The sequence below is a fragment of the Neovison vison genome, chromosome 6, assembly GCF_020171115.1.
Source record: "Neovison vison isolate M4711 chromosome 6, ASM_NN_V1, whole genome shotgun sequence".
NCBI classification, from domain to species: Eukaryota; Metazoa; Chordata; class Mammalia; order Carnivora; family Mustelidae; genus Neogale; species Neogale vison.
In genome coordinates, this window is record NC_058096.1 from 92,204,725 (window position 1) to 92,493,082 (window position 288,358).

General features: G+C 37.0%; 3 protein-coding genes and 1 pseudogene across 7 annotated transcripts; 2 read left to right on the plus strand and 2 right to left on the minus strand.

The window, feature by feature from the left end:
* Positions 1 to 874: 874 nt before the first annotated feature.
* On the minus strand, positions 875 to 44,091 carry PDCD10 (programmed cell death 10). 5 transcript variants are annotated; one of them, XM_044251731.1, is made up of 9 exons: positions 43,982 to 44,091; positions 43,436 to 43,521; positions 25,482 to 25,588; positions 16,268 to 16,321; positions 11,013 to 11,130; positions 10,237 to 10,363; positions 4,686 to 4,764; positions 4,319 to 4,401; positions 875 to 1,356 (listed from the first exon to the last, which is right to left on the minus strand). In XM_044251731.1, exons 3-9 carry the CDS (start codon positions 25,575 to 25,577, stop codon positions 1,275 to 1,277), a joined length of 639 nt encoding a protein of 212 aa, XP_044107666.1. In that variant the 5' UTR covers positions 25,578 to 25,588; positions 43,436 to 43,521; positions 43,982 to 44,091; the 3' UTR covers positions 875 to 1,274. The 5 variants fall into 5 exon arrangements, with proteins under 5 accessions (XP_044107666.1, XP_044107665.1, XP_044107664.1 ...); XM_044251730.1 differs by lacking the exon at positions 43,436 to 43,521; XM_044251729.1 differs by lacking the exon at positions 43,436 to 43,521 and having other exon boundaries at positions 25,482 to 25,608.
* A 293-nt stretch (positions 44,092 to 44,384) lies between these two features.
* On the plus strand, positions 44,385 to 116,115 carry SERPINI1 (serpin family I member 1). Its single transcript, XM_044251734.1, has 9 exons — positions 44,385 to 45,007; positions 89,512 to 89,778; positions 90,818 to 91,048; positions 93,211 to 93,405; positions 94,755 to 94,959; positions 100,511 to 100,608; positions 113,732 to 113,818; positions 115,470 to 115,559; positions 115,798 to 116,115. The coding sequence occupies exons 2-9, from the start codon at positions 89,529 to 89,531 to the stop codon at positions 115,872 to 115,874; spliced, it is 1,233 nt and encodes a 410-aa protein (XP_044107669.1). The 5' UTR covers positions 44,385 to 45,007; positions 89,512 to 89,528; the 3' UTR covers positions 115,875 to 116,115.
* An 85,832-nt stretch (positions 116,116 to 201,947) lies between these two features.
* LOC122910475 (acidic leucine-rich nuclear phosphoprotein 32-related protein-like) lies at positions 201,948 to 215,584 on the plus strand. The gene is made up of 5 exons (XM_044255101.1): positions 201,948 to 201,975; positions 206,314 to 206,432; positions 209,110 to 209,231; positions 212,057 to 212,254; positions 215,393 to 215,584. The coding sequence occupies exons 4-5, from the start codon at positions 212,073 to 212,075 to the stop codon at positions 215,502 to 215,504; spliced, it is 294 nt and encodes a 97-aa protein (XP_044111036.1). The 5' UTR covers positions 201,948 to 201,975; positions 206,314 to 206,432; positions 209,110 to 209,231; positions 212,057 to 212,072; the 3' UTR covers positions 215,505 to 215,584.
* Positions 215,585 to 255,289: 39,705 nt separating this feature from the next.
* LOC122911029 lies at positions 255,290 to 255,387 on the minus strand (annotated as a pseudogene).
* Positions 255,388 to 288,358: the final 32,971 nt, after the last annotated feature.

A 288,358-nucleotide genomic window follows, 5' to 3' on the forward strand; every position in this document is an offset into this window, starting at 1 on the left:
AAAAAAATCAATTCAATAAAATGTCCATAAATGAGATTGGATGAGATTTCATCCTATTGTCTATTAGGGGTTTTTTTTGCTTCCTTTCATATATTTTCTGTTCATATCTAATAGGATGATTTCCTTTTATACTGCCAATGATAGTAATTCTTAAAAAATCTATTTTTAAAAATAAAGAAAAAAATTTTTAAAAAACCTAAATTGCATTATAGGAAAGGAATTTATATTGCCAAACAGAAATTTAGTTTTAACACTTAAAATCTTTATAGAAGATAAACAAATCCTGATTTTCCCTTTATTTTATCATAATTGAAAAATGAAATCACTTAACATGATCACTTGACACATAATTTCCTTAAAACTTCTCTCTGGTGAAACAAAGCTCTATATACTTAAAGAGTGTGTATAACATTTATAACACCCATGACAATTTCAAACCAACTAGCATTGGTATAGCTTCAAATTACTATTAGTTGTGGCTACTTTTGGAAAAAGGGTACAAAGCTTATTGGGGCCGAGCATACCAGAAAAACTTAATTTTATACTGTCATAGAGTTCAAGAAGTGACATTATAGTGTGAAGACACGATAAACTGCCATTTCTTTCTCAGAAGTCTCTTAAAACAGGCTGCAAAAATATTCAGTACCTCATATATATTAACTAACAAAAATATTTCCATTCATTACCTTTGCCCAGAGTGATTAAGGACCAAAAAATAGAATTCTTGTTGCTTTATTATCTGATAAACTGCTAGTAAGCTCCCGTTAGAAGTTCTTTAGACATTACACCAAGTCATCTTGGTCTTCTGATCATATATATATATTCATATATATATACTCATATATATATATGTATTTTTTCAAGTAAAGAAATGTTTAACAGATGTAAACTATTTATTGAATATTTGCCACCAAATATTGTTAAATACATAATCTTGCAGCATATCGCTTTCAAGTTAAAATGTCAAACAAACACCAATATTTACAATTCTTTTAAGGAATGTTATATAATGACACATTAAGGCGTAAATTCTTTTGGCTTATAATTCTTAAAAGAATGATAATAGCAAAAGTGATGCAAAATCTTCAGTGTGAGATTATGATTAAGCTACATTTTACAAAAATATGGTGTAAGATGGCAATAATCCCATTCAACATCCTGGATTAGATCCCTTCAGGAGGGACTGATAATTTATACAGTCAAACTTTAAAATTTACAGATAAAGGCAGTCCAATACTGCCACTGAGAAGTACATCTCTTAACATATACAACTTTCAGGCCACAGTTTTGAAGGTCTGAAGTATCAAGTTGGTTTGATGAATTAGTCGGTTGGCACTTATGAACACATTTATTGCCCTGTTTAGGAAAAAAAAAAAAAGGCATTAATTTTATCCAAAAAATTCATCCTTTAAAAACATTTATACTTGATGCCATCCACTAACAGTAACAAGGAAATCAATTTAGAGGTTTAGAGGGAGGGGAAAAGGCAAATTAGTACTGAGGATCATGTTTTATACCAGCTTGGAATTGAATGATCCTGCATCATTTGAAACTATCTAGGAATTACTGCCCCCTAGTGGTTCTGGCTGGCAATAAGGTGTTGATGGGCTGCTAATGATAGGTGGCGCCTCAACAACCACATATCAGGAGGTTGAACAAGTAACTGGCCAAAGAGAGGATTTAAATGCAGTCTCTAGCTGACTTCAAGGTAAGTTACCAAAATAGTATCTGCTCCAGTATTATACTCAGCCTCAAAATCTCTACATCAGCGGACAACAAATTCAAAAAACTTAAATTCTAAAAACTTTAACTACTTTTTTGTAAAAGTTACTTTACATTTGATTTACTCCAATCTCTCAACTTCTTTCAAAAACAAAAGACTAGGAGAATTGTAAACTACTTTCAGAATAAATCTACTTTTAAAACAAAGCTACACACATTTTTCCTATCAGCCCATCTTCATGTGACTGGAATAAAGAACTGATGCCCTAGTCCCACCTGTGTGGTCTAATCAGTTTCTCAGTATCATAGCTAAAACTTCTTTATTCATCCTAGACACTTCTCAGAAAAGAGGGACCAGAGAGAATTAGCTGTACCTATGCAAATTCATCCCTTTATTGGAAGAGGGATCAACGAATAGACTCTATTAACAGTTATCAGTTTCAAGAAAACAGGTACAAAACTAAATCCAAAATAATGGCGCATTATTCATATACAAATAATTATCAAGAAGCTAGTGAATGGAGAAAAAGTAGTAACTGGGAGCTGGAATAATCCATATGTAGAGTACATAACTTCAGATTAATGAAAATTAGGCTCTAAAGGAATTTCTACCTTTCGATGTGCTTATTTCACGATAATTCTTAGTTAGAATCAGAAATAATGATCCCATCATGTAAATTAGTCTTTTGATGTGTTTTGGTTATTCTGGTTTAGCAGTGGAGACCAAGAAAAAAACAGATGTAAGTTTATTTTCAGAACACACCTGCAAGCTTATTAAACTAAGCCATCAAGGAGCATTTCCCCTAGATATCAGAAGAGTAACAAAACCACCAATAAAATGTAGTTCAATGCCTTTAATTCATAATAAAAATTTAAAGATTTCAGCCTACTTTAACTGTTAGAAATAAATGAAAATTAACAGAATCTTCTAATGTATTTTTTTTTAAGATTTTATTTATTTATTTGACAGAGAGAGATCACAAGTAGGCAGAGAGGCAGGCAGAGAGAGAGAGGAGGAAGAGGCTCCCTGCTGAGCAGAGCCCTATGCGACACTCAATCCCAGGACCCTGAGATCATGACCTGAGCCGAAGGCAGTGGCTTAACCCACTGAGCCACCCAGGCACCCTCTTCTAATGTATTTTTAAAAATTATTACACAATATTGTAATGTTTGACATGGATGTAAGAAAAGTTAGATGTCCCTGCCAATGATACATGAAATAATCATTATTTAGGATGTTTTTATGACTTTAAGCACTGTCAGAAAATGGTCTTGTCCACAGATTTCTAGTATTCTACCTTATGAAAAACTCTATAAGGCAAAATGCTATAGAAGACATGGCCTCTCTACCATCTTATATATTATATGTACATGTGTAAAATGTATATGTAAAAACACAAAATGTCTTTTGGTTTTCTGGGGTGTTGTATAGATAACTGTATGTAAACCTAAAAACATCCAATTTACTTTTATATATATTACTTATCTTACAGAACAACAGTGAAAGTCTCCCTCCTTCTGAAAAACGGGTCACAACCTTTGTAGTACTTTTAAATCACCTGAACACTTTCTATCAAAGACTTAAACCCTGATCCCACTCCAAACTACCTAAATCAGACCTCTGAAGTTGGGACCAAGGCACTGGAATTTTAAAAAACTGAATCAAAGTGATTCTAATGTGCAAATGGGACTGACAACCATTGCTTTCTTTAACTTTAGTTCTCAACACACCTGGCAGTATTAGTACTATCTGGAAACTTCTTAGAAATGCAAATTCTTTGGGCACCTGGGTGGTTTAGTCGGTTGTGTACTGGACTCCTGATTTTGGCTCAAGTCATGATCTTAGGGTCATGAGATCTAGCCCCAAGTCTGGCTCCACAGGCAGTCTGCATGAGATTCTTTCCCTCTGCCCCTCCTCCAGTTTATGTGCTCTCCCTCCCTCTCTTTTAAACTGAAGGAAAAAAAAAAAAAAGAGAGAGAGAGAGAGAAAGAAATGCAAATTCTTGGGTCCACCCTAGATATGACAAGGAAAGGGGGGCTCCAAAAGCAATTATATGTACATGTGTAAAATGTGTATTTTATTCTGTAATAAGCCCTCCAGGTAATTCTGATGCGCCTAAAGTTTGAGAACCACAGTTTCAGGTCTGTAGGCCAGTAAGCCAAATCTCGCGTCCCACGTTTCTGCACAGCCTACAGATAAGAATACCTTTACATTTTTAAATGACCAAAAAAAAAAAGTATTCTGTAACAGGTGAAAATCAAACAAAATTCAATTTCAGTGTCTATAAATAAAATTTTATTAGAACACAGCCATAATGTCACTTGTTTCCAAACTATGACTGCTTCTACATCACAAGAGCAGAGGGGAAGTTCTTACAAGCCCACCAAGTCAAAATATTTGCCATGAGGTCTATTTCAGAACAAGTCTGCCAACTTTTGCTCTAGGTAAGTTATGGCTAGATTATCAACCAACAGTCTTAGTTATTAGTTAACTTGAGTATGAACAATATAGGGCTTAATTTATATGGTTTTAGTATTACATAAAACCACAAAATTTAATTTAAAATAAAAAAGGATGATAAATGACACTACTTACTTGCCATCTTTAAAATAGGTTTTCAGAGTATCACTGAAACTTTTGGAGTACTTTACAAATTCTTTCTTTTGGTGTTCAAGTGCCTACAGACATCAGAGTAAGAAAAAAATTACTAAATAAGAAAATAATAAAAGCCAAAATCAAAGACAAGAGGTTACACAGAATATAGGATGGGCTTTATATTACAAATTAGAACTTTTAGAAGTATTTACTTAAACATATTTTAATTCAAAGATAAAAGCAGTGGTTAATGATACAAAACTATTTTCAGTAATCGAACCATCTTAGTATTGAATTCAATACAACTACTAAGTGTAAATCAACAACATCTAGCTGGCAGCTTATACAAGGCTTCTACAAAACTTACCCTGCGGTTCTGGTATTGATACTTCTTGAAGACATTATTCACCGTGTCAAGAAGTTCTTTTATTGCACTAGCTATATCCCTGTTGGATAAGGAAAAAAGAATCTTCTTAAAATCAGTTGTATTCGGAAGAGGGGTATGTATTTTATATATATATTCCCCGCCCCCAGGATTACTAATCACACTGTTAATTACCAAACTAACACAGCATCAAGCCCAAACATCTGACTAGTTGGTTGGAGTTTTAGTCTGTACCCTTTTGTGATCCTGATTTCTCTTGCACTGCTAACCAAAAGTTCTGCAACTAATTTCAACCTTCCCAAACCAGTAACATTTCATTCAGCATTACTTACTCAAATTTATAAGAATTACCTCTGCTTCTCACCTTTTCCACATATTTTTCCTTTCTCTGATGTAGCTGACTTCAAGCTATTATATTCTCTGTATTTGCTATCTCATTAACAGTTATATAAAATTTTAGTATTACATGTAACTCACTTCTGTATTTATCACCACTTCCAGTTACATAGTTTTGATGTTTAAAAAGAAATATTTCCTTTTCAGACATAGCTCTTCCAAGACACATCCACCTTCTAACAACTGCTTATACCTCTCTTCCAAAAACTCTGCTGTTGTTATTTCCTTTGGAAAATATATTTAAATTCCTGAGAGAGGAAATATCAGAATATTTTTCTACCTTAACCTTTTCAGCAATCATCCTTGGACTACATATATATCAAAACCTTCCTCCCCTTTTAAGCAGATAAAGAGAAGAAACCAGTAATTCTCATGAGTTGACTGTTCTCCCTATCCATTTTATTCCCCCTAAACTTCTCTTGTCTTTTTATCTATGCTCTTTTCAATTTTCATCTTCTAACTTCACAGCAATTTTTACTGGTCAAACTTCTGCTGTGCAAATGCAATTCAAGAGTGAAGATATGAATTATTAAGACATAAAACTAGACCATCCCAAACATCATCTTTCAGTACTTTTTAATCACAAAGGTCAGATTTCAGTTATTTCATACCTAAAACATTTCAGTTTTACTAAAGAAAAAACTGAAAAGCTCTGTATCCAGATTTGTGTGTGTATATGTGTGCGTTTCACAGTATATTTCTAGTAAATATGCATGTGGGATGTCTATGAATTACAAATATACAGGATTTGGGTATTAAGAAATTTTTAGCCTACTCTGAAATAGTGATCACATTTGTATTAAATATTTTAATAAATAATTACTTATTACCTCCTATATGTCAAACACTGATAACAGGTTGAACATTAAAAGATTTAAATAAGAAAATGAATATTACATAGAAGTGGTATTTGTCCACTCATTTTTTTTTCTCTTTTTGTCTCTAGTTTAGGAATAGCAGTTTTAACTTACATAATTGTTCCTTCCATTTATGGTTTCAAGTAAGTTGGCTCCTGTATTGCTATGATTTGCATAAATTCACCATTGCTTAATAAAATGATGTCATAAGACCATGTCATGAGAAAAATAGCAATTTCAACAATTAAGTATTTGGAAGGTTCTTCGAATCCAAAATGAACCCATTTAAAGCAGAATAAAATGGAGCAAACTACAGTGATCAGTGAGGTGTTTATATACAACTACTCTGTAGAATACTATTCTGCTTTAAAAAAGGATTATAAAAATATGCTTCAGGGCTAATAGACAAGATGAACATGTATCCATATACAATAATGGCTAGAATCCATAGGTCAAAAGAGTATGAATTCTCACTCACCTGTAAAGGAAGAAAAAGAAAAAAAAAAAAAGAAAGAAAGAAAAAAAGAAAAAAAAAAAAAAAAAAAAAAAAGCAAGGGTTTTCTAAATGGTATCCCAGACTTACTATGAGTATTGGGAATCTGTCTGCACCTTAAAAAAAAACAAAAAAAACAACAAAAAATAAGCCCCCAGGTGATTTTGCTGATGAACCAAATTTGGAAACCTGTTTTTGGGATCCTAGAGCCTAGAACTAAGGTTTGATCTATTACTGGCCATAGAGCTTTACAAAGAACTCTACAGAATGACCCAGGCTGTTTATCCCAAGGTCTGGCCTTCTCTAAAAACAATCTGTGGCGATTTATATCAAATACTACATCATCTGTATGTACACAGAACAGTATTTTCACTTAAGGTGCTAGGATCTGTAGCAGGGAAGCTAAATTGTATTAGTAACTAAGGGTCTGTTTCCTATAAGAGAAAATAATCAGCTCTAAAAAATACTGCATACAATTAAACAGATCAAGAATTGGAGAAAACCTGAAGGTAAAATAATTACAGTGTAATTATGAACAGTCTGGAGTTAAGTGATTCTGTGACAAGGGACAGAGAGTAGGGGGGTATAGCAGGACCAAATTTTAGCAATTTCCAACTTTTATGATGCAACTTTGGGAAAACATACATTCAAAAGAGAAGATGACAGGCATCAGAGGAAATGTAAACATACATTTTATCAAAAAATTGCAATAGCAGACTTTCTAATCATGTAATCCAAATTTATATAACATGTATTTATGTGAACATTCTAAAGGAAGAAAAGTCCTATGCTGTGTGTTTAGTTAGGTCTAGACTGGACATCTCTAGAAAAGCTTCTCTGAAGCCATCAGGAAAACCAAACTCTGGTGAATTTTAGAGCATGAATATGCAAATACATACTGTAAACAGTGATAAATGCATGGCTTTCTGGTTTATTAATTCACAAGTCTCTACTCGTCATCCATTAGAATGTAGAAGACCTAAAAAACCCTATAAATTAATATATGTCCTTTCTCTCAGTTCTTAAAACTGTTACTTTCATCTTCATAAGCAGAAACTAGAGTAACAGAAGCTAAGCAACTTACCCAAGGTCACACAGCTAAATGTGGGAATGGAAATTTAAACTTAGGTCTGCTAACATACACAAAAATACCTAGATAATTTGTTAGCTGACAGGACTCTCTTTTCTCCTTAATATAATCTATGAAATCACATATAGTACTTGGGATAATAAGTATTTGATACATGTTTCATGAAAAATACTGCTATAAAATAAATGAAGAAGATAACTACCTTATGTATGAAAAAGTAAAATATTTTAAGGTTTTTTTTTTTTTTTTGGACAGAGATCACAAGTAGGCAGAGAGGCGGTCAGAGAGAGGGGGAGACAGGCTCCCCTGCTGAGCAGAGAGCCCGATGCGGGGCTTGATCCCAGGACCCTCGGATCATGACCTGAGCAGAAGGCAGAGGCTTTAACCCCACTGAGCCACACAAGCACCCCGAAAAAGTAAAATATTAAAAAAAAAAAAAAAAAAAAAACAGTAACTACACAGTACATTGTGCCTGAAGGATAAGTCATTTTTTATTTTGGTGCAATTTTATCTACTAATTTGTTAAATAATTAACTATGGGGACAAGATGTAGCAAAATGTATCAGTATCTATCAGTGATACAAATAATTACACCTTACCTATCTATGTTAATTTACACATGGTCTCATAAATATATATTGTGAACAAACTTTCCAGGGCCAATTATACCTCCTAAAATGATTAAGAAATAAATTTTAACTGCCAATACTCTCAACTCAGTTGTGCAGAGTGCACTCCAGAAAACAGAACTGAAATATTACTACTGCCCCAGAAATGAGAGACAAGCCCCTAATTTGGCCTCTGTCGATGACTGACAAGACTCTTGGCCTCCTGACCTCAACTTCTTATGATTAAAATGTGGCTGTTTATACAGTGTTTTTCAAATGTATCTCTCTAAAGCCACAATGGGTTTAACAGAGATGCCTTAAGGACACCCCCAGAGGGGGTAAGATGGTTAAAGAAGCAGGATGAGGGCTTTGGGCCTACCATATCTAGCCTAGCTTCAACCATAGCACTCTTCTCTCTCTTACCTACTGGCATTCTGTATTAAGATATCCTTTATCACACGTCTTCCAGATAGCTGAAACGTTCTTTAATCGCTAAGTCTGAACAGCATTACTCATCTCAGAGTGGGAAGCAGCAGAGAAGACCACGGAGTGAGTCTGCCTGGGTTTGAACCCAGATCTACCAACTTATCAGCTCTGTGACCTTGGAAAAGTTACTTAATTTCTTCACCAGTTATAGCAGTGTTATATAATACATTATATACGCAAAATGTTTAAAAAAGCAATGAAAAAGTAATTCTAGTAAGTGATTGCTATTAAAATGGCATTGATTCAATAAACCTTTCCTTCACTGACCTGAGGCAAAATTTGCTGGAAATATTATTTTTAAAATGTCATATCTTCACAGAAATGTAGAAGAGATCATAAACAAATATATGATCATTAAAACAAAATCTTATTATTTGAAAATTCTAAAAATAAGTTGTTTAAACAACTATGCTTCAGATAACTGGCAATTTATCCTTTTATGAGCTAAACATGTTCACTTTATATCAGACTAAAAATAAAAATCCATAAACAGTTGACTATCTTCCTTTTTCCAATATTAAAAATAGTTAAAGGAAGTTGAGGCTTTCCTATAAGGGTAAAATATTTACCTCAGGATTTGTTCTTTGTGACATGAATTTTAGCTAGGCAATGAAAAGTCTTTTTCGTACTTTCAGGTTTTCAATCAGAAGACCTAAGAGGAGGGTCGCTCCTTAATAGCTGGGTTGCATACCCATCACAAACTACTGCTTCCTAAAGTGAGACTGTCTGCCCCCTATACCACTCAAAACAGGTGCCCATACACCTAAAATAGCTTTTTGTTTCTAGGAGATGGATGTTAATATTTACTATAAGTGAACTTCTTTCCATTCTTTAAAGATACGAAGTATGATGATGTAGCCTCTTTCAAAAACAACAAAACCTGTGCTAAATAAATCTTTCAATTTCTACTTGTGCAAAAGGTTGCACTACTAGTGCCACTCAATTAATCCCAATTTCGTATTATACCCAGTGAGGCTGAAGAAAATTGAGACTCTTTACTCATCCAGAAATTATGTATGGATTTCCCCCCTCAGTCTCCCACCCTCTTTAACATGAGGAGACTGCCCCTGATTTGAGAACCACCGCTTAAGGACGACCCTTCTTGCGGCTCCTCACCAGTCAGCCTCCTAGCCCCATATGTATTTTCAGTCTTATTTAACCTGTATCTCAAAGGTTTAGGATTTGGAGAGTTACAATTTGGCTAATATTTAAAATATTTAAAATATTTAAAAATGCTATTCAAGCCCAAGAATACACTACTTATTCTAATGACTTATGCCATTTCTGAAACAAAAACAATACTGGTATTCTGTTACCAATACTATAATTTTTTGCATTATTTTTTAGTTCAAACTATATTCCAATTTTTATACATTTTATTCACTGTTTTTATATTAACATTCTAAGAAATGTTATCATACTCTAAAGCCAAATACCACAGCTTAGAAGTTAGTATCAACATGCAGCACTTAAAAATTTCAAGTCTGATTTCAAATTAATATTTTAATTTAATATTATATCATACCAAAATAAAACACCTAGCATGAGCGGTTCCTTTGAAGTACTTTCAAGAAAAGAAGAACCAAAGCCAAAAGTTGCTTACTTGATTGTCTGCAGAAACCTCACTCTGTCATTGATCTCATCTGGGATCTTACTGAGAATCTGTTTAAGTGCTCGTGCCTTTTCATTTAGGTCCTGGAATTCTGGCTCTGGTCGTTCAATCATATACTCTGATAAAATAGATACATAATAAAAACCATCATGCAACTCCCTGCCAAATTCAAGTCTACAAATTCCCAATGCTGGTTAAAGAGGTGGAGGGAGAAGAGAAAGGGAAAGGAAAGGAAAGACAAGGCTGTAAGGCAGAATTCATTAAAGTTCAACTTAGCTCAGAAAAAGTATTATGGCTCTCCCCAAGTACAAGTATCAGAAGATGAAAGACTCAACATTTCCAATTTGGAATAAATGGAAATTCCATGAAATCTTAAAACAAACAAATAAACAAGAGATAGGCTAAATCAAATTTATCAGGCCTCTGAAGCTTCAGAGGTTTCACAAGGAAACCTTTAAGTAGTAACATTCATAACAAATATAATGACGATATCTATCTGTCAAGAGGGAAGAGTTTAATAAAAACCTCTATATTGAATATGTAATGAGCTCATGATATCAAAACCCAACCTACTAATATCTTCTTGAAATCTCACTTGAAAACAAAAATAACTTATACAGCTCTTTCCTCCATTATCATCACAATAATAATAGTAACAGTAAGAAAGGGGAGGAGAAGGGGAAGGGCAGAAGATCCATTTGTCAAATAAATACTTGGAGGAAGTGCTTTTCAACAACTTTAAGAAAATTACAGGAGACTCTGACTACCTTCTACATCATCAGCTGCCATTCGAAGAAGGGACTCTGTGAAGTTAACTTCTACACTTTTTTTCTCTAAAATTTTCATAATGATGTCTTGTGTGAGTCCTGGATTTTCTTTTTCAGCCTATAAAGAAGAGAAAGCTAGTTTTAAAATACAGAAGCTCAATCAGCATTTTAAAACCAAAACCTAATTGTTTAGAACCAACTGGGAACTTCTTAGAGTAATCAACTTATGACAGCAGAAATCTTGGTAAAGTAGGTGCGGTGACAGCCTTCACTTATGTTTTGTCGAGAACTTATACATCGGTGACTTCTTATTACAGCCATGGTCCCATTTGCCATTTGAACATAAAGTACTTAACATTTCCTATTTCTCCTCTACTCTCACTTGCAATCAAACTAGTAACAAAAATAGAAATAAAGATTATACATATTTTGGTAATCCTTCAATTACTCTGTTCAGTAATTTAAATACACTAAGGATTTTTAGCTTTTTTTCATTAGCTAATATTCCAACTAGAGGATCAAGCAATAACTCATCTTACCAATACTTTGCAGATTCTTTGCACTTAAATGAACAGAATGTCAGGAAAAACAAAAATGAAAACAGAAACACAGGATTTCTTTTGCAGGTTTTTATTTAAGCTATAGCATCCTTCACTTTCTCACATAACAACTTTCATTTCCTATTGTATTTCTGTAGCAAGAATATCTCCTTTTATAGCAAGAATAATTTACAAAACATCATTTAATCTTTTTGCTACCTCCTGAGCTTATTTCACAGATGAGTTTGCATTAGTTTTATGTTATTTAAACTCACTAGGCACTAAAATCTTCTAGCCATCTCGAGACTGAACACAGAAAGTTCTGAGTTTACCAAATTTAATTTTCAGATTTGGGTTTTCCCCAGTAATTCTGTCCCATTTTATTATTTTAAAAAATGTTGTTTCTTTTAGGATGCCTGAAAATTTTAATTATGCTGATGATTTCCTATCTTTTTTACCCAATATTAAATAGCAAATTGAAACACAATTTATGATCCTAATCAGACAGCAATCTATTTGTTTCCATATGTGTCAAGCACATTTAACGTCTGTCTTTTCAATTCCATTCCGGTATCATGGCAGATCCAGTTTTCTTCTGTTCCTATTGCTCTTTCCATTATAACATCTTGTTTCTTATTAGGGTTGAGGTATCAAAAACTGAAAGGTTTTAGAATGGAATGGGAAAAGAAAATATTCACATTTATCTCAATCCTGGGATCATTTTAACTGCTGTCATATGCTATTCAAGGAAATCTTTTTGATAGATGATTAATAACAATAAAGTGTATCCTACTGAATTCCATGTCCTTTATAACCTGTTTTCATTTCCCCTTCCATGAATATACTTAAGATGCTTTTTAAAAACAAGAGTTACCACGGGAAAGAAGAGGAAACAAACTAGAAGAGACTCTAAGGATAGAACAATGGGGGGGGCCTAGATGGGTAATGGGTCTCAAAGAGGGCACTTGTGATGAGCACTGGGTCTTGTATGTAAGTGATGAATCACTGAAATCTACTCTAGAAACCAAAAAAACAAAAACCCCAAAAAACGAAAAAACAAGAGTTACCTTAAAGGAAAAGTTGTACAAATATGGGTTAAGATGGTATCAGCATTATTAATTTGGTGACTGGCCACAAAACTATATACAGTATTTAAATAAGCCAGTATTTGATAAAGTGGTCTATCGTCTTTCTCTAGCATTAAATTAGCTATATAATGCATCGTCTTATGAGGTAGGGGAGTACCCTCCATTTGCTTACAAAATATGCCAGGAGAAAAATAATCTCTCTGATTAAGTTATAATAAACTGCTAAAATCATTAAATGCTAAGCCTGAGATAAAGTTTTCAGCACCAAGCTGGTGTGGAGCCCCAAACTGCCAAAACTGGAGCATTACAGAACTCTTACACAGAGGTCTCTCACACAAGTGTTTTTCATGCAAAGAAAACAGTGGCTGGCTATGTATTAAGTAGTTAGGTTCAAATAACTTAGTCAGCACTTGTGTCCTAACAACTGTCCTTAAAAAATACACAAATTAAAAGAAAAATGTTTTATTTCATTCTTAAATAACCATGATTACTTATTAATGAGATGCATTCACCTGTTGGGCCCTACACAATTTCTCAAATGTTGATATTAGACTGGATCCTGCCAGCCTCATTTCCTATTGGACACAGATCTTCTTGTGGTACTTAATTTTTATCATAGCAACGGCCAAAATTCCAATTTCAGCGATATGACATCACTGAAAGGAATGTAGCCCAATCTAATATGCTGAAATTGCAAACTACCTCAAGCTAGCATAGTTCACAGTGTCAGATGTTTAATATCGCTGTGTTTCTTTAAAGTTTTAAAATAACTCATGGTACTCTTCTGAGTTTGCTGAGGGCCCCAGGGTGCCTAGCACCTAGCCTGGGAACAACCGTCTTAGTATCTTCTGGCTGAAATCCTAATTAAGCTACTTATTTTTCATTTTAAAAGCTTTAAATTTACCCAATTCCTCTGACTAACAAAATAAATAGATCTGTGCTTAAACTGATGACTTTTAACTATCTATACCTTCAGGTTTTCTCCCAGAATACAACCATGAAATCTGTGGGGATCCAATTTTTATGAAGAATCCAACTGTGAGAGAAAACTATCCCCCAGTGGCAGTAACATCCACGCTCATGATTCAGTGATCCTCAACAGCACAACCTATCAGAACTTTCCAGATGGGAAAAGAAAGTGAATAGATATCTTAAAAGATAATATTCATTAATATTTTATCTTGGGGAAAATAATTTTAATCCTTTTTCTCAATGATAATAAAAATAAATATTAAATTACCTTGATAAATGACACTTGTGGTCAAAGAACTAGAAATATGGACATATATTTTAGGAATATTAGTAGGGATATATGGGTGAGCGAGGCATTTATTTTATTTATCTTCTGAGAGAAAGAGAAAGTACAAGGTGGAGTGGGTCAGGGGTGGGGGAGGTAGAAGCACAGGAAAGAGAAGCAGACTCCCCTGCTGCGCAGCGAGCCTGATGCTGACCTGATCCCAAGACGCTGAGATCATGACCTAAGCTAAAGGCAGATGCTTAACTGAGCCACCCAGGCGCCCTTTGGTGAGGCTTTTAAAATCTTTTTGCAAATAAGCTGGTAGTTTTAGAAACACAAAAATCATCTTTTTAATGCATACCCTTTTAATTCCATTTGAAATGTAACAAATTAAATATAATAAAAATAAATCAATGCAAAACTAATTTGTATTCCTCTCAAAATAACTTCCACTTTCCCCAATTATTAATCAATGCCATGGGTAATAAAATTTATCCATATGTTAAATCGGATCTATCACAGACACATACTTTAAATATATTGTTTGCTTTTAAATTGTACTTTACTGTTAAAACATCAGATGTAAGCATATTTATAAGAAAAAGCTTAATGAAATTCATTATTTTCTCTCTTTTAGAAATGACATTGAGGATATCATCTACTACTTCAGACAGTCCTCCTTATGAAGATCCCCAGGAGCAATCTCTCTGTTCTTGCCATCAAAAAAGTTAAAAACTGACTTTTCCATATCAATACTGTATTATGCAATAGGTCACCTGCCTTCCTTTCTCTGGCCACAAAGAAAATACTCAGCAAATTAACATAAAATAGTTTTCATCATGCTTCCCTAATAACCAAATATGCCATTCCAGAGCCACACTGAAGCTCAAAGAAAAAAGGAAAAAAAACTGAAGGTGTTATTTCATTCATTCTCTTCATTAACCCAATGATTTGTCAGAACATATTTTAATAAAGCTACTATGTATGTATACACAGGAACTGCATTTTAGAGTATTAATCATGCCAAAATAACTCTTAATATAAACATAAATTCTCATGGTAAAGTAAGACAGATGTCTAGTGACATTACCAGTGCTAGCAGTTAAAGTGGTATTAATAAACTATCTTTGTGGGGCTCCTGGGTAGCTCAGTGGGTTAAAGCCTCTGCCTTTAGCTCAGGTCATGATCCCAGGGTCCTGGGATTGAGCCCCGCGTTGGGCCTCTGCTCACAGGGAGCCTGCTTCGCCTCTCTCTCTCTGCCTGCCTCTCTGCCTGCCTCTCTGCCTACTTGTGATCTCTGTCAAATAAATAAATAAAATCTATTAAAAATAAATAAATAAACTATCCTTATCATAAAAAGAACTCAAACTTGATTGATTTATAGTTTTAATCCAATAAAACTCGATTATAAATTTATTCTAGATTTAAACACTAAAATACCTGAAATATAAGTTATTTTAGCTATTGACGGGAACATAAACACAGTAAGTAAATAAAAATCGAAGTTTTAGGCACCATGGTATGTACTGGGAAAGGAAAGGGGATGGATAAAGTTTTATATGAAAGAATGCACCCAGTATGTATAATAGGGCTGTCCAACAGAAATATAACACAAGCAACAAATTTCATTGTTAATTACAAATTTTCTAGTGGCCATGTTACAAAAGTAAAAATAAATACATGAAATCATTTTAAGAGTACATCCAAAATATTATTAATTTCAACATGCAATTATATAAAATACTTATTCCTGAGTTATTTTACATTCTTTACCTTATAGTATTCAAATACTTAAGGTATTTGAATACCTTAAGTATTCAAAATCTGGTGTGTATTTTATACTTGGGAGTACAACTCAATTTGAACTAGCCATATTTTAAGTACTCAACTGCAACATGTGGATAGTATTTATCAAACAGTTCAAGTCTAAAGACAACAAAAAATTCACTCTGAATGACTTGGTTGTATGTTTGCAAGGTATCCTTAATCTGACTCCCACACAGGTCTTGTTTTCCTATCAAAAATACTGTTTTATTCTTATGTTCTATAATTAAGCAATATGAAAAACATCTTTTTGAGTTGTAATTTTACAAAATTTTTTAGCAAGTCAAATAATAGAAAAAGAAATTCAAAATATACTCTAAAGCTAAAGAGAAAAAACTCCGAAGAAGTCAGTTTTCAAAGCACAAAGTGACAAAAAGATGAATGCTAAGGAAACAGCATTTGTTTTAATTCACTTCTGAGTGTTTTAAGCTTTACAGAGTACACTAAAACAGACATAAAACAGCTGAAGAGATTTTCACTAAAAGGAAATAAAGTGGCAATTCTTACATGATATTCAGATTTATATACAACATACATTTTAATCATAATAAATTATTTGCACCTCACCTTAATGAAAGCTGCTCTCAGTGTCTGAGCTGCTGACAGGTTTACTCGTTCTAGCTGCAATATAAATTTTAAATCACTATTAGTACCAATTTCCTTAGAAAAGGTGCATTTTTGATATTCCATTCTATAGTAATAACTCTGATACATCCATCATTTGCTCAACAAAAATACTTGCTAATTATTCTAAATCACCTTAATTCTTCAAATACACAGGTCATCTAAAATTTTCATTAGAAACCATGTGAAATTGAGGGGTATATGAATTCTTCATTCCTTTTAAAAACAAGACACACTCTACCTTAAAATTGGATTTAAGATAAGCACAGAATGCAAAATAATATCAAGTTCTTATAAAAAGAATAAACATATTTACTTCAGTTACTGAAAATAGGGTTCAAGATCAAGTCTCAATGCTCTGTTGCCAGTATATGGCAAATTGAATGAATAGAAATGACCAACACCAAGAAAACATTTAAGATTCTTCGTATTTATTACCTTACTCTTTTTAAATTATTTTACAATCCCTCAGCCAGGGATTAAGTTGAGGTTAGTCTATTTTATTAATTAGCAAACAGCACTGACACAAGGTTTGATAGTAAATAAGGACTGTAGATCATCTGTCTTCTATGTTATCCGGATTTAAGAAAGGTTACCTAAAATACTGAATCCAAAGTTCAATCCCAAAGCTTTTAATTTTAATATAAAATATGTGAGGTTTACAATTCTGAAAGATACATGTCCTGGGGTCGGCTGGGTGGTTCAGTGGGTTAAAGCCTCTGCCTTCGGCTCAGGTCATGATCCCAGGGTCCTGGGATCGAGCCCCACGTCGGCTCCCTGATCAACAGAGAGCCTGCTTCTCCCTCTACCTCTGCCTCTGCCTGCTGCTCTGCCTACTTGTACTCTCTCTAATAAATAAATAAAATCTTAAAAAAAAAGATACATAAAGATACATGTCCTTATTATATACTTTACAGAATTCATTTTTCAGTGAGCCAAAAAAAAAAAAAAAATTCATTTGTTGAAAAGTTAAATGTTAGGCTTAAAATAACTACCTTCAGTTAAATTCCAATTTTTTTAGTCCCTAAAAATTGGGCCAATAAACTCAATAAAACTCAAAGCATACATTTTTTATGGGGGACAATATTAAAATGTTCAAAAACAATGTTAACTTTTGTAGGATTTTTATGCCAGTGGAATCTTCACAAAAATCTTATGAACATATCATACCTTGCAATAAATATTCCTTTCAACCCCTTGAGGCAATAAATGTAAGTTTTCCTTTATAAACAACATATATACACATATATATCTAAGGAATGGCCCACACTTTATTAAATCACTTTATTTTCTAAACAAGACAGAAATGTCAAGAACCTTATCTCCCTACAAGTTATGCACCTTAAGCAAAAAAGCAACAAAATGTGCCAAGATAAATACTTTATCTCCAAAAATAAATAACAGGCCATTTAACTCAGTTTTAAACTTGGCTTCTATAAATCCAGTAAAATCTAACATTGCTTTAGTAGATAAAAGGGAAGATACAGGAGGACCAGGTAGGAAAATACAGCAAAACAAAAACAAAAAAACCAAACAAACCACAAACCAACAACAACAACAACAAAAACCCTGTAAAATTGGTGAAAATAAGGTGCCACAAATGAAAAACGTTCATCTTCCATGGAATTCATTTAATTGTAATGAATCCTATTTAAGATTAAAATAGTAATACAGCTCTTCTGATCTCAAGTTCTTGTTGTGTAAGGGAGGGAGAGGCAGACAGACAGGATGAATGTTTCCACTCTGATAGGAACCATTTCCTTATTTGGGTTTACAGCACACTCTGACCTCTTTCAACAAGTCAAAGGTCTGAGTCACACATGTACCTCCAAGTATCAGCATTACTAACTCATTCTGTACTGCTCTGGCTGGTATGTGAAAGGGTCAAGGCAAGTAAAAAGAGGCCAAGAATAGTCTGTGAAGAACTAATAAAATTAGCCAAGATAGACATCAGATTTCTAGATTAAGTTTACATACGTGTGTCTTAGAAAAGAAAGGGAAAGGCCAGACATATACTAAATCAAATCTGTGAGCCATGAAGCACCTCAACCAGAACTCTGCTGGGAGTCATTCTGGGATACGTTATATCTCCACACATCTTGCAGTAAATCCACTAGGCTTCATTATGTATATGATACTCCCATTAGCCAGGGAGCACCAGGCATAACAGGCACATATCTAGTTTTTGAATTGAACTTAATCTCTCATCCATAAATTTATCTAAATTATTCTTAAATCTATTTATAATTTGCAGCCTGTAATACTTAGCGCAATATGTTTTTATCTTCCCTAATAAAAAGTGCTTCCCTGTTAGATCTTTAACTAGTGATAGATGATTTGATGATAAAATCACATTCACCTTACCGTTCATGACGGTGTAAGGTTCTGGCAGTATCTTAACAATTATCATTTACTTAGCACCAGTAATGAACTTTGCTATATATTTTCATAAAGAGCATCTCATCCTCACAATCTATAACTAGTTACCATAAACTCTATTTTATAGAGGCAGAAATTCAGTTTGTATAAATTTACCTAATATTCAACAGGTAGTGCATACAGAGGCAGGATTAATAAGAAAACTGGCTCTAAAACTTGTGCACAAGCCACTTAATGCTACCCTGCCTCCCTGAATTCACCCTTTCCAGACTGGCATGAATTCCCTCACTGAATCTCTTCAACTACTTAAGAACTAACAAATTCCTGAGTTTCTACCATGTGCAAGTCAGTGTGAGAGTTACAAAGAAATAGATTACAATCCTGGAACCCCAGAAGATCAATTTAAGTAAGCAGCTACATGGAAACTGATGGGATCACTATCAGCTGAAGTAGAAAAAAAAAGTCTTTATGGAGGTGAGATCTGAACTGGTCCCTGAAGAACACAGCTTCTTAAAATCACCTTCCTGGGCCATTTGCCCACTTACGGGTTTCTTCAGGGTTGGTTAACACATGCGGGAGTAAAGTTTTTATGTGAGTTTAGAACAGAAAAGAACAGAAAAGAATTTCCATTTTGTTTCTAATACTTCCACTAATTAGTCCAGTAATTTTTTTTTAAAGATTTTGTGTACTTGACACAGAGAGATACCACAAGTAGGCAGAGAGGCAAGCAAAGAGAGAGGGAGAAGCAGGCTCCCCGCTGAGCAGAGAGCCCGATGCAGGACTCGATCCCAGAACCCTGAAATCATGACCTGAGCCAAAGGCAGAGGCTCAACTCACTGAGCCACCCAGGCACCCTAATACAGTAATTTTTTTAAGATTTTGAGATAACAGCTGTTGCTTAGGATATCTTTAAAGAGCCAATGCAATCATTTCTTGGTAGTATTTGATTCTGAATTCGAAAGAGGAGGAAGAAACATACAATTACACCTTGCATTAATGGGTATCTGGACAAAAAGAGGCCTTCCTCGGGCCTCAGCCATCTATGAATTCCATGGCACCAGTAAAAGGGTAAAGGGAAAAAAGAGAATAAGCACAAGAGAACAGGGCACCTAATCTCATTTCACCAAAAAAAGTAAGGAAAGTGCCTCCTGGAGTCCCAGCTAGAAGAAAGACAGGCTGAATGAACTTAACAGCAGGGCTCTCACCCCCCAACAACACATTCTTCCTATTCTGTTTTGTGAGCTCCTCCTGTAATGTATACTTGATAGCTTCTGACAGCGCTATTAACTGCAAACTTGGTCAAATTTAACTCTCCATAATATTTATAAAAATATTTCAAAAGCTTACACAAAATTTTGATTCCAATCAGAGTGCATTTATTGCATTGGTCCCTCCAAAGGTATCAATTAGCTCATCACTACCTTATTTTCTACTTACCAAGCCCAACTCCTACACTCATAACTGAAAAAAAAAAAAATCCATTTAACTCCTTGGTTACTTAAGTTTTGTAGGTCTCACATAAAATCTTTTGAAAGTATTCCTTCTTTAAGTTCAAAATAATGAGATTAGTTGGTTCTGAATTATCTACAAATTTTGCTTTCTCAAAATCAGGAATGATTTCTCCATGCTGACAACGTTCTCCCCTCACCACAAAAACTATTGAGTCTATCCTTAAAAGGAATCAAACAGGGCCAAGACACAAGAAAAACGGGCACCTCGGTGGCTCAGTTGGTTAAGCATTCAACTTGATTTCAGCTCAGGTCATGATCTCAGGGTCCCGGGATGGAGCCCCTAGCAGAGCTGGGCATGGAGTCTGCTTGTCCCTCTCTCTCTGCCCTTCCTCCTGCACATGTGTGCACACTCTCTTTTTCTCTCTCTCTTAAATAGACAAATCTTAAAAAAAGAAAAAAAAGAATAAAAGGTACATCTCTTATAACTCAAATGAAAATGAGTAGTCAGATAAAAAAAAAAAAAGCTAGAAGGTAAGGAGATAGACTCAAGAGGCCACCTATTAACTTTTGTGCTGCCACAGAGAAGACAAATGCAGTAATGTGTTTTATACATATTAAATGCAGTAGTGGTTTCTAAAATAATCTGTTTCTGGGGTTGCCAAGTCCAGCAAAAAAGGTAAGGAGAGTCACCTATTATAAAAATGTTTCATTAAAAATTGCCTACTAGAATGTAAAAAAGTCTAGGGAATGATCACAATTGATCAGAAAATTGCCCAAAGACTTCCGAATAACAGCTCTACCTGGTACTAGTCTCAGTACTACAACATGTTAAGTCTTTTACTTTACAGAGTTATGAAAAATAAATATATTACTGTTTATCATCAGTTTATAAACAAGGAAAGAAATATAAGACTACATAGCCTAGAGTAAGGGGCGGAGCAGTAATTCTTATGCAAGATATTAACTATGATCACCTTTGGATGATGGGACTGCAGATAAAACCCATGCCTTCACTATGGAGAGGTATGTTTACTGTGCTTCAATTTGGGGGTTTGATTTTTTTCTTTTAATTAAAAAAAAAAAAAAAAGAAAAGAATAGTTAGGTATCTGAAGTTGGAGAAATAGTCCCAGATTTCATTTGCTTGTTGGAAAAAATTAAGAGTTGTATATTCTGCTGAGTTGGCAGAAATAACTGTTGGATGCTTCTGAATAGAGTATTAATTACTTACTCAGAAGTACCATTTTTGTATCATTTATAAACAAGCCTATAAACCCTGGTGATCTAAAATTTATATTTGGTTGCAAGATTTTTTATTCCTATCTCAAAACACAATACAGATTCTTTCAGAAATTATACTTCACCTTAAAATAATTCCTCTAAAAAGTCGAAAGAAATGATGATTCATGGTGTGTCTTTTCCTGGAATGAAGAACTGAACTATACTTCACTTCTCCTCCATACGCACAGAATCAGTAGAAAGTTATACAGTACATAAGAACCTGATCTAAGACTTGTCACAAGGCTTCTATAAACTCATTATTCCATAAGGTAACCAGGAGACCTATTTCACAGTACATTTACAACACATGCAATATACTTGGACTCTGAACTCTGCAGCAGCTGATTAAATAACAAGACTAACCCTTTCTCAGCTATCTCGGCACAGCTTCATTAAGTTTAGCAAGCATCAAACTCCCAGAATGCCATAAATAACTTCCCTTTGTAAGCTGGAGTAACAGCACTAAGATTTCCCAGACCTAAGGATGCTATCTAAGGATACTACCTAAAAATCTGTTCTACAAGTTGACTTCAGACCACCATTGTTACTATTATGGATGTTATGTTAGGGTGAGAATGTGTAAGTTTTTAACTCTTTCAATACACTGTGGACAAAATTAAGTATATCATTTAGCTCCAGAGTTAAACATTCATCCTTACTGATACTATTTTCTCTAAGATTAATTTCACAAACATTTCATCTTTAAATCCGTATAGCACAAAAAAAACAGTCAAACTAAATTTTAATTTCCCCATTAGATCTACAGAAAAATCTATGTTTGAACTATGGTTAAATACTAATGTTTAACTGACTAGATTATCTTATTTATTTATTTATTTAAAAGATTTTATTTATTTATTTGACAGAGAGAGATCACAAGTAGGCAGAGAGGCAGGCAGAGAGAGAGAGGAGTTAGCAGGCTCCCCACAGAGCAGAGAGCCCCATGTGGGGCTCGATCCCAGGACCCCGGGACCACGACCTGAGCCAAAGGCAGAGGCTTTAACCCACTGAGCCACCCAGGCGCCCCTTAATTATTTTTTTAAAAGATTTTATTTATTTATTTGACACAGAGAGACAGTGAAAGAGGGAAGACAAGCAGGAGGAGTAGGAAAGGGAGAAGCAGAGCAGGCATCCCGAAGTAGGGCTAGATCTTAGGACCCTGGGATCATGACCTGAGCTGAAAGCAGATGCTTAATGACTGAGCCACCCAGGCAGCCCTAGGTATTTTATTTTAGATGTTACATTAATACATTGGAATGTCAGACAATAATGCTAGTATTTTATTCTTTTCAACCAAACACTTCACATTTGAAGGCATAATTATTTTATTCCATTCCTAAATCAAGCCCCATATTTGATACCTCTATCAAAGAGGAGACCTACTATCACAACTCCTAAAAGCCTATTATTTCTGAACACTTGTTTTTAAGTAACATGACAGAAATAATTTTTATAAAAAGTTTGATACCATGATGTTAGACCATAAACTCCAGAACTAGACCTGACAATCTGACACAGTATCTCTCAGTCGGCTACATCTAGCCATTTCATTTTCCAATTCAGTTTTAACAATTAATTCTTGAACCAACTATGAAACATTTGGGAACATGTTCTAATTCTGGGCCATTAACCCACATATTTTTTAGATGTTGTCTAGTGAGAATCATTGCCTTCATTTCTGGAAAAGATTTACCAGTCCATTCACAGCCATTTCCTTTTCTTTCAAATTATTTTTTTTACACATGAATAAATTAGAATAGATAGCTCCAGTATGAATTCCAATAGTTCATTTTATCAGAATCTCATATCCTATATGACTATTTTCTAAAGTCAAGATTCGAATAAAATCCATTTTCCTTATGTAGGAAAAGATCACTCTAGTTGTTGCAAAAAATCCCTTCTCTCACTCCTCTTCACTAACTAGAAGATCAAACAAGCTCTGCAATATAAACCGCCCTTCCTTCAGGTAATGACTCAAAATACTAGATAAATACAGAAATGCCCCAAACTACTTAGCCCAATAGCCCATAGGGGTAGCTACCTATAAAGACCCAAGAAGAGGGAGCACCTCTGGGTAGAACCGCCATAATGGTTCTGGAAGTACCTGAGAAGTTAAAACACTAACCATCAATATATATTACTTAACAGTTTCAGTGACTATCTTCCTACCTCATCCTTGGTATAAGGATAATTACATAATGCATCTGCTTAAACTCCTGTGTAAGATGTTTAAGATAGTTCTCTATGGTTAAGAAGAGGTATAACACCTTTTTATTTTTCACATGTCCAGACCCTAGCAGACTACTCAGCAAATAAATGACTGACATTTAGTAAATACTTACTAAGCAAAACTTTTATGCACTTGCTTCTGACAATAATTATAGCTTTGTAACGAATGGGTACATATTGGAACAAAGTGCGGGAATTAATTACTGGAGTGTTGGCTATACCTACGAGATGGGTATTAACAGCCCTGAAAGAGTGCCTCCAATGCTACCATAGAATTAGTGTAACAGGGACAGGTTTTTCAAAAGATTCCTCCTATTGCTTCCTCTTTAGTGAAAAAACTTCTAAATTTCCCAACCTCCTTTGCAGCTAGGTGTGGTCATTAAGACTAGGTTCTTGCCAATGAGATGTAAATGGAAGTCTTGTATAGGACTTTCAAAAAGGTTACTTGAAGGAAGGTGAATTGGCTGGAAGGAACACCCACCTCCTATTCCATTTTTTGTGTGTGTGCCTCCCAAACAACTAAGGACATGATGAATGGAGATTCAGCAGCTATTCCACATGCTGAGGTAACCCTGATAACGGAAGTAAGCACTAGGATACTGAGTCATAATAACACTAGCACTGGACCACTTACAGCCACAATTTTTATGCAAGAGAATTAACTTTTCTACAAGCCAGTTTTTGAGTTTTATGCTCTCTGAATCTAATAAGACTATTTGATATACAGCATTTAGAATTTCAAAATATATGTCTGAAATGGCAACTAGGTCCACGATTTCCAAGTTGAAGAGGATGAATCACTCCTCATTGTCCCCAAGACCTAAGACCACAAATGCATCAAATACATTATTATTAAACCTACTGCGAAATAAAGAGCTTTGAAATCCAGAATCTTATTCTGATATAAATACTTTACAAAAAGGAATAAAGTCATTGGAAATGGTGAGGGTTTCCAAGCTACAGCAGCAACAATAAGGTCAATGGCATGGATAGCTTTATAACTGAATAGCAAAACAAAAACAAGAAGACCCTAATTAAATGTACAGAAAGGCTAAGGGTGAAGCCACTGAATTTGGAACCCCAGATTTTAGTTCTAGGTAATTTCAGGAACACCATTTCACATACTAAGAACTTGGTTCACCATTAAAAGGAGGGACATGATTAAATCCTTTCTAAGGAATTTCCAGCTCTAATTCTCTAACACCTTAGCGTATTAACATTAAATTAAAAGAAAACCCCAAAATGTATTAAGTCTTGGAAAAATCCCTCAAATAAAAAGACAACTACATCTTCTCTGGATACTAAGCAATGGTATCTTCCATTTATCAGTAAAAATATGTTTTGTCTCTACTGACTAGAATTCATCAGGATATTTTTGTGCCTGCTCTTCCGGCTACCTAAAATGTGTTTATCCCAAACTCAACAGTCTAACCCTTATTTACCTCTTTTCAATCTTAGCATTTATGTCTCATCTTCGGTGGAGCTGGTCCTGACCCCTAAAGAAGGTTCCACCAGCTACTTTATTAAACATTTGATTTTTGGTAACTTCATAGGACTCACCACAACTTTCCATTTATGTAATTACTTGTATTCTCTTGTTTAATGTTTGTCTCTCCCTCTATAATGAAACCTCCAGATGGGAAGCAATATATCTAGTTCCTCCCTCCCCACGGTTTTATGTCCAGTCCTGGTACAATGCCTAACACACAGATAAAATTCATTTATGTGTTTGTTATATGAAGGAACAAACAAACAAATGAATAAATGAGGCAGGCATCAAGAATTGAAGAGATCATATGAGAAATGTTTACCCACTTACCTCATTAAACACAGGATACATGACTGCATAAAGGGGCATAGAAACCATGGAAGTGGTCTCAGCTTCATTCTTCATCTCTTCCATTGTCATCCTCATTCAAAAGCCAACTACAGTAGAAAAAGCAGTGCTAAAATGCAGAGGAATCTTCATTCACTACAGTATTTCTTCTCTTTTTTGTGATAAAATAGGGCACAAAATATATACTGACCTGGTTAAAAGCAAAGAAAGAACAGAGATTTACTCTATGAAGGGAAAAGTACAAACACCAATAGCTTTCTTTGCTAGTGTCTCTATCTTATGAACAGCTGATATGTTAATATATCTTGCTTGTGAGGATACCCCTAATCAGTAACACACCTCTATTCCTCCTCAAACTCAAGAATTTGCCCTTTCTTACAACTAATTTTCCCTCACTAGGTACTAATTCACAAAGCTGTGATTCACGAACCCACTCATCTTTAACTGAGAGTGCTCCCTGAAGCACCATGGAATAATGATGCATCTAATTCCAACATATATGCAATCAAAAAAGTTAATACAAGAAATTATCAACAAAGTAGAATTATAGCACTTATATATAACATAAAACTATAACTATGAAATACAGAGAGCATAAATGTTTATGGAGAACTTCATTAAGAATTAGGAAAAAAGAATTAAAGGTGTTTAGAGTAAAATCTTTTTGCTAATAATTCACTGATTTTGCCACCTAAAAATAACAAAAACATAGCCAACCACCAGAAATTTAAGACAAATCTTTAAAAAACTGGGAAAAGTCTTTCAAATGTGGTCTATTTGGGGATAAAATGTTATTTAATTTTGCCAGTGGTATTTCTGAATCTTTGTCCAAATCACACAAAAACGAAGTAGAAAGATCCATAGACACTGATAATTTGGCATTAAAATACTGAGAATTCAACAATATGAGAGAAATTTGGCCTTGAATAGTTAGTTGAGGAAGTATTTTTTTTTTTAAGAGAAAGCAACTGTATTTATTTCCTTTTCTAGGCTAAAAAATGAGCCTAATTATAAAGTGAGAGAGTAATATTAGTGACATATCTGTATTTCAAACAATGTATATTGGTATACATATTTTAAAAACATCAGTTTTTATTAACTTCTACCATTTATAAAGTATTTTCAGATGATAAAACATTTTTCACACGCTTTTAGTCCTCAAAATTACATTAACTGTTATTCTAACCTTACAGAAAGGCAGGTTCTGAGATGATAAATGATTTGACCAATAACAATATGCAGAGGCCCAAGACTTGATCCTAATACTCTCAATCCAGACCTAGTAAGTCCGCATTAAAAAAGAAGAAAAAACAACTAAGTCTGAAGTAGAGCCAAAGAACCTCAGCTCATCTACCCAAGAAAATACCCAGAAGTTATTAATTCACTGAATAAATTTATGTTTAGCCCTTACTCTGTAGAAGATGCAGTGGAGGGGTGATTAAGATGTGGTCCTTATCATTAAAATTTATCTGGGCCAGGATGCGGAAGACCTGAGCAGTTTGAAAGATACAATCAAAGGTTTGAGTATGTAGAGCGTCAAAAAGCTCTAATAACCTGTCCCATTTGAGAACGGCTTACCATCCTTCCATAATCCTTACCAGTGAAGGGGAAAAGGACACCTATGGAAACCATTTAGTCCCATTTCTGGTAGTTCTAAATATGGAAAAAGTTTTTTGTTTTGGGGGTACAAGCTGCTCACTAACCTCACAGAATCAAATCAATAAATAAAAATAAGGCCAATTCCTAAGTTTATTCTATAGGGTATTAGAAAACCATTACCTGATCAAATTATTTATTTAAGCAGACTGCTTTGGTCATACTGTTAAGGATAGAATGGAGGAACATAAACTGAGGGCAGAGGAAATTTAAGAGACCTAGTATGGTTATACAAAAGACCCACTGGACCTAAGCAAGTAGCAAGAGGAAGAAGGTTAAGTATCAATTGTGAATCTGCTGTATCTATTTAACTACTTATTTGGCCATTTGGTAATCTACTTTTCCACTTTAGAAATAAATTATGAATACTTTTTCACAGTAAACTTGGAAAAACAACAAAAAAAAGAAGCTGAAATGCAGGGACAGCAGTCAAAATGAAAATGATGGATACTGGATGCACAGTACAAACAGTAATTGAAGGCATCAGTATCAATGGAAAAAAATAAGCGAGAAATAGAACAGGGCTGACACTAGAACTTGATGAGCCATCTCATGGGGTAACAGAAAAAAAAAGAAATCATTCGTTTGTTTAACAAATATTTATCCATTACCTATACAGAATTAGGCCTAGGACTAGCGATGGAGCAGTGAACAAGACAAGACAGTCTCTGACCTCATGGAGCTTATAATATGAAAGGAAAGCCAGAAAATGAACAATTGTCAGTACATACAAGGGAGAAGTGCAGATGCTGTACTGCTATGGGAGAATTGGGTGACAGAACCAGCATCACAGAAACCAGGTGTTTCAAAGAGAAGGCTGTCCAGAGTTTTAAATGCTCCTGAGCATAGTCAATAACTTTTAAAAAGTTACGGGATTTCTTGATGAGGTCATGTATAATGCTCACAGAGTAATGTCACTTGTATACCAGGGGAAAGAACTATCTACCTGCAGGAACTGACACAGTGAGGTGGTGAGAGAGGTGATTTCAATAAAAACGGGGTGAATTCCCAAAGTAGGCTCAACTGGATTATTTTTGTCTTTTATTCTTTGAACATGTATGTATCCCTGCATATATAAAGGCAGACAGAGTGAAAGAATCCATAAAAGTAGCTAGAGTCACTCAGAATCCTGCTGGCACCTACCTATCTAACCCACGAAACCTGTTCAAATACTTAATTTTTACCTTTTGTAAATCGTGGCATTGAAACGTCTTTTAATTGAATCAATAGTACTACCCCATGTCAGGAGTTTCACTTAAGGTATTTATGATTCAAATTTAGAAAAACCAAACATATACATATATTTCTTGACTCTAAAACTAACTTACAGTACTAGTAGCTACTATGTCATCAAAAAGAAAGTGTTAAAGGGGTGCCTGGGTGGCCTAGCCGGTTAAGCATCTGCCTTGGGCTCAGGTCATGATCTTGGAATCCTGGGATCAGCCCTGCATCGGGCTTCCTACTCAGCAAGGACTCTGCTTCTCTTTCTCTTTTTCTCTCTCTATGTCCCTCCCCACTGCTTGTTCTCTCTCTCAAATAAAGTCTTAAAAAACAAAAAAAAAAGTAAGTATGATAGCAATATTTATTTATTTTTAAAGATTTTATTTATCTGACAGAGATCAGTCAGTAGGCAGAGAGGCAGGCGGGGGGGGGGGTGGGGGGTGGGGGGTGGGGGGTGTGGGTGGGAAGCAGGCTTCCCGCTGAGCAGAGGGCCCAACTCAGGCTTGATTTCCAGGACCCTGGGGACCATGACCCAAGCGGAAGGCAGACCCCCCAACCCAGTAAGCCACCCAGCCGCCTCGTATTATAGCAATATTATGAGCTAAATAGGTGTCTGTCTTACATCACATTTATCTACCTTTTAATACTGTTTCTATGGAAAATGTTTAAAGAACCAAGTTACAACTGAACTTCTCAGAACACACATTCACAAAACTGGGGCCACTCATAGTTTCATCAATGTTTACATGAGATTAAAAAATCAACAATTTCAATAAGGCTTTTTAAATATGCCAATTTTAGTTCAAGTTGAAATATGCTGCCATTTCTTCTACATACTTCTTTATCTGAAATGGTTCAATGGACAAGCTAAATTACTCCAAGCAACAAGGAGCCTGTCAACCTGAAGAGCAAGGGTCAACTGAACTGAGCAAGAGCCTGAGGCCCTGCCCCTTTGAGAAGGTTTCTTCGTTTTACCACGGGTGTCAGCAGGCCCAGGGCAGGTGGGCAGCACATTACCAGTTTCAGCTTCCTAAGGGATACTGGTTTCTGAGGTAAGCGCTCATCATTCATGCAAAGCCAATTGAACCCCTAATCCCAAATCTGGAAAGGCCTCAAAAAGTCACCTCATCTACCATGCAGTACAACAGAAACCACAGTCCAAAAAATGACTTGCCATGGTTATAACTGCTAAGTAATAATAAATAAAAATTTAACGTGGGTATAGTGGCAACAAGACAAGAACTACTTAGTTTCCCATTTCCAATGTGTTGCATTAGGGAAAAAGTTTTCATTTCAAATTAAACTTTGTTTCCCAAGGAGATAGCATCACAACATTTTTAAAAAACCAAAATCACAGACATCAATAACTTAAGACAAAATGTATACTTTTAAGCACACTTTTCTTCAAAAATACCCTCTGTATATGATAATACCATACAAACAGAATAAGCAACCAATTCATTTATACTTTCCCCCTTATTTCCCTGAATGTTCAAAACAGCAGTACTTGAATGCTGTACAGATGCTTAAGTATTAAACACTTCCTGCACTTAAGACAAATACTATTTGTTTAAAGTGAAGGGAAAACAGGGGCGCCTGGGTGGCTCAGTGGGTTAAAGTCTCTGCCTTTGGTTCAGTTCATGATCCCAGGGTCCTGGGATGGAGCCCTGCATCGGGCTCTCTGCTCGACAGGGAGCCTGCTTCCCTTCCTCTCTCTCTGCCTGCCTTTCTGCCTACTTGTGATCTCTGTCAAATAAAAAAAATAAAAATCTTTAAAAAATAAACCTTTAAAAAAAATAAAGTGAAGGGAAAACAAAAATAAGTTCTTGGGCATTCTACTGCCAAAGTCTTAGTCTTAGGAGTTTCTGTCTTGACCTGCCCAAAGAACCAACAGGAGTCTGTTCATTTAAAGAACTATACTCAACTGTATCTTACGGATCAGAATCAGCATTTCCTGTGAGAGTCTCATTTTAATCCATCTGGGCAGGAGATAATTCTAGAGCTAAAGTTATTTACTCAAATATAAGGAGGTATAAGCAAAGTCCATGGTACTGAAATATGCAGTTCTTGGGGAGAAAAAGAAGGCTCCTAAATAAATTCTACCCTTAAGACATCTGTAGGCAGGTGTAATTGTCTTGTTTTTCTTCAGAGTCAAATCCAAAACTCAGCCCTCTCACCTGGTCTTAAATTCTTATAATTCCTTTATTCTTTATCCTTGAAGTGAAAAAGAACAACTGATTGATTTTGATCAGACCCCCAACCAATTCATGAACATTTAGCTAACAGAAGTTTATTCATTCTGGCATTAAGCAAAATTCATGTTTATGCCAACATCTGTATTTCTTTTTCCCAACAGAGACATCAGTCAGTGTAGAAGGTACACAGTCAACAATAAATGTTTGTTGAATGAACAAACTAATGAGATAAGAGATGGGCAATTTATAAGCTGAATCAGTCTTGCTAATACTTCCAAATATCAAGCCTAGCAAAATAAAACACAGAAAGCTAATTAATTCTATTAACAAAGTCTAATTAACCAGTCACAGTTACCAGATTTTACTACTTCTTGCTATCCCAAGCTCTTCCTAGTATGGTAGGCAAAGAGAATATTATAATCAGATGACTGCAACTAAAATCAGAATTCCAACAGAAATATACATGAAAACCAAATAAAACTAAAGAAAATATAATAATCACAGATTATACACTCTAATGTCTTTTATTAGGGCTGCTACAGTATCTTTTAGATCATGGGACAAAATTGGCATATAATTTAACAGTTCACAAAATTCTCAAAGTGCAAGAATTTCCAACATAGGTTAGCCTTGCCTTATACATAAGCAAGATCCAAAAACTTATCCAGCTTTCAGCATAAAGCAAAACTTTCTCTATGGGAAAGCATGAAGGAGTAGTGTAGTTTCCAAATGGATGACCTAAGCCATCACAATCACTTCAGTCCTTATTAAAAACATTCCCAAGATGACTCAATCAAAATCTCTAAGATAGGGTCCACAAAGCTATATTTTTAGCAGACAACCCTGACGATTCTCATGAACAGGACAAGCTGGAAAACACTGGTAGGGAAAGAACAGTGCCTAGAGAGTCAAAAAATCTACCTGCCAAGGCCAGGCTCAAGGATTTGGGTAAAATAAGTACCTGAGACAGGGGTTCTTTTTGGTTCTGATTTTGTGGAAGTTTCCCTTAATCACGGGACTTGTTTTCTGAACAGAAACAAAGAGGGAATAAAAGTCTATCACTTTAAAGACTCTGGTATTCTAAAATTTCAGTGATAATGTTATTACTGTGATCTACTACAGGTTCAAAAGATCTCATGGGAAACTAAAAAAAAAAAAAAATTTATCAGATCACAAAAACTATTTATGAATTCTAGTAGAAAGAGCCTGCCCAATAGTTGGTTGATTCAAGGTTTCAAATACCTGACACACTCCGCGTTCTCTCAAGCACCTCAGATCGTGACCCATACCCATCAGCCTCGCAGCGAAATTGAATTTATTCTAAGGCTTTGTAGCTCAGTCTGGCCATTTAGCACCCCTGAAAAAGGTGAGCCTTTGATGATCACAACCTACCTTATAGGGCCTTCTCACCTCAAAATGTAGCCACTTTTACAAGAGACAAAATACTTCGAGGAGAAAGCTAGGAAAAAGGGAGGCAGAGGAATAGGGCTGAGTAGATCCCACTTAGCCCAAAATAAGCTTAAAACCTTCAAGATATACCTACATCTCTCTCCTTCCTCTGCAAATTATATTTTCTATAATCAAGGTCTTCCATATGTAGCTTTCTTTTTTAATAAGGGTATGTGGAACTCAACCTCCCTGAGCACGCACTACAACTAGTTCAGTTTTTTCAGAATTTTGCATTTAGGGACATCTAGAAACAATTCCTTCTTAATGGTTAAGTGTAACATAGGACACTCTGCCACCATACTGTTTACATATATCAAAATTTTTTCTAGATATCTTCAAGGTATCTGTGGAGAATACGCACACAGCTACAGAAGAAAAGTCTAAGTATTAGGTCTGAAAATAAGGGCTCAATGCATACTGTCATTATAAACCATCTTACCTCTGAGCAAGGTACTTCACCTTTCTATGCTTTAGTTTCTTTTTTAAAATGAACAAAAACCAAAACCAAGCTGCATACTTGTAAAAGATGAGGTGATTTCTAAATCAAACCATAAAACCTCTATATTAAATACCTGTAGTTTACTAAGCACTGTGTTTTTGCACTTTTAAATAACTATTCAAAGAAAGCACACATTCCGCTATGAATTATCACTTCACTGGAAGGTCTAACCTCTCAATCAAAAAAAAATTTTTTTAAAAGATTTTATTTATTTACTTGACAGAGACAGGGAGATCACAAGTAGTCAGAGAGGTAGGCAGAGAGAGAGGAGGAAGCAGGCTCTCTGCTCAGCATACGGGGCGCCATCCCAGGACCCTGAGATCAGGACCTGAGCCGAAGGCAGAGGCTTTTAATCCACTGAGCCACCCAGGTGCCCTCAAATTTTTAAAGGCACCTCTTTGTTATAATACAATTTCCAGGTATCTGATACCACTAATGGTTAAAGGACTCCAGCTACGGTTTGTTAAAAAACAGGATAAAAAAGATAAAAGTCTTCAGTATCTCTGTAAACATGATTGGCCAAACAAGCATTTGCTAAGCTGTTAATTAAGAAGTAAGTTTCTAACTAAAACATCATATGAAAGCTAAGATGTCTTTGAAAACAGGTAAGACTGGCAAATTAAAACACAATGACCCATAAAGGAAAAATGCAAAATGTAAAAGTGCTCTAAATTTAACTCCATTCTTTTATCTTTCTTTGTTAATTCCCATATGTTTGTCACTGATAAGTTTCTTTACTAATAAGCGCACTTGGTTCTAAACATAAAATTACAAATCAGTCACTTAAAACTTAATGATTTTTTCTGTGGAGAAATAAGATTCTAAGAAACACTTCAAAATCCACAATGTTACCTACAAGAAAGAAAGAATAGGAACATTTCTACTATACTTAGCTAACATTAATAGCACTGTCATTAGAGAGGGGAGTAATAAGCACAGTGATTCCAGAACCAGAGTTGCCTAGATGCAATCCCAGATCTACCACTTACTATACGGTGTGACCTGCGGCAAGTTATCTAACTTCTCTGTGCTACAGTCTTCTCACCTATGAAATGAGAGTGAGTCTCTCTCTTAAGGCTGATGTGATGATTCAACAAGTTATTACAGATAAAGTGTTCAGAACAGTGCATGGCACACAATAATTATTCAATATTAGCTATTATAACTACATTTTAACCGAAGATGAAATTTCAGATCTCTTTCTAGAAATCAGGTCTCTCCTGTACAATCATCTAGCCAGGGAAATCAAGGATGCCTGAAAGCCAGATAAAGAAAGGTAAATGATTTTAAGCCTCTTTAAAACAGTGGAACTATTGTTTTCAAATAAAATCTTTTATCAAAGAGAGATAAAACACACTGAACTGTTCATCTGTCCAATAAATGGATGAAGTAACCAGTTTGCCAGCCTCTAGTCTCTCCTTCTCATAGCTCTTCAGCAACTCTCTCTCCACAGCTGTAAAACTACTGCTCTAGGACAATCAGGACACAAGCATAATTAAAAAAAAAAAAAAAAAAGGCATTATGAAGAACAAAGGGGAATGAATGATCCCAAAAGTAAGGTTAAGTGCTGGCAAAAGCCTTTCTGGGCCCAGATTTTTCTATAACTCAGTTCTATGTCTCAATCTCTCACCAATAAATTTACCCTTACGCTTGTCTTGTGCCTATGCACTTAAGAAACTTAAATGTTAAGACCCTAAAATTTTAAAGTAAAAACAGCCATTATATATTATTTCATCCAATCTCCAAATTTTACAACTTAGAAATGTCCACAGAAATTCACATTAAGAAACTGAACAGAACGGTGATAGAGATTTTAAACAAATAAGCTACAGAGCTACTATAGCCTATTGTCCACCAAATGAACTACTTCTAGACTAACCTGCCCTGACCTTTACATCATCCATGGGTCAATCTGTTTATAGCCAACCCCCAAATTCCACATGGAGTGTTTGAAGACTGAAGCCAGCAAGAGTGGGGCTCTGATTTAAGGTGGTACTAAGCAGTACAAATTTGTGGATTTTCGATTTGGTGCTGATGAGACCTCTTGACTCACTCACCTTAAAAGTTAACTGCATCATGTCAGTGTATGCATTTGCATATTTTGGATAGCACAGTTTCTTGTGGAAGTATTGTTTCTTAGTACAGAAATCCATAAAGTGGACAAGAATTAAGTTTTTCTACACACAGATGGGACAGTACAGAGCACTGAGTATGCTCTCAAATTTGAAACAAGGGCCTGAGTTTCAATTTTTGCTCAGCTGGGCGTTATTTAAGTTATTCATCTCTCTATACTGAGAAATTAATGAAAATATTGGAGTGTTCACCTGACATTGTATTAAGAGTATCAAAGAGTACATGGTTATTAAGAGTAAGTGTTTACCTTACACCTTACATGGTTATTCATACGAAGCAGTTATTCATACAGTGGCTGACACACAATAAGCATTTAATTCATATTGTTACATTTTATTTATTTATTTTAAATATTTTATTTATTTGACAGAGGGACAGTGCCCACACACAAGCAGGGGGAGCAGGAGGATGAGAAGTAGACTCCCCGATGAGCAGGAAGCCCAACGCAGGGCTGGATCCCAGGATGCTGAGATCGTGACCTGAGCTGTAAGTAGACACTTAACTGACTGAGCCACCCAGATGCCCCAGTCACTGACATTTTAGACAGAATTCTATGAACCTGACAGCAAAAGGACTGAAACTAGGGTGAGGCCAAACAGACCACTCAGAGCACAAAACCTGGCTCTGACCTGCATGACACAGAGTAAGTGCCTCCTTAAATTTTGTACCCTAGGCCCCTCATTTACCTCACACTAGTCCACAGAGGCACAGCACGTACACAATGACAACCTCTTATTGGTATCCCAACATCAGAAAGGTCACTTTACACAGTGTATTTTAAAAACAATTTTCTCCTCCATTTGCTAAAATGGAGGCATAAAATACTTGGATCACCAGATAAAAGTTACGTATCGTCCAAAGCAAGCTACATGGTCTTAGAATACTTAAAAGAATCTGACCATCAAGCCTATGTTAAAATTACTTTTTATTCTCTTCATGTGAACAGATCAATTTTTTTTTAAAGATTTTATTTATTTATTTGACAGAGATCACAAGTAGGCAGAGAGAGAAGAAGTGAAGCAGACTCCCTGCTGAGCAGAGAGCCCGATGCGGGGCTCGATCCCAGAACCCTGGGAACAGGACCTGAGCCGAAGGCAGAGACTTTAACCCACTGAGCCACCCAGGTGCCCCAACAGATCAACTTTAATAGAGAAAACTGGCCCAAAGGCAGACTGGGTAACAGACTGAAAATAAAGATGCAATCAAAGACCTCAAGATAATTCATAAAAGGGCATAACCTATAGGATAATATATAGCTGAAAACAAAACCAAAGGGCTCGTTACCTCAGAATTGCTTAATAGGAAATGGGAATAATAAAAGTAGCAACAACTGGCTTCCAAGATATTTCTGCACAAATAATTCAGGAGAAAATAGTCCATCTCTTTAGTTGCGACAATCTTCCATTTTTTCCTATTCCAATGCCTAAATTTTTGTTAAAATCTTAGTCTGAGCAAAATTAAAATGAAAACATTTGTTGTAGGGCAGGAAACAAATTCAACCCCTTGAATATGTGCATCTTTTGTTTTACGTTCTTAACCTAGAGGCTCAATCAAATATTGCTCAATTGAGTAGCCATTAGGTGTCTGAGGTACATCTTTCTATTTTCCTTTTTACTGGTATTTGTGATCTCCTGTTTTCTCTAATACGATACTAAAGCTTTCCTCTAAAATCCCTTAGAAATACAACTAAACTTAAACCTTCATACTGTTTCTATGCTCTCTATGCTTGAAGGTACAATTTAAGGAGACTGTACCACATGGGTTAGGCCCACCTGCTCTGTATCACTGACAATCTTAGATTCCATTTATCTTAACGACTCTTAATTGCCTAAGGTCCTCTACCAAATGCAAAGTATATTTTCTTTACCTTACCTTACAAAATTTCTTTGCACCAATACACTGCCACAAGGCACTCAAATGTTGATAAAACTGTGAGCTCCAGATAACAAATTCACTGGGTCATTTGTTTAAAACTAGGTGCTAATACGGACAAGGTTTTATCTTGATGGTGGCATTTAACTTCATTTTTAGCTCCGCATCTCAAATACAAATGCTATTAGTCACATATATATACACACACACAAAATAAGGATATCTGCTTGTATATACATTTCCTCTCGTAGCCTTCCTTTCAAAACTGTAATTATTTTTAAGGAGGCACACCAAAATTAAGATAGGAACTGAGAAATCTAGATTTTTGACAACACTGCCAGAATGCAAATTTCATTATGGATAAAGCATACATATTTCTGAATAAGAGACTACAGCAAAATTCAAAGTTTTTTGGAATTAAATTAATTAAACCTTGCAACACTGTGAACTGGTATAGGCAGGAGTTGCAGCCTGAAGGCCAGGCCTGACTCCTCTACCATTCCCAACGGGCTTTGTGGTAGTAACCTCATATTAAGTCTGAGACGGGAGAAGGGGTGTACCATCTTAGGGTTTTGTCATTCCTTAACTCCAATCCCCACTGGAGTTCCAGTTCATCCTGAAGACAGGATGGCTGAACGAGGCAGGAAAGCATGTTTTAGTACCAGAGACCCTATAGTAAGCTAGAGAAACTAATTTTTTTTCCCTTTTCTATTTGCTCTGACCTAAAATTAACAAATGAGCAGATGCATGCATCACTTAATATGCAATGAAGGGGGGGTAGAAGAGGTTAAAAGATAAAAAGGAAAAAAAAATTAGAAAAAAAAATACATTAGAAAGGCTAACTGCCCATGTAACAATGTTCCCATCCCATTCCCCTTCTACCCACTAAACGATAAACACGATGAAGAGAAGCTTTATTCCTTTCTCTATTTCCTAGTAGCTAGTGCAGTACTCTGCAAAGTCAGTCGAAGTCAGCAGGTGTTAGGTGGAGATGTGGTGATGAAAAGTCAGAAAGAGTCCATGCCCTTGAGGGAGATGCAGTGTTGCAGGGAAGAGGAACAGTAAAGAAATACAACATGTCAAGCTGCCACTTTGCGTAACTCTTCAAGCACACCTGCCTCATATTACACATATACTTACCATACACAAGTGCAACACACATGCTTAACACTTCTTAAAGAAATCAAAAAAGAGAACTACTGAAATCCATAGATGATCATAATTCCATTCCACACGCATAAGCCCCAGAATGGAAGATAGGACAGACATGGCTATGCTATTCCTCCTGTCAGACTTGGAGACACAGTATCCTCTCGCTATGAACAGGTCAGCACATTATTACTCCTGTGTTATACATATTACTTTTCCAACATGGCTCTGAATAACAAGTCAATGCTTCACCTACTAGTCAAAGGAAAAGAAATTCTACCTCAGTGCTAAAGAAAACTGGCTGGAAGTTATGTTAGTCTCCAACGTGCTAAATCCCTAAAAGATGTTTTCGGGTAAATTTGAATGTAAGAAATTTTTGCCTGACATACTGGCCTCAGCATCTAGTATAAAAGTTCTTTGTAACTGCAACTTTAAATCTAACTGCCCTCCAATAGAGCTCAACCAGTACACCATTTTTATGGCAATGATTCTAAATATAGTCCCTTCAGTGAGGCAGCCTGGATTCAAATTCTAATTCCAAGCAATTACTGGTTGTATAACCTTGGACAAGTTGCTTAACCTCTCTGTATTTTTATTTCTCCCATTTAAATTGGGGATAATAGTGCCTCTACTCCTAGGACTGTTGCTAGAATTATATGACATCATGTGGCTTAGTATGATGCCTGACACTGAGTTACTGCTCAATAAATGCTAGCTACCCGATTATATCCCAGCTTTTTCTAAATATTTAGGTTAATTTCACACATAATATATACTCAATAAATATTTGACAAATGAATAAACCAAAGTATTATTAAGCAATCTATACTTACTTCTACTAACTTATTTCCAAGGGACTGGCCTGTGTAAACATTAGTCACTACCATTTAATACACTGCATTGCCATTACCCAATACATCATAAGCTTGCTGATAAAAATCTTTTTTTCTTTTAAATAGCAACAATTAACGGATTCCAAGCAACTACAGAAAAGTAGGATCTTTTTTTTTTTTTTTTAAGATTTTATTCATTTATTTGAGAGACAGAGATAGCGAGAGAGGACAGGCAGGGAGAAGAGGAGAAGCAGGTTCCCTGCTGAGCAGGGAGCCCAATGTGGGGCTCCATCCTAGGACCCCGGGAACATAAACTGAACTGTAGGCTGAGCCTCCCTGGAGCCCTGAAAGTATGAGTAAGACTGAATAGATTAAACTCACTTTTTGAGTAGTTAACACACACACACACACACACACACACACACAAAAAGTTTATTCAAACCAAAAATATAAGGGTAATTTTGAAAAAGTAAGATTGTGGGGCGCCTGGGTGGCTCAGTGGGTTAAACTCTGCCTTTGGCTCAGGTCATGAACTCAGGGTCCTGGGATCAAGCCCCATATCAGGCTCTCTGCTCAGCGGGGAGCCTGCTTCCCTTCCTCTCTCTCTGCCTACCTGTGATCTCTGTCTGTCAAATGAATAAATAAAATCTTAAAAAAAAAAGAGAGAGAAAAAGAAAAATAAGATTGTAATACAACACTACATCAAAGATGCAAATAATTTTGTAGATAAAATTAAAAAACTTAATTTTTCATTTTCCTACAAAAATGGACCTTCCTGCAAACAAGTTATTTCTAAATGCTACAATAAAGTTGTTTTCATTGGTTACACTGTGTATGCCCCCCAAAAATCAGTTATCTAAGACTGCCACTTTCTTTAACATTCCAAATGAATATATACAAAAAAATTCATACTTCCTTCTAAATCTCCTTTACAGTTTATTTACCATGAAATAAGCTGAAAACTTGAAGTAACATTACCTATTTTAATGACCCTGATAATCCAAAAACATGTAAAAAGAAGTACTTCAGCTTTATTCTCCACATTAAGGTTAAACTAGGTAAATATGAATTTCTTGGCTAAAAAAATACCATAAAATTTTTTTTAAAAAACATAAAAACAGACTTTTTTTTAAAAAAGTAAGTTTAGGACTTATTAAAGACTTACATTTATTAATAAAAACTGGGAGCATTATCAAATTTTAAAGCCAAATACTAGCAATAATTTTTTGACAATCTCTCCTAGGAATGGGAATTGGTAAATTCATGAAAGCATTTAAGGTTATAACAACTCAGAGCTGTTCAATTTATTCTATGCAATTATTATAGTACCACAAAGGATCATTAACTTTGTTTTCACTACCAAAATCTAACACAAATTTATCCCTGAAAATGGATTTGCATATTTTTAAAATAATGATCATTTAACTTTCATAAGTATCTAAGTTTAAAGCAAACAGGACCCAGTGAAATATGAAACTTTCCAAGAAGCTCAAAATATAAGCTCCTTTGAAACAAGCATGACTCCATTTTACAAAGTCACCTTGTCTAAAGCAGATGATACTAAAAGTAAAATTCAAAAGAAGATACCATGGTTAAAAAACAGAATGAAACAACAAAGAAAAAAGAAAAGCATGAATTCTAGTTCAGGACAAAATGAGATCACATTCGGGAAGCACAGAATCCATTAAAAGTCTGTTTCCTCCACATCTGTATTTTGTTATAATGAATGTTGCTTGCAAAAAGCAAGACAGAGATAAGGTCTCCAAAATGCTTTGTTATACACAAAGTCTGCTGTAACAGAAAATGACTCCTTTGTCATTTCCCTACAGAAAACAATATCTCCTGCTTTTAGAGGCCTCCAAAAAGAACAAACATCTTTCTACTATTTTTATTATAAAACTTCTGTAGTAAGTCCTTTCATCTAAGGGTGGAAAGCAAATCTGTTTTACTTATTTCTATACTTCTGTCCCTAGCAGAGTGCTGGAGGCACTGTGCATGAATGCACTCATTCAATCATTGACTCACTCATTCAGCAAGCATTTACTGAAAACTTACTTGTGCCAGATACTGCGTAAGTAGTGTGAGTGTGCCAGTCACATGACAAATGAGAGGGTCCTACCTAGGTAGCTTATAGTCTAGTGAGGGAGTCAGACATTTATCAAATAAGTAAAGAAATAATTAAGTTCCTATTGTGATGATGCTACAAAGTGAAGGTGAAGATACACTGGGAACTTACTATATAGTAAGTTCTAGTCTTAGGAGGAAGGGTCAAAGAAGGTCAGGTAAGGTTCCTCTGAGGAATGACATTAAAACTGAAATCTGCAAATTAACTACATGTTTTGCCAGATTTAGGAAAGGGAAGAAGAAGAATCCCACAGGGAGATGGAATATGTACAAAGGTTCCTAAGTCAGGAAGGAACTTATGTGTGTAGTAACTGAAAGGTGCAGTAAATAAGAAAGGTTGGGAATAAGTACAGAGAGCTGGAAGGGAGGCAAAGGATGAACAGTCAGCATTAAAAAAAGAGTATGGGGGTAAGAGAATTTGAATATTTAAGTTATTTTAAGTCCTCTTCTCATATAAAATAAATTATTTTAGGAACCCAGTCTTTATTCATTAATAGTAATATCTATAACCAGAAGACCTGGCTTATACGTTAATCCCACCAATCACTAGTTTCATGACTTTACACTTAACTAATACGAACTTCTTCATTCTCTGTGTAAACAGGTACTCAATTATTTTACCTACTGGGAATGCAATGATAATACAGAGTCCTGTTCTCATGACCTTCTACCCTCAACGACAGATGTATATGGGAGACATCTTAAGTCCTATAAGAGATGATGTCCAAAAGTGACACAATGCTCCTGCAAAATCAAAAGTGAGAACAAATGTGGATACTGGTGAACTGCAAACTGTTATAAAAATACAAGTATACACGTAACTCTGGGAACCCTAAATTCTTCAATGTGCAGAGATCCAAAGTGACCACAGTACCCCAGCATGTGACTGAAAGATGATAAATATTTAATAAAAACCTTACTCCATCACTGCAAATAGATGAAATATCAAAACTATAACTAACCTAAGAGATGAAGAGTAATGATAGAACTGAACCCAGGACAAAAACTAATACACACTGAACAAGTACATTAATTTTACTTGCTTCCAAAATTTCCTGACTTTTAATTCCAAAGCTCATTCCACAACCTCATAGCTGCATTCCAAAAGTTAGAGAATTCCCTTGATACTTCCCCCAACAAAAAGGAAATGCCTACACTGCCACCTAGAAAACACATTAACACTCTTGCTTTATTATCACTAACTCACGTTCAGTTTACTTACCCTCTATGTAAACTACCATTTCCTCCTGTAATATAGCATAGAGCCAGTTATCCCCAAATAATTTTGTTTAGGCGGTCTTTCTTCCTTGTGTATTGCATTACTTGTGGCGCTATGTTACTCCAATACTTCCTTACTTCATTCTGTAATATTGTATCTCTATCCTATGTTAAAGGTTATATTAATTTCCGTGGGATGCCTGGGTGCCTGTTAGTTAAGCGGCTGCCTTCAACTCAGGTCATGATCCCAGGACTCTGGGATCGATCGCATCCTGCTCCTTGCTCAGCAGGGAGCCTGCTTCTCTCTCTGCCTCTGCCCACCACTTTGCTTGCTTGTGCGCTCTCTCTCTGGCAAATAAATAAAAACTTAAAAAAAAAAGATTATATTGATTTCCAGATCATCTTAACTTCAATCATACAGGAACAATACACAATATATGATCCTAGAAAGCATTTTTGTATTCAAAAGTTAGACACTGTTAATATTCACAGAATACATTCAAAAAGCAGAATATTTCAATGGTCAACTTATACAACAGTAAGCCAGGATTAACTGCTAGCTATCAGTAGATACTGAATTATTGCACATAAACCTCACAAAAGAAATTTTGATGTCAAAAAACACACACCTAAAATTCTACTAAAGATTTAGTAATATTCATGAGCTATAAATGAACAAACAATTATAAAGGATAAGACCAGTACGAGGATACTGCTTTGTGCTCGATATAAAATATAAATGTCTAATTTTCCCATCCTTCAGTATAAATAGGATGATTAAAAGTCATTTATAATGCTAAGAAAAATAAAATAGATAAGGACTTGATGATTTTATACAGACATACACATACACTGGAGTCAAGAAAATGAGGGGAAAAGTAAAGAGAAATCAACAAAAATGTGATGTTAATTACAAGAAATGCAACGTAACTTCTTTTCTAGTAAGGAGCACATTAAACTCTCTTGATGCTATTATTAATGGAAAAACGTATAAATTAAGTTTTGTGAAAGAATTCCTACACTACTGTCGTCAGTTTTACAAAATCAGAGTAAAAACCGTCAGTCCTAAGGTAGGTAGGAAAAGGAGTAACTTCTAAAAATGTAAAGATGGGATGTATTTTTTTACATTCTCCTATCTCATTATCTAGCGTTTGAAATGGTGGTACAGCCCGTCACTTAGGATACCCGTAGTAAGTAGGCTGAACACTCATTCTTATTTTTCCAAAAAGTCAAGAGTGTGTCCTTGTTTAACTGAGGAATTTCTCTAACTCAAAAAAACTCTTCACCTCACAAAGGGCTTCTCAGAAATACATAAAATGCCTTACTTTGCAACTTCCCCCACTCACTTCAAAAAACCACCAACCTCCCTACTCTGTCTTTCTGGTGCGGCAGCCCTGATTCAGAAACTGGATTACAACTGGGTTAGATTCAGATCAGTCCCTACGTGTGTGACCTTGGGCACTTCACTGATCCCCTCAGTTTCTCATCAGCATCTGAAAACTGTGTCTTTGAAAACAGAACGGTGTAAAGATACCTTTGGAATTACACCTAAGAGGGTGAAGGTTTTCTGCTTAGAGGCAAAATTACCTCCTTAGAAGGGCCACATCATGAAACTGGAACTGAATCCGTAGCTCTCTGTCAACATATGACTCTTCTTTTACAGTTCTCCTCTTCTTTCAAAGGGCATAACCTGAGTCACCCTAAGAGCAGACTCCCAAGCGCCCCTTTCCTCCTCCACTTCTCCCCTATCCTACTTCTAAAGCAGGGGGAAAACAGCAGCCACAGCTCCCCGTCCCAAGCCACACCTTCAGAGGACCCCACCCCAGACACATCCGCCCTCTCCCTGCTCCAGGGGCACCAGAGGCCAACCTCGCCCTTCCCCTCCCGCCCCCACCTAGAGGAGACTTCCTGGAGGCGTTCAGGCCCGAGCAGGGTAGGCACCATTTACACACCCGCTTTACGCCACTCGCGTAGGGTAACCTCGCTTACGCCCATAGGGCCCCGTTCCCAGCCCCGTCCGCTCCGCCTGCCAGAGCCAAGCCCGAGTGCCTCGGCCATGGCCCCTGTGTGACCCCAGACCTCCTCTGTTCCGCTGGGGGCTACAGAGACTGAGATAGAAGAGCCACACCTTACCGGCAACTGGGGCACTGACTTCACTTCCCACCTTTGGAGCCCTCTTCAACTCCCGGATCAATTCACTCCGGCGACGCCGGAAGGACCCGAGAGGAACCAGGCGTTGTCCGGAATCCTGCCCAGCCGGAGTCGCGCAGGGGCCTATGGGGACTCGTAGTCCCACTCGCCAGCTTCGTCGGCGATTTCTACAAAAGCAAGACTACAATTCCCGGCAGGCCATGCGGTAGAGCCTAAGGCGATGGGTGGGGACACTTCTAGCCAATAACAAGAGAGTTCTCTGCTTTGCGGGAGGAGGTGAGACAGAGAGAGAGGGTGTTCAAAAGGAGGAGGAAGGGAGGGGTCAGCTCTCACCTGCACCAATCAGGGTGCCGGGTCGGCCCTGCAGGCGACTCACCCATTGTGGGGGCGGGCTAGCAGAGCAGAGGAAGTAAGGGGGTTGTGGGGAGAGCTTGAGGCGGGTAACGTGGGGCGGCAGAGCTGTGGCCGCTGCACCAGAGGGCGGAAGCACCGGGGAAATCGCTGGCGTAGAGAGAGGGAGCGGTGTGTGGATGCGTCCTGGCCGGAGGAGCAGCTTCCCTGAAAGTGGACAAGCCCCAGGCACACCAGGCGGCCAGACCTGAGGGTCGTCAGGAAGGGATAGTGTGAGCCTGGGTTTCTGGAGGCGGCGCGCGGGCGGGGTAGGAGGCAGCTGCAGGTGTGAGGCCACTGACTGAGAAGAGAGGAGTTCCCAGGGGAAGGGAAGCGGCAGGAACAACTGCAGAAGTGGAGGGAGCGGGAAGGTACTAGGGCAGAGCTTCCCGCCGCCACCAGCCGGGGCCGCAGCTGGAACAGCAGGGGGAGGAGCAACAGCTGCCGAATTCTCCAACTAGAGGAGGGGGAGGCGGAGCTTGGGTCCCTGTAGCAGCCGGAGGCGCAGTCTGGACTCTAGTTTCCCGGGAGAGCCGAGAGCTGGAGCACGAGCGGAGCGGAGCGCGTCCTCCGAGCATCAGCTCCAGCATCCCGCCAGGGGTTGCAGGTGTGTGGGAGGTAAGCGTGGGTGCCTCTTCTGGGCGTCCTCACACTGCCCAGGAGAAAGCGTCTTCCAATAGGAATTCTATCAAGGCACAGCTAAGAGTCCCTGACTCGGGTTAGGGAACTGATGCGAATCCTTTTAGATGAAAGATGTACATTTTGGACTTTGTAGTGGGGAGAAAAAGCAAAAAGGTGGCTTGGTTCTGAGTATTAAGGGCGTGGTTGGTGTTTTTGGTGTGAGTTATACCATTAAAACTGTTCTGGGAGATCTTAATGTTGAGGGAAACCCTGCTAATTGAGGATAAGGAGGATGATATCTGGATAGGTGCGTAGCTGGTAAAAACCCCCAAATTTTGTCATTGATATAGAATTACTTCAGAACTCTTTTACTAGGAAAATAACTTTGCATTCTTCTTCAGTGTCTACCCTGTACGTTGTTTTATCAGATTGTCCTGCTACCGACCTGTTTTCCAGGGTGGTTTACTGCAGGTTCCTAAAATTGAAAGAGATTGGTACTAAGGAGGCAAATGCAGGCAGGAATAATCAAAATAACTAGACCTATCAGAAGTATAACTTTGCCAGCAATAATGTAAAAACGTTTTAATGGATGGATACTTAGCATTCCTTCTAGAGGCTCTAGAATACTGGAACAAAGACCAGGACTTAGCCTCCAGTGGGAACATATGGAGTACTTCATTGCTGCCCCTTGTTCTCTCATTTGGGTCTGATAATAATTGTACATTTAAAAAAACTAAAGTACAAGAAAAACTGTGAGGATCTTTTCTGTGTGCCAGACGATTACCCTTGGTATGTGCTGTGATGTGTTTAGGCTTAAAACACATGTAATAGTGTCAGAAAATCAGTTTATTCTTGGTGTTAAGCCTTGTGCAGTTTCTTTGAATGTTATTAAATACCTGTGGATGAAAATATGCTTTAAGGTAAAGGTGAAAGTCACACCTCCCTTTGTGTAACTATCACAAAATAGCAGCCGTTCTTTTTAGAAAAGTAAGTAAATAGCTATTTTCCTAGTCGTTTTCTTTTTGTTACAGAGGTCTTTCAGATTACATGGCTTTTAATCATAGTAGCATATTGCAGCACATTATGCTCTGAAATGCTTTCATTGTGACAATTGTGTATTTCAGGATCTGGGCAAAAATAATCTGGATTTTCTTTTTTTAAACTAGGATCAATACAATGGGGTAATTACCTTCTATTTTCTTGTTTTCAGGCTTTTCTCATTTACTTAGGATTTTTGGGTTTTATTTTTGTAACACACGCAAAATTCCTTTTTGAAAAGAAATGGCCAGAAGGAATTCTTTTCATAGATTAAAGTTCTGTCCTACCTAGTGCTACTACTGATAAGCCTAAAAGACTTAACAGTGTACTTACTCCTCCCCTCCAGCACCCCCTGCCACATTTGTAGACACCAGAGAAATACACAGATGGACAGATCTTAGAAAAACAGCTGCCTTTAGATTGTCCCCAAGCAGATCAGATATTAGAAGCAGCAAGAGAGCTTGGTATAAAGAAAAAGCATCAGTAGCCACTAAACTTAGCCACGGTAAGGATCTGAGTTTATCTTTACTATATCTCGGGAGAGTCTATTAATCCACGTAGCTGATGAGACCCTATGTACATGATTTTAGGAGAAAAAAAAATGGATATAGAGTATAGTGAGGCTTGGAAAATATTGTGTCTATCCTTATTTATGATTAAGTGGATTGTTCTGAGTCAGAGTCTTAGAATATTTCTTAATCTCTGTCTCTATTTGATTTTGTGAAATAGAACACTTGCTGTCATTAATTTATTTACCCCATGTAATAATAATAATTAGTAATAATATTGGCAATGAAGTTCTTTCAGAGCCTTTATTAAAAGATCTTTTGAAAGAGTTTGGTTGAGAATCAGTTAATAATCAAGTAAATTGGAATAGAAAAAAAATACCAAAACAGCTGAAATTCAGATGTACTTGGAATCCCAACTATTTCTGGGTCTTCTGCTGTGAGGTATCATAAAGGATAGAATCTCATTAAGAGTGAATGAGTTTTTGGTATTAAAGTATTGGATGTTTTGCCTGCTTCCAAGATTTGGATCCTCTTTAATTTGTCCGTGAAAGAGATTGGTTTCCTGTATCATTTGGGAGTAAGAGCATGTTTTTATAAGGGAGAAAATCATTAGCAATATATAGTACTTCGGTATTTGTGACTTTGAACTTGTCTCAAAAGATTTTAAATTGGTGTTCATTTTAAATCTCAGATAATCTGAAGACTTCTTGACTATATGTTACTGGTGTTGAGATGATTTTATATGTGACAGTTTATAATTTTATGTAAAGCTCTTAGGTTAAAAGAATATTATTTATTCTGCCCTTGATTTTTAGTGTTTGTATATGGCTGTTAGTGAGCATATGATATGAAGAGAAAGAAAAACCAACGGAGTGAAGAATGTCTCTGGACAATGCTCTGGGGATCACTGTTCTTTAGCCAAAAGACTTGGCTAGTTTCAAATTATAATATGTTTTGAACTTTTTTAATTCAAATTTCTGACTCTAAGCTTATTGACTGAAAATAATTGAGTAGCGTGGATTTCTCATTCTAACAGGAAGATTCACTGATGCATGCAGCACAGAAGAGTGAGACTTAAAGATTCAAGATCACACGTTTTTGGTGTGTTAGGAGGGTGATTTATAGAAGGGGATAGATAGGAAAAATTGAAAAATACTATTTGATAAACAGTTTGAGAAACTGTCCTTAGCAAAAGAGTAACAAGATTTGATCTGTTTTGTTAAATGCCTATAAGTGGTTGCATGGCCTTTTTCCCCCCAATCATTTCTAGAAGCCTAATACCTATAGTTGGAGATAGTACTTTCCTGTGTTGTCATTTTATTATTTTTTTAAAGACTTTTTTTTAAATTTATTTAACAGACAGAGATCACAAGTAGGCAGAGAGGCAGGCAGAGAGGGAGAGAAGCAGGCTTCCCCCTGAGCGGAGAGCCCCATGTGGGGTTGGATCCCAGGACCCTGGGATCATGACCTGAGCCAAAGGCAGAGGCTTTAACCCATTGAGCCACCCAGGTGCCCCGTGTTGTCATTTTAAACTGGAGTCAGACTGACATTAATCCATTAGATTTTAATTAATGGGTTATTAAAATAAAGCAAAAAAGATCTTCTGTGTATACATTCATTTCGGAGTGGATGAATTATTTGGACGTAATATTAAAAAGAAGTAATATTAAAAAGAAGTGAAAATGTAAAAGGTATTTCTCCCCTTCATAACAGAGATCCTGAACCAGACCCTAAAGATGAGCAAGAACACTTCCCACCCCTTTCTACAGCAAACTTCTAAGGTTAAATAGTGCTTTGGGGGATGCGGGTTAATTATTATACAAAGGTAAGGATTTGTTTTTGTTTTGTTTTCAGTCTTCTAATGTTTCCAAAATCCAGTCCTTAAAGTTGGGTAAGTGTATTTTAAGTAACTAAATTATTGGCTCCTGGAAACGACATACTTCTTTCCTATCTCCTGCTTGTGCTGAGCATCCTGTGTCACGCTCAGCATGAAGTGGCCCTAGGACCGCTTACTGAATTAGAACTACTGACTGAGACTTTTTTAATATACACATTGAGACATTTTGCATTTTGACAGACAAGAGTTAAGTTGACCTTAGAATAATTACTATGCATTAGGCTTTCTGAGAATGTCTTCGTGCTGATTGGCCTTTGCAAAAGTGTCCATTGGGCCCAATTTCATTTAGATGGTGTGGGCTACGAAGACTGATCTACAGTTTTCTGTGCCAACATTTCTAAATTCATTCCAGAAATAGGGAATATGGATGAGGGGAAAGGGCTCTCCCACTGGTGTCAAACAAGGTCTGCATTTTCCAGCCAGGGAAACCTATGGCTCAACATCATTTTACCTAAATAAGATACCTTTGTTGAAGCTTACTCATGAAACATATATTTCATTCCATAAAAGCTAAATTTGTTCTTTCTATTTTTCTGATCATTTCTTAAAAAAAAAAAAAAGACAAACAAGAAGAAAGGAAGTAGAAATGTGTTTAAGCTTGGGCATTTATTGTCTTTTGCATTCAACCTTCCAGAATCAAATTAATCTGATTAGTGTTAGCATGAAGAATTCAAATATAATTTTTTTTTCATTATTATAAGACCTGGAGGATTTGAGTTAATTATAGATAGTTTTTTAGTAGTAAATAATAATAGCAGATATTTAACTGCCTTTTCTTTGCTTTTTAACGTCTTTCCAGCATGCAAATAGATACAGAGTGGCTTAGAATTGGTAATTGATTAACCTCCCTTCTTCATGTTCTTTGGCATTACTCTTCATGCTTAGCATTGTGTCTTGTATTAGAGTTAGCTGAATTCATAACTGTCTTCCTCACCAGATGCTTAGTGACTTCAGAACTGAGTTTCGTGTACCTTTCTATTTAAGAGCCTTATATAAAGTCTATACTTGGTAACAAATTTTAAATATTTGACAGTCTGTAATGAAACATCATATTACATTTTTCACAAACAAGTACAACTAGAAGAGTGAATTTTTCATAGACATCTGTTTTAACACCCAGTGCAGCCCTCTGCCCACAGCACTTGCTTATATTGAGCTAAATATAAATATTGGTGTCTACTCTTGACTTTGTGAACGAATAGAGCAAACATCACTATTAATTGCAACCTTGCGTATGAATGTACCTTAAATATAAATTTATTAATTGTATGCCTTTTGGAATCTGGTCCTCTTTGCCTCTAAAATTTTGCTGACTTAAAGATGTACTTTTAAGTAACATTCCCTGCACATTCACAGGCACACTTTCTACGACTGTTTTTTTTCCTTGACGCAGAAATAGAGATTTAGGGAAAAACAGATAAATGTAATATGAGGCTTTATCTTAACTAAAATTTAACTGGTCTTAGATGTTCAGCGTTTAATGAAATGGTTACATTGGAAGGCCTGATTCAGGCTTCTTAATCCCAAATTATAGAGGTATTTGTCATCTTTGAGTGAGCATGGGCAGGGGTTGAATTCTGAGATTTGGCATTAACAGTGCACAGTGCTAGCCTTCTGTACATCCTAACAGCAGAATGGTACCTCCAGCTTCAGCCCGTTTCAGGACCTCCTCCTGGTTCTGCCTAGAAAAGGAGCCTTATGAGCTCCTCATAGCTCCTAATTTAGTGTGGGAAGGAAGGCAGATGGAATTTATTTTGATAATCTCATTTTCCCAAGTATACTGTTTTTCTCAGATATATCTCATACCAGAGTTTTCAATAACAGTAACTCAAGTGTCACAAAGTGTTATCTATTGCGCAATCTAGCAATTGAATGAGTACCTAACAACTCGAAGCCCATTTCCCTAGCATCCTGGCTTCTTTTGAATGGGCCCAAAACAGTTCAGTGGAATATTTTTGATATGTTGCCCACATCGGATAACTTCCATCATTTTCCTGATGACCTAAATTTTGAAAAACTAATTAGTTTTATTTGAGGTCTTTAACCCTATGTCACTTGAAGAGTTAATAAACTTTATTTTTTCCACCTTTTACTAGTGTGCTAAAATACTGTATTATGATATATAATTTTGCTATTTAATTGTTGTGTACTTCATAAAGCAATCTAAAAATCATTGAAGCAATTAATTTTTTTTTTTTTTAGGTATAGTCAGTCTTCCAGTTAAGAAACCTGCACAAAGTATCCTAAATTGCTTATAGATATTAAATTCTTGTTCTATGTTCAAAGCAGGTTAAATTATATCTTATATCCTAAATCCTTTGACATATAATACTGGATAAAATTTTGATAATATCAGTATCCTTACAGGCACATAACAATGGTATAATTTTTGGTTTTGCTAAGTCAGGGGACTTTTAGAAATTATATTAAAAATAAAATGCCAATAACCTAGAATCATAAAGGCCTAATAATAACTATTAATTTTTTTATTATAACAGGAGATTTAGCTAATAATTACTAATATAAAGTTAAACATTTTGAAGGAGAATAAATCTTTCTATCAAGATTATCTGAAAAGGCAAATTTTTACTCATGGCCCAAAAGTAGTTGACAATTTTAAAAAACAGTTTTATAGTATATGTCAATTAGAAATGTTTTCAGTTTTAAGTTTTTTTGTAGAAGAACATAAAACAATAAGGATTTATCATTCTAGAACAAGAAGTAGTTGTTTACTTTTTGTTTGGAGTCTCTGTGTTGTAAGGCTTATGTCCTCATACTCTTTCTTGTGCTTGCTGCAGGATGGATATTCCTGCTGATCCAGATATCATATTATAGTTCAGGGCAGGAAGAATAGGAATTGCTGTAGGTCTTTTGAGTGTTTCCTTTAATCAGGAAATAATAGCTTTCCCAACACCTTCCTCTTGCAAATGTCTACTGTGGACCTGCTGGCTGGCCCCTAGCATGCAGATGGCCCTAGTTTATTTAAGAGAGTCTGAAGTATCAAGAACTTTTGGCCTTTATGGTGGATAAAGCAGGAGAACAGTGGTTTGAGAATGATTAGGGGGTAACCAGTTAATAGTTTCCGCTGTTGTCTGAAAATTAAAACCATGTTAACTTTAAATTATATTTCTTGTCATTCTAACTGACTCTGCCTCATGTTTATTTTTCCCCCCAGGTTAGAAAATGCTAACCTTCTTACACTCAAGTTTTTACATCTATGACTACCAAACTTCAAGTCTCTGGGCAAAGGCATTCTTCAGAGACTGCTGGTATCTCTGGTTAAAGGTCATCTGGCCCATACCACATTTAATACTAGTCCAAAACTTTTTATTACAGGCATAGTAACACCTGAAATGATGATTTTGTCTACTTTAAACTACCGTAATCCTCAAGGTATCAAAGAATCTCCATGTAGCCTGCATTTGAGAACAAATGAAAGAACAATTTAATATTAGGTTCTTTTTAAAGAAGATGTGTTTAGCTGCCTGAAAAAGCAAAATAAGCCATTGTTTCATAGAGAGGAGCTCACCCTAAAAAATTTTAATCTGGAATTTATTGTTATTACTCATTCCTTAAAATGTGAAAATTATTATCAACATCCATACAGTAATTACTACCTAAATTTTGATGAATTTTTTACAAAGACATATCTTTGACATATCATTGACTTACGGTTTTGATAAACTATGATTCCTTCGGGTTGGGAAGTTTGAGGAAAAAGTGGTAACTAAAGAAAATGGAAACAAATACATAGTTATTCTACATTTAAAAAGCCTCATGATCAAATAGGTTTACTGTAGAATCTCGGTTGTATTACAGTTGTCTACTTTTCCATATCAACATCTTGTTTTTCAATTTTTACATTTCTATCATGTGATTTCAGGTGAGTGGCTTTATCAAAATTGTATAGATATGGTGATATATACATTTCTATACTACTTTTAAAATCTGTAATATGGGGTTGGGTGCCTTATAGAGATAAAACAAAATGTATAAAGTCACTTACTCCTTGGCATAGTCTTTTGTCAATACAGTTAACAAAAGAAGACATTTTAAAAACAAGGATATGTGACTTAGGACTGGTATTACAATAGCTACTATGGTAGAAGTCCACAAGCGGAAGAAATTGATCTAATATGGCAATCGGGATGGCTTTGAAGAAGAAGTAGGGCAGTGTGGTATGTGGGTTAAGAGCACAGGGTGGCACATTATGGGCTGCAGGCACACTACTTTTTTGGTAAATCAAATTTTATTGAAATACAGCTATGCCCATTGTTTACATATTATGGAGATTGCTTTCTTGATACAACAGCAGAGTTGAGTCATTGTGACAAATACCATATGGCCCAGAGCCGAAACTATTTCCTATCTAGCCCTTTTAAAAAAGTTTGTCAACCAGTAGTTAAGAATGTGGGCTCTGCGGGGCATCTGGGTGGCTCAGTGGGTTAAAGCCTCTGCCTTCAGCTCAGGTCATGATTCCCAGGGTCCTGGGATCGAGCCCCGCATCTGGCTCTCTGCTCATTAGGGAGCCTGCTTCCCCCTCTATCTCTGCCTGCCTCTCTGCCAACTTGTGATCTCTGTCTGTCAAATAAATAAATCTTAAAAAAAAAAAAAAAAAGTGGGCTCTGCTGTCAAACAAAACTGGGTTCAAATTTGGTTTTGTAATCTGTAATTGACTCAAACACTATTTATGTTTATATAATGAGGTTTCACACAAAGTGTACTGCAGAATACCAGGCCTGTTCGTAAGTATTATTTTATTAAATGTTAGATTTTATTTTGTTATGATCTATTATTTTAACTGAACTGTAACTTCAAATTCAAATGAACACTAAAAACTCTAAATTTAAGTACTCCCTACTGCTAAAATAAATGTTCAGGAAACTGGGAAGGGTGTCATCTAATTGTAAAACATTTTCAAGTGTTGCACAAAATATTATATAGGTACAATGAGATCAATGTAAAAGTGAAAGAACCTCAATGTATGGAAAAGTAGAGCCCAAACTTTAAAATACAATTAATAGTGAACAGCATATTGAATATTGTATGAAGCCATGCCAGTCAATAGAAAAAGAAGTTAAGTTACTTTATTAGAATTTAGAAGAAAATGATATTTAAAATTAAATATACTAAAGAAGAGACATCACTACCAGTCTCAAAGAAATAAAAGATTATTAGGGAACACTGAACAATTATGTTGTATAAATTATATAACCTAGATGAAATGAGCAAATTGATACTTAAACACAAACTACCAAAACAGAAAATAGGAATATATACTCCAAAATCCTCAACAAAATGCTAGTAAATCAAATCTGGCAACAGATAAAAATTATATACTTATATACCATGATGAAGTGGGATTTATTCCAGGAATGCAAGGTTGGTTTAACATGAAAATGCATCAGTGTAATACACTGTATCAGTAGAATAAAAGGCACATAATCATCTCAATAGACACAAAAACATTTGACAAAACTCGCCTCATTTTCATGATAAAAACATTCAACAAACTAGAATAGGGAAGAATCTCCTCACCTGATAAAGGACATATACAAAAACCTAACAGCTAATGTCATTCTTTTTTTTTTTTTTTTTTTTTCTCTTTTGGTCAGGACTTTATTTTTTTTTTCCAATTTATTTATTTTCAGAAAAACAGTATTCATTATTTTTTCACCACACCCAGTGCTCCATGCAAGCTGTGCCCTCTATAATACCCACCACCTGGTACCCCAACCTCCCAACCCCCCGCCACTATTCTTAATGGAAAGACTGAATATTTTACTTTAAGATAGGAATAAGAAGCACGTTGGCTTCCACTTTCTATTCAACATTTTGCTAGAGGTTCTAGCCAGCATAGTTAGGCACGAAAAAGAAATTTTAAAAATCTAGATTGGAAAGGAAGAAGTAAATCCATCTTTATTCATAGATGAAATTATCTTGTATATAGACAACTCTAAAAAATTCATACACACACATAAACACGCAGAACTATTAGAACAGTTAAGTTCAGCAAGTTTGCAGGATATAAGATAAAGGCATCAATTATATTTCTATATACTGACAATGAACATCCAAAACCAAAATACTTTAATCCAATTGAAATAGCATCAAAAAATTACTTAGGAAATACAAGACTTGTATACCAAAAACATAAAACAATGTACAAAACATCACTACAAGGGATGAAAGAAGACCTAAATAAATTGAAAGAGATACCTTGTGTTTATGGATGGAAACAATATTATTGCTATGAATCAAAATAGATCGTTTTTTTAAAAAATTGACAAGATTTTAAAACTTATGTGAAAATGCAGTGTACCCAATCATATACTTATTAGTAGAGTGGCACTGAGAGTCAGAAACAAACCCTTAATTTTATAGTCAATTTTTGACAAGAGAAAGGATAGTCTTCAACAAGTAATACTGAGACAACTGGACATCCACCTACAAAATAATGAAATTGGACCCTGTATCACACCATGTACAAAAATTATGACTCAAAATGGATCACGGGCCCAAACATAAGAGCTTAAATTGTAATATGCTTGGAAGAAAACATAGGAGTAAATTGTCACCATCTTGCATTAGTAACCAAAAGAAAATATAAATTGGACTTCATCAAATTTAAAACTTTCGTGATTCAAGAGACACAAAAAATATGGGAATACAAACCACAGAAAGGGATTAAATATTTGTAAATATTTAAATATATATTATGTAAAGTAACTATATATTTAAATATAAATTAAAATAAAATTATAAATGTGGGTATAGTTGACTCTTGACCCATACAAGTTTGAACTGTACAGGTGTACTTACATGTCAATTTTTTTGATAAATGTACTACAAATTTATGATTTTCTTAATTTCTCTAGCTTTATTAAAAAATAGTGTGTAAATATATACAAAGTATGTGTTAATTGCCTGTTAAATTAAATATTTAATATTTATATATTATATATAAACTATATATAATACATTTAATTTAAATATAATTATATTTTTAAATATTTGTAAATATTTAAATATCAAAATTTGGGAAGAGATTTATAGCCAAAGGACATAAAGAACTTTTTTATAATTCAAAAATAAAAGACAACCAATTAAAATTAAGCAAAGGATTTGAACAGACATTTCTTTCTCCAAACAAGATACACAGATGCCAAATAAGCAAATGAAAATATGCATAATGTTGGCTACTAGGGAAAGGCAAATCAACCACAATGAGATACTATTTCATATCCATTAGATGGCTAAAATAAAAAAGACAGACAATAACAAGTATTAGGATATAGAGAAAATTGAACATTTATAAACTGCTAGAGGGATTACAAAGTGGTACAGCCACACTGAAAAACAATTTGGCTAGTACTCAAAATGTTAACCATTATAGTTAGCATATGACCTAGCAATTCCACTCTAAGCATATGCCTAATAAAATTGAAAAAATATGCCCACACAAAAACTTGTACACAAATGTTACATAGGAGCATAATTAATAGTCAAAAAGCAGTGTGAACAGGGGTGCCTGGGTGGTATTGGGTGCCTTACTTAAGCATCTGACTCTCTATTTCAGCTCAGATCCTGATCTCAGGGATGGATCCTGCTTAAGATTTTCTCTTTCCCTCGCCCCTACCCCCTATCCCTTCTCAAAAATAAAAGACAGAAACAGCCCACTGCCCCTCAATGAATGTGTATACCCATACAATTGAATGTTATTTGACCATAAAAAGGAATGAGGAACTGATAGGTGCTACAACATGAATATCTTGAAAACAGTGGGTTAAACAAAAAAAGCAAGACACAACGTGCTATGTTTTATGTAAAATACTCAGATTAGGCAAATCCATAAAGACAAAATAGATTAGTGCCAAGGGACATGAGAAATGTAGAGTCACTTCTAATGGTTATAGGGTTTCTTTCTAGGATGATGAAATGTTCTAAAATTAAATAGTGGTGATGGTACAGTTTAATGAATACATAAAAACCTGCTAAACTGTATGCCTTAAAAATGTGCATGTAAAAATGTGAGTATAGTTGACTCTTGATCAATACAAGTTTGAACTGTACGGGTGCACTTATATGTCAATTTTTTGATAAATATAGTTGTAAAAATGTATTTCTTATGATTTTCTTAATATTTTCTCTGGCTTTATTGAAAAAATAGAGTATATAAATATATACACAGTATGTGTTAATTGACTATTCAAGTTTTCAGTAAGGATTTTGGTCAACAGTAGACTATTAGTAATTAAGTTTTGGAGGAGTCAAAAGTTATGCACAGATTATCTACCTACTGAGGTCAGAGCCCCTAACTCCCACATTGTTCACAGGTCAACTGTATATTATAAAATTGAAGAATATATATAGGGAAGACTTACGGAGGATTGAATTATAAGGAACCCAGATTAGCAGATAAAATAGAAGGTAATAGTCTCATTTATATAATTTAGTCTCAGAACACCAGGCAAAACTAATGAACAGAGACCAAGATTTAATCACACTTTTTTATTTATTTATTTTTAAGATTTTATTTATTTACTGACAGAGAGAGATCACAAGTAGTCAGAGGGGGAGGGGGAATAGGCTCCCTGCTGAGCAGAGAGCCCGATGAGGGGCTCGATTCCAGGACCCTGAGATCATAACCTGAGCCAAAGGAAGAGGCTTAACCCACTGAGGCACCCAGGCACCCCAACCACGCTTTTTTAAAGTTGTTTTTTCATTTGTAAGTTTTTATTTTAAAATGAAAGGGAGGGGGAACCTTAACTGCAAAGAAAAATAAAGGGAGTAGAAATCAGCTTATCATCAGACTTCCCTTCTGCAGCATTTAGTAATGAAAGGTAACAGGCCGATATGTACAGAATTGCAATGGGATAAGTTTATGATCCAAAACTGCTTATCCAGCTGGGCTGTGATTCGGTGTGCATAAGAACAAAAGAACAATCTTCTCATCACACAAAGGCAGACACACTTACCACCATCACCACCAACAAAAAAATGCATACTTACATGCTTACTATGAAATGAAACATGACATTTATATAGTTGTTGCTATTGTTTTAAAACAAGGTATTAAAATTAATTCTTACAAGATTCCTATGGTAGGAAAAAGTTAATAAAATTCTGGATCAAATATCTCTGATCACTTCAAAAACAAGGCTATATAAGAAAGCATATTAAATGCCTTACTGTGTAAATTATGGATTCAATAGATATTTTTTCTATCACATTCATGGAAAATACATATTTTAGAACAAAGGAAAGAAATGCAATCAATGTAAAAAGTAAAAGCCAAACATGACAAAATGCTAAACACATACATTACAATTACTATTAGATTTAATCCTTTATTAAAAGGTAGAAATTACCAGGCTGGATGAAAAACAAAATCAAACTATTAGGTTTTAAAAGAAACAAAGCTAGGCAACATGATACCGGTTTAAAGACAAAGGTGGCAAAGCACTAATAGACAAAATTAATTTAAAAATATAGGGTGGCCATATTTTTCAAAATAAGATAAAATTCAAGGCAAGGGCTTTAATTTGGTGAAAAAAAGGTATTTTATATTGGCAAAGATGTAATCCATACTGAACATCGAATAGCCATGAGCCTATTTGTACTGAGTGTGTAGAATTAAAATATGTAAAACAATCTGGAAAGGAATATATGGCCTTGGGCACCTGGGTGGCTCAGTGGGTTAAAGCCTCTGCCTTCGGCTCAGGTCATGATCTCAGGGTCCTGGGTTCGATCCCCGCATCGGGCTTTCTGCTTGACAGGGAGGCTGCTTCCTCCTCTTTCTCTCTGTCTGCCTCTCTGCCTTCTTGTGATTTCTCTCTGTCAAATAAATAAATAAAATCTTAAAAAAAAAAAAGAATATATGGCGTTGGTATTAGATTTGGATTCAAGGGAAACAAGTAAATAAACACACAACATAAAGAATAAAGAGAGGACAGAAATAGACTTGGGAAGAAGCAAAGGCAAGGTGCTGACCCAGAGATGGCAGTAACAATGATGGGGATTCAGGGAAAATTTGGGTCACACAATAGTTTTTATCCTTCTGTTCACTACTATACAAAGATGACAAAATAAGTCAGAAGTCAGCCCACAGGTAAGTTGTGTGTGTGTGTGTGGTGTGTGTGTCTGTTTACTGTATTTGAATACCAGTTTTCCACAATCACCACCATTCTCTTTTGTCTTCTATGGGGCTACTTAGGGTCATTTACCTTACGCCCCTGGCTTCTGTAGGCATTTCAATTTGTGATCCCTAGAATGAGATAAGGGGAATGGCTAAGGAAGAATGACTAAGACAGTCATGAGTCTGAGAAGTAAGAGAATAATTGTTCAAAAAGTAACAATTGCATACACTTAAAAATGGTTAAGATGGGAGAACTTTAATATGTATTTTATCACATTAAAATACAAGCTTAGAAACCTAAAAAGATAGTAACAATTATGAATCTACTGAAGCATTTAAATCTACCTTAAGGGGATTGTATTTATTCACCTGTACTCAGTTTGGTTCATATTATAAAAAGTAATGGCTTATTGAGACATTGATACATGTCTGTAAAAATTTCCCTTTGCCTTCAGAGCAAAGAAGTCAACTTTAAAATTTTGTCTCATTTCCTCTCTTTTCGGTCTTAAAATTTTTTAGTTGCTCTAGTTTATGTTCATATCACCTTCCTTTTATGTCATCCTATTTGGAAAATTTTAGTTTTTGGTTTGATACCTGCATCTTAAGTGCCACCAAACATTAATTATGTATTTTACCCATATAGAAACATAATGCTCAGCTAGCTAACTAGCATGAATAATCAATCCATCCCTGAGAGTTAGTAACCATATACAACAAACCGGAGTAGTCCCTATCTTTATACAAGTAAAGACAAGCATTTGATTGTAAGTCTGACAACACACAAGCTTTCTCTTTATGTATTTGTTTAATAGTACACCAGCTGATATTTTAAGAAATGTTTTCTTCTTTCTCCCCATCAGAATAAGTTGTCAATGAAAACCTTTAAGATTTCATTTGTCAGATGGATCCAGAATTCCTATCAAAACACCCAACCTTAGAACCTAGGAAGAAAGCTTCACAACCCGGACAAACTTGTTGCTATGAAAGTCACCTTATTTATTTGTAAGGCCTTTAAGCCCTATTCAGAGCCTCTTTATTTCCAATAAACAATTTGACTGTTTATTATTGAATTTGTATGTGTAGACAGATTCACAATGATTCAATGGTGTAAACCCTCTCAATGATAAAAATGAAAGGGAAAAAAACTGTAAAACTAAAAAAGCGTAGTTGTGAGAAGGGCACATGTCTTGACAACTCAGTGAAGAGAATTTTCTTAAGCCAGACGGAAAATTGGAGATGTATGAAATCACAAGTGCTTACCCTGCTGAATGTGCTTTCCAGGGGATAGATTACTGGGGTTCTCAGCAGTCCGAATATGGTGATAGGTTGTCAATGGCATTTTCCGGCTGTCAGCCTGACTGTCAGGGTAGAACTAATAGGTAAGAGTTATGTAGCATTAGTGTGTATGATTTGTTTTAATGTCTTTTGCAGCATCTAAGGAAATAGAAGAGCCTCTAATATAAGCAAAAGATCACTTTTCATAGGTGAAAGGGCAACATTTTAGGACTGTATACTATACCGTGATTTAAATGGGTTTTGTTCCAAAATGTGTTTGTATCAGGTTGAACTTCATGAAGTTGCCAAAATTGGACTGTTTCTGACTTGCCAAAAAAAAAAAAAAAAAAAAGGCAATTCATGTGGTTCAACCTAATACATCAGCTATTCCAGCCTACGTAGTATTGTTCCAAACTGGGAGTCTGTTTTTCAAGGGAAACTAATTTGTTTCTAGGTGAGTAATAAACATTCCTTGTGTTCCTTTTGCCAGGCCCTATTCTCACATGGATGATAATTTTCTCTCTTTATCCTCCCAAGTCTTACATGTAATGGAATTTCCTAGAGCTTGGCCATAGGCCATCTCCCCCACAGCCCGCAGGAAATCTCATCCATCCTGATAGTCTTAAATGTGCTGACAACTCCCAAATATATCGCTGTCCCAGACCTGTGCTCTGAACTCTAACCTTGTTTATCTAACAGCTTCCTTAGCTCCCAAAGTGCATGTCACATAGGCGTCTCAGATTTATCTAACCGGAGCACAATTCCTAATGACCTCTCAACCCTCTCTGCTTTCGCCCAACCTTCTCCATCTAGAGAAGGGCACCCTCACCCACCCAAGTGGCCTAGGAGAACTCTGAAAGTCATCTTTTCTATTACCTATGTCCTGTCCAGTCTCTGTCTTAATAAGAATGTCCAGAATCTTTCTGCTCCTTTTCTACCTACATCAATAGGGCTACTATCTCCTTTCACCGAAATTATTGTAATAACCACTCAATTTGTCCTTAAGCTTCTGCTCTGGACTCCCTATAATCCATTTTGTAAATATCAGCTTCTTAAATTGTTCTACAGTTTGGGAAAATGCAGCCTTCTTGCTACCTACAAGGCCCTGTATGATCTGATCCCTACTACTTAAGCTGGCCTCCTCTTTCCATTTTGTTTCCTGATTTCTTTCAGTTCCTCACAGTCACAAGGCTCTGTCCTGCCTCTGTGCCTTCAGGTTGTTCCCTCTGTCTGGAATACTGCCTCCCTCTTTAACCTTACTTATCCTTTAGCTCTCAGCCTACATGACCCTTGTTCAGAGAGGCCTTGCCTGATCTCCTCTCCAACAGGAAGTAGGCCCCCGTGAATCATTCATATAGCACAGTATGTTTTATTCATTGCACTTAACAGAGTTTGCACTAAGATATTTGCATGTATATTTATCTGGTCAGTGTAAACTCCATGAGGCAGGGCCCTTGCCTGCTGTGCTCACCACTAGGAGGGCCCAGAACATACTAGATGGTACCTGCTTAAAGTGAAAAACAGTCTGTCTTGGATGTTTGTACTTGAAGACCAGATTGTTGAGAAGAGGTTGGGACATGACGGTCCTCTAGAAGTATGGTATATAGTACGTGGAACTCGGGCTACTTCCAGATCTCATCTTCACCTCATGTGAGTTAACACAATTATTCTGAGGCCCTGAATTGTAAGTTTCGAAGGCAGATAGTCTCTTCTGTTCACTCCTGTATCCCCAATGCCTAGAAAAGTGCCTGGTAAATAGTAGGCACAAATAATAAATATTTGATAAATGAATGAACTTCTGTTTCCTCTTTTGCAAAGTTCTTGTCTCATGACACTGAGGGGTTTAATTTAAAAAAACAAATGAACATAGTAAGTGCCTAGTACATAGCAGGTACTCAGTAAATGCCAGACACCCTAATGTCTTCTTCAAAATGTAATTCTGATTTTTTTTTTTAATACCACTGATTCTTTAAAACTCTGGGCTCCCACAAAGCTTGAGGATGAGGGGCCGTGAGGTGGGTGCATTAACCTTTGAGGCTTTTTTCAAACTACCTAAACTTTACTGGCCTCACCTCCACTGTCTACTACAGAGTGGCTATTCTTTTTTTTTTTTTTTTTTTTTAAGATTTCATTTATTTATTTGACAGACAGAGATCACAAGTAGGCAGAGAGGCAGGCAGAGAGAGAGGAGGAAACAGGCTCCCTGATGAGCAGAGAGCCCAATGCGGGGCACGATCCCAGGACCCGAGATCATGACCTGAGCCAAAGGCAGAGGCTTTAACCCACTGAGCCACCCAGGCACCCCCAGAGTGTCTATTCTTGAACTTATTCCATGCCTCAGGTGTGCAAAAGCAAAGGTTAAAAAACACCGGCCTAAAACCAATGTCACTGGAATATCTGATAAATGAGGGTTGTGTATCAGAAGACTGTTAATGTTTTTAGTCAGAAGTGTGTGTGTGTGTGTGTGTACATATATATTCATGGAACTCTGTGTGTATGTGTGTGTATTCTATGGAACTGCAGTGATTCTGTAACAGTGCTGCTGTCTTTCTGTTGGTGAGAAATACCAGAATGTGTGATTGATAGCGTGTTCCTCCAGATCTATTATTTGGATTTAATTCCAAAGGCAGTTGCTAGTCCATGATTTTTTTTTGTCTTAGAAAGGGGAGAAAGGGGCCGACAGAGTAGATTTCTTCCTCTCTGAAATCATGTATGAACCTTACTTCAAGCTCCTTTTTCAAGGGAACTATTTATACTTCCAATGACCGTTGGGAAGAGACTCAGTTATGCCACATTTACCTTTGTTTTACCTCAGTTTAAGCATTTGTGAGCTCTGCATTCATTTTATATCAGTTAATTAGGCATGAAATCCAGGCAAGAGAGAAGGATGAGGGTTAGAATCACCACAGGATGTCCACAAATCCCAGAAACGGGGGCTGTGGGAATTCATCAACCAATAGAGCCACATCTTCCAACCAGACCCCTGGCTACAGAGACACAACTTTGACAATCAAAATAGATAAAAGTGCCTCTTAAAGCCCTCTACTGGTCTATAATTGTAAAATGTTTACAAGCTTTTGGATTATTTATGCAACTGAAATATTTAAGCAATTTCTGTGGAGCATATATTTTCATAAATTGCAGTTTCTAGCATAAAGCTGTTCTTTCTATAGTATACGGAGGCTGTTCAAATTTGAATATTTTAAATGTCAACATAGAATAACATTAAGGTTTATGACCTGCCTTTAAGAAAATCCACAGTGCAAAATCTGAATTTACACATCTTTGGGACACCCTGGAAGTGTCACTAATCTGATGAATCCATCAGAAGTAAAACTACTTCTGGTATCGCTATATTCAAGACAAGTTAATTGAACACACCCTTACGGTTCCCAGTAGTTGCATCGAGTTGTAGCAACTTTTACCATTTGTCATTTTCCTCCTGTCACTCTAAAGTGCTCCCAGATTTGAACAACTAAATCCTTTCTTTTCCTTCCACTTAAGGATTTCTCAGTCTTTCATTGCTGGTCTGCATGCCTGCCGACCCATGGGTTTCAAGGTTAAACTGACCTTGTCCTATCCCCAGCCTCCACCCCTAGGTCCCAATAGTTGTGTGCCTCCTGGATTCCCCCTAACACTTTCTCTTTCCTTGTGACTGATCACCTAACCTTGTTGACCTACCTGAGTTACTGCTTTTCTTCCTTTCCTGCTGTTCACAAGACAACATTGGTAACTTTCCTGCAGCCTCAGGCAGCACAATGAGCCATTCTGTTGTCTGAACTGATATTTCAAAATATATTCATTCAGCACATCCACTCCTTCCTCCACTTCCACTTTAATCTTTCAAGTCTAGCAGGTTACTAGGTCATACCTCTCACTATAAGCAGTACACATATAACCCCCAATCTACATTTCATAAGTGTATCTGTAAACAGAAAAATGTTACATTTTAATCCATGATGTATTTCAGGACAGTAGTTTGGAAGCACTTCCTAATTAAGAAACTGAAAGAAAGCACATGGTATTGTAGTAATCCCACTAACCTGACTTCGTTTTAGAGTAAGTTAAGATTTTTTTAATCTGCAATACACCTTCACCTCTAAGTTATAGCCAGTTATGTAAAGTTAAGTAACCAATTATGGTTAAGTAACCAATTATGCTGACTGATTCAATATTTTAAAGTCAATTTACATGTGAAACCTGGTTCTTGTTTTAAAGAAATTAAATGATAGGATTAGATTCCTTCAGATGAGCTCATTGTGGTATTGTTGTGCTTTATAAAAAGATCTGTTATTTTAGGTTGAGATGTTGGAAGAGTGGGAACTATAAGAAGCCTGTGGTTAGGAATGGAACCTTGTATATATAAAGCAGACCAGTATCACTGTTCATACTTGAAATTATAGCAAATATGAAATGTGAATTTGATGTGACATAAATAGTCTTTTTAAAAATATCTTGGTTTTCATCTTTTACTTCTCTGTAACCTCTGAGATCATAGTACTAGCTATTACTAACTATTAAAATGAGTACGTGTTACTGTTTTTCTAATTTTTTTTTTTAATTAAACTTCCAAGTAAGTATATCTGGCCATCGGTCATAGGATAAGGCATCTTTCTGATTTTGGACGAGGTAGATAAGCAAATGGCCCTTATAATTAACATGGCAGTCATAGCCATGAAAGCGATTTCTAGTCTACCACTGTAATTATTTAGATTAGTTATTTGATTTCCATTAATCAAAGGAAGAAAACTAAGTAACTGCAATATGCAACCAACTGCCTCTGACTTTAAAAATAATGTATTCTGGGTCTCCGCTGACTTTTTTCATGTCACAAGTCTGGGCCTCTGTGTGAAAAATAGAGTCCAGGGCCGTATGTAAATGAGGTTTTCCACCCATAGGGGATCAGCTCTGTGAGACTCAGTAAGTATTTAAACAGCTACAAAGGATTTATTAAAAAGAAGAGTGCATCTATTACTGATTGGGATATTTTGAGAGAAAGGCACATTAAACAGCAATTTTTAAAAATAATGAAGTTAGTGAATCACAGTATCAGATGACTTTACTGCTGATAAGAATCTTAAAGATCAAAGACTAACCCTCCTGTTTTACTGATAAAGCCAAGAGCTCTCTCTAGGACCACCTGGAATATCACAGCTTTTTGAAAGGACCTCAGTTCCACTGAACTTAAAGGTCACTAAAGACAGTATGTAATTGTTGCTTACATCCATGGTGTTTGCACAGTCCTAGGGACATACTAAACATTAAAGTATAAGTCTGTGTGATGAATTAATAAGTAACTATGAACAAACATGGTTTGTTCAGGGATTTATGTTACACAAATCATACTCAAGACTGGCTTTATCTGTTTTCAAAAAGTTTGCATTAAAGTGGCCTAAACTGGTAATAATCTCTCTCACACACACACTCACACATACATACATACACACTGTAAGATAACAGTAATTGATCTTTTAATACTTCTTGACAGCCTCTGTATATTCAGATGAAGAGGGGATATAAATATCTGAACACACCCTTCTTGCCATTTGGCAGATGGATAAGTCACCAGCTGGAGTACAAATGTGTAGGATATTTAGTAGCCTGAACCTCTGTATCCTTATAGGTCTTTTATCTTTATTTTTGTCACTGGTAGCATCTGGATCCCTGTGTCCTTGATAGCTCAGACCATTTTTTTTTCAGCTGTACATTTTAATTTTTTCACAAATGCCACATCTCCAAACAGGCATTTCTTGGGGTAGATTGATTTTTAGCAAGGCATTGATCTGTGTGAGTTGAGCCATCTAAAAAGGCCATAGCAAATCTAGGAAAATATGAGAAATAAAGTAAATAATGATAGTGATGGACTATATAACCCATGGACAATATGAGAAATAAAGTAAATAATGATAGTGATGGACTATAATAACCCATGGAATAAAATAAAGACCTATGAATCCATACTGATACAAATAAGTAATTTGAATATATAAGTAAAATGAGAGAAAAGGGATAGCTCTTTCTTCCAGGAGAATTCCAATTAATGAATGTACAAAGAATTATGGAAGTAGAAAAATCACCATTTGGCAAACAACCAATTGTTGCAGATAAGAATAATAATGGATGTGAAAATTAGTGGCCAAAAACATGTTGAGAAATAGGATATTTGCAGTCTTAATATATCTACCCACAGGATAGTTTTTAAAAATTTGGAAGAGGGGTGCCTGGGTGGCTCAGTGGGTTAAAGCCTTGATCTCGGGGCTTGGGATTGAGCCCCGCATCAGACTCCCTGCTCAGTGGGAAGCCTGCTTCCCCCTCTCCCACTCCCTGTGATTGTGTTCCCTCTCCCTCTCTGTCTGTCAAATAAATAAAATCTTCAAAAAAAATTTTTTTTTGGAGGAGACGGGGTGCCTGGGTGGCTTAGTTGCTTATGTGTCCAACTCTTGATTTTGACCCAGTATATGATCTCAGGGTCATGAGATTGAGCCCTGCATCAGGCTCTGTGCTGGGAGTGGATCCTGCTTGGGACTATTGCTCTCCCTCTTCCTCTGCTCCCACCCCACCACCCAGTAAGTGCATGCATGCCCTCTCTCTCTCTCTCTCTCTCTCTCTAAAATAAATAAGTAAGAAAGAAAGGATAGAAGGTAGGAAGGGAGGGAGGAAGGGAGGAAGGAAGGAAGGAAGGAAGGAAGGAAGGAAGGAAGGGAGGAAGGGAGGGAGGGAGGGACTAAGGAGATATAACTGCTAAATGCAGTATGAGACCCTGGATAGAATCCAGGACCAGAAAAATGAAGTGGAATAATTGGAAAAATTTGAATAATGTTTATACATCAGTTAATAGTAACATATCAAAGTTAATCTCCTGGTTTTGATGATTGTGTATCGGTTATAAGTAAGATGTTAACATTTGGGGAAACTAGGTAAACTAGGTAAAGGCTTTATGGGAACTCTACTTTTATTCAATGTCTTTGTAAGTCTAAAATTATTTCAAATTAAAATTCAAAAGTATTCTTTAAAGTAAATAAAAAGGCAGTCACACTTTCTGATATTTGGATAGACCTTAATAAAAGAAGCCTAAGAGATAGGGAAGTTTTTTGATCCACACCTGACATAGGAAATTCGTGCCACCCATTTCATTGATTTGCCTAAGGCTGCCCATTATGAAACCAGGTTTCTGTTAGATCCCATTTTTCCCACTGTTGCCCCTTTGTTCTCATAACCACTTCACAAAGGAGGTGGAAGAGGCATTGTTATTATTCCCACTTAGTAGACTTGGAAGCAGCAAAAGGAAAAGTTTTGCTGTTTAACTAGTGGTAGTTAAAACTTAAGTTCACGCTTCCCACTCTTAATCCAGTTTCTTTTCATTCATATCCCTCAAACATAGCTATTTCTCTGTTACTCTCTTTCATCTGATAGACATTTGTTTAGAATCTTCTAGTCAGAACTCTGCACTGAGGACTATGCTTACAAAAGTGGAAATGACTTTCAGGGGCCAGCTTCAATGAGATAGTTATGAAGAAGCAGTAGAAGTTAACCAGGGGGAGAGGGCTAGAAATACCATTCTAAGCAGGAACCTTAATAACTCAGCCTTCAAAGATGGCAGCAAGTACAACAGAATTGGCCTTGAACCCCAGCATCCTCAAGGTCCCATTTATTACTTCTCTGTAAACATTTAGTCCCCATGCACCAGTGAAAGGCCACGTACAGACTATTGAAAAGTAAACTTTAATTTCTTCATATTAACTTTGCTCTGGGGGTTGTTTTAGAATCTACTTACATTGTGCTTCACTGGCAAGCTTAAATTAATCTTGCTACCCGAATATCTCTGTAGTCTGGCTGGCTACACTCATCAATTCCTCTGTGTGGTGCCATCCATCAGGTCTTACTAAAGTTATAATGGTTCTGGGGGGAGAGAAGAGCCAGCCACCAGCTAGAAAACTATAAAGTCAAGAGAAGATGCACCTACCTGGCTTTGCAACTTGTAATAAGCTCTCCTGACACTAAGGCTGTGAAGGCAACTGACCAGAGGATAAGTCAGGCCTCCAGTCCTTCCACACTATTCCTAGGTTGAAAATTTATACACTGGCAACAGGAGATTCTTCAATTCGGGTAGCCTTGCTCTAATTTGTGTAGTGTGTGTGTGTGTGTGTGTGTGTGCACGTGCGCGTGTGAGCTAGCGCACGTGTGGTCTTGACTGCTTTAAAATCCTTAATCTGCTTTAACCGTATGGATTATTGAAGTGGGAGCCCAGAGTTTGGAACATCTCTCCGGTATTTATCTAATCTGACCAAAGGTTATACAGTTCAAAGGATCTGAATTTGCCTTTCCATCTTTGGTTTCACACCATGTGTTCTCGTTAGCTTGTGCAGGGGATGAGTTCAACGTCATGATGATTTAAGGTGTTAACATTTATGTTTTATTAACCACAGTTCGACAAATAACAGTGGCCACAGTGGCCAACGTCAGGGAGAATACCAGATCATTAATCTCTGAATGGTGGGTAGTCTTGAATCTTTAGCTTTGGAGTGCCATTGTTTTGATAGCATATGGGATATATGCATTTGTATTTTAGCAATATTTAATACCAGTACAGCTCCCGAGACACGATTAGTACAGATGAACTCTTTGCTTGTACAAGAGCCCTCTTCAGCCTAACCCCGAACAGGGAAAAACAATGCTGCTTTTGTGGTTTCCTCAGGTGTGATTTTCTTTTTGTTCCGAGCCTGCCTTCAGGAATTTGAGCAATAGACTTTCAGTATCACAATTTTGTTATATTTATTCATTGCAGGATTAGCCACTGATTTGCAATACCTTTAGGTCTGGAAAAATCCAAATAACAAACAAAAAGTTCAAGGCTGGCTATTTCAGTGTGTTAAACTATTAATTGGCCCCAGATTAAAAACTCTGTGGGCCTCTACTTAATGAATGAGTAATTTGCTCAGATTCTCTGTTTAATAAAATTAAAGTCCCAATTGTGTCAGCTTCCAAGTGTATCATTAACTGTATTAGTATAAAAGCTTTAAGCCATGTTAGCCTACAAATTTGACTGATGTGTTAGGGTGGAGGAAGGGTGAGTAATACCTGTATTATCTGACTTACGTTTGTCTTTAAATAGTGTGTTATCTTACAGCCAAAATTACTTGATCTACATTAACCCTCTAACACTTACATATTCTACTGATGTCCTAATTTCATAAGACATTAGAGTGATTTCTGTTGCATAAATGATAGCTTTCATTGCTTATAAAATGTGCTTAGACACACTCAATAATGCCTTCTTCAAACTTATATTGCATTGATTACATCTGGCAGTCCCATATGGTGAAACAACCCTTCCAATTAAATTATGGTTAGAAACCCACTTGTGGGGTGCAGCTCAGGGATCTACTAAATTCCTCAATGACATTCAGAACATGAAATAATTTTGAGAGAATAAATTTACAGTACAAGTGGGAGCAGAGAAGAAGGTTTTCAATCTGTATTAATTTATTTTTCAAAATTCATTACTTGCACAGTTTACTTTCCAAGCTAATTCTAACCAAAGATGAGTAACGCTGCTTTGGCAAGAGTATGTGCATAAGATATTTCCATATGTTTAAGCAGAAATACCAAGTTCAGTTCTTATATATGAGTAAACGCAGTGAAAAATGTTCTGAAGGCAGATTCTCTAGCACCTGCTCCCCGGCTTGTTCACAGCTAATGACCTTGCATCCTGTATCATGGAAAAAAGGGAAGCCATTAAAAATCTTCCAGTCTCCTGCTACCATAGCTCCCCAACTAAAAGCATCTGTGCCCACATACTTTTGCCCTGAGCTTCTAGGCAAGGCCACCCCCTACCTGGACACAGGTGCTTATCCTCTCTCCTCGAAGCACCACTTCCGCAGTTCCCTCTCCTGAAATCATCAATCCCCCATCTCTTGGAGCATTGCTGCTAGGAGACCAGCATCCTGTTTTCTCTTGTACTTCAAACAAGCAAGGTGTCTTCTCCATCCAGCTACTGCTGGATTTCTTTGTTCTTCAAAGGGGCTGTCTTTGCTCAGTTCCTAGACCCTCTCTTCCCATTCCTCCGTAGCCGCCCGCACTCCTCCTCACCCTCTCCATTCTGCCTGAGTTGGCTTCTTGCTAATCTTGGGATCAAATAGACACACTCCTTCCTCAGGCATGTGCTCTTGCTAATCCCTGGCCTCTGGCTCTAGTTATCAGGGGCTTGAAGGGGCTTCCTTGAAGGCTTTGTCCAGAAATCAGCTAATCAGTGAAGCTTTCCTAAGCTTTTTTATTTAAAACTACAAAATAATATAAGATGAAAATAAGGAGGCAAACTATAAGAAATGCTGAACTCTAGGAAACAAACTGAGGGTTGCAGGAGCGGAGATGGGCTGGGGGAAGGGCTACTTCGGCGATGGGCATTAAATGTAATGAGCACTGGGTATCATATGCAACTGATGAATCACTAAATTCTACCTCTGAAACTAATAAAAAAATAAAATAAAACTGCAATATGCCTTGTCAGCCTCTCACTCTCTTATTCCCTTGTGCTGAGTTGTCCCCACCCCCCCATGCCAAGATATTTATCACATTCTAAAATACTATATAACTTATATTTTCTAAATAAACTCCATTACAGGGATTTTTGAGGATTTGAGCGTCAAAAGGCTATGTTGATATAGGTCTCCTTTACAAACAATCCAATGACCCACAAGGTGAGATTGTTGAGGGAAAGCTGCCTGGGCTCTGATAGTAGCCCTGAGTTTCTACACTTGATCTTAGCCAAAAGGCCAAGAAGCGATAGCACTGAGTTTCTACTCACTGCAAACAGGATGGTCTTAGGCTACCTACCTTCTCCGAGTCTCAGTTTGCTCCTCTGTGTGTGGAGATACTATTCCTAAATCATCCATTCAGCAGATATTGAGGGCAGACAGACTAAGCAATGCACTAGGCGGAGATAGTCTCCGGGGAGACAGATGTGATTTCGCCCTCATGGAGTTTGCTGTCTGGAGAGGAGGTCGATATTCAAGATATTCAACCATCATCCTAGCAACAGACATGAACATAGCCCATCACCTTGTAAAGGAATAAGTGAAGGAATTTGTGAAGTACCTCGTTGTCATCAGCCCTCCACTATTTCCTCCTCCTCTGTTCCTCTCACCTCCGAACCCTTTTCACCTCACTTCCACTGACAGACATATCCTCGTTGGTATCTTACCAACTTGATTTTCACGCTTGAGTACATCAAACAGTCCCCTGAAATATCTCTTGAAAATACTGGCGCTAGAATTTTTGATTCAAGAGGTTGGTGATGTGGCCCCCTAGCCTGGGCTTTTCCTCCTCTCCCGGGAAATTCCGACTGGGAAGTCCCCCAACCACACACTGGGAAGTGCTGATTTAGAGAAATAGTTTTATTAGCTCCCTTTTTAATACTAGGTTATAAAAACATTTTAGAGTCATGTCATTCTGAATAAATTATGCTTCCCCAGAAGCCATTTAGTCTGGGACTTTTGCCTCATATTAATGATATTAATGATCCTTAGAGGCTATACACACACACACACACACACTATCTAATCCTACGAGATTCTCAGTCTTAAAGTAACTGGCCCCTCCGAGGACACCTTTTGTTGCCTAGTAGAGTAACTTCGTTGCAAAAAATACCTGAGGAGTGTTAAAATGCCATCCATGTTCATTGCTAAAAAGTGAGGAACATCAAAGAGAAGCATAACCCCACAAGAAAATTGAAGAGAGAGCCTTCCTGCCACAGACATTGCAAGGAACCATCAAAAGATGATTCTGACTGCTGCCGTTACTAAGTCATGCAGATTCAAATATGAGCCTAATTTCATTTCATTAACATAATTACGTTAAGGCAAGTAATTTTGAAATATGACGTGTTCTGTGATAAGGTCATAAAGCCACAGAACTATTCCTTGGTAAGTAATCACAAGGTAAGTTAGGTTTTATTCAATTCAGAATTATTGAAGCCTGGAAAATCTGACCTGTGGGTTGAAAAACAAAAGCACACCAGTGACAATTTATTATTTGTCTTTTAAACTACAGTCATATCATGGTTAGTTCTGTCTCAGGAGAAATTTGTTTTTCTGTGCAATTGAGTTTTCCAGACAAATGAAATGAATCTCAGTAAATATCCCAATATTTTGTTTCTGATGGTTTATGGTAGTTTATCAGACATACATCAGACATCCCCTACGGAGGGATGTACTGAACAGAGAAAGAATTATTTTTGAGATGGCTGAAGGGCATCCTCATGAATATCTTACACTGAGTGCTGCAGCAATGCCATGATTCTCACAGGAAATGTGCCTATAGTAAATCGTCCTAGGGTTTAAGTCTTTATCAGGTCTGCATAGGCTTTCATTGACTGTAGAACAACATCTTTTGTGGCTTCTTCCTAAAGACCATAGGCCTGTTTCCAGCAGCCTTTTACTCTATTTTTTTTTTCCTTTTAATTGCTAAAGATGGGGAACCAAATCAAAACAAACATTACTGTTAGGATTGTATTTAGAATAAAAGTAAGCATTCTGGAGTAGGGATCAAGGAATGCCCTGCTGAGTCAAGTATACAAGCTTCAATACAAAATGTGTATTTTTATGGATTTTTTTTATTTTTTATTTTTTATGGATTTTTATTTTTGACTATTTTTAAAAATTTAAAGATTTTGTTTGTTCTAGTTTTTCCATCACATTCTGGATTAGAGAGATCATCTGATGCTGTGAACTTTGTGTGAGACAGAACCGTAACGCCAATCCTACAGATTACTGGAGTATTCTAGAATTTCTGGGAGGTTACTGCTTTTTTGCCCCAACCATTTTTTTCCTACAAGTCACATGACCTTAGGGTCATTCTTAAATTTTTAGGAGTAAGGCCTTAATATTACTTTTATTAATCCAATATGTAATGAATGGTAACTCAGTGTAGTTTTATTTTTAAATAATAATCAAATACTTTGACCATATTTTTCTGCGTTTAAGAGCATTTTAAGTATCTTTTAGGTGAAAGATCTATTCATGTCCTTTGCCTAATTTTCTATAGAACTTTTGTTGGTTTTATAGGTTTATAGAGGTCTTATATGAAGTAGGAAAATTTCACTTTATCTTAAATTTAAGATTTTTTACTTTGCTACTTGCCTTTGACTTCACTCATGTGGTTTTGCTGTAAAGACTTCTTATTTTTGCCTATAGTCTTATTACTCTTTTCTTTAATGGCTCCCAGTCTTTGCCACACTTAGGCCTTTTCTAATACAACACTGTGTGTGTATAACACTTCTTTAAAACAGTACATATACACATATATACACATAATATACACAGATGTAACATATATACACATGAGAATATATACATGTTTTATGTATGGAAAATATATGTGTATTTGTGTGTACTTATATATGAATGTATTTGTAAGTTCCCAGGATTTCTCCTTGGAATTTCAAAGCTTCAATTTTCACTTTTAAAGTTTGACCATCTAGTATTTATTTTGACTTAAAGTGCAAAGTACTTATCTTCTTTATTTTTTAATATATAGTCTGTTCTTCCAACACCAGTTAGTACTTACTGAATGATCTCTTATTCCACTGATTGGACATGCCAAGTTTTATCATATACTAAATTATATTTCTCAACAACCCTCTTCTAATTATTATTGTTTTTAAGTGCATTTTAGTATCTCATCACTGTTAATTTTTTCCCAGAATTTTTTTTGTTATTCTTGTGTAATTTTTGTGAACTTTAGAATAGCTTGTCTAATTTTTAAAGGTTGCTATTTTTATTGAAATTGCACTAAATATATAGAGTAATAATATTTTTATGATCTTGAATATTCCTATCTAACAATAAGGTATCCATTTCCATTTATCCTAGTCATTTCCCCCATTGTCTTACAATACAATATATGATTTTTTTTTAAGATTTTATTTATTTATTTGACAGAGAGAGATCACAGGTAGGCAGAGAGAGAGAGAGAGAGAGAGAGAGAGGAGGAAGCAGGCTCCCTGCAGAGCAGAGAGCCCGATGCGGGACTCGATCCCAGGACCCCGAGATCATGACCTGAGCCGAAGGCAGCGGCTTAACCCATTGAGCCACCCGGGCGCCCTGATTTTTTTTTAAGATTTTATTTATTTATTTGACAGACAGAGATCACAAGTAGGCTGAGAGGCAGGCAGAGAGAGAGAGGTGGAAGCAGGCTCCCCACTGAGCAGAGAGCCCGATGCGGGGCTCAATCCCAGGATCCTGGGATTATGACCTGAGCTGAAGGCAGAGGCTTTAACCCACTGAGCCACCCAGGCGCCCCAACAATATATGATTTTTATAGTTTATTTCAATCAGCATCCAAATGAAGACCAGGCATTGCAATCTATTCATATGTCTCTTTGAAGCCACTGGCTTCCCGCGTCCCCAGCTCTCCCTGCCCCTTACTCCTGTATTTTATTTGTTGAAACTGAATCTGTTGTACTGTGGACTTTCCCATGGCCTGGATCTTGCTGACTGTACTCCTATAGTGTTATTTAACATGTTCATCTGTCCTTATTTTAGGAAGAGTGTTACATAAAAGATGAAACATTTTAGTTTTTTTTTTTTCTATTTCTTAGCAGTATTTCAATTTTTCTTTTGTATAGGTCTTTCTTCTTTCTTTCTAAGTATATGCCTGGGCTTTTAATCATAAAACTTTGATGGAGGGCAGTTAGGCAATATTTATCAAAATTACAAATACCTGTGCCTTTTGACCTGCAATTTAACTTCAAGGAACTTACCCTGCAGAGATAATTGCACACCTGTGAAATGATATATTTCTGAAATTAGTCAATACCTCATTATTTGTAATAGCAAAAGATTACAGTAATCTAAATTCCCATTGGTAGGGGACTAATTGAGTAAATTATGGCGTATCCATACAGTAAAATGCTGTGAAGCTGCTAAAAATATAAGTAAATAAAATGAGGATGCTCTTTATGTATGACAGCAAATAGTTTTCAAGATATGTTGCTAAATAAAAAAGTGAGGTTCCCAACCACTGTATAAAGGAAGTTTATTATGTTATTACTTCTGTAAGAAGGAAAAGGGGAAAATATATATACTGTATATATTTAAGATTTCTGTGGATGATAACATTTGTTGCTTGCACCAAGAGATACTGGCTGACTAGGGGATAGGAGATAGTGGGTCTTCACTATAAGCCTTTTGATATGTTTTGAATTTTGTTGCCTATGAATGTTTTACCAATTTATCTTTTTTTAATTAAAAAAAAGTTGAAGGATTGTAATATACTAGATAGCAAGTTAAGATCCTAATTAATATATTTTATACCTAAAGCCAGTTGTAGCATTATTTGGCAAACATAGGGTCAATAGGTTAAAAGGAGTGAGATTTCATCTAAACATTATGAGCTACCTAACCATCATGGAAGCCAATCAAACACTGAGATATCGCTCATACACATACACATACACACACAAACACAAAGCTGACGCAAACACAAGGAATTTAAGCAGAGTCAGTCTTGCAGAGGGAATTCCTGCATTCAACTCGAGAAGTAGACCAAGTGACCTCTAAATCCCATCCAACTGGTGCAGCAATGCACAGTAAAAATACATTGGACTGGGATGGAGGGCACCTGGGTGGCTCGGTGTATAAGCAGTCAGCTCTTGATTTTGGATCAGGTCATGGTCTCAGGGTCCCAAGACTGAGCCCCACATTGGGCTCCATCTCAACACAGAAATGGATTGTCCTTCTCCCTCACCTTTTGCCCCTCCCCTGCTCTCTCCTCTCTCAAATAAATAAATAAAATCTTTTTTAAAAAGTAGAATGGCATTTGAAGTCTTCAAATAGAAGCTCAGATTCCCTTTACATTCCTTAGTAAGCCATGTGAACATGGTAAAATATCTTAAACTGACCATGTTTCAGTTTCTTAATCTGCAAAATGAGGTTACCTTCCAAATTACCTTGTTATGAGGGTTGGCAATAATTTTGTGTAAGTATGTATAGATGACTAGCAATTATGTATAGATGGCTAGTCCATTATATGATCTTACCTCTAGAAGTCCCTGAATTAATTGGTGTCTGGGGAGAAAACTGAGGTTAAGAGCCTCTATTTTATAGGAAGAATTTCTTTTCATTTTGAAACTTAGTTATTCTAGCATATTCCTGAATTTTATTAACAGTTCCCTAGTCTTCAAGCTCCTAGGCTCTCACTTATAGATTCTCAGGCTATACTTGAAATGAGAAAATATGACAGCATATCCCATCCTGTTTGAGTAGCCTCTCTTGAGCTTAACTGAGGTTGAGCTTTGACCCTCATTGTTTTTCTTATTGGGACTGTAACTGTGTTTTTAAAAGATTTATCTATAGATCTGTTTCACTGTAAAATCTACGAGGCTCATACCAACCTAATCCACACCCTTCAGTCATTCTCTGCAGGGCCAATTATCTGTATGTATTTTTTAAAAAGTCAGCTTGAGAGAACAATTTCATTTTATTCTAACTTACTTATGGACAAGTCATTTGCAAGAAAGACCCTGACACATTATCTTGGAGTCCTAAAAATATTCTCTGAAATTTCTCGGACACACCTAGCTTTAAATTTCAATAATCCTTAAGACATGGAAGAAGCGGCCCCCAAGTGAATAAAGTGAAAAGCCGACATCTTCGCCTTCATTTCACCATGACGCCCCTGCGATCTTCCCGTGGTTAACTAAGGACAGCGACACATCCTCGCCAGGTGCCAGGGTAGTGAGCACTGGTGCTCAGCAGAAGATCCATAAAATATCCCTCCCGGGGCGCCTGGGTGGCTCAGTGGATTAAGCCGCTGCCTTCGGCTCGGGTCATGATCTCAGTGTCCTGGGATCGAGCCCCGCATTGGGCTCTTTGCTTGGCGGGAGCCTGCTTCTCTCTCTCTCTCTCTGCCTGACTCTCCGCCTGCTTGTGATCTCTCTCTCTGTCAAATAAATAGATAAAATCTTAAAAAAAAAAAAATATATATATATATATATATATATATATATATATCCCTCCCATTTTATCCCCCCAACCATAGGAAAAGCCTTGAGTTGGCTGTGTAAAGAGTTTGATAAGGGATAGTTTCCTGTCAGTGAGGATGACTCAACTTAGAAGAGATTCAGAAGAAAATAATTACATCCATGTCTCTCCAGATCTCTGAAAATGAGAGGGGTTGAATACTAGTTAGATTGCTTGAAACTGCTTTGTGGAGAAGTACACTATCTCCTGAAATTTCTTTTTCTTCTCTCTCTCTCTTTTTCCTATCTGACATTAACATTGGCTTATTTCCTTAATTCATCTTTCTACACACTTCCTAAAGCTGTTACTTTATTTTGAATGTGGTTCTGAAAATTACAGGGAAGTATAACCAGAACACTTTCATGGAGACTTTTTATATCTTCTTAATGTTTTACTTGTTTGCCCACACTCTACAATAAAAATTACAAGTTGCCTTTTCAGACATTTGACAGTGATGAACAGGAAGAGGAAACCAAACTTTTTTTTAGAAATCCCCCTATTACAATGTGTGTGACAGGTTTATAAATAGAGTTAACAGGTGGATGTTTTCAGGTATATTAGGTAACATTAATATAACATTAATATAACATTAGTCAGTAACAAGATGATTTTATATTTTCATTTATAGGAGTATTAAAAAAACAAAGCAATAAAATTATTTTTTGACACATTCTTTCTCACTTTCATTTTCCCCATAGTAGTTCTGCAAAAGACTGTCTAGAAAATAATGTAGGTAACTTAATTTCCCCAGGGTACAGTAAGTCACAAGTATTTTTTTTTTTCTTTTAAAGAAAGAGCCACCTAATTTAGGTTGGTGTTTTGTGTCAGAGAGTTCTTTCTGTCCGTTTTAGCATTTCTAGTACAAAGTGAAAAGAATTCTAAAAGAAAATCCTAATAAATTTTTTCCAGACTTCTAAACTAGTATGTATCTTAAAAATGTGAGATATGATGACTTTTCAAAACTGAAATTTCTGTATGAAATAAAATGTAGCAAAACAGCATACAAAAGTTCTAACCTTTAGCCTAAGACACAGTAAATTCTCACTAAATAGTAGGTTGAAGCATATGAACATGCCAATATTTGACCACTTTGGCTTATAAAAATGGCAATTTCACAAAATTCAGCCTAATGTTAATATCCTTCTATAATCATCTTGGTGTCAGAAACCTATGAGTGTAGAGGCGCCTGGGTGGCTCAGCCAGTTAAGCATCTGCCTTTGGCTCAGGTCATGATCTCCAGGTCCTGGGATAGAGCTCCATTCTGGGCTCTGGGGAGTCTGCTTCTACCTCTGCCCCTCACCTGACTCGTGCTCTCTCACACTCTCTCTCTCCTTCTCTCAAATAAACAAAATCTAGAAAGGAAGGAAGGAAGGAAGGAAGGAAGGAAAAAAGAAAGAAAAAGAAAATGAGCTTGCACCATTTTACTAAAAGAGCCCTTGGGTCTTGGGAATATTATCATTTTTAGCCAAGATAAGAAAATAGCTTTGTGTGGTCTCAACAGACACCGAGGCAAAGTGAAACTAAGCATTTTACCTCTGGGGAGTTTAGGGATGTCCTCAAACCCTCACATATAATCTTATAAAATAAGGAGGTTAAAGCTAAAAGAGAAAAATAACAAGAGCTGGGAAGGCTCTTAAAGCTAAGACAGTAAAATAGTGGCAAGAGATGGAGAATTCAAACAAGAAAGACAAGAAAGAAACACTATAAATAGAACCAAATATAAGTTAATATAAATATAAATGCCTTGTATCTGGGCTATTTCATGTGTATGGCCAACAGCCCTAACTACTACTGTCCTCTGTTAGGGTATCATCACATTATAATACTGTACTTAACAGTTCTGACTCTGCATTATCAAGATAGGTTAAAACTGGCTTTGAATGCTCAAAAGTCTTTCTGTGAGAATTTTTTTCTTTAAATAATTTCTCTGGCTATTTTACCCCCTTTCCCAGCCCTTCAATATATATTCAAGGATTAGCAAATGATTGGAGGGTAATTTAGGCTAATACTTTCTCCATGGACAAAGTAATTGAGAAGCAACCTTATATCTGAATATTTTCAGATTTTCAGGGACATAGCCAGCTTTTAAAAACTTTATGACACAAGCAATGTTTTAATACTGAGAAATTAGAAATTCCAATATTGTTAAAGTTCTGAATAAAAAGCTGGAAGTCTCTGTAAAGACTATATATCTCATACATAAAGGAAAATATCACAAAAGCCTATCTCTTGCATCACCCTGTTATCTTCTGCATCCCTAGCACCTAGTACAGGACCTGGTATGTAGTTGTCAAGAATAAGTAGTTACTGAAAGAATGAATGATTGAGTGCATGAATGAGTGAGTAAATTAAATTCTAGGTATTGCATTCACATTTAAAATTTATATATTTTTAAGCATCTATAGTAACTCATTAAACATCCTTGGTGTACTATAGATGACTTTGTTTCCTCACCTATAAAATGAGGGTCTGGTCAAGGTGTTTCCAGCAGGAACATTCTGCAGTCTTTTAAACAGCTAAGCCCATAGGCTGGGTAAGAGCAATCAGCAGGGATTTCTTAAAGCATTAATGGGTAAGCTAAGACCATTAATGCCTGGCTTAGTTCCAAAATGGCCTTGAGCCACACATGACCTTGATTGATGATGACTTTTTAACCCATCTCTCTGAAACTACTCTCTGAATCTTGCCTCAGGGCTTGTGTGTCCCTTGTTTAGCTCTCCTGACAGTATTGCAAAGGAAGTCATTCATTGGCAAGGACAAAGTCTCCCTGCTTGTGCCAAACGGAATTATTTATTACCACTTTTTGGAAAGCCCAAGTCACATTTCCAGCAGGGCTGGGATCTGCCAGCTTACTGATGCTTGTTGGTCACCTGCTTTAATCAAAAGCCTTTGGAATTCCAAATGGAGCCTCTTTATCAATTGAGATCTCTTGAAGAAAAAGAGTGTGCTTACAAATAAAACATCATGTGTAAGGAGACAAGTTTTATGGAGTTCATGCTACTAATTTTCCTGTTTTTGTTTGTAAACACTCGTATTTGGTCAAGAACCAAGGTTATGAAGAATTGATCTATTTGGCCTACTTCTAGTGCTCCATTGTCAAATATGGTAGCCATAAGCCATAAATGGCTATTGAAATTAATTAAAATTAAATAAAATCAAAATACTTGTTTCTGAGGTATATTGGCCACACTACAAATACCCAGTAGCCACAAGTAACAAATGGCTACCTTATTGGACGAGTACATATATGCAATGTTTATATCATTGCAGAGAGTTCTGCTGGACTGCATTTTTCTAACTTTTTGAAAGCCACAAAATAATTGAGTATTTTGGTTTTTGATTTTAGAAATCTGTTATGGCCTAACATGGGAAAATGTTTGACTAGAGACTTACATACTCATCATCTATTCATTAGGCCAAACAATTTCCCAAGAGGTTATCTTTGTTGTGAATGTTCTTGAAAGTTGTAACCCTTATCTCCTCCTAGTTGGAGGATGTTTGGCGCCAAAAATCATCAAAGCTCCTTGGAAGCCTTGGGTATCAGCAAGGAAACGAACTCTTGTGAGTCACGTCCATCTTCATTCCAATTAGCCCCCCTCTTACTGCTAAGGAATTCAGGCTTAATATATTTATATTTACCAAAGTGTTTTAAAAATTCTGGGGAGTTTTAGCACATGTTCCCTTGGTTGTTTCTCAACATTTCCGGGACTGGTTAGTCCCTAAATGAGCAGACCACCATAGACTCTTCCAGGCCTAATCTTCCTCTTGGATGCATGCAAAACACCCAAGAATTTTAGACTTGGAGCACTGCCAGCTCCAAGCCACAGAGGTCTACTAAATCATTTCGGAGTACCAGTGATACAGTACTAATTCAACCAACAATTAAGGAATATTCAGTGATTAAGAAGAGACTAATATTCTAATTCCTTCCTACTCTGATTACCAGATTATCCCATGAAAATAACCATTTTTTTAAAAGAAAAATTTCTAACTGTAAGGATTTTTAAAACTAGTTAAAGGATAATTATTTCTAAAAGGTATAATCTTGACTCTCAAACAAATATAAAATGAACAGATATCAAAGATTTTATTTAGTTCATTAACTAATGAGAGAATCAGTAGGCTGTTAAAATTAATTCATTAAAGAATCCAAAAAGCAGATGAATATGTAAACTCATGAGGAATACTAAAACACATCTGCTTACTAGATGCAGAACTGGTCAATATCCACAGGGCAATAATCAATTGTATTCAATCATACATGTACACTGCACATTTTTGTAGACAAGAATCATTTGCATCACTATCAATTATCTTTAACTTAGAGAACTGTGAAGTTGTTCAAAGATGACAAAGGAACCAAAACTCATAGTCAGATACCCTGGAAGATTATGTTCTAGATAATTCATAGTTTTTCATTGAAGACATCCAGTAATCATCTTGGTCCATTTTCAAGTCTTTTGTAATTTTTTCTGGTACATTACATATCTGTAGCTTACTTTCTCCATAGTTCTGTCCTTTTGATTTACCTGACCATTTACTCCTTATTTAAGAGATACCCATAACCTTTCCTTTTTGCTTAATTCAATAGAACAGGAAAAGGAACATAAAGATGCGTTTTTTGCAAAATGTAAGAGTATAGAAAGCATCACGGTGGTCTAGATATCTGGGGGGAGAAGCAAAAGAAAGCAAACGGAAGAATCCTAATTTTATAGATGTTGTGATTACAGAATTAACCCTCCTGCGCTTTATCTCCTCAGTTCTGGCCCCTTGGTTTTAAAATACATCTCAATTTAAGTAGCATCTTCTTTTTAGGGAAAAAGGACATTTTAAGAAGAAAAATGTATAGTTCTTTTGAAAATATAGCACAATGGAGTGTCTTTATTTATACACTAGCATATTATGCCTGTAATAACTAAGATTTTAAGTCAGAGCCTTCTTTTCATCCTTCTGAATCACTTCTGGCCATTGTTTATCAGGCACATGACGTGTTACTTTTCATAATGCATTTTTTGATAAAAACTTTTCGCACCTTTGTGATTGAAAATATAATCTTAAGGCATTTCAAAGACCACTGGTGTATTCTCTCCATTTCCATTTGATTATTTGACTACTCCACCTCCATACCCCTCCACACTTTCAAACAGCTAATTTGAAAGTTATCAGGAAGCTATTGGCAACCTAACTCCTGAGTAATAGTCCTTCACAAAGCATGCATGGATCACTCACCTTTCCTGGCTTTGAAAGCACTGTGATTTATATTGAGAGATTGGCAAATTCTTCTGCCTCTAATTGTGCTGCTTGGCATCCAACAGATGGTTCTTTTGTATATATCCCAAGGACAAGAGATACATCTCCTTGCACAAATTCATTTACATACATGGGTCTTATATTCATGGATCCTTTGTAAAATACTCGATTGTCGTGTTACGAGAGAATCGGTTGGTTCATTTCTCGAGTGATAAATACTTGGCATCACTTACGGTCAACTTACATCCTCCCCTCTGTTCGCTGGCTCCATGGCCCTTATTCTTTTCAGTACTGACATACAATACAGTGCTACTGAGGACAATTCTGGGTCCAAGTTCAAGCAAAAATTCTACTGTGCGAGGCAGCACCAATGAAAATAAGGCAACTGGGGAAACAAGGATAAATAAATAGCCAAAAGTTTACTCTCTTCCAGGCTATGGTGCTTCCACAGGAAGTGGCACAGCTTACATCTCTGAGGATCGACTGGTTTCTCTGGACATTGATCATAAGATTTATTCTGATTTCTAGAGAGTTAAAATTGGGGATAGAGAGGTGCATTACATATGTTGCGGTTGACCAAATTTGGTAAATTACATGTTGCTAGAATACAGATTGTTTCACAAGGCCATGACTCCATATATATATATATATATATGTTAATAATTTTTAATAGATTTTATTTATTTATTTGAGAGAGTGAAAGAGCATGAGTGGGAGGAGGGGCAGAGGCAGGCTCCAAATCGGACTCCGTGCTGAGCAAAAAGCCCAGTGTGGGGCTTGATCCCAGGACCCTGGGATCATGACCTGAGCTGAAAGCAGACATTTAACCACCTAAGCCATCCAGGTGTCCTGGTCATGATTCCTTTTTGTGTGTGTGACAAATTCTTTGACAAATTTTCCAGCTTCACTGCTACTGATCTAGGTCAGTCATTTCTCTTAGTAAATCAGAGAATAAACGTCTGGAGACCAACCTGTTCCAAATTTCACCAAGTGAACTAGTATTAACCAAACTTAGAGCAGTGGTTTCCAACCACTCAGTGCCAACCCATGGGGGGCAGGAGAAAGAAGAAAGTAAAAGTAGTGAAACCATGAATTCAAACATATCCACTTTGAAGAACTGTCTTCTTTTCATGATGAAATGTTCATTCATTTATGTGATTGTAAGAGACATTATTTTCATTAAACTGTTTTGCCCCCATCCTAATATATTTACTTAATATAATAAAAACTTAACAATCTTATATTGGTCCCCTCAATTAAAAAAAATAGCTACATGCAAAAATCTGAGAATTAATACACTAGAGTGCTTCAAGATAGTGTTCTTTGCTTTAGGCATTTTTTTCTTTAGTTATTCTGTATGGCTCAGGGTCTTTTTGTTGTTGTTGGGGAAAGGATCTTCCTCAGCATTTTTTTTTTCACCTTCTAAAGAATACTTTCTTTTTTATTTCATTCACAATTATGAAACCTTTTTTTTTTCATTTCAAACAATTGGGTTATCCAAAAAAAGCAACAAGTTGCATTTATGAATACCAGTCTTTTTTTTTTTAGATTTTATTTATTTAATTGCCAGAGAGAGGAAGAGAGCACAAGTAGAGGAAGAGGAGGAGGAGCAGACAAAGGGAGAGGGAGAAGCAGGCTTCTCGAAGGGAGCCCAAAGTGGAGCTCAATCCCAGGACCCCAGGATCATGACCTGAGCCAAAGACAGACAGTTAACTGAGCCAGCCAGGCACCCCTAATGTCTTTCTTACTGTGCTAGCTTTCCACTCTGTGATCATTCACACCTCAATTAAAAGATTTAATTTCCTGACCTCTTTGAATGTAGTATTTGCCAAAGCAGGATACACACATACGCATGCCTATGATCTATCCTACCACGGGCAACCTAAAGGAGATATGCAAGAGTTAATGGCAATTTATTTGTAGCTCTGCCTTTTCTAGCACAGGAGCACAATCTCCCACCATTCTGGTACTGTGGCTCCTGGTGTTTATGTAAAGGCATCGTATTCTGTAGCTTGAAAATAATGCATCTACAAAGTCATGCTCCATGTGAGAGTAATTCATTCTAGAATGTGTTGATTATTATGATTAACGGTGGGGCCCTGGCATTTTGTAGAGTAATGTTAATACAGAAACATTGGAGTAGCACCTTGTGTGATTTTTCAAGGTGGTGCCCTTGTTTTTTAATGCATCTCGTGTCTAGCCACTGCATGATGCCAGCATTGGTGACAGTGCCACTTTGTCACATGGGAAAGATGGTCTCAGACTCAATAAGGAAACACTTTATCAGAGGGAATAAAAAATGGAAATGAGCCACTACCTGTGGGCTAAGATTAAATTAGCTTCGAGAATTGAAGAGCAACAGCTTCTCTTGCTATGCCTTCTAATGCAGCATTTGTGAGCCTTTCCATCTCGAGCTATATGCATTCAACAAATATTTGGTTCCTACGATATGCAATGCATTAAGTGCTTATGCTGGTTATTTTAAAGTAGACGAAGAGGAATGCACTTCTGTGTCTTCAGAAAGCTGAGGAAACGAGCTGACTCGGGCACAGAGTTATCTGTAATAGGAGGAAGCAGTGGTATGTGCTGTTGGAGAAGCAGAGATAAAATGTGCCACCGTTTCCGAGGAGGGGGAAATTGCTGTTGTAACTGAAAAACCAGGAGGGTATTCATGAAGGAAATGGAAGTGGAGCAGAACCTTGAGGAGTGGTTAGGATTTGAACATATGGAACCAGGTTGAAGTAGTTCCAGAGAGAGAATGATATAAGCCAGCAACAGGAGACAGAAATTCTGGGATATGTATTGCAAAAAGGAGTCTGGCTTGAATTGCAGGATCCCTGAAGGGGAGTGGTGGGTAGAAACATGTTGGATCACAGTAAAGTGAGACTAAAGATTTGGGGCTTTACTCGATAGGCATGAGGAAGATTGTGAGGTTTTATAAATATAGGAATACCTATTCATAATAGTACATCAAAACAATTCATCTGGAGGCTGTGCATCCGTTGGATTGAAGAGGGCAGTAACCTGGGCTTCAGAGAATGGGTGGATGTCACTGGTGGAGTCCTTGAGAATGCATTAAGAGGAAGAACTGCCACTATGGCTGTCGGAATGGTCATTGGAAAATGGATGGCAGAAATGCCCAGAACACTCTAGGGAGTTAGTGTTGCTAGCTCATTGAGCATAGGGGAAAGGGAGATGGAGAGGAGTCAAAGACTTTGATGTTTTAAGAAAGAAAGGGAAAAGGGAGAAAAAAAGAGATTGGGCTTGATTGATAAGACAAGGAGTCCAGTTTGAGTGATCCTGAATTGGAAATGCAGACCAGAGTCAAAGTCTAAGATGATCCCAAAACAATTTGCAATGCACATGAGGACTGAAGACAAAAAGAAATCCAGAGCTAGAATTTGACTTACTAGGGAATACTATGAACAGGGATAATAGTTGAGGTATCTTTGTTTTGAGAGCAATTCACCAGCAGGCCCAAGAAGAACATTACACCGAAGAGAAGAGGGCCAGGAAGAGATCCCTGGAGAACACCCCCCCACACACACCCCGCTTAGAAGGCAGAAGAAGGGAAGCTTCCCTTCTCCCCAGAAAAAAAAATCCTCAGAAGGAATAGTCAGAGGCAGGGGAGGTGAAGGGGCCCGGGGCGGGGTGGGAGGGGTGTTGGGGGCAGGTAAATAAGATAAAAAAGGCTGGGCCAGCCTGGCAGAAGCCTTTTTTTTTTTTTTTTTCCTCCTCTTTTCCTGGCACACTGGAAATTTTGCCTTTAAGAGGAGCGATCACTTAACTATAGATAAAATGTGTGTTTCCAGAACAGAGTTCTTTAAATCTTGACTAAAGAGTTTCCTGATATAACTCGCTCCCACTATTCAGAGCCATACTGCTTCTAATTTCCTAGCAGAGCATGTACATTGTAGCCTGCTGCTTGCTGCCCTGGGGAGAACCCTCTCTCACAAACCTACGGGTGTTCTTTCCAGGAGTCTGCCGGAAGCCTGAAGAGACACTAGTGGTTTTGACATCTCTCTCCCCCAATAAGGAAACACAGCAGAGCTGCAGATCCACCGAACACTGCTGCTTTCTGCCTCTGGACCATATGCCACAGACCAGGGGCTTCCTAACCTGAGGCCAGTAAATATCCTGGCCAGGGAAAGTAACGTTCTGTTAGCCACGTGCATGCATTTTCTGAAGAGTTTGTTTGCCCTTCTCCTGATTCTTATAAGAACCTCTTTCCTTAAACAGAGAAGAACCACAATAATGGATTACATGTTCTTGTACAATGCTGTGGGTTTCTTGAGGACGAGATCCCATTTTCATACATTTTGGTATCATTGTGGCACCTCTTTCCATCTTGGCTGAATGAATGGCATTTAATAGTGCTCCATTAGATGAGCCGACAGGAAGTATAAAACACTCATCTTTGGCTCTAGAGTCTCTTCCTTAACTTAGCAAACATACAAACCTGGGAAACATATTCTCTAATGATAATGTTTTTTATTAGTATACTTGTAGCTTAAAATGAGTCCTTCCAACACACACTATTTCATTTACATCTTTGATAATTGTGTGGAGTAGAAATTGGCATCTTCATTTCATGAATGAGGAAGCTAAGACAGAGAAGGCGTGTGATTTGCCAAAGGTCATATGCCACGTGTTAGCTTATTTATCTCATGGCACATTCATTTGTAAATAAAAATGCCAGTGAATATATTAGACTTGGCTTTGTTTTTCTAGAATATTTGTTGGTTGGCAATAGGTTGGTTTTTGTTTTATAGGAATGCAATCTTTTTGTTAACCTTAAATTTGATAATTGTGTTAAAAGCAATGGTTTCCAAATAGCCATGTTAACTGAATGACAGAAGGATACCACTCCCATATAGTGACTTCAGCTTCATGGTCTTCTACTAGATAACATTAAATGAAAGTAATGAGGCCCAGCTTGGGGTCTTTGTAGGGTATGTCAGACAGCAGTAATAGTATCATGAGTAAGATATGGGCCCTTGAGTCGGACTTGGATTTCTGAGTTCTAGTAACCAGTGTTACATCCTAAGTATTCAATACTGGGCATATCTTAGGGTCTCTTTCAATTTGGAAGGGTACCTGCTAAATTTCCATCTGAATCTAGAGATTGAGAAAGTTGCCCTATTCTGCTTCTACCTTTTACTGGAATCCTCTGGAATACAGAAGGCGGGGTGGGGGGTTTGCGGGATTCCACGGCAGCCTCCCCCGGATAGCCCCAGCCCGCAGGCTGGCAGGGCAGCTGTGTTCTGCACCCCGGTGCTTCAGTCTCAGGGCTGCCTGCGCCACGGACACCGTTCTGCAGCAATGCACTTATCCCCCACAGGCAACCGTCCTCCCTCCCACAGCAGGGTTGTGTTTACATAACCTACATAACCTGTGTTTACAGTCCCTATTTACATAATTTACATACAGGCTGAGCCTTACCTTCCTAAACCAAGGAAAAGGGATCTAAACCTTAATAGGAAAGCAGGGGGTGATAGCCGCGCTCGTAGTTTCTCAGACCAAACAAACAAACAAAAAACAACAACAGCTGGAAAAAACTGCTCCTCCAAACAGAACCCTAAAACGTGCAGGATTTACAAACTAATGGGCAGTTCTCCGGAAGTTGAGATTAAAAACACTACAGGAGTGAGGAGGACGTTCTGACTCAAATCCCTGTCAGAAACACCTTGCTCTTAAGTAAAATGTGTCTGCCTTCCTTCTGGTAAGGAACGGAGACTGAGAAATACAGCTCATTGAAATACAGCTTTCCAGATGTGTTTGCTCAGGATCTCTTTACATGTTGTTTTGAGGATTTTTTTTTTCCTTGAAGGTCAAGAACTAGTAAAGCTACTTAATTGTTTGACTAGGCAGGTCAGCTTTTTTAGATGCCTGCAGTGACAAATACAAGGAAGAAGGAAATTCTGTCCCAGCTGTGTGCTGGTCAGTGTGCGCTGTTTGTGGGGAGACAGGGCTTCTGGAATACTGGTGTGCCGGGAGGAAGAAATGTTAGCCAGAGATATCTGGGCACCGACACTTTCTCTTCCAAAGAGAAAATGGTTCAAGGACCAGATAAGCCTGATATTCATTGAAATAGAATCATAATACTGATTTTAATCAATATTAAAAAAAAAAAAAAAAAGAAGCATCAGTATAAGCTGAAATGGTAAATCAGCCTGAGTTTAAAAGGTCAGTATGGTCGAAGCCTCCTCCCTGCCCAGAGATGGCCACTGGGAGCAGCAGCCTCACAGGGAGCCACAGCGGAAGGGAAAAGCACACAAGAATGTGCTGAACCTGCTTCTTCTCTGGGTTACCACTTCCTGTGGGTTCTGCAGCTGGGTTGATACACTGGGGCCGGTGGCAGGTGTGTGTCTGATCTTTTCCTGCCAACTGGCAACCCAGTTGCATGGTGCATTAATTTTTATAAATTACAGTAAATGGGTAAACCAGCCTTTTCAAATGCCTGACTTCACTAGTTCCTCTTAAACCCTGTAAATATCTTTTGGTTTCCATTATAGTTCTCCTGGACGTGTGTAGTTTGATGTAAATTAGAGTAAATTTTGTCAAAATCATGACCAAAATATATATGGTGAAGATATGAGAAATTGATACAATAGCCTCACCAAACATGGTCTTTAATTATCCATTATATATGTAGCTATACACACTCTTAACCCCATGAAGGTGGGGACCAGGGCGACCCTGTTCCTGGAAATATCCTCAGAATTAGCAGTGTAATTTGTTCATTTGACTATTAATTGCCTTTTTTTTAAAAAAGATTTTATTTATTTATTTGACAGAGAGAGATCACAAGTAGGCAGAGAGGCAGGCAGAGAGAGAGAGAGAGAGAGGAGAAAGCAGGCTCCCTGCTGAACAGAGACCCCCCGATGCGGGGCTCGATCCCAGGACCCTGGGATCATGACCTGACCTGAAGGCAGAGGCTTTAACCCACTGAGCCACCCAGGTGCCCCTATTAATTGCCTTTTTAAAAATAGTACCTCCCAACATATTCTTTAAAGGGACTTTTGTTAGGAGATATTAACACTGTAAATGTTTAGAAAATTGGTTTGCTTTACAACTTTGCCAAGAAATAATTCTTGGGGCGCCTGGGTGGCTCAGTGGGTTAAGCCTCTGCTTTGGGCTCAGGTCATGATCTCAGGGTCCTGGGATCAAGCCCTGCATGAGGCTCTCTGCTCAGCAGGGAGCCTGCTTCTCCCTCTCTCTCTCTCTGCCTGCCTCTCTGCCTACTTGTGATCTCTCTCTCTCTGTCAAATAAATAAATTAAAAAAAAAAAAGAAATAGTTCTTCTTCTTATTATTGTTTTTTTGCCTTTGACTCCATTCTCAGTGATAATTAATATGGAAATTATTGTTTTCCAGGCTTGAGCTCTCCCAACATGGCTTTCCTTGGACTCTTCTCTTTGCTGATTCTACAAAGTCTGGCTTTAGGGGCCACTTTCCCTGATGAAACCATTGCTGAGTTGTCAGTGAATATGTATAACCATCTTCGAGCCACTGGGGAAGATGAAAATATTCTTTTCTCTCCATTGAGTGTTACCTTCGCTATAGGAATGATGGAACTTGGGGCCCAAGGGTCTACCCTGAAAGAAATCCGTCATTCAATGGGATATGATAGCCTGAAAAATGGTGAGTGTGCTTAGGTTTAATTTGTCAAGGTGGTTTGGCTTTAACTTTCTACTCAATTCTGTTGTCTTTGGCCACAGGTAGCACTATTCATACAATGTGAGAAAGTGATCTCACTGAGATGGTATGGTTAGGAGAACCATCAGGAAACCCAAGGAAGTAGTAATTTCTTGCTACATCCTTAGCTGAGTTAATCTAAGGAAATTGTAGATTTTATTATTATCATTATTATTATTATTTAAATAAACCTCACTGTGACAAATAAAAGCAAACATGGTTCTTACTGAGTTTCCAGTCTAGAGGAAGAGGCATGTGTAAATTAATTATCACATAAATGAAAAATTACAACCATGATAACTGCCAGAAGAAAAGCAACAAGATTCTCTAAGAATATCAGAAATCTTTGCTTAAAACCAACTGTATCTTCATTTTTAAAGTAGCATCCAAGAATTTTTTTGAAATGTTTTATTATTATGAAAATATTATGTATTGGAGAAAGTTTTTAGCCAAAAGGTATTTTGTAATCATTTTGACATGATGTATGATTTCTATTTTAACATTTTTAATATGCATGAGAATCAACTCATTAAAAAGTTAAGAACTCTGATTTCTAAGGGACTTTTCTAGTTATAAGGCAAAAAAAGTTCAGTGAAAGTAAAATTTCAAGGAATATTTTGATTTTTAAAATAGGTAATTAAGCTTAATTCTTATTCCTTAATTATAGAATGAAGACCAATTTAATGAGAATAACCCTAAGCACTTTGAAAGGAGACAACCAAAAAATCTCTATAATAGATTCTACCAAGACATCAGTTAAAATGAAAAATAATATCCGTTCAAAATACTCAAAAGTTAATTTGAAAATCTAGAAATGGCACAAATATTGGAATCTCCTTGTCATGTTGCTATGGGGAATAAATACCGCTCTTCCCTTGGGCTCCTGTCTCATCTCTCTCCCTTGCTGTGTTTTGGTGCTTCTCCACTCCCGTGATCATTCACTGTGTTTGTTCCACTAATAAACTTACTGTTTGCCATTTTGCAGGTGATGAATTTTCCTTCTTGAAGGATTTTTCTAACATGGTCACTGCTAAAGAGAGCCAGTATGTGATGAAAATTGCCAACTCCCTCTTTGTGCAAAATGGATTTCATGTCAATGAGGAATTTTTGCAAATGCTGAAAAAGTACCTTAAAGCAGAAGTTAATCATGTGGACTTCAGTCAAAATATAGCTGTGGCCAACGATATCAATAAGTGGGTGGAGAATAACACAAATAGTATGTCATTTAGTTCCTTTCTTTCTCTGGTAGCTTAGTTTTAACTCTCTTCTACTTCTGAAATTATTTGTCTCTTCACTCTGATTGGATTTTTGAATGTTAACATTTAGTCGAGTATCTAATAATTATTTTGTATAGATTATAGTCTTTTTAGAGGCATTGCTTATGAATAAACATTTTTGAAAGAATTTAAATCTTTTGGCATGTGAAGAATTTTGGCACTGTGATAAATCAGTCTGAAATCTGTCTCTCCAATCATGGTTTTCCTCTGCATGGTAATCCTAACTACTGTATGGAATTTTGCTTGAGCTGACTTATTTAAGAAGTTAGATGCCAGTTAGAATGGCAGTTGGTGGACCTCTTAAAAATAAATTAAAAATAGAATATAAGAGAGAGTTAAAAATCAGAGTTGAGCTTTATTTTTTTAAGATTTTATTTATTTATTCGAGACAGAGAGACAGAGCACAAGCAGGGGGAGAGGCAGACACAGACTCCCCACTGAGCTGAAAGCCTGACATGGGGCTCCATCTCAGGGCCTGGAGATCATGACCTGAGCTGAAGGCAGACGCCTAACCATCTTAACCACAATCTGGGCCACACCCAGGTGCCCTCAGAGTTGGGCTTTTAAATGGCAGAACTTGATTGATAATCAAAAGAATGGTATAGGATTTATTTAAAAAGGAGTAGCCATTTTAATTCCAAGTGGAGAATTAGAAAGAGATACATTTATTTTAAAAATTAATTTCTAATCTTGGGGCACCTGGCTGGCTTGGTTGGTGGAACATTTGACACTTGATCTTGGAGTTGTGAGTTTGAGCCCCCATTGGGTGAAAAAAAAATTAAAAAATAAAATCTTTTAAAAATAATAAATAAAATTTGTTTTTAATCTATTCTTTAAAAATGTATTTAAGCTTTCCATATGTGTCATATTTTACCATTTTATTTTCTAACTTTACCATCAAAATATTGAAACTAGAATTTTAAAAATGAGACCAAATATCAAGTAGATTGCAGATGTTCACTAAATTAATTCATACTGTCAAAACTCCCCCAATAATGTCAATCTAATATATTTTATTTTGGAACAATAACAAAAATACCTGACCACATGCCCTATGTCCTCATCCCAAAAATTCTGAGGCACCTTTGTGAGCACCTAGAGAAGTACTATCATTAGTAAAATGAGAGAATATAAATTTTGGTTCTTTTCTAACTATGACATTAAAATGTAGGATAAAAGAAACTTATGTTTGTATTTTATCAAAGAATAAGTCAAGAATAATAATCCACTTTGAGTAGACTGAATGATTAAAAGCTATTTCCAAAATCTTTTTAACATTTTTAGTGGGACGCCTGGTGGCTCAGTTGGTTAAGCAGCTGCCTTCCACCTTGGATCATGATCCCGGGGGTCTTAGGATAGAGTCCTGCAGTGGGGTTCCCTGCTCAGTGGGGAGCCGGCTTCTCCCTCTTCCTGTTATTCCCTTTGCTTGTGCTCTCTCTCTCTCTCTTTCTCTCTGTCAAATGAATAGGTAAAATCTTTTAAAAATTTTTTAAAAATAAACATTTTTTGCTATCAAGAAAGACCCAATATCTTTGAAAACAGATTTGTAGAGAGACATTTCAAATGATAGATAGTACGGCATCATGAGTTCAATTGGCTTTCACTCATCTGTTTTCACCTAGTCAGATGTAATTGTTATATTCTGTGGAAAGATAGCCAATATACATGGGGGACATTTTTGAATTGAATGACATTTTAATCACATATGTTGTTCAAGAATAAACCTGGTGATGATTACGGAGTGCTTACTCTGTGTTAAGAGTTGTACACACATCATCACAACTAGAAAGCGGTAAAGCCTGGGATTCTGTTTTACATGGTTCTATCATTTCTGCAAGTGTCAAGATCCTACCAGTGTTATGTCAGGTGGGTCTGTTTTAGACCTCCTTAATCTGTATTGTGTGTGTGTGTGTGTGTATGTATGCATGTGTGGATGTATATGTAACATTTTTCCTTTGAAAGCATGACACTTAATTTTTTTGTAAATTTGGTAATGGTTTTTTTCTGAATTACTCTATCAGTTGGTAGTTAGATAATCTTTGGGTCCCCTTTCACCTTCAGATTTAATATGAATGTTCATCTATTCATTTTTCCTCAATAGGTCTGTTGAAGGATTTGGTATCCCCCAGGGATTTTGATGCCGGCACTCATTTGGCCCTCATCAATGCTGTCTATTTCAAGGGGAGCTGGAAGTCACAATTTAGACCTGAAAATACTAGAACCTTTTCCTTCACCAAAGATGATGAAAGTGAAGTCCAAATTCCAATGATGTATCAACAAGGGGAATTTTATTATGGTAAGACATTCTGGCTTTTCTTTCTCTCTTCCTGCAGTGTATTAATTAATTTTTAAGAAAGAACGTGAAATATTTATTATTCAAATAGCTTGTCAATCTCGTTTGAGCTGCAATTCAATTTCCTTGGCTCAATTTTCAAAGGCCTCTAATTAGATCCTGAGTGAATATTACATGCATTGACAGTTTTCCAATAGACTTCTTTAAATTATGAAGTTGATTACACCTGCAGAGCGGCTTTATTCCCATGTGCCTTGTCAAAAACATTGTAAGTTACTCCAGAAAGCCATTGGATTTGGGGTGGTTGTCAGTGACCCATATGTTCCGCTTTGCCCTTGCTTTGGATTCCTTACCACTTTTTGAATTACAAGCATTTCTTTAAAACTTTGCTTTCAGACTGTGTATGTTTGGTCAGATGTCATTACTCATTCATAGTTTCATTTATTGAAAGTCTGTGATTTGTGATACAACTTAGGATCCTTGGCATTATTTTCAGAGATATTTCACTGGACTTCTCAGAAGTTTAGGGTGTCAATCTTTCTTACACGCTGCAATGAACTGTATTCTTACACACTCAACTTGAGAACCAAAATGTTCAAAGGTCTAAAGGACCTAGATTAGTTATAGGAAAATGCTCATAACAGAAGCATTACATTTTCTTTTTGAAAATGGGGGAAATTTTAAGGTAGCAACATGACCATTTGCTTTAGAGACTTCTTTATGTTTTTATGGAAGCCTGGTGAATTTAGCTAAGTTATTGGAATAAAAATCCCATTACCTAACCAACCTTTATTACCTAATATAGAGGTCTTGAGCGCCACAAATACCCTAGATAACTACCTAGATAATGTAATATATTTCATTTCGACTATGCTATCTTGGCCTCAAAACTTTTAGTTGTGGTAATAATAAAGTCCCAGGTATTACGTAGTCCATTTTTCCCTTCTTAGAAATCCAGTGGGTATTGGCAAATGTGAACTACATCTAAGTTGGATCTAGGGCTTTGTTTTTCTAACCAGGACTGATCATTGCTTCTGAAGATATTCTTTAACTAAATATTCATCTGAAGTATATCATTTAAAAATAAAAAGTAAGTCTAGAGAATATATTATGACAATTACGATATAATCCTGGGGATTCTAAGATGAAATAAATGCTTTAGGACTGAAGGTTCACTTGATTTCAGGAGCTTTAAAAACAAAACAAAACAAAACCCCAAAAGCCTTTTTTCTCAGATACCTGGATACACACACACACACACACACACACTATTTTGGAAGAAAGTTAAAACAAATTAAACCTTTTATTTGAACTTGGATATGAGCCTTTTATCACCTTTATTTTTGTTTTAGGAGAATTTAGTGATGGTTCCAATGAAGCTGGGGGTATCTACCAAGTCCTAGAAATACCCTATGAGGGAGAGGAGATAAGTATGATGCTGGTATTGTCCAGGCAGGAAGTTCCACTGGCCACTCTGGAGCCATTGGTCAAAGCACAACTGATTGAAGAATGGGCAAACTCTGTGAAGAAACAAAAAGTGGAAGTGTACCTGCCCAGGTAAGATGTTCCTGTGGGACTCCCTCCAACAACATAGTGGGAGAGATTTCAATGTAGTTTCCCACTCAGATCCAAATACCTTTGAATTTTAAGTCTCAGCTATTTTCTTCCCCTACTCCCCTTCTTCTTGTCCCCTTCCCTTCCTCTCCTTCCCTTCCTCCTCCTTTTTTAAAAGTCGTCTTTTGTACTCACGAGGTCCTGCCCAGAGACACAAGCTCCCTTATCGATTCACTCAGTACTATTTCCTAAGACCTAGTTTCAGATCCTAGTCAATATTCTTAGCTTCATTTTAGAATGTTTCTCAGTAGATCGTCTCTGAATATCATTTGCATTGGCAGTCTTCTGTATTTCATTAATATTTAAAGTTGATTATAGCTGGAGAGAAAACAGTCTCCCACATTGTTGGAAGAAGCGCAAGCAAGTTTCTGTGCTCAGTGCCAAGATGCAATCATAAATAAGAAGGAGAAAGATTAAAATTCGCCCCGTGGATTAAATAATAAAATCTGTGCAGGGCCTAGATGTTCTTCTCAACCTGATCTCTGGCCATTCACCACAACAACACTTGGTAGCATGTTCTATCCATGTGCTTGTTGCTATGCTACATACAGATAGCATGCTTTTCCCTGCCTCTGAGTCTCTATGCATGTTTTTGCATTGGCCTAAAATGCTCTTCTCATGTTTCTTTGTCTGATACTGATATTGTGTATGTCTCTGTATATTTTTAAAGAAATTCTTTTTGATAAAATGAGAAATTCATATAGTGTTAACTCTTCCCTTATTAAATTCCATGAACTAAGTGCAGCATAGCCAAATGCTTCAATTCTGTGAGAATGCAAAGCTATTTAGGACGATTTTAACAGAATTCTAAATGAATGCTTAGTAAGGATCACATATTCTAATTCAACCATATTCACTAGAAAATGTGGCCTCCACGTCCTGTCCACTGAGAAATGGAACATGGCAACAAAAGAAAATTAAATTTTCATTTTCTAAGAGATACTCTTCAATTATGAAATAGTTTAGCTTGTTTGCTCATATTAATGCCTGATACTAAACTAGGCACAGTTAATTACCATGTATCCATTTCTCCAGAATTTCTATGAACTCTCCCTCTGCCTGGTTAATGCATAGAGAGAAAATAGCTACATAACATAATATAGCTACATAACATGAATCTGGTTTCCCTTTTTAAGAAATTGACTGTTTTCAAATACTTACGTGTAGATAATAATCAATAGGAAAAAAATCTACCCCTTCCATTTTACAGTATTAGAATCCACTAAGTGTTCAGTGAGAATAATGATGTTTATGACCTCATTTTAGCAGAGGTTAAAAAGTTTTAATAGCCATTTCCTAGGTTTACTCAAGTGTCTGTCTTAAAATGTTTCTCTGGTTTTATTCACATGGAGATACTACTCTGAAATGGCAACTTTGCATTTCTGTAATTTTACCAATTCTTGTCCTGCTCCACAGGTGCTTTTGCTTTCTATTATATTAGATTTCATGCATATAGGTTCTAAATGCCTTTCTTAAAAGGTATAGGGTATTTTGAGGGGAGAGAAGGGAGCAACTACTTTTGTATTTTTATTATTTTTCCCTCTGAACAATAAGCCTTATAGGAATCAGATACTGAATTGAAATTGTATTTTTATCCAAAATACAAAACTCTATTCAGGAGAGGGTAAAATTGCTATACGTATATGATATCACAAATCCAGTGAAATATCAAAAGGTTAATACATAGTCATACATTTCTAAGATTTAATGGACATTACCAAATATTCTTCCAATATATTCATGGTAGCAAAAACAGTTTGGCTAATATAGATTAAAAATATATATGTAAGATATCAAAAAAGGACTTTAGAATAATGCCTAACATCCTATAATTATTATGTATTATCATTATTATTATTTATTTTCAGTATACCTTTTAAGTCCTAGTATTCACCTTGTGTTAACCTATGGGTAACTTTACATATACTTTTCTTCCAGTAAGATTTTTTAAAAACCTTAGTCTCATGAACATTACCTTCTTCATTATATAAGGTGCAAGAAGATGGTTCTAAAATAAAAATCAAATACCTTAATATTAGGAATGCAGGGGTGCCTGGCTGTCGTATCTTTCCACTCTTGACTTTTGTAGTCTCAGATTTGTCATTTGGGATCAGAGGGCTGTAAATCAATGGATATAAAGTGGTTTTCTATTTTGTAAGCAGAGACCATCCTTTTACTTGGAAAATGATTGTCTTAGAAATAAAGCACTTTCATTTCATGTTTATAAAAGAAAACTAATACATAAGCCATCCGATATTGTTCTTTAACATAAGAGCTTTTCACTGGGCTTTTCTACAGAGGGTGTCTTGATTAGTTTCTTAATTGCTTACAAGCTGTATAAATCTCCTTGTATGTAATATATATTTATTCTTTCTTAACACTTGCTCTCCACACTGGAGATGTGGAGATCCTTCTGCCCTCTACATACCTCTTCAACTTACTCAGAAAGTTGCAAACGCATGTTTACATTGTTAAAATAGGCATGCCTTTGGGTTTAAAAAAGCAAGGTTGTGGCTTTTTATTTTTGAGTTTGGTGGGCGAAATGTGAAATCTACCTATGGTTTGTTTGATTGTTTTTAAATAGCCATCGTTAGAATTGTAGTTCTTAGAGGTGGGGCACTTTGCAGTCAGACAGGCCTTAGCTCATATGCTCATTCTACCACCTAATAGCTGTGTGACTACGGCAAGTTGCTTGGCTTGACTAAGTTTCAGTTTGTTCTTCTGAAGAATAGAGACAACAATACATCAGCTCCTAGGATTCCGTGACGTTATCATAGAGATGATGAAATGAGATACTATATGTAAAAGGATTTGCGTAGTGTCTGGGACACAGTGAGCCCTCAGGTATGGGAGATGATAATGATTATTAGTCTCTATACCAAAGATTATTTAAGATTGTTAAAGATTACTAGCCCTCAGTTATGGGAGGTGATAAGGATTGTTAGTGTCTGTATTAAGGATTATTTAAGATTATTAAAGATTATTAGTCTCTAATATGTGAATATTGGTCTCTATTAAGAGGAAAGAGTTAGTAAATTGATGACAGCTGTTTCTCAGTAGTTTGATAAGGAAACAAAGACAAGAGATGGATAAATAGAAATTGTTCACATCCCATCTTCAACTTTGAACAAACACTCATGGTCACCTAGATTTTTTTCACTTCAACCTATGTATATTGTCCTATGCTAGATACTACAGATATTGAAATAAAAAACACACTAGATTTGACTCATTTACAGCTAAAGCAGCAGAGATGAAACAGCTATTTAATCAAATTACTCCACCATTACTAAAATGCAAATATACAATACCTTAACACCTATGATAATGTGAATGTTATATGAACTGCAATATCGTAAATGCTGTAACCCAATCTGCTCTTTATTACATGCCTCCTACATACAGGCACCATTGTAAGACTTCTAGAAATCTTTGGGGCACCTGGTTGGCTCAGTTGATAGAGCATGCAATTTTTGATCTTAGGGTTAGGAGTTCGAGCCCCATGTTGGATGTAGAGATTACTTAAAAATAAAATCTTTTTTTTTTTTTTTTAAGACTTCTAGAAACCTTATTTAATCCCCTTGACAATACTACGAGGCAGGTATTCTCAATGTCAGCCAAATCCAAGGCTCAGAAACTAAGGAACTTGCCCAAATTCAGTCTGGCTAAATTACCATCCTCACCTGATGATGAGCAAACCTCAGAAGTGTGAAACAAACCAGGTTACTCTTAAGAAGCACAGAGAATCCTCTCCTGATCTCTTCCTTCACTTTCCTATTTTAGGTGGATCAGAACATACAGAATATGACCTGGGTCTGTGCCCCTGCTCTGCCATTTATTAGCCATCTGATCTTGGTCAAGTTATCTCATCTTTCTCCTCCTTGGTTTCTTCTTCTATTAACTGAGAATAATAATAATACTGACCTCCAAGGATTTTCGTGATGTTTAAATTAAACTGTTAGAGTCTTGGAATAGTTTTTGGTAGATCAATTAATAAATAATAAATATAAAGCACACACACAAAACACCTTAATCAAGCTATCGACGGTATTCTTTGAGACAGTCCATTCTTCCCTACTCATCCCCCTTTTCTACTTTCACAATCAATATCTTCTTTTTGTAGGAAACAAAAGTAACAATGCTAAGTCCAAGTTAAAGTGTAGGATACAGATAAAATTCAGGACTTGGTTTGATATGCTTGCTATACATTTATTTTTCTATTTGTCATATTTTCCATAAACATGAACCTGCTAAAACTGTTTTTCCCTGACTATTCCTCTTGACGTCTGAGTCTTGTTTATAGCAACCATTCCCTTGTCATTCTTCTTAAAACCAGACATCAGAAATGATGCTAATGTGATGTTTTGTGACTGTCACAGACTTAGCTCTTTTAAGGATACAGCCCATTGCCTAAAAACTTACATTTAGGATCTTTATTGATCAAAAAGCAACATCTGAGGAAAAAAAAGGAAACATTTACTTCTATTCTCACATTTTATTAAAAAAAATAATAACCTTTGCTTAAAAAATGCTGCATTTGTGTATTAAATGCAGCCATGTTTCACTCCATATTTTTCACTAGAAAGTTGGGTGAGACAATTCATTGGTTTGGGAGAGACTCTTTAATATGACTAATCAGACTCTCTGTGGAAACCATTTTTTAAAATTAATATTCTGCTCATGACCACTGTACTTATTTTCATTTCAGTTTTAAGTAATGTTTTATTTCTTCTTGCAAATGTGATGCACATTTATGTATAATTCATAAAGCCCATTAAAACAAAAAATACAAATTTGTTACTCTTTTGCTTAAAAAAGAATCTCTAATATAATTGTAAAAGTGTACAGTTTTTAAGATGTAATATTTAATTCACTTTTGTTGATTGACATCTTTTCTGTGATGCTACCAGGAGAACAGGCTTAGGTCCTGGAGGTTAATATAACCAGGAAGATGCATATTGTTAACCTGATAGCTTTTATGTTTCCTTTCTGTGAGTGTATGGAGTTGAAATGTAAGAGGTATCCATTATACAGCAATTAGATACAGCATTGGCTTTCCCTTTTCACAGGAAGCTGAGCAAGGATACTAAGAGAATGAAATGCCTTGGGTAAATATTTGATTAGCCACTGACAGCTTAAAAAATAAATGTATTACTAGGTCACACAATTTTGAAGGCTACTGAGTTACGAGTTTTATATTCTGGACCTCAAAACACTTACTCCATCCTATATATTACAGTATTGTGTCCACATCAAATACTTTTCCTACTTAATAATCTAATACTATTCTGATACAATATTCTTTTTGCTGTCTCCTCTTTTTATGAGCACAATTGAGTACTACTTGCAGTCAGACGACACCCAGTTTTAGCATAATTTACCATTAAAATCAACATATCTAACATCTTTATTCTTGTCCCAGGTAACAGGATACTGTAACTAAATACTTTAAAAATGCTGTAACTAAATGCATTTCCCCCTATGTGTCCTCCAGGTTTACCGTCGAACAGGAAATTGATTTAAAAGATGTTTTGAAGGCTCTTGGAATAACTGAAGTTTTCATCAAAAATGCAAATTTGACAGCTTTGTCTGGTAGGAGATAAACACTAATTTTTTTAAAAAATGTTATTTCATGAAAGGTTTTAAAAATGATGATGCACCTTAAAGATTTAAGATCTTTAAATCTTAAAGATTTAAAAGTCAGAATTGTTTGGGGGGTTGGGGCGCAGATAGAGAGGCCACTTTTAGGCAACAGGCTTAAGCAATACAAATTTGTTCAAGGCAAAGGGGTCCATAGTGAATGGCTGAATGTAGACATGCCCATCAGGCGACCGACCTCAAAGTATCCATAGGCCCTACCTAGCCAATGGGCTACTTGCAACCAGGCACAGTTACCAAAAAGGGGAAAATCCCATATGTCAATATACTCCCTCAGCCTCCTCCCTCAAAAGCAGCCTTCACCCACTGGCCTCCTGGCAGGCAGCCTCTTCTCTGCTGTCCTGCCCGCTGGTCCCTTATGGCGTATTCACTAAATTTCTAGCTCCTTTAAAAAAAACAAGTAAATACATTTTCTTTTTTAAATGATGATGTTGAACCCTCTATTTACGATGGTGTTCTGAGGTAAAATAAAGTTATCATTTGTCAGAAAACTATAACAAATACATTTACCTTCTACACACAAAGCTATAAATAACAGTTATAAACATTAAGTTTAGATTATTCTGGTCCATGTCTTATCTTCAACAGTAGATATTCTCCAGAAGACCTGTCCTGTACATCTTTAAATTCCCCTATCCTATCTGACACAATGCCTTGTAGATAATCAATGAACATGTTGATTTAATGCCTCAATATGTCCAGTTACAGGAACTAATATAGGATAGAAGGAAGAGAGGATAAATGCATGCCTGCTGTGAGAACCAGACACTTTTTAAAAGAATACTTAGTAAGATGATATAAAGATTATCTTAAGTCTTCAATAAGAAAAGAATGGTTTGGGTTTTTTTTTTTTTTTTTTTTTTGAAGGGGGGTGGAGGGGTTGGGTGAGCCTGGTGGTGGGTATTAAGGAGGGCACGTATTGCGTGGAGCACAGGGTGTGGTGCATAAACAATGAATCTTGGAACACTGGAAAAAATTAAATTAAATTTTTAAAAAAGGATGGTTTTGAAGAAGTAGCTTCCAAATATACCTGGCATATTGGGTGTTGAGTAATTTATTTTAAAAATCCCAACTGGGGGGAAACCTAGTTGAATTACTGGATTCAGATGCCCTAATTTGTTCAGGGTAACAACATTAAGTACTCAGAACATGTAAAATCCTTTTGGAAATATTTTAAGCAGCTAATCCCAAGACATTCATCATTGAAATAAGGTACCTGTGAGTTTAAAACTTAGCTTATAGGGGGCACCTGGGTGGCTCAGTGGGTTAAGCCTCTGTCTTCAGCTCAGGTCATGATCTCAGGGTCCAAGGATCAAGTCCCGCATCTGCTCAGCAGGGAGCCTGCTTCCTCCTCTCTCTCTGCCTGCTTCTCTGCCTACTTGTGATCTCTCAATCTGTCAAATAAATCAATAAAATCTTAAAAAAAAAAAAGACTTAGCTTATATAATGATGTTCTATCATTTCTATAGAATATGGAAAATAAGGGGCGCCTGGATGGTTCAGTGAGTTAAAGCCTCTGCCTTCGGCTCAGGTCATGATCTCAGCGTCTTGGGATCGAGCCTGAATCCAGCCCGGCATTGGGTTCTCTGCTCAGCAGGGAGCCTGCTTCCCTGCTCTCTCTGCCTGCCTCTCTGCCTCCTTGTAATCTCTGTCAAATAAATGAATAAACTCTTTAAAAAAATATGGAATATAAGACAAGCTATTTTCTGATGATATCAACACACACACACACACACACACACGTGTGTGTGATGTCTGATGATCTCAAGATAAAAAAGAGCTCAGTGTGTAAGTCCTCTAGATATGCAATTTGTTGGACTCAACTCTCCAACCAGAGAGCTAAAGGATAGAATTTTCCTTAGCAGTTCATGTGCTACAGGAGAGAATTTAGTTTTCCTCTCTAGAATTAAGAACCTGTAGAAAGTCAAACTGACCGAATAATAGCTTTTCAACTTGGACAATGGGGACCCAGGAATTGAATTCAGTGAAGTGGGTGCTAAATGAAGTTGCATATACATGTGCAGTCACATGCATGTGCTTGCACACACACAAACACAAAAGAAAAAAGAGAGCAGAGATAGGTTCATAGCTTTCAGGAAATTCTCAAGGAGTTGATAATCAAAAAAGGCCTTGCCCTCCCAGATTTAGAATTGGACAGATTGTTTTCCAAGCAGGACTCAGCAGTGAGATGATATTCGTGTATTTGATACTGTAGTTTTCACTCCTTAATTAGAGAACTTACTCTAAACACTCAAAACACCAGTAGAGTTTTTCTAAATGTCTACTGTATGAGTGATACAAATTTTGCTGTCCACTAGAAAAATGTAAATTTTGCCAAAGTAAAGGTCTTCATGGCTCGCATCTAAGCTCCTACGACTTTGAAATTTTCAGTGGGGTTGTCAAGGAGGTGGGACTGGTAGAGATTCAAAAGCTAATGGGTACTTTTGTGCTTGAGTCAGAAATGTATATTTGCGGCTCAAGCATAGTATAGTTAAAAGTTCTTATGTTCCCTTCCTCAGGAATTGAGAGAATCTGTCTACCATACTAGCCAAATTCCAGCTGGGTAATTACATTCCACTTTCTCACCATGGCTCTATTTTCTGTTTTATTAGAGATTCCTCACTGTTTCACCCAAACATCTATGCAGTTATTTGCCCCACATAGAATATCTGTGGCTTTTCAGTCCCAAGGAAGTCATGCTACAGTGGCCAGTCAATTATTGTGGTCAGTGTAGCTTAAAATTTTTGACATATCTGGGAGGTTTATGATGTAATATTTAACTGCCTTTAGTATGTCCAGAGACAATAGAGAATAAATATATATTATGAATGCAGATGGTTTGGAAATTTGAAATAACATGCGGATCTTTCAGAGTTCATATAGTCCACGTTGTGAAGGCTCTGTTTGTTTGACCAAACTTCAGTCAGATTTGAGTCCCTGTCAGAGTGCTCCCAGCGGCATGCCGGAGTCCTCACGGAGGGAAGGAGAGAAGAGGATTCTTCATGGCCACATTTTATATTACATTTCTTGGAACACTGAACTCCTTAAAACATCAGTAAGAAATCCGGACCGGCCATCCTTAACCACCATCCAATTTAGTCTTCAGGATGACTTGAAGAAAGGTCTAAAGCCAACTTCTCAAGCTTTCAGGGGGAACTCTTTCATTCTTAACTCCCTAGTTTTTGCCAAGACCTTGGTAGCCTCAGCATTTCAGCTCAGCCCAAATAACACTTCCTTTTTCTCCCTATCCCTCCCTCCTTCTCTCTCTCACCTGCTCTCCCTGTCGCGGTCCCTCAATCTCTCTCTCTCTCTCTTTCTCTCTCTCTCCCACACACATATGCATAATTTATGAATCATTCATTCAAAAACTATGGGGCGCCTGGGTGGCTCAGTCATTAGGCGTCTGCCTTAGTTCGGCTCGGATCATGGTCCCAGAGTCCTGGGTTCGAGCCCCGCATTGGGCTCCCTGCTCCATTGAGAGCCTGCTTCTCCCTCTCCTACTCCCCTAGCTTGTGTTCCCTCTCTTGCTGTGTCTCTCTCTGTCAGATAAATAAAATCTTTAAAAAACAAAACAAAACAAAAACCTAGTGACACAACTTTGAGACTTGCCTCTCTGCTTTTGCTAGATTTGGTAGTATTTATTCCCTGCATCATTCATTCGGGCACCATATGCTCTGCCCTATGTGGCTGGTGTCCTTTTCACATGTCTAGGTTTTTGCCTCTCTAAATGATGTGAAAACCCTGCTGATTAAAGTGTCTATGATGTTTAGTAACCCCTACAAGTACCCAGAAAGTTATTGACATTAATTGATTATTACTTTCTACCTTAATGAATTTCATGGGGAGAATTTCATGGTGTTTAAGGTATACATTAATTACGTTCAATGCCCTGTCTCTTCCTTTCATTTAATAACTCTTCGTGAGTGAGTCAGTTGGTGTAAGCTCAGGACTAGGTCAGAAAAATGAAGAAACCGCTAAGATCTCATACCTGCTCTAAAAAGGGATACAGACTTGTGGGGAGAGAGACATAAACAGTTGGATTTAATAAAAAGAAGCACAATAGATATGCTTTATTGGAGCGGTGTGTCCAGGATACACCAGGACAACCATGTCCTGCAGAGAACATTTGACAATAGCTGGAGACCTTTTTGTTGTCACAACTGGGGAGGGCTACTGGCATCTATCTGGTAAAGGCTGGGGATGCTTCTACATTCCTGGGACCTACACCGCACGGGTAGATTATTCTACCCTGCAACAAAGAATAATCCAGCGCCAGATGTCATTAGTGATGAATCACAAAACCCCATGCTAGAGAAAGCATTGTGGAGGCAGAGAGGGAAAGGAAAGTCAATTGGCAGAATGGGAGCATATTATTCCAAAGATGGAGGGGGAGAATATAGGTATGCATTTAAGCTTTCAAATGCAGTGACCATTTTTGAATAATGTATTAGAAAATGATAGCAATGTTTGTCTCTAGAATACAGAACAGAGGCCCCCAGATGAGAGAGGAGATTTTGTTTCCTCTGTCACGCACTGTTCGGGATTTTTTCTTTTGTATGTTTTACTTCTTCAATTAAAATTTTTACTTGTAAACGGGATAAAAACTTTAAAAAATTGCATTCTTAGTAGAATTTGTAAATTCAAAAGAGACCGGGAAATAGTTCAGCACTATTATGACAGTACTCATTCTTAAATTATGCAAGAAATCTTTTTTTTTTTTAATGCAGTGAAATCTTATCTTTCTTTAAAAATAGCAACTATGAGTTAGCAGTGGAAAAACAACCCTCTTCCACATTTTCTTGCTTCTGGAAAAATTGAGTGACTTGAGCGTCCTTTGGTAAGACCTCTTGAATCCACTCTTTCATTCTCTATCCCATGGCATCCACCTTTAATTCAGACTCTCATTACTGCTGCCCCAGACGATTTCAATAGCCTCCTAAATGGTTTCCAATCTCTTTTCCGTCTAATCTTTCTTCTCTACTACTGCCAAGATTGATCACCTTAAAACCCACTCTCAGATCATCCCAGTTCCCGTTCAAAGCCTCCCTTCACTCTGCTTTGCACTGCCCATGGCTCAGCAGGGCATTCAGACTTCAGCTCCCTCCAGCCTTAATTCCGGCTGATTCCTTGCACACAGCTTTTGCTGCACCTCACATGTCCCCAGGGCCCCGGCTTTATAAAATCTCTCCCTCCCAAAATATCTCCTGAACGGATCTTCAGCACAAATATCCCCAACTTCATCAAGCCACGTGATTACACCAACCAGATGTAATAACTCCTGTGTAAATTCTACAGCGTTCTATCGTTTTTTGATGCTGCATATCACATCTGATCGCATATTATCATTATTGATGCATCGGATATCTTCTGCCAGAATTTAAACCTCTTCAGGATTGATCCTTACATGTGTTCAGGAAGCACACGATTTTGTGCTTTCTGCCCAGTACTCACTGAATGAAGAAATGAGGAATACGAGATGCTCTGTATTTATTGTGCTTATTTTTTGTCATCTCAATTTGATGTCCATGGCCTTGAACGCTAAATTCTGTTAACATGAAACAGAGTAAAGACTCATACAATAAACATGGAATCTAGAGAGTGCTGAGAATCATTTTCTTCTCAGGCGCGATTTAAAATGCTCATCTAGTGGCAGCGAGGATCCTGTTATAGAGAAGGGCTATTTTTGTAATGGAAATGAATGACTGTCAGCATTTGGATTAATAGATAATCCTCTTGGAAGGTGGAAGGGGAAGGAGAAAGAGAGTACTAAATCCTTCAGCACAAAGTATGAGCTTTAATAAAGGAGCCAATGAAATAAGGGAATTAAGAAGACACAGCAAAAGCTACATTCAGGTCAGACTCAAGTGCTTAGATTTATGCCGGACTGACTCTTCCATCCTGCCCTTGTTTGTTCTGCTTCTCCTTGCACTTGTAAGGCAGAGGACTGTCTCTCTCTTTCAGAGCTGTACCTCCACTTACTTTCTCCCCTGGACTGTAGCCACAGATAGCAAACTTGATGTTCCTACCCCTAGCTGTTTGCCCTTCTGATCCACGCTTTACAGCTCCTGGCACAGGTATCTTCTAAAATCAAAGTAGAGGTGCCCTGTTACTTCTGGATGAGGCCCAGGCTTTCCAGCCTCAGAGTCCAAGCTCCTGACTTTCCCTTTTCTACTTATCCTTCAAGAACCAGCCCAAATGACACCACCTCTGAGAAGCTTTCCCTGATATCTCTCCCTTCCAAATGGTTTACTTTCCTTCCTCTGGACTGCCCTAGCACAAAGTGCTATCACAGGTTCTATCACAGGAAACCTTTTCCTTAGATTGCTTGTTCACATACCTATCTCTGATGTCAGAGCTTTTCAGAAGCGAGGGCTGGGTCACACATAGATGACTCGCTGTCTTCAGAGCCCAGCATGGTGTGGAGAGACGGACAGATGCTGGTGGGTGCATGCCGTAGGAAGTGGTGCTGAGCCCGCCTTGCTCCAAGTATGGAGGCTTCTCTCTGACTTCTGGCCCTCCGCACTCTCCTCAATCCAGCCACACAGGTGTTCTTCTGGGTCCTTGAACACAGCTGGCTTGTAACTGCCTCTAAACTAGCTTTTTCGTCTGCTGGAAACTACCTTCAGGTGTTCCTGTGACAGGCTCCTTTGTATTCCTTAGGTCTCAGCCAAATTGACCATTTCAGAGCTGCCTTCCCCAATACCTCAAGTCAAGTAGCCCATCACCTGCCCTCATCCACCTGCAAACATCACCTCATCTTGCTTTTTAGTAAAACTTAACCGGACCCTAAAATTATGGCCATTTCTCAATTTGCTTTTTTATTGTCACTATTACTTAATTTTTGCTTTCCTCCTCTTAGGAAGGAACTGTTTCTTTTTTTTTCTTTTTTAAAAGATTTTATTTATTTACTTGACAGAGATCACAAGTAGGCAGAGAGACAGGCAGAGAGAAGAGGAGGAAGCAGGCTCACTGCTGAGCAGAGAGCCTGATGCGGGGCTCGATCCTAGCATCCTGAGATCATGACCTGAGCCGAAGGCAGAGGCTTAACCCATTGAACCACCCAGGTGCCCAGGAAGGATCTGTTTCATTCACCATAGTAAATCCAGTGTATCAACAATGTCTGGCACATGGGAGGTGCTTAGTACCTGAATGAATGAATGAATGAATGTATGAATGTTTTGTTACTATCACAACATTTCTTCAAAGAAACAAACAAACAAGATTCCTACCATGAAAAAGCTCAAATTCTACAAAACCTTTCGAAAGTTTATGGGTGGGGTTGATGCTAAAAATATTTTAGCAACTCAAGTACAGAGATGCTTTTGGTTTTCTCAGGCTCTGTTATGGAACTCTCTTCATTTTGTTATTTTAAGCCTGTCCTTGGTGACGCAGACATCCATTTCAATTGGCTGTGTTTCGGAACAGAGCCACAGAGGCAGCGGGGGCACACACTCCTATGACCCCGCCCCACCTGCGTTATGTTAATCAGAGATCCTTGGAGCTTTCAGCGCCCTGCACAATATCTCATACCAACAGAGTGCTTGATAAATATTTGCTCAGTGACTGAATGAATGGCTTAAAATTTTGCCCTGCTTTCTTCAGAAGAGCTTGAATTGTTGCCCAGCTCTTCTCTGGGAAACCTAGGGTTTGCTGGCCCCATGCCCATCGTATTCTTTGTGAAGAGCCCTGCTCCTAGCTGCCCAGAGGAAAGTAGGACCAGTTTTTTGGCAGCAATATCTGCTGTGGCCAGAAGGGGAAGACTGCTTGGGGCTAGGGCATGGAATTATTTATTTATTTGTTTGCTTGTTTGTTTGTTTGTTTGTTTTTTGCATGTAGCTTTGTCTTTGATTTATTTATTTTCTTTTTTAGAGAACAGTGAACTTTCTCTAATCGATGAGACAGGCTCATCAGTGTAAATCTTCTTAATTCCCCTCCCATCCTGGTTCATCAAATATCTGAGTGCCTACTTGGTAACTGGCAGGGTGCACAGAATTTTAGGGAGGAGAGAAATTGGACAGGCAAGGTCCGGGCCCTTAAGAAATAGGTGAATGGCCCTGCAGGAATGATGGCCTTGATTGACACATAATTCCATCAGGATGAGCAATATTGAGGGACAAGTACAGGAAAGTTCTGTGTGACACGACGGGGCGGCAGTAGACCTGTTCTTGTTTAAACCACTTTCAGCTTATATTGGACTGTGACTGCTTAAAGTTTGTCCCAAGAGAAGAGAGTTTCATTTTCTTTTTTTCCCCCTCAGGATTTGTTTGTCACATTTTCTCCTGCTGGAATATCTAAAGGGGTGGTGGTTTTCTCCAACTTACGAGTCCTGAGGTCTCACTTAAATCTGCAGATATTTGCTTTCTGCTGTGTAGCAGCTAATCACCCCGGGGAGCTGAACATGGGATTCAGTCTTCATTCTGCTGTATTTGAAATATAGATAATGCCACTGGTCTGTTGGGTCTCATTCCCTTAGCTCTTCTACTTGATTGCATTTTTAAGTTTTTTAGCCCGCTACATGAGCGACGCAGAGGAACCTCATGGAGAACCTCGCATTGCCCCCTAGGTCTGCTGGTGTGCAGTATACAGAAGGCAAGGTGGGAGGCAGAGCCAGTGAGAGAGGAGAGACAGGGCTTTAAGTAGGGTTGTAGGGGCATAAACTGGCTTGGGTCTCACGAGATCATCCTAGGGCAAGGCTTGATATGAAATGGAGGCACTTAGAGCTGTTCTCAACTGCTGTGCCGTTACAGACTGTGAGTTTCCCTTGGAAACTCATTTTAAAAAAGTATTTCCATATGTTGCGGGGTTTAACTTCCTGATTAAAACAAAACAAAACAAAACAAACTTTTATCTCTATATTAATAGGTGAACTTGGCCTATGATTTTATTGGTCTTTTATTAGACTGTCCTGGTTCAATTTTAATATGGTAAGACTATCCATAGATGACTTAGATTGCTTTTATTCTCTTTCTAGAATTGAAAATGGATTTGTAATAGAAAATCCTATCTTTTCCTTGAAGGATTGGTTAAATTGCCTAGAAAACCATCTAGGCTTAGATTTTTTTTTTGCTTTTTGCTTTTTTTTCTTTCTTTCTTTCTTCTTCTTCTTCTTCTTCTTCTTCTCCTTCTCCTTCTCCTTCTCCTTCTTCTTCTTCTTCTTTTTTTAAGACAGGAGGGCCAGAAGGAGAGAGAGAGAATCCCAAGCAGACTCCAGGCCTGGTGCAGAGCCCAATGCAGGGCTCAATCTCACTACCATGAGATCAGGACCCGAGCTGAAATCTAAAGTCAGATGCTTAAATCACAGAGTCACCCAGGTGCCCATAGGCTCACATTCTTGAATTTTGAGGAAGGAGGAAGTTTTCACCTACTCATTCAACTACTTTAATGGTTACTGGATTATTCATATAGTCTATTTTTTTCTTCATCCAGTTTTATCATTTGTACATTTCTATAAAATTGGTTGATGGCAAAGCTCTTTATTTTCAAAATTATCTACATAAAGAAACACAAGAATCTTTTGGGGAGATGGAAATTTTCTGTATCTTATTTGTGGAGGTGGGTTCACAGATATGTCAAAACTTATGAGGGACACATGGTGGCTCAGTTCATTAAGCATCAGCCTTCGGCTCAGGTCATGATCTCAAGGTCCTGGGGTTGAGCCCCACTCAACCCCTGAGCTCCCTGCTCAGCAGAGAGCCTTTCTCTCCCTCACCCTCTGCCTGCTGCTTTCCCTGCTTGTGCTCTCTCTTGGTCAAGTAAATAAATACAATCTTTAAAAAACCAAAACAAAATAAAAACTTACCAAACCGTGGTATGGTCTGTAAAATACATTTTTGTTTTCCTGTATTGTAATCATGGTATTGTAAATACATGCGGTTCATAGTGAATAGGTTATACCTCATACGCTGATTCACGTTTGTCTGCAGGAAATTACACAAAGTATTTTTTGTGATTTTAAAAAATTCTCTCTGTATCTTTAGACATGTTTTCTTTTGTCTTAATATTGTACATTTAGGTAATCTGTCTTTGTGAATCTTGTTGAAGGTTTGTCCATTTCATGTTCTTTCAAATAACCAGCTCTGTGGGAAGAGCCCTCAGCATCCATGTTTTCTTGATCTATCTGCCATGGTGCCTGGCACCTCCTACCCATCCTCTCACCATTTTGTAGGGGTAAATGAGGGCATAGAAGAGGTTAGATTCCTAGAGGAAGAGGGTACATTTGTGGTAGAAGCCGGTGTTGAAGGCATGAGATTCCTTCTTTCAAGGTGTCCAGTGCAGTCAACAGATCAGGCTCAGGAGCTGAGAGGCAGCTTCCTCCGAGCAATGATACATGGCTAAAGTATCATTCAGTATCTTTGAGAACTCTCCTCAGAATATTTAAAGAGGGCTTAGCTGGCAATGTGGACACTCATTACCCTTTAGGAACTACATTCTGTTACTTTCGTGTTCAAGGCCATAATACTGGCTCTTGGTGCATCACCCCACCTTCACTGGCCCACTGAACAAAATGGGTAGCAGAATCTGAAAATAATCTAGCATCAGTTAACTACTAAATAGTTCATATATTTGACTGTCTTGGAATTTGTGTATTTGTTTTGCCAGCTGAATGCAAACTTACATCTTAATACTAAATATAAACTGAGGAAGTAATATCCCTATTAAAAGTATATTCAGAGTTGCCACTCAGTTGTCTTGAGGTTTATTCAAAGTAAGCATGTGCCATGCAACAGATGTATCAAGAACTTTGTCGAGCATTACTCCCTGTCTGTATAAGATAATTATGTGTTTTTGAAAACTTGAAAGTGTATATTGTGGGTAGGACTGGGTTACTGAAAAAGTCTTACTATGTAGCCTAATGGGAAATGCACTGTGCTTTTACGGAACAGTGCATCAGCAACAAGGTTATCTTAAATTTGAATTCCACCTCCTGGAATGGAAAAAGGGGGTTGGGGTTTTAGGTGGCAGAAACTTGAGTAATCTTGTATCTTGCTTCCTTGTGCTATTTTTCTTTTTATGTATTTGAACTATGTTTTGTTCATTTTGTTTCGATCTTGAGGACAAAAGTTGGAAACCCAACAACCTATTGCTTAGTTTGCTGGAGTTGCCATAACAAAGTCCCCAGACTGGGGGGGCTTGAACAACTGACGTTTGTTTTCTCGTGCTTCTGGGGGCTGAAAATCCGAGATCAAGATGTCCTCAGGCTTGGAATCTTCTAGACCTCTCCCCTTGGCTTGTAGATGTCTGTCTTCTCATAGTGTATTAACATTCTTCAGATAAATAGGACCAACAGGATGTGTGTGTGTGTGTGTGTGTGTGTGTGTTTAAAGAGAGAGATGTATCTATCTATATAGAGAAACAGACAGACAGACTGAGACTGAGATTTACTTTAAGGAACTGACTTGCACACTTGTGGTGACTTTGGAAATTTAAAATCTGCAGGGTGGGCTGGCAAGCTGGAGATTGAGGGAAGAGTCCAAAAGCAGTCAAATGGAACAATTCCTTTTTGCTTAGAGGTCAGTCTTTGTTCTAAAGCCGACAGCTGGGGGCATCTCTAAATACAGTTATATTCTGGGGCACCTTCTGGACTGGCTTAGTTGGTTAAGCAGCTGCCTTCAGCTCAGGTCATGATCCCAGGGTCTAGAATAAGTCCTGTCTTTGCTCCCTGCTCAGCAGAGAGCCTGCTTCTCCCTCTTCTTCTGCCACTCCCCCTACTTGTACTCTCTCTCCCTCTGTCAAATAAATAAATAAAATCTTTTTTAAAAATAAAAAAAAATAATAAAGCCTTCAGGTGATTGGCTAAGGCCCCCTATATCACAAGGGCAATCTGCTTTACTCAAAGTCCACCAATTTAAATATTAATCTCATCCAAAATTTTTTTTTTACAGAAAACATCCAAAATGATAGTTTGGCCAAATATCTGGGTACAGATATCCTGGCCCAGCCAGGTTGACACATAAAATTAGCCATCAGGCATGGTCTTCCTTCTCTATCTCTCTGTGTCCGAATTTTCTATTCTCATTAAGGACATCAGTCATATTGGATTAGGGCCTGTCCTAATGACCTCATTTTAACCTAAGACTCTATCTCTAAATACAGTCATGTTCTGGGGTGCCTGGGTGGCTCAGTCATTTAGCATCTACCTTCAGCTCAGGGCATGATTCCAGGGTCCTGGGGTCGAGCCCCACATCAGGCTCCCTGCTTGGCGGGAAGCCTGCTTCTTCCTCTCTCACTCCCCCTGCTTGTGTTCCCTCTCTTGCTGTGCCTCTTTCTGTCAAATAAATAAATGAAATCTTAAATACATACATACATACAGTCATATTCTGAAGTCTTGGGAGCTAGAACTTCAACACATACATTTTGAGAGCACACAATTCAGCCCATAACAGCCATTAATTGAAAACTAAGCATACATAGAAAGATAACTCTAAGAAAAAAAGAGCCTTCCCAACCCTGAAAATGTGCTCTTTCCTCTGACTTTAGGATAAAGCATGTTTGTGAATTCTCAGATAAGCCAATTAACTGGAATGGAAAGTAACTTTTTTCTATTCACATTTCTATAATCTAAAAGTCAATTTTGTTTTTCTTTGCCAAGGATATTTCCATTATCACAGTAATTAGAGATACAATTTTTAAAAATTTCTTACTCTGGTTATGTGTGGATTTCTACCTGTTTTCATTTTGTGCTTAAAAATTTCAGATTAGAGTACAAATGTTTGAGATGTTTTTATCTTGAGTTATGAACTAATTTGAAGTTGCTATTAAAAACAGAGCCACATTTCTGCTTTCTCTGGCAATATAAGAAATAAACAATGGGAAAATTACCAATAAAAATGAAGGGAAACATTAACAAGAGAATATAAAATAAGAACAAATCAGAAAACACATCTTCAAGGCTTCTCTGAAATCATAATATAATCTGACATTATCTCTTCTATTTTAGAATCAGTGTCTTAAGTCACATTTTCCAAAGCTGTTTAAATAAAGAGTAAAAGGCTCCTCTATTTCTGATACTGAAGAAATGCTTCTTTTCTCTCTCTCTCTCTTTTTTCTTTTTCTGCAGATAACAAGGAGATTTTCCTTTCCAAAGCAATTCACAAGTCCTTCATCGAGGTTAATGAAGAAGGCTCAGAAGCTGCTGCAACCTCAGGTGCCAAGTTATAATTTTCTACAATGTTCTCACTTTTTTTTTTTTATTTGTATCTTTAAAACCATCTTGGGTGGGGGTTGGGGGTCATTTTTACAACGAAGCTAAAAAAAAACTGACTCTGCTCTTAAAAGTCAAGCTAATGCTGAATCAGCTAGAATTTTCTAAATAGGATATGAAGCATGCACTTAACTCCAGTGCCCCAATACAGAGTAATTCCCACCTCTAATGAGAGGCAGGAGGACATTGGTGGCTCGGTAGAATAGATTTCCCTGCTGTGCTGCCTGTTTAAATATTTTAGATATTTTCTCATCACCCATTTAAACATTCTTCTTCTTACCTAATTACTTGTGGACACGAGTTCTTTCTTTTTTTTTTTTTCTTAAGATTCTATTTATTTATTTGAGATAGAGAGAGAGAACACAAGTGGGGGAGAGGGGCAAAGAGAGAGGGAGAAGCAGACTCCCTCCTGAGCAGGAAGTCCAACAGGGCTGCATCCCAGGACCCTGAGATCATGACCTGAGCCGAAGGCAGACACTTAACCTACTGAGTCACCCAAGCCCTCCTGGAAACTAGTTCTTAATTTTGTCAAAAGTTTTGCTTTTTTAAAAGCACACACATAAACAAGACATAATAAATAATTTTAAGTAATTTCAACTGAATAATTCTGGTAAAATAATTTTAAATAAATAATTCTAAAATTTTGACCTAAATCACGTGTTCAAAGCAAAATGTTAAAAGTCCTTGATTATTTTGAATGTTTTGATTTCCCCAGTTAAATGAGAATGATTTTTTTCCAATGACGTTTTTTCCCATTTATTTCTTTGGGTGTGTTTCAATCTCATGTTCCACTGCTATGTTCAAATTTTAGTAGGATTTTTCCTTCCTCTGGCAAAATGGAACCTATCATTTTTTAAAGCTTCTGCATAAATTTGTCCACTAAAAGGATATCAGCAGTTAAAACAGTGTTTTCAGGAGGAAATAGAAACACAGTAGTCTTGAGCATCAGGAAAGCCTAAAATCTTACATAATTTAATCTTGACCTTTTCCTTATAATGAATCACCCTGCAGCAAGTATAAAATGATTATCCCATAATAAGGATCTCAGGGGAATTCACTTTCCTAGCCATAGGAAACATCATGTTTCTCTTACTGCTGCTTTTTCCCTTTAATCACTGCCATTCTGGCCACTTACTAGAAGTATGTAAAAATCCCCATTTTAGACAAAAGGAAAGAATGATCTGGAAATATAAAGAAACTTAGGGTTTTTTTGTTTGTTTGGGGGTGTTTGTTAATTCTCCCCCTTTCCTTAGCCCAAAGGTCATTCTAGTAAAACCATATATATTGATCTGAAACTGAGAATAAAAGTTTTGTAAGAGGTACAATAAATTTTTCTAGTGTTTTTGGTGAATTGGAGGTAGGAGACTCTGTGTGTGTATGTGTGTGTGTGTGTGTGTGTGTGTGTGTGTGTGTGTGTGATGTGTTTAAAGATCAAGGAGAAATGTTGTCACCTTCATATTTTTTTCTCTGAGTCTTTAAAATTTTGTTTCCTGTAAATTGTTGCTTTTGCATTAAATATAGATGGTGTTGGAGAAATTACTCATTAGTCTCTGCACATCCACAGACATGTAATTACTTTCTCCCTGCACTGTAGGAATGATTGCAATTAGTAGGATGGCTGTGCTGTATCCTCAAGTTATTGTCGACCATCCATTTTTCTTTCTTATCAGGAACAGGAGAACAGGTAAGTCTGTTATAAGAATGGAACTTTATTTATAGGCCAAAAGAAATAATTTTTTTAAAAAAGAGAGAGCATTTTTTCCCACATTACTTATCAGATCATGTCTAATATTCAAATGATTTTCTAAAAAGAATTATTTATATTTTTATTTTTAGAACACTGCTAATTGTCAGTAAGAAGGAAAGTAAATATCCCACTTTTTTGTTCACACCCTGTTTTGTTCACTTCCACCCCAATGCAGGTACAGTCTTGTTCATGGGACGAGTCATGCATCCTGAAACAATGAATACAAATGGACATGATTTTGAGGAACTTTAAATCATTTCATATGCAAAATAGTAACTAAACGTGTTATGTTTGCAACTGGTGTATTTAAGATTTGTGTTTTACAGTATATCTTATGATAATATTTAAAAATAGTTCCAGATAAAACAATGTATGTAAATTATAAGCCAACTTGTCAAGGAATGTTATCAGTATCATTGAGGTACTAGTCCCATGGTGTCACTGTGTCTGTTGTGCTGGTATTTAAAATAAAAATACATATTCATCAGGTGAACAACTCTGTTTTCATTTCACAAGTTGTACTAGAAGGATACTTCTAGGCAAACTTTGGAAATGGTGATGTTTTTGGACATCGTAAATCTTTCATAATCTACAGAAGAAAAGCAGTGAAGTCAATTAGGAGTATTACACTTACCGTGAGAAAGCAGTAACAAGTCAGATGAAGACAAGCAGTCCCCCAAAATAGAATTGTTATTTCTCTGAAGATGGTATATAGTGTGGTATAAAAGAATGTAAACTGAACATCTTCTGTAGGCTCTATGATAAAACTTGATAGAAAAAAAATAGGACTATGCAAACCCCTAGCTTATGGCTATAGCTTATTTACTATGTCTTTAAAAACCCACTGCGCTTCAGCAGCCTGATATAGATTAGAAAACTGGTATATCACCATGTTTTGGTGCTCCAAGTAAAATCCAAATTATAACAAAGTTCCCGAGAGTCCCCAAATAAGCCATATGAGTAAATTAATAATAAAAATATGCCCTTCCATAGGTCACCAGAAAAATAATGAGAAAAATCACGCTAGTGCAGATACTGTAAACTGGCATGGCAGGGGCTGAATGCTGCCCTCGGAGATGTTCTTATTTGTCCTTGTGGAAGGTTTTTATGTTTTGAACTTGAATGTAATTAGGGTATCACAGTCCTGGTTTCTCCCATTGGTCACCCAATGGCTCTAGGAGGCATTTGTGTTTGGATCTCCTAGAGAGTATATTGAGTATTTTGCAAACTATATTCATCTTTTTTCCTAGTACAGGAAGTAGTTGATTCCAGCAGGGTCACTGCCCCTTCTTAAGGTCTCCAGTGAATGACTTAGTCATCTGGCTGAGATAATGATATTCCTTGGGTCCAAGGTATGGGTGGGAGGAGGAGCTAAGGGGGAATGATTTCAGCAGTTTCCATGATCAGAACCAGGCCCATTTGGCATATTTTTGATTCTATGATTAATAGTTGCAGAAAAAGCTTGAAACATTTTCAGAACTAAACAGAAACAATTTGCATGTGACTAACCTGGGTGTTAGGTATTTTGCTATGATTTGGAGCCATCAACAAGAACTGATATTATCACTACTTTAATTCTGTTCAGGGGAGTGGCTGTTTGGGGGAAACCAGACTTGACCCCAGACCTACTGAATTCTAAGCTCTGGGAAAAAAACTTGAAAATCTCTGTTAAAAAACTTGTTAAAAACAAGTTCCCTTGGTGAGCTTGTTACATGCTAAATCTTAAATGTCACAAAAATAAAGGATACACATGGAATACTGACTTATATAGTAGTTGTTTCAGTATGGTTAATTTCTAGAAAATTAGACCAAGCAATAAAGTATCCTAAAGTATCGGAGCTTCTTAAACTCTGTGTGTAAGGGAGTAACCTGGTGATCTTATTCAAAATGCAGATTCTCGTTTAGTAGGTCTGGGGCGGGACCTGAAATTCTGCATTTCTCACAAACTCCCAGGTGTTGTGATTGCTATTGGCACATGGCCACAGTATCAGAACTCACCATAACATAAGGTTTGCATGTTTGGTACTTTTACATGTAGAAACAGAGAAGCTGTATAATACTCACACAACTTGGAGAGATTTGAGTCTACGTTAAAAATGCAGTGCCCTTACACAAAAAAAGAAAAATGGTTTTATTCTAAAGTTTCTTTTTTCATGTATATACTATGGAAAGATGCAGACTCCTTTGCATATTAGGACACTTGAAATATATTCTTTAAAAATATAGAGATATTTATAAGCAATGTGCAGAAAAAAATTTATGAATACCCGAGGACAAAATACTTAACACTGAATCACTTACAGCTTATAGTTTCAGAAGACTTAAAGTTTTTTCATAAAGCTGAGGTTATTGTAGAACAGTGCTCTTGTTTTCATTTATAATGTACGCAGATTGGGCTAACTGATGTTGATTCAGTATTGTTACTCAGAGTTTGTGATATTCTTCGTTACCGTATCACTACTAGTTAAGCGTTACATATATTGCTGTATCTGTATGTCCATCAGTCAGCTAAAGGAGTTAACCTGTAAGGAATAGTAAACATTAGACAAGCATATGAATTTTATAACACCCCAAATGCAATTTTTACTAACTGATACAAGATTAAACTCTATCATCCATGATGTTTACCTTAAAATATTTCAGTATATGTGCTGCCAAAGCGAGCACTACCTTAAAATATTTCAATACAAATTAGATGTCCCTTAAATTAAAATGGATTCTGCCTTGTTATTAGCATGTTTGTGGAATGCATAAAAATAGAATGCTTTGTTTATAATTTCTTTAATATCTTCTGTTCTATTAAAAAGGTTAACATCACATAGTTCAATTCCATTTCCTTTAAAAAGTGTAGTTGATCACACACACACGCACACACACATTATACACAGCTCATGGGAATTTCTTTTTCTTTGAATATATACTTTGGGAAGAAATCAATAACAATTATATATCTTTTGCTTTTATTTTGAATCTTTCTAGCTTTCCTGAGGTATAATTGACAAAATTGTATATATTTCAAGTGTACGATGAGATTTCATATACATATACAGTATGAAATGATTACCAAAAATGCATCCATGATATCTTACCTTTCTGTGTGTGTGTGTGTGTGTGTGTAGAGAAGATTTATTCTCTTAGCAAATTTCAAGCATACAATATAGTATTCTTAACTACAGTCACCATACTTTTTTTTTTTTTTAAAGATTCCACATTATGAAAGAGATCATACAATCTCTTGTCTATCTTTATTTGGGTTATTTCACTCAGTCATAGTGTCTTGCAGATTCATCCATGCTGTTGCAAATGGCAGGATTTCCTTTTTATGGCTGAATAATATTCTTTTGTCTATTTGTGTATATATGTATAGGTACATATATCACAAAGGAATATATATATATATATTACATTTTCTTTATTCATGCATCAATGGATACTTAGATTACTTCCATATCTTGGTTATTATGAATAATGTTGCAACAAACATGGTAAAAGATATTTCTTCAAGATATTAAATTTTGTTTCCTTTGGAGATATTTTAGATATTAACCATTTATCATATATGTGATTTGCATGTATTTTCTCCCATTTTGTAGGTTGCCTTTTCATTTTGTTGATGATTTCCTTTGCTGTGCTAAAGCTTTTTAATTTGATGTAGTCCCACATGTCATTTTTGCTTTTGCTGCCTGTGTTTTTGTGGTGTCACAGCCAAAAAATTATTGCCAAGACCAATGTCAAGGAGCTCTTTTCCTGTGCTTTCTTCTGAGTGCAAACATGGAGAATATGATACTTAGCCCAGCCGCTTTGTTTCATGTCTGCCAACAAAGTTATTCTTGAAGGAATGTTGAAGCCTCGACATGCACATAAAAATAGCTTATGGAAAAAAAATCTGTGTCTCATGAAGACAAGGAGAAAGATTTCCACAGAAGAGTCAGTTTGTGTATTTTCTGTTTATTACTTTGGTTCAGTGTATAGAAGATGGTTTAACATTAATAAGCTAAGAGCTAACAGTGCATCCTGTTCATACCGGCTTCTGATTTTGGTGAGACAAAGATCCATATATTTGTGAAAAGGATGTTTAATTAATGCAAATAATACCAGTGCAGATCGAACATGTACATATCCTAAGGATATGTATACTTATTATACATTAAGTATAGATGAACTTTTCCTCTATTTGAAAATTGTAGTTTTTTGTTTAACCGGGGAGAGATAAAGTGGTTATGTGTGACATATGGCATGTTCCAGAAAATGTTTTCTTCAGCAGTCATCACAGCTTCCAGCTGATGTAGCAGTTTTTTTCTCTTCCTCAAATAGGAGACAATGTTTCATCTCTCTTTTTCTGAAAGTTTTGTGATAATTCATGGATACATAAATCTGACATTTGTTCACACAATTGCTCTTTGCTCTGTCTGTTACTCAAAGAAAATTGCTGATGGAGAGATTATCATTTTCTGTATGATTGAGTGACCCCCCCCCTGGTGTTTTCTGCTTAAATATTTATAACCAGATAGCTATGGAAGAAACACAGGCTGTGATATGGGAGGGAACCAAGTTTAAACACCAAATCTGCCACTTACTAGATATCTGTCTTTGGAACAAGTTGTATAATCTATACTTTCAAATAGTAACATCTACTTCACAGGGTTGTATTAAGGTTTAAATGATATACTATGCATAAGGAATATAATTTGACACATATTAGTCACTCATGGAAGACTAGCTATTAGCATTAGCAATCTCATATTGCAGATCTTCTGAGGCACATAATTTCTCACATTTCAACAGATACAAAAATGGAGTGATCGATAGTGTCTCACAACGGTCGGTAAAGGTGGCAGTCATGACATAGATGGCATTGATTGTGCACGTAGTAATCTTGTTGCATGACGATCATCTAACTGTAATCCCTTGGCTTTTCAGTCAGCAAACTATTTGAGAACAAATCATAATGACTATTTGAGGAAGCATCGTAAATCCTGATTATTGTCTAAAAACCTTTCATTGATTTTTTTTTTTCTTGTAAGATAAAGCGCCAGTTTCGAAATTTGTAGAATAGTTGTCAACAGCTTAGAAGAAGGTTCTAGAGACAGAAGCTGCAGGCTGGGCATGACTGTGTCACCAATGCTCTTAAGGTCATGGAGGACAACAGTGTGGGCAAAGCAGACATCAAGCACTGAGCAGGAAGTGACTTGGATTTGGACTCTGTGTTGTAGAAACATTGTATTTTGCTTTGCTTTGCATTAATTTTGCATATTTTCATTTAAAAATGTACATAACTATGATACACAATAAAATTTATTTAAATAAGTTAAAAGACATATTTAACGTTTTGAATGAGTTTAAAATAAACACTTACTCTAGTCAATGTGCCACAGTTTAACTGAGTGATTTTTTTTTCTTCCTTAGTGGTACGTAAAACAAAGGAGTGTCTTACAATTTATGTCTTGAATTGGGTAAAATATTCACATCGACACTTGTGAAGGAATCACATTTATTAAAGTACATAGCAGGTGGAAATGGTGTCACCTATAATTTCCAAAAGAGTGACTTCATCGGCTATTACAAGAGTTATGTAGAAGTTCAAATTCAAAGAGGGGAGGGGGTAAGTGAGGGAGAAAAGCAAGAAGTAGAAAAGCAAATATTCACAAGCTTCCTGCAAATGGTAATTGCTCTCCACAAAATGACTCTGCAGTACCTAAAGTGAACTAAACTTGGTCATTAAAAAATATATATATCTGAAAGAAGATTGTTTCTGGTCTTCGTCACATAGAGGTGAACATTAATAACCAAAATGTATCTGTGTGATGAGGGCAGGGGAAGGGCTGGGAATGTTGAATCCAGTTTGTCTTTTAAAAAAATTACATCTCTTAATGTGGCTTAATAACATTCTCACTTTACATACTGTTCATGCTCATTAGATAGAGGCAGTCCATGAAGAGGCAGATAATGATCAGGTTTAAATTGCTGAGGTTTCATTTTGCCCTGCAAAATTTTTTTCTCATTCAATAAGAATCTTTTCTCCAATAAGGTTGTTTTAATTAGCTGGTCTAACAATTTGCAGAAGCTATGATCACACAATACTTCCTTAGCAGCAGACTTTAGCTTTTTTATTTCATTGTCTTTACATGGATTACACTGAAGCCAATTTATAGGGTGTTTCCTATGTCATAATGATACCAGTGGAAGAAAGTTTAAAATAAATGTTAGATCTTGATCTTTGAAATATGCTATCTTTCCAATTGAAATTATTCAAAAATATTTACTTAAATGAAGTGAAATGTATTTTGTTCATTTGGCTTCTACTTCCAGTAGCAGTTTCTGAATTTTTTTCACCAGTATAAATTACATTCATAGTGCCAAAATTCTTTAACAAGAACTACAGTATTAGAGATTTACATGGGAAAGTTTTAAAAGGGAAAAATGATATGCCACAAGATGTCACTGTAATCCTAATAAATGGGTAAGGTAATAATTGCTTTTATTTCAGTGTTTAAAGAGGTTAGATGAAAAACCCTCACAATAGATACAACACAGTTGCTAACATTACAGACCATCTTTTCAGCTCTACACATAACTGCAGCCCGGCGTGAACCCCTGGCATTAAATGGCAACTCTTACAGAACCGAATAAGAAGCTTCTCTTTTGGGAAAAAAAAAATCATCTTCATTTCATGACACAATTCCATCTAGCCTATTTCTGATTCAGATTTGAAGTGGAATACTACTTTGGACTCTTTGGAAATAAAAACTCCAGGTTAAAGATCCAGTAGAATCTCATTAGACCCATTCTATGTTGTCTTTGATGTCTATGAAAGTTTCCATTTCCAGCCAAAATGGACATAAAATTGTGAGAAAAACAGTTTGGGCCATTAAAAAAAAAGAAAAAAGGAAAAGAAAAATCTTGCTTGGTAATGTACTTGAGACACCAATAGTAAATGAACTGCCCATTCTTGTTAATTTCCCCATTGAAAGTCTTTTTCTGATTACTGTCCTATAGTCAAAGCACACAGATGAAAGGGGAATCTATAAATCTACTTCAACTATAGTGACAAAATCATGGGGCAAAGTGTTTATGTGGTTCTTTCAAGATCACTTTTACCATTACTTACCATTACCACTCTCTACCTTTACCTGGTAGAGAGAATAACATATCATTTATGAAAGGAAACTCTACTGTGTCTCTGAATATGTAAAATAATGTCATATTCAGAGTCCTTAGTTGATAATTACAAGAGACTGATTGCATGGCATACATGGATTTGAAGGCAACTTCTTAAAAATTGCCCCTTAAAAAAAAAATGTTTACATGAAAACATTTCAAAAAGGAAATCCTTATAAGTAGGTATGTAAAAGCCTTTGCTATCTGTAAATTTAGTTATCAGTTATCCTTTTCCTAAAGTTTTTCCATATGTATTCACTTAAGGATTATTACTTTATCATACACTAAAGATAGAAAGATGAATTAGACACAGAGCCAACAGCCTCCTAAAGCCCTTGAAACCTAGCTGAAAAGACAACTGTATTAGCAGATGACATTAGGATAGAAGCTCATGTTGAGTGCAGCTGGGATATAGATAATATGATGAGTTCTTTAGGACGGGGGCTAAGGATGTCTGGTTCTATAGAAACCCCAAAGAGGAGGCAACAAAGATCTTCAGGTGGTTATTTTTCCTCTTGATATGCTGATTTATTTTCTCTGTACCAAAAGAAAACCTGACAAAATGCATGATTTCAGTTTTCTTTTCAGCTTGATACATTAACTTAACTAATCAAACCAACCATTTTGTAATTTGCATGACATTGCTAACATGAAAGAAATGTAAGAATTTATTTACTTGAAGATAGAAAACATTTCTAAAGAGGTGTTTTCTTAAGTAATACTGCTGCGGCTGCATATTCATATTGAATTCTATACTTGTTTGCTTTTGCACATTACTTACTGCTAAAAAAGGTGCTTACCCAGTGCTTACTCACTGGTCGGGAGGAAGGAAAAGATTTAATGAGTCACTTTGATGGCTAATAAAGATACAGTAAAGCCTATGAGTTTATCTTGTCAGCTAGAAGTTCTCTCCCCATTAGTAAAGCATTTTTAGAACCCCCCCAACATAGTCTCTAGAGTTAGGAAAATGAATTCTCACATGTGATAGGGCACAGTTAGAACTATCTATGAGGAATCTTAGTACAGGCATTGATGGCCCTGATGCTTACTCCTAGGTAAGGGAGATTATTCTAGTTCTGGCACAGAAAGAATTTTCATGGCCAGAACTTAGACATCGAAGCTTTTAATGGGCACTGACCTGGCTGAGAATGGACAGGAACAAGCTGACATCCTGATGCTCTTCCAGCCTTGGGTAGATCTCCATCTAAGAGTGTCACTAGGACCATCACCTCTTGGATAACTTCCACAAGGGATGTACAGAATATTGTGTCCAACCATCCACATCTGGTGTTGTTTCTATCCTTTGCACAGCTTTTTTGTTATTTGGAGCACAAACTCACATATTGGCAACCCAAAGCCAACCCAAGTCATTCTTATCCACCCTGAAATCCCAACCGGCTACTTTGGTCTGGCCCAATACTTGCTATGGCTTCTTCTTAAAGTAAAAGTTCTAGCTACTGTCAAACAGAAGACATTTGCTTCAGAGAATTGGATTTTTTAGAAATTTAAACACAATTGGAGAGGTGTTTGGGTGGTATAGTCATTTGGGCAGCCAATTCTTGGTTTCAGCTCAGGTCATGATCTCAGCGTTGTGGAATCTGCTTGAGACTCTTTCCCTCTTCCCCTGCCCCTCCCACCTCTCTAAATAAGCCTTTTAAAATAAACCTTTTTTAAAAATAAGCCTTTTTAAAAAACCAATTCTATATATATATGCATTTATATGTAATACACACACACACACACACACACACACAATAGGCAGAGAACCTGAATAGACATTTTTCCAAAGAAAGCATGCACACAGCCAATAGGTCATAAAAAGGTACTCAATATCAGTAATCATTGGGGAAATGCAAATCAAATCCACAGCGAAATATCATTTATACCTGTCAGAATGGCTTTCAGAAAAAAAGACAAGAAATAGCAAGTGTTGGCAAGGGTGTAGAGGAAAGGGAACTCATGTACACTGTCGGTAGGAATTTAAATTGGTGCAGCCATTATGGAAAACAGTATGGTGATTCCTCAAAAAATTAAAAATAGAACTACCGTATGATCCAGCAATCCCACTTCTGAATAAATATGCAAAAGAATTAAAATCCCTATCTCAAAGAGTTATCTGTACCTGCATGTCCACTGAAGCATTATTTATAATGGCCAAGGCATGGAAACAAACAAAGGGTCCACAATGGATGAATGGATAAGGAAGATGTGGTATGTAAACACAACAGAATGTTATTTAGCCATAAAAAAGAAGGAAAGTTTGCCATTTTCAATAACATGGATGGACCTTGAAGACATCATGCTAAGTGAGATAAGTTGGAGAAAGACTAATACTGTATGATCTCATATGTGGAAACTAGAAAAACTGAACTTATAGAAGCAGAGAATGGATGGGTGGTTGCCAGACGCCAGAAGTGGAGAGTGGGGGAAATGGGCTAAGGTGGTCCTAATGTACAAACAAGCAAATAAAAAAAACCTAACAGTTGATAGGAAGGGAAAAGACAGACCCAGCCCTGTAGTAAAATAAAATAAAATAAAATAAAAACAAAATAAAATAATAAACATAGCCTTTTACCACTAGTTCCTTTTTTTCCTGGACACACAGCATATCCCAGCTTACTCTGCAGTTGGGTGCAACTAAATAACTAAATTCTGGCCAAAGATATGTGAGTGGACATATGTATGTCATTTTATTATCCTCTACCTCCTTCTTTCCCCTCACCTATTGGTTGGATGCAGAATGTCTGGAAAGGGGCTCAGCCCGAGGAGCTAGAAGGACTCCAAGGGGGAAAGGCCTGGGTTTCTGAGTTGCCACTTGCAGAAAAGGTGTCCAAGAGAGCCATGAGACCAAGAACACTCATTTAACCAGTGCATGAGCAAACACTACAACTTGTATAGCTAAGTAGCTAAAGTCAAATATTTTTATTATGGCAGTTAGCCTACTGTGGCTTCTCTGAGCACATACATACATGACCAATTTCTTCCCATAGGTATGCTATATGCTTTTTCCCTTTTTTCCACTTTTCTCCCCTGACATTTTACTAAAACAAGACACTGTAATACACTTATCCTAGGTAACAATGTGGTCCCAAATAGCAGACACATGTATTCTAAATCAATGATTGCTCTCTGAGAGACTGTACTGAGAGGCTAAATAATGCAGGACCTTACTTTCAGGAGGGATTTTTTTTTTCCTTTTAAAAAAGATTTTGTTTAGAGAGAGAGATCACAAGCAGGCATAGAGGCGGGCAGAGAGAAGGGTGTGGGGAGTGGGCTCCCTGCTGAGCAGAGATGCCAGTTCCGATGCAGGACTCAATCCTAGGACCCTGAGATCATGACCTGAGCTGAAGGTAGAAGCTTAACCCACTGAGCCACCTTTCCAAAGGCTGGCCCCTTCATCAGCCCCTTGCACAGGTCCAGCCAGTCAACTACTAGGTACTGATTAGATTTTTGCCGCTTCTCTGCTTCCAACTATGAGAACCAAATACTTGAAGCAGACTTTTGTTTCCTGGACCAGTCTACCCCAGGACATTGCATTTTTTTCCCCTGACTCTCTCTTTCTGAGGAGTTCAGAACTACACTGAAAAAGAGACCTGACTGCTGGATTGCCTCCCAACCCTTCGGGCTGAGACAGCTAGGGCTATTGACTACTTTTAACCTTATCATCTCTTGCCAGGTCTGATACACTAAGAAAAGCAGCCAGGCAGTTTAATAGGGTATCCTATTAATGAATGCTTATTTATTTATTAAATCATTCACTATTGATTGAGCACCTACCCGGCTCTATGGGGGCACAGAGAAGCCAGTGAGCTTGGCTCCACCCCAAGCCTCAAGAGGGCTTATACTGTTGTAGAACGAGCCGGGAGAGAGATAGACGTGTACAGAGGCAGTTATGATCCTGTGCAAGGTGTATATTTGTCAGAATTAATTGAGCTGTGCAAATATAAGATTTGTGCATTGTGCTATAAGTAACATAATACATTCAAAAAGGTACTGTTTAAAAGGACCCTATTAGGGCATTAAAAAAAAATAACATTTGTGATTAGCCTCCCCCTTCCTCTGCTACAAGGAACACTTCCTTTAGATTTGTTTTCATACTGCATTTATTTAAATATATTTACCTGTTATTTCTGGTGTTTAGTTTGGACCTTTATTTTCCCTTGAAAATCAAGATGTTTACTGATCCTTTATAAACTAACCTACTTTGGGGGTATTTATGGCATTCTCATTTCACAGGCATCACACAAATTAAAACAGTGCTAAAATACTTTGAAAATATAACAGGCTATGGAAGCTCTAAATGATAACAGAACAGATGAGGGAAAACTTGCAAGCAATTTAGCAGGTTTGTGTGCACTTTCCCCCAGAGACATAAACCGAGTTCAAGCTATCAATATGTGAAATCAACTCTGAGAATAAATTTCAAACTCAAAACAGAACAGATGAAGCCCTGAAACCCAAAATGTCAAGCAAAAACAAACACATAAAAGCAATAGTCTAAAACAAAACTGTGCCCCAAATACTATAATGAGAAGGACATAAAGAGAAAAACTTTTTAAAGATTATTTATTTATTTACTTGTCAGAGAGAGAGAGAGAACACACAGGCAGACAGAGTGGCAGAGGGAGAAGCAGGCTCCATGCTGAGCAAGGAGCCTAATGTGGGACTCTATCCCAGGATGCTGGGATTGTGACCTGAGCCAAAGGCAGCCGCTTAACCAACTGAGCCACACAGGCATCCCGAGAATAATTTTGAATGAGAGTATAGAAAAACAACAGGTCATCAAATATGATCTTTGAGGAATATATTTTTTAAATGGTTTTCAAGGGACGCCTGGGTGGCTCAGTTGGTTAAGCAGCTGCCTTCGGCTCAGGTCATGATCCCAGCGTCCTGGGATCGAGTCCCACATCAGGCTCCTTGCTCAGCAGGGAGCCTGCTTCTCCCTCTGCCTCTGCCTGCCATTCTGTCTGCCTGTGCTCACTCTCTCCCCGCCCCCTCTCTGATAAATAAATAAGATCTTTAAAAAAAATGGTTTTCAAAAATAAATAGTTTTATTTATAAATAAATAAAATTTTTTAGGTTTTAAAGTCATGACACACTCAGTAAATACTATGAGTAACTATGAAGTAGTAATATATTTCCCATTACGAATGTGTAATGGGACCTTTAATTTTTGAAAGTGGGAAAAAATATAATCACCTATTCCTTCAGTGGTGACTTTGCAGTTTCAACTATAACCAAGACCATTTTATATTTCACTACGTTAAATTAAAGAAAATACTGCTAGAATCTGATATAAGTCATAGATGGATACTGCAAACACAATGGAAAATTAACCTGCAAAACATCTCAAAAACAGAATTGCTCTTTTTGCGTATTTGCACTTAAAGACCTCCCAGGATGCATAGTTTACTCTAAAGCAATGGAGGTACTAATGTTTTCTGCTAGGAGTGACCCCTAGGGACCCAAACACAATTCATTTGCTCTTAAAGAGAACCTGGTCCAACCTTGCATTTTACAGTCAAGGAAGCAGACACTCAAAGAGAGTGTAGCGCTTGCCCAACATACCCATCATTATCAACTTCGTCATCATCTTGAATTTACTGTGCCCTCTCTGTGTGCTGGCCATTGAGCTGTACACATGTTGTACCACGTCACCCTCTTAACAATCCTAAATGTGAGGGGTGGCTGGGTGTCTCAGTCGGTTAAGAGTCTGCCTTCAGCTCTGGTCATGATCCCAAGGTCCTGGGATGAAGCCCCTTGCTCAGCAGGGAGTCTGCTTCTCCCTCTCCCTCTCCTGCTCCCCTTGCTTGTGCTCTCTGTGTCTGTCTCTTTCTGTCAAATAAATAAATAAATAAACAAATAAAATCTTAAAAAAAATCTTGGGTGTTATTTTCACCCCTATTTATGAATGAGCAAAAGAAAGTTCAAAGCAGTTGCATACCATGCTCAGGGGCACGCAGCTAAAATGTAAATCCTAGGGGCTCCTTCAGAGCCTGCATTCTTAACCAGTGCACCAAACTGTTTACTGGTTGTGGTGCCATTGGTTAGAATCCAGGGCTCAGGACTACCAAGCAGTCAGTCCATCTATGACATAATTTGCCCCATTTTACGCATTCAAAGATATTATGGAGCAAACAAATGAATGACAATTAAACGCACAGAACATAATGCCATGTCTTCACAAATTTGTATCTAGTAAATTTTAATCAATACATTTGAAAGAGTAGCTCCATCTATACAGTTAATTAGACATGCTTTATTTCCTTTCAAAATTACCTCTCCATTTGAGTCACTATTTTAACAGAAGATAAAAGATACTTCAGAGAGGTTCACTGTGCATTAACTGTCAAGAATTGTGACCTGAGCTATAGCTAAGATATATGAGTGTATATTGAAAAAAATAAGAATAAATGGAAACAACAAAGAAATAATTAATGATAAAATCAAAACTATTCATTTTTAAAGAATTAATATAACACCAGTTTTTGAAATTTCTAATAAAAAGATGGCCTATATAGTATATAGTGATATGTATGTATACATACCTATACTTTCCTAAGGGAGGGTTGATTTTTATGTCAATATACTGTCACCTGATACTTCTTTATTAGAGCTTTAATTTCATCTAGCAGGTATTGAATAAAATGGACAGGAAGGCAGACAAGAATCCATTTTAATCTACCATAATCCTATGTTTCAGATTTTTAGAAAAATACAAATTTAAAGTATGTATTCTGCCCACACCCCTTATTACAAAACACACTCCTTATTTCCACATTTTACACCAACATGCCCTATCCTGGACTTTTTTTTTGAGCCAGAAATCAGTATATTCAGTATCAATTTATTCAATAAATATTTCCTGGCTGTTCCTTACATACCAGGCCCCTAGGATAGAGACTGAGCATTAGTCCTATTTTTGCATTCAGGAAAATAAGTGGCTCTATGTCAACTTGGTGGTGAATTGTACATTAAAATTCAGTTGACCTTTAAAAAAGGCTTAAACTGTTTCTTTTTGCCAGATGTGTGATTGCCTGGGAAATTTCTATAACAGAGTTTAAAATGGGTTTTTGTTTTCTCTTTTAAATTCTGTTTAGTATTTCAGATAGTAAAGGGTTTTTTAAAATTAAAGATGAAAAATTTTAAGTTACTATGAGTTTCAACAGAGTTCATCTCCAAAGGAGAATATATCTATAGGTATTTGCTTTTTCATGGAAAAATCAGGTAATTTCTATAAGATATTACAGCCAAATATATTTTTTGAATCCACCATGTAATATTTTTCACCACGGCTCCATAATCTTAATAATTTCTATGACTTTTTAAAAATAATATTCACTTACTATATGAAACATGAACTAAGTGTTCATCAAAACAGGTAGATAAGTCAATTATCACAGATTCGTACAATAGAACAGTATGTATCAGCTAAAGAAAATAAACCAGAATTTCACAGATTAATCTGAAAAAAATCATAAACACATAGTATTGAGCAAAATATATGTACACGTAGAGTATGATACCTTTTCTTCCCCCATCTTATCCTAGTCTTTTATTAATTAAACAATAATCTTTAACAATAAATGCAGAAGGAAAGCAATAAACAAAAGCAAGGGATTTGCATAGTGGATGGGAAATTATTGTAAGCCTTGGCAAACCAGAAAAGTTTGTTTTGTTCCATGGGACCAAGAGTCTAGAATGTGGTGTACTCTTCTTCTCCCCCACAAAGTTCTCAAACAGCTTAGAGGAGAGGCTGGATGTGATAACTGGTCCTAATTTTTGCTATTAAGCCATTTTTCTTGATCTTGTTCTCTGACTCTATACATTCTAGACTGTTCCGTGGATTTGTAATAAACTTCCAAGATGAAGAGAGATTTCTTGGTTATTGCTTGCCTGAAATCTTGGCTTGTGTTCATCTTATTAAACAGAAAATGTGCTCCAAAAATGCTCACAAGTACAACTACAAAACCTCTTTCTTTGCTAGTGGTTTCAAAGCAATGGGCCATCTTGTGAACAACAGTCAGGTGAGTGGGTGGGAAGGGAGAAATGCTATGCTGTTTACAATGCTGTACCTGATGCACTCATATCTGATACCGTTTGTATAAAATTTTAAGCCACATATAAAAGTACCATAAAGTACTAAATGGATGTGCACAATAAAAATGTAAAAACCTGTGTGAACTGATGATAAATTTCGGATGGTGGAGATGGAGAGGAAAGACTAGAAATGAGACCAAAGAAGGGCATTCAAGGGAGAAAGACATCAAATCTATCTGTACTATAGACCAATAATTAACCTCTAGGCAGAACTTAGAGGTGATTCTAGGGTCCCAATGCTCACAGCCTTTTGTCCAATATCAGAACGTGCTTGTTTCCTACCACTTAATTTTTTCAAGTCATTTAAGGTAGGAGGGTAACTCCTGATCTTCTTATTTCCTTGTGGTTTGAAGTACAAATCTTATTTCATTCTGAAAAATAACAAAAAGGTGGGAGGGAGAAAGGAAAGTGAAGACAAGACAAGACAAAACACGACCTTTGAAACTGACACAGTAAAATGTTATTAAGACCTGGCACTTTAACTTGCAGTGCTGAGATGTTTATTATATTGTCCTTTATACTCTTCTATAATATTTGAACTATGTCACAACTTTAAAAAGTAAGTTATTGAAAATAGAAATAAGATGTTACTTAAAAAAATTGTGACAAACCAAAAGGAGAGAAGAAATTTTCATTATTCTACCATCATAATTCTACCATCCAGAAATAGCCACGTCTACATTTTGGTGTGTATTCTGTAGTCCTCTGTGTGGGAAATGGGACAATATTTTTTGTTACCATTTAAAACAATTATATTGTAAATATATTTTCAGAATATTAAACATTCATTCTTACATCTTTCCCGAATGACATTTCATTGTATATCTGCAAAATGTTTTATTTAATCAACCCTCCCTTCCAGGAAATACAGACTGTTTTGTTTTTGAAACATATTTTAATGAATGTTCTTCTACATGTATTTTCTATACCTAACAATGATAATTTCCTTAAAATATAGTTTTATAAGTAGTTTCTGGGCCAAAACTATACACAGTTTATAGTTTTAAAGCATATTTTGAAATTGCTCTCCAAAAAGTTACTAAGTTACAGCGACATAATTCGAGAGGGCCCATGCTCTCAGAATAGCATTTATTTTAAAAATCTTCAGTGGTTACATAAAATTGAATTTTACTTTTTTATTATTGGAAATTTCCTTTTCACACTTTTGCCTATATCTTAGCCAGACATTTATCTTTTTTCTTATAGTTCTATAAGATTTTTATACTAAATATATTCACCTTTTCTTATACATTGTGAATAATTTCGTATGTCATGTTTGCCTTTCCTTTTAGAGTGTTTTTAATGTCTTGAAATGTATAAGTTAAATCTATCAATATTTCCCTTTATGTTTTCTGCTTATATGTATAGTCATTTATGTCATCTTTAGCATTTCTGTTTCACTTTCTATTTGGATATTCAACACATATGGAGTTTATTTTAGTGTATCTGAGCATATGGTGCTAGGAATCTTATTCTTTTTTATTATAGATTATTACAAATAGTTGATCAGCTGTCTCAAAGGCATTCACTGACCATCAGATTTAACCTGCAACCTGAATTTTTTTCAATACTTACTTCTCATGTATCCTATTGGTAAATTTTCTATTCTCTTGCTATAAACAAATAAAATGTTATTTTTTCACAAAAAGATTTATTTCCAGTACTTTTTTGTAATTTTCTATTTAATAAAGTTTTATTGGTACAGGACACAGAGTCAAAATACAGAACAATATTGTATAGTACAATACAATGATGCAACAATTCTACACATGACTCTGTACTCACCAAGGCGAATGTGTTAAGGGTCTTGAAAGAACTTTAAGAATAAGTTTTCCTGCAGTTAACATTGTGTTTTTAATGCAATTGATATAACTTGAACTATTGCTTTTTCTTATTTTTTACTGCTCTTGTCTGCTCGTGCAGACAATTCTAGTCTGCTAGAATTCTAGTCTGCTTGTGCCTAGAGAAGACAAAAAATACTGAGGCATGATCTATTGATTCCTGACATTTAAAATCATTATAAAGTAATAAAATCCCAGGAAATTGAATTTATAATCACAATAGTTATAATATATCAAGCACAAAGACTTAGGCAATATTGACTCTTCATTGGCTAAAATGTTAGCAACAGGAAACTGCAAAGCTAGGATACATTATCCTTGAATTAAGCTACTGTGTGTTATCATCCAACTGATTGAAATTTCAGTTTCACACCTCTGTATCTCGTTCCTACTTTGGGTCAGTGGAAAGGATGAAAATTCGAAGGACAAGATCCAAATTTTCTTATACTTATCTTTGTTCTCACCTGTGGACAATGAATACTTGCATTTTTTTTAATACTCTCCCTTCTCAAATTACATGAATTTCTACAGTTATCACCATGGAAGAGGGGATGTACATAAGCTATTCCTTCATTGGACAAGACTCCCTGAGCTTTAAGATATACATCTGTTGTATTTTTTAATTAGTTGAGCTATAAATATTTATAATTTAATTTTGATAGAAATTTATGGATGACTTGGCTGAATCGTCATGTTCCAAAGAACTTTGTTTCAGCCCTTTTCTTTCTAGGTTTCCAGAAAACTCAACATTTTTGCATTACAGGAATTTTAATACACATAAATATAGAGGGAGAATAGGAACAATGGACAACCATAGGCCTATCACTGAATGTTAGTAATCATCAATATTCTGCTGGTTTTGTCTCCGTAGCCTTTGATAGGATGACATCACCCTCCTTTTCTCCTGATAACACTGTATCTTACTTTGCCTCTTATCCCTCTGACAACTCCTCCATCTCTTCCTCTTTTCTTTAAACTATCAGTTTCCCTGTGAACCCAACCACTCCCATGGCTCCATTTACCACATAGGAGCAAATCCTACCTTCTTCATATGTCCTGCTCAGTTATCTTTTCCAGGGAACATTAGGCTCAACATGACCAAATGTGAATACATTGTCTTTCATACTCTCCTCAGCACATCTTCTCTTCAGTATCTCAAGAAATAATGTCTCCATCCAATTATTCATACTAGAAACGGAGATTTGAACCTTGTTAATTTTCTCTTCCATGGTAAACTGCCAAATTAGTCAATTTAGTCTCGGAAACACTTTTCAAATATGTCTACTTCTTTCCTTTTGCACTATCAACATGATAGTGCAAACATGATTTTTTTTTTCCTTTTGCACTATCAACATGATCAGCACTGTCTGATGAAATACAATGGAATCCACAAATATAAGTCACACATATAATTTTAAATTCCCTGGTAGCCACATTAAAAAAGTAAAAAGAAATAGGTGAAGTTAAATTTAGTAAGACAGGTTATTTGGCTCAATGTATATCCCAAATATTGTCATTTAACATGTAATTAATATAAAATCTTACTAATAAGATATGCATTCTTTTTTTCTTACTAAGTCCTTGAAATCTGATGTGTATTTTATACTTCTCAGCACATCGTAATTTGGACAAACCACAATTCAGGCCCTCAGTAGCCACATGTCGCTAGTATTGAACACACTGGATAGAGCAGCTTTAGATCAAGTTGTGACCATCTCTTTTTGTGGTGTCTGTTAATGGGCTTCACACATGCCTACTTGGTTTCCTTTCAGTTCATTCTTCATGGGCAGTCCGTGTACTTTTTTTCAGTGCAAATCTGTCTTACAATTGCAAGCTAAAATCCTTCAGTGACTTCCCATCTTTCCTTTTTAGCTAAAGTCTGAAACTCCCAATATAACCTCTAACTCCCTCTTTGATTTGACCACATTTGATATCTCCAGTCTGTGTAATATACAAAGCTTCTTCCCATTCACAGCCTTTATACAAGCTTGAAATACTTCTGCTCCTGTTATCCTTAATTCTTAGCCGAAGTGCTACTTATTTACAGAAATCTTCCTCGACACCCCTTTCCTCTTGCTTCTCCCAGAATAGGCTAGGATTCCAATTACATAGTCTTACTACACAATAATTTTACTTCATGGCAGAAATTATTTGTGTTATTATTTGTTCAACATAGGCCTCCCATTTGGGACTAATAGTTACTCTTATACATCTATCTCCCCACCAAGAATAGTGCTTAGTACTGAATAAATGTAAGTTTAATGTAAAAATTTGACCCCCTTAGCATTATTCATGTGCGAAAAAGCTGAGGTTACCAACATGGGCTTAGACCAACCACGATTCACAATCCTGGGCTAGGGAAAGGACTCATTTCTTGAGCACAAAGCTACCGCATCCTTGAACAAAATTAATGTTCTGCGAAGAAGAAAAAGGGGAAGAGGTGGCTACTGGGTAAGCTACCAGTTGTCTACCAGAATTTCCAATTTATTATTGTGATAGACTGCTCACCTACTTTGGCTTACATTAGCCTGAGAAAAGCAAGGCAGAGCCATCTGGAGATAAAATTGTAGATGGAGGAGTTTTGTTTTGTTTTTAACTATAAAAATAAAGAGGAAGAAATACACTGTATTAGTCAGGATTCTGCAGAGAAACAGAACCAATAGGATATATATAGATATATATAGATATATCTGTATATGAGGAGATTTATTATAGGAATTGGCTCACGAGATTATGGAGGCCTAGAAGTCCCACAGTCTGCTGTCTGCAAGCTGGAGAACCAGGAAAGCTGATATAATTACATTCAAGTCCAAAGGCCTGAGAATGAGGACTTGCTATGTCCAAGGACAGGAGAAGGTGGGCGTCCCAGCTCAAGAACAGAGATAATTTCCCCTTTCTCTACTTTTTTATTCTGTTAGAGCCCTCTGCACTGGTGAGGAGCGAGTTCTTTACTTAGTCTACTGATTCAGATACTAATCCTTTTTGGAAATACCCTCACAGAAACGCCCAGTTACAATGTTTTACCACCTATCTGGGCAATCCTTTGTCCACTCAGGTTGACACATAAAGTTGACCACCACACGCATTATTAACCAATATTCACATTTCCTGCATCATCACATTTGGTCCTCCCAATAATTATGAACAACCTCATTAAGTGGCTGTTATTACTCACCATCACGCATAACTTACAAAGGAGGAATCTCAAATCAGAAAGGTTAAGTGACTTGCCCAAGGGTACATGCAAATCATATGTAATGACTTGGATAGGGACATCAGTGTTCTTGGTCTCAAATCCACTCTTTTCCCTATACTAGGGTTTCCCTGTGTGAACCTCACCTGGGGAACATGTTAGGAAAGCAAATTCTTGAGCCCCACTCCAGACTTAATGAATCAGAAACTCTGGGAGTCCAGCTTAGGAACCCGTGTTTAGGAAGTTTTCCAGGTGACTCCCATGCTCCTAAAATATGAGAACCACTGCATTATACCCTACTACCCATGCTACTTTCCCTTAAGTTGGTCAGGTTTTTTTCTGGTTGTTTTATGATTTGGCAGAAAAAGAAAAATCCCGCCTTTGTACTCAGGTATATCATAAGAAGTTAAAGTTGTTTTTACCTTACTTCCAGACTCAAAGGGCTCTTGAATTTAGGGATCCATCCATTGGGCCCCATTTTTAAGGTTACATTCTTGAACCAAAAGTTACTCACTATATACAGCCCGAGTTGTATTCCTGTGTGAGCAAGCAAAGCAAGTGAGGGAAAGTCTGCATCTCACAGAACTTATTTTCTTTTACTTAACAATGAATTACAGTGAACTCTCTCCTCTGCCAAAATGAAAGCCCCTTGCCCTCTATTTCCCATATACTTCTGTGACCCAACCTTTTCCCACAAAACCTGCAGTATTTCTCCTTAAGAAAACAAAAACCTAAAAACATTAGAGTGACTAATAATCATCTCTGACAAAGATGCCTTAATTCTAGCACAAGGTGAATTTGTCTTCTTCCAACTTTGCCCTTGTCTTTTGCTACATTATCAGCACTACAATGATTCTAACCCATCAATCAGAGGCTTATGCTTTGCATGCTGCCTATTCTCCACATGTCTGGTATATTTGTGAGAATAAAAGAAATTGGGGGCCCAAGGTCAATTTCAGTCCCAACTGATGTATTGGCGAAGTTTGTCTCTCTCTCCCAGTTTTGGAGCCATGGTGTTCTCTATCTCATTATGGTCTGCCTGAGCATTGTGTTTATCTATGGCTTTTCCTGCTGCTTAGTTTTCTCGAAGTTCTACACTATCGTGCTTTAACATATTGTCTTCTCAATAGCCCATCTTACACTTATAACCTATTAATACGTCCACACACAAAAAGAGCATTGTGCTGACTTTGAATTCAGGTCAACCTTATATAGCTGATAACCTTGAGTGAGGTGCTTACTTCTTCAGTCTTTCATCTATGAGGTGGGTATATGCACTGATTCTCAAGTATGATATATTAGTGTTACCTGGAGAATTTGTAAAAAGAAAAAATCGAGTGCTGGTCTTTCCACAGAGTTTCTGATTCAGTAGGTCTAGTGAAGGGCCTGAGAATTTGCATTTCTGAAAAAGGTTTATGCTGATGCTGCTTCTGTAGAGACCACACTTGGAGAACCACTGGAATAATGTTATTAGGATGAGAAATACTATTTGTAAAGTGCCCAATTCAAAGTAACCACTTAATGAATGTTAGTCTCTTGTCCTCCACCTCTATTCCACATGTCCTCGAAGCAAAGGAAATAGATGATAAAAATGAATTAATGTCATTGGATTTGAATGGAATTGAGTTAAATGCAATTATCTCTGGGCAAAGCCTTCTGGAAACAAACCAAAAGTGATGTTTCTGTAAGAATAATCTAAAGGAGGTATTTTAGGTAAGTGAATCTTTAGAAGCTATTGATAAACATTGGCAAAGGCATCAGACAAAGGACACTTCTACACATTGTCATTAGAAAAATAACAATATATATAATGTTAGAGGATAGTTTGGTAGTGCCTACCAAAATGTGGAAGATACATAAATTTTGAACCAGCATTTCACTTCTAGAAATATGTCCTTCAGAAACACATACTGATGCACAAGAATATAGTGCAATATATTTGCATAGCAGCTCCTAAATTCGAATATATAAGAAATGTAATTTCTTTTTGCTGTAATGCAACTTGATTTATACATCAAGCCCATTGTACCAGGTGGTAAAAATAAATCCCATTCATTTCAGGCTTTCTTTCCTGACATTTTTCTGGAGCTGCAGCTGAGAAACGGGGGCATGAACAGAGCAGAGACATTGGGGTATGTGCAAATAGTTGGTCTTATGTCATAATCCATCCACCTGTCATCTCCTGGCTTAGCCATTATTCTGTTGGTACTTGATAGATTTTATATACAGGTTACTGTTACCTTATTGCATGATTTCCTCTTAGCAGTCCCATCCTGCCCACTGCTTCTACTACCCACATACCGCACCGGGTGCTATGAAGGCTGAGACCCTCACTCTTGATACCATATTCAGATACTTGGGATCCTTCTGATATTCCTGTGTCTTATAAATTCTGAGGTTGTTTTGGGCTCTAATCAACTAATATCTTCTTATTCTGGTCCTACATATTGAGTAAATCAATAACATTTAACGGTCAATTTTGAAAGTGACACAGATTGCCATTTGAAACCTTTTATTACTTTAGTTCTTATCAAATACTGAAGAAAGGAAAATAACCATTTTGATGGTGAAAAATCTTGTTTTCAAGACAAGTCCCAGATGTAAGCCACTCCTTAATCAGTGACTCAGTGATTATAACTTAGCAACATGCAAGTCTGTGTTAGCTATATATAGCTCTATTTTTGTATGCATTGAAATGAGCCTCTGATGGTCAAAATAGTTTTGTATTTTCAAAATGATAGCAGCTGTTTATCCTTAATTTTGAGAATAATTTGGGGAGTTATGTACTTTACTTTTTACCCAAAAGACAGGAATGACTTCACTGTTTAGATACAGAAAGAAATATGTTAAATCGTTCAACCAATGCTGCTTGGAATAGACTTCTTTAAAACATATTTTGATTGTGTAACTGTTCTGAACTAAACTTGGCTTGCAAAGTCTCTGGATGTTACATAACTTCCGAAAAATACAAGAGTAAGAAAGAAAAGACAGAATTAAACAAAAGACAATAAGGTTGATGCATTTCAGCATACATTTTTCTAAGTAGCCACAAAGTGCCAGATGTTGTAATACAAAGATAGAACACAGCTCCTGTTGATGACTCGGGCTAGATGGGGAGAAAATCAAGTAATAGAGACAGAATTCCATCAAACAATAAATACAAAGTACAAAGCCAGATACCATAAATCCTATCTGAAGAAAATTTTCACAGTGAAGGTAACATATAATCTGAGGTAGAAGAGGGAAAGAAGCATGTTCACAAAGCAGGGACAGAATTTGCCAAGACAAAAAAATATCCTGTTCATTAGTTCTGTGTTAGGAGGAGGAATGTCTGACTTACCTACTATATCCTTAATGACTAGAAGAGTGACTGATGATGCATAAGGGGTAATCAATATATATTTGTTGAATGAGTGAAAACATGATTTCAAGTAAAAGGAAGTAGTTCCAGCTTGTTCTAACTGAATAAAGGCACAAAAAGATTGAGGTTAACAGAGAAGAGAGGCTAGAAAGCTAGGTAAACACCAAATGCCACAACCTGGATCTTTTAAGGAATTAAGATTTTGTCTTGGAGACCATGGGAAACGATTGATAGCATTTGAGTAGGGCAGCGGCACAGGTGAATTTGTAAAAGCATGTTGGAACTAGCGCTTAGTTTTTGGGAACAGGATGCATAGGTGAGAACAGTGCAAAGTACTGTATCATATTATAAAAAGAACAGTCAATGATTCAGGTATCAGGCTTTACTTTGACCTCCTTTGACCATCAGGCCCCTTCCCTGACATCATACAAGCAGCACTGGGAAAAAAAGAGAGGGAGTGTAACATTCTTGGTGATGAGGAATGCCCCTCTATTGGCCAGGATATCTGGGCAACCCTATAGCTTCTACTTCTTCCTCTAACCTCCATGCCCTTTTGTATGATGCCATGAGAATTGAAGTGGTTCTCTTATTCTTTCCAAGGGTCAGAGGACTTGGAGATGATGATCTTCTTCCTGCCCTTCGACTTTTCTTCACAGGCAAATTATAGAATAGTATCTTTGGCTAAGCAAACTTCCGAGGCAAGATTCTTGCTTTCAAACATTCCTAGACTAGAAGGAGAGACAAGCCTCCATGTTCTAGTTCAAGAGTCACCTTCAGGATATACTCATCAAACTTTCCCAATGATCCATCATGCTCTCCACTGCATTCTGATGCTCCACCAGAGTTGTCCCCAGATCCTGTAACTGATCAAGCATACAACCAGGTATAAAAGTAAAATGCGTTGCTCCATTTCTTTCAAGGATGAATTATTCAAACTCTTGTTCCCAATCCTTAACCTCTAATCCTCATCCCTTGACTTGTAGGGTAGATGGCATGTAAATACAGGAAGGAGGTGGAGAAAGCTTCTGTCCATAAACATTGTTCTTGGGAGTAACTGTTTGGTTGAATTTGGGATTGTAGAAGGAATAGTTCTCCCACCTTTTAGTTTCGAGGGTAATTTAGTCCAACTTCTGGGTGTTGTCTTTGGAATGTGGGGCTAATTAGCACTTCTTGTCCTTATTCATAGGTCCCAGAAGCCAATTTCAGGGCAACAGGAAAAGCTTCACTCAACATCCAACACTGGTTCCCTGACAGGAATATATTGCAAACCACATACGCAATTCTAGTTGCCATATTGAAAGAGATAAAATGAAATAATTATAATTAATTTTAAAATATACTTCAAACCAATATATCCAAAATATATTTCAGCATGTGAGCAATACAAATAATTAACGAGATCATTTTCATTCCTTTCTTCATACTGTCTTCAAAATCTAGCATTTATTTTATAATTAAAGAATATCTTACTTTGATCTAGACTCACGTCAAGTACCTAGAAACCATTTTAGACAGAGTGATTTATGTAATGATAGATTATCTATGACAAAAGCTAACAATGGTTCTTTACAATGTGCATAGAGTAAATCCAGCTTCCTATTATACATATATTTGAGGCTTAGACAACTGAGTGAAAGGGAAGATGCTTAATGCAGGTCTCCTTCTTTCCCTACAAACTTAGAAATACCACCTCCTAATATGTCCTTACTTACTAAATAATAATTTAGAAACTCAGTTGTTTTAAAATATCTGAGAGGACATTTTTTTTTTCCAACCCATGTTATTGCCTAATTCAGTAGAGGCACATTTCCAGAATAACTTTTCTTTAAGCTTTGTATCCCAACTTCTAAAAAAATTGGTGAAATTTGTTATCTCTTAAAACACAAATCAAGCTTTTCTTCCACAAAGGCAGCTCAGTGTCACTTTTGCAGATGGATGGGTCTACTTTCAATGGCCTGGTATCTGAACACAGGCTGGATACGTTCCAACTGCTCTGTTTCCGATTTATTTCCTCAGATTGAGCAAGGAAGAGCCAAGAATCAAGAGTAAAACTGCAGTCATTACCTTTTAAACTTACTTATTTTGTGTTGTTGATTTGGCAAGTTGCCTCATTCTATAGAGACTTTACGATGTGCTTATGTCTAACTTTTGAAAGTGAGAACTGTGATCTAATCTGTATTCTTTGTGTTGGTAGGTCACTGGGAGGGGGGGTGCCCAATAAATATTAAACAGAAAGACTTTATTGAATCACTCTACACCATACACTTTCTAGTTCATCCACGTGCCAGCTTCAGTACAGAAACATTATGAATAGATGAGTGGCTGAATAGATTCATAAGTGAATTTATTTGATAGTTTGCTGCCAAAACTTTGCTACCTATAATGAAATCATATTTCTTGGTTTTCTCCCATAAATCACAAGAACAGTCTCACATTAATACAAAGCCTAAATTTGAACAAATATATAGTAAGTTCTCTGTCTCTGAAAAATTTAAAGTAGAGGTTAATCCTTAATAAACTCCATTTCCATCAACTCATAAAACCAGAAACTACAAAATGACCTTCGGCATCTCAAAATCAAAACACTTTAATGATATCAGGATATATGGAAATCATAATATTGAATTTGAATATATTCAAAATTGAATTATATTCAGTTCATTCTTAATGCAAAAAATGTTTATTTCTTCAGAGCAACCAATTTTTTAAACTCATTGATCTTAAAGCATTTTACAGAGCACCTATTATGCTCCAGGCATTGTTTCCAGGCTCTGAAAAACATAAAAAATTCTGCTTTAAAGGAGTGTAAATTCTATCAGAGTATTTAACTCAATAGGTACTCAATCAAAATATTTAAAACATTTAATCTAATCAACCAGTTTAATTCATGTAATTAATGATTTTAATTCATTCCTACTTAACATAAAATCCGCAAAGTAGGTAGAAGAACTCGGACAACAGTCGAGATTATTTGATACAAAATTTATGTTCTTTTCACAAAACTGTGACAAGCACTTGTCTTTCTATTCACCTTGTCCAGGATTAGGTTAGGAAAGCTACAAGGTCTCTTACAACTCTAAGGCATTTCCCCCCCCTTGGTTCTGTAATAGCATATTGTAATCCAAATCTCAAGAAAATAAGGTTTCAATTCGAAAATGAAGATAATAAGGCTAAAGATAATACAGAGAAAGCAACCTATTCTGAAAGTGGTCTTCCAAGGGAAGTTTATAAAAAATGTAAGCATAAAAATCCAGTATAATCATGTCCTTATAGATCTGATTAAGATGATAGAAATTATATTATACACTGGAATCATTCCTTTTTATATTCAAATATATTAACCTCTACTCTTCCAGAATTGTTCTGAAATGCATTTCTCAGGCTAAGATTTTATTACCTGCCTATAAATCATAAATGTGCATATCATAAATTTCTTTTGACCTCTTCAAATAATATGACTTTCTCCCTTCCCCTGAAATCCTCCCACAGCCAGACTGTTTCACACTGCCCTTGAATGCCTAGTACAAATGTATTTGTGTCTTAAAAGGTTAGTTTAAAAGGTGGTAGAGAGGGAAGGTGATGTAGCAGACAAAAAAGGGGTTGGGAGAGACAATCTCTTAAATAATTAGAGACCATTCAGTTATTTAGAAAATCACTTGTTTAAAAAATTCTAAGAGAAATGTTGTTGTTCTAGATTGACTGTCTTATTTAAATAAAGGTTAGTTTTTAAAAATTTTCTTTGAATTTTGTATCACAACTTCAAGAAAATGAAATATATCTATTATCTCTTAAACCACCAATCAAGTTTTGCTGATGGAGGAAAAGCAAGGCATCCCACTTGCAAATGAAAGGATGGATAGCCTCAATAGCACAACATTTTGAGCCCCCGGATTACCTTCTTAATTCTACTCCATATTACAACTGCTTTCTGAATTTTTTTATTTCTTAAAGAAGTTGTTGGTATCTCAAAATCAAAATGATAACTTCTAGTCACCTTTCTGAACCTTTTTTTTTCCTGAAGTTCTTTTGATGTCACACATTCCAATAGCATTTATTGAATTGTTTTCTCTGCCAGATGCTATTTCACAGGGATGCAAGAATGGATGTCATATTACCTGCTCTCAATTTATTCATAGTCTAGAAATGAGAAATACAAGAAAAAAGTTAAGTGAAGTGATAGAGTTATTCTCTATCGGGTTAAGTGAAGTGATAGATACATTCATACTCTAATGAAAGTAGCATAAAAGAGTCTCTAGCCCAGACTAAGGACTCAGGGGAAAGGTTCCTGGTGAACATGATGCCTGAGATACTCTGAAAGTGATTGAGATTCTTTAGCGAAGCATGTAGGCAAATTGCCTCTGCTCTTTCCTGAAATTTCTATTCATCACAAAACTCATTGGTATATTCCATATGCTTCATATCTCCACTCTACACTGCAAGTTCTGTAAATCAAGACCCATATCTGGCACAAATTTCTCTCTTGCACAGGGTCTAGAATAATGTCTTTAAGACATAAACTCTCAGTCAAGCAGTCCCATGCTGCAATACATAGGTGATTTGGGATTAAGAGAGGTATAAGCCCAGTGAAAAGGTTTATATTAATTACATCAGAAATACATCTTGCAGGACCTGACATTTTTCTCATATTGAAGCAGATACAGATGTTTGAAGCCTTTTAAGACATAACTAAGTTAACTCCCAATTTTCATTTGCTTATTGAATCAAAGAGCATGAGGTAACCCTAAGAGAGTCATCTCCATTTTGTTGAGCATGCACTTTTGTCACAGCTCACATCAGAACAGAGTAGACAACATAAACAAATATTGAATGGGTGCTAAAGAGGGTAACTTTTCATACCATATATCAAAATGATAGCACTGAAAATCGATTCAATTTCAACCCAAAGAGACTGATTGAACTGTAGCTTCCTTATCCTTTTACTCTCACCTCCTTGTTCAGTTCCAAAATTCATAGCAGGATGTTAACACATGTTAACACATGGATTTGTATTTGAGTACAAATGCACACACACACACACACAATTCTGGTAAACTATAGTCCTAAGTGCCTATGGCAATGATTTCTGATTAATAGAATCAAAAATCTTCTTTATTACTTTTCTATATTTTCTTCCTTCCTTCCTTTCTTCCTTTCCTTTTTTGTTGCAATGGATGTGGATTACATCAATCATCAGAAGATCTACTATGCTATTAAAATCCTTGCCTCAGCTTTCCTCATTCTGTGTGTGTGTGTGTGAGTGTGTGTGTGTGTGTGTGTGTGATGTGTGTCCTGGTATGGCCTACTGGTTTTCTCTATTCCCAGCCCCATGACTTGGATCCTGGTCTCTAGCCAGTGTATTTGTAATGAGTAGGATATCCTCATGACAAATCTAAGCTGGAATAGGAAGAGGCTACTTGGAATAAGAAATGCTTACAAGTGCAGGCTGAGATCTTTATTTTGGGGCTCATATGCACTGAAAAGCTTGGCTTTTTCTATGTAGAATGTCCAAGTCACACATGCTGTATGTAGTGTTCTCAGATTTCTAAAGCAAGCAATGGGTTTTGTTTTCTTGGACCTTCATGGTACATAGTACAACCATCATACAATATTTAGTTTCCTCTATTTTTTTAAAGATTTTATTTATTTATTTGACAGAGAGAGAGATCACAAGTAGGCAGGGAGGCAGGCAGAGAGAGAGGGGGAAGCAACCTCCCTGCTGAGTGGAGAGCCTGATGCAGGACTCGATCTCAGGATCCTGGGATCATGACCCGAGCCAAAGACAGAGGCTTAACCCACTGAGCCACCCAGGTGCCCCAGTTTCCTCTATTTTGTGGATGTTACTCTAGACTGTAACATCCTTGGAGAAGAACCATGTTTTTCCCTTTTGTAACTCTCCAGAGATGAGACCACAGCTGGTTAAACAGAACACTGGACTCATTTCTTCAGTATCATGGTAAGAGAGCTGAGTACCCCAGGGAATTAAAAAATACCACATGCAAGAAGATACTTTTCAAATTCTTTTTTAAAACTGCCTCAGGAAACATGCATATATAATAAATATTTAGAAATATTGTTTATGATGATACACTATTTATCAATCTACACTTCATTATAAACAAAATGATGATGAAAGTATATGCTAATATTGTTGAAATCATTCACAGAAATATGATAGACTGTGTCCTAATAGCAACATAAGAAAACAAACAAAATTGCCTCTTCTTGAGCAGCTCATTTCTGAATCAAGAAATGTGTAAATCCTGGCTTGCTTACAAAGGATTATTTCCTTTGGAAGAAGAGAGATGGACACATCACATATCTGACAGGTCATCCTCTCATAGAAAACACAAGTATGGAGTGGAAGGTGGTACTTTCTAATGAATTTAAAGTATGATGCCAGGATGTTTTCTAAGAAGAGAACTAACTATTTCAGGGCTCTGAAAAGGATACACTCACCAGGAGCAAGTCCTCTGCTATACAATTGAGTGGCATTCACATTCTTTTTTTTTTTTTTTTTAAAGATTTTATTTATTTATTTGACAGAGAGAAATCACAAGTAGGCAGAGAGGCAGGCAGAGAGAGAGAGGGGGAAGCAGGCTCCCTGCTGAGCAGAGAGCCCGATGCGGGACTCGATCCCAGGACTCTGAGATCATGACCTGAGCCGAAGGCAGCGGCTTAACCCACTGAGCCACCCAGGCGCCCCAGCATTCACATTCTTTAAACAGCAGAACTCCAGAGAACCTTGAAGACTACAAAGTGAGAGTCTGACTCCAGGCTCCAGGGGGACAAGCCATGTATGCCAACAGCAACAGCAATTCTCACTCATGCATACAGAGCCAGCATTAAAGACTATTTTCAGGAAGTAGACCAGAGAAAAAGATCTGGCAACTATATACCACTCAAAGATCTCAGCTTTCAAACAATTTCATAGCTTTCCTTGGCCAGATTCTAATTTTGGCAGAAAGGAAATGGTCTGGTAGGGCATTGCTTCTCAAATCTGCATGCCCACACAAGTCCCCTGGAGGTCTTGTCTCCCAGGGGATGGTAAGTGGCAAGTTCCTGGATCACCACAGAACCCTGAGTGATACACTAAATCTGTTCAGTTTCAAAAGGTTGGGAAACCTCTGTTCCACCTCAGATCTGGTTGTTTAAACTAGTGGAAGGTGGCACCAGGTAGGGTGTGTACAACCTCTGAGGTGATGGTAAGCTCCAGGCCTGACTTAGGGCTCTGTCCTGTTGGTAGATACCTGGCAATTGCTCAGGCCACATTTGATGCATGTGATGCACAAGAAGGGGGCAGCTCTATTCCTTCTGTGGCTAGAGGCTTAGGGCTTTTAGGACCACAGCTCAGAGAGTGGAGGCCAACTTCATACCTGCCCACAAGACATGGTAACCTAAAAGACTGTGTCTTCATTTACGGAGAGCAAGGGGGAATGGAGGAAGAAATGCTAACCCTTGTTCTTATGGCTTCTCAGACATTCCTGAAGACATCGTGGCCTTTCCTCCTGTCCCTATCTCAGTGAGGAAAACTTGAGCCAGACCACTGTCTCGGTTCACCATTGCTTCATCTGCATGACTTCCCAGACTCCTCTGGCAGCCTCTGACCTATAGTGTAGTCTTTGGCCACCCTTGTCATTCTTGGCCCCTCAACACCTCTGCACAAATCAGAAGGTGACCTTGCATATGGGTATGGAGAGATGGGCAAATCAAGGCTTGACATTCCACTGGCAAGTGGAATGGGGCTGGATTAAAGGTCAGGCTGGTTCCCAGTGGGTGCTTGGGCAAGGAACCACCTGCACCACTGCTTCAGCACCTTCCCTGCAGCTGTTGGCTTGCAGAGAAACATCCAGAACCCTAAGGGTGCATCTAACTATCAGTGAACAAATGTTCTTGGAGCTCTTCCAAAATGAACTGCCACCCAAATTCCTGCAGTAGGTGGCCTTTCTTGGCTCACCTGAAGCTCCACCTTTGGGGAAGACTTCTTCCCCCAGATTCTTGTCAACAGATCTGCTAGGCTTACAGGATAGGAAGTCTTGAGAACTAGGAAAGAGACTGAGGCTGGTAGTTGTTCAGGAGCAAGCCAATGTGGGGTGTTCTCCTAAGAGTTCCCACACTTGGCTGAGATGCCTCTTCCTTATTCCTGGGTAGGACTCTGCCCCTGACCCCAACAGGACCAGAACAGCCTTGACTTATGCTCCTTCCCATGACAGGGAAATTGTCAAAAACAGCCTGAATTGTTACCAGTCCTCCTCATGAATTCTGTGTAGTATGCCTTTAAATATACTAGGTAAGACAGAAGCCTAAAATAGTTCAGCTCTTAGAATTTGGTCTTCTCCTTGAGTTGAATTCTTAACTGGTAAGTTTCAGGTTTTCTTCGTTGATATAAAAAAAAAAATGATGAAGGCCAAAATTCCATAGATTTTGAAGTGAAATGATCATAAAATTAATTAATTTGTCATTAATAGCCATCTGATTACTACTCTGGCTTAATAGTTATTTAGAAGAGTACTTTTGCTTATTTATTCATGATTTTGTTGTTGATTCTGATTTTATTGGATTGACTGGAGTATACGAACTCTGTGGCTCTATGAGATGAAGTATATAATTCACAGTTGTCTATGCTCTGATAGCAGAAGAAAACAATGCACATTCTCTGTCAGTCGAATACAAATGCTTTAAATATGTATATATATATATGTATATTTGTAAATATTTGAAAAGGAGTCTGCTGACCTTATTTTTAATACATTGAATCTTTACTTGATCAAATTATCTTTATTGCTCCAGAGGATTTTGTTTTATATATTTTGATGCTGTGTGTCTGATGACTAAAGATATTAACCTTATTTTGGACTATAGCTGTTATCAGAATTAATAACCCCTTTGTCTCATTTAATGCATTTGTTGCATACTGTACTTTATCTGATATAGCAATATTGTCAGTCCTTCATACTTTTAAATTTGCATTTGCCTTTATGATTCTGCATATCCTTTTCAGCCTTCATTTTATTTCATGTGGGCTTCTTATAGACAATACATATTGTATATATTTTGTAATCCAATTTGATATTCATTGTTTCATGATAGGGAAATGTAGTTCACTTGAATTTATTGTGAAGGTTAATATTTTGGTTTTGTTCTCATTGTATGTAATCTTTACTATTTTTTAAAAAAGATTTTATTGGGGTGCCTGGATGGCTCAGTGGGTTAAAGCCTCTGCCTTCAGCTCAGGTCATGATCCCAGGGTCTCAGGATTGAGCCCTACATCAGGTTCTCTGCTCAGCAGGGAGCCTGCCTCTCTGCCTACTTGTGATCTCTGTCTGTCAAATAAGTAAATAAAATCTTTTTTTTAAAAGATTTTAGATTTTCTTTTTTTAAAAGATTTTATTTACTTATTTAACAGAGAGAGATAGTGAGAAAGAGCACAAGCAGGTGGAGCAGCAGGCAGATGGAGAGGGAGAAGTAGGCTCCCCGCTGAGCAATGGGCTCAATCCCAGGACCCTGAGATCATGACCTGAGCCCAAGACAGGTGCTTAACTGACTGAGCCACCCAGGCATCCCTAGCTTTTCTATTTTTACCTCTTCCTATGTTCTTAATCATCATAGTAAGATTTTTTTTCTAGTCCTATTAAGTTTCTCTTCTATTGTCTCACCTTTAAATTATTATTTTATGATGCCCGTAAACATTTACTTACTATTCTAATAAAATTATATTCTATGTGTCTTTATTAATACATAAAAATAAGTAGCTGTAGCTGCCAAGATATTTAACTTGCTATCACCTCCTGTCCCCTTGCATCCCCTCCCACCCCTTTGGAGACAAGACATTTCCACTTGCCCCTGTCCCTTCATCCTGAGCAAACTCCCCATCCTTGCCAACAGCCAATACTTGGGTTTTGCAGCAATAGTTTTATATTTTTAATGTTTCATATCCTGGCTAACTTTTCTAAGACAGCATTTTCTTCTGTTTAGGAATAAGTACTTAAAATTTAAATATATTCCAGTCATACCATCTTACTCATTTATTTTATCTCTGTATTTTAAAATCCATGGCATCTCATGGTTCAACCTTAGGCTATCCATCACTATGATTCATTAAGTAAATAAATTAAAGATGGAAAATCATATTGCCTTTTTTATGCTTTTGGTTTTAGTAATATCCTTTCACATTCATAATCCAGATAGTGAGATAAGCAGGATTTTATGCACCAAGGCCTTCCTTCACTGCTCTTCCAAACTAAAAAAACATTGCTGCCATTTAAGCCACAGTTAAACTTTACTACAAAATATTTTGATACCCTTTCCTGCTAAAGTAACCTGCAACTCACATGATGATATTCAGATTCCATTTGGGAATTTAGCAAACTAGCAGATTCTGCAACATGAAATCCTATGAGATTTGGGATATGCATTTGTCTGAGCCCTCTGTAGGGGTTGACATTAAATACTTCACGAATACTATACCTTCCAGGAATTCACATTTTCTCTATTGAATGTAGAACTGTGAAATCTTTAAGAAAGAGCTGACTCATTATTTCTTGACTATCTCCTGCTTGTTAAAGCAGGACTATAAAATAGCTCAAGGGAATCGCTGAGAAATTTGCTTTCATTATATTCAATAGCCTGCATCTGTCCAAATCACACATGAAAGAATGTGGACAAATATAAATGAAAATTGAATTTTGCAGAAGAGGTTGAAGAACTTCACCAGGATAAATTAAATATATAAACTGAAATTTGATGTAAGTTGTGAGCTCAGTCCTACATAGACAGATGGACTACAGCAATTTTGTGGACATTTTTCCTTTCTTCTCTTTTTACTTTCCCAGACTTCTACAGATTTACCAGAAAGAATAAAAAGATGAATATATTTTAGCAATGCTAAAGGTGTATACATAAATTTCTTCATTAATGGCAAAGATGTAAATTGGTACAGATTTTCAGGAAGACATTGTGAATGTATATTCTTGTTTTTTTTTAAAGTAATACACTTTTATAACCTAATTTCTTTAAAATTTATCTTAACATTTAAGCAATGGTGTAAAGCTGTATATAAAAGTGGCTTTATTCATTGTTTTTATGGAAAAAATTGAAAAAATCCCATAAACATCTATTAAGGGCCTCCTTAAATAATTTATTGTACACCCATACATTCAGTAATTAGAAATGGTCACATATATATTGACACTGAATAATGCCCATGATGCAATTAAAATGTATAGACATATAGAGAGATATGCTTATGTCTAAATAAAGAATATCTGCATATCTGCTTATGAAGATTGCTTGGAAAAACGCCCAGAAAGCAATGGTTTAAGCCTTATTGGTGGTGTTTATTTGCAGTAGTGGAAAATATGTTGGTCATATCAGCTGTTCCTCAAGCGTATATCCATAAGGATGTTTCCTTATGAATGGCTACCTGTATTTCTTCCTCCTTCTGCTTCTTTTCTTCTTCATTATTTCTATCTTCTCATTTTCCCCCTCTGACAGGTTGGTCAATGAGCTCATTTAAAATGAGTAAGACATTCATATCCCAGTGAAAGAGAGAAGGGATAAAAATAAAATAAACAGGAAACGATGGAAAAGGCATCTTATAGTTTATAAAAATGTCAATATTATCAACTAATTCTTTTAGAAATACAAAAGAGAAAGAAAAGGAAATATCACTGACTGTATTGAATGCTAAAGTTTTAAATTAATTTCTATTTGAAGTAGCAAAAAGACAGAGATGTTTGCTACCCCTACCAATTATGCAACACTTTCTGGTGATATCATGTATTCTTTTATATTTAAAAATAAAATCCACAGGATGCCTGGGTGCCTCAGTCAAGTTAAGCATCTGTCTTCAGGTCAGGTCATGATCTCAGGGTTCTGGAATCTAGCCCCGCATGGGACTCCTTGGTTAGCAGGGAGCCTGTTTGAGCTCACTCTCTGCCTGCCACTCCTCCTGTTTGTGCTCACTCTCTCTCTCTCTCTCTTTCTGACAAATAAATAAATTAATGAAATAAAAATAAAATCGAATAAGATTTTAAGCCAACATATTATATTCAAAATTAGATTTTATATTGATGTGGTTCAAATTTTAAACACATTTCTACTATGGACATTGGGGAGGGTATGTGCTATGGTGAGTGCTGTGAAGTGTGTAAACCTGGCAATTCACAGACCTGTACCCCTGGGGCTAATAATACATAATATGGTTATAAAAAATTATTTAAAAAAACACATTTCTAAAATCCTCAAAAAATAAAATGATATAAATGACAAATTACAAAACAGTGTTATAATATTTAGTAGGAATATTTGACTCTTTCTAATAAGAGGTGCAGTAGTGGTATGGGGGTGGGGGATGACCCAGAAGCAGAAAGCTGCATTAAACTTATTGTAAATATTTTTACACATTTTAAGTGTAATTTCTCATCTTTTATTTTCTAGCTGCACATGTGATTTAGGTACACACAAAGTAAAGTATGGTGCTCATCCTAAAACTTCTGGCACTCTCCCAAATCTCTGTCTGCATTTTTTCTTATCCATTTATATGTAAATTCTTCATTTTACTTGTATCTTCCTTTCTACTAAACTGGCATTCAGGAGGTTAAGATCAAGTGGTTTTTTGTTTTGTTTTGTTTTTTTCTTTTTTAAATAGAAAAGAGAGGAAAACTTCCAAATTTATTCAATAAGGCCAACAATACCCTGATACCAAAACCAGAGAAAGACTCCACTAAAAGAAGAAAACCACAGGCTAGTATTCCTGATGAACATGGATGCAAACATTCTCAGTAAAATACTAGCAAACTGAATCCAACAGTACCTTACAAGAATCACTCACCATGATCAAGTGGATTTATTCCTGTGCTGCAGGGGCAGTTCAATATTTGCAAATCAATCAACATGATAGACCACATTAATAAAAGAAAGGCTAAGAGCCAGGTGATCCTCTCAATAGATGCAGAAAAAGCATTTGACAAAGTACAGCATCTATTCTCCATAAGGACCCTCAACAAAGTAAGGAGAGGGAATATACCTCAAAATCATAAAGGCCATATATGAAAAACCCACAGCTAACATCATCCTCAGTGGGAAAAAATGAGTATTTCCTCTATGGTCAAGAACTCGACAGGGATGTGCATGCTCATCGTTGTTATTTAACATAGTACTGGAAGTTCCAGCCTCAGCAATCGCACAACAAAAAGAAATAAAAAGCATCCAAATCAGCAAGGAGGAAGTCAAACTTTCACCATCTGCAGACAACGTGATATTCTATGCAGAAAACCAAAAAGGCTCCACCAAAAAATTGCTAGAATTGACACATGAATTCAGTAAAGTTGCAGGATACAAAATCAACATACAGAGAAATGTTGCATTTCTATACATTAATAATGAAGCAGCAGAAAGAGACATCAAGGAATCAATCTCATTTATAATGGCACCAGAAACCATAATATACCTAGGAATAAATCTAAACAAAGAGGTAAAAGACCTGTACTTGGGATGCCTGGGTGGCTCAGTTGGTTAAGTGCCTGCCTTCAGCTCCGGTTGTGATCCTGGGGTCCTGGGATTGAGTCCCTGCATCAGGTTCCTTGCTCAACGGAGATCCTTCTTCTCCCTCTGCCTGCCACTCCACCTGCCTGTGCTCTTTTTCTCTCCTTCCCTCTCTCTCTCTCCCTGACAAATAAATAAATTAAAGGAATCTTTAAACAACAACAACAAAATTTTTAAACAACAGTAGTAGTCTGAAAACTATAAAACGTGATGAAAAGATTTGAAGGTGACACAAAGAAATGGAAAAACATTCCATGCTCATGGAATGAAAGAACAAACATTGTTAAAATGTCTATACTACCCAAAGCACTGTACACGTTTAATGCAATCCCTATTGAAATAACACCAGAATTTTTCAAAGAGCTAGAACAAACAATCCTAGAATTTGTATAGAACCACAAAAGACACTGAATAGCCAAAGCAATCTTGAAAAAGAAAAGCAAAGCTGGAGGGATCACAATTCCAGACTTCAAGTTATATTACAAAACTGTAGAGATCAAGATAGTATGGTACAGGCTTGAGAATATACACATAGATCAACAGAACAGAATAGAAAACCCAGAAATGAACCCATAACTAGGTCAATTACTATATGGTCAATTACTTTTTGACAAAGCAGGAAAGACGATCCAATGGGGAAAACACCATCTCTTCAACAAATGGTGTTGGGAAAACTGATCAGCAACATGCAGAAGAATGAAACTGCATCACTTTCTTATACCATACACAAAATAAATTCAAAATGGATGAAAGACATGGAATGTCTAAATATGAGACAGGAAACCATCAAAATCCTAGAGGAGAACACAAACAGTAACCTCTTTGACATCAGCCATAGCAACTTTTTTATAGATATGTCTCCTGAGGCAAGGAAAACAAAAGCAAAAATAAACCACTGGGACTTCACCAAAATAAAAATCTTCTGTATAGCAAAGGAAACAATCAACAAAACTAAAAGGCAACTTTGGGAATGGGAGAAGATATTTGCAAATGACATATCTGGTAAAGTGTCAGCATATAAAATCTATAAACAACTTATAACACTCAATACCCAAAATAAAGCAATTTTAAAAATTGGGCAGAAGACATGAATGGACATTTTTCCAAAGAAGACATCCAGATGGCTAACAGACACAGGGAAAGATGTTCAACATCACTCATTGTGAGGGAAATACACATCAAAACTATAATGAGATATCACCTCACACCTCATAAGGTGTTGGTGAAGATGTGGAAAAAGGGGAACCCTCTTGTACTGTTGGTGGGAATGCAAACTGGTGTGGCCACTCTAGAAAACAGTGTGGAGATTTCTCAAAAGTTAAAAACAGAACTACCCTAGGATCCAGAAATTGTGCTACTATTTACCCAAATAATACAAAAATACTAGTTCGAAGGGACACATACATCCCGAAATTTTATAGCAGCATTATCTACAATAGCCAAACTATGGAAAGAGCCCAAGTGTCCATCAACTGATGAATGAATAAAGATGGGGTGTGTGTGTGTATACACACACACACACACACACACACACACACACGTATATATTAGAATATTAGCCATAAGAAAGAATGAAGAATATTAGCCATAAGAAAGAATGAAATTCTGGGGTGCTTGGGTGGCTCAGTTGGTTTAGTGTCCAGCTCTTGTTTTTGGCTCAGGCCATGATCTCAGGGTCATGAGATCAAACCCTGCCTCAGGCTCCACACTGGTGTGGATCCTACTTAAGATTCTCTCTCTCCCTCTTCTCTGCCCATCTGTTCCCCAACCTCTAAAAAAAAAAAAGAATGAATCTTGCCATTTGGAACAACATGGATGGAGCTAGAGAGTATTATGCTGAGCAAAATAAGTCAGCCAGAGAAAGAGAATACCACATGATTTCATTCATCTGTGAAATTTAAGAAATGAAGCAAATGAGCATAGGGGAAAAAAGAGAGAGGCAAACCAAAAAACAGGCTCTTGACTAGAGAGAACAAACGGATAGTTACAAGAAGGGAGGTGGGGGGCGTGGAACAACCAGGTGAAACAGGTGATGGGAGTTAAGGAGTGCACTAGTGATGAGCCCTGGCGCTGTACTGGATTACTAAATTGCACACCTGATACTCATACTACACTGTATGTTAACTAACTGAAATTTATTTATTTTTAATCTTTTATTTTTTATAAACATATAATATATTTTTATCCCCAGGGTATTTTATTTTATTTTTTAAAGATTTTTTAAAAATTGTGCTTTGGTCTTACCTCCTTAGGTCACGCCTTTTTTTTTTTTTTAAAGATTTTATTTATTTATTTGTCAGAGAGAGACACATGGGGAGAGAAGGAACACAAGCAGGGGGAGTGAGAGAGAGAGAAGCAGGCTTCTGGCTGAGCAGGGAGCCCAATGCAGGGCTTAACCCAAGGACCCTGGGACCATGGCCTGAGCTGAAGGCAGACTTCCAACGACTGAACCAACCATGTGCCCCCTAACCGGAATTTAAATAAAAACTAAATACTACTACTACTACTAACACTAATAATAATTTTAGGGACACCTGGGTGGCTCAGTCAGTGAGGCATCTGCTTTCGGCTCGGGTCATGGTCCTGTGGTCCTAGGATCGAGTCCTGCTCAGCAGGAAGTCTGCTTCTCCCTCTCCCACTCCCCCTGCTTGTGTTCCCTCTCTTACTGTGTTTCTCTCTGTCAAATAAATAAATAAAATCTTTAAAAAATAATAATAAATTTAACTAAGGAAATGTAAAAAAAAAGTTTTATTTTTGAGATTAACAAATGAAAATATCAGTTAAAAAATAAACTTTTTTTTCAGCTTCATTGATTAAACACAATCTCTTCTGCCCTAGAACAGGTTAATGATTAAGAAGACACCAAATATTAAATGGAAAAAAAATGCTTCATTTAACCAGCTGGTTAGAGAAAAAGTGCTAGGCTCTCAATAATATGATAGATCCTTAAAAAATTCACTGGACCATTTGAGAGGCAGGGTAGGGTTTCACAGGGGGAAGGGAGGGAACAATGAAACAAGATGAAACCAGAGAGGGAAACAAACCATGAGAGAGTCTTAATCTAGGAAACAAACTGAGGGTTGCTGGAGGGGAAGGGGGTGAGCGGGACAGGGTGGCTGGGTGATGGACATTAGGGAGGATGGGTGCTGTGGTGAGTGCTGTGAGTTGTGTACGACTGATGATTCACAGACCTGTACCCCTGGGGCAAATAATACATTATGTGTTAATTTAAAAAATTCACTGGACCAAAAAAATGGAACCTCTCCACACACATTTCAAATAGCATTTCTGAGGTTTGCTGTTTTATGGATATAAGGTCCTTCTCCCCCTTCCTGCTTCATAGCAGAGACTCTCTCTCTCTCACAACCCCTAGCAGAATCTCACAAAGTCCACCTCTTCCCTGAGGTCAGGACACAGTTGTTGGTCATCCAGCCATTTGAAGGAGCTGAACAAGGAGGTAGCTAATCTCTGGCTGGAAAGGTTCTCACTCCTCACTATGTTCTTAAAAGCAAATATTTAGTTAGTGACATAGCTGTGTTTTGAGTTCTGGTCTGGGATGATTGTACAGCATAGAATTACTAGAACGCATTATTTTAGCAATCAAGACAAGGAGATGTGATATAGGATTTCTCGTCATGAGAGGGGAGAAATATTTCTGTGCCTGTAGCAACTAGATAGTGAATGTATCTACACATATTAAACTTTAACAAATCTTCTGAATCATGTTTTCCTAAATGATTCTTTAATATAGTCAGTGTAAGACAGATAATGCTCAATTATTGTGAAGTTAAAAATTTGGAATTTAAAAATTTGTGTTCACAAACACAAAAATATTGTAATAAAGGCAATAAAAGTAACTGTTACTTACTTACTTTAGACTGAAAGAATTTATTTAAATATTTCAAGTACATTTTCCCCTAAGCCTACATTTTGTTATTATTTTCTTTGGAAAACTATAGTAATGACTGATTCTTCTCAAGCTTTTTCACCTTTCTGACATGGATTCTACCATCCCTTTGCCATTGTTTCAGTAACGGTAGGTAAAATGAGCCATGGTGGGAACAGGGAGGAAGAGCTACAAATCTAACTTAAGAGTTGAATCCGTAATGCAAAATAAAGATATACTTGAGACTTGGTTCAAAACAAATGTTTTTTAAAATTTCATCTGTGTTTTTTGCCTGTCTTGTTGGTCCTGTCAGCCAGTGGTTTCTTACTTACCAGTCAAAGCTGTAAGCCCCTTGTCAGTAGGCAGGGACCTACAATACTACAATACATCATCTGTCTCTGAAGTGCAACAAACATCTCTACTAACACAACCAATCCAAAATGAAAAAAAAAAATACATTATAGCAGACAAATGGTTGTCAATAAAGATATTTTCCTAGCAACCATTCATTCAAACTCAATAAGCAGCTGCAGTATTTTCTTATCCAAATGACAAATACCTTCCCCACTAAGTAATGTCCTCCCAAAGTTCAGACTTTGAATTGTTTGACACTGAAGAGAATCCGAATTACAGCAAAACCCCTTATTTACATAATTGTTCAATTTGCATTATTTCCTGAATTTCACCCTTTAGGCATCCGAATGATGCTAATGGTGAACATAATGGTTAAGAATTTTGTTTTTGACAGCTTTCCATGCTTCACTTTAACCATCACAAGAACTCACAGGATGCTAACACTTACTTCATTGTGAAATAAAATTTGTGAATTGTGACACAATTTGTGGCACAATCACAATTTGGGATAGTGAAAATAAAATTATACAGCTAACATGCTTACAACATGGTGAAATAAATCCTAGCTAAGTTTTTGTCATAATTTGAAGGTGTGACTTGTGTTATTTTTCCATAAATAACTGAAAAATATTTTATTTGCTGGGAAAGGAAACTTGAGTATTCAAAGATCTCTGCAGAGACAGCTAGGTGCTTGCGACTGCTTTTTGAGATACAGGTCCCATGCTGCAGGCTCTCAGACAATGGTCTTTATAAAAATGGTCTATATAAAACTTCAAGAAATACTCCTCTCTGAAGGTCCTATTTACTCAGAAGAGGAAGCTGTGACCAACTGTCCGTCCTCTTCAGAGGGGATGCCCAGAAAGCATATTCCCGAATGTCCTCTGCTAATACTTCAGTACCATTGATGTGAAAATAGGGCTATAGCAAACTGACTTCCATTTTCACTAACCCAGTCTTCACAATTCACCACAGATTCTGGACATATACTTAGAAATTATTTTAGCAGACAGTTCTTTTTATAAGTGCTACATACATAATATTATTTCGGTATCAGAGACTTCTACTCCTTGAGTAAATATTTTCAACCCCAAATCTGGTGTAAATGGTCTACCAAAGAGTTATTTGTCCAATAATAGACATTGTGATATGATCCTTTGCCCCTTTGTGCTAGCAACTACACTATATTTTATTGTCTACACCATATGGGCACAAAAGTGTTAATCAGTAAACTCCTGAGACATGCCAGCCAAGGAGAGGCTCATTATATTACATGAGAAGTGTCATGGCATTCTCATTTTTGTTCACTGAGGGAAATCTGCTTTTGAAGGAGGAGAACAAGGATCTTTTCTCATGGAAGAATGAATCTCATGGACAAAAGAGAGGGAGTAGACTGATAGAGTTTTATTATGCAAGGATACAGAAAAAGCTCTCAGGAGTGAGAGGGGGTTCCTGAAAGGGTGCCAATGTGGACCTCCACTGACAGTCTTTTTTTTTTTTTTTTTTTTTTTTTTTTAAAGATTTTATTTATTTATTTGACAGAGAGAGATCACAAGCAGGCTGAGAGGCAGGCAGAGAGAGAGGAGGAAGCAGGCTCCCTGCTGAGCAGAGAGCCCGATGCGGGCCTCGATCCCAGGACCCTGAGATCATGACCTGAGCCGAAGGCAGCGGCTTAACCCACTGAGCCACCCATGTGCCCTCCACTGACAGTCTTTTATTTAGAATTGACGAGGGAGCTTGTGGACTTAACATTCTTGTGATGTCTTGTTTTGAGCAAGGACTGCTGAAAATATCTCTAATGGCTTATTGTTGCTTTGGGGTTTGGTTCCTATGCAACTGCCATTAAAAGACCCCACTTTGGATGCCCAGGGCAGGGTGGGTCTGCTTTCTTCCCTTACCTGTAGTTTCCTTACACCTCTTCACCTCTGGGATTTCTGTGAGCCTGATCACATAGCCCCCTACCTATCAATACCTACCTAGCTCCACTCGTCCCTTACTGAATAAGAATACTTCAGATGTATATAGGTGGGTCTATGACCTACTTGGGGGATGATTGCCAATGTGTGTCTTACGGGCAGGGTTGGGGGAATGGGGGTGGTGTAGAGATAAAGGAAGTTTCCAAAGGAATTTGTATATGTTGAAGTAGACTTAGAGGATCCTGGGGGTCCAGTCAAGATGGCCTTTTGCCCTTAGCAAGTGTCAGCATCCAGGTAGTTGAGTTCCTAGAAGAATGTCACTCTGCCTGTTCCAAGGACCTGCCAATGGGCTCTAAGTAGTAAGGAAATTTAATAATTTATCTTCTGCTTTTGTTTCCCACATCACTTCATTTCAACCCCAATAAAAAAAACTATTCTTCCAGACAAACTAAGCTAAATAACCTATCACAGCAGCACAGAAGACAATGGGCAAAGACTGAGAGGAAGCTGGCAAGAGAAAGGCAATATGACCAACGGGGAGAGACTGTCAGAGCTGCAGTGTCAGGCAGGCACAGAGAAAAGACACGGTTAACAAAAGCTCTTACCCCTAGGCATGTTTTGCAAAAACGGATTGGGAGTGAGGCAAAGCTTCCTTAGCAGTCCTCTGCTGCCTTCTCAGCAGTTAGTGCGGGCAACTCACTGTGTGGACAAAGATGGCAGGATGGTCACAGCCCTAAAAATAAATGGGGTGTCTATAGAGAGAAGGTGTCATAGGATTTGGAGAATATATGAAGGAAGAGGAGTGCAGCCTGTGTTGAACAGAGGTCAATATATTAACTGGATATGTCTAGCAAAATATTTTCACTAGTTCTTTTGTGAAGGGGCACCAAAACCCAAGTGCCAGTCATATATATATATATATATATATATATATATGCATGCACGCTTATATTACTTACAGCAAAACAAAAGTATCATTCTCAAGCTATGTTGTGAATTCAATCGTTTACAAAATTCGTGGTGGTGTTTTCCCAGGTCTTGATCATAATCTTCAATGATCTGATTTATTTATGATATATACTTCCTGGTTGTCTCTCTCCTGCACTGGAGTGTAATTTTAGGCTGGGACAGGGGCCTTCTCTGGTTTGTTCACCTCGAGGTCCCTAGAATGAAGAGCAGTGCCTGGAAGAGGCCTTCAATAAGTATTTGTGCCACTGAATGTACCAGGTGCTATTTTAAGTCCTTGAATTTCCACATCCACGATATGATCTAGGATTGATCCTTTTTCCCATTTTACAGATGAGTGAATTAAGGAATAGAAAAGTGAAGTGAGTTGTCCAAGTTTAGATGCTGGCAAGTGGCAGAACCAGAATCTGAGCCCAGGCAGTCAGCCCCTACCACTCCTACTCCAACTACTTCCTCTACGAGTTATGTATCTATTCGTATGTATACATATTCATTACATAAATAAGTGAAAACTGGTTTCTGCCTGGGCGCATAATACATGAAATTCTAACTACATCCCTTCCAATACAATGCAGACTTCTTCTGACCATAGACAAAGTAACTGCCCATAATGGACATAATGATTATCCTATCATACAACTTGTGCTGCCTTCATTTTCTTTGCAACCTCAATTATACGGCTTTTTTTTTTTTTTATCATCGTTTTACAAAACTTTATGGCTGGAAAAGTACCACATTCATAACGAGTTGTGCCTCATATATGCTAGACACTTAGGCATTCTCCAGAATAATCGTGATTTTTTTTGTAATGCAACCAGATAGCCCCTGGTTTGTGATTCTCCATCTTTTGTGTCATGTCACCTTTTGTGACAAGTTCATTTCATAATGTTTGTTGACTTAATTCAGTTAGCTATTATTTTTTCTATAAACTAGAATCTGGGAGACACTTCAACAGACCTCGAAAAAAACAAAACTATTTGAAATTGGGGGTACCTGAGAAAATCCATGGTATCTGTACATCTTGGACATAAATCTTATCAGCAGTGACATATTTTCCCTACTTTGACAAGTCATGTAGCCAAAGTTAGGCTACCATTGAAACTGTTTGAAAATTTAAGCATTCAGATAATCAGTTTGGTGGGAGCGTCAACAAATTGCTGAACTGTTAGTCACCAGCCAGTTATGGATGAGTCACCTAGAGAGAAAGAACAGAGAAGAGGCAAATAACAGATTGTCACTATTCACCACTTCTGTCCCAAATACCTTTGAAATACAGAGTTGTAGGAATAGGAGAGAAAGAAAAGTCACATTTACTCTCCTCTTGAGATTCAGTTAGAGGAAAATGTACAGACTGTTCTAATCCCAAGGCTGGGTTTGTGGGATGGTGAATTTTACCCAGTTCTAATGCTTTCATGAAACAGGGTTGAAGTTCTAGCCAGTTGCTGCTGCTAGAAAATAAACATGAGGCAATAGAAACCCAAACCCTGGAGACTCTCCGATAGTAAACCTGAACATAGCTTCAGTGTTAAGTTGGAAGAGTTTAGAGAACTCAAAATTCAGCAAATATTGGGGAAGAATAAACTGGGTTAGGTACCTCTTGTTCCTAGATTTTATGTTTGCCCAACCCTCAAGTGAAATTTTCTTTCACATTAATAACAAGAATAAAAATAATTAGGAAGGGGAAAAGGAAAAGATGAAAGTATCCAAATAAGATTCTTGATCAGCTGCTGCTTTTGATCAATATTTTTTTTAAGGTTTTATTTATTTGAGAAAGAGAGAGAGAGAGCATGAGCAAGGGGAGGGGCAGAGGGTAAAGCAGACTCCCCGCTGAGTGTAGTGACCAACACAGGGCTGGATCCTGGGACCCTGAGATCATGACTAGAACTGTCCTCAGACATTTGACTGACTGAGCCACCCAGGTGTCCCTCGATATATATATATATTTTAAAGATTTTATTTATTTATTTGACAGAGAGAGCTCACAAGTAGACAGAGAGAGAGAAAGGAGGGAAGCAGGCTCCCTGCTGAGCAGAGAGCCCGATGCGGGACTCGATCCCAGGACCCTGAGATCATGACCTGAGCCGAAGGCAGAGGCTTTAACCCACTGAGCCACCCAGGCGCCCCCCTCAATATATTTTTATCATACATTTGAGTCACACTATTTATTTATCCAGAATAAGAAAGTCTTAACCATAAAAATTATGCAACTTCCCTTCCAGTATTTAATCTTGTTCTTTTTTCTTCACATGTATGGCATAGAGTTATTCCTTTGAAGGCCGTGATAAGATCTTCATCCTGGGGAGCTGCTCCTCTCACATTCCAAATACAGTCCTGTTGAGGGCTGCCAAACCCACTATACTACCCCTAGGATGGGGCATGCTGCCAGAGTGGGGTCAGTCACATCCTCTGCCTTTGCAGTCATGGAAATTACTCTAGGGATACATGTAGGCCTCAGGCCAGTTGGACTACTTTCAAGGACTATTTCTAACTGAAGGCAGGAAATAGCTCTGTTCTTTGCTAGTTACAAGGATATGTGAGTATAAGCCCCAGGCCAACTGCTACTAATTCCTACCTCATGGACATCACAGGCTTAAGATGATGAAGGCAACAATCAGAGTTAGGCAGAAGTATGTACATGTATGTTTGTGTGTGCATCTCTGTGTGTATGTGTTTGAGAAAGTTAGATAGAGAGAAATCCACAGTCTCTGATGCCACATATACTTTCTAAGGTTTGATATTAGGAGCAAATAAATTGCCCATATGCAGAGCTAGTTCAAACTGAATCATTGTCACTTAAGTAAAAGAGTACTTATAGCCAAAAGTTGCGTGCTAAGTAAACAAAATCTACAAGACATCTATTGTCCTCCTTCTAGTCCCCTTGATGTCTGTCCTGAAAGATGACTTATGTAGGAAATGTTGAAGTCTCTTTGACAAGTGCATAAAAACTATATTGTAATTATATTATCCAACAATGTATTGCCAAATGGCCAGGCATTGTGCTAAGGACAGGGTGACAGGGACAAGAAAGTGCCTTATCTTCATGGCAAAGGCACACAGAAAAGTCAATCACTTCAGAAGGCTTCAATATACACCTGTAGAAAATACAGTGGGAGCTCAAAGCAGCAAGCAAAGTGCTCCAAAGGGAAGTTCAATTGAACTTTCAGTGTATCTTGAAGGATGGCCAGATTTTGCCAAGCAGAGAACAGAAAAGTGCACTGTGGACAAAGGCAATAGAATGTTGTAGGGCATGGACATGAACCAATACATGGCTGGTTTGGGGAATAATAAAACTGTTGGTGTGATCACAGTATAGTGTTGTGGAGCTAGGTAGTAGTGAGGACCTAGGCTCTACAGTTAGGCAGAATTGGAGTGCAAAAAGCATCTTAAATGACATGGTAAGGAGTTAGGTCTACATCCTATAGGTTATGGGAAGCCATGTGAAGTGTTCAACCAGATGAGTGACATGATCAGATTTTTATACACAGGTACGCAATGAGCACCCACGTATCCAATCACCCAGCCAACAATTATCATTTCGTTGTGTGATAAGGTTGGGAAATTTTCATACAATTAGGAATACTTTGCATTTCTTTTCTTTCTTTCTTTCTTTTTAAGATTTTATTTGAGAGAGAGAGAGAGAGAGAGAGAAAGAGCACAAGAGGGAGGTGAGTCAGAGGCGGCAGCAGGTTCTGATGTGGGGCTCAATCCCACCTGAGCTGAAGGCAGACGCACTGACTGAGCCACCCCAGCAAGCCTGTATTTCTTTTTCTGTGGATTCTCTGCTGATCAGTTTCATGACCCTTTTTATATTAATTTTTAGAAGCACTTTATGCCTTAGGAAGACATTTGTATTATGATTTGGTACAACTTTTATGGTATACTTTGCAAAAATTTTTTCTTAGGCCATCATTTGCATTTTTAAAATTTTCCTTGTAGTATATTTTTATTGTGAAAATTTTTCAATTTTTATATAATGTAATTTATCATTATTTTCTCTCATTGCTTCTAGATTTTGAGTCATATTTAGGAATTCACAAGTGCTTTTTCAAATACATGCATCTTTCTTTTTCCTACCCTTGATTTAAATATCTGATCTGTTGGGAATTTATCCTGGCTTATGGTGTAAGAAATGGATCCAATTTAATTTTTCTCCAGATGGCTATCCAGTAATCACAACAACAACATATTTAAAAGTTTGTCTTTAACCCAGTGATTTGAAATGCTACCTATATTGTATACTAAATGTCCCTATGTAATTGCCTCTATTTCTGGATTTTCTGTTTTTTCCATTAGTCCATCTGCCTCTTCATGTACTAATATCAAACTGTTTGAATTATAGAGGTAGTATAGTACTTAAAAAAATCTGATACAGCTTTTTTCCTGGCCCTTAAGTTAAGAAGAGCTGACAACTTTATTATGTTGGGCTCTCTCTCTCACAGTACTGATATGTCTTTCTATTCATTAGGATCTAGTTCTTTCAAAAGCAATTTACAATTTTTCTTCTATAAGTACCGAACATTTCTTGTTAAGTTTATGTCAAAGTATTTTCTTATCTTTTCTCTATTTTCTGTACTAAATGTGGTCTTGTCTTCAATTACACATTCTGTTTCTGTTTATTCATATATGTATATGTGTGTATGTGTATATACACACAAGAATGAATATATCTACATACATACATATGAATACTATTGATACTTATGTCCTCATTTTATAATTTTATACTTTATTATCTTATTGATTGCGGTATTTTTCCATGGATTCTTTTGAATTTTCAGATTATGATGACATCATCTCTTAATAAATAGTTTTACCTCTTCATTTCCTATTCATATTCCAGTAATTGCTTTTTCATGTTTAATTGCATTTGTTAGTGTCTGCAACATAATACTCAATGGTATGGATACACTATGTATCTTTGTTCTTGACTTTAGAGGAAAAAGACTACAACATTAAATATTAGACCTTAAACACTGAATTACAGTTTCCACAAGTTTTGGATGAGATAAATGCACTGTAACATGCTATGGAAGTTTACTGAGTATTTTTAATATGAATGGGTGTTAGATTTTTCTCTCATGTATTTACTGCATATATGGAGACAATCACATGATTTTTCTTCCCAGTTCATTAATATAATGAACTGCAATAATGGATTTACTAATACTGGACCACCCTCAAAATCTTTAAATAAAACCAATGGGGTCATATCCATTTTTAAAAAACTGTGCTGTTGGATTATCTTGGCTAATATTTTAAGACTTAGATTTGTGCTTTAAAGAGAAACCGCTGGCAAATTTTGACAGCTATTACAAAATGTGGGGAGATTGGAGGATACTAGTAAAAATCTAGGTGAGGAATTACTGATGATACAAACTAAGAAAGGAGCTACTTGTAATTTCTGTTTCATGTCAGCCTTCCCTACTCTGTACCATCTGTCTTTTTCATGGGCATGTCCTTAAATACCATTACAGTTGACAATGTATTTCTTCAATGAATGAAAGTATTAAAAAATATATATAAATGAGTAGAAATTAACCAGAGGGGGCACCTGGGTGGCTCAGCTGGCTGGGCATCTGTCTTTGGCTCAGGTCATAATCCCAGGGTCCTAGGATCAAGCCCCATGTCAGGCTCCCAGCTCAGCGGGAAGCCAGCTTCTTCCTCTTCCCTCTGTTCATGCTCTCTCTCTCACTATCTCTCTCAAATAAATAAATAAATAAATAAGAAATTAACCAGAGGGAATAAACCCAGGTGATATTTACTAGTAGAGTCAACAGGATATAGGGACTAAATAAACGTGAGAGATTAGAGAGACAAAATTGGGTAATATTGTTGCCATTAAGTTAGATAAGGAATTTAATAAAGAGAACTGATTTAGGGGATGGGTAAAATATTGATTTGTAAGATTTGGATAAATCATCTTAAGGTTTCTGTAAGAAATCTGAGTGGAGATATCCAGTGGCTCTAATTTCTAAGAAAAAGCCCAGATAAAAAGCTTTATTAGGTCCTTATTTTTGCCAGATACTGTGCTAAAGGCATTACACAAACTACTTCATTCTTTTTTTTTTTTTAAAGATTTTATTTATTTCAGAGAGAGAGAGCATGAGCAAGGGAAGGGACAGAGGGAGAGGGAGAAGCAGATTCCACCTCCCCACTGAAAGTGGAGCCTGATGTGGGGCTCCATGCAGGGCTCCATGTGGGGTCCATCCCAGGACCCTGAGATCATGACCTGCACCAAAGTCAGACACCTAACTGACTGAGTCACCCAGGCACCCCAGACATTGCTTCATTTTAATCTAACAACAAGATACTAGGATTATTATCATCCTCAAATTCCAGGATAGAAAACAAAAACAGTGAGCTTAGGGGAATTTATCAAGATCACCTAAACTTTAACTGGTCAAACCAGCATTTCAACTCAGGCAGCCTAATGCTGGAGCCTTAATGTAACCCCTACATGATGCTGACTTCTAGGATTTGGAGAGAACCAGTGTTTTCATTGTGGTTGAAATAGAGGGAATGGATTAAAAGTTCAAGAGTGTATAGAACAGTAGTGATAATAAAAAGCTGAGAGCAAGAGAATTAGAGAAGTAGGCAGAAGAGCAACCCAGGGAAGAGACAAAGAAGGAGCAGGCAGAGAGAGGAGGAAAGCAGGTCATGGAACCAGGAGGGAGAGAGTCCCAGAAGTCTTAGACACTTCCAGGAGGGAATTCGATTCATTTTCTGACCTTGATTCTTTATTTAGAATTCCAAAATTTCCCATCATGTTAATTAATTCCTGTTCTTTTAATGTTTACCCCCCAAAACAACAAAAAAAGGTATCTGGGGTGAAAAATTGCAGGATATCCACCACCATCTTAATGAAATGAAATATTCACAATGTTATCAAATAGAAAAGAAATCTCTTTATCATAAGGAAAGATCAGTATGTTAACTTAGGAAAATCATAAATTTACAAAAATTAAATGTATTTCAAGTCATCAGTCAAAATACAAGTAACATGTAACTCTACAAAAGGAATTTGTTTAATTAGAATTATAATTGCTAGGAGATTCTGAAATTCAATTTTTATATTTGGGGGATAACATCAAATTCTTTGGTGTAGCATTATCCTACCAGCTCAAGTGTCTTCCTTCTCACTATGTTGATTAGAACTGCCAAATATAGAATAAATAACTAACATAGTGATCAAATGAACAAACACTATATCAAAGTTTTTTTAATGTTATACAATTAATTTAACATAGCAGTAAATATGTTAGCTTTGTTTTGTGATCTTTACGTCATGTCCTTCTTTGTAAGACACAAGGTACAAGATCAATGAGGTTAATCCATTTGGCCTTGTTTGAAAACATTCCAGTACATTGCCATTCATCTTCATAGTCGTCTAAATGCAATTTGTTTCCCAGTTTTGTGATTCTACTTTATATTTTATGGAGTTGATAAGATTCCAAAATTGCTTTCAGAATCATCCATCTTGTACACATTTCCCCTGTTATCCAAAAGTAGAGCATTCCTAAGAAAACTTTCATAAGCTAAAATGGTATAAAATGAAGAGTACGATAACATGCTTTTTTTCCCCTTAAAGGTGAAAATCTTTGGGTTTCTTTTATAGTTAGCAAAAACAGGTACTAATGGGAGTGTTTTTTTGGAAACAAAGCAGCATAACGTGAACTTTAAGAAAGTAGGGATACCTGCATAGGGAAAAGCTTTACTCCCTACATCTCTGTGCAAGGAAAATGGTCATACAAATCATATCCCCATAATGAATTCTCTAAGAACAAGGTGGATGGAGAGGATGGATCATTAGAATTTTATTTTTCTGCAAACCATAATTCTGATCTTAAAACGAGTTTCCTTTCATGAAAGGATTTGTTGCCGATGGTAACATATGCCATCTAGTGGCTGACTTAAGCTATTATATAATGAACTAGAGAATTTATTTTTATGGAAATAATATTGAGGTGGCAAAGTTCTGGTCATTGTATTCATTCTACTTTTTCTTATGATTCTAACAAAGTAGGAGAGATAGATATTTATTTAAAAAACTATTTCTTTAGTGCCAAATTTAATCTAATAATAGTTCACTCCCTTTGTAGGCATCTTCAAAATAAAGGGGAAAAATAAAAACAGGAAAAAAAAGATATGAAAATCTTCAACAGAAGACATGAAAAGTGTGTAATTTAATTATATTTATAAAATTATTTCAGTTCTGGGAAATTTCATTTTATCATTGAGCAAATGCTAATTTATTTTTGAAATACAATTAGAGTAAATAAAACTAATATATTTAAATGGAAACAACACAGATAAGAATGAATGTATAAATCACTCTGCTTATTTTTCCTATTGTTAAGCCATTATATACATGCACTTCACGATCTGAACTGACAGAATTCACTTGAATTAGATAGTCTCAATGCCAAAGGCAATGAACAATTTTCTGTCCTTACCTTATTCAGTTCTCAGCAGCATCAAACACAATTGACAGATTACTCCCTCCTTCTGGAAGCACTTTCTTAGCTTGGCTTCCAGAACATCATATTCTTCTGACAGTCATCTACATAATTTGTGGGTCCAAAGCAAGAGGAAATTGAGGGTTCCCTAGTTAAAAAAAAAAGTCTGTAAGGTACTAAATTATAAAGCTTTATCCTTTCCTTCACTCTCTGAACTTGTCATAGAGTTTTTTATTTGCTTTCAATGTTGTGTATGAGTAAAGAAAAATTTTTAAATTAGAACTATCAGCATGAGTTTTTCCATTTATCTTAATATTCTGCAATGACAAATTTAAATGACAATATGAGCATTTAAGTTGTATTAACTGCACAGGAGTCTATATATGTGTATATATTTCATTCTTCCCAGAACAGTGGAAATGTTGCACAAAACTAATGCAACTGTTTTTGTTTTGCTTCTTGATGCTCACATAGTCTATCAATATTCTCTGCCTCTAGTTTAGAGATGGGTAAGGGAGGATGAAAGGAAAAGCACCCATGAGTTGCTCTACCTTTCCCCTTCCTTCTGTGTCATTGTTTTCCAGTGTAAGTGGTTGGCTAATATAGGGAAGTAAAAAAGGATATGATAGCATTCTTTGGTTGTTCATGATTCTTAGATCACTTTTGCCTTTTTTCTGCTCTAAAAGTCTATTCTGGTTTGAAAGAAAACATGGCATCTTGAGTCTGTTGGCATCAACACCACCACTAGCACCACTAACTAGTTGTTGATCTAATATGCTTCCTTGTGCTTGAGTCTGACTGAACAGCCAAGTGCTGTGGATCCATTGGACTTCTGTGCTCATGTGGCATCATTAATGTGAATGGAACATTAAGAAATAATGAACATATGGGGCACCTGGGTGGCTCAGTGGGTTAAAGCTCTGCCTTCAGCTCAGGTCATGATCCCAGAGTCCTGGGATCCAGCCCCACATCGGGCTCTTTGCTCAGCAGGGAGCCTGCTTCCCCTCTGCCCCTTTCTCTCTGCCTGCCTATCTGCCTACTTGTGATCTCTCTCTGTCAAATAAATAAATAAAATCTTAAAAAAAAGATGATGAGCATAAATATTGCACTATCTTCTCTCCACAGCTTGCATGCTCCATTATTTTTTATCAGACTTCACTTTACATTAGTTCATAGATAAAATTATGAAGAACTGGTGGCAGTTCAGCTGCCAAGTATGGGCCCTTCTGGATGCAACATCCTGTGTGGCTACACAGCTGACATGCCTGTGAAGCTTGATCCGCTTTCTGGGTTTCCTGCTACATCACTCCTGTGTGTTCTCAATCTTCCTCATTGGTTCTAGATGGTGTATGACTTGGGTCACCCCTAAGCCTTCTTCTCTTATTTCTTTCTTCTTTAGATGATGTCATCCAGGCCCTCAATTTAAAATATCATCTACATGCAGATACTCCCAAATTTGTACTTCCAGCCCTGACTTGTCCTCTGAGTTCCAGTCACACATATGACACTGATTGTCTGGGCTTTCTACTTTGAGGTATAAGGTATCTTACATCTAATCTCACTTTTCTTCACAAACTTCTGTCTCCTCTAGCCGTCTTCCTTCACTATTCATTTCATTATGTAAACAGAGGAGTCTGCTTTGATGATTCTTCTTTAATTCCCTTAAAACTAAAGCAAACACCAACCCTATCAGCTTTGCCTTTACAACACACCTCCAACTCAACCACTTCTCTTTACCTACATGGGAACAAATTGAAGATGCTGCTACTTATTTTCTGTAATGGCCTCAGAACCTAACTCCATTCTTCTGTTTCTCTATGGTTCTTTCTCCACACAGCAGTTGGAATGAGAATCATTTCACAGATTTTCACTGTCTAAATCTCCATAATGGCTTCCCAGCACATTTTGAATAAAATCCAAACTTTAAATCATCTGAGATGCCTATCCTCCTGACCTATTTTGTTCTACCATACTCAACCTGGTACTCTGCATTCCAACCAGTTTTACTTTTTCTTTGCTGAAAACTTCCCAAGCTCAGTCTTATCTTTGTCTCTAGAGTTGGTATTCCCCCTGCCTGGAATACTTTTCCCCCTACTGATGCTTTAAATTGCTCACTTTTTCAGATTTTTCCATTCTCTATTCAAATATTATCTTCTCAGAGAGGGCTTCCCTGGGACTCTACCTAAAATAGCATCTTTTATGTGTTTCCCAAGCTTGTATACTCTGTACCACTACTCTGCTTTATGTTTCTCAGAGCACTTGTCTGTAATTGTACTCCTTAACCATTTGTTTACTTGTTGTCTGACTCATGGCCAGAATATAAACTCTATAAGCACAGGAGCTTTGTTCATTAACTACTGTATCTTCAAGGCCTAAAACAGTGCCTGGCACATAGAAGATGCTGAATATCTCTGGAATGAATAAAGGGATGCTTTACTTCATGTCCCTGAAAACTACCATATTTTGTACAATAAGTATTATGGAAGGAAGAGAGAAAAAAAGGAGTGTAGAAGGAAGAAATAACCATTTCTCAGTTTATTAGTCTATTAGTTCTATATAAAGAATAATTTATTTAGTTCTATGTGATAAGAACTAAAATATTATTTTAAAGTTAGATAAATTCTGGGGTGTCTGGATGGCTCAGTTCATTAAGCACCCAACTCTTGATTTCAGCTTGGGTCATGATCTCCAGGTTGTGCGATGGAGCCTTGCAGGGAGATCTTGGTGTGGAGTCTGCTCAAGATTCTCACTCTCCCTCTGCCCCTCCCTGCACTCTCTCTTTCTCTCTCTCGAAATAAATAAATAAAATCCTTTAAAAAATAAAGTTAGATAAATTCTGCAAAGATACTCATATTTTGATTTTAAAATACATTATCTTGGAAACTTTCCAAGACAGCAGAGAATTAGGAGACCTTAGTTTTGTCTAGTCCCAGGAATTCAACTAGGCAGATAATAAGCCATTCTGGACACCTGTGAACTCAGCCAGAGATGTACTAAAAGAATGGCTACAATTCTACAAATAGGAAAGTGACCACTTTCTGTAATGTAGGAGGAGCAGAGAAGTGAATCTAAGGCAATATGTGGGAAGATAAACCATGGTGGGGAAGGAGCTTCTACAAGCTGGCTACCAGAAAGTGATATAGCAGCGGAGCACAAAATCAGAACTTTTAGAAGTCTGCTCTGGTGAGGGATGCCCCTTTCTGAAAAGCACTCAGGTGGGAAAGTGGGGAGGAATCATAGTGGGACAGTGTGGTCTCAGGATCCCTGGGGTCATAGGAAGATTAGGACTGCCTGAGTGCTACAGAGTTCCAAGCATCTGAGTATGGAAGCTGGCTGTAATCAGCAAGCCCAGGAGTAGGCTCGCTCAGGGTTGTAATAAAACACAAACTACTGCATGGTTGGGCCACTGCTCTCCAAGAAGGGGCCCAGCATGTGGCAGAAAAGGGCAAGAACCCCCTTCCTCCCCATGGGGAGGAGCAGTCTGCTGGGTAGGTAGACTTGAAGGGGGTCATGTGCCTGAGATAGAAATGTTTGGTCACAGGCTGGGTGAGCACAGAGTACAGATGGAGACCAGGGAGACAGGAGTGAGTGACTGCTGCTCCCTGAGGGCACACTGAGAAGTGGGAAGCAGGAGCTTCCAGCTCTGGGACTGGAGATCAGGAAGCCGCCATTTTCATTCTCATCCTCTAGAGCTGTGTAGAAAGCCTTCAGGGAACAAAAGCCACATAGAGCAATCCAGAGTCACTTATGTTTAGCCTGGTCCCCTGGCAAGGGCGGTGCAGTTCCACTGGGAGCAAAGATACCTGAGAATCAGCACAAAAGGTCCCTCTCCCAGATGATCAGCAATAACATTCAGCTAAGACCAAATTTGCTGATCACATAGAAATGTAAAACTCCAGTTCTAGGGGAAAATAGTATATAAAATTCATGGTTTTCTCTTTAGTCTTTAGTCTTTCCATTTTTTCTTTTTCCTTTCAACCAATTTCTTATTTTAACAACTCTTTTTTAAAAAGTCTTTTTAATTTTCATTTTTACAGTTATATTCTATACTTTCATTGAATTTAATCTTATTTTTGTACAGATATTTTTTCTTTCTTTCTTTACAATTTGGGGATGCAGTTTCTTCTAAAAAACAGACCAAAATACACCCAGAAGCTAGTGTATTACTCTGTTCTTTTCACCTATCCTAAAATATTCTTTTTAAAAATAATCTTCATATAGAATAAATTTTCATATTTGTAGTTACCTTCTATCCTTTCATTGTATTTAATTTTGTTTATATATATTATATACATTTTAAATATATATATATATTTTTTTTTTCGGGGGAGGGATGTAGTTTCTTCTAACAAACAAACCAAAATACATCCAAGATATAGGGTATTACTCTATTCTGTTCACTTGCCTTGTCTGTTTATATTCTTTTTTTCTGTTTGTTTGCTTTTTGTCTTTTAATTTTAATTTTTACAATTACATTCTATCCTTTCATTGTATTTAATTTTATTTTTGTACATGAAAAAGTTTTTCTTCCTTTACAATTTTGGGACCTAGTTTTCTGACATACAGACCAAAATACACACAGGATCCAGTGTATAGCTCTGTTTTGTTACCCTGTCAGATTATAGTCTCTCTTTTTTAATTTTTAACTTTAATTAATCAATTTTTTTGGTTTTGGGTCTCTTCTGATCTAATTGGTGTCTATTTCTCTGGAATCGTTGTTGCCATTTTAGTATTTTGTTTTCTGTACAGAATGATAAGATGGAAAAATTCACTTCAAAAAAGAGAACAAGAGGCAGTACTGACAGCCAGAGACCTAATCAGTATAGATATAAGTAAGATGTTGAACTAGAGTTCAGAATAACAATTATAAAGATACCATCCAGGGGCGCCTGGATGGCTCAGTGGGTTAAGCCGCTGCCTTCGGCTCAGGTCATGATCTCGGGGTCCTGGGATCGAGTCCCGCATCGGGCTCTCTGCTTGGCAGGGAGCCTGCTTCCCTCTCTCTCTATCTCTGCCTGCCTCTCCATCTGATTGTGATTACTGTCTAATAAATTAAAAAAAAAAAAGTTTAAAGATACCAGCCAGACCTGAAAAAAGCATAAAAGACACTAGAGAATCCTTTCCTGGAGAAATAAAAGAACTAAAATATAATCAAGTTGAAATAAAAAAGGCTATTAATGAGATACAGTAAAAAATGGATGCTCTGACTACTAGGGTAAATGAGGCAGAATAGAGAATTAGTGATATAGAAGAGAAAATGCTGATGAATAAAAAAGCTGAGAAAAAGAGAGATAAACAACTACTTGATCATGAGAGGAGAATTTGAAAGATAAATGATACCATAAAGTGAAATAATATTAGAATAATTGAGATCCCAGAAGAAGAAGAAGAAAAAAGAGAAGGGCAGAGGTGTATTGGAGCAAATTATAACTGAGAACTTCCCTAATGAGGGAATGAAACAGACATTTAAGCCCAGAAGACACAGAGAACTCTCCCTCAAAATCAATAAAAATAAGTAAATACCTTGACATATAATAGTGAAGCTTGCAAATCTCAGAGACGAAGAGACAATCTTGAAAGCAGCTCAGGACAAAAGGTCCATAAACCACAAAGGTAGAAACATCAGACTGACAGTAGTCCTATCCACAGAGACCTGGCAGGCCAGAAAGGACTGGCATGATATATTCAATGCCCTAAATGAGAAAAATATGTAGCCAAGAATACTTTATCCAGCCAGATTGTCATTCAAAATAGAAGGAGGGATAAAAAAAATTCTAAGACACAGTCTAAAGCAGTCGCCAAACTGTGGAAAGAGCCAAGATGCCCTTCAACAGATGAATGGATAAAGAAGATATGGTCCATACATACAATGGAGTATTATGCCTCCAACAGAAAGGATGAATACCCAACTTTTGTATCAACATGGATGGGACTGGAGGAGATTATGCTGAGTGAAGTAAGTCAAGCAGAGAGAGTCAATTATAATATGGTTTCACTTACTTGTGGAGCATAAAGAATAACACAGAGGACATTGGAAGATGGAGAGAAGTGAGTTGGGAGAAATTGGAGGGGGAGATGAACCATGAGAGACTGTGGACTCTGAGAAAAAATGTGAGTGTTTTGGAGGGAAGGAGGATGGGGGTTAAGTGAGCCTGGTGGTGGGTATTAAGGATGGCACATATTACATGGAACACTGGGTGTGGTGCATAAACAATGAATCTTGGAACACTGAAAAAAATTAAATTAAATTAAAAACAACAACAACAAAAAAAACCACCCAAACCCACAAAACTTCTAAGACAAACAGAAAATAAAAGAATTGTGATCACTAAACCAGCCCTGGAAGAAATATTAAGGGGGATCCTTTAAGCAAAGAAAGAGCCCAAAGGTAACATGGACTGAAAGGAACAGAGAAAATCTACAGAAACAGGAACTTTATAGGATATACAATGGCACTAAATTCATATCTTTCAATAGTTACTCTGAATGTAAATGGACTAACTGCCCCAATCAAAAGACAGTATCAAATTGTATAAAAGAGCAAGATCCATCAATATGCTCTCTGCAAGAGACTCATTTTAGACCCAAATTCACCTCTAGATTAAAAGTGAGAGGGTGGGGCGCCTGGGTGGCTCAGCGGGTTAGAGCCTCTGCCTTCGGCCCAGGTCATGATCCCAGGACCCTGGGATCGAGCCCCACATCGGGCTCTCTGCTCAGTGCAGAGCCTGCTTCCCTTCCTCTCTCTGCCTGCCTCTCTGCTACTTGTATTCTCTGTCAAATAAATAAAATCTTAAAAAAAAATAAAAAATAAAAAAATAAAAAAAAATAAAAAATAAAAGTGAGAGGGTGAAAAACCATTTGTCATGCTAATGGACATCAAAAGAAAGCTGGGGTAGCAATACTTAGATCAGACAAATTAGATTTTAAACCGAAGACTGTAATAGGAGATGAGGAAGAACATGACATCATGATCAAAGGGTCTATCCAACAAGAATATCTAACAGTTGTAAATATTTATGCCCCTAAATTGGGAACAGCCAGTTATACAAACCAATTAATAATAAAATTAAAGAAACACATTGAAAATAATACAATAATAGGGGACTTTAACACCGTCCTCCCCCTCACTGAAATGGATAGATCATCTAAGCAAAAGATCAATAAGGAGATACAGGCTTTAAGTGACACACTGGACCAGATGGACATCACAGATATATTCAGAGCATTCCATCCCAAAGCAACAGAATACACATTCTTCTCTAGTGCACATGGAATATTCTCCAGAATAGATCACATCTTGGGCCACAAATCAGGTCTCAACCAGTACCAAGAGTGCTCACTTCAGCAGCACATATACTAAAATCAACCAGTTCCAAGAGATTGGGATCATTGTCAGACCACAATGCTCTGAAACTAGAACTCAATCACAAGAAGAAAGTTGGAAAGAACTCAAATACATGGAGGCTAAAGAGCATCCTACTAAAGAATGAATGGACCAACCAGGAAATTAAAGAAGAATTTAAAAAATCCATGGAAACAAATGAAAATGAAAACACATTTAGGTTCAAAACCTGAAGCAGTTCTAAAAGGAAAGTATATAGCAATACAAACTTTTCTCAAGAAACAAGAAAGGTCTCAAATACACATCTAAGCTTACACCTAAAGGACCTGGAGAAAGAACAGTAAATACACCAGCAGAAGAGAGTTAATAGAGATTACAGCAGAAATTAATGAAATAAAAACAAAAAAAAGAAGAACAGATCAATAAAACTAGGGGCTTTTTCTCTGAAAGAATAAGATTGATAAACACCTGACCAGACCTATCAAAAAGAAAAGAGAAAGAACCCAAATAAATAAACATGAATGAACAAGGAGAGATCACAAACAACACTGAAGAAATACAAACAATTACAAGAACATATAATGAGTAACTATATGCCAACAAATTAGGCAATCTGGAAGAAATGAATGCATTCCTAGAAATATAAACTACCAAAACTGAACCAGGAAGAAATAGAAAACCCGAACAGACCATTCGCCAGCAAGGAGATTAAAGCAGTAGTCAAATATCTCCCAACAAACAAGAGCCCAGGGTCGAATGGCTTTCCAGGGGAATTACACCAAACATTTAAAAAAGAAATGATACCTATTCTTCTGAAACTCTTTGAAAAAATAGAAATGAAGGGAAAACTTCCAAACTCTTTCTATGAGGCCAGTAGTACCTTGATCCCAAATCCAGAGGAAGACTCCACCAAAAAGAATTACAGACCAATATCCCTGATGAATGTTGATGCCAAAATTCTCACCAAGATACTAGCCAATAGAATCAAATAGTACATTAAAAGGATTATTCACCATGAACAAGTGGGATTTATTCCTGGGATGCAAGGGTAGTTCAACATTCACAAATCAATCAATGCGATACATCATATTAATAAAAGAAAGGTCAAGAATCATATGATCCTCTCAATTGATGCAGAAAAAGCATTTGACTAAGTACAGCATCCTCTCTTGATTAAAATATTCCACAGTGTAGCAAAGAGGGAACAAACTTCAGTATCATAAAAACCATATTTAAAGCCCACAGAGGATATCATTCTCAATGAGGAAAAACTGAGAGCTTTTCTACTAAGGTTGGGAACAGGGAAGAGATGTCCACTCTCAACACTGTTGTTCAACATTGTACTTCAAGCCCCAGACTAAGCAATCAAACGAAAAGAAATAAAAGGCATTCAAATTGGCAAAGAAGTCGTCAAACTCTCACATTTTGCAGATGACATGATACTTTATGTCAAAAATCCAAAAGACTCCACCCCAAAACTGCTAGAACTCATACAGGAATTCAGTAAAGTATCAATAAATGGTGTGGGATCTCACTCATATGTGGAATTTGAGAAACAAAACAAATGATCATAGGGGAAGGGGGGAAAAATAAACTAGATGAAATCAGAGAGGGAGACAAACCATAAGAGACTCTTAATCATAAGAAACAAACTGAGGGTTGCTGGAGGGGAAGGAGATAGGCAGATAGGTAACTGGGTGATAGGCATGAAGGAGGGCATGTGATGTAATGAGCACTGGGTGTTATATACAATTGATGAATCACTGAACTCTACCTCTGAAACTAATAATATACTATATTTTAATTAATTGAATTTAAATAAAATTTTAAAATGCAATTAAAAAATAAAATACATATCTTGTTATTTAGCTAATATGGCTAAAAACTGTTTTTATTGGGTCCTGAATGAGATTAAGGCTTAAACTGCAAGAACTTTTTATCTTTTTGTTCTGTTTCTTTCACCCCTGATTTACCCTACTAAAAAGGTACATAAACAAAATACTTAATTCTCTTTAATTGTAATAATCTCATAGGCAAAAATCAAAATTCAATTATGCTTTGTTGACAGATGGCTGATTGCCGATGAACATCTAAATGACACTTCATTACCTCTGTTGATAAATATGACATTGTACTTTCATCTATCACACATGAAAAGTGACAAAAGATAAGTGTTAAAACTTTTGGAAAACAAGCACTTATATCTCTTCAAATGCAACAAAGGCAATGTTACATCTCAATTAGACTAGCCCTGTTCTAATAGATATTCAGTATATATATATGCTCAGGAAATTTTCATGTCTTTTATATTTGTAATTCAGAATACACACACTTAATGAAGTATCTGTTTTATTATGAATACATTCAGAGAGCTGGAAAGTAGATTTAAGAACTCAAGGTGGGTGAGTTGATAGATAAAGTTAAATGAATATAGTTACCATAATATTCATTTTACTTGTTTGCTCATCTTATAGCAATGTCTTTCTGAACCACTAGTCCTTATGAATTGGTACCTCAGCAATGGTCACTTCAGCATGGTCACTATGGTATCTGTAACAAGAATTATGCTAAGACTTGGAAATACAATCATGAATAAGGCTGCTGACTTAGTGGAAAAACTAACCAATATATTATTATTTCAAAAAAAATTACAATACAGGAATATCACAAAGATGGACACAGAATATGAAAGGAACAATGTGGACTAACTTATCTTGAAAGGCATAAGGATAGAATTAGGCAAAGCATTGAAGTTTGGTGAGTGTTACAGAAAAGTGAAACAGAATGAGACAAGACACATGTGCCTTGGAAAAATTCAAAATGTTCAAAACAGGCAAACATGATAGGTATGTAACTGGGGCTGGAAGAGGAATAGGGTAGCAGTGAGAGATGAGACTTTTGAGGTAGATATTAGCCAAGCCACAGAGACCTTTGGGTATCATGCTAAAAGATCTTAGAAATAAGCCAATAAACAATGGAGAGCTGCAAAAGGGTTTCAGGCAAGGGAATAATATAGTATAGAGATGCCGTATAGAGCTGTGCTTCTCAGAGGTAAAAGTTCATACAAAGTAGTTGGGGGTCTCTTTTGAATTCTGATTCAGTATGTCTGGTGAGGGCTTGCATTTCCAAGTTCCCAGATGATATGCTAGCTGCTTACTGGTCCGTGGATCACACTTTGGTAGCAATATTTTAGGAAACTTCTCTTTCTTGTTTTTGGGGTTTTTTTTTGTTTTGTTTTGTTTTTTAAGATATTATTTATTTATTTGAGAGATGGAGAGAGGGAGAGCATGAAAGGGAGGAGGGTAAGAGGGAGAAGCAGACTGTCTCCTGAGCAGGAAGCCTGATGCCAGGCTCCATCCTGGGACTTCAGGATCATGACCTGAGCTGCCCCACTGGAAAATTTCTTTTGAAGTATCCAACAGGGACAAACATTATGTCAAGAATACCAAAGAGACTTCTATAGCAGTTTAGATGAGAGATGATGAGGGCCTAGGCCAAAGCAATGGCAGTCACTAAAGATATTTTGGGGGCAAATTGAAGGAATTTCTTTTCTAACATTTTTAATGAAAAAAATGAAATATACAAAAAGTTCAAATTTGTTTTTACAATGAGCTCCCATATCTGCATCACCTAATTCTACAGTTAATGTTTTATTATACTTGCTTTATCATATACATATGCCTATTTTCATCCCTCAATTCATTCATCCACTTATTTTTTTAATATATTTCAGTGTCAGCTACAAATATCAGTATACTTCTCTGTAACACAAAAATGTAAGATTGGTTGAAAATGGAGGTAAGGGAGTGTGGGTTGTTTCTCAAGTTTATGCTTGATAAGGAAGAATGTAGAAATTAAAGTAAATGGAGTGGACTGGGAGATGCCATGTTGGGTTTTATCCAACAACACTGACATCTAGATAGCAATTTGAGTTATGCATGTATAGTTATATTTATATTTATAACTATATTATATTTATATTTATATTTAGTTATATTTCACAGTTAGAGATACAGACTGGGAATCATCAGCTGGTAGTTACAATAAAAGGAGTAGATGAGAGAGCTCAGGCAGAGACAATAGAAAGAGAAGAAAATAAAGGACAGTATCCTGAGAAAAATGACACTGAAGAATGTAGAGGGGTAAAAAGAAAATACAAAAGAGTAGGAATAAATAAGGGAGGCAAAAGAGAATCAGCAGACTGAAGAGTGTCAGAAAACATTTCCTTGCAAATCTCTTCATTGCTTGGGAATCTATGGTTTTAAGAATGCTAACACTTTATATTTATGATACACTATATATCACATTACATTCATACATTTATGTTTAAAAGAGCTGATGTTACACGTTGAGTAGTGATTCCCAACTTCACCCTCTGTTTTATCTCCATACTGGTGGGAGTAAAAAGTTACTCAGAGAAGGTTATACTAAGTCACTCTCTCAGTTCTCACTGACTGAAATGTGAACAAATACTCCTTCTTGTGCCCTGAAGGGATAGTGACTAATGCCCCCTGAACCACAAGCACATATTTACAACACAGTGAAAATTAATTTCTAGTGAACTTAGACCCTTAGGGCATTGGAAGTGGTAAGACTAAAGAAGATAGAATTTTCCTAAAGATTCAAGAAAGAACCTAAAAATTCCTTCGATAAATTATTTTTAAATATTGTAGATTAGTTTCACAATATGGCTATTTAAAGAAGAAAGAAAGACTTAAAAAGGGGAAACATATGGGAAAGAATCATGGGTGACAGGAAGAAAAAAGTGAGATAAATCCAGCAAAAGAACCAGAGGGAAAACATGGAAACAGGAAAAATTAAAGATCTTCACAAGAGGAATAAATCTCTGTTTTACTGAACTACATGTTATGTAGAGAGGTATAGTCAAACTTTTCCTATCAAGGGCCATATAGTCAATATTTTTGTTTTTCCTCTATCACAACTACGTAATTCTGTCATTGTAACACAAAACAGACAGCATGTAAAAAAAAAAAATGCACATGGCTTTGTTTCAGGAAAACCTTATAAAAATCAGGCAGCCCCTGATTGGCCCACTGGCATCTTGTTGACCTCTTCAAGGAGGAAGGGTCAACAAATGAGAATAGCAAACTTCTCTGATAAGGGCCACATATATCTCTGCTGTTTATTCTGCTTTGTTGCTGTTGGTTTTTTGCTTTTTTTTTTTTTCCTTACAACCCTTTAAAAACATAAAAGCCATTTAGCTACAGGCTCTATAAAAAGTTAACTATGGACCAGATTTGGTGAGTGGGCAGTAATTTGCCTGGCCTGTGTAGAGCATACCTTTCTGTGTTATCTGATTCTTTTTTTTTTTTTTTAAAGATTTTATTTATTTATTTGACAGAGAGAAATCACAAGTAGATGGAGAGGCAGGCAGAGAGAGAGAGGGAAGCAGGCTCCCTGCTGAGCAGAGAGCCCGATGCGGGACTCGATCCCAGGACCCTGAGATCATGACCTGAGCCGAAGGCAGCGGCTTAACCACTGAGCCACCCAGGCGCCCTGTGTTATCTGATTCTGATATGATGCAAAGTATTTTGCAACTCTGTAAATTTTAAGTAACTCATACAAAGCAGAATCATTTTTGTCTATAAAATGGCATGCAAATTCTGTTCCTTAGAGATTCAATCGACTTCCCTAAATCACCGTGGAAGACACTAGTTGTGCCTCTATTTGCATGTTTATGTTAATATCCCCAATTTATAAATACCTGATGTTTTTAGATTTCTCTTTGATCTGATTATAGCATGTTACTAATTTCATCATTGATGAGTTAAAAATACTTGACATATGATCCTTTTAAGATCTATATGAGAAACATGATTTTGCCTTTTTTAAAAAAAATTATCCTTTGAATGCTGTCGTGATCCTTATTTCCCACAATACCTACCAGCTTCCCCTAGAGACCTTGATAATGGAGCAGACTCTCCCAGCTACCTTCAGTCTGACCTTTTATAGTCCCATCCATTCCCTGACACCTTCCTCCCTGACTACTACCTGAACACTCTCCCACAACCCTCCTTAATCCAAACGATTTGTCTGAAACACCATCTCCCTCTAACTTCCAGTGTAATGTGGACTTCTGTTTTGCGTGTACACATTATCTTATTCATAAATTTTAACTTTGGGAAGGATTGCAAAAGATGATTGAAATAATTTTCAAAAATCGTGGCAATGAAATAAGATGAACCTAAAAGCCCCCTTGGACCTGAGAAGTGAATAATCCCTCCCCTGGCTCTATGTAATGACTTCAATGTCCATTTGCTTATGGACTCTTACTTGGAAATGAAAACAAGGGTGCTACAAGCAGCAATACCAGTAAACCTCAAATGCATGTAAAGGAAAGAAAGAATTCAGATTCAAAAGGTTACATATGTATGATTATATTTTCATGGGATTCTGGAGAATGGAAAACTATAGGGACAGAAGACAAATTAATAGTTGCCGGTAATGGAGGTGGGAGAAGGGATCAACTAGAATGGTTCACAAGGGTACTTTGGAGAATAATAGAACTACTTTCCTCTTGAGTACAGTAGTGATTATATGACTGTATGCATTTTTCAAATTCATAGAATCAAACAGCCAAACGATATGAAGTTATTGAGTATAAATTATGCCTTCATAAACCTGACTAAAAAAATCAATCTAATCATTGTCTATGTATTTATTTTATGGAAAAGTCTGAAGATCTAATGTCTTAAGTTGAAAACAATAACCAAATACGCAACTTGCCATAAAAGTATAATACTATTTAAAATGATTTTTAAAATTTAAATTATAGCCAGAAGAAATACTTCACTGTCTTTTTTTAGTTTACTGAGCATTTTTTTTTAAATTTTATTTATTTATTTGACAGAGAAAAAGAGATCACAAGTTGGCAGAGAGGCAAGGCAGAGGGTTTGGGGAAGCAGGCTCCCTGCTGAGCAGAGAGCCTGATGCGGGGCTGATCTCAGGATCCTGAGATCATGACCTGAGCTGAAGGCAGAGGCTTTAACCCACTGAGCCACCCACACACCTCTACTGAGCACTTGTTAAATCATGAATGGTGTTGGATTTTGTCAAATACTTTGTCTGTATCTATAGATTTGACTATGTGATTTTTATTCTTTATCTTGTAAATGTGATGGAATACTGTAATTGATTTTTTAAAAATTTTTATTTATTTATTTATTTGATAGACAGAGATCACAAGTAGGCAAAGAGGCAGGCAGAGAGAGAGGGGGGAAAGCAGGCTCCCTGCTGAGCAGAGAGCCCGACGCGGGGCTCCATCCCAGGACCCTGAGATCATGACCTGAGCCAAAGGCAGAGGCTTAAACCACTGTGCCACCCAGGCGCCCCTGTAATTGATTTTTGAATATTGAACTGGATTTGCCTACTGGGATAAATTCCTCTTAGTTGTGGTATGTAATTTATTCTATACATTTCATTGCTGGATTAGATTTGCTAATATAGTTGACCCCTGAACAACATTTGTTCATAGTTTGAACTACATGGGTCGATTTACATGTGGATTTTTTTCATTAAATATAGTACATTACTGGAAATGCTTTTCTCCCTTGATTTTTTTCTCTATCTTACTTTATTGTAAGAGTACAGTATATAATACAGTATACAGGGTATGTGTTAACCGATTATTTATATTATCAGTAAGGTTTCTGGTTGATAGTAAGCTATTAACGGTTAAGTTTCAGGGGAGTCAAAAGTTATACATGGATATCCAACTGTGCAGGGTATGTGGGTGGTCAGTACCCCAGCTCCTGCATTCTGCAAGGGTCAACTGTATTTTGTTGAGACTTTTTTGGATCTATGTTTGTGAGAAATATTGGCCAGTGGTTTCCTCTTCTTATAATTTATTAGTCTTATGTGGCATTAGGGTAATACTGGCTTCACAAATAAATTGGGAAGCATTCCCCCTGCTTCTAGATTCTGAAAGAGATTGTAGAGAATTAGCATAACTTTTCCCTAAAATGTTTGGTAGAATTTACCAGAAGTCACCAGGATCTGGTACTCTCTGTCTTGAAAGATTATTAATTCTTGATTAAACTTTAATAGATTTTGGCCTAGGCAAATGGTCTATTTATCCTTTTTTTTTCCCACTTTCTTTTTTGGGTCTATTTCTTCTTGTTTGACTTTTGGCAAATTGTGTCTTCCAAAGAATTGGTCCATTTCATCTAGCTTATCAAATTTGAGGGCATAGAGTTATTCATAGTACTTATTATTATTTTAATGATCCTTTTAATGCCCCATGAGATCTGTAGTGATGTCCCTTCTTTAATTTCTGATATTAGTAATTTGTTTCCTCTCTCTCTTTTTTTTTTTTTCTCAGTTAGCTTGGATAGAGATTTTTTATTTTGTTGCTCTTTTCAAAGAACAAGTTTTTGGCTTTATTGTCTTTCTTGATTTCCTGTTTTCAATTTCAGTGTTTTCTGCCCTAATTTTTATCTTTTATTTTCTTCTCCTTACTTTGGATTATTTTCCTCTTCTTTTTCTACTTCCTTAAGGTGGAAACTTAGGTAACTGATTTTAGATTTTTCTTCTTTTTTAATATATGCACTCAATGCCATAAATTTCCCCATAAAGTAAGTATCCCCATACTGCTTTTGCTGTATCCTACCAATCTCAATAAGTTGTATTTTCTTTTTTCTTTAGTTCAAAACATTTTAAAATTTCTTTTGATATTTCTCTTTTGATGCATGTATAATTTAAAAGTATGTTGTTTAATCTCCAAGTATTTTGGAATTTTTCAGTTATCTTTCTGTTATTGATTTCTACTTTAATTTTACTGTGGTCTGAGAGCAGACATTGTATGATTTCTATTCTTTTAAATTTGTTAAGGTGTGTTTCATGGTCCAAAATGTGGTCTATCTTTGGTGAATGTTCCATGTGTGCTCAAGAAGAATGTCATTCTATTGCTGGATGAAGTAGTTTATAGATATCCATTACAACCAGCTGATTGATGGTGTTGTTAAGTTCAACCATGTTTTTACTGATTTTCTGCTTGCTGGATCTGTTAATTTCTCATAGTGTTCAGTTCATCATTTCACTTGTTAATCTTTTTTTTTTTTTCCATTTGAACCTTAGTCACATTAAACTACCAGTGATGTCCAAACCACAACTCTCTCTCACCTCCAGGCTTCTGCTCATGCTGTTCCTCTTCCAGAAACATTCCTCTCCCCTTCTTTGCCTACCTGACTGTTGCTTTAAACTCCAAGTGTCAGCTAGATGCCAGTTCTTCCAGAAAGCCTTCTCTAACACTTCTCCATCCTAATGCATAATGTGTCCCTTCTAGGTGAATCCATAGTATTCCACAGCTACTTTTATTGCAGCACTTTTCTTGCTAATAATTTCCTACTACTTCATTTACCTTCACAATATAAGTTTCTTCCTTAAAGAAGTCTGACTTGTTTACTTTGTATTTCTTCACCTAGCATAGTGTCTAGCATATGCAGTAAAAGCTAAAATGCCTTTTAACAAACTAAGATAGAATTTTTAACCAATCTGAAAAATAGTTTAAGTTTAAATGAAAGCTTTTCATTAAATTGATTTATCTTGTGATTTAATAAGCAATGACCATTCAGCATTTTTGCCTTGTTCACTGTATTTATGTTATCAAGTTTTGCCATTAGAAAATGGAGTGAACAGTGAATACTGTTCCTTAATTAAAAACAAGAATAGATGATTTAAGACATAAATATAATTTTATTTTTATTTGGTATTTGTCATAATAATTCTTTTTAATCACTTCTCTCTGAGTTGCTAAGTTACATGGTAGTTTCAGTTAATTAAAATGATTCAGGTTGAGTGAAATTCCTCGATGCTTTTAGAGTTATTTCTAGAACCAGAGTAGATATCTCACACTGAAACATAAAGCCAGGCAACAGTCTAAAAGGTATCCAAACACAATAAAGTCAGAATTGGAATCTTAATATTAAGGATTGTCAATAAGCAATTAACAATGATTTCATTGAATAATTAATTGACTTCAAACAGGAAAGTAACAAAAACATTAGAACTTTTTAGGAATAAGCTGTTTTTGAAAATTGGTGTGATATATGCCCACATTAGTATATTAATCAAAATTTGGAGATAAAAACTAGAATGCAGCAAAAGAAGTATATACAGTAGCTTCATTAAGTGTTGAACATTTATTAATCTCCTTTTGCTTAAAGAAGCAAGTTATTATGACTAGGAAATACTGATAATTTTAACAGGCTCTGGCAAAATGAAGCAGAAATCTTGGCACATATCATATTTTTTGGGAAATGAAAATTCAAAAATGTGAATTTTCATCGGCATTTGGCCAGCTGCCATTTATACTGCAGAAAGAAAAATCTTTAGAAGTCATGAGTTAACTTGTGTTAAGCTAAAAAGATAATATCTATATAAGAAAAAATTCAATATTCCAAGAATCAGCAGCGCTGTAACTTCAGATTTGGGACAACCCCACATACCTTTTAGTTTGATCTCTTGTACCTTTTATCAGACACACTCTATACTTGTATTTTTCTCCAGAGTTGAGCTGTTAACTAATCCCATTATTTCTCTGAAAGCAAGAAACACTTCTTCATACTTCATATAAATCCCTTGTGTACACATGATGTTATCATACCATAACACATGAGTTATATTAGTATTGCATGCCCTATGGCCTGCTGTGAGTTTTGGGATGATAAATCTGCTAAATAAATAGGATGTTTCTACTCTGTTGTGCAGCTTGTTTCCTTCTCTAATATAGATTTCCGAGATTGACTCCCAAAGACCCAGAGACTGGTCCACAAATTAGTATCAGCTAAGCCAAGGGCGGATGAGGAAGGAAAGAAAAAAAGAAACAAACAAACAAACCCAAAACATAGTAGAGTTTTATAAGGAGATGTTTTGTTAACTTAAAGGAATATTTTTTATTTTAAAATACTGTTTTTCCTGTTGAGGTTACCTAATGTATATTTTCATTTTGGAAATAATGATGAAAGTATACAGTATTATTATTTTTACTTTATTTGAATAATAAAAAATTGTCAATTCAATGTCAACTAATTAATTTGAAATTTGCTTGCATATTTATAAAATACTCAGATTGGAAAGTACTATTTTACAATATGACTTTGTAATAGGAGCTGCTCAAATAAGTTAAATTTTACATGAAAAAATCTAAGTTTTACACATATATATACATAAACATGCAAATATATATGTTTATGTAATTATGTTAGGAGATTCCATATTAAGCAAGGATTCTTTAAAAAAAAAAGATCTAAAATAACAGGAACTAGACCCATCTCATATTTTCTATTAGTAGTATTGCCTAAAAGCAATTTCTTCTAATTTAAGTTTAGAACTCTCTTTTTCTGCTTTTCAGTGTGAGCTGCTAAAGTCTTTGGTTTGCCTAATTTTCTTTGACTTCTCTAGGGGAGAAAAGTTCTCACCTCTAATCTCTCAAAGCACTTCTAATTCATTAATTTCATTCTGCTGTTGAGTATCTATTAATAATATCAGGCCTCAGCCAGGTACTCAAAACTCTGTTAGACCAAGCACATAACTGCTCACCCAACAAGAAAAAGAAAGGACAAAACCTTAATTTGTATTCAATTTAATCCTACAGGAAAAAAACAAAAGCTTTCTATATGATTATTTTTTCCCCAAACAAAGGAGTTTGAGGCAGGATCCATGTATCTCTGTTACAAACACACCACTGAATTTTTTTTTTTTTTTTCAGATTTTGCCTGGTTTCCCCATCAGCTATTCTTCATACTATTATTGTTGGAAAATATACACTTCTTTTTTTAAAGCTGCAGGTCAATTTGTTGGGAATGAAAGTGATTTTCTACTGAAAGAAACCTCATGAAATGTTTTCCAGAAGCAAAGCATATGTAAACACAAAAACTTTTCCCTATAGTTACACTGTGAAGTACTCTCCAGCTTAATGACCACCTCTCAGCTGTAAACTGTCTCGATCTTCCATATCAACAGGATGGCTTTAGACCCTATACTTTCCCTCGATGATTTAACAAATACTTATCTCATGCCTATGATGTTCTAGTCACTGTGTTTGGCATGAGAAAAATCAAGTAGTGAAATAGGGAAACTACTGTGTTGTTAGTTTTCTAACAACATGTACCAACTGCCTAACTGTCCTTAACTAACATAAACAACTTGGGTTGTCAAAGAACTTTAGTCCGTGTAAACCTTGATTGTTTGGGGAACATACCAAAACTACTTTCAATATTGAAGTATTACTTTTTTCTTTCTTAAAATCAGACACATCAGTGCCACGTAACTCATCGTAAGGATACTAATCCTTTCTTTGTGAAATGGGCAACCACTGATGTATTTTGATCAGCAGAACAACTTGTGCATTAATGGAGTGACTCTGAGGGCTGTGTTTGAGAATACAATGTAGGGATGTATGGTCTAAAGCAGAAGGCCTGTAAAGGGGTTGGTGCAATGATACTGTTAAGAAATATGGGGTCTCATATGACGCTAGTAGTTGTGAAATTAGTGAAAGGTGGTCAGATTCTAGATACATTTTGAAGGTAGAGTTTGTAGGATTTCATCTGGGATTGGATGTGATATTGGAGGAAAAAGAGAGTAGTTGAGGATGATTCCATGATTTGGGGCTTGAATAAATGGAGGATATGAACAGGGCTGATTAAAATAGGAAGTTTAGAAATTTATTTTGGGGATACTAAGATTGAGATGACTATAGAATACCCAAGAGGAACTTGAAGTAGGCAAGTGAATATATGAACCTGAGATTCAGGACAGAGAGCGGGATCTAGGATAGGGTTATAAATTTTGGAGTCATTAGCATATAGATGGTTTTTAAAGTGATGAGACTGGATAAGGTCATTAATGGAGTGAGTTAAGAGAGAAAGTAGTCTAAGGACTAAACTCTGCGCATGCTGATGTCTAGAGATTGCTGGGAGGATTAGGGAATAGCCAAGGAGATTATAAAGTGCAAAGAAAACTGATGGAGTCCTAGAAGGCAAATGAAGAGAGTGCTTCAGAGAAGAGAGAGAAATTTAATGCTTTAAATGCAGTGGATGGATCAAGGGGATGAGGACTAGAAGCTGGCCACTGAATTTAGCTACTTGAAGTCATTAGTGACCTTGCCAAATGTAGTTTCAGTGCCGTAGTGGAGTGAAAAAGATTACTTGAATGAGCTCAAGAGAGAACAAGAGGAGAACTGGATGCAGCAAACATAGTCCTTTCAACACTTTTCCCACATGCTGTGATGGCTATAAAGCAATGGGATGGAAGCTGACGTGAGAAATGGGCCAAAGAATGTCCTTCATTTTGTTTTATTTCGGTTTCAAATGGGAAGAATTACAGCATGTTTATATCTTTGTGAGAATTATTCCGTAGAGGCTAGATGAGTGATGTAGCAGAATGTCTGGATCAATGGCCTTGTGTAAAGATGAAGGGATAGGATCTAGTCCATGAAGGGAGACTGAAGCACTGAGAACTCCTAACTCTTAACGTGGGGAAAGCAGAGCAAATGGGCAGGTAAGTGTGAATTGGTGGATGAATGGGTGATGGTGCCCAGCAGAGATTCTTTTCTGATTGTTCCAGTGAGAATAAAAATGGGTCAAAGCGATGAGATAGAAGAGAGAGGAGACTGTATGAGAATCATCTGGGAGACTGGGGGAGAGAAAGGGTCCAGGGATTCTGACAAAGTCAGAAATAAATCACTGGGGTATTACATAGTTTTTGCCTGAGGCAGTAGAAGAACAGAGTAATTACTATGGGCTATAAAGCTAAAAAGATGAATTAGGACCGGTTGTGATTTACTTATCTTAATTAATTCATTTTTGGATAATATTGGTCTACAATGTTGACTTGGGGAAATTCCAAGGATGCTTAGAAAAGTCAAGGGTAAAAGAGATGCCCTGACATTTGGCATCTCTACCCCTCTCATGGAAAAAAACAAGCAAAAAACAAACAAACAAAAAAACGAGATATAATATTTAAGATATTTGATAGTCCCTTAAAAACTATATTAACTAGGATAAAAACAAATCAATATCTGGATCTTTACCAAATGTGTTAAATTTTTTTTTTTTTTTAACTTGGAAGGTTGCTATGCTAGGTTTGAGCCTAAAGCATTTGGAATGTAAAATTGAAGTTCTAACAGAAACTTAATGCGGAAGAGAATATGTTTTCATTCTTTTGATATCAAACACATTCATAAGATTACTTAAACATTTTCAGTCTATGGAAGGATTATTGTCGCATGAAGAAAGGGAATGAAAAAGTAAACATGGTGTTTTTTCCCAGACATAACAAATATCTTCTTTTGAAACAAGGTTTTGAATAAAATCATTTCCTGAATATCTTGTTCTCTGAAGCAGGAAAGACTATGGAAGTGTTTACTGTGCTTTTGGCAAATAACAAATTCTCGGTTTTCAAAAACACAGCTAACATTTTTCTAATCTGGGGAAGGATTGAAAGAACTTTTATTGGCTCATGAAGTTAAAAATTCATGGTGTTCCCTACTATACTCATAGTAGGCATTCTAAACAAACTGGTTGGAGCAATCAATGAATGTAATATAATATTTTCTCCTCTCTTCTGTGAAAAGTTGCAAATATTTCGTTTGAAATAAAAATGTACTATTAATCTATTATTCTTTTTCGTGAACAATTCTGTGTCTTCGATTCAAAGGCGTTTTATCTCAGCAAGGTTCAAGCAGGAGTTAGGTAACTTACCTTTTGCTCCTTCTGCTAGTTCTGAAACTACAGAAGAGAAGCAAAAAAACCAAATACCGAGGGATCTATTGTACAAGTACCACTTCGGATAAACCCACGCTGGATGCAAACAATTCAAGAAATAATGGAACTGAAGGCAGCAAAGTTTTCAGGGATCTATAGAGGTTTGTTCTCTCTGCTACCATTTATGTTTCTGTAGTCAAGGTTCAGTTATACCACAGTGTAGACAACTCCCTGGAAACAATGCCCACTGTTATGCTGCTCCAGTAGCACAAGAATTCCTTTGATGAGCTCTAAGAGATTGGTAACAATACCTTCTGAAAGGCCAGGTTGCTAGGTAACAGCTTGTTTCCTTGGTCACAGTGAATACACGGAAGACCCCCCCCAAAGAGGCAACAGATTCTTGGTGGACAATCTCATATCCCCTCCTGGGAACATTATGAAAAATGTCTTTGGAAAAATAGCTTTATGAAGGCCAGAGGAACTTTATGTACCAGCAAGACATGTCCGAAAGGTAAGAAAAACGTGTTACAAGGAACTTTATACATTACTTGAGAGAAAACAAACATAGATAGGGTTACTGGATTACATTTCATTTAAAAATATAAAGTCGTGCAACCTGTATTACTGGCGATGATCGCTTTGAGAGAGAGGCAAACCCTACTGACACCCTCTCTCCTAACACCATGCAACTATTTACAAATGCAATTCAGTTGATCATTGTGGCAGAGAGAGGTGATTGTAACTGTTCCAGCCAATGGTATGTCTATAAATACACAGGGCTCTTTGGGAGAGCGTGCATGAGCTGCAGGAGAAAGAGGCAAGAAGATTGAAAGTAAAGAGCTGTTAGGGTAACATCTATTAGTTATTAGTGAATATTAGTTAACACCTATTAACTAAACAAATTTAAATAAATTTACTACCACAGAAACAGGACTTTTACTAGCTCAATAAAGCCACGAATCAGATTAAGAGGCCAAAACCCAATCCTTCTTTCCTCACTTTCAAATTGCATAGCTGTTTTGTAAACGTTTCTCAAAACATACCAATTATTAGACACTATACAATTAGAGGGTTTGCAAGTTTCTTGAATTCATTTATATCTTTACATTGATGTGTGATTTGGCTCCCATCTTTCAAAAAATGACATTTGCACCTTCAGTTCTCAGGTTTATGTACATTGAGGTTTCATATGAGTACGTAGAACTTACTGATAGCTTCCATATACTGCCTACAGCTAAGAGAGGAATCAGGCTCAGGTGTGGGGTTTAGAGACCAAAACTGTTCCCTTACTAAAGTTTTGTTTTTGTTAGCAAGCTGTGTATATCTCAAACAATGCCTCAATGTGATTAATGTTAATGTTAAAAACTGTCATAATTTGGAGACATGGACATGTGAAATAATCATTTTTAGCTGGGTAAGAAATTCTGTGAAGACTTTAACACTTTATTTTTCCCTGCTTTCTGACACCCTTTAATACACAATACCAGAGGAGACTTACTTGTGATCTCTGTATAAAATGGCATTTATGATCAATATTATTATTTTTAAATGAGTAAATATCTATAAAATTATTTTAGACATGGTATAAAAAGTGATGCCCAAATTACAATTTAAACTTTAATCTTTAAATTTTGAAGGAAGAAGGAAGGAAGGAAGGAATGAAGGGAGGAACGAAAGTAGGTAGTTTGGGAGAAAGGGAAAAAAGAAAGCAAAAAAAAAAATTTATGTGTGCTAGTATTTGTTCAATCACATTTCTGCACATCACAAAACAGAAGTCTTATTCATACTACCTTCCCCATATACAGTTGGTTTCATTTGGGATGTCATAGATTTATCTCTGTTCACAATATCTACCTTAATCACTTATTATCCTGTATTGTGTCTATTCTCTCTTGTAGTGTTTTGTATGTGGTTGGATTTTCTATTACAATAGCATATAGTGTAGTAAAAAATTCTTCAAGCATTGAAAACCTAAGTAGCACATATATATAGCTATATATGTGGTTATAATAAAGTTCTCAAAATTTCTAAGTATCATCTTGTAAAAGGAACATCGAGGTGTCTCAATCTCTTTCTCTTCATTGCTTCTGGCATTTAAATATATTTATACTTCTATAAATGTCAGTGAATCCGCTACTGGTTATTGAAGTTTACAAGCTTTCCCTCTGGAGATGTCTGATAGATGTTTGTTCTTTTACTTTTGTTGTACCTTAATTTGGGGGCTTGTTTGTGTCTATAAGAATGCTCACAGACTAAAGAGCAGAATGAAAATGCACCCCGTAAAAAAATGAAAAATTCACAGATTTTAAGTTCACATAAAATTATCTGACTCATTCAGAAAGATGATAAATGATAATTCTAGTTGTGCTTTTTTCAAAATACATTGTTTTATGGTTTTAGAATCAACAATCTAAATAATTTAAGACGTATCTGAAGTATTTTTGGAATATCTATAAAACACATAGTTTTTTGGAACAACACTGAAGAGGGGAGAAGAATATGCCATCCAAAATATGCTACTTCATCATAATGAATATTTTGAATAAAATTAGTTAAGAAACAGCTAGTGTAAGAAGGACACTCTGATCCTCCTTTGTATTCCTGAAAGCAGGGAAATAAATCTCCCATATGAAGTTATCCTCCCTGTATCAGGAGGATGGAAGGCATTGTTATCACCAGAGATGGGGAATTCAGGGCCAAGAAAGGTGTATAAACAATTATTTCCTACTCCAAGCCTAAACTTCTTTAAATTGTCAGTCTTCAAAAATTTATTATTTCTTGGTCGAGGAGGTATAAAGCTGCCCTCATGTCATTTCTTTGAGTATCACATTTTCATGGGCTCCCACACACATGAAATTACATTTGTTCTTATGTCAACTTAACTTAAGATCGGCCGAAGAACCTACAAGAGAAGAAAGGAAAAGCATTCCGCCCCTACATTTTATTGGTATCTTACTATTTACTCAGTTAATGGGTCATAAACTTTATTTCGAGGCATCAGAAATTTAAAAACCTGGTATATCCGACTTGCCATTTCAGAAATGAAGACATATCAAGATTTCCTCCTGACTTTACAAGAACCTCATTCAAAGTATTTCCTTTTTTTTTTTTAAGACTTTATTTATTTATTTGAGAGAGAGAGAGCACAAGCAGGGGGAGAGACAGAGTGAGAGAGAGAGAAGCAGACTCCCCTCTGAGCTGGGAGGCCTCTGTGGGGTTTTATCCCAGGACCTGGAGGTCATGACCTAGGCCGAAGGCAGATGCCTAACCGACCGAGCCACGCAGGTGCCCCCAGAGTATTTCTATTATCTTACCACCATCTCTACTACGTAGAGATGTACAATCATTCCGATATTACAAATGGGTAAAATACAGGCAGAGAGAGCACAGGATTCTGGATTTAAACAAATTAAAAAAAAATAAAGAATGATCAAAGACATAAGAAAGGCTAAAATAATACCTCCTTTCATCCAAAATTAACGCTCTAGAGTCCATGGCAATTTTCTTCCAGTGTTTACTTCCGAAGTGCCTGGTTTTAACAAGATCTCACAAGACTGGAGAACCTCAATACTTTTAAGGGAGAGAGAGGGAATTTGAAGATTTGGGAAAAGTGACCTTGGCTAACTGAACAATAACCTTGAGCTTCTTTCCTTCCTTCCTAAATACAAACTTCTCATGAGCAGCATAAATATAAATGGAACGCTTAGAAATGGAATCATATGAATACAATTCTGACATTCCTAGGTGTCCGAAAGGAGTCCCCTGGGCTGTTGTATGATGGCCGCCCAACAGTCTTTCTAGGCAGGAGCTCAGTTTCTCCTCAGAAATGAGACCATCTGCCACTTCCTCCTTCACTCGACTTACAAAGTTACATAATCACCAACTTGACACTTTAATTAAACAGCACCCATTGTGGCCAACAATTTATGAGGCGTATAAATTCATGACTGTAAAGGATGTTGCAGTCTTCAGATGAAAGGTGCTCGTGAGTTGATAAGTTACATTATTGTTACTTTTTATCCAGCAGTCTCAGCTCACCTGATTCCTTCTCGTTGGCCATTCTGTACCTTTTAAAACCAAGAATAGATGGCCAATTCAGATAATGCCACCTATTTTAAAGACACTATAAATCACTGCTGACAAATGCTGTACAGTTTTAGCCATGGCATCTTCTCCGTGGCAGCTTTATATTGGAGCATTAATAAAATTAATTTCTCTTTCATAAGGGCTTAGATCTGTAATTTATGATAACTGTTTGTTCACTGCAGGCGGAAAGATTAAAAATGAGTAAACCAATATACCAACTAAACTGCATGTGTCTGGTTTTATTTTCTTTTTTGGAGGGGAAATAGGAGAGGGTTTTAAAAATAGCTTGATGGTATCTGGAATGCTGTTCTCATAGGTTCTACTATGTGAGGCTTAACTTTTGTTTTCAGTAAATAATAGCCGCTCAGATTTACATGTTCTATTAACTAGTACAATTATTTATATGTAGTTAAGTGGCAATTGAAATAAGAAAATCAGTATTAATGATTTTCCTTCATAACAACTGCACTCTAATAATGACAGAGCTTTACAGTTATTTAAAGAATCACAATAGCTTATATGAATCTAACTTGAATCCAAGTGGTTAAGAGCCCTTAGTCATTTATTCATGTGCCTTGGGCAGGTTATACCATCTCTCTGTGCCTCAGCTTCTTCGTCTATAAAATAAGAATGTTTATTATGTTACAACAATATAAACAAAATAACAGTATTCATCAAAATAATCAGCACTTCATTTGGTGGCTGTGAGGCATAGATTGAATTAATCCATGCAAAGTCCTTGGTACACTGTCCAGCTTTTAGCAAGTGCTTTTTAAAAAACTTTGTTTTAAGATTTTATTTATTTATTTGAGAGAAAAAGGGAGAGAGACAGAATGGGAGGAGGGGGTAGGGGGAGAGAGAATCCCAAGCAGACTCCCACTGAGCACAGAGCCCGACACAAGGCTCCATCTTACAACTCTGAGTTCACGACCTGAGCCGAAACCAAGCATCTGATGCTCAACCAACTAAGCCACCCAGGTGTCCTTAGCAAATGCTTAATGATTGTGAACTACAAAATCATTGTATTTGTAAATAATGGTAGTTGCCATGACAGCAATAATGTTATAAAACAAACAAAAATCCCTATCTGTCAGAATCTCTATCATCTGCTGAATATTAAAGATAAGGCACTGCCATTAGAGATGTTAAATTCCTTGCGTGAGGTACCAGCAGTGTCTGTCCCTCTGATTCCTAGCACTTGCAGCTCTCACAGTTGTGACTTCAGTGACATGTACATTAAGACAGTTGTGGATGAAGTGGAAGTCTGAGTTAGTTACATAATCTGAAAGATTGCCCCCCCCTTTTTAAACTAAAGACTCAAAAATCTTATTTTGCTTAGATTTCTCCCAAAAAAGCAGACCAAAGAGAAATTTTATTTGAAATTGAAGTCAGAGGGCTGCCTGGGTGGTTCAGTCAATTACGCCTCTGCCTTTGACTCAGGATCCTGGGATTGAGACCCACATCGGGCTCCTTGCTCAGCAGGGAGTCTGCTTCTCCCTCTCTCTCTAGCTGTAGCTCACCCTGTTTGTGTTTTTGCTCTTTCTCTGTCAAATAAATAAATAAAATCTTAAAAAAAAATAGAAGACAGAAGTAATAGAACAAAGAAGATTTAGAGAATGTCCCTATGGTTTCTACCACAAGATTCCATCACACGGCCCTTCAGACACAGCACTCTGGTCTGGTGCCTGGGACTAAATGAGAATGTGAGGGATAGCAACTAGACTTTGAAACCTAAGGAAAGATCTCACACTGAAAGACAATCAGGCTAGTCATCTATTGGTTAGCATCTTTCAGATAACCTACCTGGGGATGAAACTCTTGACCATACTTCAGTTCATTCTGGGGAAGAAAAGACAAGACAGAGAGAAAGAGAGAGAGACTGGGGATGTTAACAGCCTATTTATCTGTGTTACCAAGTTTTAATTACCTTCTCTTACTAATAAGTATCTAGTATTAATCAGGATAATGGCATAAAGAGGTCTTCTAGTTTATTTATTTATTTATTTTTAAAAAGATTTTATTTATTTATATGACAGACAGAGATCACATGCAGGCTGAGAGGGAAGCAGAGAGACGGGGAGCAGGCTCCCCACTGAGCAGAGACCCCAATGCGGGGCTCGATCCCAGGACCCTGGGATCATGACCGGAGCCAAAGGCAGAGACTTTAACCCACTGAGCCACCCAGGCACCCCAAGGTCTTCTAGTTTAAATCCCCAAATAATCTAATGTAAACTAAGATGATGAGATAATTTTCAGTTACTATTATACTGAATTTCACTTGATATGGTTGTACTTAGTCTGTAGTACTGCACAAGAAAAGTATAGTAAAAACCTAATCAACTGGATCTCTCTGTCCAAACCTTTAATTATGTGACTTTACTATGTTTCCCCTGTGCTTTCTTTAGAAAGACTATATAAGCAAACTATCACCATTTCTCAGACTTCAGATTAAAAAAAAACAAGAGAGAAGGAAACGTCTATATTATTTTATTACCACTGTGAAACTGTCACCAGAGTTTAGAGTAACAAGATGACAGTCACTGAGGAGTCAGCCACATCCATTATCTAGTTTCCTAACTTCATTTTGGCAGAAAATAGCTAGCATATTTTAATGAAGACAAATGAACCAAAAAGTCAGCTAAACTTTCATCCTCTGTTTATCCCAATATATTATTCCATTTTCTCCCAATTTATTTTTCCTGATTGTTGGCCAAAACTCCAGTCATTGATCATGGGATATACCTGTCTCAGGGAATAATTAATTTCACATAATTTGCTGTTATTCTTCTAATATTTGTTAATTTGTTTCAGTGGCAAGATACACTTTGGGAATTTCAATCAACAATATCCAAACTATTAATGAATTGCTCAAGTGGGAAAGATATGAGAGATACATTTTTTTAAAGATTTTATTTATTTATTTGACAGAGAAAGACAGTGAGAGAGGGAACACAAGCAGGGAGAGTGGGAGAGGGAGCAGAGCAGGGAACCCAATGCAGGGCTCCATTCCAGGACACTGGGATCATGATCTGAGCCAAAGGCAGACGCTTAACGACTAAGCCACCCAGGCGCCCCAAGATAAACACTTTCTGACTTTTTCACATCATTAAGACTGAATTCTTGATTTGTTCTTTAGTTGCAGATGGAGGAATAATTTTCCCTTTAATAATAGGACAAGTTGTCTTATTTTTTTAATGACACAATAGTGCTATTTTTGAAATATGATGTCGTGGCTATGCTCTTCTACTGTATCAGCTCAGTTAATCCATGAAAAATAAAAGGTATTTCTATGTTTTACTTTATGAAGGCAACCTCAGATACAAGAGACGTTTGGTATCTTTTAAGCAAAATTGCTACAGAGGCACAATAATTGTGCCATAAAATATAGAAGTTCATCTCTTAAGATTCCTGGAACCTGCAAATTTTTTACCAAGAGTAAAAAAGAGGCCAGAAATAAAGAGAGATATGATGTTTAGTTTTACTTAACATGAAAAAGCAATATTTAGAAATTATTTTAAAATTGGCTTAAAATAATATACAGCACCAATTACAGAAATAGAAACTTGTAGCTAATACTGAAGAGATATGGAAAACTGTAAGAAAAACTATGAATAATAAACCAGAGAATTACTAGGAGAGTAGAAAAGACGTTTTTATATCTCAGTGGCATAAAAATAGGATACAGAGAGCAGTGGGGTGTTGCTAAGTGAAATGCTTGAATAGTCTTCCAAAGTGAGTAAAACTAATTAAAGAAACTGACTTTTTAATTTGTTTGCCACCAATTTGTGGAAATATAAGAGGTCTGGGGGAAATTTCAGGGAAAAGGTAAAGGCCAGATTAATAAGGAAACCAATCGAGAGTTTAAGGATGCTTCCCTGTGCAGATCAGCCGCTGGAGCTCCACTAAGAATGGTATTTTCCTAGGAAGGCTGACCTCCTCATTCATATCTTAGAAGCATGCATGTGCATTTGTGTGTACCATTAGATTTACCTCTCTAGCACATGCAGTCCACCTAGACCCTCTTTCCTTTGGGAAGAATTTGACTTAAGTGACTGTTAGCCGCAAAAGTGTGCTTAGGACTGAAACAAGATGTCAAAGTCCTTCTGAGAGCTAGATAAATTTCTAGGACATCATTTATCCTTTAAATGGAAAAGCTGGTGCTTACGATGTGTTGCTATTGCTATTATACATGGAGATATTTCCAGTTAAAAAATTTAAAAGAGATACACAAACACTTTGAGCGTTTTCTTTCACTTAGCTCCTCAGGTCGAAACTCAAGCAGTCAGATTTGCCCATCTAGTTCATCGTACTCCTCTGGTCCGAGTGAGTCACACACTTGGTCAGCTCTGTCAAGGAACAGAACACTTCATCCACATTCAGATTCTGGAATATCATCCCCGGTAAATATGTTTAATTAGCTCTTTACCTAAGACTAAGTTTATAAAATGTACTTCATGTTATATTGAACATTTTTTAATTAAGTGTTTAACTTCTTAAATTTACCCTTGTAATTGGGGAGGAATGAAAGTTTGATACTTTTAGTATGAACTCAGAGAGGAGACAGAAAGAAGGTGCTGGAATGGAGGAAGGAAGACAATAGTAGAGAGGAAAAGAAAAGGTAGTGAACCCCAGAATAGAAATGGCATGCCTTCCTTTCCCCCTGCTCAGTTTGAATTCTCCTTTCAGTCTAAGATTTGTCTCCTTTCTTTCTGGAATGTCCTTTGTCCACAAAATAAAAATTTTTCCTTCCAAACTCCCCACTTCCAAGACTTTTCTGTAACCACATGTGCTTTTCCCTCCTTTCCTTTATTTACCATTATTTCACCTATCCCACTGGCTCCAGATGAGTTACTCAAATACCTGCCTCCCAAATTACAGAAAACGAGTTTTCAAGCACAAATGCCATACTTTATTTAACTTCATATCCCTGGTGCCTGATACACAGTAGGGTACAGTATGTATTTTTGAACAAATGAAATGAAATGAAATGAAACATACCAAATTTGAAAATATTTATTGAACCAATGGATTAATTACTTGGTCCTTCAGAAATAAAAAAGGAAAAACAAAAATACACAAATATTCACTATTCCTTTAGGAGGAAGCAACAGTCACTCAGCTGCAGCACACTGACAACCTTACAGAAATATAAACAAAGAAATTTAATGCCTCATTTTCCGACAAGGTCAGAAGTTGTGAAGTCAACCGCATACCTCCTTCAAAAAGCAAACAGCGTTTTGTACAAAATTAGATGGTTGAAAAATGGAAACTTTCTTCTCAAACACAGCTTTAGCTTAGGTTTTTTTTTTCCCAGTAAGATCCTCATGAAATGACACAAAAAGGCAATGGGGTGTGGCAACCCTAGGGAATTTAACTTCTAAGAAATTTATGTTCTATGATAGAAGAAAGAAAAGAAAAATCCAAAAGCACACTGGAAGTTGGGAAAAAAGCTTCCATAAACATGTGAACTGAACGACCAAGAATAGTCCAGGGACCACATTCCTCAATAACCTAAAAATTGTGCTTCTGGGTTTTTCAAAGATTATTTCTAAAGAATTTATAAACTCCTTGAAAGCATGTTAGCAAATCCTCAGATTTTCTCAACAAATTGCTCAAGTGCTAACTAGCTTTTTCATGTTGCTTTTTTAATACCAACTAGTTTGCTACTAGTTCTATTCTTTAAATGGAGACACTGACGTATTTACTAGAATCACCATGGTCATTCAGTGATTAGGCAATGAAGATCAAAAATAAAAAATAATTATTATTGAAAAGCCACCACTTTTCAATTTATTTTGAATCAGCATGCTCCAAACTCTGCTTCATAAAATGCACGAGACCCATGTGCTACTCCAAGAATAAAGGTTTCTATGATTTAAAAGTCCAGGGGAACACTTTGTGAGTCTAGACTCATAATGTATTAATATATATAGAGAAAGGCTCTGTGGAGTCTGGTAGCAAAGAGAAACACTTAACTCAGTTTAATTCAGAGCCTCATAAGCTTATTCAGTGGTGGAAATGTTTTTATGTTAGTATTAGTCACATAAATTTACAGCTTAAGCAAATCATAAGCTATGTGAAATGCTGCTCTGTGAGATGAAAGCAGTAGTTCCAAATACTCTAATGACATTTCTTTATATCAAATATTCTGGGTCTCTTTGTTTATGTGTATACCACTGGCTAACTGAAGACTGAATCTGTGGTATATTTAACATAATGCTCTTTTCTGAGTAATACACCTTTTGTTTGTGTTAACCTTGAAACTATCATAAGCTATATAAGATTCAGGGAATTTTGATTGACTACAATCTCAATCATAGTAAATAATATAAAATTGTCCTAAATATGGTCTTGCACACATCCTGGTCAGTAATATACTTACTGTCTAGAACAAGGAAGATGACCAGACCTGAAATATTTCATTCATACTGGCTACGCATTTTAAGAGGAATGTCAATAAATTGGAACTCTTCCCAAGGAGAATCATATGTTCTTGTTGGATAATTAATAATCTGTAGATCATGATCCATGAGCAAGAATTATATGACTTAGGGAAAAGATGGCAAATGCTACAAACAACATCATAGTCACATGTGGTTTCTGCGTAGCCTCAAAAGGCAGAACTTTCACAACTGGAGATAGTTAAAGAAGCTTGGGGGCCCATACAATAAAGAATCTTCAACAGGGGTGCCTGGGTGGCTCAGTGGGTTGAGCCTCTGCCTTCTGCTCAGGTCGTGATCTCAGGTTCCTGGGATCGAGTCCTGGGATTGGCCTCTCTGCTCAGCGGGGAGCCTGCTTCCTCCTCTCTCTGCCTGCCTCTCTGCCTACTTGTGATCTCTCTCTGTCAAATAAATAAATAATATTTTTAAAGAAATCTTCAACAATTAGAACTGTTATAAGACAGAAAATGGAATAAGGTTTCTCAATCTAAATAAACCAAATAGTTTCATTTTATAGTTTTACTAAGCATTTTAAATTTGGTAGGCTAAATCAACGTTGTACTATTACTTTGCATCCTATCAGATTTTATAAATGTACTAGTGTAACAGTATGAAGAAATGTTATCTGTAGCCCCTAAAAACCATTCAATAAATATTAAAGGATGATTTATCAGAGGTGGTATAAAGTGGATTCATGAATGTGTACACTTATCTATTTCTTTTGTTATTTACCATCAAATATAATTTAGAATGAACTAAAGTGACTTCTATGAGGACACTGTTAGGTACTTGGAGTTTAATTTGGCTGAATGTTTGGCAATGATTTGTATTACTTTTACACATAAAAGTAAATCAATCTCATATTGCCAGATGCTATTTCTCTTCTCTTATTTTAAAGCTTCCATCAGACTCTTGTAAGTACCTTACTTGGCACAAGGTAGAGCAACATGACATTCAAGGAAGTCAACTGCGTTGCCCAAGAGTAAGAGAAGGTAAAGAACAAATGTGTGAATCTTTGTATATGTACTCCAAGTAGATTTTATTTGTGGGTTAAAAAATTACTTGGGGGAAAAAAGATATTCCTTGGAGATAGAAAAATTCCCTTTTTCAAGACCATAGAATTACTAATATAGTTAGTGAAGCCACTTTAAAGCATATTCACATATCATATCTGATTATATACAGAATAAATGTTCAGTATTAAATCCTGGAGAAATAGAAAGATGAAAAAGAACCTGTAATTCAACTATCCAGAAATAATTACTGTGATTTTTGTTTCCATTTACTTTTTTTGAAAAGTACATACACATATTTCTTTACAAAATTGTACAAATGATTTTGTTTGAGTTTTCCCATTTACCTTGTTTTTGTGAGCATTTCTTCCATGTTATTAAACATTACTCAAAATGCAGTTTTTAAAGGTTGCATATCTCTCCATCATATAGATATTATTAAATATGTTTAACCAATGATCTTTGTTGGAATTTGCATATATTTATAATATTTCATGATCATGAATTACATTGTCACTTCGATGAATAATTTTAACCTGATTTCATTCTATCATTTGTTTTTAAAACACCAAATGGGCATCTAAATAAAGCAAATAGTTTCATTTTATATTTTCACTAAGCATTTTAAGTTCAGTAGAATAAACCAATATTTTATTATTCCTTTTTATTCTATAAGATTTCATAAGTATACTAGTGTGACAGTTTGAAGAACTGTTATCTGTAGCCCCTTATATACATAATGTTTGATTTGTATAAGTAGCTTTCAATAGATTCTATATTATGTAAGAACAAGCACCATACATTTCTCATGTCTCTTTTGCATATCCCATAAGCTGATGAAATAATATCAGACATAATTCTGGCTGCAGTGAGTATTTAGTCTTTATAAAATATCAAATATCTTGGCTATCTTCCATCTGTGTTTTCAGACTTGCAGTTACATTGTACAATGTACAATTTTAATATTGATTTAGAAAAAGTTGCTTTAGATATATTTGCCTACTCATTTCCCTCTCTCAGTGCTTACCACACAATGCTTTTCTTCTTTCACTCAAACTCAGTTGACAAAGGAAGCTTAAAAAAAATCATTTTCTGAAATGTTGAGTAAAATATGTTCTTGTGTTTTAACTGTTAGCTCTGTTTGCAGATAAGTACTGACTCCTATTTTTAAAATATTTGTAGGCAGTACTACTAGAGGTAAATGCAAATTGTTCTGTGGGGACCTGAGAGAGAATATTTTTCAAATGGCCAGAAATTATGGGGAGTTTTGAAGAAAGGAGACCAAAAGAAGTAGAGGCCATGTGTGTCACATGAGTAGGAAGTCCACAGGCAAAAAGACAGAAATGGTTTTACCAGGGACCAAAGTGGGCAGGGTTCAGCTGGTCCTTAAACTTTAGTTTTGGGACAGATTACCCAGAAGCTTGTGGAAAATACAGTTTTCCAGGACTGTCTCTCAAAGAATCTGATATAATTGGTATGAATAGGGCCCAGGAATTTGATAATTTTAAAATTAACAGGAAATTCTGTTGCAGATGAGTAGAGGGCCAGAGTATGAGAAATGCTAGTTTAAGAAGTTTGAAGGGAAGAAATTTGAATAGAAAGTGAAAAATTGATACAATAAGGGTGTTGGCACTTGTGTGTGTATGTGTGTGTATACATGTGCCTGTGTATGCGTGGTGTGGTGGTGGTTGATGATTGTGCTACAATGAAGCAAAAAGAAATTATATTCTAAGCATGGTTGGAGGGCTGATGTTTAGAGAGAACTGCCAAACTGAAGACATTGGGGGATGATAGAAATAAGATGTAGGAGTAAACTGAAAATGAGCATGTGTAAAGAGAGTCCAGTGGCCTCCCTTCTTTCCTGATTTAAGTGCCAGTTCATGTACTGAAGTCATCAGCCAACAAAACCAATCCCACGTAAGGACCACAGCGGCCAGTCATGCAGAGGACATCATCGCTCTGCAGAGATACAGCACATTTTCCTTCCATAGACCATTAGCAACACCCAATCTCTTGCAAGTGACTAGTTGTAAAAGGAATAGAGCATGATCTGGGGGATAGAAAATGTTGGAAAATCCCATCAGCTCAAATCGTGGAGAAAATAGATGTCCCTTGTTCATTGCCCTTCATTTTAAGTTTTGGTGTGCTTGTATGAGATGGAGAACAAGTACTTCTCAAAAGGATTCTAATAATAATTACCCTTCTTCTAGATTAGATCCTGAACTACTTCAGTTCATCTCAGTTGCCCCAGTTGGGCATCTGGGAAGTGTACTTAAGAGAACAAAGGTTATCTGGTATGTGATAAACAGCAATTTCCTAAGGCTTTGATGGCCAGATCAAGACTGGCTTAACTCTTCCCAATTAAATGACGTAAAAGAGCCAAGAGTTGGGCAGAGTTCTTTTAAACCATAGATGCTTTCTATTTGAAAATCCCTCAGCAAGTGTTAATATAGTCACTGCTGCTGAGTTACAAATCCAGTGAGGGGATAAAGGACAAATTCAGAAATAGCAGGTGAAAGGCAACATTCCAAGGTTGTCAGATATTCCAGACTATACTTCTCAACTGCTAAGATATATCTTCAATTATCAACCATGTCTAAGTTTAAAAAAGAAAGAATCCAATTTAATATAACTCCTCACAGTGGAAATGACCTTTGGCTTCCAACTTCAAAGAAATCTTTGAGAGCTGCTTAAAAAAAAATAATTGAAAGAGCAGAAGATCAACAGAACTCAAACAAACAATATAGGACAGAGTTTAATAACTCTGGGGGTATCCACTGCACAAAGCAAGTTACCAAATTTGGGGGTGGTCATATTAAAGACAATAGAACCTGAGTTCTACCCAATTACATAATTGCCCAGTTTTTCTAGTTCTATGACTTTTAATTCCAATCAGCCTAATCAATGAAGAAGAAAATTTATTAATCCAAAGATATTTTATTCGTAAACTGGTTAGTATACTTCAGGGTTATGTGATTTCCTGGTGGCAACAGTACAGCTCATTACGAGAGAAATGCTCAAAAGGTCAGGTTGCATTTCAGCTTCTACCTGTGTCTGAGGAAAGAACTGATGTTTGTGTCAAAATAATGGAACATCGGACTCTTTTATTGCCTTCCATAAATCCTTCACAAATGGACTCATTATCTCCCATCAGAGACCAGACAAGACTGTCACAAAAACAACGTTTGTTCTTGATGCCTTTAGTAACCTCTTCTTTATTATAACAATTTCTTTTCACCTCTGAACCAAGAATCACACACTCCAGAAAAATGGAGAGGGGGAATTGTGCACAAATGGTACCAGGTAGGATTCATGGAAACACAGGATGCTGGAATTGGGAGGGAACTGAAATCACTGAGCTTAGCATTGCTGTGAGGGGCTCGCTTAACATCACAACAGACCAAAGTTTAGGTAATTGAGTAATACAATGGAGCTGTACTTTCTCAGCGAAAAATACATTTTAGTAAAATTGGAAATCAGTATTTTTATAAAGCATTATGATCTTCAAACAATTTCTCATCATATTCAGCTGATGTTGGGCTCTTGATTTTAGTCTTCCCTGTATTTTTGCAGACATGGAAAACTAAAGCTCAGAAAATTAAAATTAGTCATCCGGAGTCACCCAACCACCTAGCACCCAACCTCGGACTGAAAACAGGCTTTCCTTTCCCTAACCATGGAAATCTGTGCAAGCCTGATGTGGAGGACAACAGGTTTGGGAAATAGTGGGAAATGAGTTTGGAAATGGAGATTGAGATAAGATTGTGGAAAACCTTATCTGACAAACCAGGATTCTCTACCCCGAAATGGTAGACAGTGAGAAATTCTGAAACATTTTAAGCAAAGCTGTTTTTTAGGAAAGCTGGATGGCCATGTGTATCATTTATATTGAAGGAGAGATCATTGGAAACAAGGCAATCCAAGAGAAAGTAGTTTTAGTTCAGGTAGGAAGTTATGAGAGTCCCAATGTGGCAAAAGCGAGGGACAGATTCTCAAGGGGAAAGTGATGGAACCAAGTGGCCAATTGAATTGAGAGACAAAAGAGAGGGAAAGCCGTAAGTGACATCCCCAAAGAGAAGATCGTATAAAGACTAAGTCACTCTTTCGGGGATTTTCTTACCTACCTGTGCTCCAAATAATTTAATAGGTTAAAACTGGACTTATTTTGTTATTGCTTACACTATATGGGCCAGCTCATGTTCTCCTCAATCCTGATATCAAGCAGAAGTTTAAAACAACTGGACAAATATCAGGCAAGATGTCAGTCCTGCCACTGTAAACCTACTTCTTAGCTCTCACCTTGTGGTATTTGCCCAGGACCCTCCACAGAAGAGCTGCTCTTCAGACAGGAGGAGTGTACCTGGCCTGCTGGGAAAAGAGTCCTTGAAAAAAACAAATGGGAAACATGGCTACAAGAAAATTGGGAGGACTGCACGGTGAGAGCTTGAAAGATGGGAAAAAAGTCTCTTTTTCTCATTGATTCAGTTACGACACTCCCCCCTTATTTCTAAGGGCAAAATCAAAACTCTAAGCATTCCTCCGCCATTTTCTCTAAAACTAGCTGTGTTTGGGGTTCTCCATCTCTTTGTTCACCTCTTCTTCATCATGACATGATACTTATTTTCTAACCTGTATCTTATCCTAATACTTGGGCTTCGGAAAAGTTTAAAATACTTGAGAACGCAATTGTTCCTTTTGATAATAGTAAGTGTCAAATGTTGGACAATATTCCTTGTCAAAGAGTTTATGATGTGATCCAGAATACCTTGAATAATGCATTCGGCCCAAAACTTTGAACAGCTGGAGCAGCCAGCCTGGTCTGAACACAACTCTCCAGAAGCAAAACTTCTTACCAGTAAAAATAGGAGCTGTGATTTGTTGGTGCTGAAAATCACCCAACTGAACAAGTCACTAGCTTTGATGCAGCCCTTTCCCTACATCAGCCAGAGCACTACAAAGCAATGGTGCTGCAGTTCTTCAAGCCTCTAATCCCAGCTGGCTCAAGTCACGTTAGGCAGAGTACTGAGGGTGTAACCGGGAAGGATGTGTTGGTGGCAAAGAAAGAGTGAATCAACTTCTTCGCAATAGAGTGGGATGCCAATATTTTGTTTTTGTTTTTTAAGATTTTATTTATTTGACACAGAGAGACACAGTGAGAGAGGGAACATAAGAAGGGGGAGTGGAAGAGGGAGAAGATGGCTTCCTGCCGAACAGGGAGCCCGATGGAGGGCTTGAACCCAGGACCCTGGGATCATGACCTCAGCCAAACACAGATGCTTAAGGATTAGCCACCCAGGTGCCCCAATATTTTTGGTCTTTGGAGTGATCAAATTGTATATGAAGAATTTAGGAATTCTTCCAGAAATAAGATTGAGTTTAAAACCTGCTCCCTGAGGCTTCTTGAAGCCAGTTTTGCTTCATAGATTGACCATAGATGTTATAAAATTATGGAATTAGGAGTTTCAGAGAGGGTCTGTTCTAAATCCCATCCTTTCAAAAAGGAAGGGGAAGTCCGGAAAGAAATGATTTGCCAAAGGTTATACATCTTGGCAGTGGAAGATATAAAAATAGAATATTGTTTCCCCTGCATGGTGCTTTCTTTTCTTTTTAAATTAATTAAAAATTTTCATATATAATGGGTGGACACATTCTACTCTTAAAAATTAAACCATACATCTATTTTATTTGTTTAAAATTTAAGCGATGTACCTGAAATGTTGACCTCCACCCCAGAACTATCTTCAGAGGTAATAATTCCATTGTATACCCATATTCATTCTTTATAGCTGCCGTTTAAACTATGGATATATTATAAAAGCCAGTGGAGCCTTCCTAATAAATTGTCATAGAAAATTTAATTGGCCTTGAGATAACTGTACTCTAAGAGAATGGCTAAATAAATTCTAACTACCATAGAAAACTTAATTGGAACACAGTTGTCCAAGAAAAGCCTCTCTGAGGAGGTGACATTCAATATAGAGACAGATATAACCACTTATCATTTCTTAAGTTTTATTTCTTTTATCCTTTTGGAAAATGGAACTTAAAGTATCAAAGTTTATGTTTAGTATCTAAAAATATTAAGAACTTAATGATCTTTATAAAGATAGAGTTATCTATATTTCTTTAAAACAGTAAATTATTTTGATTCAAATTTTTTTAAAAGGGGATTGCCATTTTATTTGTTAATTTTATTGACAGAATTGATAGCAGAATTCTGGAAATAAAATAAATTAACTCTTAGGAATAGAGTTTATAGAGCCAATGCTACCAGCAAAAGTGGCTTTAATTTCCTTTATATCAAAACTGACTGACCTTAAAAGCAAAAATAAAGTATCCACTGTCTGTTAAATATGGTAAAGTCATTTTCACATATGTATCTGTAAGCTACTTTAAAACAAAATAATAGCTTCCATCTTTTGAATGATGGTATCTCCATTACTTCATAATTAATATTACTTATTACTTTATAGGTAATACTACTTATTATTTATTCTTTACTTATTATTAAACATATAAATATATAAATTATATAAGTATATAAATAATATTTATTGTTAAATTACTTATAATATTACTTATTATTTTTAAAACAATCTTTTTATTATTATTATTAGGTGTCATTCTTATTTTCTTTAAGAAGAAAAGGGGGACAACAAAAATTTTCATAATACACAGAAGACAAGTTAGCACAGGGGTGGGGGAGTGAAATCTTTTAAAATGTGATTTCTGCATATTTCCAAGGAGGCCAAGGATAACTAATCATTTCAATCAGTAATTCCAAAATAGAATTTTATCCCTTCCACTCTTTACCCCTAGAAAATTTCAGAATCAGTTTCAGGATCCTGCCTTCCCCACTTCCAACCTTGTATGTAATTAGAATCAGGTCTGATTTTCACCTCCCCTACCTTGAGAATGAATTGTTGCTACATAATTGTGAGTATTTGGATGTGAGAGTGTTTTAGAGTGCACACCAAAAACGGTGGAAAACTACTGGTTTAAATAACATCTACAACACAATTTTAATTAATAACTATTTTTAAAAAGTTGACAAAGAACTTGCTTTTTCTTTTTATTTATTTTTCCCTTCAGAATTTGAACCTTTCATTTCAGGATTTGGGGGACCCTTATCAAGTTGCAAATTTTAACAGGATTCTTAGAAGACTAATTCGAGTTGAAATCCTCTGGTTAGTGGACAATTCACTGGTGGACTTAAGTGCCATAAGATTGCCAAGGTACCTGCCCTTTAACATGTATAGTTACTAAGTTAAAGTCAAATATTTGGTATTTGGACATATATGATGATTTTCTGTACCTACTATGGCCAAATGGTCAAGTCTTAAAGGTAATAGTGGTAAGTGATACCCAAGCAAGGCAAAAAGGGAAATTTATACATCAAAATGTCATACTTTAGAGGGGAAAAAATCTATTCCTTTCCAAATTAATATTATCATCAATTTTTAGAGGAGTAGTTTGGTATCAGGGAATCACACTGGCAGAAAAGCTTGCCACATCCCTTGTATTGTACACTGGAAAATGCAATTACATTATATAAGTACAATTGTTGTAACATAGACATTTTTAGTCATATTTGTTGAACACCCATGAGACTTCAGGTAGTTGACAAGAGTCTTGGTTTCTTTTAGGTGAGGGTAGTCAATCAGAATAGCAACAGAAACAAACTAAAAGTTTTTAAAAAAATATATAGATTCTTTGGTCTTCCAAAGATCCCAAACTCCTGACATTAAAGATAATCTGCCTTTTTGCTCAGGATTGCGAGAACTCTTTTCTTAGAGAGCTGCTGTCTGCTGCACTAGGCACACTGGGTAGGTAGAGTGCCAAGAAGTAGGAGATGAAGGAAATTAAGCAGACACAAGAAGGAAGGGTAAATCCTAGAGCTGGTTAAGTTACATCTCTAAGCTGGGAACACTTATCCCTGGGTGATAAAAAGACCATCACAGCCACATGGGAAAGGGAAGCAGTCAGGAGATGGAGGAGGTGTCAGAATATGCAAAGTCCCTGGGTATCTTCAGGCATTTCCAAAGCCCCTCTAAAATTTTAGATAGACTTGCATAGCATTTGACTTTACTTGCGTTCTTTTTAAGTAAACTCTACATCCAATGTGGGTCTTAAACTAAGCACAACCCCGAGATGAAGAGTTGCATGCTCTAGTAGTTGAGCCAGCCAGGCGCCCCTACTTAGGTTCTTCTTAAATAACAAATTTTTAAATATGAAAATAAAAATTCTCAAAAGAAAATTAATATCACTACTATAAATAAAAATCATCGGTAGTTGATACTGATTTATTCAGGTTTTTGTTTCTGTTTTTGTTTTGCCAGACTCTTTTCTAGGGATATGATAGTGATAACATTAGTTATATTTCTAATATATATTTAAATATACATGCAACAAAAACATGTTTAATAGTCACATGGCATAATTTAGAAATACTGAACTAGAATATCGTGTACTTGAAGTATTTGCACTTGACCTGATCCAGATCAATAAACCTCTAAATCTTTGATATATTACATAAAAAAGAGAAAGAGAGAAACCATAATCATTAAAGAAAAGACTTGCCCCAGATTTAGTGTTCTCTCGATATCTTTTTTGGCTTTTCTTTCTATAGAAATAGACTATATAATATCAAATTATGTAATTGATTTGGCAGTTGTAAAATTTGAATTGCAATTACATAATTTGTTTCTTTTATCTTAATTTTTTAATTTAATTTTGTATCTTTTGATACTTTGATTTGGCAGTTGTAAAATGTGAATTGCAAAGTATCAAAAGAGAAAAAAGTTGATGTATTAATTCATGGCCTCCTTCTTTCTGCCCCAGGGAAAAACACCACACTTGGTTTGCTGCTTTTCACCCCTAACATCCTGCAGACTGGGGATGTGTGATGGGCTGAATCTCAGAGCCCAGGGTGGATATACATTGAAAATGTAGACAAGAAAAGAACAGATTTCACAAGAGGACAGAAAGAGGCGCAGAGAGACAGGAACTGCTTAGGCTGGGGTTTCAATTAGAAATCATCGTCACACTAAAGTACTCCGAAAAGCTTATGTGTAACCTGGAAAAGAGTAAAAATCCAAAGTTATCAAATGTATGATTAGGACTGTATAAAATGTCCATATGAAGAGAGAGTAGAAGGAAACAAGGAAATGAAGAGTTGTGAAAAAATTACAATTCAGTCGGGTAGGGAATTTCACTGGATTTTTCTAATAGAGTTGTGTGGAAGCTCTCTCTGTTTAGCACCATCTTTACCATTAACAATAATTATTTACTAATTGTCTTTGTGGGGTACAAGGCCATAAATAAGTTCCCTGTGTTTCTCTCATGGTATTTAATCCCAGCTTATACATAAAGAATTTTTCCTTAAGGCAATGTATTAGTGATTTGAATTATTTCCTCTACTTGCATGGCCTTATACAATTAGAGCTTTAAGGCAAAAATATTGAGAAGCAGGATATGTCAGGAAAATGTATTCAACCTCAGTGCCCAACACACATTTCTTCTCCTAAGGATACCTTTTAGTTTTCTTTTATATATAACCAGATTTTTTTTCCTTTTTCTAATTTAGAACATTATTTTTTCAATATAAAATTTAAGTATGGAAAATTTAATTAGAATTTAAGTAGGGAAAAAAAGAACAGATCTCACTACTTGGAGGCAATACTCTCCATAAGTTGTTATGTGTCTGTGTGAACGACTAGATCATTGAGATTCACTCATTCACTGCAGCCGTTCACTCCTTTATTTGAGACATACTGCAAACCCACCATGGACTAACTACCATGCCAAGTACTGAGTGTGTACCCTGGAAAAGAAAACAGACTTCTGTATTCAGCAAGCTTATAGTCTCATATATTCAGCTTATTTTCTCTTCATATTTTGATATAAATATTTCTCTTCTAAACCACAGTTGTAGAAAATATCACTGTCACTTCTTTGAGGGGTTATGGTCTAGATGAGGCATGCTAGTCCTGTCCAAGATTTAGTAGTCAACCATCTTCTTCAGGAGACAAATGACAAGGTGTTTATATTTTTAATCCAGATGCAGGGTTTTAAATATGAACAAAAACCATCTCACATCTTTCAAACAATTGCCAAAGATACCTCAGATACAGCATTTATCCTTGGCCGAAAACCACATTGAGTCTCTGACTGGGCTTTCAAGTTTATGGTGCACTCCACTAGAATCCCTTACGCTCAAGAGGAACCCTTGTGAGTTTCACCAAAATTACCGGAAACGGTAAGGCCTCCAAACATCTTTGTCATCTATGTTCTTCATTGAATGTTATACTTTGACTGGCTGTTTCCCTGGCACTTAAATTTACTTGCCAAATATTTATCCTATCTACTATATGTTCAGCATTTCATGCTTCTGATCTCACCTGAAGAACTTTGAGCCGATCTTTTTTAAAAAAAAATTCTACAATATACTCTTCTCTCAGATAATTTATGATTGCTTTAAAATTGTAGGCTTCTCTTATAATGTAACTTTACATATACAAAGATGCTTAATTTTAGACTTTCAAATCCTATGTGTTTTCTCTCATAACGTATAATAGATATTATGTCTTTTTAAAGATTTCTATGTACAGATTCCTATCAATGTCCAAGTGATAGTTTTATAAATGGTTTATTCTCTGGGTTTTGTTTGTTTGTTTTGTTTTGTTGGGAGAGAGAGAGAGCAAGAATGATCAGGGGAGGGGAAGAAAAAAAGGGAGAGAGAGAATCCCAAGCAGGCTTGATACCCAGCACAGAGCCTGATGCCACGCTCAATCTCACATCCCTGAGATCATGATCTGAACCAAAATCCACAGCTGGATATTCAACCAGCTAAGCCACCCAGGCACCACTATTCTTTGACTTTATTTTCATTCCTTTGGGCCACAAGGGCACAATTAAATGGATACAAAGAAGTGACTGATTCAATCTACCCCACTGGTTGAAGGTCCTTGAAAACCTGTGAAGAATAAACCATTTTATTTCTTTGTCACTACTGGAAGATTCCTAATGGTAATAATGCAATGTATACCTTGGGGTATGCAGAAAATTCCCTCTTCCCTAGCTAATTCCCAATACCACTTGTGGGAATTTAAAGGGCAAAACCAAGCCACTGAGTTTTAGAACTTGCATTTGTCCCCAGATATGTCAACTCATGTCTCAGTTTGAATCTGTCATACAAAGGATTAGATCATCTCTAGGTGTGTACCTGGTCTATGATTATGTCCTTCATCTACATTTGACTTCAATAAAAGCATAGTTCTCACTACCTTCCTTTCTCAAACTGCCATTTTCCCATGACAACAACCATATTCTGAGGCCTAGATAATATTAGACTCTTTAAACCCTGATGTATGACAAAAAACTGTCAAAATAAGAATTCTAATCTCTGTTGTTCCTACATAAATCTTATTACTGCCATTGTCTCCCCCATGACTATAGACTGAAGGCAAAATTCATGTTCTGTGATAATAAATTCTCAAATTGCTTTTACATAAGTGAAAACTCGCAGCACAGTTGCTTTAAAATTGAACGAAGATTTAACTATAATAACATTTTGAAATTTAAAATTGTATTTCCTACAGTCAGAGGAGGTTTAGCTGGACATTTCAACATCATTCATAAAAAGGCACATTTCTAGTCATAAAGAAAATTGATTAGTATTACATTTTAGTTTTGTTAATTTATACATGGAATTTTATTTTGCTCCCAATTCAGTTATTGCTTCCCCTCAAAGGATGCCTTACAACAATAGAATTAAGATTAACTGTCTGAAATCTGATATGCCCTGAGGTCTCACTATAAATATGTCTTCAAAATTTATGATGTGGTATAGAGTTATGTGAGAATGAGGGATATAATGAGGCTCTTCTATTTTCTAACGTTAACTCTGTTGGATTGAGTCCAAGGTGGATATAGAGTGACATTCAAGCTATAAAAAGCCAGATTGTATTGACTTGAGTAGTACAGGGATACTTTAAACAGAAAGATCTGCCCAAACCAAACTGAACTCCCAAGTTCATCCAAATTTGGGTTCAGTCACCTAGCCAAAACCCACACTTTGAGGATTATAACAGATTTCATTCTGTCTCTGGGTATCTCTGTGTCCAGGATTTGGGCCAGACTTTCAGTGTCCCTTTACATCATAATCAGAATTATTTAAGTATAAGACTTTCTTGGTCATTGTCACCTAGAATTGTGACTGTCTTTCCCTTCCTCCTTTGTTTCAGATCCTCCAATAAGAAGAAAGCACAGTTCAAAAGAGAAAAAACTTACTGATAAAGCTCATAGTGTAAGTCCCAGTAGGTAGAAGGCAGCCCCATGTCCTGGGACAACCATAGGCAAACTCTTTCACTCTTCTTCAGAAGTCAATGTGATCTGAGTTCACCACAGTTTGACTTTTTGAAAAGTAGTAGCTAGGGTTTCCTGTCAGCTAAGTCTGAACATTAGGGTCAGAAGGCTTAGATTTTCATCTTTGTACTGTCCCCCACAGGCTTTATGATCTTAGATAAATGACTTAAAATGGGAGACAAAACCCTGACAGAACTGGTGTGAGGATTAAATAAGATAATGTTTAGGAAGTAATTAGTGCTAAGAAAATTATGCGGCCAATGAGAGCACCCAAGGAGGTCAACACCACCATTAGTTGACATAGCATGTCTACTGACAGGTTCTGGTATCTTTCATCCTGGGCAAGTCCTAATATGCATTTCCTCTGGTCTGGGCCCACAGAACTCCCATATCTAGAAAAACTATCCGCTTGAAAGGAGACACTGCTTTATAATTCTGCTAGGCATTTGACTGTTTAACTGGGCTGATGAGCGGGACCCCTTCCTGAACCTGGAAGTGACTGTGTAAATCTGAAATGTGATCTTCAGAAATGCTCTCTATCAAGAGAAAATAACCCAGGACAAGACTATTTCCCACCTCTTCTCTTATGCCTTAGAGCCAGAATTCTTCCTTAACTATCATTAAACAACATGTGTTTTTTTCTTTAAAAAAAAAAAACAAAAACTTTTAACTATCTAATGTGCACACATATCATTACCTCATTCTTTCTCTCATGGTTATTTGGCTAAATTCCTTCATTTTCCCCCTTTATAGAACATTGTAAAATGGGACTGAATTTCTCTTATAAAAACAGACTGTATATAGCACCACTTCTCTGATCTATACTTATGATCTGTAGAACTATATGGTAGCTACCGAAGAGGACAAGCTACAGCAGCATGATCAGCTCAATGAACATAGAGTATTTTATTATAACACTATTGTAAAGATAAAAAAAAAAGACAGAATAAAATGATAGACACCTCATTTCTTAATCAGTAATGCTTTTGTTCAGTATAGTTACTTATTTTTTTTTTAACTTTTGCTTTAGAGTGTTCTCCTGTTTGCCAAACTTAAAAATGCTGGACGGAATCCCGAAGCTACCAGAAGATTCTTCACCACCAGAAGCCAATATTTTTTCAAAAATGTGTATTATATTATAATGCAATTTGTATAAAAAGAAAGAAATCACTATTGTTTTTAAAAACTCATAAATACAGGAGATACATACTAAATATTGTCACTTACCATGTATATATCATATATATGATATATTTATATATTGCTTTCCTTTAAATTAGTGATCTCCAGTTTTGTTTTATTTTTAAAGATTTTATTTACTTACTTGACAGAGAGAGAGAGATCACAAGTAGGCAGAGAGGCAGGCAGAGAGAAAAGGGGAAGCAGGCTCCCTGCTGAGCAGAGAGCCTGATGCGGGGCTCAATCCCAGGACCTTGGGATCATGACCTGAGCTGAAGGCAGAGGCTCTCCACCCAGGTGCCCCTCTAGTTTTTAATTCTATACTCCAACAGTATATTTGAAGTATGCATACTTCAAATAAATTTTGAACATACACATATAATTCTTATTTAGAAATCTTATACCTAAAATACTAGAGAAATATATAATGGATATTTTAAACATTAAAAGAGAGATCTTTAAGTGATGGCATAAAAGTTTAGCATAAATAAAAGCTCTAAGTCTTCCTCCATACTCCAGGGACTCATCTTTCCAGCCTCAAGACTATGAGTCTTTTACTTTGAGAGTACTGCTTCAAATATCTGGGCCTATCAAAAGCAAGAGAGACAACTGTGTGATTTTAAGCCACATGTTTGGATTCTCCATTTTGAACATTCTGTCAATCATTAGTGACTTTGATACAACAGAAATTTAGGAAGGTCCCAGGCCATTCATTAAACATTTAGAAAATAAACAATAATGGTAAATCTTCTTTTTGTTCAGAGACTTTCATAAATTCAACTTCAAAGCTGCCTTCCCTATATATTAAAGGGAAAGAATACAATTCAATTTAATTGCTTTCAAAATTTAGAGAAAGGTCAACAATTAGATCAACTTCTGATCTTGTATTTTTTCTTATTTATAAAGATTAACTTTGTTGCAGAACTAACACTTTTCCAAGATGGTTCATCAATTAGTGCTTCCTATCATGAAACAAAATATTTTCTGGATCATCCTGCTATGAGTGAAAACTGCTTATAAAATTATACAACAAAGAATCTAACAAGACCAAGATATAGTTCCTTCTCTCAAGACTCTTATGAATGACTAAAGTAGACAACACACACATAAGATCTAAAATTAATAAAATATATTATAAATATTATGGGAGGAAGTGGAAGGAAAAGATTTAGTTTTAAATTATGGGAAGCCCTTTTGAGGAATTTATAGAAAAGATAATTTGAGATGGATGTTAAATAGTAACAGATCTCTGCAGGTAGCAAATAGTAGCAGGTTGTATCAGTCAGAAACATGACAGGAAAAGGGGCAAAAAGGGCACCTGGGTGGCTCAGTCAGTTAAGTATCTGACTCTTCATTTCTGCTCAGGTCAGGATCTCACGGCTTGTGGGATCCAGCCCCGCATCAGGCTGTGGGCTCAGTGAGGAGTCTGCAATAGATTCTCTCCCTCTGCCCTTCTCCTGCCACCATGCATATGCATGTGTTCTCTCTCTCTCACACCACTCCCCCTCTCTCTCTATATATGTATATTTATCTATATATAAACATATAGTAGTTATATAATTGTAATATATAATAAATATCATATGATAATAAATCATAATTCTTAGTAATGATTATAATTATTTATAAATATTAAAATTATTTAATCCTTAATTTATAATGTATAATTATATAAATATATGAATATAAATATATATATCTATGGAAATATAGAAAGAGAGAGAGCAAGAGAGAGAGAAAAGGGGCATAAAGTTCAGAAAGCGTACATCAATTAGGAATGGGCAGGCTGCAAAAGTCAAAGCAGATTGACAATAGCTTAAAAATAATAACAGCTATAATTTTTGAACACCTACTCTGTATCAGGCACAGCACAGACACTGTACATTCATTATTTATATCCTCAAAAAACTATGAGGGTCTAACTGTTCTCACTTCACTAGGAGGGATATCTGAGGCTCAGAGAGGTTAAATAGTTTGGTTAAGGTGACACAGGTAGGCCACACAACTATCATATGACAAAGGCAAGTTTCAAAGCCTGAACACTTCTCAACACCCTTGTTGCATCTTCTAATAACATAGTTCTAATTTAAAAATTCAAGATAATATTTTGTGTTTCTAGGAACAGTACCATCTCTCAGACCCCATCATAAATACCAATATTTAACCACAATCAGATATTCTCCATTCCTTTAACATACCCCAAACCTTCCTTGTTCAGGTCTTTCCTTCCTTCTGCAATACTTTTCCCTGGAGGGTAACCCTAAGAAAATCCTTCCTCCTTTCAATACTTATTCCAAATACTATTTCCTCTAAAAAATCTTCCCTCATCCTTTCAATCAGATGTTTCCTTTGCAGTTCCAAAGTACTTAAAAAAGTCTTGGTCTTAGGGCACATTTTCTTAATAATACCTCCATTTGATTTTTATTTAAATGTATACTTTGCCTGCTTCCCCAAAAGGGCTGTAGTCATGAAATAAGAAAACAGATACAGGAGCACTTGGGTGGCTCAGTGGGTCAGGCCTCAACCTTCGGCTTGGGTCATGATCTCAGGGTCCTGGGATTGAGCCCCACATTGGGCTCTTTCTCTGCTCAGCAGGGATCCTGCTTCCCCCACTCTCTCTGCCTGTCTCTCTGCCTACTTGTGATCTCTGTCTGTCAAATAAATAAATAAAATCTTAAAAAAAAAAGAAAGCAGATACATTGCATTTTAGATGTTTATGCATATATCCTTTTGCTTCTCTAAATCTAAAGGTAGGAAAACATCGTCTGTAAAGAACTAGAGAAGAAATATTTTAGGCTTTGTTGGTCATATGGTCTCTGTCATAACTGCTCAACTCTGCCATTATGATGCAAAAGCAGCCATTGATCATATGTAATGAATTGGTGTGGTTGTGTCCTAATAAAACTTTATTTACAAACTGTGGCAGGCTGTAGTAGGCTGACTCCTGTTCTAAAAGTTAAGGTCATGTGATTGAGTGCTTTACTCTTAAACAATATCCATTGTCCTCTAGGCCTAGACAAGGTGTGTATTTCCCCTACTCCTTGAATTCAGATGTGTCAAGCAACTTGATTTGGCCAATGAAATTTAAGTATGATATAGGTAAATTGCAGGCAGAAATTTTGAGAAACAGTTTATGTTTTGTAGCCTGTGTAGGGTTGCGCACTCATGGCTGGTTGTAAAAGCTATACATATTTTACAGGCAGTGTGGCTAGAGGGAGTTAACTTCAGTTGATGATGCCTAACTATGCCAGAGGGGAGTTGATTGGCGGGAGGTCAAAGAACTGAGTAACATTAAACGTAAAATTGGGTTTCTCACTCTCCTTAGTGACAGCAGCTTTGTCCAACAATAGTATTGCTATTATTTCAAATAAATATGCACATTTGACCTGTTCAATACTTCCTTGCACCTTCTATAATATCTAGAGATCTGAGTTATTTTCTCCCATGGACTAAGCATACTGGCAGATATACTGTCTTGGGAAATACTATGTCGGGAAATATACAGAGATTATTATTAGCAATAGAGCTATATTTGTGGGAATTTTATGCATAGGCACAAAAGATGGCTAACTTCTAGCCATATTGTATTTAACTGAACAGAACCGCAACAAGCTCCCATTCTAAAACTTCTTGATCCATCCATCCTTCTGAAAGAGTCAGTTCTCCTCCAACACATGGGAGGCAATAGACAAAAAAGGAATGACCTAATGTCCTTTAGCATCTCACATCTAATATTATGTCTCAGTTTCATTATTTTCCTAAATGGCATGTGTATGCAGGCTCATGATTATCTGTATGTCTCAGTTCAAAACTGTGGCACGGATTAAACTGTATAACCAAGACAACTTTCTGACAGAAGGCACAATGCAGGTAACTCCTCTGTTAAAATAACTTCAGTGAGAGAAACTAATTCAGTGCCTGAAGGAAACTTACACATCAACTAGTCCAACTCCTCACCAGACCCCAGTGAATGCTCATATCAACTCTACAACATTCACTAAAGGATTTTCCAGTCATAGTTGGTAAAATCGAAGAATTATAAGTATTTGAGAAACTTATGTTTAGCCCATCCTAATCTGTAAGAAATTCTTCCTTATATTGAACTGATGATATCTGCCTTCTACAGCTTCCAATCAATTGTTTAAATCTTTCAAGTAAGTATCAGCAATTTCATCTTGTAGGGAATTTTTCTCAACTTCCAGGTTCTTGAGAATACTCTCATATTTTCCTCTTTTAAATTCAAATTCAATTAGTCAAATTTTTTACCTCATTAATTTTTGATATAATGTTCAATGATTCATTAGTTGTATATAATACCACTACTCATCACATCACCTGCCCTCCTTAATGCCCATCACCCAGTTACCCCATCCCCCATCCTTTTCTATTTTTATTTATAGTAGATATGCAGGATGTGTGGGATGAGGAGGATGGAGGAAGGAGGAAGGGTAGAGATAAGCTAACTAGAAAGATCCAAAGTAAGAAAAAGGACTTTATTTTCCTCAAGTTCTACACACACCCAAAGAGGAAGATTCCTAAACTGAATTCTTTGTACCAAATTTAAAAAATTAAGTTTGCAATTTAAAAAAATAAATTGTGTTTTAATTCCTTTAGAAATCATCTACTCTCAATTATTATTTCTTTCCAGGATAGAACAATTTATCACTAATTGCTTGTCATTATACCACCAAACTGTGTTAATGGATGCCCATCTTTTTAAAGGCTAATTGCAGATATGAAACAAATTTCTAATTAGTTTTAGAGCTTGGGAGCAGATGCATCAATATTGGAATCATGCAGGTGTGTATTTGCTTATTTGATTTTTTTTTCCTCTTCAAAAGAATAAGTATTCTGAGTTCTGTTTGAAGTTTCTAAAAGGTCACTCCAAAACTTATTATATTACTTTATAAAATTCAGAGTGAAATTTACTGTCTCTTAAAAAAAATATTTTCTCCAAACTCTCAGTGTCCTTGAACTATAAGCATTTTAAAGTACTTTTCACTTTTGAGTTTATATTCTAGTTATATTTGATAGGGTCTAAAATACAAGTTCCTTCAAGAGCAGGAGTCATCTTAATTCCTCTTTATACTCCTCAAACACTCAACATCAATGAGTATTGAGAGAACAGGTGAAATCTGAGTATATCCTCCTTGAGGTTAAATCTCTATTGCTGGAAATTTTTTAAAAATTGTGTCTCATGAGTCTAAAGAAATAATGTTATATGGCTGAGAAAATGTGTTGTGGAAACCAAAAATCTCACTGAGACATGAACTTCCCTATGAGGTAGAAATTAGCTTTGGGGTTGCTCTGGGCTTTTTTTCTACCTGTTCCCTCATTCCTTCCCCTGACCAGTCAGACCACAGGCCAGAGGTCTGCTCCCCCTGCCCTTCCGCCCAAGGAGGGAGGATTGAACTGCTTAGATCTAGGTTATGGGTTATGATGAGTTTTCTAGGGTGGAGCTTTCAAGGAGGCTTTGATTTTCTTTTCTCCTAATTCTCTTCCTTCCACACTTGGAAAGTGGTAAAGGCATCAGCTTTCTCTCTCCAACTTTTCCCATTCCACTTTGCTTCCACTTTGTTCTACTTTGCTTCCTCCATCTCTCCAATTCTTTTCCATCCTCTCCCCTCCTTTCTCCCTCTCCCTTTCTCACACACACACACACACACACACACACAAAATTTTCCTCTCCCACTCTGTCACTCATCAAGAGACTTTTCCCAGGTCTGGGAGGTATGCATGTCCAGTTGTACAACCCAACTCAGTGCTAAACCAATGAAGCAAATACTCTTTTCTGCTGACTTGTTTCCATGTTTTCCTGAGCTGGCAGGTGTAGCTTTTCGCTTTATAGGGGTAGCCATTTCTAAATGTCAAATCTGGGCTCAATAAGGTGGTGTCTATGCCTACATCTAGTTTGGGTGTAAGTTCTATTAGATCCCAGTATAAGTTACTAGACTTCGTCAGTGGCTTTGGGGGCAGAGAACTAATTTGTAATAAAATGTTATTTTGTTTAACTAGTCATTGTTCTTTCATTAATCCCCTTCCAGAAAATTATAGGAGGTATTTTTATGAGGGAAAGATTCTGGTATTCTTGGGTTCCATGGCCAAAGCACCATTTAAAAAGCATGCCAGTTTCACTTTATTCTCAATATTAGAGTATGTGTTTGCATACACACCTACAAATATACTGATAGATTTCATATTAAACATTAAGCTGAATTTCACCTAAATAAAAGCCTGATGTAAACAATTAAAATAATATCTGGATTAAATTCTATAGATCCCACTCATACAGATTCTCAATCTATTCCCAATATGGTCAGCATTAGTTAATGATATTTCCTCTGCCTATTACAACACAAAGAAAACTAATTACATAGCACCTTTGTAGTGAAAAGGATTAAAATAAGGAACAAATATTTCAAAAGGTAAGGAACAAATATTAATGTGTATCTATCTCCACACAGAGCTGTGAAATTCAAGTAAATAACAATATTGGTCTATATTATACAGAAGAATTATGGCCTCTCTCTTTGGCTTTCTAAAATAAAAATAAAGACAAAGCAATTGATCACTGAGTAACAAGATCTAAGATGCCTTTCAAATGAATTTATATTAAGTATCCACAGGGTGTATTGCCATCATTTTTTAAAAGTAAAGTTCATTTTGATGAAAAATTGTATTTTAAAAGGTTCATTTATTTCCCTTTTGCAAGCCCATACCTGTTCAATGACTAGATATATTTTTCCTGCTTTTAAAACCATTATCTGTCTAAAACACATTTTAAAAAAGCTTTGTGTCTTTTTCCCTCAGTAAATTATATGGATAAACATAGAAAATGGCCTGCTGATGAAAGGAAATACATTTATAAAAAGCAAATGAGTTTTATCACGCATTGTTGTTCCAATACTTTAAACTTTGGGGGGAAGGTTTATGCCCATCCCTACCCCGGCTCTTAACACTTAACACACATACTTCATCTCCTGAGCTCCTCCATCTATACAGAAGAGCGCCTGCGATCTAGTTCTGATTTAAGAGTTGTTAACAGCAAGCTGGGCCCTGGATATGAATCTGATACTTTATAATACTTCCAGGGCAGCTAAGATTTATTTAGCAACCAGAACATTCAAGACCCTGTGCTGGCATTTTTAGATCCCACAATCTCAAAGACATAACTTCTACCCCCGTCCTTCTGTGAAACTAACTCTGGCAGTTAAGTAAGGCTCTGGGTTATGAAGATCCTTATCCCAGCCGGAGCTCCAGTCTACTCAACGGTCTCCGGGACTCCTTTTGCATTTGGGCCCTCAGTGCCATCAGGCAGCAGATACTCTTCTCTCTTGAGTTTTGAATGGGACAGAGCAGAAAGGAGACAGAAGGAGGACAGTATAATGCATGCATCATTTGATGGTGAATTTTATGGCCATGATGCCCAGATAGGTGGTCAGACATTATTCTGGAGCTTTCTGTGAAGGTTTTGTTTTGGATGAAATTAACATTTAAGACAGCAGACTTTGAGTAAAGCAGATTGTTTGCTATAGTGAGGGAAGCCTCCTTCATTCTGTTGAAGGCCTAAATGGGACAAAAAATTACTCTTCCCTCACCCCCCCACCCTCACTCACCCACCAAAATTCTGCCAGGAGACAGCTTTCAGATTGAAACTGTAACACTGGCTCTTCTCTGGCTCTCTCTGCAGATTTTGGACTTGCCAGCCTCCATAATTGTGTGAGCCAGTTTCTTAATAAACACACACACACACACACACACACACACATCCTATTGGTTGTATTCCTCTGGAGAACCCTGACTAGTACACTAGGTAATCAGTCTAAGATGTGCATCTCTTATTTGCTTCCAGTTCTCTCTGAGCCCTCGACCAGCACCTTCTCCCATCTTTACCTCTCCACCCTTCCCTGCATCATTGTTTTTACCCTCATTCTGTATACTTGGAAATGACTCTCTAAACATATCCTTAATCCAAAATCTTAAATCTTCTGTGGTTCACTTCTTATACTCCAGGCCTGAGTCCATCACTATCTGACTTTTGATACTTAAAGATTTTGGAATCTAGGAAACCCTTTTCTCTCTCAAGTGCCTAGTCCTTGCTTTTAAAACTATCCTTTCTGCTATCTACTTTTTGAAGCTTATCTTGAAAATCAAACACTGACTTTTCTGTCATTGGTTTTTACCTGCCCCACCCTAAAGCTATAGCTGTCTCATCATCTATGCTTAGGGAACAAAAGGAAAATGAATCATGAAAAAAATGTTTTTAGTTCACAGCTAATATTTGCAAATACTTACACTCCACAAGACACTGGCATAAAATGAGATTCTCAGCCCTGGCTTCACAATGGAATTGTCTGGAAGCTTTTCAAAACTATCAACTATCACCCAAACTATCAATGTCCTAGCCTCTCTGCCCCACCAGAGATTCTGATTTAATTGATCTGGGTGAAGTTCAGATGTCACTATTTTGCTAACCTCTTTCAGTGTTCTAATGGGCAACCAGGGGTAGAAATTGCTGTTGCAGAGGGAAAACATGGGACTGGTATACGGTTTTGCCATGAACTAGTTAGAAGATCCCTGGAGGGTGAACATCACCTATCTGGGTTCAACTTGCTTCTGTGAAAAATGTGGCATTGATTTTCAAGATCTTCACTGAACTAACACTAACATTCTGTGAATTCATCCCTGTGAGAACTAAAAGGGTGACTTTGTCCAGTGAGTGATTATAGGAACAAAAGAAGAGTTGGTGTGGTCACACAAATAATGCTTCTATTTTGCCTTGAAGTAATATATAGCAACTAAAAGAAACCAATGCTCTTTTTGATATAAGGGTCTTCTGCTGTTGTCTCTGTTGAATTGTTTAGGCACCAACATCAATTTAGAAGCACCTCTATATGTAGCTCTACTCCCTCAGTTCCTCAGCTAAGTTCAATGAGATTAAGCCTCAAATATTTTCTATGTTGAAAGCATGCATCTAAACATGTAAAAAGTGACCGACCAGCTCTTACTAGTAAATCATTTTCAAAATGTGGACTGTATACAAGGAATTTCAAGTGGTTGCTTTAAATAGCACCGAATCACAGAGGTAGAAGCCTTCTCCTTTTGAATTGTTTTATTTCTCTCGGTTAATCAAGAAAAAACATCCCTGTTTAGTACTGGGATATCTTCATCACATTGCTAATACTTGTTAATGTATTTTAAGAATATTTTAAGAACGAGATAGTAAATTGCAGGCTCTGAAGCAGACAATGGTATTTAGCTAATATTTAATAGCAATGTTTGGTTCTCACTCTTTTTAAGATACATTATATAAATGGCAAATGCATTTCTATCTAGATGGATAGAAGGCTTCCTTTTAAGATACCTTTATTTAAATAAGGAAGAAGCTGTCAAGTGAAGATTCAGATGAAATTATTGAGAAAACATTTATCTGGGAAAGGGTGCATGAGAGTTAAGGTCAACTAGACAGCCTGATTGAATAAAAAATACAAGTGTTTTAAAAGGAAAAAAGGAAATGACTAAGGTCATACTATTAGGGAGTTGAATTATTTTATTTTGTTATTGGCTGGGTCTGCATGGAAAGCTAGGGTAATAGAAGCTTTTTTTTTTCCAATTGGATGAACAGAAGATGTTGACCGGACAGATCATACTGTTCCATCTTATCAGTAAATACATTAATTATAAATAAATTAAGCACTTTGGTCAAAAGGCTGATAATTATTTAAATTATCTGTGTCTACACCACCTGTGTCTAGGTGAAACACATTTTAGATACAAAGACACAAACAGGTGGAAAATAAAAGCATAGAAAAAGACATAATATGAAAGCAGTAATCAAAAGAGAGCAGATGTGACTATACAAATACAAGAAAAAAATAGACATTAGGACAAAAGCTGCTAGAGACAAAACATGACATTTATAATAATAACAGGGTCAATCTGCCAGGACTTGTATTAATATTAGTATTAAAGAGGGGTTTTGTTTTGTTTTGTTTTGTTTTGAGGAGTTACATTGTTCTGATAACTGCCTATTTAGTTAAATGTAATGTTTATTTTCCAAACAAGTCTGTTATTTTCACTTAAATTATTTATAGTAAATGGGAATCTTAGGTGAGATTCTGGTACTTTGACAGAAGGAATTTATTGGCACACCCTCTGATTTGCATATGGCCTCAGAGGCTCATGGAAGACAACCTGCTTCTTGTTGGTACTAAGGGACAAGAGTGCTGGCCTGAAGAGAGTCAGGGAATGGGTAAGAGGGGCACTGAAAGAAGAATCCCTATAAATGAGGAAAGAGCTGGGCATGACAGCAATGCAGTCTGTGCCAGGAAAAACTGCATTAGACCGGAAGTGAAGAGAGAGTCACTGGGAGGTGTGACTGTGGGACCTCTAGGAGAGCTCTCTGGTAGAAACCTCTGCTCTTCCACTAGGAGACCTTATCCCTCTTCTCTGATGGAAGAAAAGGAAGAGTCTAACCAAATGGAGACAAAGAGGTAAATTAGGTCCAGAGTGAAGAATTGGAGAAGAGAGCGGATTCCCAAGGGGGTTCCAGTGGTCAAGTAAGGATCAAGGCCATGATGGGAGACCTGCATAAAATCTGAACTGTGCAGCCTGTCTGGAGCTATGTGCATAAGCAACAAGCCTCACAGCAAGAGCAAATTCCAAGCAGAGGAAAGGCAGATGCACTGGAAAGCATTCAAATTAAATTTGAAATGATTCTCCCTGGGGAACCCCCCCCCCAAAATAAAGAGATTCAAAAAGACTTTAAAAATGTCAAGAAAAATCTAGAAAATTATACAACGTTTAAGAAGAGCATTTCTCATTGAGAGGTGCTGATTGATGCAGCAGCCTTAGGGATAAACTGCAAAATAAACCCATGAATGGAATGTAGAATGCTTATTACTATGAAGCAATATATTTGTATATACAGTATAAGACATTCCTCCTATTGTCTGTGATCTTCCTAACTTGTCTATGAAGTAATATTATTTCCATTACACAGTTCAGGAAACTGAAATTCAGAGAGGTTAGAATGACCTCCCAGAGATCCCCAGCTGCTGAGTGTTTCTGGCTCAGTCGCAGGCCTTGTGACAGCCATACCAGTGGGCTCACTATAGCACCTACAATCTCACGGCTTCCAGGATGAGTCAAATGTGCTCCCTTTATACACAGTCTCCAGGAGCCCAGCGTGGGTTTTCATCCGTCAGAGTGGACTTCACAATAGCCCAGTAGGAAACAAGTGACATGCTGCCCAGAAGGCAAGATTGCTTTCATCTGGGGCCTCGACCAGACATTCATCCTCTTCATCCATGTATTTATAAAGGCCAGACACTGCCATTCCCTACTGGAGTCTCAACAGCAGAAGTCTTTCAAACCCACAAAAGTGCAGTATAGGGATGCATTTCCCATCAGGGGGACAGGTGACTACCGAGAGACAGGAGACAAGGGTTGACTCGAAATGTGGGAGACAGACCTTACTCCCTAATCTACAGGATGGAACAAAAATTTAGAATTATGGTTTCAATACCTCTAAATACCAGCTTCTGCTCTAATACAGACTATATTGAGCTAGGATCTGGCACCAAATACCTGCACGAATCATCAGAACAGGGTGACTGCTCCTGTTTTCAAGAGTGAGGATTGGAGAGAAGGATGTACGTTGGCAGTAAAACCTTCACAAGTTCCTAAGGATTTATTAAATGAGTAAATGAATCAGACTAAAATCCCACTTTTATTACTATTTTTTAGAGATGTTATTTATTTATTTAACAGAGAGAGACACCATGAGAGCAAGAATACAAGCAGGGGAAGCAGGAAAGGGAGAAGCAGACTCCCCGCCAAGCAGGGAGCCTAATGCGGGGCTTGATCCCAGGACCCTGGGATCATGACCTGAGCTGAAGTCAGACGCTTACTGACTGAGCCACCCAGGTGCCCCTAAAATCACATTTTAAAAGCTCTTATGGTATTCTACCAAGATATCTTGAGACTAAATTTGTCACTTTTAGTGAGAGAGAGTCAAATGGGACACCAGAATCATAATTTACTATTCCCAGAGAACAAAAGAGACATGCTTTAGATTTTTTTTTAAAGATTTTATTTATTTATCAGAGAGAGAGAGGGAGAGAGAGCGAGCACAGGCAGATAGAATGGCAGGCAGAGGCAGAGGGGGAAGCAGGCTCCCTGCTGAGCAAGGAGCCCGATGTGGGACTCGATCCCAGGACCCTGGGACCATGACCTGAGCCGAAGGCAGCTGCTTAACCAACTGAGCCACCCAGGCGTCCCCATGCTTTAGATTTTTAAGTTAACAGTCGTCTGTAGCATGATCATCAACATCACCATTACCACCGCCACCATCGTTAACAAGAAGGATTAGGTACATATGGCAGAACTGAAAAGAAATGGCAGAACTGAAAAGAAAACTTGGATTTACCAAAAAAAGAAGTATGCCAAAGGAGGAATGCCTTTAGCAAAGAAAAATACTAAAAGATACATTTTTTTAGAATTATGATATCTAATCTTTCTAGAAATTAAACAGAAGGGAGCCATGTAAGACAGAAAAAAAAAGTCAAGGTGAATAGAATGATAGTAATTATTAATAGTAATAGTGTATCCATATCCTAAAACAAACATGTCTCATTCCTCATTTTCCACCTCTAAAAATAACCTTTGGAAATTTCCTTTTGTTGATCGCTTCATCAAGATTATCATCTAAGTCATAGAAAATTGTTCAGTTATGAAACATATCATCATAACAGTCTATAAAAGCTCAATTCCTCCAAGCTTCTCATCTCCATTTTAGCTTTTCACCTCATCTTCCTTTGGAAAACAGCTCCATTCCTTCCTTGCACGGAAAAATTTAATATCACAAAAAACGCTGGTTTTTGTAAAAACCAACTCAGTTGGAAGACAAAGAAACAAGCCTGGTATCTTATTAAAGATCTTTAAAATGTTGAGACCAAACTGGTTTCTTACATTGCAGAAACATTAAGAGTTTGTTCCATAACTCAAGCATCTTGACAGAACCTTCCCCCTCGATAACCATCTGTTACCACAAGAGTTGTTGTTTGTGATTAGCTTACTTATTATCACATATTAAAGGAAATGATCTTGAATCTAACATACTTGTTTTCATGTAATTCACAATTTTCCCTCCTTAGCCTCCTGCTTAGTTCAGCTGACCTTTCTTCCCCTTGAGGCAAGAGTTTATTAAGGTTGGAGGCAGTTAAGAGCCATTCCAGCAGAAAGTCCTCAATCTGCGCCACTGCTGCAGATTATTTTCCCATCATTACAACTGTGTCACCAGAATTTATTCATAAATTAACTTTTGAATCACATTTGCTGACAGAACAATCACCATCATGTTCAAATGGTATATACATAAAAGAATTGCCCTCTTAGCAATATTTATTATTAGTGTAAAATACTTTGGAAAATTAGTGGAAAATACTTTGCTAGCTTTATCTGTTCTGACTTGGTTTTCCATAGCATTCTCCCATTCCTGAACATGTCAAATTGGGGTGTCATTGGAAAGCACTTCAGCTACCTTCTTTGTGGTAGAGTCACCCATTATTTCTGAGCAAGAACCTTCCATATGGTTGGTTGCCTTAGCCTAGTGTCGCATTATAGGTAATCCGTAAAGCACAAATATTTGTATGTGAAATAATGTTTATGTGTGAAATAGTGAACACGTACCTCTGTCAGTTTCTCATTTCAATATTTTTTCCTTCAAAGAATTTTTTCTAGATTCAGACATATTTCTTTATGCTATGCATTCAAATCTTGCTTAAATTTTTATATTTTTGTTACTTTATTAGCCAGTAGATTTCTCAAGTAACACATTGAGCTTGTAGCTCTTCTCCATCAACAGTGGCCACTAAACTCCAAATACACAAAGCATTATTTTTCCAATTAGAACTAGTATGGGGTCTTATGGTCTTCTTTCTTAGTAATAACTTATATTTTGTCATCATATTCAGAAAAAAATCTTTCTTTTGACAAAAAAATCCAGTGAACTAGACTTAGAAAAAGTCCATCTGTAAATTAGGATTAAACATAAATAATATAAATTTTATTTATCAAATATAGCTGACAATGTTATTTTGCAAATTCAAAAGTAAATTTAAAAATTCAGAATTTTTTAATGTTCAGAATTAAAAACCAAATAACTAAAAATAAATTATGAATAATGTTTATATGTTCTCAGATTTTTATATACTTCTCGGTTACAGTTCAGAAACTAATTTAAAAATACTACACATAACAAGTGTACAAATAAACCACAAACAAATCACACATGTTCAGCATTTCAACTGATCTCTAGCCTATTAAACAATGTGAGTTCTGGGATGCCTGGGTAGCTCAGCTGGTTAAGCGTCTGCCTTTGGTTCAGATCACAATCCCAGGGTACTGAAATTCAGTCCCTGAACTGAATCAGGCTCCTTGCTCAGCAGGGAACCTGTTTCTCCCTCTACCTGCAGCTCCTCCTTGCTAGTGTGCTCTCGTTCACTCTCTCTGACAAATAAATAAAATCTTTAAAATAAAGTAAACAAGATGAGTTCTCTGATCATGAGCTTGGATACCGTGGTATACCAACTGCTATAATGGTTTCTAAATACTCCAACTTTCTGTAGTTTCTTTGCATTCTTTCTATTTTTTTAAAGATTTTATTTATTTATTTGACAAAAAGAGATCAAAATTAGTCAAAGAGGCAGGCAAAGAGAGAGAGGGGGAAGCAGGCTCCCTGCTGAGCATTGAGCCCGATGTGGGGCTTGATCCCAGGACCCTGGGATCATGACCTGAGCTGAAGGCAGAGGCTTTAACCCACTGAGCCCTCTTTTTTAACCCAGGCGCCCTCTTTTTTCTTTTTCTTTTTCTTTCTTTCTTTCTTTTTTTTTTTTTTTTTTTAAGATTTTGTTTATTTGACACAGAGAGAGAGTAGCAGAGTGAGAGGAGGAAGCAGACTTCCCACTGAGCAGGGACCCTGATACAGGACTCGACCCTGGGACCCTGGGATCATGACCTCAGCCGAAGTTAGACATTTAACCGACTGAGCCACCCAGGCGTCCCTTTATTGTATTCTATTGGGAGCTGATAACTGAGATTTTGCACACTGACATAGAATGCAGAGCTCACTTTGACACCTAGTATAATATCTACTTAAAGAAAAAGATTAAGAGAAATATATATTTGAAATCTATAATCTGTATTATTGCCTCTTGTTTAGTGTTTTCTAAAAAAAACTTTACATGAATCAGATTTATTTAGCTGTGGTCCTTGTTCCAACCTCGATGTTCTCTTTTATTTCAGGAAATATATCCTGTTGTAATTTTCAGCTAGCCCTTAGCAAAACTCCGAACCTCACTTTAGACATTTCCTTCAGCAAAACTAGGAAAATCACTTATTACAAAATATTTTTTACTAGAAAATGTGACTGTTTTGGCATCTTTTTCCCACCCTGCCTGAGGGAAACCAACATTACCTTCTTAAAGGCTTTTAAATGGAGATCACATAGGACTCTTTTAAAGGGAGAGAAAACCATGGCAGCAGCCCTTGGGAGAAATTAGTTCCCTGGATTTCAAAGGGGAAGATATTTGGAGGTTGTGTGAGAATTAGGAGCTCATGCCTCACTCCCTTGCAGCAACTGTGGATGTTAGCAAAACTACACAGGGCATGATGCCATCACGAATGGGGAAGCCTATATCCAAGTCACCAAGGCTCTACACTTGGTAAAGTCTCTGCTTTCAGACTTTGGCAGAGATGCCACAGAGCAGATTGCCCCCAAAGCAATAGGCAAGTATATCAGTGATCCTCCCAGTGGAAAGAAACCAAATAGCCCTTGCCAGATTTTCTGGATTTCATTAGATTCCCAGGACCTTTACACAACCTTGGCAATGGAGAGGGAGGCCCAATGATGAATAATATTGGGTTTCCTACCATTTTGGCCAGATAGAGGCAAAGAATGGAAATGTGCTTTAGAGAAATGAAGAGCTATAGAATTTACAAATTAACACCCATGACACATTCAAGTTTCTACAGCCTAACAGCTAGCAAGTAAGTTTCATATTCAGGAGATTTTTTTTTTTTTTAAACTTAAGTTGGTGCTTTACTTTATTTTTTCTAATCTTGCTCCATGTAGAACTTTTTTTTTCCATGTAAAACCTTTTTTTTCCCCAATTTATTTATTTTCAGAAAAACAGTATTCATTATTTTTTCACCACACCCAGTGCTCCATGCAAGCCATGCCCTCTATAATACCCACCACCTGGTACCCCGACCTCCCACCCCCCCGCCACTTCAAACCCCTCAGACTGTTTTTCAGAGTCCATAGTCTCTCATGGTTCACCTCCCCTTCCAATTTACCCAAATTCCCTACTCCTCTCTAACGCCCCTTGTCCTCCATGCTATTTGTTATGCTCCACAAATAAGTGAAACCATATGATAATTGACTCTCTCTGCTTGACTTATTTCACTCAGCATAATCTCTTCCAGTTCCGTCCATGTTGCTACAAAAGTTGGGTATTCATCCTTTCTGATGGAGGCATAATACTCCATAGTATATTCAGGAGATTTATAAAAGCTCTTTAATGCTATTGGCTTTGTGACAAGCAATTTCAACATATTCCACCCCTAGATGGATCTTCATAGTGTTCATTCAATTTACTTGTTTATTCCCCAAAAGTATTTGAGTTCCTTCTGTGTATTAGGAACTGTTTTAGGTTCTGTGGTTGTAGTTAGAAACAAAAGAGTCAATAACTACTGCACCCCATGGAACTTCTATTTTAGTCATTTAGACAATAAACTAAGTAACCATAACCTGTATTACGTTAGAGAGTGATATGGCCTAAGGAGAAAAATAAGACACCAAAGGAGAATCCAGAACTCACTGTGCTCCCTGGTCAGAGTGCTCCCCCAACTTTGTTCCACAGATGAGCAAAACTGCTAGTCAGGATTATTACTTGGATTCTGCAGCTGTGAATTTGGTTGGCAGCAATCCATGTTCTGGTGGGTGCAAGCCCCTCCTGGTTCTTCAACACACATTCCCAGTGACTGAGCCATACAGATTCCCCTACAGTTTTCGTGGTGTAAGATCAGAGTTGGTGCTCCCAAAAAGAAAGCTACAATGAGTAGGGGTGCGGGTTGCTAGTTTTATCCCCTGGGTTTTCTTCTCCAGCTGGAGGAACCACAGGCTTAGGGGAGATGTCTTCACAGCGCTGCCCGGGGGAGGAAGGATGCGGTCAACATGCAGCCACTTCTCTTACCCTTCTAATGCAGACGGTCTTGGTCTCTATGGTGCAGGGGGGTGATTCAGCCTCACCTCTGTATTCTAGGATCCTCACAGTGATATCTTTTTCTTGTATAATTGGGGTTTTTTTTTTTGCTTTTTTTTTTTAATTTGTTTTGGTTTTTGTTTGTTTTTTGTTTTTTTGGTGAGGGGGAGCAAGGTTAGAAACAACCCATGTCATCATCTTGGTGAGTCACTTCCTTACATCTCAGTTTTGACCCAGGGACTTCATCACTACTGAAGATATAAATACCTCTCCCTTTTGATCTCATCAATGTCATGGAAGAAAAGACACTCTGCAGAAGGTAGTGGCTCCCAAGCTTGAGAGACAGTAAAGTATCATCAGGGTGGATATGATTTCTGTCCACTCAGTAATTACTACTTGAAACAGGATGATGCTAAATACAACTTGAAGCTTATAAGCTAGTGCAATCACTGGATCTCAAAGCATAGCTCAGAATCATCAAGACCTATGAATCTCCTTTCAAATTGTTTATTTCCATGAAATTACACTATAATTTTTTTTGGATTCTGTTTGACTTCAGAGAATTCTGCAATAGGAAATGAGGCTTCTCAGTGGTGGCTATCTGCATAATCTACATATAATCAATCTGTCTTAGTCTGGTTTCTCCAGAGAAACAAACCAGTCTCTTTATATATAAAGAGATTTATTATAATGAATTGGCTCATGCAATTATGGAGGCTGAGAATCCCACAATCTGCAGTTGGCAGGCTGACGTCCCAGGAGAGCCAATGGTATAGTTCAGTCTGAGTCCAAGTCCAAGGGCAGAAGACCAATGTCCCAGCTTGAGGACTATCAGGCAGAAAGTAAATTCTCTCCTTTTCTGCCATTTTTAGTTGTTATTTAGGCCTCCAGTGGGTTGGATGAGGCCCACCCACATGGAGGAGGGCAACCTGCTTTACTCAGTCTGCTGATTCAAGTGTTAGTCTCCACCAGAAGCACAAACACAACCACTCCATGGCTCAGCCAAGCTGACACATAAAATTAACAATTACACCATGTTTTACTGGACAGTAAGCCCAGGATGGTAAATGATATTAGAGTCATTCAACGAATTTGTCAAATATTTATTAGCTCCTATTATGCATTGGTTTCCAGTGTAGGCTCTTGGGATACAGTAGTAATTAAAACAGACAAAACCCATCTCATGAAGTTGACATTAAGAAGTATAATTCCACATCTCATAGACACTGGCTTTCCACTGTCTATTGAAGGACCTCCAGGCTCTTGCAGATTTGTCACCCCACAGCATCCAAATATTCTAGGAATTTGGTCAATTAGTCAACAAATGATTGTTAAATGAATGAGCGTCGGCCATTTTCTTCCTTTCTTCCCTCCTGGGCCTATCTTTCCTCTGTGTAGCTAGGTGAAAGTGCCTCATTCCTGAGAGCATCTGAGATTTACAGCTGACTCAGCTCTTGATGACTGCCACTATGACCCTCCCAGGTACCCCACCATTGTCCAGGACTCTTAAGAAGCCAAAGGGATCTTAGCTCTCTGGAGTCTTCAGCTCAGGGAAGATAGTCTAAGTTTCATGCAGAAATGGAGGTGGGTAGTTAGGATTTGAGGACATCCCCCCTTCCTTTTACTCTCTGGTGTTAAACTGTCATACATAGGTAAACAAAAAGGGCCATCTGTATTCAAACAGTTTAAAAGGCTGTTACAACAAATACATCTGTGATTTAAAAAAGAAGAAGAAGAAGAAGATGGATAGTCCTCTAAACCTACGTTAATCCCAGGAAATTGGAGGAAGGCTTGGAGGGGTGTTGAGAATCTAAACTCAACCATGCTGTACTCAAAATTGCCCATCAGGTGACAGAGTCCTTGTCACTGGACCCACCCCATGGGTCTGACTCCTCTTTCTTTCAGATGACTTATCTCTTAAGAGGTGCTTCATTCCTCATATAGATTTCTGGTGAACCAGTGCCGCCTGTCCTCCAGACATGCTGTGCACCTGGCCACAGATCAAACCAGCATCCCAACTACACACATAATTGGTTTGAATCTGTACTACTACCTCCTTGAACAAATCAATAACAGACTTGTTTGCCCTCCCTGAGTTTTTAAGACAAACAGATTCGATGTCTTACCATCTCAGTAGAAAATTCAATCTTGTGAGTCATAAAAGATCTGACAAGTTGGTTCTATTAGAGGACCTTAATTCTGAAAAGTTCTTGATTTGAAAAACAAAGAAAATCCCTTTACAAAAGTTTTCCTGTGTCTTATGTGACTAAAATTTAAAAATTATATTCCTAGAATTTTCTTTTTCTTCTTCCAATGAGCCACACACATGTTTCCATGGTACTATTTAAAGGCTTCTGATTGAATTAAAGGACCAAACAAAAAGAAAAGTTTTAAACTTGATATCTCCTTTTCTGTCACACTGTACAAAATCTGACTTGCAAAGTTCCCAGCACATCCTAACAAAAGATGCAGATAAAGTGTGACAGGCTAGCCTCCTTTGGCTTGAGGAAGACTCTGACATCTTCCCTTTTGCCTGTTGGTTACAAATGCTCTACTTGTGAGAAGTTAACCCAATTCTTCCAGGTCTATAACACATTTCTCAAATTTTTCACTACAAATGAGTTAGCCCCTCCTAGATTGTGTTTGCCTGTACACTTAATTTTATTTTGCTCTGTTTTGCTACTGAATAGATTACCAACAGCTACCATTTATTGAGAGTTAGACATGGTTATAAAACATTTTCTCTAATCTTCCTTACAACCTACAAGGCAAATATTCTTCTTCATATATAGCCACCAAGGTAACTGAGCTGAAAAAATAACTTGCCTCATTTGTCCAAGGTCACCCAACCAGAGACTATAAATTAAGGTTTAAAAAAAGGTTTTGCTGAATTTCTCATGGTCCCTGTGTGTCGGTAATAATGAATAATGAATGTTGCCATTACAACGCAGCTATGGTTAGAAATAAAGAGTGAAATTTTATGGTCTAATTAATGCTCTGGGAAGATGTTTTGAAAACCAGTCTCCACACAGTTTCCTGTGTTGTTCTTGCTGATAAAGGCCTACATGAAAGAGGAAACAGAGCTATTGGTTCTCCTCTTTGGATATGCACAGAACAACTTACACATGAAATTTTGCCCCATATTAACTCTAACTGAAGCCAACCTTATTTGTTTTTGGTTGGCATCAGATTTTATTTTTAAAAACTGTTTATTTATTTGTCAGACAGAAAGAGTGTACAAGCAGGGGGAGCAGCAGAAAGAGGGAGAAGCAGATTCTCCTGCTGAGCAGGGAGCCCCATGTGGGACTTGATCCCAGGACCCTGAGATCATCACCTGAGCTAAAAGCAAAAGCTTAACCAGCTAAGCCACCCAGGGGTCCCTGGCATCAGATTTTAAATATGATCATAAATATACATTTATATTTAGTAACATCGGAGATGATGTTGCAAAGCAGACACTCAACACGAGCTAGAACCTGAGATCTGCCCACCTATTTGTGCTCATTAACGTTTATCTTACATTTTTTTCTGAAGCAATTCTGTCTGTCTTATCTCTTCACTCAGGCAAATGAAACCTGAAACCACTCCTCAGGTGATGGCCACTGTCCTCACAAGACCTCTCCCTGTGGTGCAGACCACCCAGACCTTTTGAACTAAACCCATGACTCATGCTGGCACAGATGGACCACAGAGTGGCCTGGAATGATCTGGAATGATTTAAATTACCTTTACATCATAATATTAAAATCTCTAACCAAGGAGGAGGACCAGCCTCATTTACATAACATATAATGTATGAATATGTATGGCCATGTTGTCTTAAGTTGCATGTGTGACCTTATGCCCACCTCTACATACGATGGTAAGGCTTCCTTATCTCAGCATTCATTTAACCCTAAATGAAACCATTCATCCTCTCTAGGGGAGTCATGGCTCTGACAGCCATTCCCCATCTCCTTATTCACTACAAATAAAGTCTTCTTTGCACCACAACTCACCTAGTGCACTCTCTGTGACTCACCAAGGAGCGAAATCACCGTGGCTCAGGTATACCATCACAATAGTGAACTTTGTATTCTGTGTTGCTGGAATACGCAAAAAAGGAAAAGTGCCATGTCCAAAACTTTTAAATTACAGAGATTTTACCCTTTACTAATAATTACCAGGTAGGAAGTCAATGATTAGGAAGAATAGAAAAATACACTATGGAAAATGTATTCAAAAAATTGTTCAAATAGGAAATTAGACTTAAAACTGGCAGTACTGGGGCACCTGCATGGCTCAGTTGGTTAAGGGTCCACCTTTGGTTCAGATCATGATCCCAGAGTCCTGGGATGAAGCTCTGCATCTGGCTCCCTACTCAGTGGGAAGCCTGCTTCCCCCTCTTCTTCTGCCCCTCCCCCTGCTTGTGTGCTCTGACAAATAAATAAGTAAAATCTTTAAAAAAAATGGCAGTATTAGCAATTTTTAAAAATATTTTATTTATTTAATTGACACAGGGAGAGAGATCACAAGTAGGCAGAGCAGCAGGCAAAGAGAGAGGGGGAAGCAGGCTCCATGCTGAGCAGAGAGCCCAATGTATGGCTCTATCCCAGGACCCTGAGATCATGACCTGAGCCCAAGACAGAGGCTTAACCCACTGAACCACCCAGGAGCCCTGAGAAATGCTTTTAATCACTAGAGCTCTTCATTTGTATTATTTTGTAAAAGTTCTCAAGAGTAGTTCTTCAATTACCACTTCTGTGCACCTGTTATTTCTCTGCATATTCAACCTACATATCACCCAGAAACATTTTGAGTAAAGTTGACTAATGTTTAGTTTCAGATAAACTTATTTCAGAGTGTCTTATCCCTCTAAAGACACAAATTGTCACCAAGTCATCTTTTCAATAAATTTTTCTTCAAAAATTATATCTTTTGGTCAAGATGGCGGAGAAGTAGCAGGCTGAGACTACATCAGCTAGCAGGAGATCAGCTAGATAGCTTATCTAAAGAGTGCAAACACCTGCAAATCCATCAGCAGATCAAAGAGAAGAAGAACAGCAATTCTAGAAACAGAAAAACAACCACTTTCTGAAAGGTAGGACTGGCAGAGAAGTGAATCCAAAGCGACGGGAAGATAGACCCCGGGGGGAGGGGCCAGCTCCCAGCAAGCGGTGGAGCAATGGAGCACAAAATCAGGACTTTTAAAAGTCTGTTCCACTGAGGGACATCGCTAAAGAGATGGCTAAACCGGGGTGAAGCCCACGTGGGTTCAGCGTGGCCTCAGGTCCCGCAGGGTCACAGAAGGATCGGGGGTGTCTGAGTGTCGCAGAGCTTGCGGGTATTGGAGCGAGAAAGCCGGCTACAGAGACAGAGCCGACAGTAAGCTCACAGCTTGGTGTTACCTTGAACCCGTCGCAGGCTCGGTGAGCTCGGAGCTCGGCTGGAGGTCAGGCAGACGGGAGTTACTGGGTGCTGTTCTCTGAGGGCGCACTGAGGAGTGGGGCCCCAGGCTCTCAGCTCCTCCGGGCCGGAGACCAGGAGGCCGCCATTTGTATTCCTGTCCTCCGGAACTCTACGGAAAGCGCTCAGGGAACAAAAGCTCCTGACAGCAAACCTGAGCAGATTACTCAGCCCAGCCCCTGGTAAGGGTGGTGCAATTCCACCTGGGGCAAAGACACTTGAGAATCACTATAACAGGCCCCTCCCCTAGAAGATCAACAAGAAATCCAGCCAAGACCAAGTTCACCTACCAAGGAGTGCGGTTTCAATACCAAGGAGAGCAGGAGAATTCCAGAGGAGGAGAAAGCAAAGCACGGAACTCATGGCTTTCTCCCTGTGATTTTTTAGTCTTGCAGTTAAAGTAATTTTTTTCTTTTTCATTTTTTTCTCTTCTTTTGCTAAATTTTTAAATTTTTAAAAATTTTTTTAAAACTTTTCTTAATTTTTTTTAACTTTTACCCTTTTCATTTTTAACATTTTTAACTAGTTTATCTAATATATATGTTTTTTCTTTTTCATACTTTTCTTTATTCATTTTCTTTTCTTTAATTCCTTTTTTTTTTCCCTTTCTTTTTTTTGAACCTGTTTTTATCCCCTTTCTCCCCTCTCACAATTTGGGATCTCTTCTGATTTGGTTAAAGCATATTTTCCTGGGGTTGTTGCCACCCTTTTAGTATTTTACTTGCTCCTTCATATACTCTTACCCAGACAAAATTACAAGGCGGAAAAATTCACCACAAAAAAAGAACAAGAGGCAGTACCGAAGGCTAGGGACCTAATCAATACAGACATTGGTAATATGTCAGATCTAGAATTCAGAATGACAATTCTCAAGGTTCTAGCCGGGCTCGAAAAAGGCATGGAAGATATTAGAGAAACCCTCTCGGGAGATATAAAAGCCCTTTCTGGAGAAAAAAGAACTAAAATCTAACCAAGTTGAAATCAAAAAAGCTATTAATGAGGTGCAATCAAAAATGGAGGCTGTCACTGCTAGGATAAATGAGGCAGAAGAAAGAATTAGCGATATAGAAGACCAAATGACAGAGAATAAAGAAGCTGAGCAAAAGAGGGACAAACAGCTACTGGACCACGAGGGGAGAATTCAAGAGCTAAGTGACACCGTAAGACGAAACAACATTAGAATAATTGGGATTCCAGAAGAAGAAGAAAGAGAGAGGGGAGCAGAAGGTATACTGGAGAGAATTATTGGGGAGAATTTCCCCAATATGGCAAAGGGAACGAGCATCAAAATTCAGGAGGTTCAGAGAACGCCCCTCAAAATCAATAAGAATAGGCCCACACCACGTCACCTAATACTAAAATTTACAAGTCTTAGTGACAAAGAGAAAATCCTGAAAGCAGCCCAGGAAAAGAAGTCTGTAACATACAATGGTAAAAATATTAGATTGGCGGCTGACTTATCCACAGAGACCTGGCAGGCCAGAAAGAGCTGGCATGATATTTTCAAAGCACTAAATGAGAAAAACATGCAGCCAAGAATACTGTATGCAGCTAGGCTATCATTGAAAATAGAAGGAGAGATTAAAAGCTTCCAGGACAAACAAAAACTGAAAGGATTTACAAACACCAAACCAGCTCTACAGGAAATATTGAAAGGGGTCCTCTAAGCAAAGAGAGAGCCTACAAGTGGTAGATCAGAAAGGAACAGAAACAATATACAGTAACAGTCACCTTACAGGCAATACAATGGCACTAAATTCATATCTCTCAATAGTTACCCTGAATGTTAATGGGCTAAATGCCCCAATCAAAAGACACAGGGTATCAGAATGGATAAAAAAACAAAACCCATCTATATGTTGCCTCCAAGAAACTCATTTTAAGCCCGAAGACACCTCCAGATTTAAAGTGAGGGGATGGAAAAGAATTTACCATGCTAATGGACAGCAGAAGAAAGCAGGAGTGGCAATCCTTATATCAGATCAATTAGATTTTAAGCCAAAGACTATAATAAGAGATGAGGAAGGACACTATATCATACTCAAAGGGTCTGTCAAACAAGAAGATCTAACAATTTTAAATATCTATGCCCCCAACGTGGGAGCGGCCAACTATATAAACCAGTTAATAACAAAATCAAAGAAACACATCAACAATAATACAATAATAGTAGGGGACTTTAACACTCCCCTCACTGAAATGGACAGATCATCCAAGCAAAAGATCAACAAGGAAATAAAGGCCTTAAATGACACACTGGACCAGATGGACATCACAGATATATTCAGAACATTTCATCCCAAAGCAACAGAATATACATTCTTCTCTAGTGCACATGGAACATTCTCCAGAATAGAGCACATCCTCAGTCCTAAATCAGGACTCAACCGGTATCAAAAGATTGGGATCATTCCCTGCATATTCTCAGACCACAATGCTCTGAAGCTAGAACTCAACCACAAGAGGAAGTTTGGAAAGAACCCAAATACCCAGAGACTAAACAGCATCCTTCTAAAGAACGAAGGGGTCAACCGGGAAATTAAAGAAGAATTGAAAAAAATCATGGAAACAAATGATAATGAAAACACAACAGTTCAAAATCTGTGGGACACAACAAAGGCAGTCCTGAGAGGAAAATATATAGCGGTACAAGCCTTTCTCAAGAAACAAGAAAGGTCTCAGTTACACAACCTAACCCTATACCTAAAGGAGCTGGAGAAAGAACAAGAAAGAAACCCTAAGCCCAGCAGGAGAAGAGAAGTCATAAAGATCAGAGCAGAAATCAATGAAATAGAAACCAAAAAAACAATAGAACAAATCAACAAATCAAGGAGCTGGTTCTTTGAAAGAATTAATGAAATTGATAAACCCCTGGCCAGACTTATCAAAAAGAAAAGAGAAAGGACCCAAATAAATAAAATCATGAATGAAAGAGGAGAGATCACAACTAATACCAAAGAAATACAAACTATCATAAGAACATACTATGAGCAACTCTACGCCAACAAATTTGACAATCTGGAAGAAATGGATGCATTCCTAGAAACATATAAACTACCACAACTGAACCAGGAAGAAATAGAAAGCCTGAACAGACCCATAACCAGTAAGGAGATTGAAACAGTCATTAAAAATCTCCAAACAAACAAAAGCCCAGGGCCAGACGGCTTCCCGGGGGAATTCTACCAAACATTTAAAGAAGAACTAATTCCTATTCTCCTGAAACTGTTCCAAAAAATAGATATGGAAGGAAAACTTCCAAACTCATTTTATGAGGCCAACATCACCTTGATTCCAAAACCAGACAAGGATCCCATCAAAAAAGAGAGCTATAGACCAATATCCTTGATGAACACAGATGCGAAAATTCTCACCAAAATACTAGCCAATAGGATTCAACAGTACATTAAAAGGATTATTCACCACGACCAAGAGGGATTTATCCCAGGGCTGCAAGGTTGGTTCAACATCCGCAAATCAGTCAATGTGATACAATACATCAATAAAAGAGAGAACAAGAACCATATGATACTCTCAATAGATGCTGAAAAAGCATTTGACAAAGTACAGCATCCCTTCTCATCAAAACTTTTCAAAGTGTAGGGATAGAGGGCACATACCTCAATATCATCAAAGCCATCTATGAAAAACCCACCGCAAATATCATTCTCAATGGAGAAAAACTGAAAGCTTTTCTGCTAAGGTCAGGAACACAGCAGGGATGTCCATCATCACCACTGCTATTCAACATAGTATTAGAAGTCCTAGCCTCAGCAATCAGACAACAAAAGGAAATTAAAGGCATCCAAATCGGCAAAGAAGAAGTCAAACTATCACTCTTCGCAGATGATATGATACTCTATGTGGAAAACCCAAAAGACTCCACTCCAAAACTGCTAGAACTTGTACAGGAATTCAGTAAAGTGTCAGGATATAAAATCAATGCACAGAAATCAGTTGCATTTCTCTACACCAACAACAAGACAGAAGAAAGAGAAATTAAGGAGTCAATCCCATTTACAATTGCACCCCAAATCATAAGATGCCTAGGAATAAACCTAACCAAAGAGGCAAAGAATCTATACTCAGAAAACTATAAAGTACTCATGAAAGAAACTGAGGAAGACACAAAGAAATGGAAAAATGTTCCATGCTCCTGGATTGGAAGAATAAATATTGTGAAAATGTCTATGCTACCTAAAGCAATCTACACATTCAATGCAATTCTTATCAAAGTACCATCCATCTTTTTCAAAGAAATGGAACAAATAATCCTAAAATTTATAAGGAACCAGAAAAGACCTCGAATAGCCAAAGGAATATTGAAAAAGAAAGCCAAAGTTGGTGGCATCACAATTCCGGACTTCAAGCTCTATTACAAAGCTGTCATCATCAAGACAGCATGGTATTGGCACAAAAACAGACACATAGATCAATGGAACAGAATAGAGAGCCCAGAAATAGACCCTCAACTCTATGGTCAACTAATCTTCGACAAAGCAGGAAAGAATTTCCAATGGAAAAAAGACAGCCTCTTCAATAAATGGTGTTGGGAAAATTGGACAGCCACATGCAGAAAAATGAAATTGGACCATTTCCTTACACCATACACGAAAATAGACTCAAAATGGATGAAGGACCTCAATGTGAGAAAGGAATCCATCAAAATACTTGAGGTGAACACAGGCAGCAACCTCTTCGACCTCAGCCGCAGCAACATCTTCCTAGGAACATCGCCAAAGGCAAGGGAAACAAGGGCAAAAATGAACTACTGGGATTTCATCAAGATCAAAAGCCTTTGCACAGCAAAGGAAACAGTTAATAAAACCAAAAGACAACTGACAGAATGGGAGAAGATATTTGCAAATGACATATCAGATAAAGGACTAGTGTCCAAAATCTATAAAGAACTTAGCAAACTCAACACCCAAAGAACAAATAATCCAATCAAGAAATGGGCAGAGGACTTGAACAGACATTTCTGCAAAGAAGACATCCAGATGGCCAACAGACACATGAAAAAGTGCTCCATATCACTCGGCATCAGGGAAATACAAATCAAAACCACAATGAGATATCACCTCACACCAGTCAGAATGGCTAAAATCAACAAGTCAGGAAATGACAGATGCTGGCGAGGATGCGGAGAAAGGGGAACCCTCCTACACTGTTGGTGGGAATGCAAGCTGGTGCAACCACTCTGGAAAGCAGCATGGAGGTTCCTCAAAATGTTGAAAATAGAACTGCCCCATGACCCAGCAATTGCACTACTGGGTATTTACCCTAAGGATTCAAACGTAGTGATCCAAAGGGGCACGTGCACCCAATGTTTATAGCAGTAATGTCCACAATAGCCAAACTATGGAAAGAACCTAGATGTCCATCAACAGATGAATGGATCAAGAAGATGTGGTATATATACACAATGGAATACTATGCAGCCATCAAAAGAAATGAAATCTTGCCATTTGCGACAACATGGATGGAACTAGAGTGTAACATGCTCAGCGAAATAAGTCAAGCGGAGAAAGACAACTATCATATGATCTCCCTCATATGAGGAAGTGGTGATGCAACATGGGGGCTTAAGTGGGTAGGAGAAGAATAAATGAAACAAAATGGGATTGGGAGGGAGACAATCCATAAGTGACTCTTAATCTCACAAAACAAACTGAGGGTTGCTGGGGGGAGCGGGGTTGGGAGAAGTGGGGTGGGGTAATGGACATTGGGGAAGGTATGTGCTTTGGTGAGTGCTGTGAAGTGTGTAAACCTGGCGATTCACAGACCTGTACCCCTGGGGATAAAAATATATGTTTATAAAAAATAAAAACAATTTAAAAAATTAAAAAAAATTATATCTTTTGCTTTGCAAGTGTTGACCTCATGTAACACCTCTGGAAAGCAAGTAGCAATAAAATGTGGGAATTCATTTGAAACTGGAGCAATATCAGAAATCATAGGTCTCAATGTCATCCGTTGACATTCAAAAAGACCCTCAGAAGAACCAATTGCTCAAGCAAAGTTTAGTTTATCAATGGTATAAAAAAGCAACAGTTCCCTAGAGTAAGAACGCTATAGTTGATATCCAATTCTTGTTTTTAATAAAAAATAAAGAGTATTAGCATGGAGTTAAATACCAGAAGAAATAGCTGAAAGGGTTGAAAGTCACTGTCTTTGGAGGCATTGTGAAGGAGAAGAAACTGCCATGACGATTCTCATCAAAGCCCTCATGGGCTCTTCCTTCTCTCCTTCCCTTTTCTTTCTTCTTCTTCTCCTACCTGCCCCCCGCCTTTTATTCTCTTTAAAAATATTTACTGGTTACCTTCTCTTAACTTTTTGAGGAGTCTCAGACCACCAATATCTGTGGAACAAGGCCTAAATATGGAAAGAATAAAGGCTGAAATGAACTCTGTCATGCTGGATTATAAGTGGACATACTAGTGTGTAAGCTAATTTTTTAAGAATGCCTATATGGAAATAGATACAGATGTAAGTATATGTGTATGAGTGTGTCTGTGATGATACCTTTCCTATTTCTGCCTTCTGAGAGGCCCAGAAATAATATCTCAGTAACAATGAGAACATCTAGTACTTGGATCTTTGTTTCTAAATAATTCTTAATTTTTTACTAAAAACCCAGCACTCCTTGGAAAAATGGCTGATTCCAGGGCTTAAATAGAAAAAGTACAAGACAAGCCTAGAACATCTTGTTGTAACAGAAGGTGCTCAATAAATTGGTTGAAGGAATTATGAGAAGGGCCCAGAAGCTAGCTTGAAGGGGCTCCCACTAGCCAATAGTTAAATAATTTTAACATCAAAATAAATAATGATAGTAATAATTACAACTTATTAAATGAAAAGGGAATTTATAATTCCATATTGATATAAAAATGAGTAAGTGATTTTTTAAGTGGAGAAGGAAAGCCATACATTAAAATAGAAGGTCGAATAACATAATTGGAAGGAATGATAAAGAAAAGAATCAGTATTTAGCACTTATCATAATAATAACTGACTCAGGAATGAATCATCAATGGATGGTAAGGCAAATGGATGAATTTGTTGAATAACAGGATACATATATACATATTTATAAACTTTACAGTGGATAAACTGGGTAGATATCACTCTACCAAAATGTTTGAAGTTAGTATGAGTAATGGGGCAAAAGAATATCACAAGCCTCACAGAGAACACAGAAATGTTTTTGCATATTTCCCACCAAAAAATTATGACCTGGATCTATCTGATCATGACAAAACATCACACAAGCTAATGCTGAAGTATTCTAGCAAAGGACTAGCTTGTACCCTCCAAAAATATCAAGGTCACAAAAGACAAGAAAACACTGTGGAAAACTACCAGACTGGAGGTGTCTACTGAACTATTATTATTATTATTAAAGACTTTATTTATTTATCTGAGAGTGAGTGAGAGCAGGAGCAGAGGCAGAGGGAGTAGCAGGAAGCCCTGTTTGAAACTCAATCCCAGGACCCTGGGACTGTGACCTGAGCAAAAGTCTGATGCCTAACTGACTGAGCCACCCAGCTACATTTTATTGAACTATTATTGGTATATGCAGAACATGATTCTGTATTGAATCTTGGATTAGAAAAAATGAAAAATGTTTTATATAACAGCATTACTGGAAGTTTCTAGCCAGGTAAATTAGGCTATTCCAGCTAGAAAATAAACAGTAAAACTACCTCTATTTGCAGATAAAATAATCCTTCATGCAGAAAATCCTAAGGAATACACTCAAACCTAGTAGAACTAGTAAATGGATTCAGAAAGTTTACAGGACACAAGACCAACATACAATAGTCAATTGTGGGGCACCTGGGTGGCTTATTGGTTAAGCCTGGGTCATGATCTCAGGGTCCTGGGATCGAGCCCCACGTTGGGCTCTCAGCTCAGCAGAGAGCCTGCTTCTCCCTCTCTCTCTGCCTACTGCTCTGCCTACTTGTGATCTCTGCCTGTCAAATAAATAAATAAAATCTTAGAAAAAAATAGTTAATCACATTTCTATGCACTAGCTTTGAAGAATCTGAAAATGAAATTAAAAAGTGGGTTAAAGCCTCTGCCTTCAGCTCAGGTCATGATCTCAGGGTCCTGGGATCGAGGCCCGCATCGGGCTCTCTGCTCAGCAGGGAGCCTGTTTCCTCCTCTCTCTCTGCCTGCCTCTCTGCCTACTTGTGATCTCTGTCTGTCAAATAAATTAAAAAAAAACTTTTAAAAAAAATTACATCATTTTTAATAGCATCAAAAAATAAAATGATTAAGAATAAAAATAAGAAAAGAAGTATAAGACTTCTATGTTGACAATTACAAAATATTGTTGAAAGGAATTAAAAAGCATTTAAATAAATGGAAAGACATCTATGTTCATGAATGGAAAGACATAGTGTTAAGATGGCCAAACTCTCCAAATTGATCTGCAGATTCAATGTGATCAAAATCCCAGCTGACTTTTTTTTTTAATTGACAAGCTGATCGTAAAAATTGTCTAGAAATACAAGAGATTCAGAGTAGCCAACACAATCTTGAAAAAAGAAGAATAGAGTTGGGGTATGCATGCTTGCCAGTTCCATACTCAGCAAAACTGCAGTAATCAACAATGTGTGGTACTAACATAAAGAGAGACATGCAGATCAATGGAATAGAATTTAGAGTTCAGAAATAAACCCAACATTTATGGGCAATTGATTGTCAACAAGGATGTTGAGCAATTTAATGGGTAAAGAATAATCTTTTGATTACAGTGCTTGGACAACCAGATATCAACCTACAAAAGAATACAATTGGACTTCTACCTCATATGTTAAAAATTAACTCAAAAATCAAATGTAAGAGCTAAACTTTAATACTCTTTGAACTTTATGAATTTGACCTAAGTAATGTTTTCCTAGATATGACATTTAAAGCACAAGTCACGAAGAAAATAAAATAGATAAACTGGACTTCATCAAAATTTTAAATGGTGTGCTTCAAAGGACACCACTGAAACATAAAGAACTCTTGAATATAAAAATAACTTACTGCTCAAAGGCAACACAATTTAAAAATGGGAAAAGGATCTGAATAGACAATTCTACACAGAAGATTTACAAATTGTCAATAAGAACATGAAATGATTATCATTAGTCATTAGGGAAATACAAATAACCACAATGAATAACTCTTCACATACTCCAAGAAAATTACAGTTAAAAAGATAGGCAATAGTAAGTATTGACAAGGATGTGGAGAAATTGGAATGCTCAAACCTTTCTTGATGGAGAAATAAATAGGATAGCTGCTTTAGAAAACAGAAGGTCAGTTCCTCAAAATGTTAAACATAGAGTTACCATATGACCCTAAAATCCCAATTCTAGGGATCTACTCCCCAGAATGAATACATATAGCCACTTAAAACTTGTATATAAATATTTGTAGCAGCAATATTCACAGTAACTGAAAAGTAAAACAACCCAAATGTTTATCGACTGAAGAATGGATAAACAAAATGTAGTACATCTATGAAATGGTATATTATTGGCCATAAAAAGGAATAAGTATGGATAGGTGTTACAACATGGCTAAACTCAGAAACATTATGCCACATGAAAGAAGCCTGTCACCATAGACCACATATTTTGTTTTGAGCTTGTTTTGACTACATATTTAAAATATAGAATTGTTCCATGTTGTATATTTAAAGAGATAATAAAAAAAGGAAATGGTCATCAATTCAAGTTACACCTAAGAACAATAAAGGCTTCCAAATCCCAAGGAAAACAAAGTTTTTAAAAATAAATAAGTCAATACATTTATCAAAACCCTGAAGATATTTAACAACTTTTTGAAGTCAGAAAAATAGATAAATTCTTAATATATCAACTATAGGAACCTAGGGGTCCCAGAAATTATATTTCAAAGGATTTAGAAAGAATGCTTCATAAAATTAATATTACGTTCTTTGTTAAACTGTAACTTTGGTGACTTTTGATGTAATTTCACCCCTGAACCTATACCATGATAAATTACTCAGCAGCAGCACATTCCATTTCTATGAAATGGCCAGGATGGGTAACTCTGTAGAGATGAAAAGTAGATAAGTGGTTGGCTGGGGCTGGGTGGGAGGAGAGGAGAATGATTGATAATGGATACAAAGTTTCTTTGGGGGATAATGGAAGTGTTCTAAAATTAGAGTGATGGTTACACAACTCTAAACATAACTGAATTGCCTACTTTTCCTCCTACCTTACCCCGTCTTGAACTGTACACTTTCAACAGGCAAACTTTATGGGATATTAAATTTCTACAAATAAATAATATATCCATAGAGAGAGAGATGGATAAGGTAAATGTGGTAAAATATTAACAATTAGGGAACCTGGATGGTAGGTACATGGAATTTCTAAATTTTACAGCTTTTCTACAAGTTATATTATTTCAAAATAAAAAATAAAAATAAGTTTATGGTGGCCCCTGACTTTTTTTTTTAAGATTTTTTATTTATTTATTTGACAGACAGAGATCACAAGTAGGCAGAGAGACAGGCAGAGAGAGAGAGAGAGAGAGAGAGGAAAGCAGGCTCTCCGCTCAGCAGAGAGCCCGATGCAGGACTCGATCCCAGGACCCTGGGATCATGACCTGAGCCGAAGGCAGTGGCTTAACCCACTGAGCCACCCAGGCGCCCCATCCCCTGACTTTTTTAACTAAATGCCTGTATCATGGTGATAAAATTTTAAAAATTACGGAACATATATGGGTTTAGAATGAAGTAAGAGATAACATGGTGTATTCGGGAAGAATCCAGAATTCCAAGAGGCATCATTCAATAATATAATGGCCAGACATTTCCCCCACTAACCTATAGCTTTAAATTCAATGTACGGAGCTTATCTGGCAAAGCTCCAGATTTGGCCAGTTTTTAGCTCTGCTGTATAGGTAATTTATTTATGCTATCAGGGTGTAGGAGGCAGAATTCTAAGATCACCTGCAATGACTCAATTCTTGTATAAGGCCCTTCTCTTTGAGTGTGAGCATGAGCTGTGAAGATGACAGGACAGTCCCTCCCATGCCTGGATTATGTCATATGGCATGGTTGACTTTAAGAAAGTATAGACCTGACCTTAACACATGAACCACTTAAATCTGGGTCTTGACATTAGAGACAAAGGAGTCAGAGATGTGACAGGAGATATCTCACAGCAGCATTGCCTGCTTTAAAGATATAGGGGCCACATGGCCAAAAATGTACAGAGCCTCTGGGAGCTGAGAGTAACCCCCAATCAACAGCCAGCAAGGAGACTAGAACCTCAGTTCTAACCTCAGGGAATGAGATTGTGCCTACGGCCTGAATGAGGTTGGCAGTCGGTTCTTCTTCATAGGCTCTAGATGGGAAAGCAGGCTCGTGGACACTTTGATTTTGGCATTGTGAGATCCTGAGCGGAGAACCAAGTTGTGCCCTGTTGGGACTTCTGCCCGAGAGAACTGTGAGCTAGTAAATGTGCTTTTTTAAGCTGGGAAGTTTGAGATGATATGTTATAAAGCAAAAGGAAATGATACACAGAGTATCCATTTCCTCACATATAACATGAGAATAGGGTGCCTGGGTGACCCAGTAGGTTAAGCATTTGCCTTCAGCTCAGGTCATGATTCTAGGGTCTTAGGTTCAAGCCCTGCATTGGGCTCCTGCTCAGCCAGGAGTCTGCTTCTCCCTCTGCCTCTCCCCGCAACTCATGCTCTCTCTTGCTTACTCTCCCTCAAGTAAATAAATAAAATCTTTAAAAACAATAAAAACAAAATAAAATGAGAATAATAGCACTGTCTGCCTCATGGTGAATCCTTACCAGATCAAAGAATCATATAAAATATTTAGCAGTCTTTCATGTAGTACATGCTTAGTTTAGGTTAGCTCTCATTACTTTTACCATTGTTATTGAGATCAGGTAAAGCAAAATCTCAAAAAAAAAAATCAGAGTCTTCTCCAGTAAACCCATGATAAACTTAATTTATTCATTAATATGCCATCCAAAATATTTTGGCATACCTTGGATACAAAGAACATTCCTAATATCATTCAGAATTAAGGCTTTGGCTTTTATTCAAGATGTGATTTATCCCAATAGTAGCATATCTGAGTGAAAGATAACTTTCTCAGTCCTTTAAAGAATTCATCATCAGTTTTGATGACAGGTGGAAAATGATGGAGACAGCAGGGAACATTATTATAAATGTTCCCTGAATATGGCATTTAAAGTTTTATACATTAACTGTAAAACTGAAATACTCCTGCCAACCAACAGAACCAAGATGGTATTCACAAGACAAACAAGCCAAACCATATGAATGAAGTCACACTCATAAAATGGGACTGAATAGTTTGGTGTCACCTAATCCCAGCTATGGGGTAAATACTCAGGTGGCTAATACCCAGACCCTAAAAATAGGCTGACTATAATATGCACCTGTGCACATGTGAAGCAAAACCGCACTTATTCCCAGGTGTATTTATCTAAAGATAAGTAAGTGAATCAGTGAAGCAGAAAAATTGCTCACCCATATAGCAGTAAGTTAGCTTTACTTCAAACACTTCATAATTTCCATTTAGGTTTTGTAATATCACCAAGATTGCCATGGATTCATTCTCTTTGCTACCGAGTAAGGGCGGCACTCACTCTTAGATCTTTACTACCCATCAAATTTAAAACTGCTCCAGTATTTAAGATCTCTAGAATTAAAAGAAATGCACCATTGAATGATCAGAGCAGTAGAGAATGTCAAGTAGATCCATAGATCTGCAATAAATGTCTTCAAAACATAAAAATGATAGAGAAATTTGAATATACCTTCTCAACAAAGTGAAAATGTCACTAAGCTATATGATGGTTCTTGAAATTAAGACATAATTTTGAGAAAATCACTAATCAACAGCTATTAAATACCTGACTATGATAAACAACTTTTGATAGCTGATATTCCTAGCTAAGAAAATTAAGTTTAAAATTTATTTAAAGTCTCATTCAACTCTCCTTACCTTAGACATAAATCTATCCTAACTGGACCCATTTCATGTTGTCTTTTAAATTCTGAATCCTAGCAACATTCTTACTTTAATCATTCTTGAAACATTTCTAATTTTGGAAAGAAATTTTAACCGTTATTTTTACAAAACACCTTAGCTTATCATTAAAAAGAATGCTGGCTTACAAAGTTGTTTTATATACATATAATTTATATCTTGATTATTTATTAGCACATCAAATTCAAAAATACATTACTAGTTGAACAGAGTGGCATATCAATAAATCAAACACAGACTTAATCCTCATATCTGAATAATGATGTACAGCACATCTTCATATATGGGGCTCCGGGGGAGGGGAGGGCAGATAACTTCTCACATTAAAGTACCCTAAATTAGTTGAGAACTATTTTAATATATTTAGTTAAGACTTAGTAAATTTGTGAGGCAAAAATAGATATTTGAGAGTGCAATTACAAATACAGTAAAATAATGTTAAGTTCAAGCTGCATATTTATTGTTATTAAATATCATTCTTTTAAATGACATTACTATAACATCAAAAAAAAGTTAGGGGGTTTGTCTGTTTTTCAAAAGAAAATCAGTCTCTTAACTTCATAGCAGCATTTCTTTTTTTTTTTTTTTTAAGATTTTGTTTATTTGACAGAGAGCTCACAAGTAGGCAGAGATGCACAGAGAGAGAGGGGGAAGCAGGCTCCCTGCTGAGCAGAGAGCCTGATGTGGGGCTTGATCCCAGGACCCTGGGATCATCACCTGAGCCCAAGGCAGAGGCTTTAACCCACTGAACCACCCAGATGCCCCACATAGCAGCATTTCTAAACCAGATACGTTTTAGGTATTCAATCACTATAATCCCTTTCTGGTGTGTGTAGGCTTTTTGCAAGAAGGTCTATAGCTTTACTTCAATACTAAATGATGCTGAGTTCTCAAAATTATAAGAACCATGGATTATTTCATTGTTATCAGAGATTTAAATAAATCCTGAGAAGAAGCCCAAAGGGTTAAAATTATTTTATCTGAATAGCAATAACAATAATTTTATTTTTATTTAATTTGAAAAATACTGTACTTGTTACATTATATTAGTAATTTGAAATGGTCTTTGTAGATGTTATCCCAAGTTTATGCAGACACATTTACGAATATTTACACTACACATACTACACATTTACTACACTACACATTTACACATAGGTACTTAGTTTTTATAAAAAAGGAGTCCTGATATATATGTACAAAACTAATTTTTATTTTTTAATTGCAAATACACTGTGGACATATTTTCAGATCTGTACACATATATCCCTGGCATCATTCTTTTTATTGGTTGTATAACACTGCTCATCTCCAAACATGTTACATAATTTAGTCATTCCTTAGTTTATTGTCTATTTCCTTCCACAGATACTCTTCATAGGATAGAGTTCTTCATTTCCTGCCATATCCAAATGCTTAGGTTAGTCCTAGCATACAGCAGGTTCTCAACAAGTACTTGTTGAATGAGTTGAGTTTTAAATAACGCAAACCCATAATTTGTTCTGTTATGCTCTTGATAATGAACTTATTTTGATTGTGTTATTTGCTAGTAAGAGAAATATTTGAAGACTGTCTCTATGGATATATCTTCCCTTACTGAAGCAATTATGTTTTAAATTCCTAGAAGGTAATTGCTAGGTTACAGATTATATGCTTTTAAAAATAGTATTGCTAAATTGTCCTCCAAAAATGTAATACCAAATTAAGTTCTTAATGCAAGATATGAGTCAGCCATTTAGTTTTATTCTTTATAACTTTCTGCTTTTCCAATTTCCTATAACCGACATTAATCATCTTAATCAGAAGCAGCCATGATTAAAAAGAAAATTAGTTTTTATTTTCTTGATCATCCTAGAAACATTATTTAACAGTCTAAAACCTGAACATACCAGATATCACTTGGACTACAGTAGTCTTTTTTCACTCATTTAAATTATTCCATTACTTAATTTTTAAAAATTGTTATTTCAATGTCTATCAACAATTTTCTACCAAATAGGAGCTTACAGCATGCTTATTGGAGCAGAGAAATTAGAAAGATTTAACTAATTTTCCAAAGTTGATGTTGCCTTATAATTTGCATAAAGTAATATGAAGAAAAATGCTTTTAATAAATGATTTTTTATTAATGATGAGTTATTAATAAATAAATGTGTTTGGCTCTCAGCCCTTTTAGTAAAAGCCCAGGGAGAAAAGAAACATATTAAAATTTTCAGAGTACACAAAATATATATTAGTTTCCAGGTTTGGAATGTTTCTAAGCAGCCAGTAGATTAAAGAAGGAGTTATTCAGCTTTAAAACCTGACCTTACTGTTCAATAAGTGTGACCATGGCTTTGGTAAAGTGTCGCCCTTCTACAAAAATTATACTATTAACGCCGAGTCATGATACCAGAGCTGCTTATTCAGACCTTCTGACAAATTGCACTGAACCCATCACATATGCCTGCATCTCATCTAAATAGAAATAGACACAGGGAGGAGTTTGCATCAAGGTACATAGATTCCCTTTGTGAAGGGAAAACAAACGGTAACTCTAATGGGACTGGACCTTCCATCATTGCCTCTCTTCTGACTAATTTATCCAAGCACAACGTTCATTGTCTCCTAAAGAGTTCAGAAGCTAACAAAATTTCTTAACTGCCGGACTTCTGATTTATATAAGAGCAAGTTGTAAGTAATCAACAGAATATCTATACTGAATAGAAAAATGTCCCACTTCAATAGACATTGAAGAATACTTCTGAATGCCTTAGGTGCAGTGGCATGATTTTAGACTTCTGCAAAGTAAGCACACCCTCCCTCAAGGAATCTGTATTTTGTCTATCAGCCAGGGAGACTGAGAAAGAGGCAAGCAAAAAACAGGGCAATTTGAGTTGGCATTCTATCTAGAGGTGAACTTTGTGATGCTTTATTTCAGTGTTACTATAAGAAATTATAAATAGCTACTGCTTGTTAGATGAGTGAACACAATGCGATCATGAAAGAACTGGAAAATCTCAAGTGGGTTTCCCAGTGAATTAAATTCCCTGATTGGGATCCAAGATCTAAGTCATCCTTCAATATTCTGGGTTTTTTTTTCTTCAAATTAACATATTTATGTGTATTCAGATTCCTTTATTCATTTTTTAAATCTTTTCTCTAGATATGAAGAAAAGGGCATCTTTCCAACTTCCATTTTTAAGATCTTATTTACTTATTTGAGAGAGAGAGTACATGAGTAGGGGATAGGAGTGAGGGAGAGAGAGAACGAGACTCCCTCCTGATTAGGGAGCCTGACACTGAGCGGGGACTCCAAGCCCAAGACCCTGAGATCATAACCTGAGCAGAAGGCAGTTGCATAACCAACTGAGACACCCAGGTGCCCCTCTTTCCAACTTTCAAATCTTCTTAAACTTGAAGTATTTGCATGGATATGCTTCAACAGGCCTGTATGTTTCTTTTAAAAAGGGTTTTGTGAAATTAAATTCTTTGAGGAGTTATTATCAAAGTATTATTTTAATTCTAACAAGATCAGGGTGCTAATCAATCCCCCTGTTGGTTAAAGTCAATATTCTCCTTGTATTACTTAAAGGTGTCTGCCAAAGATCTCAAAGGCACTAAATTATTGTGAAATTTTTAGATGAATTTCTTGAAAGGTGTGTTCTCCTATTTATCCAGGCTGTCTGTATATTATTGTCCCATTGTTTCTTTAATATGTTTTTCCATGCAAATTCCATGTCTCATTCCTTTATTGGAAAGGTATTATCATACTTTTGAACTTGGTAGATAATCAAAGATTCACTTAATAAGATAACCCTACAGATACTGATTAAACACCTTCTGTGTGCAAAGTAAAACCATAGCTGCTGAGGTAAAGACAAAGGTAAATTAATCACAGACCTAATTCTCCTAAAGTTCACAATCGAGTGGCAGAGATGGTGACAAGACATATAATTCAGTACCTGACTAAAATGTTGAGAAGGCAATGGAGGAGGAGAAAGTAAAATTTTTACATGTCATCCTTGTGCAGGGCCATGCTAATCTTCTTTGTATTGGTCCAGTTTAGTAAAAAGTGAAATTTTTAGATACTGCAACCTCTTAATTTGCCATTAAGCCAGAGTTTACATAATTACATGGATTCCACTGCAAACAAACAAACAAACAAACACCCTCTGAATTTTCTTACTTAAACGATTACTACATCTCTCATTCATTTATTCCACATACCATTATTTACTGAGTACCTCCTATGTGTAAAATACTGCATAAGGATGTGGCAGAATACAGAAGTGATGTAGTATCTAAAAATAAAGAATTTAGAGACTTCAGGATTGCTATTTCTCATAGAGATGCTTTTATAGCTTGGCCCAGAATTTTCTAGAGTATCTAAGCTGACTTTCATAGAAACCACCTTTTATATTTTACTGAAACACTTTTTACATAATTTTTATCTTAATATTAAAATCTTTAAGATCATGTTTTTGGACTTCCATTTCAAAAGATCTTTGTATTAGTGGGAGAAGCCAGGATTTCTGGCAGTAAACAGCAGCACAAAGAGTCATGATACACTTGTGAATCTTAGCATTTATCTGGTAGACTGTTAGAAGTGGCAATATGCAGAGCAGAGTTCTAATTCTTCCAACCAACGAAAGATATCAAGTCATAAGTACAATTGTTCTTTACAGTTCACCAAATATTCTTGGATTTTGAAAAAGATAACCAAAGAGTAATAAATGCACCTTGTTCACATTATTTTGGTGATATATTTTACAAATCTCACACTACATGTAAGATATTTAGTTTCTTTTAGTGGTGGCAAAATATATTAAGTTATGAAAATGCCCACCTAAAAATGCATATGCCTGTTATATTCACTTTATTAATGGCCACTAGTTGATAATTAATTTGTATCAAATGAATTAAAACACGAGAAAATTATTTCTTATTAAAAGAGAAGTACTGCTCATAGAAAAATGTTCTGGGAAAAATATTCAATGTTATAGTCAAATATTGAAGCATGAGGAGTGAATACAGAATGTACAAAAATGCAGGGACTCTGAATCCCATGTGTCCATTTTTAGGAAGCTAGGGTGGATGTGCTTGGTAAAATGTGGTGCTAAAACCAAAAGAGGCTGGGGCACCTGGGCGGCTCAGTGGGTTAAAGCCTCTGCCTTCAGCTCAGGTCATGATCCCAGGGTTCTGGGATCTAGTCCCGAATCTGGCTCTCTGCTCAGCAGGGAGCCCGCTTCCTCCTCCTCTCTCTCTGCCTGCCTCTCTGCCTACTTGTGATCTCTGTCAAATAAATAAATAAATCTTTAAAAATATTTAAAAAAAAACCAAAAGAGGCAAACTAGTTCCTAAAACAGGGGAACCAAAACAAGAAAGTCAGAAAGTGGAGATCCACCAGGACAGCCATGCCTTAGTCTAGAAAGCAACTAGCACAGACCAAAACAGGCAGAGATATAAAATCTCCAAATGATCAGATTTATTTGAATATCTGAAAAGAAAGTAATGAAAATTTGAGTGAGCCAACAGATGTATATTGAAAAGTTATAAAGAAAATAAAAACAAACAAGGTGAGAGCAAAATAATTAACCTTAAGTAAGCAAAAAATGGAAAAAAGAAAAATATAATAATAGAATGCTATCTTGTTTATTAATAAACAATATCTACACAATAAACACTGGCCAACGGTTTAAGCAAATGTTTTACAAAGATACTGGGAAGATAGAGAAAGTGGAAGGGAGGTAAATACAAAAGAGAAATACATAATCTAGGTAATATCTACATGTGACAAAGAAAAAGTTATATATATGTGAAAAATTTGTATATGGAGGAGGGGGAAATATCAGACAAATCAACTAAAGTTGTTGAAAGTGAACTTATCTGGGAAATGGGGCTAGAAAGGAAGAAAGATAGAGAAGTGCCTGATATTTATTATAACTCTTCCACTTTTAAAACCCTTGTGTATAGTATTTTGAAAAAAATCTTTCCATTTTATTAAAGAGAGCACAGCACGGAAACACACACAACACAAGCATGCACACACCGGCTGAAGGAGAGGGAGAAAGGGAGAGTCAGAAAAGAATCTTAAAGGCAAGCCCCCCAAGGCCATCACCCACCATCAGCGCCACATTGGGCCGAGAACTCAGAGGCTGACACCCCGCCAGAACCCCTTCCTCAATTCTCCCCCCCCCCCACAAGGCTTCCCTGCGCTGGGGCCCTCCGGGGAGCCACGTGTTCAAGGCTCTTTTCCAAGTGGGCCTCTCGACAGGCACCGAGCGACTAAGGGCTCTAGACTATGGCATCGAGGACCCAAGTGGGTCCAGCATGGAGAGCCCATGGTGCTCTGTGTCAGAACCTTAAGATCATGCATGATCTGACCCAAAACCAAGAGTTAGACATTTTATTGGGCCATCCAGGCACCTCTAACATTTGAATATTTTAAATTAATATTTCAATAATTTAAATTTGCAATAACAAAATGCATTCAGCCTTATCTAAATAGAGAAATAATTTGTTAAAGAATACTGAGGACACAGGGAAGAGGCTGTGTATCCAGCCACATACAAAGATAGGGCTCATTAAAGACATTCCTAAAGCCAAATGCTGCAATTCCCAGCTACCACCCATTCCAGTAGAGTGGATGTTACATACTCACGTTGCTTACTTTTGGATCAGTGTTACAGACTGTTAATGACAGAATATGACTTCCCTGCTTTCAGGCTATGGCCAAAGGAATCTAGAAAAGTGAGTTTTCTTTAGAGAGGCCAAAGAAGTATGGGAAATTATCAAGATATAGAGAAGTTATACAAAAGATAACAAATACTTAAAATGACAATGTTTGCTACACATAGATAAATTGATTCCTTTCCTAAAATGTATACTTTCTCCTTTCTGTCATTAATATCTAACCACTTAAATACAAACATCATTGGTAATTCCAAAAAAAATTATAAGAAGATGTTACAATTATTATTTTAAACTTCTGGGATCTTATTAGGTTATCAGTTACCATGGGGAGCTAGATATATCAGAGCACAATTTATACAGAGATGTGAGTATAGATCCTAGGCCTGATTATAAGAAAGCAAGTGTGAGAAATCAGCTGAGAAACATTTGGTTAAATGGAAAGGTTTTGAAGTCTGAGTGAAAACTCAACATCTTGGATAAGAGTTACAAATTTTGTCATAAGAATAGCTTTCTAAGGGCACCTGGGTGGCTCAGTGGGTTAAAGCCTCTGCCTTCAGCTTGGGTCATGATCCCAGGGTCCTGGGATCAAGTCCCACATCGGGCTCTCTGCTCAGCAGGGAGCCTGCTTCCTCCTCTCTCTGTCTCTCTCTCTCTCTGCCTGCCTCTCTGCCTACTTGCGATCTCTGTCAAATGAATAAATAAAATTAAAAAAAAAAAAGAATAGCTTTCTACCATGAACTTCCCCTCTTCTACATACTATGCACTGAAGATTAGTTTTATTGAAGCTGGAATTTGATCATCTTAAGTATATGTTTTGGTGATTATATTTTTCTTTAGCTAAAATTATCATAAATTTCTTTACTAATTAGCAGCAATTATCTGATAGTCAAGTTTATTAGGAAGTAAACATGTTGATTTGTCTCCAGGGTAACCTATGCACAATTGGAGACAGGTGAAGACATAAAGAACAAGATGGATAATAATGTTATAATAATATAGAATAAGAATTGGAATTGTTATTTGATGAAATAAGAGTCTAGCTTTTATTTACTAAGCTGAGTCAACATCATGCCAGGAAATTAGACTATCCCCACAATCCAAAATTATATATGTAATAGCTCCCAAGAATATTATCACTTGAGGGGGTGCCTGGGTGGCTCAGTGGATTAAAGCCTCTGCCTTTGGCTCAGGTCATGATCCCAGTGTCCTGGGATCAAGCCCCGCATCGAGCTCTCGGCTCTGTGGAGAGCCTGCTTCCTCCTCTCTGCCTGCCTCCCTGCCTGCTTATGATCTCTCTCTCTGTCAAATAAATAAATAAAATCTTTAAAAAAAATAGAGAGAATATTATCACTTGAAAATTCTTCAGACACATTAGCCCTTCCAGAGAGAATCGCACAACACAGACATCTCAAGAGACCATCCTATCAGTTATATTCTGTCTCTAGTAAAGATTACAGTAGTTATCAATTCCCAAAATGTACATTATGGTAATAAAGTTAGAGTTGATGCAGGATATAACATCCTCATTTTACAGATTATAAAACCAAAAGTCTTAGAAGTGGAAAATATATACCCTCATTTTTATAAGTGAAAAGTTCAGAAAGTGAAAGCAATATGGAGAAATTCACATATGAATGGAAGAAAACATTTTAGAAGGCAGATGTCTTGGTGTTGAACACTGAGCCAGAATAGCATTTCAGACAGTATGCACATTCTTAAGTACTATACTATACTGCCTCTTGACAAAGGAGAAGTGTGGTTATTGAATATCAGAAGTCCAATTTCGATCATAAAAAAAGAAATGTACATTAAAATAAGAGGAGGTTATGGTTCTCAGTTGATTCTGTTATTTGCAGTAGTTACATTTTTAAAAAATCTTTCTTTCTTTCTTTCTTTATTTGCAAGAGAGAGACAAAGCACAAGCAGGACAAGGGACAGAGGGAGAGGAGAGGGAGAAGCAAACTTTCCACTGAGGAGGGAGCCAGACATGGGACTCCATCCCAGGACCCTCATTTCATGACTTGAGATGAAGGCAGACGCTCAACTGACTGAGCCACCCAGGTGCCCCGGCAGTAGTTACATTCTATAAAGTAGCTGCAAACAGTGAATTAGTGACTACCGGCTTATTGTTCCAAGAGGAAATATAAGATTAGATTTCTGAAAGGTTTTGGTGAAAACATTTCTTCAACTGAGAAATTTATAACTTTGTTTAATTACATGCAATATTTGTTTGATTATATAAAGCATTTTTGTATAATAAAACACTAGTTGAGAAGGGTTTACCATGATCCATACTCTGGTAACATGAACTTAAATTTCTTTGGCTTTCAACATCACAACAATGCTATCAACCACGTGTCGTTGTTGTTCTTTTTTATCAATCATCATCTCATGAATCCCCATATTTAGCCATCTGTCCATCCTTTCCATAACATCCTCATAAGCTGTAGATGTTACTTTAGCACTTTCCAGGGCAGCCTCATGTACAGATCAGTGGATTTCCTCTTCCTTTTTCTGGATAGACAATACTGCTTCATTAAGCTTGAACTCACAGCCAGTAGCACTGTAAATCATGCCTAAATGAAGTTAATCTAACACAGGTATTTTCTTTTTTTTTTTTTTAATATTTTTTTAAAGATTTTATTTATTTATTTGACAGAGAGAAATCACAAGTAGATGGAGAGGCTGGTAGAGAGAGATAGAGAGAGAGAGAGGGAAGCAGGCTCCCCGCTGAGCAGAGAGCCCGATGCGGGACTCGATCCCAGGACCCTGAGATCATGACCTGAGCCAAAGGCAGCGGTTTAACCCACTGAGCCACCCAGGCGCCCCACACAGGTATTTTCTTCAGAAAGCACATCACAATTTCCTTACACACACACACACACACACACACACACACACAAACAAAAAGCAAACAAACAAAAACAAAAAAAGAAGATAGCACTTTAGCACAGTGCTTGGGGGCCATTTTGAACAGCAAAATCACCAAAACAAGCCCCCAAATGCAAAAATCGCAGCACTAAATTGACCATGAAAAAGACACTTGAGAGTTAAAGCAAGAATGCTGAGTGTTGCCTTGCTTCACCTCAACTGGGAGTAGTTTTTCACAGCTCTGTCCACAAATGACCAGGAAAGTGGTGTTTCACTGAGGTTACAAATAAAGCTTAATGAGTAAGCAAATTTTGTGAATAAAGGTTGACTACATATTGACCAAGAATTTGAAAGAATGACAAGACTAGGGTGGTCAGGATGGAGGGCAGGGTCTCCACTCCTGGCGTGTGTCTTCTGAATTAGGACAGAAATTTCAGAGGTCAATTCAGGAAGAGGAATAAAAAATTTTAAAGATTTTATTTATTTATTTGACAGAGATCACAAGTAGACAGAGCAGCAAGCAGAGAGAGAGGGAGAATCAGGCTCCCTGCTGAACAGAGAATGCGATGCGGGGCTCAATCCCAGGACCCTGGCACCACGACCTGAGCTGAAGGCAGAGGCTTTAACCCACTGAGCCACCCAGGCGCCCCAAGGAATAAAAAATTTCTTTAAAAAATCATTTACATGTGATGATCAATTTCATGTATCAACCCAATCTGGCCACAGGGTATCCCAATATTTGGTCAAGCATTATTCTGGATGTGTCTATGAAAGTGTTTTTGGATGAGATTAACATTTACATTGGTACACCTTGTAAAGCAGATTGTCCTCTCTGAGTGGGGCTTGGGTTGAAGATGCTGCTCATCCAATCAGTTGAAGCCCTGAATAGAATACACAGGCTGACCCTCCCTTGTTAGGACAGAATTCCTCCTATCTCACTGGTTTTAAAGTAAGGTATCAATCCTTTCCTGGCCTTTGGACTCAAAGTGAAATATTGATTCTTCCTGTGTCTCAAGCCTCAAGGTCTTCTGAATGGAATGGCACCATTGGCTCTCCTGGATCTCCTGCTTGCTGAATTACCCTACAGATCTTCAGACCTCTCAGTCTCCATAATCTTGTGAGCCAATTTCCTAGAATCAACTTATTTCTCTCTATATGTACATCCTACTGGTTCTGTTTCTCTGGAGAACTCTAATACACAGGCTTTGTCATTGGAATTGTACTTCTAGGAATATATCTTGATTTACTAATCAACAATAGATAAATGATAGATATGTAGATATATATGCATGTCTATATCTTTTATGTAATAAGCGATTTATGGAACTACTACAATAGCAACAGATTGGAAAAAGGGCCTAAACATCACAAAAATTTTTCTGTATATCATACTATGCCATGATTTTAAAAATTGTGATATGAACATATTTATTTACATAAAAAGGCACTTAAAATATTAGGTTAAAAATGACTCTGGGCGTCATCTGGATGGCTCAGTTATTAAGTGTCTGCCTTCAGCTCAGGTCATGATCCCAGGATCCTGGGATTGAGCCCCACATTGGGCTCCCTGCTCTGTGGGAAGCCTGCTTCTCCCTCTCCCACTCCTTCTGCCTGTATTCCTTCTCTCTCTCTCTCTCTCTGTGAAATAAATAAATAAAATCTTTTAAAAAAATGATTCTAGGTACCATACATAATGGAATTACATTTTAAAAATATATGTGAATATACATGCATAGAAAGAACTCTTAACAGAAGTGATTATCTCGAGTGGCAGGATTTTGGATAATTCTATTTTTGTTACCTACTACATATCTATATTTTTTAATTTTTCTATAATGAACATATAATATTGTGTTGTTTAAAAAAAGAAAGAAAGAAAAGCTATGATGGAACTAAGGCTTGGTGACATAGTAGAAAGAACTCTAGATTTAGTCTTTGGTGACCTGGGTCCTAACCCAGCTCCTCACTAATTTCAACAGTAGCTTAGCTACCCTGGTCCTCATTTTCTCATCTATAATATGGAACTGAACATAATTGCTTTCTAAGAGCTTTCTCACACCAAAGTCAATCTTCTGTGGGCTCATGTCTCTGGATTCTTTGGTGAGGGTTGCAAGTGTTGATACCCTCATGATCTCAACTCCGGAATCCAAAGAGGCATATGAATGGTTTCTGCACATGGGCTGATGGGACTTTCCCAACTTGTGGCTCTAACCCTAACTTGGCTCAAACTGTAACACACAATGAATGTGTTGTCATAGCAGTAAAAAAATAAAATTTAAAAAAGCAAGTTAAGCAATAAGAGACAGGAAATAAGGATTTAATTTTGAGATCCAATTTGGAACACAGTTAAGGTGATGGAGGAGACTAATATTTCATTCATCTAATAAAATATTGCCAGGCTGGGTAGTGATTAGATACAGAGTCATTTCCTGGCCCTCTAATAGATAATAGCTGTGACACTGTATCCTTTAACAAAGTGCCAGAGGAACAGCTTAGTGTACTCCAAGAGGAAAACAAATCACACCTGTCAGACCTCCATGGTTCTGGGATTCTGCCCACCAAAGTAGTAACATAGTTTGACCTTATTTTACTCAAGAACCCTGTTGGGATCTCAAGATAAGAGGTTATTGTTTTATCTTGAAAACTACTCTTGGAAACAGAGTTAGGCAAACTCACATTGATGTGTAACTAGGAACAAATTATGAGGCCTCTTATCAATTCAATGAATCTTAGTTTTGCACAGTGAAATCACTTAGTCATCCAAAGAGATGATCTCCTAAATGTTTTGGTCTCTGATCCTGTTCTGATGTCTGATTACTTCCAAATTCCCTAAAGGTGCAGCTCCCCAACTTTGTGCCAAGTCACCTGAAGGGAAGACAGAAAATTCACAGGGGAGCTGTGGATATTCTCTGTTTTTTAAGGGAAACACTTTGATACTGAGTGTCTTCAGATGGCTCCTGAATTACAAGTCTGAGTTAATTTTCAGTCCTGGTAACATTCCTTTGAATGACATAACTTTTAGAAGCTGGGTTTTTTGCAGTTGCTGTGATAAAAAGCAAGCACCACACAAAAATTAATGTGGAACAGGAAGTGATGGTGGTGGTGCCCAATTTCAAGAATGATATAGGATTTTATTTTAAAAGATTTTATTTATTTGACAGACAGAGATTACAAGTAGGCAGTGAGGCAGGCAGAGAGAGAGAAGAAGCAGGCTCCCCGTGGAGCAGAGAGCCCGATGTGGGGCTTGATCCCAGGGTCCTGGGATCATGACCCCAGCTGAAGGCAGAGGCTTTAAACCACTGAGCCACCCAGGCACCCTAGGATATTTTTTATTTTAGTTTACATGCATTATTTTTTCAAATGGCTACTGAGTTGTGAGGACATGAATACTTACAAAATCATTTGGCTCTAACTACTTAATACACTAAACTGTCAGGTATTTCTTCTGAAAAAAACAAACAAACAAATCAAATCAAACAAACAAACAAACAAACAAAACCACAGACATGAAGGGACCCATGAACAAAGAAGGTCTGGCAACCTCTGCCCATATGCCTCTTCTACCTTCTCAATATGGCTCAGGCAATATTTTATCTTCAAATGCTTATTTATCATGATAAACTGCCCAAGAAGGCTGGGGAGATGTCTATTCTTTTCCTTAAAGCAGAGAAAGTTAAAATACATTTAAGTTCATTAAGATCTTTTCAAGCTATTGAAAAATACCTGTTCTGGCTCATGTTAAGTATTTGTCACCTGAGGACAACCATCTTTTCCCTCCAGTTCTCAACTGGCCTTAGCTTCTGGTCTTCTTGTCAAATGTATGAGATGGCTGATGCCTTGATTTCCAAAATCAGTGTGCTCTGGGGTTGCCTACTGCATGTGCTAATTTACAGCAATATTTATTCTGTCTGATCTGCTTTCTGCATTTCTCCAAACATATCTCCATATCTCATAAATACACTACTTCAGTTCTGATCATGTTGCAACCTGAAAGCACCCTAAAATAATTATTTTATTTTCTCCAGTTTAAACTGGAAGGCTGGGAAATAAATGTTCAGACTTTACCAGTTATTCATATTAACAGTAAGACACAGACACTCCCATTTATAATTGCATAGTGAAGATCCCTGAGAACCTGTTTGAAACCTTTTCTTTCTTTTCTCTCTGTTGGTTCTGTCTGGGCAAATTCCTCCCATCTTAGTGCTACTGCAGCATTAGATCTATGTAGATGGCTCCCACGTTCCTATCTCCTCCTTTATCTTGTTTCTGAATTGAACCACACATTCCAAATCACATAGATATTCCACAAGCCTCCAAAACATCACTGTCCCAAATACACTCACCCACTTTCCTCTCATACTGCTTTTCCTACCTCATTCTTTTACAACCAACTCAGGATTTTACTCTTCTTTCTAGCTGTGTATCTTTTCCTTCACCCTATATTCCCCCTACTACTTCACAGATTCAGGCTTGTATTTCTCCTTACTCCAGTTTATTCTTTACAAAGCAGATAGATCATTTCCTAAATTCAAAGAGGCCCATGTTACTTTCCCCTGCCAGCTTTATTGAGATATAGTTCACGTATTACAGTGTGTAAGTTTGAGATATACAAAGTCATGATTTGATATATGTATATATTGCAAAGTGATTACCATGATAAGGTTCGTTAACACATCTACCACTACACATGGTTATAACGGTGTGTGGGTTGAGAACTTTTAAAATCTACTTAACCCACTTTCCAATTGGAGAAGCCAAAAGAAGGTTCATCCCTTCAAGGAATGTTTGTTTCCTTCAACTACTTCCGCCCATTACCCCCACCCCTCACCCCCTTGCAGCCACCAATAGTTTCTCTCTATAAGTGTGCACATATAGGTGGTATTATACAGTATTTGTCTTTCTCTGACTTATTTCACGTAGCATAATGATTTTTAGATTCCACATATAGGTGGTATTATACAGTATTTGTCTTTCTCTGACTTATTTCACGTAGCATAATGCCCTCAAGGTCCAACCACTTTAGCACAAATGGCAGGATTTCCTTCTTTTGATGGCTGAATAATATTCCACCATTTCTATATACCACATCTCCTCTATCCATTCATCCATCAATGGACACATAGGTTGTTTCCATGTCTTGGCTATTGTAAATAATGCTGCCATGTCATGTTTGGAATTTAGAATTCTGTGCTATGGCCTTGGATGATTCAACACCTGCTTGTGTCATAGGTTTCATGTGTAGCCTCTTAGCATCCCCTCTTATCACAGATCTAGCCTTCTTTTGACTTCATTGCTTTTCCCCAAATCAGACTATATAATGCTATTCCTGCTGCCTGAAAAGTTCCGATTTTGGCCTTCTCCCCCTTTTAAATGTGGAATAGTGTTAGAATCTAAAAAAAGATCAACATAAACCTATCATCTTCTAGAGCAGTTCCTTATGCAAGGCAACACACTTCAACTGCCACTCACCCACCATTGCCCCACTCTGCGTCCAGGAAAGAAACAGTGTTCTCAGTTTAAGTTGTGCTCAAACTGGCTTCAAATTTGGGGGAGACAAGAGCTTAAATGTACAGTTATGTTAGCCTGATGACTCAAGTTAGCCACAACAGTGAAAAATTTGCATGCATTGATCATAAAAAAAAAGAGAAATCTTAAAAACTACTTGAAAAGTACTTGAAAAACTCATGAACACAATCTTCTGTTAAGCTTTCAACGGGAAGATCTTTCTTACCATGATCTGCAACTTAGAAACCAAGGAAAAATGTTAATACATTACCTTCATTAAATATTTGCTTTGTATATGCTAAAATATATAATCAAGATCCCCTTATTTTTTTTTAATTTTTTTTTAAAGATTTTATTTATTTATTTGCGAGAGAGAGACAGTGAGAGAGAGCATGAGAGGCGAGAAGGTCAGAGAGCGAAGCAGACTCCCCATGGAGCTGGGAGCCTGATGTGGGACTCGATCCCGGGACTCCAGGATCACGCCCTGAGCCGAAGGCAGTCGTCCAACCAACTGAGCCACCCAGGCGTCCCAAGATCCCCTTATTTATTCATTCATCAACATATATTTATTGAATCCCGGCTGCATTCTAAGCTTTGTGCTAGCTCTAGAATCAATCCATTTTGAGACAAAGGGCTGGCCTGCTTACTCTAGCATTACTCAGTGATTAGCCGTGGTTGGAAGGCACAATGTCACCTCCCAGACAGGATGCTCCTGATCTCCAAGGTCAGTCAGTACTTAGAATAAGTGGCAGTTGTGAGCTCTTAGCAGTCAAAACTCGTAACAGCTGTAAGGTGGGTACAACAGCCTTGGAAAGGCTATGTGAGACACCAACAGCTTCTACTACAAGGTGTAAGTGAAAGAGTTGTAATCCTGGGAGCCCCAAAATGTTACAACTCTGGGGTAGATAAGGGTCTCATTAACATAAGTATTGCTGCAGGAATAAATAAGTATATATTATATTATATTATATTATATTATATTATATTATATTATGCAGAATTACTTCCAACTTGTTTTAACACAGTAGGCCAAGAACAAAAACAAAGGTATCCTCAGACTGGGCCAACTGGATTAATCAGTTTCTATGTTGTCTCTCCTTGAGACATTTGGAAGCAAGGCTAACTTCCTTGGATCAAGAAAGCCTTTGGCATTCTGGATCCATTTGAGGAACAAAAGGGGATAATGAAACCTTTGAAATTCTGTTATAGGAAGGAATCAGATAATTTCATTTAAAAAAAAAAAGTCATGATCATGCTTGTACCCTCAAGCTAGTGAAGAGCGCTTACAAAGATGGGTTGGAGAGGAGCCGGTTATGGGTGAAGTGCAGAAGAGGTCTTCTAAATATGTTTCTCCCATGTTTGTGGGGCTGAGAATTAATAACTTTGGAAAGGGGAAGTTGTAATCAAGTATCAGGAAGTATCAATCTTCAGGCCTAGAAATGGGATAGGAAATGCAGAAGAAAGAGCTCCTTAGTGGTCTACCAAGATAATTCTTTCCATTTAAGCAGAGACTGTTTACATGTCAAACACTGATGATTATTGAAGTAATTTAATAATGTTAAATATTTTAAAACCAGAAATCCCAGTCTTTCTGAAGTTATGCTCGGATTTACTTTTTTTCAAAACTGATAGTGTTATTTGAAATTTAGTGAAAAGCTACATAAGGTAATCCATTGAACAAATGTGCTACTTTTTTGTTTAATCCAAAATATAAGCATGTACATTTTTTTCCAACTTGGGAGGGATGCTCAGCGGTCAACCTACACACTGGTCATTTCCCACATGTGCAAATGCATCTGCTGAGTAAATTCTTAAATGTGGAATTGCTGTTTCTAAAGACATGTGTATTTTATTTTATTTTATTTTATTTTTGGGGGGTTGTCTTTCACTTTATTGACAGTGTTTTCTGAAGCACAGAATTTCAAAATTTTGAAGAGCAGTTTATCTTTTTCCACCCCTCCCTTTTTTTTTCAATTTATTTATTTTCAGAAAAACAGTATTCATTATTTTTTCACCACACCCAGTGCTCCATGCAAGCCATGCCCTCTATAATACCCACCACCTGGTACCCCGACCTCCCACCCCCCCGCCACTTCAAACCCCTCAGACTGTTTTTCAGAGTCCATAGTCTCTCATGGTTCACCTCCCCTTCCAATTTACCCAAATTCCCTACTCCTCTCTAACGCCCCTTGTCCTCCATGCTATTTGTTATGCTCCACAAATAAGTGAAACCATATGATAATTGACTCTCTCTGCTTGACTGATTTCACTCAGCATAATCTCTTCCAGTCCCGTCCATGTTGCTACAAAAGTTGGGTATTCATCCTTTCTGATGGAGGCATAATACTCCATAGTGTATATGGACCACATCTTCCTTATCCATTCATCCGTTGAAGGGCATCTTGGTTCTTTCCATAGTTTGGCGACTGTGGCCATTGCTGCTATAAACATTGGGGTACAGATGGCCCTTCTTTTCACGACATCTGTATCTTTGGGGTACATGTGTATTTTAAATTTCGATGAAGAATGCCAAGTCATGTTCCATAACTATTACTGTTTGCACTCTTATCAGTGGCAAATGAAGTAAGCATTTATAATTAAATGCATAATGACCTTATCATATAGTCATTCTACAGTTGTTTTTCCTCTGAGAAAAACAGTTTTCTATCATTCCTCAATAAACACAGGAAAGATACAGGATGTTATTTTTTCATTAAGTGAAACTTTCTTTGACCAAAAATCCCTTCTGTGAATTCTTTATTCTCCCGAGGAGTGCTTTGTGCAAAATGGCTTCACTCAAACCCTTGGGGGGAAAAGTTCATAAGATTTGACACAAAAGAAATCTTTTATGTATCCACTTCTCCAAATTTCTATCTCATTATTGCCACACATGGAAAAAAAGTATGAAATGATGTAGAGAACTTAAGCTAGGCACTGATTTATCAGAAAGAGCAGGAACATGCATTTAAAATGCTCATCTTTAAAGAAAAAGAAGGAACAAGTTTTTTAAAATGACTTTACTGTACATCTAACAAAAAGAATCAATATCTGGTTTTTGCAGGAGCAATCCCATAGTGAAAATAAAATTATTCACCCTTGTAGCTTTAAACAACAAATTTTTGTGCCTAAGGAAAAAAGGGCATTTTCTAGAGAAGCTTTAAAAGAATAATGAGAACTTAAAATTACTCATGTTCCACTTTTTTAAAGCACTTTTTCTTGAAAATGAAATAATTAATGCACCATTCCTAATGCCCAAAAGCCTTGAACAATTCTTCACAAAGTTTACTAAATAGTCAAGACTGAAGTAGATGTTAGCCAAGAAAAATAAAAGCAAGAGACAGAACTGCATTTCATGAAATATTATTTCTCTTGAAGACCTCAAGCAGGCAAAATGCCAGCAGAGTTGTTAGAATAAGCTTTTCAAAAGCTACAGGCAGGAAACTAAAGAAAAGATACACAAAATCTTCTTTAAATCGAAATAAGATGAAATGGAAAGAGGGAAAAGTCAACATTTCCTAAGTCTTTAGATTGTATCCCTTAAGTTCAACCATATTTGGTGCTTTGGAAGTATGTATCAGTTAAAATGAAAAAGGAGAGAAAAAGGGAAAAAAAAGAAAGGGAAAAAGGAGACAAAGATATGCATATGGAAAGATATGCAAATATCAGCTAATACAAGCTACTGTGTTTCTCTCATCTGAAAGCGCTTCCAGGTTTGTTTAAATTAATACCCTCATGTTGGTTCTCCTAATCATGCTAGTCAGTAGACACACTGACTAGAAATTTATGGTTCACCCCATGGGCAAAGCTCCCTTTACACATTTATCCCACAAGATCCCTTTTATTGCAATGTGTGTTCACTTCCTGCTTTCTACATATAAAAAGGTATTTTAAAAAACTAATCCAGAGCAACTGAACCGCCAAGAGAGATTCAGAAGCAGGACGTTGAAAATGCAGATCTGAGACTCAGATACACACATATGTATATATATTTGGAACTCTTCAACACAAAGGTCACAGCCAAAATACGTGGTGAGGCAGAATAATGAAATAAAAATTACAAAGGAGAAAAAGGCAGCGAACAAATCAGCAGGGACCAAGAGCAATCGCGCTCCAGGGTCCCTGCTATGTGGGAAAGCGCCTGGCAGAGACAGCCTCGCAGGGGGCTGCCTGTGGAACCTGAGCCTGTCACCAGTCCTCTCCAGGCTTCGGTTTCCCCATTTGCAAACTGGGAAACTGTCTGAATCTCATACCCTGTGGGTGGGTCTCTGATTCTATGCTCCTACAGGTGTGTCAAAGGAAGGAGGATGGGGCTGAAAGATATTACCAGGAAGGCTATTTCCTCCATCCTATCTGACATGATCTGGGGCATAAATAGTGCTACTTCCCAAATATTCTTCCATGCATCCCAGGCCTTATTGCGCTAAGATGGAGCTTTATGACATGATCTAACCAATTAGCTGTGAGCAACTCTGCATCACTTCTAGCGTGAAGCATGAAAGAGTCCACAAATGGCATGGTCCATGCCTTGTGTTACCCAGAAACTCTCTGGTAGTTCTTCCATGCTTCACTGGTATGGGGGGGGGGGTTGGCTTTCAAAGCTGCTGCCAGACCCATAGCCCCGGAGCATCTTCCTGCCCTTGCTAAGTATGGCCACCATGGCATGTGGAATGTAGCGCCATGTCAAACTGGGAACTTTCTGGTAACAAACCTTATCAAACTAGATATTCAGGTTGAGTGATCATTTCATGTCTCTACTCCAGACCTTTCCAGAACTTCAACTCAAGCTGGGGAAGCCAAAGATCTGATGTTTGGTATAGACCTTAAGACCTCTAGTTTGAAGACTTCTCCTACATTTCCAGTTGGAGTATAATTTAGTACCATCACTATGGAGGATAATTTGGCAATATTTAGCAACTTTTAAGTACACGTGGCCTTGAATAGCAAGTCTACCTTCAAGAATTTATACTGCAGTAGGATCATGCTCTCACAGAATGGTCTTTTAATAAGGTTATTCATGGGGAATTTGTAATAGTGAAAGATCAGAACCTTGCATATCCATCATTGTGAAACTGGTTAAATAAAAATTATGGTAAATTCATACAGTGGACTATTATGAAGACATCAAATATAAGGAAGTGGCTCTTTATGTGCTAATCTATTAAGATCTCCAAGATGTATTTGGAGGATTAGACTGAAAATCAGTAATATGGATTATGCATAAAGGCAGTGGGTAAATAAAGTTCAGAAGAGGAAGGAAGAATTTTCACTAGATACCCTTATACTTCTTGGATTCTGAACCATGTGACTGTAAAATCTATAAATACCTATAAACACATTTTTAACTAAAAAATACACTTGTTTAATTTTTAAAATATACCTTTTCCCCTAAAATATGTATGCATAAAAAACTATATACTTACATTTTAGAAACTGCTCCAAGTTGAATAATTACTTATTTATTCTTTGAAATACCTTCTTCTCTCCAGAAGTTATATTTGCTTCAGTTTTAATGAAAGAAGAGCCTCAGGACGCAGAGAAGCAATTATTAGTTCCTCAGAATAAGCAATTACTGGTAACTAGGATTTAACTAAATCAGTTTAAAGTTGTAAAAATGCCATCTTTTTACATAAGGTCAATAGTTGGGATTTGTAGCATTTTTTACTCAGACCTTTGTGTGTTAAGTGTTTCTCCTTGGCTTATTTCAATATTTGCATTAAGACTCATTCTAGGGGTGCCTGGGTGGCTCAGTAGGTTAAGCAGCTGCCTTCAGCTAAGGTCATGATCCCGAGTCCCGCATCAGGCTCTCTGCACAGCTGGGAGCCTGCTTCTCCTTCTGCCTACTGCTCCCCCTTTTTCTCTCTGACAAGTAAATAAGTATTTTTTTTAAAAGACTCATTCTAAAGTATCATTCTATAGTTTTTGTAGCCTCTATAAAATTATATCACTTGGATATAAAATGACAAGTACAAAGCAATTTTTTGGTGGTTCTCAGACAACTGAAAGCAACTAACGGTTTTGTGAGTGCTCAGTGTACACAAAGACTGCTCCGAGCCCTTTGCTATTATTTGTTTCATTGGTTGTTTAATCATCACAATGATTCCATTAAGCAGGTACTATCATTTTACAGGTGAGGAAATTGAGGCACAGAGGAGTTCACCAAGGTCATGCAGAGAAGAAGTGACGGAAAGAGGATTCATACCCTAGATTCTGCTCCAATAATGATGACGATAACTAATATCTATTGAACAGTCATTATGTATCAGGTACTGTCCTAAACACTTCCATGGATTAACCAATTTTTGAGGGATTGACAAGTTTAATCCTTACAAAAATTCTATGAGTAGGTACTGTTATCCTCCCATTAGATAAGAGGGTGTTTTCCTAGTTCCAGCTGCTATAACAGAATACCCTATTCTGCTTGACTTTGACAGTGAACATTTATTTCCCCCTGGGCCAAGAGACCCATGCAGGACTCAATCCCAGGACTCGGGGATCATGACTTGAGTGGAAGGTAGATACTTAACCGACTGAGCCACCCAGGCATCCCTATCCCCCTCTTTAAAGAGCTGCCAGTAGCTCAGTGAAATTCCCTGGTTCACATAGTAAGGAATAACACAGACAGGGCTTGAATCCAGCTGAAGGGTCTGCCTTCAACAACCTGGGCTCTTCCCATGATACCACTGTGCCCCTCCCTGAAGCACAGGGAAGACCGTCGGGGCCTGGGGTCAGCTCTGGCACTAGCCAGCTGTTTGTCTTGTCCAAGCTGTCTAACTTCTCTGGACTTTCATGGCAACGCTTATAAAGAAAAGAGGAAAACCAGATGGTCTCTAAAAACACTGACAACCCTGGGAGTTTCTGATCACCCAACATCCCCCGCCCTATCCCTTCTCTCAGTTTAGGAATTCCATCCAAGGAAATCTCTATTCACCCCCTTTCATTCTGAGGCTACAACACTCAGGGAAAATAGCTCACAGCTGAAGAGTTCTGAGCATTTAAGAGTGAGAGTTGAAGTTCCAGAAGAAAGCAAACATTTGTCTCACGGACCCAGGTTCAAATTCAGACCTGGCTTCAGCTCCTGGCTGCACTCCCTCCACATCAGTCCCGTCATCAGTTCCGTCATTGCCTCCGCCACCGCTGCTGCCTTGGTCCTGTGCCTTTGCTCATGCGGAACCTCCTGCCTTCAGTACCTTCTTCTTCCCTTTCTCCTTCCTTTTCCAAAGCTATAATATCCCTCAGGTCCCACTGCAATTGCCTCCTCCCTAGGACTCCACCCTTGTTCTCTCCTCTTTCCCTACTGGAAGCATTCTTTCTTGTACTTGGTTTAGTTTTTCTCCCTAAACGCTAATAGAAGTCAAGAGCACACAGGTCACTGCCACTTCATTTATTTTGTGCTATCCTTCTAACTTCTTTCTGGTCAGGATATATTTCATGATCTCAGGTCAGTTTAGTCTACCATACTGGAAGCTGACTTTTTTACATGTGAAGCTTATAACAAGTTTATTTTTTTTTATTTTTTTTTTAAGATTTTATTTTATTTATTTGAGAGAGAGACAGTGAGAGAGAGAATGAGCGAGGAGAAGGTCAGAGAGCGAAGCAGACTCCCCATGGAGCTGGGAGCCTGATGTGGGACTCGATCCCGGGACTCCAGGATCACGCCCTGAGCCGGAGGCAGTCGTTTAACCAACTGCGCCACCCAGGCGTCCCACAAGTTTATTTTTTTAACATGCAAAATAATCCCTAGTTCCTTTGACCTTTTCACCCCCCCCAACTATTAAATATCTTGGTGGTTTTTCCTCTGCCTCTCTTCAACTTTTCTCTCCCTCTTAATTCCTTTCATTCTCCCTCTCCCTGTTCCTTTCACTCCTCCTCTTCTTCATCCCTTTTCTTCCTTCTCTTCCACTTCCTTCCTTTCCTCCTCCTCCTTCTCATTCTTTTTCTTCCTTTCTTTTTAAATGTGTAATTTCAATTCAGTTTAGCCAGTGTGTTGAAGTCCAGCTATCTCTAGAACTCTGTCATTGGCATTAAAGAGGATTAAAAAAAACGGTGCGTGGGTGGCTTAGTCAATGAAGCATCTGCCTTCAGCTCAGATCATGATCCTGGGGTCCTGGAATCCCGCACAGAGTCCCACAGGGGCTCCCTGCTCAGCGGGGAGTCTACTATTCCCTCTGCCTCCTGGCCCATTTGTGCTTGTTGTCTCTCACACACACTCTCTCTCTCTCCTAAAAACAAATAAGTAAATAAAATCTTTTAAAAAAAAGGGAAAGAAGATTTTAAAAAATCAAGAACAATCTCTCCCCTCAAGGAATTGGCAATCTACTCAGAAAGAAATCTGCAAAAACTAACGATGACACAATACAGTCTAAGAAATGCCTGGGGAACTGGAGATTAATCTTCATTTGAAACAAATAATGCAATACACACCCACCCACACACAAAAGCTGTCTTAAAAACAAACTCAAGAAACGTATAACATTTAAAAAATATTAGATTTACTAACAGAGAACCCAAGATACAAATTAGTTATAATTTGAAAGTTCTTCCAACTTTCATAAAACAGAAAACAAAGTCCATTGTTATTGTTGGTTCACAAGCTAATCAGTTACATTTTATATGGAAAAGATAAAATAATTTTCTTCTGCAGTTATTTAAGCAAAAAGTAGCCTAACCTTCATTTATAACATAAAATTTATTTCATTTTTTGGCTTGCTTTTCCAGGTTAGATAGGCATTATGCAGCATTTTAATAGACCCTGAGTGCTCTATGACAATATTTATACGGTGATGTTTGCTTCATATGGAAGAACTTTAAAAAGGGAACACTACAGTGAAATGGTGAGAAGTTATCTAGCATACCTAACAGTCCAGTATACATTTTTGACCTTAACAATCCAAAAGACTGCCTTTTCTCTGGTTTATAATCCCACATTGTGGAGTAGATGGCTTTTAATCTTTGGAATCTGAGCTAGATGGAGACCTTAGGGCCCTCTCTAGGCTACTGTAGCACTCCTCATCTGTCAGCTGGACCAAGTAAAATCTCCTTCCCTGGCCGTGCTAAAAGGCAATTTTATGCACTTCTCTGTCAGTCTCAGATGAGCTGTTTCATATCTTACAAACAATACTACCAGAAAGATAGGCCTTCATACACCTCTTAATGTATTACATTAATAACATAATCAATGTATTAATTTACTTTTGTGTAAAAGAAATAGAGAGTCCACTATATAAGAATGTAATGCAACCCCAGGAACTGCTGTTTATAACATTTTTGTGTTAATTTTTGTTACCAAAATCAGAACATGTCTCAAACATTAGGCAGTATGTTTACTGAAATTGATCAAAAATAATACAGGGGCGCCTGGCTCAGTGGGTTAAAGCCTCAGCCTTCAGCTCAGGTCAAGATCCCAGGGCCCTGGGATAGAGTCCCACATCAGGCTCTCTGATCAGCAGGAAGCCTGCTTCCTCCCTCTCTCTCTCTGCCTGCCTCTCTGCCTACTTGTGATCTCTGTCTGTCAAATAAATTAATAAAATCTTTTTAAAAAATAATAATACAAAAGTGTGGCTCAAACACACGTGTGTAAACCAAAATGAACACAAATAAGCGGGGAGAGAAGAGTCAGAGAATCAAAGGCTGTTCATTCCATTCCCCCTTCTTCTACAAATAAGATCCCACTATCATATTGGCTTCCATTTTTGTTCCTAGCTTATTGAAAGCCTGTGTTTCAAAATATCTTGTGCATTGAAAAGTAACAACACAAAACTTAGTGAGCAATTGCTCTAATGAAAATTTGGATAACCATTGTCACTATCCTGGAGTTATTCATCTGTGGTGTCAGTCATATACATATTTGTAATGTCCCAATTTATCAGCTTAAAAAACCCAGCCAGCATATAAGTGAAACATACTACAGCTCTCCCATTATTAACAACAGGAAACATAAATATAACCTCCTTTCATCCAGGGTATCCTTCGCAAGATTTGCAATGCATTTTATTATTATATTCTCATAAACAATGCAGAAGAAAATTTAAAGCAAAACAGAGATGTTTGATTTATTTCTACTTCTTTTCAACATTTCTTCTGATGTGACTCTAAAATAATGAGTAACACTATATTTTAGTCAATAAAACCAATATTCTGCTTTTAAGAAATGAATTATAGAAAATTAAAAAATACTCTACTAATAGAAAATGTAATACATTGGCTGGGATTCTGTGTATTTCAAAAATTCTGCCAACAGTGTAAATATATTTTAGGGCTATGACACAAGAACTTTATTTGGCCTATAAATATATTTTTATCTCTACATATTCTATTTTGAGGAACATTGATAGAGCATTTGCTTCAGCCAAAAATCTTTTCAAGAGAAATCAAATAAAGTTTAGATTTCCTTTCTTTTTATAAATTTTAAAATGCTACGGAAATTTTGTATTTTACAGAAAAGTAGGGGAAAAAAAAACAATTGCCCATTCTCCCACTTACTGTCAGTAGCATTTTTGCTGTAATTTTTCTTAGGCAATTATAATTATAATTTTTCTTAAATGCAAAATTTCTTATTTGGTGTTACTTATCTCTCATGGTAAGATCACAATTTGGTATCCACTTCCCAACAGCTTCAAATACAAGGAAAGAGATTTCAGAATGATACTCAAATTCCCATCCCTCCTCTCCCTCTGACAGGTTTTTATCACCTTGACAAATCACTTATTTCTCTAAGCCTTAGCTTCCTTGTCTATGAAATGGGGATAATGCTGATGTATGTCTGTTGCAATCCCCAAGTGAATGTGTGTCCACAAAGGTCAGGTTCTCATTGGTGAACGCTGGGGACCTACAGGAATTAGAACTCCTCTCAGGCTAGTTTGCTGCCAGGATCAGTATGAGGAGAGCAAGGCTCAGTGATTTCTGCCAGACATGCAAACATTCCACGACTTTCAGGATCACCAGTTCTCTATCTCCAGGAAACCTCATAGCGATCTTCATGGAAGTGTCACTCTAAAGTAGAGATAGCCACCCTATTCTAAGGTGGTGAGTATTAGGGTCTCACTCAAAGGAGTGAGACTGATATACAGCGAAGGTCAAGCAAAGCTTTATTTCACGCCAAGCATCGAGAATCAAACTGACCGGTCCGGGCTGTCTCTTACGAAGAGGCGACGATGACGAGGATGTTGACCCCATCAATGACGATGGCCCTGACAACACCGCTCCTAATGACGCCGCTCCGACGACTACAACCCCCATGATGCTGCTCCCAGCGACGCTGCTCCCGGCAACTACCCCGATAATGTTGCTCCTGACGACGCCCACGACAACACTTCCCAGGCTCACAGATTAACTTTTATAGAGGTGGTTGAGCCTGGCTTATACACAGGTGGCCAATGAGATTGCAATACACAGAGAAAACTGCCCAATCATGCTAGGTCGGCAATACAGGTGGCCAACTGAATTTCAATTTACCATAGTAAATACATGCGTGCCCCACTGACTGGATGTCTCCATCCGGCCTGGCCTGCCCCTGTATCCGGGGTTTGCAAGTAAGTTCCTCTGGCTAACCAGGCCCTCACAGTGAGCAGTGATATTTCTAATTAGAATAGATAATGAAAACTAAAGCACTCTTCCAGGGACATTGGTCTGATGGGCTCTCAACAATTAATACACCATTCAGGGAATGCAAACTGGTGCAGCCACTCTGGAAAACATTATGGAGGTTCCTCAAGAAATTAAAAATAGAACCACCCTAGGACCCAGCAACTGCACTACCAGATATTTACCCAAAGGACACAAAAATAATGACTCAGGGGAGGAGGAGTCAAGATGGCGGAGAAGTAGCAGGTCAAGACTACATCAGGTAGCAGGAGATCAGCTAGATAGCTTATCAATCCATTGTGAACACCTACAAATCCAACAGGAGACCAAAGAGAAGAAGAGCAACAATTCTAGAAACAGAAAACTGACCACTTTCTGAAAGGTAGGACGGCAGTGAAGTGAATCCAAAGCGATGGGAAGATAGACCGTGGGGGGAGGGACCAGTTCCCAGCAAGTGGCAGAGCAACAAGAGCACAAAATCAGGACTTTTCAAAGTCTGCTCCACTGAGGGACATTGCTACAGAGGCTAAACCGGGGTGAAGCCCACGCGGGGTCAGCGTAACCCCAGGTCCCATAGGGTCACAGAAAGATTGGGGGTGTCTGAGTGTCACACAGCTCGCAGGTATTAGAGCGGGGAAGCCAGCTACAAAGACAGAGTGGAGGAGTGAGCTCCCAGCTCAGGGTTACCTTGAACTGGTCACAGGCTGGGTGAGCTCGGAGAGCAGTCAGAGGCGCGGGATACAGGAGTGACTGAGAGCTTATCTCTGAGGGCACACTGAGGAGTGGGGCCCCAAACTATCGGCTCCTCCGGGCCGTAGATTGGGATGCTGCCATGTTCATTCTCGTCCCCCAGAACTCTATGGAAAGCGTTCAGGGAACAAAGCTCCTGAAAGCAAACCCAAGCGGATTCTTAGCCTGGCCCCTGATAAGGACGGTGCAGTTCTGCCTTGGGCAAAGACACTTCAGCATCAATCACTACAACAGGCCCCTTCCCCAGAAGATCAACAAGAAATCTAGCCAAGACCAAGTTCACTTACCCAGGAGAACAGTGGAATTCCAGAGGAGGAGAAAGCAAAGCAAGAAATTCATGGTTTTCTCCCCATGATTCTTTAGTCTTGCAGTTAATTTAATTTTTTTTAATTTTATTTTTTTCTTCTTCTAAATTTTCTTTTAACTTTTACCCAATCCCCTTTTAACGTTTTTTAAATTAGTTTATCTTAACAATACCTTTCATTAAAAAAAATAATCTTTTTTGAACCTTCATTATAGTCATATTTTATCCTTCATTGTATCTAACTTTATTTTTGTATACACACAGGGTTTTTTCTTCTAAAGAAATTGGGGTACAACTTCTTCCAATAGATAAAAATATACCCTAAATCTAGCTCCAGGCTTGTTCTAGTCTCCAGCCCAAGCAAAATCTCTCTACTTCCCTTTTCTTTATTCTCCCAACAAACTTACTTTATCGACTCCTTTTTTAGAAATTAAAAAAAATTTTTTTATCTTTATAGGCATATTCCATCCCTTCATTGTGATTATTCTTATATATGTTTTTCATTCTTTAAAATTTGGGGAGATAGTTTCTTCTAAAAGACCAAAATACTCCCCAAATTAAGTGGGTGACCCTGTTCTAGTCACCAGTCTAATATACATATTTTTTTCTTTTTTATATTTTTTCTTTATTTGTTTTCTTTTTTTAATTTTTTTTTCTGAACTTCTTTTTATCCCCTTTCTCCCCCACCCCATGATTTGGGATCTCTTCTGATTTGGTTAAAGAGCATTTTCCTAGGGTTTTTTGCCACCTTTTACTATTTTATTTGATCCTTCATATATTCTTATCTGGACAAAATGACAAGGTAGAAAAACTCACCACAAAAAAAAAAAAAAAAAAAAGAACAAGAGGCAATACTGAAGGCTAGGGACCTAATCAATATGGACATTGGTAATATGTCAGATCTAGAATTCAGGATGATAATTCTCAAGATTCTAGCCAGGCTCAAAAAAAGCATGGAAGATATTAGAGAAACCCTCTCTGGAGAGATAAAAGGCCTTTCTGGAGCAATACAAGAACTAAAATCTGACCAAGTTGTAATCAAAAAAGCTATTAATGAGGTGCAATAAAAAATGGAGGCTCTTACTGCTAGGATAAATGAGACAGAAGAAAGAATTAGTGATATAGAAGACCAAATGACAGAGAATAAAGAATCTGAGCAAAAGAGAGACAAAAAAAATACTGGACCACGAGGCAAGAATTCGAGAGATAAGTGACACCCTAAGACGAAACAACATTAGAATAATTGGGATTCCAGAAGAAGAAGAAAGAGAGGGGAGCAGAAGGTATATTGGAGAGAATTATTGGAGAGAATTTCCCCATATATGGCAAAGGGAACGAGCATCAAAATTCAAGAGGTGCAGAGAACCCCCTTCAAAATCAATAAGAATAGGTCCACACCCTGTCACCTAGTAGTAAAATTCACAAGTCTTAGCGACAAAGAGAAAATCCTGAAAGCAGCCCAGGAAAAGAAGTCTGTAACATACAATGGTAAAAATATTAGATTGGCAGCAGACTTATCCACAGAGACCTGGCAGCACAGAAAGATCTGGCATGATATATTCAGAGCACTAAACAAGAAAAACATGCAGCCAAGAATATATATCCAGCTAGGCTCTCATTGAAAATAGGAGAGATAAAAAGCTTCCAGGACAAACAAAAACTGAAAGAATTTGCAAACACCAAAAAAGCTCTACAGGAAATATTGAAAGGGGTCCTCTAAGCAAAGAGAGACCCTAAAAGTAGTAGATCAGAAAGGAACAGAGCAATATACAGTAACAGTCACCTTACAGCCAATACAATGGCACTAAATTCATATCTCTCAATAGTTACCCTGAATGTTAATGGGCTAAATGCCCCAATCAAAAGACACAGGGTATCAGAATGGATAAAAAAACAATACCCATCAATATGCTGCCTACAAGAAACTCATTTTAGAACCGAAGACACCTCCAGATTTAAAGTGAGGGGGTGGAAAAAAATTTATCATGCTAATGGACATCAGAAGAAAGCAGGGGTGGCAATCCTTATATCAGATCAATCAGACTTTAATCCAAAGACTGTAAGAAGAGATGAGGAAGGACACTATATCATACTCAAAGGGTCTGTCCAACAAGAAGATCTAACAATTTTAAATATCTATGCCCCTAACATGGAAACAGCCAACTATATAAACCAATTAATAACAAATCAAAGAAACACATCAACAATAATACAATAATAGTAGGGGACTTTAACACTCCCCTCACCGAAATGGACAGATCATCCAAGCAAAAGATCAACAAGGAAATAAAAGCCTTAAATGACACACTGGACCAGATGGACATCACAAATATATTCAGAACATTTCATCCCAAAGCAACAGAATACACATTCTTCTCTAGTGCACATGGAACATTCTCCAGTATAGATCACATCCTGGGTCATAAATCAGGTCTCACAGTATCAAAAGATTGGGATCATTCCCTGCATATTCTCAGACCACAATGCTCTGAAGCTAGAACTCAATCACAAGAGGAAATTTGCAAAGAGCCCAAATACCCAGAGACTAAACAGCATCCTTCTAAAGAATGAATGGGTCAACCAGGAAATTAAAGAAGAATTTTAAAAATTCATGGAAACAAATGATAATGAAAACACGACGGTTCAAAATCTGTGGGACACAGCAAAGGCAGTCCTGAGAGGAAAATATATAGCAGCACAAGCCTTCCTCAAGAAACAAGAAAGGTCTCAAATACACAATCTAACCCTACACCTAAAGGAGCTAGAGAAAGAACAACAAAGAAAGCCTAAACCCAGCAGGAGAACAGAAATAATAAAGATCAGAGCAGAAATCAGTGCAATAGAAACAGAAAAAAACCAATAGAACAAATCAACGAAACTAGGAGCTGGTTCTTTGAAAGAATTAATAAGATTGATAAATAACTGGCCAGACTTATCAAAAAGGAAAGAGAAAGGACCCAAATAAATAAAATCATGAGTGAAAGAGGAGCGATCACAACCAACACCAAAGAAATACAAACAATTGTAAGAACATATTATGAACAACTCTATGCCAACAAATTTAACAATCTGGAAGAAATGGATGCATTCCTAGAGACATATAAACTACCAAAACTGAACCAGGAAGAAATAGAAAACCTGAACAGACCTATAACCAGTAAGGAGATTGAAACAGTCATCAAAAATCTCCAAACAAAAGCCCAGGGCCAGACGGCTTCCCAGGGGAATTCTACCAAACATTTAAAGAAGAATTAATACCTATTCTCCTAAAATGTTCCAAAAAATAGAAATGGAAGGAAAACTTCCAAACTCATTTTATGAGGCCAGCATCACCTTGATCCCAAAACCAGACGAGGATCCCATCAAAAAAGAGAATTACGGACCAATATCCTTGATGAACACAGATGTGAAAATTCTCACCAAAATACTAGCCAATAGGTTCCAACACTACATTAAAAGGATTATTCACCACGACCAAGTGGCATTTATTCCAGGGCTGCAAGGTTGGTTCGACATCTGCAAATCAATCAATGTGATACAACACATTAATAAAAGAAATAACAAGAACCATATGATACTCTCAATAGATGCTGAAAAAGCATTTGACAAAGTACAGCATCCCTTCCTGATCAAAACTCTTCAAAGTGTAGGGATAGAGGGGACATACCTCAATATTATGAAAGCCATCTATGAAAAACCCACCGCAAATATCGTTCTCAATGAGAAAAACTGAAAGCTTTTCCGCTAAGGTCAGGAACATGGCAGGGATATCCATTATCACCACTGCTTATTCAACACAGTACTAGAAGTCCTAGCCTCAGCAATCAGACAACAAAAAGAAATTAAAGGCATCCAAATCGTCAAAGAAGAAGTCAAACTATCACTCTTTGCAGATGATATGATACTATATGTGGAAAACCCAAAAGACTCCACTCCAAAACTGCTAGAACTTGTACAGGAATTCAGTAAAGTGTCAGGATATAAAATCAATGCACAGAAATCAGTTGCATTTCTCTACACCAACAACAAGACAGAAGAAAGAGAAATTAAGGAGTTAATCCCATTTACAGTTGCACCCAAAACCATAAGATACCTAGGAATAAACCTAACCGAAGAGGCAAAGAATCTATACTCAGAAAACTATAAAGTACTCATGAAAGAAATTGAGGAAGACACAAAGAAATGGAAAAATGCTCCATGCTCCTGGATTGGAAGAACAAATATTGTGAAAATATCTATGTTACCTAAAGCAATCTACACATTTAATGCAATCCCTATCAAAATCCCACCCATTTTTTTCAAAGAAATGGAACAAATAACCCTAAAATTTATATGGAACCAGAAAAGACCTCGAATGGCCAAAGGAATATTGAAAAAGAAAGCCAAAGTTGGTGGCATCACAATTCCGGACTTCAAGCTCTATTACAAAGATGTTCTCCTCAAGAGAGTATGGTACTGGCGCAAACACAGACACTTAGGTCAATGGAACAGAATAGAGAGCCTAGAAATAGACCCTCAACTCTATGGTCAACTAATCTTCGACAAAGCAGGAAAGAATGTCCAGTAGAAAAAATACAATCTCTTCAACAAATGGTGTTGGGAAAACTGGACAGCCACATGCAGAAAAATGAAATTGGACCATTTCCTTACACCACACATGAAAATAGACTCAAAATGGATGAAAGACCTCAGTGTGAGAAAGGAATCCAACAAAATCCTTGAGGAGAACAGGTAGCAACCTCTTCAACCTCAGCCACAGCAACTTCTTCCTGGGACATCGCCAAAGGCAAGGGAAGCAAGGGCAAAATGAACTATTAGAATTTCATCAAGATCTAAAGCTTTTGCACAGCAAAGGAAACAGTTAATAAAACCAAAAGACAACTGACAGAATGGGAGAAGATATTTTCAAATGACATATCAGATAAAGGGCTAGTGTCCAAAAGCTATAAAGAACTTAGCAAACTCAACAACCAAAGAAAAAATAATCCAATCAAGAAATGGGCAGAGGACTTGAACAGACATTTCTGCAAAGAGACATCCAGATGGCCAACAGACACATGAAAAAGTGCTCCACATCACTCGGCATCAGGGAAATACAAATCAAAACCACAATGAGATACCATTTCACACCAGTCAGAATGGCTAAAATTAACAAGTCAGGAAATGACAAATGCTGGTGAGGATGTGCAGAAAGGGGAACCCTCCTACACTGTTGGTGGGAATGCAAGCTGGAGCAACCACTCTGGAAAACAGCATGGGGGTTCCTCAAAAAGTTGAAATTAGAGCTACCCTATGACCCAGCAATTGCACTACTGGGTATTTACCCTAAAGATACAAACACAGTGATCCAAAGGGGCACATGCACCCAAATGTTTATAGCAGCAATGTCCACAATAGTCAAACTATGGAAAGAACCTAGATGTCCATCAACAGATGAATGGATAAAGAAGATGTGGTATATATACACAATGGAATAGTATGCAGCCATCAAAAGAAATGAAATCTTGCCATTTGCAATGATGTGGATGGAACTAGAGGGTATTATGCTTAGCAAAATAAGTCAATCAGAGAAAGACAACTATCATATGATCTCCCTCATATGAGGAAGTGGAGATGCAACGTGGGGGGTTTGGAGGGTAGGAAAAGAATAAATGAAACAAGATGGGATCGGGAGGGAGATAAACCATAAGTGACTCTTAATCTCACAAAACAAACTGAGGTTTGCTGGGGGTAGGGGGGTCAACAAAGGGGGGGTGGGGTTACAACACATTGGGGAGGGTGTGTGCTATGGTGCGTGCTGTGAAGTGTGTAAACCTGGCGATTCACAGACCTGTACCCCTGGGGATAAAAATACACTATATGTTTATTAAAAAATAAAAAAATTTAATAAAAAAATATGATTCAAAGGGGTGCATGCACCCCAATATTTATAGTAGCATTATTTATAATAATAGCCAAACTATGACAAGAACCCAAATGTCCATCTACTGATGAATAAAGAAAAGGTGGTGTGTTTATATATATATGTATATGTGTGTGTGTGTATATATATACATGTATATATACATGCATTAAAAAAAAGCAAAGTTTTTTGGCCTTTTTTTTTTTAAGAGAGAGAGAGCAATCAAGAGAAAGAGCAGGGAGGGAGGGGCAGATGGAAAGAGAGAGAGAATCTCAAGCAGGCTTCCCTGCCCACTGTGCGGGAGACACAGGACTCTGTCCCACAACCCTGAGAGCAGGGTCTGAGCCAAGGTCAAGAGTCCAGTGTTTAATTGGCTACCCACCCAGGAGTCCCATGACTCACTATTTTAAAGTGAATATGAACAATTGAAACTATGTCATATACCATCATAAATTTTCAAAAAATCATTTAATAAATACTTATTGAGCTCCTAGCACTATTCTAGGTTTTGGGAATATGGAAATGAAAAAGAAAAATCTCTGCTTTCATGGATATATTGACAATTAGTGCTCCCAATAAACTATTTGTAGGATAAATAAATGGTTGATATCTTTTTTTTTACTGTTATGAATATGTTGATGTTGCTACTACTGATAATGACTTATTATGTACCTTCTGTATACATTGTGTGATATATATGTATATGTATATATAGAGACAGATTTATTATAACATGAACATTTTTCCTAAACACTATTGTTAATTACTACATGGCAGGTCAAAGCAATCTGCTTAGTCATTCTTCTTTCCTTGGCATTTAAACCATTTTAAATTTTTTATAATAAGAATAATATTGTGAGAAAATATTCTGTGATAGATCTCAAAAAAGTCTACTTAATAAAACTTCTCTAACTCTTATTTCCCACTCTTAACCGTACTTAAATTGGCCATACTATTTATGCCTGAGGGCCAAGCAGCTCAACTTTCCGGAAATGTCATCATGTGTCCATATCACACTGACCTTGCCTGTTTTAATTTGTAAAAGGATAGCTTTGGCAAAGCCATGGTGAAGAGGAGAGTGCTTAGATACTCTGAGAAAACAATATATTGTGAGGAAGGTCTAAATCCAAGATCATCTCCTTCTCTGGGTCTTTCTCTTCTTCCTCCTCCCCTCTCTGCTGTCCTCCCCTCTTTTCCCTCCTTTCCCTTCTTTCCATTCCTTTCTTAAGTGTTTCTTTTGCCAGTCTCAATGCTCCCAGCCTTTATATCACTTGGTAGCTATGTTAGAACCATTTCCAACCGAAATAGACGTCTCTAGACGTGAAATGGCCTACCAAGCACTGTGATTCTTTCTAAACAGTGGGAGGTACAACAATTTGTTCTTTCTTTCTTTCTTTCTTTTTTTAAAGATTTTATTTATTTATTTGACAGAGATCACAAGTAGGCAGAGAGGCAGGCTGAGAGAGAGGAGGAAGCAGGCTCCCCGCTGAGCAGAAAGCCCAATGCGGGGCTCGATCCCAGGACCCTGGGACCATGACCCAAGCCGAGGGCAGAGGCTTTAACCCACTGAGCCACCCAGGCATCCCTGTTCTTTATTTCTGAGGGGATAACCCAACATGCCCCAGAACTATGTTGTTGCGGACAAGACCCTAAAGGGTTTTACTTCTTCCCTAAGCTTAGGGAACTTGAATATTTTACAGTGAAAAATAAGAGAATTGTTCCTTGTTTTAGAGGGAAATATCATCTTGATTACACTAGACAGGAAGCATGCCTGTCTTTTGCTTTGGAAAGGAACACTACCTCTATCTTCCAAGGCTGTTTATTATACAAACATCCTTTAAAAAATAGTTCAAACAAAAGGTAGTCAGTGCCTCACTTCTCAAGATGTGGAGAACACAAGAAACTCATGGATTATTGTGTCCCCAAACTGATCGCATATGTGGAAAATGTTCATGATATTTGTTCAGTAAGCTATGTAAGATTTCTGAAAGCATTATAGTGCTGATCCATGGAAGTAAAACCTTGTTGAAGGGATCACAGTGTTTATTTAGGTTAATAATCTATTAATGATTGCTTTGTTAATAATTAAGATTATTTATTTATGTTAATTAAGATTTTCAACTTTTGGATTATATGATGATGTTTTGTGGTTATAGAGGGGTTCATCTCCTTGACTCTATCTAAAGTTTTATTATATAATTATATTCCATTGAAACTAAGATCTCAAAAATGATAAGAGGTACCATTATTCTACTTACCACTAAGGAAAAAATGATCTAATAACTATACATTACAATGCTTTATCATCATATCCACTGTGAACTGCATAATAATTTTAGAGATTTTAAATTATAGGAAGTAGAGGTGTCTTAAAATCAATGAAATATTTATTTATTGTCTGCCTTTCCCAACTAGAACATAAACTCAAAAGGAAGGTGGGGATTCTGTTTTTGTTAATCATCAGTATGTGCTCAGTGCCTAGAACAATGTCTGGCACATAACAGTCAGTAAATATTTGCTGAATTAATATAGGAAAAAACGATCAGTTCTATTTCCCTCTCCTTTGTCTCCACCCCCAACTTTGATCTGAAACAGTAGTTCTCAACTCTACCTACATACAGAATTATCTAGGGAGCTTTAGAAACATACCAGTTCCTGGGCCCTATTCAGACTAATTAAATCAGAATGTCTTGGAGCAAGCCACAGACACAGGTATGCTGTAAAAGCTGTCCAGGTGAATCTAATGCATGCTGGAAAGTTCAGAACCACTGATTCATGCTGCTCCATTAATAGCACATACACACAGGGCAACCACACAGCTCTACCTTGGATCTCCCGTGTGTGCAGATTTGATCACTTGCTGGATGAGAAAAGGCTTTTTAAAGGAAATCATTGATATTCCCTCAGAGTCAAAATCCAATAAGTTTTCATAACATGTTCTTATAACTATCTCATTTGATCCTCAAACAAACAGGTGAGGAAGAGATAGCAAATATCATTTCTAAAATTGCAAAGACGCTGAATCTCAATAATTTGCTCAAGGTTAAAAAAAAAAGGGTATGCACATTTTATCTTCTCTGTTTCAGGATCTTCTGAAAGTCAGAATAACTGTTCTAAACTCTCATTTTATCTCTGTATTCAAACAGCATTTCCTAATCGATGTGTTAACATTAGTAAAACACTGCGGGAAGATCCGATTACCGTGAGCCGTTCATTCATTCAACAGCTACTCACTCAATAGTGACCAGTTTGTGGAGGACCTACAATGTTCCAGCTGCTAATCCAAGGCAGGCTGAGTTTGCCCCGTAACTTTTACTCTGCCCCAGCACCCTCTAACTTTTCCACGTTCCTGCCTCTCGCCACCCTGCTGGCCTTCCTTCATCTCCCTCGGTTTAAGCCAGTGTTCTAGGTCTTGCTGATAGCACAAGTCTCTTCATGCTGTTTCATTA

Bases quoted from the DNA above. Each gene is read 5' to 3' on its own strand.
- LOC122910475 (XM_044255101.1), top strand. From the start codon at position 212,073: ATGAACAAAAACCATCTCACATCTTTCAAACAATTGCCAAAGATACCT. The intron at 212,255-215,392 runs GTAAGGCCTCCA...CTTTTGCTTTAG, and splicing joins CACCAAAATTACCGGAAACG to AGTGTTCTCCTGTTTGCCAA.
- PDCD10 (XM_044251730.1), bottom strand. From the start codon at position 25,577: ATGAGGATGACAATGGAAGAGATGAAGAATGAAGCTGAGACCACTTCC. The intron at 16,322-25,481 runs GTAAGTGGGTAA...TTTATATTGCAG, and splicing joins TGTATCCTGTGTTTAATGAG to CTAGAACGAGTAAACCTGTC. The intron at 1,357-4,318 runs GTAAGTAGTGTC...TTTCCTAAACAG, and splicing joins ACCTATTTTAAAGATGGCAA to GGCAATAAATGTGTTCATAA.
- SERPINI1 (XM_044251734.1), top strand. From the start codon at position 89,529: ATGGCTTTCCTTGGACTCTTCTCTTTGCTGATTCTACAAAGTCTGGCT. The intron at 89,779-90,817 runs GTGAGTGTGCTT...GCCATTTTGCAG, and splicing joins ATATGATAGCCTGAAAAATG to GTGATGAATTTTCCTTCTTG. The intron at 94,960-100,510 runs GTAAGATGTTCC...TGTGTCCTCCAG, and splicing joins GTGGAAGTGTACCTGCCCAG to GTTTACCGTCGAACAGGAAA.